Source organism: Cupressus sempervirens, chromosome 3, assembly GCF_028749045.1.
Source record: "Cupressus sempervirens isolate cs-2001-9-10 chromosome 3, ASM2874904v1, whole genome shotgun sequence".
In the NCBI taxonomy this organism is placed as follows: Eukaryota; Viridiplantae; Streptophyta; class Pinopsida; order Cupressales; family Cupressaceae; genus Cupressus; species Cupressus sempervirens.
In genome coordinates, this window is record NC_143120.1 from 236,239,948 (window position 1) to 236,521,429 (window position 281,482).

General features: G+C 37.4%; 1 protein-coding gene across 3 annotated transcripts; it reads left to right on the forward strand.

Annotated features, from left to right (window-relative positions):
- The first annotated feature begins 2,343 nt into the window (after positions 1-2,343).
- Positions 2,344-230,764, forward strand: LOC149565731 (uncharacterized). Of its 3 annotated transcripts, none has more exons than XM_089819227.1 (11): positions 2,344-2,529; positions 42,129-42,400; positions 79,444-79,515; positions 93,242-93,313; positions 93,533-93,652; positions 100,940-101,016; positions 101,262-101,331; positions 129,396-129,473; positions 129,936-130,088; positions 170,769-170,877; positions 230,613-230,764. In XM_089819227.1, exons 1-11 carry the CDS (start codon positions 2,478-2,480, stop codon positions 230,693-230,695), a joined length of 1,158 nt encoding a protein of 385 aa, XP_089675353.1. In that variant the 5' UTR covers positions 2,344-2,477; the 3' UTR covers positions 230,696-230,764. The 3 variants fall into 3 exon arrangements, with proteins under 3 accessions (XP_089675353.1, XP_089675352.1, XP_089675354.1); XM_089819226.1 differs by having other exon boundaries at positions 2,346-2,529; positions 93,242-93,319; XM_089819228.1 differs by lacking the exon at positions 2,344-2,529 and adding an exon at positions 2,744-2,822 and having other exon boundaries at positions 93,242-93,319.
- Positions 230,765-281,482: the final 50,718 nt, after the last annotated feature.

Below are 281,482 nucleotides of genomic sequence, written 5' to 3' on the forward strand. Positions count from 1 at the left end.
ATTCACCTAATTGTTTCTTTTGATTAATATTTGATTGTTAATTTGATGGTAATTGGTGGCTTTACACATTTTATTTTTCAAATTATAGGTAGTTTTTTGTTCAAGTGACGACAAGTTATGTACTTAAGGAGAAATAACGATGCATTTTGGGTCCAATGATGGGATAAGGTCTTGTCAAAGTATTCAGGGTGGTAGCATATATGCAAGCAACACAGGTCTCAGTAGTGCAAGTTGCAATGAGGTGACAACTTGTCAAGATGTCTTGGGTTGATGTATGGCCATCTCACAATGTTTAGATTATACAACGTATTTAGATTATACAAATATTTTACAAATCACTTCTGCTTTGTTTTGGAAGCATCCAAGTTACTTATTTGTACTGAGTGGCCTACTTAAACTTTGAGTGAGGATTGTTAGTAGATTTGACAAGGCTATTTATCCCACTAATAAAAGACCTAATATTTGATTTAATTTCTATATTAAATGCATAATTTATCCTATTATTCTAATTTTAAAACCTACTATATTATGATATTTGTTTAGTCGATAGGCTATTTGTGGCTTCCTGGAATAGTTGTCAGTATTACCATTCTTTTTTTTTCTTTTATGACAATAGAAAATAGAAACTTACTTTATCTTTTTCTAAAAATAATATTTTGAATCTTTCTTTAAGTATAATATTAATTTTAATAAGTTTTGATTTTAATGAATTTGTGGAAGATTTTTTAAATATATAAAAATCCTTTAAATAAAAATGGTTTCAAACTAAAGAAAATCTTGCTATCATTTGTGTTTAATATGAGTCCCAATTCTCAAAAATTAGTATCGACATAATATGGATTGAATTACAATCGATTCAAGAATCAGTTAGTTCTAAAAAAAATTAATAAATTTTCTTTTGGAAGTATTGGGTTTGTTGAATATGGACACCAATTGAGAAACAATGAAATTGATTTTGTTCAAAATTGATTTAAGTTAGTCACAGATAGTTGACTGTCATTTATGACTTGATTTAGAAATAATGATATTAGGTTTTGGTGAATTTTTTTAATATCATTCCTTTCAACCTGTTATTAACTTTGTATATAGACTGATTTGGGCAATGACATCCAATTTAAATATGCTTATACATGATTGATTTGGATAAAATGTTTTTAGTCACAATATAAGTATGAAGGGGAACTGATAGTGACTTAGAAAGTAATAAATGCGTATGATTTGAAGATGTAGCATTGAACATTTTACTAATATGTGTTTATTTTAATGACTTTTCTTTCATGTCTTTTTATATAAGTTATCAAATTTTGGTTTTAAAGAGTTATGATAGTTTTTTCGTTTGAAAAAATATATGTAAATTTTTTACATAAGTGTCTTTTTACACTAATTATGTCTTGATTGCATTTGTAAATTTGATTAATTTAATTTATATATTATATATTGTTGATTAATTTCTTTTTTATTGTATATAATGTGAATGAGATTTGAAGTCTCTTGTAAATTTTCTAACTTACATCTAGAATAAGATCCAATTTTTTTTTGGAAGGAAACTTTTGATTATGAAATAAATTTGTTGATTTATGTTTTACTTTTTTTTGTCAAAATTAATTTTAGGACAAAATTGAAGGTTTTCTAAAATAATGTATTAAATAGATTTCTTGATCTTTTGATAGACACTATCAAAAGTGAGTTTAACATCTGCATAGTTTTATCAAATTTTGCAAGTTATTCTTTATTGAATTCCCAAAGAAATCTATGGAACACAAATTTTTTAATGTACCTTCATTTTATAAAGACAAATAGGTTACATTCATCTTGATTTATTTACTTTATGTTGTATGTACAAACAAGTGCCACATAGTGACTTAGTACTTGCCTTTAGTTTTTATATAAATCTAATTTAAATTTAATTAATTTTATTATAACATATAAAATATTTTAATTAATAAAAATGTTATATAATTATTATTTTTATAATGATATTAATTTAAATTTAAATTTTATTTATAAATATAATTACTGATATATATTAATTCTTACTGATAAAGAAAAAAATTTAATCACTAGTTAAAGCATAAAATTGAAAAAGTATCACCTTTTTCTTTATTCTTCCGAACCAATTTTACTACATTAATTTGAAATTTCATTTTATTTTATTATAGAATTTTTATTCTTACTTCATTTTATTTTATTATAGAATTTTTATTCTTGTGTAATTTTTTTTTGAAGTTCAAACTGACATATTTTATCTAATAATAGAATGGAAGTAAAATATGTGAAGTCACTCCATCGGCATAAGTACAAAACACGCAGTTGCTAATTATTTTGATTTTCCTATTCCCTATTTACATTTTAAAACCGATGGATATAAAACGTAATGATGCGATTGCAAATGCAAAAAGGTCGTCTTATCTTCTGCAAGTTTGAATATATACTGAGCACGGGACTCGGTAGGAAACTGAGTTTTCTAATTGTTTGAAATGAGGCTAGGCGCGGTAGGAAAGCGAGTGGGTGGTCTTCACTTTCCTTCGAGTAAGCAAAATGCAACTGTTGTTGTCGTTCTTTAAAGAATTGGTTTAGTGCTGTTTTATTTTCCTGTTTCATTTCTCACTCCATTCGATTCTGTCTACTCTGTGGGAATCAATCTGTATAGGAATGCCATTACTTTAGCTCGGTTTCCAAACAATAAATTTATCATGGGAGTAGATGAAATGAGGTCAAAGTTTTTGGTTTCAGTGCAAGTGTCTGTGAATGATTCAAGTGGGAATATCTAATGCGAGGCTTAGAGGAATGAATCATCCCAGCCATTGCCCTTCGTTCAAACGGTAAAATGTGAGCAGTTTTTATTGATTAGAGTTTTGTTTGCAGCCTATCGAATTGAAATCCTTGTCAAATCAGTTTCATTGCTTGATCAAAAAATCAACGTTGCATTGTCGACTGCTTAACATTAGATGACATTGCAAAGCTTCTAGGCTGTGTGACGTGCTTGACGAAGCTGGACATTACGTGGAGAATACGTCTTTCTTTAACTCTTTAAGCTTCCTATATGGTGTAAAGTTTAAACCAAGAAACTCAACATTGCCATTTGTTGCAATATTAGATTGTTTCTAATATTGAAAGAGCTTTCTTTCCTAAACTATTTTTTCTTTTCCTGTAGCTTTCCTACAGCTGTTTCCTAAACTATTCTTTCCTAAACTATTTTTTTGGTACTCCCCCTAAAGTTCAGGCTTAGAGGAAAAATACATCGAGTCTTCATGAAAAACTACATCTAGTGTAATAAACATTCGTTGAGTTGGAGGATGATAGCATCGGTACCCCTTTTGATAAGCAGCATATCCTAGAAAGACACATCGCAGTGTTCAAGGAGATAACTTGTTGCGCTGATGCTTATGGAAGTGTACGAAAGCTACACAACCAAAGACGTGACGAGGTAAATTTGGGACAGCAGGAGCAACAACTGCCTCAGCGAGAGCCTGAGATGGTGTCTGGAAATCGATAGTGTTGGAGGATACCCGGTTGATAAAATATGCTGCAGAGGTAAGTGCTTTGCCCCAATAGGATAATGGCATATGGGCTTCTATCAGAGAAGCACGAACAACCTCCAACAAGTGATGATTTTTCCTCTCAGCTACCCCATTCTGCTGAGGTGTATTGGAACAAGTAATTTGATGAATAGTTTCGTGTGCTTCCAGATACTGCTGAAGTTCAAAACTCAAATATTCGCCTCCATTGTCACTACGAAGAACTTGAACTTGTGCATTCTACTGAGTACGAATCATGTTATAAATTTTTTGAAATAACAAGTTCACATCACTTTTAGACTTCATTAAGCATACCCAAGTCATCCTAGTACAATCATCAATAAAAGTAACAATGTGATCCACCCAAGGTAGTGACTTTGGATGGACCCCAAACATCATAATGTATGATCATAAATGGAACTAGACTTTTATTCAAAGTTAATGGAAAAGAAGCACGATGTCTTTTTGCAAGTTCACAAACTTCACACCGGAAGCTAGAAACATCAAATTTTGCAAATAAACTAGGAAATAATTTCTTCAGATAACCGAAGGAAGCATGTCCCAGACGTCGATGCCATAACTAGACTGCAGATTTCTGCTTGTCCCCCTTAGAGCCATCCATCGCTAGAGCTTGACGTAGCTTGTCTGAACTCTTTGACTCCAGGTCCAAGTAATACAACTTCCCTCGCCTAACACCACGACCAATCGTTTACCTCGTTTGGATGTCCTTAAACACACATAAATTAGGCCAAAAAATTACAACACAAAGTAAAGTAGTGGTGATTTGGGAAACTGACAACAAATTGTAATCCAAAGATGGAACCACTAAAATAGAATCTAGATTCAACGTATCAGTGAGAGGTAAGGATCCTTCTCCAATAATTGGGGTCGGAGAGCCATTGGCAGTGGAAAGAAATTTTTTTGAGGACGGTTTAAGGGATGAGACCTGTCTAGAATCAAACATCATATGATCCGTAGCACCGGAATCAATTATCCATGCACTATTAGAAACAAGTGTAGACATATTTAAAGACTTACCACCATTACCTGCCATTGTTGCTAATGCCGAGATCTGTCCAGCAACAGTTTGATTGCAATGGGTGCATTTGTAGGTGGATTTTTCAGCACCATTAGTGATCCTTGCCTTGAACAACAAACCTTGGGATTGAATAATAATGGGAGCAGATTTGCTCTCAAAAACTTTCGAATCACTTTTAGACTAAAGACCATTTTCTTTTAGGAAGATTGATTTTATATTACTAGATCAAGAATTACTGGAAACATGGAGCAAGGAACTTTGGCATACTCTACATCTATAAATACACTACAAATTTATTGTTTTTTGTCGGATTTTGAACACTTAGTTGTTTAAATCATCTTTGCATTCATTAATCTGTATGAATATCCATTTCTTCGATGAACTTTATTTCGTATTTTGTTAGTAATAAAAAGGTCAAGTGACTTATAAGGCATACAAGTGCTTCTGAGCGATGTTATTATCACATTAAAAATAATGTGAGCATCTTAGCCTAAGGAATTTAACCCTAAAGCCTTTTCTTGATTGGCAAAGCTTGTCGCATGCCATGCCGTATGATTTCTTCTTGAGAAAATTAAGCTTATCACATGCCATATCATTAGGTTGTCCATTAGACAGTGGAAATCAAACATTCTAGAACTTGCCAGATACAAGTCAAACTAGAAAGTTTACTAAATTCTTGTGCGATGCATGCTTCTTGTAACATATGATGTCTCTCCTCTTGTGAGGTGTAAATTGCAGTCCTTAATCTGTGTGGTTCCTAGAAGATGACAGGAATTGGCTTTTTCAAAATCTGGATTTGAAATTTTTTGCGTTTATTTCAAAATTGGCAAAATGGAATTAGCATATCAGACTTCCAATTTTGCCTCAAAATCAGGTTTTCCAACTTCCTACTAGCAAGTAGGAATTGAAAATCAAAACCTGATTATGTTTTTTAAAGAGTGTAAAAACAATAGATTGGACTACTTTTTGAAATTTGCCTTCAACCTCAAGCTTATGCATAAAAATGTGTCTTCACATGCATCTTTCGAGTGAAACAAACGATTCAAGTAGAATCCCAAAAATCGGATGAAGATTTGCAAAACCTTGATTTGGCTAAACCAAGGTTTGTAGAAATCCTAGTTTTTTAAATTCCACGAACCAAATGGACCATCCATTTGGTTCCTGGAAGATGACAGGACTTGTCTTTTTCAAAATCTGGATTTGAAATTTTTTGTGTTTGTTTCAAAATTGGCAAAATGGAATTAGCATACCAGACTTCCAATTTTGCCTCAAAACCAGGTTTTCCAACTTCCTACTAGCAAGTAGGAATTGAAAATCAAAACCTGGTTATGTTTTTTAAGGAGTGTAAAAATAATAGATTGGACTACTTTTTGAAATTTGCCTTCAACTCCAAGCTTACACATAAAAATCTGTCTTCACATGCATCTTCCAAGTGAAACAAATGGTTCAAGTAAAATCTCGAAAATCGGAATGAAGATATGCAACACCTTGATTTGGCTAAACCAAGGTTTGTAGAAATCCCAATTTTTTAAATTCCATGAACAACACTCGACAGAAACACCACTAGGTAGACCTTATTAGCAAATCCACGTTTGCTGATCAACTCTTGAATAATTGACCGAGTACTTTGAAATTGAAGGCACGAGTGGTGTACTAAGTCTAATCCTTTTATTTGTGGAGTGCAAGTCACACTCTCATCGGATTGATATATTTTGCCAAATTTAACCCCTCCATATTGGTTCTTTTGTAAATATAGACACTTCAGTTCTATTGTCAGGATCAATGCAATTGACAATGTAGCGACATACTTTTTTCAGTTTCTTTTGGATAAGTTTCTTCCCAAAAACTTGTTTTCTTTATTTGAATCCAGTGAGTCTCTTTCTTATAAATGACTTTGCTTTGGAAGCTTATATAGTTGAACACATAGAGCCAAACACTATTTTGAAATGTGATATGGTGCTATTGCTAAGATTTCTTCCATGAAACAAACCTTGAATATTCCATGGAAGTATAGCAGAAATAGCATGAGAAGCTCTTCTTTTCTTTTGTCATGCCTCACCTAGGGTTAATATGAATCACAGCAATAAGAAGCCAATCTATAGGATTTAAGTGCAAATAATAATGGCTGGTCACTAAATAGCTGTCGGCCAACTCGCTCTTGTATTATGAAATATACAATGAAACAAAAAATAAGCAATATGCTAGCCGATCTCATTATTATTTCCAAGGATATGCCAATCACAAATATGAAGGGGGGTAGAAGGAAGATGGGATAGGCTGTGATTACAGAAGACTAGGAGGCCTTGGTATTTTTAAAGAAGCAATTTCATTAAGCAGTGATTCAATTACTATGAACAGCAGCAATAATTAGTATAAAGGCAAATACTTCAATCTTGTTTTAAAAAGCAACCAATACAATTAATATACATTGGCGATTATGATTTTCAAAAGCACTTGATAAATAAACAATGGCAGCGATTGAAGTATCATTAAGAGATGCAATGAAATGAATAAACAAGGCAGAGATTTAAGTGTCACTAAGAGGTGTGATTAAGTGAATAGACATTGGCAGTGAGTGGTTTTGAAGGAGTCTTATAAAGAGTTCGGTTCTGAAGGGGCATGATCATTTCTTTAAGGGCAGCAATTTTCCAAGGGTTCTGTCTCTTTATAGAGATATTAAGATATAAAATGTGGAATAACTTGATGGAGGGAGGCATGAAGAAAAAATCAACTCAATCAGCAATTGGTGCTCATAAAGAGCAGACCAGTTCATAATATATCAACAATCAAGCACATTGATCGACCAGATCAGAAATTTCTATTTGTTGTGGGCAATAGGATTCTTGTTCAATTGTGGTATGCATGAGATATATGCTTAGTGTATGCATAATGAAGATATTTTCTAACCCGCAAATTCTTACGTGTTTGATATAGTTAATTAGGTGAAATGCTAATCAATATATGTTCTTAATTTATTTATTATTCTCCCAAGGAAACAATCATATGTGGGTGAGGGAGGAGATGCATTTGAGAATTGATGTAGGTCATCATCCCGAGTTGGGTGGAATTTTTTTAGTTGGACGTTCCTGCCACTTGTGAGGTCTAGGGGTTTAGTTTGGTCGGGTACTCTACGATGTTGGGGCTTAGTTGTGGGTGGCCTTGGGCACTCTTTATGTTATCCTCCCCAATCCCTATGATGGTTGGACGTGGGAAGCAAAATAAACAATCATTTAAGAAATGGAAGGAAATTTGTAGGGAGAGGTGGTAGATATAGGTTCCCTCGAATTAAATAGCTCACCCCAAGGGATGGAATCATTACAAGATGTTCCTGCCACTTGCGAGCCAAGGGGTGAGTTGTCTTTGTCAAGTGTTGCACACTCTCGGGCTTAATTGGAATGAACAATCTTTCTCTATGACTCCGGTTTCATTAAATAAAGTAGTCCACTACAAGGGATGGAATCATCACGGTCTGTTCTTTCTGCTTGTGGGCCTAGGGGCAAGTTGTCTCGGTCAGGGCATATTTGGGCACCCTTTGTAGATTTTCTGTCCAAACTGTAAATATGGTTAATGGAACCATGGATGGCTATTGGATGATTTTCTAAATAAATTCAGATGATTATTGTGATGTATTTGCTTATAATTGTTGATTGGATCCCTAACCCTAAATAGAAATAATCAATCTTATTCATTATATTTCATATGTTGTCTAACATTATTGCAAGTGCTAAATCAAAATTAATGTTGGAAAGGAAATTTGTAAATACTAAGTTGTATCTTAAGGAGCTATATTTCTTATTTTTATTTGAATTTGTGATTTTAGGGCAAGATCCAAGATCCTCCCAAAAGGGGACATCACATCTTTTGATTACTTAGGATCCCAAGTTAAGAAAGTTGAAGCATAAAACTCTATATCAGATAGTGGGAACTAACTTACAATGCCAAGTCTATGCTTAGCTGACATATTTGGTGTTTGATTCAAAGTTTTTGAAACTCTTCTTGCTAAGAGCTTCTATGAGAGATTTATGAATTAGTTATTAGCACCACATCTTTTTGTCAAATATCGATGAGTCCTAGTCCATTACTATTCTCAATCATATATGTCTCCAAGAGATGATGAAAAGCATAAAAATGTTTATGAAGGATCTATTGGAATTTGATGGAACTAGTGTGATTGGGAAATTGACAAGATTAATAGTAGATATGGATTACTATAGCCTATGTGCATGTGTAATGCCCTAGTTTTTGGCCCTTAAAATTACAATTCCAACATAATCCATAAAACTTATCTTTCATATCTTTCCATCAAACTAATTTCATTGATGGAGTTCCTTTGTAATATCTCCAAATTGAAGTTTAACATAACTTAACCAATCATAAATTCATCTTGGTAGGAGCTTCGAGAGGGTGCTAGTAAACTTCCTAGACCCACTAGGCTTGAGAGCAGATAACATTTGCATAATTGCAATTTGCCTTTATCCCACAAGCATTAGGAACATCACCTATGACCAGTCCCATCCCTTGGAGTATCCCACAAGTGGTAGGAATGTCTAGCTATGACCAATTCCATCCCTTGGGGTAATCAGTTCATTTCTCAACCTACAAGAGGCAGGAATGTCCAACTAGGACCAATTTCATCCCTTGTGGTGGTGTACTCAGTCCAACTAACCAACAGTACGTCACATTCACATTATGTCAACTTGCCCTTATATCACAAGCAATAGGAATATCCAACTAGAGCAATTCCATTCCTTGGGACAATGAAATCACCTCTCCTTCCACAAGAGGCAGGAATATCCAACTATGACCAACTCCATCCCTTGGGGTGACATGCGTAGTTTGGAACAGCCAGCAAACTGTATCTCCTTATCTTACTTTCTCCAACTCATAGATAAATATGTTAAAACACGTGGTTTTTAATTCATAGGCAAGCAATCAGAGACAATATCCATTGACACTTCATACAATTTTTGAAGTAGTATTCAAATTCTCTATTCTAAGTGAGGTCTGTTCGGTTCGATCTATATCTTCTCTCAATATGGATAATATAGTAATCTTGATCTGATTCCTTGTCTGAGATTTGACTTCATTGACGTCTACTTGCTGCTTATTTTCCATCTATATCTGCTTGGGCTAATCCTCTTATTTTTATTATGTTTCGTCAAATGGAATTCTCAGATTGATCTCTTAGATCTATCTCCATCAAATGAAATTCTTTTGCGTCTATTCATCTTCACAGTCTGCTCTTGATTATATTATTATATTGTTGCTCCTCCTTTTTCAACTTCATCCTTCTCATTTGATTGCAGATATTTAACATGTATTTCTGCTCTAATTCTGTCCTAATTCTGTTCCTGATCTGCTCTTATTCCAATAATTTCCATTCTATTCTCTTTCCCCTTTTTATCTCCAACTTCTCTTTCTTTTTTATCTCATTGTACTTCTTCTTGAGGAGAGGTTATTATTCACAAGAAGTCGACCCTCTTTGCAATTAATAATTTTTATTTTGAAGTCCCAAAGAGGGGTGACCATACAGAGAGAGATGTCTATACCAAGGAAGACCTGCATCATGAGGGAGTCAGTCTTCCATACAAATTCAAAATATAATAAATACTTTTACAATCAGAGCATAATTGGCCTAAAGGAGAAGCATTTCCTCTCCAAGGAGTTGGCCAACAAGATAATAATTTCATTATTACTTAGATAGTAAGTTCAGCCCAAGCACTGGGTTTAGGAGGCTGCAACCCTATTTATTGGTGGGGTTATGTTAGCATGTGGAGAATCATTGTTATCTCTCCTAGGATACTATTTATATTGTATGAGATTTGGGTTTTGTTTGCATCATTGACAACTACTGAATCTCTCATGAAGACAATAATACTTTTCTATAGCTGTCTCCATTGATAATCTATTGAACTTGATTTTCTAATTTAGTTTCATTGAACTTGGCATTCAGAAGCGGCTAAAATATGTCCAAACAATGGAAAGTATCAATAAGGAATTGGTTGCATAGATCAAGAGAGAAAGCCATATGGGATAAATTATCTCTTTTCTATCAGAAGACTATTGCCATCTTTAGGCCAAACACCTTGATTGCTAGAATATAAACAACATCTACAACTATCATAAAAGTAGCTAATGGACAGCTCTATTTATTTGGCATTTTTATTTCATACATAAAATACTCAAATTGCCCTAAATTATATGAGAACTGTTGGATGTTTTCATCATTGATGTCAAAAGGATGTACACACTGAAGTGTTTGACCAGCTTAACCAGCTTAAGGCGCTTGACCAGCTTAACCAGATTAAGGTACTTGACCAGTTTAAGGTGCTTGACCAACTTAACTGGCTTAAGGTGCTCGACCAATTAAGGTGCTTAAGATGCTTGACCAGTTTGTCCAATATCTGCTGTTTCAGTGAGATTGCTGTCTTCTTTTGAGTTCAATATGTGCAAAGTGTTGTGTTTACAACTGGATAAACTTACATATGCTTTGTAATGTCTGTTCTGTATTAAGGGATCCACGTAAAAGTAAACGTTATCAGTTTGGGATGCCTTGATAGGAGGAATGTGAGCAAGATAATGAGTGGAACTTTTTGGCAGACTTTGACATGTTTTTAGCATTTATTCTCTAATGCTCCTCTCTAAGATACATTGAACGTGTAATGTCCCCTTCTCTGCGCTAGGCCTTATGACGCCTTGTTGGTCTTTCTCTCCGACCGTATAGGCTAACAGCATTTACTTTGAGGATGCCAGCCAGTCACTGGATTCTATTTGGTTTCATTGGGGAGATTATTTAATTGGGAACTTCCTATAGTAAGTCACTTTATTTTATGAAGTTGATTTCTAAAGTTACTTTATGACTTAAAGTCACTTTATGACAAAAGTAACTTAAGTGACTAAAAGACGAAATTGACTTTTATCCCACATTGCCCAGCTGTTTGTATTTCTCCTCACATCGAGGTTATAAAGGCAAGGAGCTAAATTTGGGGTTCACACCATGAAATATAATAGTGTTCTAAACAAAATATCAAGGTTGCTTAAATGTGACTGATTGTGTAACATCCACTTTTTCCGAGTCTTAATTAACAACTAACATATTCAAAGAAATTCAGTTATTACTTCATTTCATAGGGAAAACCGTTAAATTAGTTTCGTTCATATGAATTCTTAACTAAGAATTTAAAACACCATAAATGAATTTACTATGGAAAATAAAAACCACATACCATGGAATTCGAGACGGAAATCAATCTAGGGATGCTTTTGCAACCAACCAGGTTAGTCCACAGATACCACTATATCAAAATCAAATGATGATTAACATTAAATACCACTATATTGATTAGGGCATCCCATACCACTGTATCAATTAGGGCATCGATTACCATTGGATCATTTAGGGCTTCAGATACCACTGTATCATTTAGGGCTTCAAATACCACTTTATTATTCCTTTCCTTCCAATTTGCTTAACTATGGCAATAACATAAAATTAGAAAATATGCTCATAATCAATATTCTTATAAATGAAAGACCGAAATTACAATTTATCAAATAAATCCATCTCTCGCAAATATTTCACATTTAGTTAGAAGATCAACCGATCTAACTGATTGCCAATTATATTGACGATAAGAGTTGCTTTCATTTAAAGAAATAATTGTAACAATGATACACTCAATTAATCTTACCTTCTACTTGAACATACATCATAAAAGTAAAAATCCCTGTTTTCGACAAATATTTGAATGCATAATTTATCTTTATCTGGTGCATGTCCGACATTTTGTGGAGAGGGGAACATTGTCAGGGGCTTAACCACCCAACCTCGGACCATTTATCCCAACACAATCTCTAATGAGAAAGACCCTCCCTACCCAGAATTAGACATGAAACACCTTGTCATCCACTAAGCATTCTGGTATCTAATCACACCACTCGACTTGACAACAGGAGAAATACAATAAGCACGATCATGCATGAGCTATTAAATGATTCCTTTTAAAAATGATAAACATTTTTGTGTCACATTTGATTCTATTTCATGTTATTGCAGATTTCTTTCTCTCACCTCTTCACCCTTTTCCTTGGCTATACAACCGGGTGAATCCCAGGTGTTCGGAATTTTCAGAGCAACCGACTTATTGATTTCATGAAGATTATGTACTTCCAGCATTTCTCAATCTGTGATTTGAGAGTTTATATTCTTAAAGATTGTTGTTTTACCGTACTGGGTAAAGAAATCAACACACAAACAATAGATATGAATAGTAGAGCTTCTTATTATTATTCACATATGCCAAAACAGTACATTATGCTCTGATGATATCTGATGATTCGATGCTTTACAATGACCCAAGAGGGTGTATAAATACTTTCCGAAGAACCTTCTCGAAGGAGTCCGTCGAACAGATACATGTCGCTACATAACAAGAACCTTTCTGAAGGGACCTGTCAGCTACATAACAAGAACCTTCCCAAAGGGACCCGTCAGCTGATACACAATTTCTATCGACGACATCAATCCCCCCCAAAAAGAAAAGTCGTCTCCTGATGACTACAGAACAAAACTCAAAACAACTAACTACAACAAGATAGATCTGCCACATCACTTTCACATTCATTCTGTGCTTGCACCAAACTGGTCTCCAACCCACATTGCATTTATAGCCACAATATTGTCTCCTTAGTCAAGCTGACCTTGATAGCCACCTGTCCCGCTTTCTCTGCTTCCAACTCTGGGTCCACTAAGCCAAGTGTCGCTGCACTGCCTTCAACTAGATGATCAACTCCTCCCAAGCTCTACATGCATCCACCAAGACAGTTTCACGTCCAACACCTACTCCAAGTGCCTCTAGTGCACAGACACTCCATGCCTTCAGCAGCTCCAAGACTCATCAACGGGTCAGACTTCCCATGACTGATAACCGCAACGACTGGGGGTCTAGGGGGCAATGCCCCCAACTGGGTCGAGGGGCAGCGCTCCATGTCACGATACAGGGCAGGGTTGAGGGGCAGCGCCCCTCGCCACCAAGACCAAATCAACATTTTGAAACCCACACAAAATTGCATGGAACACACTATTTTTGTGATTTCTTCTGATGCCACACTCTTTCTGGCAACTGCTGATTCTTCCTCTACCTTGTGGCATCATTCGTTACTCATTCTGAGCATTCCTGATTTGTCGACGTTTTTTTTTTTTTAAAGAAAACCCCTGTCACCCTTGTTATGTTACAACCTTAACCTTGTATGCCAATTCCTTATGCAATAACTTGTAATGTCATTCAAAATCTGAATGCCATATCTTGTAGAAGTCGTATGCCTAGACCCCAAATTTTGGAAGGCCCTTCCTCACGCCAAGCCCTGAGAATATTAAAATAGAACTATAATCTTTCAATTTCGTACGCCAAGTCTTTCAATCTTCAAAAATCTGTACACATCCCCTTCTACAAAATCCGTACACAACTGGAAGCTTTAAATTTGCAAATTCATATTGAAGCACATAGGAAACTTATCCATTGAAATCCGTACTGTAGCAATATCCTTCCTCATCCTCAACTCTGTGGAAATCCGTACTATGACTACATGAAAGAAGCCATACTCTGCTTGCTAAAACTCATGTACGTTGCCTTTACTTCCAACTTCCTCCAAATTCTGTACGTCGTACGGCCAAAATCCATACAATACCAGTGGCTTTCCTCAAAAATCCGTACAACACATGTAGAAATCCGTACTAATCAAAACCCCCCAGAAAATCCGTGCGGTCACTATGCTAAAAAAATCCGTACGGTGGATGGTTAAAATAGCTAAAAATCCTTACATTCATGTGTGAAGGAAACTGTACAGTTTTATGCCAATTCCAGACAATATAAAATTACGCACAGACAATAGATATGAATAGCAGAGCTTCTTATTATTATTCGCATATGCCAAAACAATACATTATGCTCTGATGATATCTGATGATTCCATGCTTTACAATGACCCAAGAGGGTGTATAAATACTTTCCGAAGAACCTTTTCGAAGGAGTCCGTCGGCCAGATACATGTCGCTACATAACAAAAACCTTTCCGAAGGGACCCGTCGACTACATAACAAGAACCTTCCCGAAGGGACCCGTCAGCTGATACACAATTTCTACCGACGACAATTGTAGAATTTATTGTTTAATTTTAATATTCATTGGCATAATGATTTATGGATCCATACTATGGTTACTTGGCTATCACTTGCCATGAACAAAGCTAAAATAAAAGAAGTTCAATCTGTAAAATCAAACAATATATCAAACAAGATATCATCATGATAAATGTTGAAACTTGTTGCTATGAAATTTGATGTTATTGTACCTTTAATACAAGGAAATCAAATTGGAAATATTGTTTTCGGGTGTTCCACATAACCTGGACAAATTGATGATATTGTCTTGCTAAACCCTCAGCTACTTCGCCACACCTTACTTGTAAAGATCAAGTCATAGCTCCTACAAAAATAACACTCACGATTCTTGGCAGAATGTCTGAATGGGCATGAAATCGTGGGAAGGATTATTGCCATGGTATAGACTAGTAACAACATGGATTTCGGCTCTTCTTCAAATTGATTACTAGGCGTAATCACAGTGTGCATATGAAACCATCAACTCCAACAAAGACAATATACAACCAACTTGTAACAAGAAAGACGCTGCTAAAAATTGTAGAGATTTTGAATGAAGTTTGTAGAGATTCGACTGGTGAATGAAATCGGAAACTATGAGCAAAAGAAAGATGAAATTAATGGAGGAGTAAGAATTGATAAAGGAAGCCGATCTTGAGAAAGGTAGTCGGGTGCTTGGAAAAAGATATTTGCCTCTCACCCACGACTTCTATTAAAAAGAAAGAAAACGTGGCTCCTTGGCTTCTGTAACTTAAGAATATTTTGTCCATTTAAAATGCCAAGTGTTTAATCGGTTTCAAATAAGGAAAAAGGAAAGAATAAAGGTTGGAAGAAAATTTGAAGGTTTAAAATCGAAATTATTATTCTTTATATTTATCTATGTACACAAATTCATTTGTGAGGTGGTATCATTATAAAGAAGATAATATTATGGTGTCACTTTATATTTATCTCTATGTGTATGTACATAGGTATAAATTAAAATAATATTGAGAAAGATCAATCAAACCTTTAAAGTACGTATTATATTTTAATTAATTTATTTTATGTTTTAAATTGTTTATTTAATAGCTCATGTGGTTCCATCAATTGTATCTTGATGTTCAAGTCGCTAGGTCCTCAACCCATTTGCCCAGTGATGGTGATGCTCCTGTGCCCAATTCTTTTTTGATAATGCTTCCACCCTTCGACATGCTTCTTACAAGAAAATTCTCCGTAGTTAAATCGTATTACTATAACAAGTTATTTAATCATAAATAATCATAACGGCTAACTGCCTATTCAATTCCATGAATACGTGATAAATAATCAACTAGCATGTTATCTTCACATGAAATTATAACGACTAACCATCTTACCATTTCGCAGGATTATAACAAATTTAATTGTCAATTGACTTCATGTGAACCACAATGGCTATATTTTAAATTAGTTCAAAGATTGGGATGTAACAGGTTGTTCTTAAGGACGAAACCCCTTAAAAGAAAGTGTGAGGAGTTGGATGTAGCCCCCAACTGCTCCTTGGAGAATTATTTCTGAAAGAACATAGTGTGGAAAGACATTGCTCGTATTGGGTCTGCAATAGGAGAACTGTAGCTAAAATGGGTATGGGCCTAGTGAAGTTTGATAATACTAGTAGAAGTCCGTTGAATACAGTAGTGCAAATTGTAGCATTTGGAGGTAGTGGTATTGGGATTCCTACTCTTCACCGCAGAATTGATGAGAAGACAGGAGTCGTTAATAACACAGGGAGGAACTTGTATATGATTCCACGAGTTGTAAAGGAAGTTGTGGGTGGTGGCAACAGTGATATTAGAGAATTCAACGTTAGAACCAGATGTAGAGATTGTGTAGGGAACTGAACACACCAGGTCGTAATTAGCTGGGCTGGATAGATAGCAGGTGCCGAATGGTATTGGGGGAATGTATGACAGCAAACGTGGATGTTAGAAGCCCATATGACCACGACTGCAGATGTACTCTCACAACATAGTAAGGGGTTGCTGGAAATACCCGAGGGAATTGTCACAAAGGCCTTCACGGGACGTGGAGTACACCAAACCCAGTCACGCAAACTACTCATTCCTCCCATCACGAAAATTGCCAGGTTCTCTATGTATTGTATGTTGGTATTATGTGAACATATGTGGGTTTAGTTCATGCATTTGACTCTATTTTGGTATAGAAATGAAATGTATTGCACTTACTCATAATTTATAACAGTGGTATATGCATTCTGCCATAATGTGAGAGTAGATTGTCGGATTATAAGCACATTGTCATTTCTATAAATATTACTTTGAATTATGGACTAGTCTGTGTTCCCTCTTGAGATGGATTCTTACAATGGTATTAGAGCCACAAAACCTGTTGACTTGTGGGTAAGTTATTAAGTTGCAAGCTAGTTCAAATAGGAAAAATGTCAGATAGGCATGAAGAGGAAACCTTATAAATTTAGCCACATCCGACTTGAATAAGAAGGATCTTCAAATTAGATTGACATTGAGGACAATTATTCAGTTGATGAGGAGCTAACTTTTGCAACAAGTATCTAGGTTGAACAGGGTGAACAGGTACATATCATTCAAATGACACATGAAGGGAATGAACAGGAATGGGAAGTGAGGGAAACCTTTCGGGCTATTAGAGATGGACAGAACAATATCGCTACTGCACTTTAGCAACTTATAGGTGCTATGTAGCAACTAGCGCCGACTCACAGGAGAGCACCGAGTCATCATAGTGGAGGTGGTAGTGTGGCAGGATCACCCCAAGCTGCTAGGGCCCCTACACAAAATAGTGACAGGCCATTGATGCCTGTTTTTAATGCCAAGGAAGAGGTAGCACAACCCGCAGCACTAGGTTTACTTTCGGATAATGTTATGGCTATGTAGGATGAATGGGATCTGTTCCTTGATCAGATTAAACATAATCTAACTTTTGTTCAATACATGAATTAGAAAAGGGAGATAGAGAGACCACAACAGGAGAAGAGGCCTAGGGCACAGAATAGGGACTTGAAGCACGCCATGAACAATTTATCTCTCCCCATTTTTGATGGCACCAGTTTGAATCTAAGGTCAAAAAATGAAGGTGAATATACCTCTGAATATTTTAAAGATTTTTACACCTCTGTTGGTATTAAGAGGGAGTATACTATACCTTATAATCCTCAACAGAATGGGGTAGCAAAAATAAAAAATAGAACAATTGAAGAAGTAGCAAAAACCATGCATCATGATCAAAATTTACACTTCTCATTATGGGCGGTGGCTACCAATACTGCTGTATATATTAAAAAACAGATGTCCTCACTCTATCCTTGAAAATATAACTCTTGAAGAAGTCTTTACAGGAATCAAACCTGTCTTAAGTCCTCTCAGAATATTTGGTTTCCTTGTTTACATTCACATACCTAAAGAAAAGAGAACCAAGTTAGAACCAACCGGGAAGAAAGGGATATTTGTTGGGTATAGTGTGAGAACTACAAAGGGTATAGAGTCTATGTACCTGGGTAGAGATCAATTGAAATCAGCAGAGATGTCAAATTTGAAGAAAACACTCCTTTCAAACTATCAACAAGTACAAAAGATGAGCCCATCACAGACTTAGATGAAAATCTACAGACTAAAAATCAGAGGGATAACATAACAGAGGAGAATGTATGATTACAAGATACAGAAAATAGAGATGTCTTTAATATTAAGAAAAGGCCTTTATGGGCAAGGTAAATGATTGAAGAAATGATGTTGAGCTAGATGAAATTTTCAGGGAGAGTAAGAAAACCAAAAATAAATCTTGTTATACTGCACTAGTGGTTGAGCTTACTAAATCTGAAAATCATCTGTCAAAGAAGTCCTAACTTGTCAAGCTTGAAAAGATGCCATGGTCGAAGAATATCAATCCATATTACAAAATGATGTTTGGGATATTGTACCCAGGGCTAAAGACAAATCAATTGTTTCATCCAAGTGGTTATATAAAATCAAATATGCTTTAGATGGCAGTATTGAAAAACATAAAGCAAGATTTGTTGCTCGAGGTTGTTCTCAAAAGGCAGGGATTGATTATGTGGAAACTTTTGCTGCAGTTGCTTGATACGCTTTTGTAAGAACAATTATAACAATTGCAACATCCAAAGGATGGAAGATACATCAAATGGATGTCAAAACTGCATTTTTTAAATGGTGTCATTAATGAAGAAGTATATATCGAACAACTTGAAGGTTTTGTTATAATAGATAAGAATCTATATGTATGTAAACTAAAGAAAGCTCTTTATGGCCTCAAACAAGCACCATGAGCTTGGTATGAAAGGATAGATAGGTACCTCTCCAAGATAGGATACTCCAAATAATGAAGCTGATCTTAACATATATTTCATAATATCTAATGGTAATATGTTAATACTTGTTTTATTTGTTGATGATCTTTTAATAATAGGTGAAGATCACTTAATTGAAAAATGAAAACAAGATCTTATAGCTAAATTTCAAATGAAGGATCTAGGTCTACTACACTATGTAATGTTCCCCTTATAAAATAAATTATTAATCAAACTATTGTTAATGGGCCGATTGATTTAATATATCTCGGACCCATTTTTATTTTTGTTTTTGTAGTTTGTGTCGTTGTCGGCTATCTTTGTACACCCTTAGAAAGTTTTCTCCAATGGGTATTTAAGCGCGACTTGTAGGTAGTCTTTAGATATGCAATTTAGATTATTTCTTTGTATTGCAAATTCCTATTGGGAGTCTCTGTTGTTTGCTATTTTGGAAGTGGAAGATCTTCCCTGCTTGGCTATTTTTGGTTTCAGTGGAATTCAACCCTCACCCTATTCCGTCGCTTGTAATACTTCGCTCAGATTTGGCAAATTTGAGCATCATCTTTCGACATATATTAATTGAAGGATTATTCATATTCAAGTTTTCTATTATTGTGTTTGGATCTATTTATGTGGGAACAAGATTGCGTTCATCGTGTGGCACAGATACTTAACCATGTGGCTTCCAAACATTTTCGTACGGCTTCCTCATTGCCTGTATGGTCTTCATTCTTACCATCTACCCACACCATCGTACATCCCCTCCCATCCTTCATCTATCCGTTGTACGGCTTACTGTATGACCATCTTGGCTCTCACCTCATACACCAACCCTCCATCACCACCATACACCATCATAGACCACTGTATGACCCTCTTTAAGCCACCGTATGACCCTCCTTATTCACACTGTAGGGCCTCCCAACAGACATCGTATGGCCTCCAAATTGTTGCCATCGTACCTTCACACCCCACTGTCATAACCTCACCGTACGACATCCCTCATCCTGCCATTGTACGACCTTCACTCTGTATTGTACGAACCCCATTTAGGAACACATAGACTGTCATTAGTACCAAACAATTTGCTTATCGTGTATTGCTAGCATAGAACATTACAGTGGTATTAGAACTTCGATCTTGCCAGCCTGTGGACAGTGAATGAGAGTTTATAACCGGAAGAGAAAAAGAACACATTCCATTGATAGAATGGCTGCCGAACTGGAACCCACAATTGCCAAACTCGTGGCACTACTAAGGGAGCTTGCGAGGAATCAAACACAGATCAATGATACTGAATGACTCATGGAAGAAACTCTCAAGAAGTTGGTAGACAATAAAATATCTGGTGAACAAAATGGTCACAACGCAGACTCGGTATCCAGTAAAGCAAACCCTCATCCAACACGATGCCATCTTTTCCTCCACAGACGGAGGTACCACATGGAGGGAAACAACCGACCTTTGAAGAAATGTAAGAACAATTGAGGGAAGATTGGAAGAATGTGAATTTGGAGGGAGATATATCCTACAAAGACTATGCAGATCTGAGAATGAGATACTCGGGAGGCCAAAATAGAGGATATTTTAATGATGATCTTAGGAGGAAGTTGAATAAAGTAAATTTGTCTCCATTTGACAGATCTAGATCCATGTTTGTGCAAGCGTGGGTAATGAAGGCCAATACTTACTTCCAGCTGAATCCTATGCCAGAAGAAGCAACTAAATTCACAGCCTTACACTTGGAGGGAGTTGCGCATGAATGGTGGCATCACGACCCCATCACACTGGGGCATGTTCAAGTAAATACCTATGCAGAATTCACCGAGAGATTAATAGATCGATTTGATGGTAAATATCCAGAACTCAATTTCAAAGATTTGGCACAACTGAGGAAAATTGGATTGGTTGACCAGTACATTGTGGAATTTTAGAAACTCTCTATCTTGGTCACGAACATTTCTGAAAGAAGACAGATAGTGCTCTTCATGGACAGACTGACAGAACCACTGAAAGGTTGGGTAAAGGGGTTCAATCCTGCCACCTTGTCAGAGGCCATTAAGAAGGCACGAAGTATGGCTACATCATCGGCATCATCCTCGTGAAGTTACTCACATTCCAAACCGTCAGTGTTTCCAAGGGACAAAGATAATAAACCTCCGCCCAAGAAGTCATTGTTGGACAAAGCCACCAGACAGGAGCTTTGAAGGAAGAAACTATGTTTCAACTGCAAGGGACCTTGGGAGCCTGGCTACAGATGCCTCAGAAAAGAAAAGATCCATTACATTGAGGTCGTGTTTGATGATGAGGATGAATAGGAAGAAATACCCTCCGAAGACAACCAACATCACGACGACACCAACTAGGTTAGTTTGAATCGTACGGAAATAATTGCAGTATTGGTATGGCACGGATGAACTATCGCCCTGGTCAATAGCCCGAGGTGCAAGGTTTTTCGTGTGCGGGGAACCTTCAAGGACAAAGGGTTATGGTAATGCTCAATAGCAGAGCCACTCTAAACTTCATAAACTCTTCTCTGGTGAAACGAAGAGGTCTACCTATGGAGACGCACGCAGGATTTTAGGTCAAGGTTGCCGGAGGGATTCTTTTGCCTTGCACACACCTTCTTCCTCAACTAAGTATCACAATGGTAAATCACACGGTGATCGAGGATTTCTTTATAGTGGACCTTGATGACATGGAGGTTATTTTGGGCATACAGTGGATGGAGACACTTGATGAATACACTTAGAGCTTCAAAGGGATGGATTTCACTTTTGTTGTCGATGGAAAGAAGGTTGTTTTCCGCAGAATGTCAAATGAAGGTTTGAAGGAAGTTTCTGTGCATCAAATGGAGACAATTTTTTGGCGTAATGACATTGCTTGGGCTACACATTGTTTTGTCTCGGCAAAACCTATAAAGGGCAACAGATACCTCCCCAGGATGATGATCTCTAGAATATTTTGAGTAAACATGATAAAGCTTTTTGAGACATTCCTCCTAGCATACCACCTCATCGAGGCTTTGAACATACTATCAAATTGGAAGCAGAAGCCAAGTTGGTCATAACCACACTGTACCGCCATCCCAAGAAATTCAAAGATGAGATCGAAAAATGATTTAGGAACTGCTAGAGAAAGGATGGATCTATCCTTGTTCTAGCCCTTTCGTGTCATTAGTGGTTTTGGTCAAAAAGGAGGACAGGACAATGCGCATGTGTGTAGACTATTGTGCGTTGAACAAAAAACAATAAATAATAGATATCCCATTCCAAGGATAGATGAGTTGTTGGATGAATTGCATGGTGCAGTCTACTTTTCAAAAATAGATCTCCGTTTCGGATACCATTAGATCTGCATTAGGGAGTAAGACGGGGAAAAAATGGCCTTTCGTTGTCACTATGGGCATTATGAGTTCCTGGTCATGCCGTTCAGATTAACAAATGCACCTACTACATTCCAATCATGCATGAATCACATCTTCAACAAACAATTGTGTAAGTACTTATTGGTATTTTTTGATGATCTTATTTATAGCAGAACATGGGAGGAGCACCTGAAGCATCTAGATGAAGTCCTAAAGATCATGAAGGAGCAGTCTTTGTTCACCAAGAAATCTAAGTGTGAATTCGTTATGACAGAAATATTGTACCTGGGGCATGTTGTCAGTAAATATGGAGTTCAAGTTCATCGGGAGAAGATTTAGGCTATCCTTGATTGGCCTCCCCTAAAATCACTGACGGATTTGCGAGGGTTCGTTAAAGGGCTCTCTCAGCTCAGCACCCCTTTAACGAATCTAACAAGGAAGGGGTCTTTCCGGTGGAATGAAAAGACACAACTCACTTTCGATAAACTGAAAGAGGCAATGAGCACTTGTCTCGCACTTGCACTACTTGATTTTACAAGACCATTCATTTTGGAGTGCGATGCATCTAGAGAAGGCATTGGCGTGGTACTTATGCAAGATAGACACCCCATAGCTTATGAGAGTAGGAAGCTTATGCAAATAGAACACTTATATTCCATCTACGACAAAGAGATGTTGGCCATCGTACATGCATTAAGTAAGTCTCGACAATATCTGGTGGTGCCAATTTTGTCGTTTGTACGGATCACAATAGTTTGAGATATTTTCTGAAGCAAATATTTGAACAAGAGGCAACAAAAATTTATAAGCAAGGTTTAGGCTTTTGATTTTGACATTGAATATGTGAAAGGAAAGAACAATGTGGTTCCAGATGCTTTGTCCAAGAAACCCGCCATCTGCTCACTAAACTAGATTTTCACTAACTGGAAGGCACATTTGTTGGTAGAATATTCCAAAAACACATTTGCTTGTGAGCTAATGGATGGCAACACCCAGGATGATCGGTACAAAGTGGTGGATGACATCATTTACTATAAGAGTAAGATATTTTTAGTGCCAGAATCCAAATTGAAACAGAAAATTTTGAAGGAGGTACATGACTCACTCTTGGTAGGACACCTGGGCTTCCTTAAAACTTATAGAAGTTTCAGGGAGAGGTTTTCATGGAAAGGACTTAAAGGAAATGTATGGCAGTATGTAAGAGAGTGTGCAGTCTGCCAATAGAACAAATCCGAACATACTCTACCTGTTGGGTTATTGCAACCTCTGTCAATTTTAGAACATAAGTGGGAAAGTATCTCGATGGATTTCATAACTAGACTTCCCAAGGTGAACGGAAAAGATTGTATCTTTGTGGTGGTTGACAGATTGACAAAGTACACACGTTTCTTTGTCATCTCCTCAGATTTTCAGGCTGCACAAGTATCTATTCTTTAGAGAAGTCTTTCGTCTGCACAAGTTATCTCGAAACATTGTCAGTGATTGGGATAGGCGATTCATCAGTATTTTTTGGACAGAATTGTTTTAGTTGGCAGGGACAAAATTGGCACCAAGTACTAGTTACCACCCTTAGACAGACAAACAAACGAGGATTGTGAACAAGTGGCTCGAAGGTTACCTTCAGAATTACGTTTCAGCACAACAATGGGCGTGGGTCAAATGGATACACTTAGGGGAATATTGTTACAATACCATGTACCACATGTCCATCGAAATAGCATCATTTAAAGCTCTATACGGGTACAAACCCCTTTCCTTCATTGACACTGTTCTAGGTGACAGTTGCGCACCGAGGGCGAGGGACTGGCTTCAGGAGGGACAGGACATCCTCAGATGCTTGAAGGAAAATTTACAACGGGCACGAAATCAACAAAAGATGTATGTCGATAGATGCAGAATGGAGAGAAGTTTCGAAGTAGGAGTCTTGGTTTATCTCCGGTTCTAGCCCCATTGATAATCCTCATAAAATAAAAGGGAAAAGAAAAATTGAAGCCACGATTTTATGGCCCTTATTGTGTAGTTTGTCGCATTGGTGAATTTGCCTACGAGCTGGAACTTCTGGAGGGGAGCCGTATCCATAAGGTCTTTCATGTTTCATGCCTAAAGAAGGTCGTAGGGCAAAACGTCACAGTAGCCACAGACCTTCCACCGCTCAATGAAGAAGGAAAGCTCATTCTAGAACCAACCGAGATCATCAAAGTGTATGAGAAGACTTTGCAAAGCCGCACGGTGAAGGAATATTTGGTGCATTGGAAACACTTGCTGTTGGTTGACGCAACTTGGGAGGGCAAGCACATTCTGCAACACTTGACATTGCATTTGCTTGAAGACAAGCAAAATTTGGGAGGGGAGGATTGTAATGTTCATGTTATAAAATAAATCATTAATCAAACTATTTTAATGGGCTGATTGATTTAATATATCTCAGACCCATTTTTGTTTTTGTTTCCGTAGTTTGTGTTGCCGTTGACCATCTTTGTACACCCCTGAAAAGTTTTCCCTAATGGGTATTTAAGCAATGCTTGTAGATGGTCTTTAGATTGCAATTTGGATTATTTCTTTGCATTACGAATTCCTGTTGGGATTCTCTGTTGTTCGCCATTTCGGAAGTGGAAGATCTTCCCTACTTAGCTATTTTCGATTTCGGTGGGATTCAACCCTCACTCTATTCTGTCACCTGTAATACTTAGCTCAGATTTGGCAAATCAGAGCATCATCTTTCGGCTTATATTAATTGAAGGATTATTCATATTCAAGTTTTCTGTTATTGTGTCTGGATCTATTTATGTAGGAACAAGATTGCATTCACCGTGTGGCGTAGATACTTAACCATGTGGCTTGTAGACATTTTCATATGGCTTCCTCATTGCCCGTACGGCCTTCATTCTTACCATCTACCCACACCACCGTACTTCTCCCATCCTTCATCTATCCACCGTATGACTTACCGTACAACCATCTTGGCGTTCACCTCATAACCAACCCTTCATCACCATCGTACGCCATCATAGACCACCATATGACCCTCTTTAAGCCACCGTACGACCCTCCCTATTCACACCATAGGGCCTCCCCACAGACATCGTACAACCTCCAAATTGTTGCCACTGTACCTTCACACCCCACTGTCATAACCTCACCGTATGACATCCCTCATCTTGCCATTGTATGGCCTTTACTCCATACCGTACAAACCCCATTCAGGAACACATAGACTACCATTAATACCAAACAATTTACTCATCGTGTATTGCTAGCACAGAACATTACACACTATTTTTTGGGTCTACAAGTATGTTAAAAGAAAGATTATATTTTTCTAAACCAAGGGAAGTACACCCTTGACATCTTGGCTAGATTTGGAATGATGCACAACAAACCTCTAGCAAGTCTAGTGGAAACAAATCTACACAAGCTAAAAGAAGAAGCTATAAATTTAGAATCCATTGATCCCACTCTCTACAGACAGATCATTGGATCACTCATCTATCTAGTTAATACTAGACTTGATATCTGCTATGCCACCAATGTTTTAAGTCATTTCATGTGTGAACCAAAGAAGATTCATTTGATGGTTGTTAAACATATCTTGAGATATCTACGTGGCACTATTGGTCTTGGTTTGAAGTACAAAAAAATGTTGAGATCAAACTTGAGGGTTATACTGATTCTTATTGGGCTAGTTGCTCTGTAAACCACAAGAGTACTACAGGATGTTGCTTCAGTCTTGGCTCAGCGATGATATCATGGTTTAGTAGGAAACAACCTACAATTGCCTTGAGTTCCACTGAAGTTGAATATATGGCAGCCTCCATGGGAGTCTGTGAAGCAGTATGGCTGAGAAAGCTATTATTTGGACTCTTTGGAAAGCAACTAGATCCCAAAGTGATTCATTGTGATAACCAGAGCTGCATCAGACTTTTTGCTAATCCTGTTTTCCACAATCGCTCAAAGCACATCGAGACTCCATACCATTATATTAGAGACATGGTTGACAAATTTTTTATCAAGCTGATTTATATCAGCACTAATGAGCAAAATGTTGACATTTTTAGCAAGCCTCTTGCAAGGTTGAAAATAGAGTACTTCAAAGGTAAATTTGGTATGACAAATGTGTAAATTGTAAATACTTTTGTAATCTACTATATTCATGAATAATTGAAAATTAGATTATTTTCGAACTTGTGTTATGAAAGGTGATGATCTTTCATATGTGTGAGGTCAATATTGTAGGGTGACGACCTTATCAATAGTTGATCTATCAACTAACACCAAAATGTACTGGAGCAAAGTGTTATCATTGTTCTTTGGGCCAGATTTTGTCGGACACTCTAATAACCATCATGGTTCTTCAGGCCAGATTTTGCTAGATACCATAACTTGATTGACCACATTTAAGTGGTGTTTAATTTTGTATTATTTCTTCTTCAATTTCCCTCCTTTCTAAAGAGGGAGTTTTGAGAATGTTAGCTTCATGGAAATTGAAGCAAATATTATACATGGAATTTTATATGTTTGATGATAAATCTATATATTAAAATCTAACGATACATATATATATATATATATATATATATATATATATATATATATATATATATATATATATGTATGTATGTATACACAGACACACACACACACAGACACACACACACACACACACACACACACACACACACATCTTTATAATATTGTTATATTCTAAAGTTACCAATTAAGCTATATTCTTATCACTAATGCCGATCATTAGTATCAGGCATTGTATGATTGCCAAAGATATTAGTAAGTATTGGTGTTACTTAAAATAACTCACTGATCTACTCCCACCCCTTTTTAAATTTTCACTTAAAACCCAACAGTTGGCGCACCAATAATTCTTTTAAATTAATTGTTCACTTGGCCCCATCCATGATAACTTGACCCTTCACTTAAGTGATTTTGAAAATAAAATAAAATCATCTTATAACCTAATAATATAAGCTCAGACTATTAATATTTATTTATCCAAACAAATATTAATATCTCTCTTATCGCATCTATTTTGCACATCGTCTGAACTGTAAACTGACATGAGGATTTCACATATGACCAACCCTTATTTCTAAAAATAGCAAGGGTCCATCTTGGTCACCTATTGTCTTACTATAAATAGTAAGTTCTGCATGTGAGGTCTAGAAGACATCAAACAAACACCAATCCTGCATAGCTCTGACCACTAAAGAAGAAGCTCCCCTCAGATGACCCTCTACCCAACCTCATCAGCCTACAAGGGTCTATTATACGCCAATCTACTTAATTGACATAATGTCAACTAGAATGGGACATCACACATATACAAATTATTATTATTAGTACAAGATATAAACGAACTTAGAAACAAAACTGTGGATTGTTCAGAATCTAGTTAGCCTCCTCCAATAAACGATCTATACAAAGTAGTGATGAGCAAAGATACACGTTTTTTGGACCGATGAGAAAGTATACTGTAACAGTGTACGTGTTTTGATTGCATGCATCTCAAGATCAACATTTTTGAAGAGGAGTATTAGAGAAGTAAATAGAAGATGTTGCATTATTGATCGAACATGAAGAGAGTGTGAATTGTGAAGTTGTGCAGAACTGCGAACTGATAGCTATGAGTCGCCTGCACATTCTCTAATAAAAAAGAGGTGGATCTATGTTAGTGTGAAGCTCATTCATGACTGAAGAGGTGATGTTTTGAAGCAACTGCCATTTATCTTTGAGAGCTGCGTTTGAAAGACTAAGTGTGAAGCCAGTTCATGCTCAAGACATTAGTGCAGGGTGCTTCCTGTTGACAATACTCTGTAGGCTTCATAAACAATTTATTATGATTTAATCTATCAAGTTACTGAAACATAGATATGCAGAGCTGCTTGTAAGTTTTAAGTATTCTGTAGTCTAAATGTATGTTGTGTGTCTTGCCAATTTATGGCATTGACATGATCTTGAATTGGTTGTGATATTTGGCTTCAAATCTGATTATCATGGTTGAACTCTTTTAGGAGGTTGTGGCCTCAAGAGGTTCAAGTGTGACCTGTAGTTGCTTGTGAAGGTTGGAGCCTTATGTTGTATTGAGTTGAAGCCCATTTTTACGGAGGATTAGTGTACCGTGGTTTTTACCCAAAAGGGTTCCTAGGAGATAATTTTTGGTGTTCGTGTTTGTAATGTCCCCATTTTAGCAGTTGACCAAGTGTGTGTGCGTTAGCCTTGTTCTACATGGTCTCGAGGGCTAACGAAGGGTTTAATGGGATCCTGGAGTGTTTTGGCCTAGTCATTTCTAGTTTGGGCCAAAACGAAGTTGATTTACTTAGTTTCAGGCATACTTACTATTTTTAGTAAGTCGGTAGGACACAGTGTAGGTCAATTTTGGTGATTGGATTTGATACTCCTCGGTGAGAGCTTTCCAATGAGCTATCACTCGCATTATTCGGAGTCCGATTGCTAATACATTTTAATGCCTAGAGTTTTATTAAAGTAACGTCCAATTTAATTGTAAAATATTAAAGTGCTACTTTAATATTTATTTTATGGGGATGTGTACCCAAGGGAGACATAAGGGGTATTTTAATATATGTTTTATATATTACACATCTTTTATCGCACATTGCCCATATGAGTTGAGCGGACCCTTGGAAATAGAATAAAAGGAAGCATTTGTGGCTTCATTAGACAGGTTGAATATGAGAAGAAATTGGTGTGTGAGTTGCAGCTCCGTTCTTGGCATTTGAGGATGTTTATTGTCTCTTGTAACATTCTAGACGTCATTCCCTTGGGGTTTGGCCTTTGGAATTCTTTGTTATCGGCTTCATTATCAGGCAGTTTAGTTGCATTTCCAGCTACAGGCAGATTTGTTTTGCTCATATCTTCTTCACTACTTGTCCGACGCTTATGCCGCTTTGAGGGAATGATATTACGAAGGTAGTGGACTGATTGAAGGACAGTACTGTAGCAGCACTGTTCATGCGGCACTATTCACACAACACTATTCACGCGGCGCTATTCACGGGACACTATTCACACGGCACTATTCACACGGCACTGTAGCAACAAGTTTGAAAGCATGGGCTGGAGTATTATGTCAATAATGCTGAAGAAATTAGTGAGTTGATAAATCTGCCATGTATTTGGTTTTATGAATTCTGAAAATAACATTTTATTGGCAGTAGTTCATTTCCACTTTGCATATTATTGTAGTTTCTTTCTTGTTTATGTTGTATGATACCAATTCCATGCACAAAACACAACAAACAAATAAACGTTTGATTTCCGGAGTTATAAGGGGTTTAAAACATTAAACGGAGAAATAAGAGGTTGAATGCAAATTGTTTGACATAATTCCTTTCAGCAATTTGGTTTAGTTTTTTGGGACATTCAGGGGTGCCCATTACAGTGGTATCAAAGCTATAAGTCCTGCCATCCTGTGGAGGTCTTATAGGCCATACTAGTTCACCCCCTCCCCCCCTCAGTATACTTGTGCTCTTCAAGAACCTTACTCAGATTGCCCAAAAGTTTCCTAATTTGGGTTTTGATGTTGCTTTAAAGTGTGTATTGTTGGACTAGTATCTTAATCTTAAGCCTCCAACAAGGTTAGTATCACAAAATAAATAAACATGAAATCCAATAATCTACATATAGAATTACAACTTTCAAGATATGCAATAGATGCTTTTGAAGTTCTTTCAAACCATTCATCACCATCATGGAGCACTTGTGGGAGATCATATTAGGTGCCTTTGAGCCTACCCAACAAGTTCAGGGGTTCGAAAGTACAACTGCCATATTGCTTCTTGCTTATCTATTTAAAGTTTAGGTGGGTGGAGTCACATCTGTCATTTGTCCGTTTACTTAACATAGACGGATCTTTAACTTCCTTGCATGTACCATATCTCTCGACCACATTAAAATGACAGGTTGTTTGAGGTTCTTGAGACATTACATCATCCTATATTTTATACACAGATTAAAATTATGTAATATCAACAGTTTATTATATTCTTTAATATTGATTTACCAAGACAATAGCCTAAAAAGGGGGCTGACCCTTATAGATTGATAGCCATAGCATGCCAAGGAAACAAAAACACAAAAAAGTGTGCAATAATTTACAAAAGAAGGCCACTAATGACACACAATTAGCAAAAATCTTTAGTAGAAATACAACTTGGAGTACACAAGGTAAGGAGAGGCCAAGTACAACGAAGACCTAAAGGGTCCAATTAACTATTTGCAATGCAAGTGCCAAGCGAGAGGCAATTGTCAGCACACTGCAAGCCACTAGCAAGGTGGGTCCCACTCCAAAATCCTTTAATAAAGACAATGCTGACTTAGGTCTTTTTGTGAATAGCAACAACACCTTGGCTGTTGATCTAAACACTGACCTTAAGGGTGTTCCACTATAGATGTGCGTACACTGCATACCTTTGGTATTTAGAGCCGTACCCGTGTGGAAAAGACTACAAAATTATGCCGCCAAGGTCAGTGAGGAGATCTAATGCATGCTTGAGGTAGGGGTCATATTTAAGGTTTAGACAAGTGAATGAGTCTTCCCTATTGGAATATTGTTAGAGGAGGCAAACCAGATCAAAATCTGTGTCGATTTTTGATTCCTGAACGTCGTCACTATAAAGGATCCCTTCCCTTTCCCGTTCACACATATAATATTGGAAGAGGTTGTCGGGCATGAAATGTATTCATTCATGGATGGTTTCTTTGATTATAACTAGATATCAATTGGAGATGAAGACAAGTTAAAAACCACTTTCATGGTAGAAGATAGAGTCTACACATATAACCGTATGCCCTTCGGATTATGCAACACACCAACAACCTTCTAGAGAATAATTCTCCATATTTTTGATAAACTGTCCGTGGGGAACTTTTGAGTGTTTCTAAATGATTGGTTTATTTTCAGTAGGCAAGACACACACTTGGCGGCACTAGGAGAGTGTACAAAAAGGTGCTGACGAGTCGGATTAGCACTTAACCAAAAGAAGTGCAAATTCATGGTTCCTCAAGGAAAACTTTTGGGGCACATTGTCTATGAGACAGGATTAAAACCAATCAAAACAAGGTATGTGCGATAGTTGAGATGGAGGCACCGAGTGATGTTTGCAGAGTTAAATCCTTCCTAGGGCCTATCAACTATTACAGATGATTCATAAAGAATATCGCCCAAGTTTTTTCCCCCTTGATAGGATGACAAGAAAAGGTGAACCCTATGTTTGGGGTACGAAGTAGAGTCTTCTTTTGGGGAATTGAAGACTAGATTGCTAGGAGCACCAATCTTGGCATACCCAAGTGGCGTAAGGAATTTCACATGCCGGTGGATGCGCCCAATTTCGCAATTGGTAGAACTCTTGCACAAACGAATGATCACAACTGCGATCATCTTATCTACTTTTCCACCAAACTATTGTTTAGGGCGAAGAAGAACTACAACATGATGAAGCAGGAAGCTCTAGTAATGGTATATGTAGTGCAAAATTTTAGACACTATTTGTTGGCGATGTCGTTCATGTTATACGTGGACCACCAAGCATTTATGTACCTGGTGAATAAACCTATCATACAAGAGAGGGTGAGCAAATGGTTGCCACTACTCTAGGAGTTCACTTTCACCATTGTTGTGAGGCTAGGGAATAGGCATGTCATTGCAGACCAACTTTCTTAGATTAAGACGGGAGAGCCACCAGAAGGAATTAATGGTGACCCCTAATGCACATCTATTTCTTATTGCCTTCCTTCTGGAATGGTATAAAAGTATTGGTGAATATCTATCAAGTTCACAGTTTCTGAGGGAGATGCCACTAGGGGAGCTTCTTGTATAAAATGGGCCTAGACCAACTGTTTCGAAGATGTGTGATGGAGGAGAAAGTGCACAATGTCTTATAGGAAGCCCATGAAGGTTTGACATAGGGACATATGAGACTAGATATGACAACGCAAAAAGTTCTCCTAGCAGGACTAGTGGCCTAAGCTGTACAATGATGCCAAGGAGTGGGTGGTCAATTGTGACACTTGCTGACGAGCAAGCGAACCGTTGAAATGAGATTTTATGCTGCTTAACCCCTCATAATCCTAGGAATTGTTTGAACAATGGGGCCTAGATTTTGTGGGATCATTGAAGATGAGCAAGGCTAGCAGGTGTCTATATGTGGTGGTAGTAACAGAGTACCTGACCAAGTGGGTAGAAGTACAGTCATTGCTGGACAACTTGGCAATAAGTACAATACAATTTATTTATGAACAGATCATCACCGATTATGGCATCCCTATCCAATTGACTAGTAACAACGGAGGTCATTTTGTCAATTATGTAATCTGATTGCTCACAATTGAATTTAAAATCTTCCATTCCTTGTCGAGTTCGTACTACCCACAAGCTAATGGTCAGGTAGAGGCAACAAATAAGATCTTGGTATTAGTGATATACAAGTCGAGTGGGGTAGAGCAAACCGACTAGGAAGAAAGTTGCCATCAACATTATGCGCTTACTACACAACATACAAAATGACAACGAGACATATGCCATTTCAATTGATGTTTAGATAGGAAGCGGTAGTATTGACAAAACTTATGGTTTCGAGCCTCTAGATAGCTATTGCGAATAGACTTGGCGATATGGAAAGCCTTTGGGAGAGATTATATAAGTTGAACAAGTTAGATGAACGAAGACTAATGGCGTAATGGGAAACAAAGGACACACAACTTTGCCATAAAGCATGGCATGATAAACATTTGAAGCAAACAAGATTTCAACCTGGACAGTTAGTGCTCAAGTACAATGGACACAATGAGATTAAACTTGACAAGTTCAAAGTAAAATGGTTAGGACCATACAAGGTATGTGAAGCTGGTGATAATGGAGCGATTAAGTTATACACTCACAATGGATGCGAAATGCCAGACCCCATCAAGAAATTGAAAATTTATCATGAGAGGCCAAAAGGTCTGAGGAGAAACACTTCTTGTGGAAATGATTTAGACTTGGACTTAAATTAAAAAAATAAAAAATTGAGAAAAACAAAAATAATAATAAGAATAACAACGTATGGTGCCTTTATGAAGGAGTCCCTATGGTTGCCAAAAAATGGGAAGCCATACAAGAGAATAGAGCGACCATATGTAAAGACCACCTAGGCAAAACAAAGACGGTAATAATCAAGTCAAAATATATCCAAGAAAAGGGCCAATATTATATCGTACAGTCTTCAAGTATTATATCGTACAATCTCCAAGAGCTGAATAAAGCATACAATACAAACATCTTGGAGGGCAACTGAAAGGCATTGTATGATCAAGAGTGAAGGGGAGGAAGGGAAGATATAGTTACAAAATTCCACAGGGTTGAAAGATGGAGGCAGCAATATCACATGCGAACTTTACTATACGAAATAAGAGTGAAAGTTGAATGCAAGGACATTGCAAACACCATATGGTAACTCCTAGGTAGAGACATCACGTGTGGAAGGCTCTTGTCGTATGGTGAATCAACATCATACACACCTTGAAGAGAGACTAGCATTTGAAGGTAGAACCATCATGGGCATCTGTGAAAGAAGCCTAACAGGTCGTACATTCATACATGAGGGGCAAGACAATCAAAGAAAAAACACAACTTGTCCATGAAAATAATGAGGCATTTTAAATGAAGGATGATAACTACGACATGAAGGCAAGAAAGCCATAAGAGTATCTACGACAAGTAAAATTGAGGTTTCAAGAACTCCATTCATAAGGAAACAAAGTTACAAGTGTACGGTGATAGGGAATAAATTTGTGAACCCATTCACGCAATTAGGGGAGGTCACACAACAATTACAAAGGATGCCACTGACTAACATTGTATGCCAAGAGCGATATAGGAGTAGCTGAAGATTGGAAGCCACAACCGTCCAGCAAAAGGAAAGGTTTAACAATTGCACGCCTAGCTGAGAATCGGAAACCATACGTCACCAAGCCCGAATGGTTTTCAGCCATACCTCAATGAAGAAAAGGCCAAAGCCCTAATGGTTTTTCTTGCACAAAAGACAAACAAGAAGCAATTATGTAGTCTGCTGGAAAAAGAAGTTGGGCAGATGATTCAAGTAGCAACAGTATGAATTGGAGTAAGAATGCACAACATCTACCCTCAGTAGTTAGAATTACAGGACGAACAAACACAAACTAGAAGAAAATAAAGACGAAAATACAAGGGCAACTTTTGACATTTGCAAATTCTATGAAAGATTATGTAACGACTCAAAAAGTAACTTTGAAGGCCTTAACAGACCAAATTGCCAGAAATGGTGGCATGAGAGTGCCAAGACTGTGGACAACAAAGTTAAGAAAGGCAATATGAGGCGAGCACAGGTGCAATAGGTTATCTAGATGCAAATATTATGTATTAAGGATTTAAAAGGTCCTCTGAGAGGAATGGTTGAGACATTTGACTATTTTTCGAAGAGATGCATTATCTACTACATGAACCATCCCATAGAGATTTCTTTCACCGTGATAGAATTTAGAAGGGTGTTTGGATTACTTGATAAAGGGGCACAAAATCGGCTTGAAGGCATAGGGAATAACTCTAGAGTTGAAATATTTCTACATTAGGTTGATTAGTAGAGATGACCTCACCAACATAGAGGAGTCACTCAAAAAGTCTTCGCAAAATAAGGGAAGAAAAAATTCATTTATCAGGGAAGGTCATTGGAGATGTTCAATGGATGTTAAGAACTGGCTGACAGGTTCCAGTTGTGCCTTTGATATTTCTTTCCCACAAGTCTCCTTGATGAATAATTTATTTAGCAGTAGAGTATATAATTGGGCCACATTGTTATCAAAATGTATGTATAAGTTCATGACTTCGTAACATAAGACTTTTTATATGCCGCACTATGCGATCAGGCTACTCTTGGACGCTATGGTTAGATAGATCTTGTGCGATGTTCTGTTGAAGGAGATCAGAGTGGGACCATTAGCACCTAACGAGTCCCACATTATGAGATGGCAGTAATTAGATATGCTTGGTAGACAGAAGGTAGTGGCAGGCTAAGTCACAAGGTTCGAGTTCAAGTTCAAGGTTGACAACTATGAAGTTCGGAAAAAGTTCGAAAAGGCAAAAGAATTGAAAAAAATTCAACAATAAATTCACCTTATATAATTTTCAAAAAAATATAAATATATAACCCTAATTCCTAACAATGTGAGTGTTTAACTTTGTAGAGACGATTACAGACTCTGATATTTTTTTTTACTTTTCTTTGCTAATAAAAATAAAAGAATAATAATATTTTTATCTAATCTCTACTAATAAAATAAAATTGTGAATATTACGAAATAAAAATAATAAAAAAGTATTGTAATAATAAATAAATAAATTATTATAAGTAAACATACAAAATTTTAACATCTTATTAATAATAAATAAGTAAATATAGATAAACTATATGCAAAATATATATGTTTTAGTACATTAATACATACAGATACAAATATTTTATTGGCAATATAGAAATAATAAACATTATATTTATTATTATAATCTTTTCAATGGGTATTTATTATCATAATCAATATAATATTAAAACATAATAATAAAAATAACAATGATTATAATCTTATTAGACCTTCCAACCTCAATAAATAATACAAATGTTACTTAAGCGAGATCGTTGGGCGCAAATGGAGCAGACAAGGAGTAAAGAAAACACAAATAGAAATGTAGACGAACAACAGGAGGTTGGAGTAGACAAATGCCATCAGGCACGACCCTCCAATAGCATCGCAATATTCAACAATGCCGTAATATTCAGACAATCATTTTTGCCTTAATTGAGTTTCATATACGTAGGTGAAGGGCATTGTTTTAGAAGCTTTTATTTGACCAGAAACCCTAAAACAACTTCATACAAATTTAATGATGAATTTAAACGATTTTCTTTCATTTTTTACAAATTCGCCGAAATTCAAACCTTAAGTCGAAAATTCAGCAAACCTTGTGACTAAAGCAACATGTTATAAATGGGCCAGGCAAGAGATAGATGCACGATTAGATCACATGGATACCAATAGTGGGCTATAGGATACACTTGAGAGCAAGAGTGCCACAGATAACACCTAGGTTGACGAGGAGGAAGAGGTGGAGGTCATGTCCGAGCCTCTGTCATTGTTTGCACACCCTATCTTGTCTTCCAGGACACATTTTGATAAATGTTGCCAGCGTTACCCCCATCAGAGCATTTGGCCAATTGAGGGCACCTATTGTTATGACCCCGTCGATAGTGACGATGACGAGAGCCCTCGTGGTGATACTAGAGACAAAGATTTCAGTAACGGAGGAAGCCCCAGTTGTAGCAATTGACACAGAGAGTACTCCAGTATTTCTTGAGACGCCCTAGGCGGCAACAAATATAGTTTTGGTGGGAGGAGTTACATAGTTGCAACATTCACCATACAAAGATATGATTGAGGAGGTTGAGGTGATGGAGACTCAGGAGATAGAGGATAGCAGGCCACTAGAGCCACATGACTGAATCGAAGTAATTGGGTAGGATGCCATGGTGACAATTGATGCGACACTGTTGGTTGATCCGGTGAATGACAATTCCATGGGTGTGGCTGAGAAGGTCGGCAAGCATTTCACAACACCTAAGTAGGGATGCATTCCACCGGTAATGGGCATGTAAGTGATTATTTGCTGCGGCGTTTTCAGGTTGCACCAGTGACTCAAGGACCTTCTATCTAGTCTTTGATGAGAGAAGACCTCCATCCTGATGAGATGATGTTGGATAGTGCAACATAGGGAAATGTAATGACACCAGAGCTAGAGGGTATAAGAGGTAGAGAGCAGACAACACCTGCAGTGGTAGTTGATGTTGCAAACAAAGGATGTCCTCTAGGAGCGATGGTAGAGGCTAGGGTACAAACGATAGAGGAAGAGCCAACACATGATATGGTCGACGAGGATGTAGACGCATATCTTGTCACTCTTATCGATGTCGTTGATAGAGGTAGGCAGATTGTGTAGAGTGTGTTTACAACACGATGTGAGGAGGAGGCTAGAGTAGTTGCAGAGAGATCTCAGGAGGAGATAGCTACCCAACTATCCACTCAACAGATGACTTGGGCAAAGGAGCGTGCAACAGTCGTGGCGTAGTTAGAGGCAGCCACAAAGGGTAAGAGTATGATGTAGACACAACTGGCAGAGGTTACAAAGGAGAAGTGTGTAATGGAGATACAGTTGGCAGAGGTTACAAAGGTGAAGTGTGTGGTGGAGACACAATTGGCCGAAGCCAAGGAGGCATGCGATAGCAAGGAGGCTGAACTATAAGATGTTGCATTTATGTTAAAGGAGGTAGTCGAGGCAAACTCATTGGCAGAGATATATTTGGACATCTGTAGCTAGCATGTGTACCAACTATGGAATAATTTGAACCCTCCAACATCCAACCAGCTCCAGGGTTGCTCCCTTCTACTTCATCCTAGCTTGTTTTCTTTTATGATATATATTGAGCATTGTCTCCATCTTGTGCTCGTCGTTTGGAGACGACTTTCTTTTTGGGGGGGATGGTGTTGCCGATAATATTTGTAAAGTCTTTCGGCAATAGTTAATAATTGATTATGTGTTAATTAGTGTCCGTTATCGAACGAAGGTAGAATGCTACAGTTGAGTCGCAACCCTTTGGATACTATATGTACATTCTCCTAAACTGAGAGTAGAGATGACTAGAACTCTTGAGAGCATTGTCATATAATGTACTTGAATAAATATTAATGAAATGAGCAGCTTGGTTTCCTAAGACATTGTGTTTTCTTATTTCTGTGTTATGCTTCACTACTTTCATAGTATGCGCTAAACCCATTTACCCGTGATGGTAAACAGTCAACACTTGTACACCTCTAGAGTTCTCCTTTGGTGGAGTATTTATGACCAACGTTTAAGATGTTTTTGGTATGCAGCTTGAATTAAATATTTGTTCTGTGAATCCTAGCTGGAGTTGTATTTCGCCATTTTGGAAGTAAAAGATCTTCCCTATTTTGCTAGTGTAGTTTTGGTGGGACTTAGACCACACCCTATTCTACTTGGTGTATTCCTTGGCTTCGAATCTAGGAAATCGAAAGCATCCTCATTTGTTTGAATCAAAGTATTACTCGTGGCATCATTAATATTTGGCATTCATCTCTCTATTCTACGCAATATTGTTGTAGTCCCATCATCATTAATTACATTAGTATTTGTCTCTCTATAACCTTGCGACATCATTTTGAAGATTACGTACGTAACAAGAGGTATCAAAATGTACAAGGTTGCTATTTGTACTACCACAAGCCTAAGGGAGAAACACGACACAACCCCAATTACCGTTCGTCCACACATCAATTCTCCCTACTAGTCCGGAAGCAAAACCACCATATGGGTAGGTGTGCATGAAGCAATGTATGGTTGTGCAAACAGTTGTCTTAAGAAGTAAAGGACTTCCCACGACAGTGATAACAAAACACTCCGTCATCCCAATACTGTACAACCCACCCAACGACTCACTGTGCAGTCAGATTACAGTCCACCGTATGGTCAATCCTGCAATCACACTGTATGGTCATCCGACCTGCAGGACACTGCACGGACAGTAGTCAATGCACCATACGACCAGCGTTCTAGACACCGCATGACCAATCACACAGTGTGGTTTTGGAGGTAAGTTGGTCCCAATACTTTGTTGCATTCACATTCTGAGAATACATTGCAGAGATGGATCATTACACTGACAAATAGATTCTTTCTTGAATATCACTACCTTGTGGTACTACGGATGAGGCATTCTTGTTTGTTTTCTTAATAGCTGCCACAGAGGAAGAAAATGTAGGTATCTGCAGGAAAAAAAAGTGAGAAGAATTGGCAAAAAGAAATTCATAGGACATAAGCTACAATTTTCCAATCAAATGCTCTGATAAGTTACTGCAATGTTTCAGATGCCCATCACTACCCCTCCTGAAAATCGTCTTTCCAACCAGTGGTCACTTCTCTTTTTGTATGGTTGCATGTGACTTGGGTCCTCGGATGTCCAGGCGTACAAACCTATGGTAGTGAAAGATAAGATTATAGAATATGCTAAGGGCAAGCAGAAGACACAGTGAACCAATACAATTTCAAATGTTGAAAACAGATCTATGAGTAAGCTACTTCTTCCATTTAACTGAGGGATAACTCTTTACTAGTGAAATATAAGATTATAGAATATGCAATGGAGAACCAAAAGATACATTGAAAACTGCACATTCAATGCATCAAATATGTTGAGCAATAATGTGCTAGTTTTATTCAATGTCAAAATAAATAATTTACAAAGGATGTTGTAGATGTCAAGTTCGAGACTCAGAATTTCTGTTACTACAAAGGTTTGAACACATCAAATTGGTTTGCCTAGACTGTTCTTTGTTATCTGATCTTTATTATGAAAAGTCAACTGACTATATGTGTAAGATGTTACAAACCAGTTGTGCAATAGTTCATATCTTATATCCAATGTTACTTAACCTTCCGATTATTGATGGATGGATTACTGATGATTGACTTTCCAGTTCCACAGTTTGTAGATGAAATGTTTCTCAAATACCACGTTTGCAAGGTTGTTGGCTGTGTGGATGACAGCTAGGTGGCATTTTGAGGTCTACAAGAGCACACATCACCATGAGATCAGAGATGCACAAATATTAGCACGCTAGCACAAAGTTTCCGGAGGCTTGGAAATCGTGCTCTAATCAGCATGGCACCAACTAGAGCAAAATAATATTCATAATTAACCACTTCAAATGGACCACTGCCTTAAATAGAAATCAAAGCTAAGAATAAAGAACATCATAATCCCAGTTCCATGCCTTATTTCACACAGAAGAAGTTAACCACAAGCATAGATGACACAAAGCACCTCCTCAATCCCATGATTATTCAGAATTGATTATATACCATCCAAACAAATCAAATGAAGCTCTTAATGAGTTAATCTGCAATTTTGATCCTCAGTTTCTACAAAAGAATAAATGTTTGCGCTATGTTGACTACCTATATTGGCAATAGTGCTTTCATTACTCTCAGTGGCACATCTCACATTCTAAGATTAGCATACAATTAGAATCAAATGAAAAGGACAATAACTGACGACGTTGTTAAAAAACAGTAAAGTAAGTCTAGGGGAAATCCTTTGGTTTGCTGCAAGCATTGCTTCTTAGCTGAGTTCCTTTGTAATCTACTCTTTTGAACTAATAACATGAAATTGCAAGACCAATAAGATGAGGACAATAGCTGAATTTGAAAATAGCAGGTTAGGATTTTTGCTGACCGATGAACTGTGCGAAGATTAAACCGAAACACACACACACACACACACCCTCCCCCCACTCAGATGCTTCCCAAGCTTTCTTGCCCTACACTACAATTTTCTACCAATCATCTACCATTAGAAGACTCAATAACTGTTTCAGGCTGAGGATTGCCTTTCAAGATTCCTCACTACCAGAAACCATAACTGTAGCAGATATTAACTGCTGACTCCAAGTGACGAAGCCACGTGTGCCTTTAATTCTTAAATTTATAAATTGGAGACATCATCTTACAAGTTATTCTTCCCGGAGTTCCACTTCCATGGATATGCACAACAAAAATTTCCAAAGCTGTGTATAATCAACAATGTTCATTCTATATATGCAAAACTGATACAAGAAAGTGGTTTGTGTGAGGGTGTCATTGTACACATGCAAGAGGTTCATGGTATCAGGGACGTGGCAGGATCTCATTCCTCATCTCCTCATGTCATCGTCTTTTTTGAACATGAACGGGGCTTGTGGTGTGTAGTTGCTTATTGAGGAGGCATGATTCTTTTGTATTCGTAAGGAGAGACTTAAGGTTGGGATTGGCTTTGATCAAATCAAATCATGGAACAGAGTAATTGAACCATTAAGCATTGAACATTAGCTCTAGCTTTACTTAGGGTGTTCTGAAGCACTAAGTAAAGACATTGCGAGGTCTTGGTAATGGGAGATGCCTGTGGAGGCCTAGAAGCTTCCATTTCAAATGTTTGTTATTGCCAAATTTTGGTAATTATGGTTTGCCTTAGAGCATGCAAATTGTGCTCACTTATGGAGATATCACGGAAGGTTTGATACATGATCCTTGCTTGTGACATGCTTCACATGAGTGATGGAGGAAATGGCCATTATTCTTTCTAACTATAGTTAGGTTTTGAGTAGGGATACATCTCAATAATAAACAAAATTATCTCGGCCTTGTATGATATCTGTGGGTCACTACATGATCCCATAAGGCCCTCCTCCACACCTAACTGAGCTATATTTCTTTGCCTCTTGTGAATGCAACATTATAGCCACTTCAGCACAAATTTTGGTTTCTTATTAGTTAAATCTTTTTTGTTTACAGATATTGCTCTGTCCAGAAACCATATCCAATGCTCTTTTATTCAAGCTCTTATCAGAGAATTGTAACTTGAGATAGGCTTTTTGTGTTTTAACTTCTCATAACATTTGTTTATGATTTCTTTGCCACTTCCATTGTTCCATATTAGCTAATTCATCATACTGAAAATTACTGTGATTTAATTTTATAAGCACAAGTGCCATCTTTGCTCTAGATTCTTAAACATTTTTCTATTCTCCGTGTATTATTTTGAATTTGTTAGCTCACATTTGAATTTTTTGTAACTCAGGAATGGAAGGAAACATTATTTCAGAATTGCACTGCGTACATTTAAGGAACTCGACAGTATTGTCACCTTCTTATAGTGCAAAGGAAGTCATACATTTCAAGTCTCAATTATCAACAACACATAGGCAGCATCACTTGACAATTTTCTTTACTGAAACTCATTTACGTCCAGTTCAGTCAAGACATTCCCAGAGCTTCCAGTTTCACAATATAAGATCACATCAGGGTACCGAACCCAATGTGATTTTAAAGTCTGTTTCAAGGACTGCTGAGGTATAATCTAAGCATTTTAAAAATAAACCATAAAGAGATATTGCTAACAGAGATTATGAGATGGGCATCATAATGTTGTGGTGACTCTTTTTTGGGAAAGATGATAAATGCTTTTGTGCAGGGATGTCTCTTTTAGTTTGTCATGTCCTGTTATATTATCGTTCTATCTCTGTTGGGATTTGTTATCTAAGTTATTCTTACACTATCTAAGTGATTCTTGAGGTCTTTCATGCAATTGTTTTTGCTGAATCCAAAGTGTTGCAAGGACTTAATCCATTTGTTGGAATAAAATAGTAACATGATAATATTTGTTTTATACTCATCTGCATTAAAATCAAAATTATTCATCATTGTTTTCTTAAAAACCATACTTTTGTCCAGTAGACAGGTTTAATTTTGACCCTTTCTTTGTTAAGTAGATCTCATGTTTTCTATTGACAAAAAGCATAGTTGAATTTTATATATAATCAGACTAAATGTATCCCATACAATAGCTGTTTTTAAGCAATCCTCCACTCATGTTCTCCACTATTTACCATGACAAACTTTTCAACATGCAAAGCTTTTCTTTTTACAATATAGTTGAGTTTTTTTTTGTCTTCCCATAAAATATCTGTTTTTGTAGAATCCTCCACTCATGGTCTCCACGATTGACTATGATGAGCTTTTTAACGTTTGAGGTTTTTCTTTTAACAATTTAGTAAATTTTGTCTTTTGTCTTCTCAATTGGATTAAAAAAAAGTAAAATATCTATTAAAATGCATTTAAAGTGATTTGGAAAATAAAAATATTCTTGATTTATGATTAAGGATGCAAAGTCTCACAATTTGCTTTTTACAATAGGACAACGAGGTGGATGAATATGTCACAAAGTGAAACTGTTAAGGTTCTCTTGATGTTAGCCTGATCATCGTGATGATGTGCTCAAGTCCAAAGCCTATTAACTTCATAGAGCTGAAATTGTATTTGCTAGACAATCAAGTGTAATTATATCAATAGAAATATTGATATCATGCGAGTAAATACATTATGATAGTGATAGGTTATTTTGAGCTGATGACTAGGTAGAATTTAGTTGGTATATCCAATCTCAGCATCACTTTGTCAATGCAAGCAGAAAAATATAATACTTCCAAAACATTTCTGTCCAAATATTAACAGATTAAAAACAAAGATCTAATGGCAGATATTGGCATCAGACTGAATTTTAATGGTAAATAATTGAAACAGCAATGGTGGTTGTTACTCTCATTTTGACATCACAAATTCTAATCTTTATGGTGTTGGAATCCGAATACATTGTTATGTTTTGAGTCTTATTATTATTTCAGGTTTGATAGAAATGTTTTTAGTCACATCAAGTGTCAAGTTGTTTGTTGAGTTGAAGACATTTATTGGCCCTTGTTGTTGCAAGGAGTTAGCACGGTCTGTTTCTCTGTGCAGTTTGACCCTGTCAATCCAAAACAATAAAATATCAAGACCTGTTCAAGATGGAAGAAAATCGTGCATGAATAATGGTGACTTCATTAAGCACAATGTGGCAAAATAACACCTTTCTAATTTGGAAATTTCATTTTCTTCAAATTTTTATCATGCAGTTTACAAAACAATTAAAATGCAAGTCTTTGGATGGCTGGCAAAACAGATTAATGGGTGCTTTCTGGGATTATTATACATGATGAAGTCAATTTCCACCTGAAATTATGCTTCTGGTCACGTGTTAGAAAATTTTTAATTTCTTGCAATTGGTTGACTGGAGCCATTGTTAGAGCAAAGTAGAAGTGCAAGAGTTTCGCGGCCATATTTTAGAAATTGAAGCTTTAAAAGGTTATATAACTCTTAAAATCTTCAAAATACATCATATTGGAACTTTATTGTGATCCTTAAAACCTTAAAACGCTTGGCATACATTCTCAAAGCGAAGGGAGAAACTATTTATGTTGTGCATGAGAGTTTAAGTGACATTTTAAAACTTTTGTTAGGTCTTGTTTGTTGTCCTGCATTTTGTCACCACAAAATGTTGGTAATAGCATGAAACTTTTTCAAGCTAGTTTCGCATTTCTCTAAGCTTAAACTTGATATTCAATTGTTTAATGTTGATCGATCAATCAATTTCAACTCGTATATCAAATTGTTTTACTTAAGGCTTTCGTCAAGTCTTTTTTGTTTTGCTTTATGTCGAGCCTTTGCTTGATTTTTGAGGCCTTCATTGTCCTTTTCTTTGCTTTTAAGTTTGTGTTTGTTGGTTTTTAGTCCTTTGGTTTTGCTCATGTCATGCTTTTCGTTTTTCGTTTAGATTTGGTCTAACCTAGAGGTCAATCGGAGTTGTAAGTCAAGAGTTATGCCCATTGTAGTGCTTCAAAAGTGGACCTTTGGGTGCAACAGCCCAAATTAAAATATATGATGTTATATTTTCAATTTGACTTTCACTTTTTGATAAATATAACTTATATTCATTTTTTGTTATGTTTTTAAGTGACTTTAACTTTAAATTTTTAATTTAAAGTGACTGTAGTGCACTTTATGTTATAATTTTAAGTTGAGTTACTTTTTAATTTTTCACTTAAAGTAATTATATAACTATATAGTTTTAGTTTAATTTTTGGTTTTAAAAATCAAATGTTAATTTAAATGTTACTTTTAAATGATGTTTATATGTTATATTTCAAAATATGATAAATAAATATTGTTTATGACCCATTTTGTAACATTTTTATAATATTAATGAACTAAATGACTTAAAGTCTTCATAAGTGGACATTTTATATGCAATAACATGTAAAATCCATCAAAAGTGGACATTTTACATGTCACTGCATATAAAGTTTACTTTGGTGGACCTTTTTGATGTCATTACATCAAAAGTCTATCATAAGTGGACCTTTTTGATGCTATTGTATCAAAAGTGAAGTTTTCATGCTTAGACATCTAAAATGTGAGTTGCATTTTAAAACATGCTTCCTCCCCCAGAAGGTCTATTTTTGCCCACGAGCATATTTTAAAACATGTAAGAGCACCCAAAAAGTGCAATTTTGAAGAGATGCACATTTTAAAATATGTAAGTGACCCAAAAAGGTTTGATTTTGATCAAAAGACATGTTTTAATATATGCCATGACATCCAAAAAGTCCGTTTTTGAAGAACATGTTTTTGCCCTTCAAGAACCCGATTTTGATCATAACTTGAGTTTTTCTCAATTAATTTGCATGGGATTTCTTCTATTGGAGGCATTTTTGGTTGACAATGATTTCTCTTACTTTTACAATGGATTTATTAAGCTCAAAAATGTTTTTCAAAGCTTCATGATAGGGTACATTTTTGGAGAAATCAGCAAATAAATCCATTTTTAATGCATGTTTTAGCTCCCAAGCAAATCGATTTGGTAGATTTTGGAGGTTGCATTGCATTGTGGTTCATTTTTTGGTGTTTAATGATCAAAACATTTTGATCTTGCATCATGGAGAAAAACGTTTTTACCAAAAACGTCCCACAAGCATGAGCATCCAAAAACGTTGGATCATGGAGCACGAATAGGGCATGTTTTGGAATTATTTAACAAGAATTCCTTGTTTGCTGCCTTCTCCCATTCAAATTGGTTAGGTTGGAAAAAAGTCTAAGTGTTTTTGAAGAATTTTTCAAACATTGGAGGATCTTTTGCCTTCATTTTTGGCTCATGTAAGTGGACTCTTTCTTTTTTGCTTTAAATTTATGCTTATCTTGCTAATTTTATGCATGTAATTACTTGATGGTTGCCACTTGTTAAAATCTTTATCATGAAAAGTGCATTTTTCCTTTAAAAATGAAGTTTTTGTTCATTTTCATGTTTTTGGTTCTTTCCCAAGTCCCAATTTCAAATTTGAGTGTTGAAGTGCATTGCATCTTGGTATGTCTAAGTCACTTTCCAAAGGTACATTGTTTCTTTTGTGTTTTATTTTTTGTGCTTGCTTGCCGGTTTTCTCCACTTGGAGAAATTGCAAGTTCTTTCCCAAGAACTTGTTTTTGCTTCATTACATACAAAAGCATCATCACTTTCCACATTCCGTTTCCCTGTCACAACACTTCACATTCCATCCGACAAATGTGATTACATGTTTTTCATTTCATTCACCATCCACACTTGCATGTAATCCCATTTTCTACTTCCATTTTAACCAAGCTCACTTTCCGTATCCACTCGCACGACATGATTACACAAAAAGTCTTAAGTGTAATTACATCAAAAGGTCCGATTTTGATTAAAAGTCACTTTTTGAAGAGTCAAAAAAGATGTCATTTTCATCTTCCATGTACTTTGACTTTCCCTTTTCACTAAAAGTGATTATAAAACTCATTATCTCACCTCCATGTTCCATTTCCATTCCTCCATACGCATTTGCGCCTCCATGAGAAAATACATGTTTCCGCAACTTTTTGTCCTTTCCATCTCATCCTTCATTCGCACTTACATGTGAAGTGCATCCTCCACCCGCATTCACATCTCATGTCACCTTCCATCTCCCGTTACATGTATTCATTTTTTATGTAATAATGTTTTGAAAATACTAAGTCACTTTTGAAATCAACAATTTTTATTTGCATACATTCCCATGCGTTCCACCTTCACACATTCTCATTTCATTCCTTTTTCCATATTCTCATGTTCATATCATTTCATTCCGCATTCCATTCATTTCATTTTGCACTCCACTACATCTGCATATGTTTTCTCTTTAAAATCACTTTGTCAGATTTGCAAAGTCTCCAATCCATTTTCGAATCTTCATTGTTGATCCAGAGTCAACTTGTATGGAGATTTCTTCTGATGATGTATTTGTGTTTTGGGGATTTTGTGTTGCAGTGCAAGCACAAGACATGTCCTTGCCATCAAAATCCAAAGGCAAAATGAAATATCATTATGATAAAGAATTGACTCATGTAGCTCCTTGATCAATCATATCTATTCTGGATAATGTGATGGACACAAAGATCGCTCATGTGGATGTGGCTGATTTTTTACAAAGAGTTGAAGCCCCAGCTAGTCATGAAAATGAAGCTTATTAAGAGGAGCAGTATTCACCTGGTGTCCACATTTCCCATGACGGCTATAGAACCTGATTTCATTCTCAGATGTGCATGACGATTTACTCCCAAGACGAAGACTATCAAAGATGTTGATGGCAAGGTTATCGTTAGTCTTGATCCTGAGGTCATTGACTAAATTTTCCAGATTCCACATAAAGCAGAATGTGCTAATTTGACCAAAGAATCATGATTGGCATGTTGGAATGGCAAAAGGGTAATTATCAAAATTATGTCAACCTTTACTGGTTTGACAAGAAGAGAAGCAACTTCTCCAGATGACCAAAGACCATTCATTGGTTTAACTTCAAACAAGAATATAAGGATCTCATCATCCTTCTCAATAGGATTTGTGGCCTTAAAGATTTTACTGATTTTGAGCCATGGATGTATAAGTTCATGCTTCAAATTATGGAGAATAAAGAACATGTCTTTTGAGAACTCATCAGTACTACACTTTGCCAATAGATATGCACTGTGGGAATTAATGCCCTTGTATATGAATCCTTATCTTGTTTACGCTGCTATTGCCATGGGATCTTTCTCTGATCTTTCTACGAAGGGAGATCGTCTTCAGGTTCCTATTTGGGATTACTATGAACAAATCACTTTGGCAAATAGTAAATTCCATTATAGAAGAGTCCAAGATGTCTTCTTTGGGCATTTCCGATGCTTGTTCAATAAGCATTTATCTGTCAAAAGAGTATCTGATATAGCATGGGAGAAGGTTAACTAATATGGCTGTATTTTTATTCAATTTCCCACTTTTACATACTTGAGAGTTGGATATTTCAAAGGTGAGCCGTATACCTTACCTAGGTATGCTATAGATCGAATCATCTTGATGGAGCTAGCTAGACAACTCATGGACGTGCAGAGTGATCAACATGCTTTGCATAGGCTTGGTTTTGACATTACGTTAGCTAAGCCTTTTGGTATTTGCAATTATTCGATCATTTCAGTTCCTAAAGAAAAGAACATGGACACAGATTTACAATTGATCACCTTGAAGAAGTTCAAAGCCAGATTTGATTTTGACTACTGAGAGATGAACTCTCAAATGAAAAGAGCCTACACTCATGTTCATCGCATCAAAGACATCTGGATAGATATGAGGACAAAACTTGACATCATGAAGATGGACTACTGTAGATTAACCTTGCAGCAGATAATTGATCTTAACATGTTGGAAATCCCTTAAGAAGTGTCCTTTTCCTATCCAATGACAACAAAAGAAAATTACATCTATCATGGATAGATTTCAATCCATCTTAGTAAACATCAATAAATGGTTGAAAAGTAAAGGCCTTAAAAGAGTAAATCCTAAGATGGGCTTGGATTGTGGAAGTTTTGGTCCTCTTGGCAGGAAGTCACAATTGGAAATCATAGGAAAAGATGGTGCCACATCTTTTGATGCTAAAGGTTCCTTCAAATTCAAATTGAAGGGCGGAAAAGGAGCTAATTCATCTCAAGTTCCTAAACCAATTCAAGAATCAGTGGAAGAATCAGAGGAGGAATTGGAAACAGAATCTAATAAAAGAGATTCAGATGAAGAGGGGGAAATCATAATCATATCTCCTCCAAAGTCCGCACAAGCCTGTACATCTTCTATACATAAAGAGCCTTTTTTGCATGAGGTTGATGATGATGTGGATTCATTCTCCATTGTTTTCAGTCCTTCCATTCCATTTTCGAAGGTTAATACCATGACTCTTCCTATTTCCTCTGCTGCTCCTCGCATCTGTACACATGAACAGTATGATCATTTAGAAAATGTGTTTGAAGATTTTCCAACTCTTACTAGTGGTCAAGTTTCCCAACTTGATAGATCTTCTACAGGATTTGTTCTTTTTATGGTGGAGTCTTCTCAACATGTTCCTATGCCTTCAACTGTACAAACTGAATCCTGCTCTATTACAATGGTTTCCACTGTACCTGCTTCTACGGATGAAAATTTCAGCCTACTTGCATGGTTGAGCAAAATAACAACAAAGAGGAGGAAAGTGGTTGTTCTTGCAGACAATCTTCTTGTTAAGAAGACCAAATCCAAATTTTTGAAACACAAGATTGTTTCCAAAATTTTGGTTGATTCTGATAAAACCAAATTTGTTGAGGTTGCTGAGCCCCTAGTGGATAATTCTGTTGGGGAACTTACTCATTCTAATTACAACTTTACAAAAGTTGAAATTGGAAAGCAATCACGTTTGAGTTGGTTGCAAGATGCTCAAAATGCATTGGTTAATGTATCAGAGAGCAATCATGAGCTATGGGACAAGAAAAATCAATTGAAACAAGAGGTCTCTCGTTTAAACGAAGTCATTTAGAAATTTTTTTCTCAAAGTGTTGTCATTATGTCTCAAACATCTAAAGAGAGAAAGTTGGTTGAAGCCGCCAAGTCTTGGATACAGACAATCATTTCTGAAGGAGTTCGAGCCATCACAGAGACATTTGTAGTTCTTAGGCGTGTCAAAGAGATGAATGAAATGGAGCAAAACTTAATCTCTTCTTTAACTCAAGAAGCGGATAATTTGAAGGAAATCCTCGATGATTGGGATGAAATAATAAAATTCTGTCTAGATGCTTCGTCTCATGTGACATTCTTCCGTCATGAGAAATGTTCTTCAGATTTCAAGGACTCATTGGTTACAAGGAGGAAACATTGAGGAAGTTGATCACAAAGTTGCAAGTGGCCTTTGGAGATTGTCAAACATTTGAAACAAGTGTTACTTGTGATTTGGAATACATGGGTTGCCATGTTACTGATGAATTTGGTAATCTTATTGCAATAGAGAGTGTAAATTTAGAATATACAATCAGGATCAATGCTGATGTAGATTTTGAATATTTTTGTTTGCACAAGATGAACAAGTTTGTCTTGTATAAATCTTTGACAAAACACTTGCTAACTACTATAGCAAAATTCCAAAGTTGTGCAATCAGCATATGAAAATGTAGTGAGAGTAGAAGTCATATCGAAGACTATGGAAATTGTTGATCTTCCCATAGTGCAAGACATCATTGTCAAATTCAAGGCACTAAAAAAAAATCTCTAAGAATGTTGTTTTTGTTTTTATTTCATGTTAGTACTTGTAAAAGATGCATTACATGTAATACTAGTTACATGTATGTAATAGGATGTAATGTGAGTTGCATGTAACCCTTTTTTTTTCTATAATTTCACTAGGTCAAAGTTGGTTGAGTTGCTCCCACTTTCTCCTCCACCTTTTTCTCAACTCTTGTGCTGATATAAAGGAGTGCCCTCTCATTGTAAAATCATCATTATCTTTATGCAAGAGAGCTCTGGAGAAATTGTGCCAGCAAAACTTTATTTGTACAAGCACTATTTTTGAGAGAAAGTGAATACACAGGAGCATTTGAGACTTAACTTTGAATAAGTAAGATTGTTATTTGTTTGAGTTGTAAGCTTTGTCTATAATTCATCCAAATTATCTTTGATTCATATGATTTTGTGTTATTGGTAATTGTATCTCGTGAATTGAATAAAAAAGAGTTAAGAAAGAATTGGAGCTAGAGCTTTAACCAAGAGCAATTATGGGAATATATAGCTAGAAGCTTTGTCTATAGTTTATGTTTTTTTCTTAATTCACAAAATAGTTAAGTTACTTTACTTTTAGAAGTCTTTGTGCCCTAATTGTAAAGCTTTTACATATAAAAGTACGATCGGGCTTAGAGCCAAACCGGTATATTTTTAGCTAGCCCTTGAGTTAGTGAAAGTTTATTGGTATCACTGTTTCCAACTCTTGATAGAAGTGTAGTTAGAGATACACCCTACCCATTACTCGCTTGTAATGGCTCTCCTCAAATCTGCTCAAAAATGTTGATGAAAGCTCAAGGAATTTCATCAAACAATTCACATGCAAGGGACGTATGACTGATATAGTATTTCAGCTGGCTTTAAATGACTCTTTTTTCAATTTGCATCAATGAGAATCTTGTGCTAGAAGACTCCAAATGGACTTACACAATGGCCTAACATGAGCGTGCTACTAATTTTGACAATATTCAGTGCATATATATGATCTAAGCATGAGAAATGAACACCTACAGCCAACTGGGATTTTTACAAACAGTTGGTATGCAAACTAACTAGCTGATAAATAATGATATTGAATTACATGTGTGCTATCAACATTGCACAATTCTGTATCTGAGATACAACTACTATGTACCTCAATCGACTCCTCATCTAAAGAAATGGAAGCCCTCACAATATCAATATCCCACGTCTTAGCTTCCACCTCAAAGGATAGATCTTGTAAACACTGATCTTGGGACCCGTCCAAAACCTCCTCGGAGTCATCAACTGATACCTGGCAAGGGATATCGTACCTAGTGTAACTCATATCATCATCGAATGTATCATCATATGCGTCCATACTAACTGCATCCACATCTCCTAATAAAGCGTCAACTGTTGACAACTGATACTACACACATGACTCAACGTCAAGTTGTGAATCAATAATATTAGAGCATGAATCCACATCTATTGACTCCGCTGTATCATACAAATCACCATCATCACAACCGGGTGACTCCATACATGCATTGGTCCCACCTGAGGAAGCAGTTGCCTCCTGTACTAGAGTAACACTATGATAACTCACATACAAATCTCCAATTATAATCCCCTCGAGACAACCAGAAGTGTCAGTAGTAACAACTACATCAACTATCTTTGCACTAGCTGCAACAACTCTGGGAGCCTCAACCTATTGAAGCTCAATGCTGCTATCCACCAAGGGTACTGATACATCTACTGATCTTAGTGAAATGAGTCCATCATCAACACTACGGATGGGGCTAGTAGGTGTTGTACTAAATATATGTGCATCAGCATCATGGACACCTGTCAGGGAAAACTCAAGCTTCCTTCCCTGCAACCTCGATGTCAACCTTCTAAAGGCAGAAACCATATACCTTACTGCCCTCTCAATTGTCGCAGAATCTGACAAGCTTTTCACCAACCTCTGTTGATGAAGCTTCAGTTTCTCCAAACTCTCCTGCAAGGCATTCAATTTTACGCTAACTTCCTCATTACTCCACTGACTTCTAGAAATGCTAGTCCTATGCCTATCCGTAGCTGGAGAAAATAAAGTGCTGGTCACTCTAGAAATCAGATCTAAAAATCTTCAAAGTCAGGACCAAACAAAACAAAATCTGAGCCCAATTCTTGCAGGCTGGTAGGAAACCACTCTGATACCATTGTAAAAACCCTCAACAGGCTATATCCTTAACAAACATCAATTTTCTTTTGCTAATCAACAATTTGATATTTTGTCAAACATTTGGCAGAAAAATGTTTCACTCAATAAATAATTCTTTAAACTCACAGCAAGCTACTCACAATTTTAATTGATTAAGTCTTTATCAATTTGGACAATTGAACACCACTAAACAATTCAGAAGTAATTATATAATTGATGGCAATGCTACTAATATCCAATTAAAAAAATTCAAATTCTGACATGTAATGCCATTGTTTCTTGTTGCCATGATTTAAAACTTTTCGTCTCAGTTCCAACTAGCTATGATACTAAGGTGACCAACCAACAACACTAACAAAAATAGCAACCTTAACCTATTTAGATGAATAATAATAATGATTTTCCCGTCTTGCAAAAACAACCGAAGAAGTGTCAGAATCAAAATCTGACAACACTAAAGTGATCCTGATGATGAAAGACGATGAATGAACTTGACGAGTGGCTTACTATAAATAGATGCTCTTTCCAAGATTCTTGGAGCTCAAACCGGAAGCTCGAAACAAAAACTGAGAGTATCCTCCAACTCCACTACCTCAACTGAGCTCATCAAAACCAATAGATTGACTTACTATAAATAGTAAATCCCTCAAACAGAGCCAAAACACACCATCGGCTGCTAGAAAGCCTATAACCACACAACTAAGACCCTGAAATCCTACTGTTAGCTCACGAGGATCGCAATGGTGAACTGACTTAACCAACTGCAGGAACCTGCTAAGAATGGGGACATTACAATGACATAGTGTTCATAACCATAAGATTATCTAAAGAGTGGTCTTCAAAGGAAAAGGCTTAAAATCATTTTTAACATTTCCATTTGTTTTGGAAACTAGCTTCGGGGGCTGAAGAAGGTTTCAAAGTTGCTTCTTTCCACCAATAGCAATGGTATAAAATGAGTAGTTAATGTGAGCTTTGAAACAATGTGAATGCATCCACTAAAGACGTTATAGGAGAGATTCTCCATTGATCATGCGATCTCATGAAATTCCATGCATTTGTCGAAAAGACATCAGAAACATTCAAGCAAATGCAATAGGCAAATGTAAAACTGGATTTTGTAGTCATCACTAGCATGGGAGCCTCATGACAATGCATAAGCACAAAGCGTGTGAGGTTGTTTGGCAAAATGCCTTAAAGTATGTAATGACCCTCCTCAAATCTGCTCTCAAAAATGCTGATGAAAGCTCAAGGAATTTCATCAAACAATTCACATGCAAGGGACGTATGATTGATATAGTATTTCAGCTGGCTTTAAATGACTTTTTTTTCAATTTGCATCAATGAGAATCTTGTGCTACAAGATTCCAAATGGACTACACAATGACCTAACGTGAGTGTGCTACTAATTTTGACAATATTTAGTGCATATATATAATCTAAGCATGAGAAATGAACACCTACAACCAACTGGCATTTTTACAAACAGTTGGTATGCAAACTAACGAGCTGATAAATAATGATATTGAATTGCTTAAATGACACCAGCAACTATTAGCTTCTTAATTTGCAATGAAATTTCTAATACAATGCTCATGAAATATGGCCAAGACTTTTGGCATTTACATGGATTACAAAATGACAATGCTGGTATAATGCACACTTACAGCTGAAACTTATAACACCTAAGAAAGCAATACTAATAAAGGAACCTGGTTGTAGATGGCTGTAATAATTTTTCTTCAATGCTGCCCCTTCTGCTTTGCTTTTCCGATTTGCTTTTTCGAACTGCTTTTTCGGATCTGCTTTTTGAACTGCTTTACAGACTGCTTTTTTTGCCTGCTTTTTCGGTTCTGCTTTTTCAGACTGCTTTTTCGGACTACTACCATGTTGAATCTTAAGACCATATCTTTCAATGGCGTCAAGATTTCCAGCTTGAAGGGATTTTGTCCTTCAAACTATTGAGACATAATCTCCAGAAAATTTCCCAATTTCTTTTGATATTTCCAAGTATACTCAAAAGAAGCTCTTCCATTTCTTTTATAGTGTTCTCACAAGGGCTCCATCCTTCGTTTTCTCAATGTGGGATAAAACATAACTCCCTTTATGTAACTTATGTCTCCAATGTGTTATAAAATAAAGGGGACTTTTAATTTAAATATTTCCCACAAACTATAGTCTATGCATTAATAAAGTTAAATATTTAAATTTAACTTTATAGAATAGCTTTATCAATGCATAACAAATCTTATCAGTGATAAACAAGTCTTCTTGTCGATTTTAAACAATTTTCCATCGACATACCGTTGCAACTGGATGTCCGCCCATGTCCAAGATGACTTACTATAAATAGTAAATATGCCCAAAGTTGCCTCAAAACCCCTCAGAAAGACCTACAACTGAAACTATCTAGGCCAAATGGCCTTTAAGTCCCTTTAATGTCCTGGTTAGCCTACGGGACCGTGGGGAAATAGGCTAACGACAACATCATGCTATGAATGCTAAAAAGGGGACATTACAAAGTAATTTGGTTTTGTGAAATACAATGATTGTTGGGTTGCACATAATAGATTTGTTTAAAAGGGATTTAGATTTTTTTGTGTCTTGTCAAGCCAAGTAAGTGCTTTTCTGGGACTATGAGGATGTTGTCAACACTTCTACATTGACATAGATGGGTTTAAACAACAAAAACAGTCATGGTAATTGCTGCTACAAATATTAGTCAAGATCTTGACCCCGCCCTTATGGGTTTCTTTGATTCTTCAATTTTGTCCAACTTCATTGATTATAAATCTTGTCAAGCTACTTTGGCATCCATTATCCCAATCAAAAGAAAGCCGGTTTTGTCTAGTTTTTTTTATAAATATTTGATGATTTCTTCATCATTAGTTGGGAATACAACTTCAAAGGCATCAAGTTTCTGATGATAGAAAATTTAACAACTCTAACTCTTTTTGCATCATTTAGAATGGTGTCTATGGTTGCAATGTAATAGCTAAATCCTCAGCACCATGGCTTAAAAGAAAACAACATAGTCCTTCAAAAACTCGGTGCTAGGAAACTGAAATGAGTCAAGTGGTAGGCATCTTAACAATCAGAAGAATAATGATAACCTTTGAAAATTTGGAAATTCTAGAATGCAGTTAAACTACCTTTGATAAGGGTTTTCCTTCATTGAAATCATTATTAGGGGTTGGTCATGCACTTCTCTTTTACATTCCAAAAGCAGTTAGGATTCTTGGGTAGTGAAATGTCCCCATTTTAGTGCTCTCTTACATTGCAGATTAAAGTGATTAAAGTTGAGGATATTAGATAATGAAATAAATTAGCTTTCAAAGCTATGAAGTTTATTTAAATTATAAAGTGATTCTATGTTGTGTGTCAAAAAAGCTCTCAGAAATACTATAAAAGGATGTTTAGAGAGCTTATTTCGTATTATGTATATTATTTGTTTTCTCTCTAATCAAACCCTTGTAATTCTGTGAGATCAAACTTTTGGTTCATCTCAGCCTTTTGGAGGATGAAAATCCTCTTGGAGAAGATCAGTTTTGGTGGTGAATAATTCCTCCTTAGCTGGTTACAAGAGAGATCCACTGAGGTTTCTTGCTTGGATTCAACAAATTAAAGTCATTTACTTTGTAGCCTTTTGCAATGACATTTTTTAAAAGATTGCAAGGAGATTAAATGCTATGAATGAATAGAGTCAGAAAGTATGGCAATGGATTCATGAATGCTGGGTGACATCCTTCATTCTTGAAGCTTGGGTTTCACTTATCAATGTGAGGTAGACTTTCATATTGGGACTTAAGGTTTTTCCTATAGTGCATGTGTTGGTGTGTGGCTCTTTTTGGGACATCATTGCATAATAAACTTGGTTGATCAATGTCTTTGCTGTAGGATACGGCAATAACAGTTTGGAAGGTATCATAGTAAGGCATTTTGAGATATTTTGTCTTGTTTTCCCAAAGCTCTTGGTTATAGCATGCACTTTGAAATACTGGGCATGTAAAAGAGACCGGTGTCGATGGCTTAAAGGTCACTCCAAATGGGATGTGAGGTTGCTAGTAATCATTGTTGATCACAAGGAAGGGAATATGAACATCCATTGCACATTAAATGCATTTTAATGTTTGCTGGGCTGATTGGAGGCAAGATAATTGGTGGGTAGGCTGTGTGGTTGGTGAGGATTAGCATCTTCCTTTGGTGCAGTTTTTGCACTTCACTTACGGTTCATTCACTTGCAGCGTAGTTTCTACTGTTGTCTATCAGGTCAGAGTTTGTAAAGTTTATATCTTGGAAATTTTGTAACAGATTTCTTCTTCCAATTGCTTATGTATTCTCAGTCAAACATGGGGATGCGTTGCCCCGCCAAAACCGGGCCGCACCGGAGATAGGGGGACTCCACTTCGGAGTGTTGGGCAGCGCCACTCTAAGCGCCACCTTCGCTGGAGACGGTGAGACATCCCTGCATCCCTTGTGGGTGCGGGGGGATGCTTGGATGTCTCCCATGACAAATGCATGGGGCAAATTAAAAAAATATAAAATATGTATTATTTTAATATTTTTTGTTCCTATATTTGTTATAATGGGATGTGGGCTCCATTCCTTCCTCCTCCTTTGATCAAAAACCTTCTATTCTTCATTTTGTTCCACATTTGCATTTCTCATTGCCTATAACAGCAAGAAGAAGAGTGAAGAGCTGACATAAGGATTTATGCAACAGTCAAGAAAGTTTTTGCAAGTGAAAAATGAGAGTGTAGGAGCAAAAGAAGAGGAGGGGAAGGTTTAGCATCTTGTTGAAGGAGTTTTTCAAGCAAAAGTAAGGTTTTTAGACTTATTTTTTTGATTTTTAAATGCATGTTTATAAATTATTATTCAATGTTTTTAGTTTTAAATGTGTTTTGTTTCATTTTGTTATCATTCATTCATTGAATCATTTATAAATAATAGATTAAGATTCTTGATGTTCCATATTAGTGTCTTATAGATTTTTGTTAGTTTCAAATTTTAGAAAGTTTAAAGTAGGGCATAGGTTGAAAGTTTGTTTATTAAATGTTTTTTCTTTTCATTTTGTGAAACATAGTGTCAAAATGAGTTCCCACATGGATTCTCATAGTGACGATGAGATGAAAATTCATTTGGATAGTGGCAGTGAATCAGAATAGGAACCTGAGCATGAGGTTGACCATGATGATGACACCGTTGAGAGGGCTGAGCATGAGAGTGACATTGGGGCTGGGCCAAATCAGCAAGGGACCCAAACTAGTTCAACTTCCAGGTAGTGCATCTCAACTACTTGGTAATTAATCTATTGATTGCCCCTCCCCATGTTTGGCACAGTGGGCTAGGGGTAAGTTTGATCCAATATCTTCTCTAAAACAATTTGCCACTAGAATAACAAGCTGATCAGCATTAGGTGGTACAAGAAAGTGGAGATGCAATCTTTGTGTTGATGAATGGTATGGTAGCTTCACTAGAGGGAATGTACACCTTCTCTTTTGGATGGGTAAAGGTGTTGGACCATGTAAGTTTTTGAGTGAACCCAAAAACATGCACTTGGGAATTGAATTCAGCAAGCTTTGGGGAGTTCCAGAGGACTTGGGCATTCCAGTGCGTACTACCTTGGCTGGTAGGCAACAGATTCAGACTATACAATAGGTGCATGAGCAACAAATATAGGGGCAGCAACATAGACACATGTCTTCTTTTTAGACCACAGTATAGAGCTTTAGATACTACGTTGCTAGGGGTGGCCTCCACACCTTCTTCTACTTATAGCTCTATGGGTGTAGTAATAGCCTAGTCGAGCAAGGGGAAACGCAGGGCACAGTCTAGTGACAACAACCACATAGTAGATTTGTTTGCAGCCTAGATGAGAGAGAAGTTAGATGCATGCATTGGGAGATGCTATTTACCAATGGCATTCCACTTCATATTGCTCGGTCTCCTTATTTTAAGGAGGCATTTCAGAAAGTAGCGAAGGTGGGGTTACCATCATATGTGCCACTAGGTGAGCACAAATTGAGGACTAAAATCTTGGATGATGAGTATTCCAAGATTAGTGAGGCCATGGAGAGCATGAGGACTATTTGGGAGGATTCAAGGTGCAACATTATCATGGATTGGTGGATGGACCTTAGACACCATCCATTCATCAATGTCATAGTCACATGTATAGAGGGCCCATACTTTCGTAGGCGGTTGATTGTTCAAGGCATCAAAAGGATGCTGCTTTTCAGTTTCAGAATCTTCGGGAAGCCATTGAGGAGATTGGGCCACAAAATGTGGTCCAAGTAGTGATAGATGCAGCTCATGTGTGTAGAGCTGTAGGGAGGCTTGTTGAGGTCACATATAAGCATATTTGGTAGACTCCTTGTTGTGTGCAATCTATGAACAATGCTCTAAAGGACATGGGAGTGGTGAGTTATGCTAGAGATGTGCAAATGTATATTTGCAACCACCACATCTCACATGCACTATTTAGGAGCTTCGCCAAGAAGAAGTTCCCAAAGTTAGTTGAGACACAGTATGCATCCTATTTCATTCTCTTGGAGAGAATGCTTGAGTTGTAGGAGCCACTGCAACTAATGGTTATGATGAATAAATGGAATAGGTGGGATAGTTCCAGGTTAGAGTAGGGGATGAGGGTGAAGGAAATAGTTAAGAATGATGTATTTTGGAGCGAGGCAAAATACATTGTCTCTATCATCAAGCCAATCTTTGAGATGATTAGGTATGAAGATGTGGATGCGCCTACACTTGGAGAGGTGTACAAGTGCATTGATTCTATGCTTGGGAAGATGAGGGTAGTTGTGCGGGAGGACTACACATTAGGCTTCTACAATGATCACATTTGGCCTATTATTCATTGTAGATGGGACAAACCTTAACACACCCTTACACATGGATGTATATACATTGAATCCGAAGTGGTACATGAGTAGGCTTGGTAGAGTTGCACCACTTCACGATGATGAGGTGATTTATATTATAATTTATTAAATAACACTACTCATTTTAATCATCTTTATATCTTAGACTCTTATCATTTTATAAATCATTTACATTACTAGCATCTTGATTCTTCTATTTGCTAATAATTTCTACTTTTTAATTTTTTCAGGTGAAGGAAGGGTTCTTCAAGTGCGTAGATAGGATGTATGACCCTGAGACAACAGCTAAGGTTCGCACCGAGTGGACCAAATTTGCTACTCTTAGGGGTTACACTCAAGTGGCAAAGGTGGATAACAAGACTATGTCACAAGAGGATCCCATTTTGTGGTGGTAAGCTCATGGACCCAAATCTACAACCACTACACTAGTTATTTGTTTTCTGTCCCAGGTACTTAGTTCCTCATCTTGAACCTATGTAAGTTTTCACTTCTCAAGTTTTCAATGATCATTGTTCAACTTCTAATTCCCAAGTCTCACATTGGCCAATTGTTTTTCATCTTACGTTTGTAGTTCCTCAACTTTTGAGAGGAATTGGTCTACACATAGCTTCATCCACTCTCTTAAGAAGAATGGACTTACCTCTTAGAAAGTAGGGAAGCTAGTAGCTGTACACAATGTGTTGCATATCAATGACCGCAAGACACGTGTGTACAAGGAGAGCCCAACATCACGATGGGATGTAGAGCCTGAGGAGCCATCACAGATTGATGAGGAGGATGCTTTAGATCCAGCCACAGGGCTAGTTGGTGTTCACTTTTCGGCTCTTGATCTTGGAGACATTGATAGTTCCAGTAGCGATGAGTCTTACCTTCCAGGGGATCATCATTGATCATTCATTTGGCATTTTGATTTGGACTCTTGGAGACTTATAGTTTTTGTTTGCATTATATACTTTACTAATTATTTTGATATCATGATTCATGACACTTGATACTTATTGTAATCATCTTTATAATGTCACGACTCATATGATCATTGATTACCTAGTAGATACTCATACTATTGATCTGGTATATTTTATAAATTTAAAATTATGTAATTTGACACTCTTTCATTTGCTGATGTTCAATGTTCATTGTTTGATCATGAATCATGATGTTCTAGTTCAAAAATTCAATGCAATGTTCAATGTTTAAGTTTTTTTACATCTTTACATCTTATATTGTAGTACATCTTTTCATAATTAGCATTTCAAGTACTATATATATAGTATATACACCCCTACTCCCCTTGCCACCCCCCCTTCCCCCACCACTGTTCCCCCAACGTCGCCAAATCAAAGCCCTTCTGCTCCCCCATCTCGGAAACTTGTCCCGTCATCATGACACCCCTGTCCCGGAGGGCGGTGTAACTATGTGTATTCTGTATTATTGCAATTGCTTTTGTACTGAGAATATAGTATTTTCTATAGGTCACCATCGAACATTGTCAATTATTTCTTATGCAAATGTCAAATTTGTTGTTTAAAACAATAGTAGCTAGGAGATGCCTCACCAACTTCCTCGTACATTTCCAGTATTGGAGACTCCATCAGCAACATCTTTTGGACACATCTCCGGCACCAGAGACTCCATTAATGACCTCTTTGTTTATAGATGTCCCTTATGATGACTGCATAGTCTCCTACAAAAAAACAAAAGAAGCTACCATTTCCCATGTCTTTCACGAAACTCAGTGTTGGTTAACAGTTTGTTCTTCTTCTTTCTCCAAACGAGATCTTTTGGTCTTTTGCCTAGTGGGTGAAAAATACCTTGATTACTAACAGATGAGAAGCTTTATACTTTTTATAGTTCCATTTGAATTGTAAAGTACAACTCCCTTATAGTGAATGATATGCAATGAATATGCTTATGTTTCCTATCTAACAGGGGTATAATCTTAACATGAGAGCAAGAGAGGTGATAACCGAGTCTTTTATGTCTTCCATATTGATAAAAGACTCAGACAAAAATGGGTCTGCAATTGAATTTCATCCACCCACAACCATGAATGGGCTGAACCTTAACTTCCTAATTTAACATGCAACTAGTATGCTTCTATATGCACATGACTCATTTAACATGATTGATTAAATCCTAGACATGCAACCGAATGATGAAAGAAAGCCAATTGAATTGCAGTAACACTCAAATTACTAATAACTTCGGATTGAAAGAAAGATTGAACTCTGTTTCGAATTCAAACCCATTCCACAATTGACATTCATCCATCACATGTAAAACTAAAAAGTTACTACTTGAACAACAAACTTTGGTACAACTCTTGAGACTCACTTAGTTGTCTCAATAATAAGGGGAGAATTCACACCGAAATTTGCTAATCCTTCTATTAGATTTCAAAATAGTACTTATAAGTCCTTTAACTTCTGACTGTTACAAAATCACATTTCTTGGATAAAAAGAATAAAAGGGGGACGAAGAAGAGGCATTTGTCAATTTTGGTAGAACAATGATTATGAAAGATTAGGAAGTAGGAACGTTAATATTTCCTCCGCTGGCATTTTGGGTGTTTTCTTAGTTTGATTGATGGGCTTCTATGACGACGTGTTTCATATGTGTGAAGTGATTGAAGTCGTAAGCAAAACACGTCGTCAGGATAGGATAATACGTAATGCTAACCATTGCGACGTGGCAGTATCATGGGCTCCCATAGCGTCTCATGAGTTCTTTTCCCAAACTTCTCCTGAAATTAATATGAAACGTTGATCTTAAATGAGATCAATGGATCCCAATGTGTTTGTTGACCATGCACGCAAAGTTTGCTGTCGAGGTATCTTGGAAAGAGTATTTTGACCCTTCTAGTTACTTTATCGTGGATGATCAAAACGCTCCTACTTGTGGGGGTGAAGGGGCTTTGCTACTTTTCTGAATAGTTTAGAAGCTTGAACTAGGAAAGCCTAAGATCTCAATGAGAAGTGGCTTGACTAAAATTCCAAACTAGACTTGGGCAATTTTGGACTCGGATAAAACATGATACTATGTGCAAAATAAGGAGGGACCAAATGGGGGCAACAACTTGCTCTGACTAGGGACTTAGGCATGCAAGTGTGTAAGCAATGGACCTAGAGATCTCTAGTATCAAAAAATAGGAAATCGATAGGACACATCAAGAACATGACAAACAAAACAAAAAAGACTAGCGACACAACAAAGCAACAGAAAGGAAAAACACAAAAGCAACTAACCACTAGCTATAAGGAAAGGGTTGCTTGCTTCTTTAGATTTGATAGAACTTCAGGTTTTGGCAATGGCTAGTGCTGAATCTACTGGGCAGTAGAGTCAATAATTTGAGTGTAGGGAGTTGCAGTGGAGTGGGTGGTGGGGAAGTAGGGCAACAAACAAAACTCGAGACTAATCAACAAGAACAGAGCTAAACTACGCAGGACAAAATTTCTAAAGCAAGGACATATTTATAGATATACACAAACACATGAAAAGTCCCACCATAAGAACCAGAAACCGTAATTACTCACACGAAACCATCCACTAGTTGAGAGAAGTAGGAGTCTTTTCAAAATAATAGACTGTGCCTCAATGGAATAGCCCCAAACCAATGCTCTCTAACGACTTCATTAATTTTGTAGATTATATTGGTAGCATGCAGGAATTGCCTGAATAACCGTTTATGCCCAAAAAGCCATTCTTCATCATAAACCTTTGTATCTCCCAGCTCTTTCTATGGTATTCTCCTAATAAGTCCCTACTCTAAATTGAAAAAATTATGGATAGGAACTTCTTCAAGAGAAATGGCACGATTCTTACTGCCGCTGCTAGCAAAACTTTCACTCTTCACATGGACTTTAACTTCATGAATTTGAGGAAAGAAAGACATTTCCTCTATCATAGGATCAAATCTTGGGTAGATATCTGCCTCATTTCTATGAGGAATCAAACTATCATCAAATGTCCTATGCATTCCGTCTTTTCTTTCCGCCAATGTATGATAACATTTTTCAGCATCATTCTCACAATTTAAACCAGCAAAATTACACACAGAGGAATGGGAATAAGGTTCATCCATCAACATCTCTTCTTCAACTTGGTTTAGATTAATACTTGAACCATCCTGAGAGAAGTTCTCTGTTTTGAGAGATGATACGAATCCAGAAATGATCTCTTCTTCTTAACAAAGGAGAGTGTTATTCATTATTGGCACCGAGTTATCCATAGGCTGAAAGTTAACTTCAGGATTTCTTTCTTCAACCAGAATTTCATCATGAGAAAGAACCTTGCCAATGTGTAATTTTACCTTGTCTTCACCATCAACTTCATTTTTCAATTGGCAAGATTCTTCTACAGACCGATTACAGATTTCTAAACACGAAGAATCATCTTCAGCTATCTTTTCAATAGAGATCAAAGCTTCAACTTCTGATTGCACATCATTCTTAAAGTTTTCACCAACAGAATACTCCAAAGCAAGATGGTTATCATTATAATTAAACTTGGGACTTTATATCAGAAGAAAATAAAGATTCAGACAAACCTTTGTCATTTATTAAAGACCAATGAAAGACCACAAAGATGGTCTAAGGGATTGCTAGAGCAGAACAAGAGAAGTCAACCAACAACGGGAACACTAGATAGTACCTTGGGAAAAGTAGAAGAAAACAAAAGCAAGAGAAGGGAGCAACAACCATCAATAAGCTAGGCATACCCTACATTGGAGAAGAAACCCAAAACCATAGGATATTGATGAGGAAGAGAGAAAGAGCTGCTGGAAGTGGACAGCTTATGTTGCATGTAACTCCTTCAAGGTCTCACTGACTTGATGTGTAAGGTCTGAGATTGAATCTGTAAGGTGTGGTCCTAAAGCCTTGTGGTCTTTTGAAGATTAAGGGGTAGGCAACGTTGATCAGTGTACTTGAAGAAGTATGAGAGAGACCAATACCCTCTGAATAGATAATAGAAACTCCTTCTAACCTCATAATAAATGGGGCAACAAAAAATAGTAGATCTCCATCTTAGCCTCTCCCATGTCACAAATTGTCAGATTCTGTCTTCTCTATCAATTTGATGATCCATTTGAATTCAAAGCTAATGAGAGCCGACTTTAAAAGAGCCTAAGGAGATGCAAAGCATGTGTGTCAAATGTTGAGAGAGGTCTCGACACACAATAACCCCATCTTGTATTATTATTATTAAACTGCTTTGCATAAAAGAACATCATCAACTGTAGCTCCCCTTGAGGTTTGACCTAAGTCGTACAGATATATCGCCTGTAGATGTCCATCCTGATGTACCCATTCAACTTATGATAGGAAGGGAGGAGATGAGTAGGGCTATCTAAGGAGTACTAGAAAGGAGGAAGGCGATCCATCTTGATCCCCAGAGACCTTAGCAAAGTAGACACCTGGCCATACCAACATTGGGCTCAACCAATGGAGTCGGTACCCACAATCGCCTTTGAGGAGTGATAGGCATAGTAAGAATATGTGTACTACCCCTTAGTTGAATTGGTGAAGCACTGAAGATGATGGAGGAATAGAACCATGTCAAAGATGGCCTTGAGTTGGAGAGGATGCACCCCAAAGTCGGTCAAATTGATACAATGAGTAGTAGATTGGTGACATCTAATGACATGCTTGAGAAGAAGGGTAATCCAAATGTGAAGGCCCCTAGATCATGGAACTATAAAGCAGGATTAGTTTGACCAAGGTGTCCAAAAGAGCCAACTTGGACGTGGTATTCTAAAAGTGATATTCGAAGTGTTGTCTCTCAAGCAGAGAAAGGGACTCATACCCCTTGCTAATGCGGGGTTGTATGGTAGGTCTCATCTTGAAACAGGGACCAAAAAACTTGATTCCTAAATATGTGTAAGAAGAAGACATCTCAACTTATGCTTCCTATGAAAAGAAGTGGAGGTGAGAGGTCTTCAAGCCATTGAAGACCAATACTTGGGTCTTGCCTAGGTTAATCACCACCTGGCTTGAGTTGCAGAAACAAGCCAAATCATCCAGTAGTCGCTGAATACCCTACAAAGAGGAGGGTAAGAGAACTACTTCGCCCACAAAGAGCAAAATGGAGATCAAGGTTTAATGTGAGAAACAATCATCATCCTGGAGTAAGTGCTCTTGGAGGAATGCCTCCATCTCGTTAATGTATATGCCAAATAAGTTATCGAGAGGGGCCAACCTTGCCTTACCTCGATAACGCTCTATATGGGGGTTTGAATAGCTCCGCAGAGTCTTGGATCTGCCCACCACGCTTTTATACAACCTCCAAATGGTAGTCAAAAGAATCTTAGAAATCCCTATGTCTCTATGTCTCTGAAAAAGAGCCACCCAAGGAACAAAATTAATGCTTTGTGAAAGTCCATGAAGCAACAATAAACCTACGCAGAGCTATGCCGAGCCTCCTCAATGGTAGCTCGTAGAGTCGAAGTGTGGTCCATAGTCTAAAAGTTGGCCTGAAAACTAGCCTACCCTCTCACCCTAAAATGATGTTGATAAAGCTCCTTGGAAAGAATGGTGTGCAACACTATAGCATATAGCTTGGAGAATGTATGCCTGACCATAATGGTCTTGTAGTTGTTGGGATTTGAAGTTGACTTGACCTTGTGAATTGGGTGAATAATATGCCACGACCAAGAAGGGGGGAAATCAGTAAACAACACCATGTTAAAGAGCACTGTGAAGAAGGGGCCCAAAACCATAATGCTAAGATTGACGAGTTCCACCTAGAATGCTTCCTAATCCACAACCCTGTTATTGCTCATGGATTTGACAACCTTATTGATGATGAAGAAGGTGACAAGATGGCCATGCAATAGGGAAATGAGGATGGGGAGTTGGCTAGGAATTTTTAAAGGGTGGACATGTGCAAGACCGAAGAGATGGTGTAATGTTCCCCATCTTTTAGACCCTCAATGGAGTTCTTAGCTTTTCATTCTCCAAAGCCTAAGTGGAGAAATAAGGAGAAATAAATTAAATTAAAGTCAATAAATAAATAAATCTAAAGGTGATTTTATATTCAATAGATTTAATTTTATAGAAGCACCACTAATTATTGTATTGGAAAGGGGGGAGCTTCTAGAGAGTGCATTTTCTACAAGCACAACTAATTATTGTATTGGAATCGGGGAAGCTTCTAGAGGGTGCAATTAAATAATATTTTATTTCCTTCTAGAAGGGTGAAGGAAAAGAATAAATAAAGGTGAGAGCTTCATTGTTAGGCATCTGATTATTGTCAATTGCATTTGATATAAACTTGGGAGAAGAAACTGAGGGTTTCTGATTTCAGTTAGCCATTGGAGAGCATCAATTCTTTAGTGTTGCAACCATTTGAGGTGGTGAAATATCTACTGAATTTGGCGTTCAAGAGACCTTCATTCTGGAATTCTATTTGTGCTTAAATTGGAGAATACATTTATTGCTGACTGCTACAGTGTTGTGAACAGTGACGTGAATAGTGACGTGAACAGTGCCGCGCTACAGTACTTGGCTTGATTATGATTGCAATTTCATCTCCATTCTTGGGCAGCACTATTGTCAAGTTCCTCTAGCAACTATTAGTAGTTAACATTATAATCTTAGGAATATAATTTTGCTGTTGTAAGTGATAACTCAGAATTAGATTTGGCATTTCTGTAGTCATTATTGTGAGCCTATTTGTCTTGGCAAATTCATAGCAACATTGTACATGGGAATGAATTCAATAAAGGAGATATATGTTGCATACCACTTGTTTGACGAAATGTCCATCTAATAGCATATATGATCAGTATAATAGTTGTATGCCAATTGTTTGTCAAAATGTTAGTTGGTTGTAGGTATGCATTCCATATCTAGTTTCCATGTATATGCATTGGGAATACCAAAAGGAACTACACTTGCATATTAGTTCATTTTAAGAGGTATTGTAATATCATTTGCAAACATTCTAAATTTCTTAGCATCATTCAAACTATATCAAACAATCTAAAACACAAAAATATCATAAAAGAGAAAGGCAGCATACAAGTGTGTGACAATATTCCTTGAGCTAAAATCAGTTAGTTTGGACAAGGGATATTACAGATGGGATCCAACTTGGGGTTAGAGGGTGACGGGGAAAAGGGTGCGCCAAAAAGACTCAGGGGATTGCAAAAGTGAGGTGCAAAGGGATATACATTGCATTGTGATGAACAACTACATTTAATGGTAGAGAAAGTAGCGGTAGGAGAGTTTTTACTAGGTGAATGTGGGGGTATGGATGGAAGAGGCATAAAGAAATGAACTGTGGAATGACTTACAATCCTCTTCATACTACTGGTTTTTAGGGAAGGCACTCTTACGTTTGGGATTGTTTGAAAATGAGGATGACCGATGAGGGATGTAGAGGGGGGAAAATTCCCAGAGTGCGACAAAAAGGCAATCAACCATGGTAGAGGCACACCCAGTGGAAGAAGGGATCGAGGGGAGGAGTCATTTGAGGTAGAGGGTGAAGAGGTCCTTCTCATCATCTTCAAAGGAAATGGAAGTGCAAGTGGGAGACAATGCTCGAAAGTAGGAGCGAGATGGGGAGGTGTGTGGGAGGGGGTAGGGGAGACCCTGAGGGTAACACTAAGGAGGGCATGGTCAACCAAGGGGAGTTTGGAGATGGTGAAGTGGCTTATGGAAGGAATGAGAGTGGCATAAGAAAGTGAATAGTCCACAACGCTTACACCCCACAAGGAATCCAACAAGTGAACAATTCGGACCTAGGAAAACAAAAGAGACCATTAAGAATTGCTAAGTTTGACGACTCCCACAATTAGAACAAATGACAACTGTATCTCGTGAAGGGTCCCTTGCTGTTCGTTGAAGAAGGACGACGAATCAGACTCATTGGTACGAAACGAATCTATCACTTGGTCATTGTAATGTCCCTTTCTCGAATAGGATTTAATAATAAATAAATAATTAGGTAATATAATCTATCCAATAGATAATAGCAAAGAAGATTTTAATAAATAAATAATAATATTAAATAAAAAGATAATTAAATGAATAATATAATGTAACAATATAATTATAATATATTTAAATCTATTGATAATATGAAGATGAAATAAAATAAGTTAATTATCAATAATTATTAATAATTAATACTAATAAAATTAAATAAATATAAAAAAATAAAAATAAAAATAAAATAATAAAATAAAAATAAAACATAATTAAACTTAATTAAATGAAGGGTCAAGAGGCATGAAAGGAAAAGTTGTGAGTCCTTTGAAAATGACATATAAAAAGGGAGAAGAGAACTTCATTTGGAGCGGGGAGAAAAAGGAAGAAAAAGGAGTATAAGAATTAATAAAGAATATTAAATCTGAAAGGTTGTGACCCTTCCAAAGTGAAATTGTGAAACAATAATGAAGTTTGGTGACTCTTTAGAGCAATAGTAATTGTAAAAAGATTGTGACCATTGCAAAGGGCACATATGCTAAAGAGGTGTAACTCTTCTCCACCTTGGAAGATATAAAGGAAGAATGTTTCATTTGTGAGATATGGAGGGGAGAGAAATTTGGGGAATAATATATTACTCTCAAAGGCCATAAGGAAAAGTGGTGAGTCAATTCTAATGAAAGGTGGTGACGTTTCCAATAAAGAAGATTTCATTCTAAGACAAAAAGGAACAACAATAAAAGATTATTAATCAAATTTTGAGAGCAAAGCAAAAGTAAATAGTAATCTTGAAAGGGGATATTATAGTAGTATCAAAGCATGATCCCGCCATCCTGAAGGGTAAAAGATAATCAGTGAATCATCAAATAAGAAAGTATTTAATGGAATATTCATCATTCAATTTCAAGAGAAGTGATAATATTATCATTCAATATTAGACAACAAAACAACATGAAGGTTTGACAAGTCTCCATTTCTGAAAAAGACACACATATCGTTGCAATGATATCTATTAAGAGAAATGCTAGAGAATGAAATAGAAGGAATGATGTAATATAAATAAATAATGATAATTATGGAGCAACATCTTGAACTAAAAGTCAAAAAAGTTAGTGTCGATATTTATGATGTCTCAAGAAGGATTAGTATGATTTCCATTTGAGCAAAGAACAGCATTAAGGATTTTTTATAGTTTGCAAAAGATGCCTTTTTTATCAAGGCAGCGGTAGCAATTAAAGAATACATGTTTGTCAGGATCAAGTGGAAATTAAAAGGAAAAGAGGTTGTGTTACATAAAGAAATATTTCTTCAATACACCAACAAATGTTAAGAAAGGTATATGCAAATTTCTATAAAGGAATCATGAGGAGTTCTATAGCATATTGGAATAGATTATTATCAAATTTCTGAAAGAAAGAATATGCCAATTTGAGGAAGTGAAGCAATGAAAAAAAATGACATATAAGATAGAATTATGAAACCATTGAGACACAGTAAAGAGACTTATGAAGTGAATTACAAAGTGTATTTGAGAAAGGTCCTTAGAAAGTTTTATAGGAAGATTTAATGAAGAACTAATGAGTGTCGAAGATTGAAGTAAACAAGAGCTATACATGAAATCATTTGAGGATGTTAGTGAACAGAATGTCCTTTTTACCAATTATCAGATTTAGTCTATGCCCAACTTTATAACAGGAACAATGACCATTCACAACAGTTGAGAAAGTGTCATTTTATCTACCCTTCTCTCTGAATTTTCCTAAGGTACAGCTCCCTTGTCAATTTTACAATAAATTCAATATTATTTTTACACTTTTTCCTGAAAGTGCCTAAGGATCTCTCAATTGCTCTTGGGCAATGTGGTAAGAAACAACACAAACCTTCAAAATAAATGATTGAATATAAACTTAAAATACATATGAAATCCACTTCAAAGAATGAATCTTCATCACAAAATGCGACATGAATCAAGAACTAAACTAATTGAACTTACAAGAAGAGAATAGTGATCAAAATTTTCGAATTGCTAAACCACATTCACAAAGTAATGATAATCCGACTCTTTGAACACCAAGTTTCAAAGTGTAAACTTGAAATTCTTTATATATGTATATAACACTTACATGCACAAAGTCTTGGAAAGCAAAAACATCCATATACTATCTCAGATCACTGTTTTTCTTTTTAAAATTATCAAAGTCTATAACATCTACTATTATTTATCTCTTTGCTACTTCCTATTACTTGCTTCCAAAAAAGAATAGTCAAATGCCCCAACATTTATAGTTTTTCAAACTTGAAAGAGCCTCCATGAAAACCCAGCTCTTTTGGTTACAAGGAGTAACCATTATAAAATGAAAGAGTAGTTAAACAAAAAAAGGCGCTGAAAGGTAAACAGTTCAGTTTCCAGCATCTTCGTCGGTTTTGTCTTCCTCTCCTACAGTTTGGCGCACGAGCTTCCAACTCCGAAACGTGGCCATGAATTCTTGCGTCGCATGCGAATGGGGATTCTTCAAGCTCATTAATCAGGCTTTGCACGCATCTTTTTGCCACCTGTACTCTTTCATTTTGAGGCTTTGACATGGCATCAGGTTTTTGTTCAGGCGCAGCATGGACTCAATACTTGCTAATGCGGAGAAATCCTCAGCCTTAGCCAGCTCACTATCTCTGATTTGTTCAACTGCTTCCTTGAAGCTCTTTGTTAACACATCAGCATCCATATTCCCTTCGTCGAACTGCAAGACACCTGTTGGATTCACAATTTTCATATCTTTTATGAGCTCTTCATGCATCTCTGTGATCCGGTTTTCAATGCCTTGTAGTTCTTTGATTGTTTCTCTATAGATAGCCTCTTTCCAGTGCATATTGTTCTTCAGGACAAATAGCATGCACGGGTCTACATTCTTCATAGGATTTTTGTTCAGGAATTTGGGAACTCCAAAATGTTCTACTTCTGTTATTTGGAAAACCATTGCTTGGCAGCGCGCTAGCTCTGTCTCCCATCCTGGGACCAAGGTTTGAATTTCACCTAGCAGCGTTTCACCCTCTGTGTAGACACTAGTAAATTCAGAGATAAATTTATTGCCTTCTTTAATTATACTATTTACCCAGCTTCCCATGGCGTTAGTTAGCAACTTGCCTTTCTGCACTTGCCTCATTAACTGTTGACTCTCAGCCGAATTGGGATCAAACGGCTGTGAAACCTGTACGACTGGCGAAGCTCCAAGATTGATCAGAGAGTCGATGTACGCAGCCATGGTTGTTATCATCCCCTTCAATTCTTTCTTTTCCTTACTATCCTTTTCTGACTGCGTGAGCATGTGATCAGCAAAAAACTTAAAGAAATTGTTACCAGTACTCTTGTTGATAGTACCCAATTCAATCGAAGTGACCTTGAATCCTTCCTCCTCAACATCTCCAGATTCTTTCTTTTGCTTATAGGTGGCCACTTCCGCAATGATTTTCCCTGTCGCTGGATCCTTGGTCAGATAAGCATCTGTCTTTGTTTTCTTTTCCTTCGAGCCTCTGACTGCATATCTTGTGACTATATCCTTCATCGCCGTAGACACCGGTTGGAGACTCCTTTTCTTACTGATTGAACTTGACAGCCATGAAGGAATGGTAGGACTCACAGGCATCATTTGAGCGTCTCTGATCGGAGTCAGAAACTTAGGTTGGTCTGTCCTAGGAGCTTCAATAACCTGAACATCGCCATCTCCTCCGTCAGAGAAAAGCAGCCCATCACCCGAATCTTGCCCTTGGGATGCCATCTCTTGCTTCTGGGCTTTGAGTCGCTTCAAGGCTTCTGACTTGGATTGGGACCTTGTCTTAAGAGCCGTAGTTTGTAATCGGGGAGGAGACTTTTCCTTTGCATCCGGAATAGATGTGTTACCTGCAATAGGAGAAAATGAAATGTCAGAAAGAAGTGGTTCAAGGGAAGAAGTCACCTTAGCAGGAGGTTCATTGACGATTCTTCGGGCCCTTTTCTGTAACCAATCATCCGTGTAGGTAAGTATGAACCTAGCCCTTCGATTAATGTCATCTTCTTCATTCTTGTGCCAATCAACTGTTAAGGACTTTGTTTCATTTGGTTCTTTCCAACCAGGTTCAACCATGTCTGAACCATCATCATCTACTCCTATATTGAATTTCAATTTGAAAGAATTAATCTGTTGCAAGGTCAGCCTTGAATGATCCCTTTTTAGAACTTCTTCCTCATTCTTGCAATCTCTCCAAAGATCTTCTAAATGTGGTGTGGCTGGAGGATGAACTTCAAGGCCAAGAACTTGGGCTGCATACCCCTTACTGTCGAAATTTCTCATGCTATGATAGAAACCTAGGTTGAACCCGAGTAGATTGCTTCCAATGATGGAAGCGTTATCCATACTATTGCAAACGAATGAACCCAATTTGACAGAGAAGGCCATTTCCCAATTCTCCTGTGGTAGGTTATCTTTGATAACAGAAAAGAGCTGCCTGCATAACTCAGCTAACACAAAGCAATCTAGGGCATACCGGGGTAACTTCACAAGTTCATCATCGAATCCACCGATCCTCAAATACATGAACCTGGGGAATTGGATAAAGAAGCTCCCATATTGTTGAACCAACCTCTGCGCCTTAGGAGAGAGCCTCAAAATCTGTGCCGTTTTCAAAGATACCTGGAAGATACCAGAAGATACCTAGAAGTTGGGACAACTGACATTGTGGCCACTTACCTTCCAATTACTGACGGCAAACCAACATGGCATCAAATCTCTCAGCGTCCTGATGGCGCAACCAGTAACTATTGGAACACAGCCATTCCTACTCGATTTTGTCGTCATCCTGCTGAAGGGGAGAGGATATGATGCCATTCGAGGCCGTAGATGCTTGTACAAGTAAAGGTTAAGTATGACTGGAAGAAGAATACACTATCACTGGAAAGCAAAGGGCAAGAATTCATTATTGATTTAAACACAAATGGTGGGCGAGGAAGCTCTGTCGTCTGATTCCGAAGAAGAGGATGAAGGAAAGCAGTGAATGGAACTAGATCCGGAAGGAGTCCTATGGTTGGAAGGTGGATTGACGGACGATGATTTGGATTCGCGGAACGGATTATTTCACGGGCAGATGGAGGATTATGAGCTATTCCAGAGCTGTAACATACTAATGATAGAGGAAGGGCAAAGCGGAGACGAATTTCCAAAAGAGTTCAGGGAAATAAAAGAAAGGGGCACACTGTTGGATGAAACACCTGCACATGTATTTGGTGGGGGGAAGCCGATAAGATACGATGAAGCCACAATACAAACCATGACTTTGGGAGATGAGGCTGAACCAAAAAACATACTGGTGGGGGATAATTGGAATCCAGTACTAAAAGCAATGGCATTCAAAATATTCATGGAATAAAAAGATGTATTTGCCTGGACATATAAGGATTTGAAAGGAGTTCCACCGGAGTTGTGTGTTCACCGCATCTCGCTGGTTGTATGTGCATTGCCTGTACGGAAGCTACCTTACAAGATGAATAAAAATTACGCGGCACGGGTTACAAAAGAAATTAACTAAATGCTGGAGGCCGGTATTATCTTTAAGATCCAAACAAGTGAATGGGTGTCACCCATAGTCATATCCTTGGAAAAAGATACCACCCAAATTAGGATATGTGTCGACTTTAGATGTCTCAATGCAGTAATGATCAAGGACCCCTTCCCGATACCATTCACAGACAACATATTGGAATAGGTAGTTGGACATGAGATTTATTCATTTATGGACGGGTTCTCAGGATATAATCAAATTTGCATAGCAGAAGAGGACAAACTGAAAACGACATTTGTGGTAGAAGACGGGGTGTATGCATACAACAGAATGCCATTTGGCTTGTGCAATGCGCCGACTACGTTCCAAAGAATCATACTGCACATTCGACAAAATGTCTATCAGAAATTTCAGAGCATTCCTGGATGGCTAGTCCGTATTTAGCACCGAAGACAAACATCTGGTGGCGTTGGGCGAATGCATGGAAAGGTGTCGAAGGGCGCAACTAGCCTTAAATCCAAAGAAATGCTGATTCATGGTTCCAAAGGGAAGATTTCTAGGACATATAGTTTGTAAGGAGGGACTGAAGGACTGAAAACAGATCCAAACAAACAGTGATCATGGAAATGCAGCCATCTACAAATGTAACGGAGGTAAAGTCATTCTTGGGACACATAGGATATTACAGAAGATTTATCAAAAAATTTGCCAAAGTATCATATCCATTTGACAAATTGACATGCAAAGGGGAACCGTTCAAATGGGACAAGGAATAGGATGAGTCATTTGAAGGGTTGAAGGTATGATTGGCCATAGCACCTATGTTGGCGTATCTAGATTGGAACAAGGAATTTCATGTTCACGTCGATGCATCCAATTATGCAATAGGAGCAACTTTGGTGCAGAAAGACAACCATGGGTTGTATCACTTGATATATTTTGCCAGCCAACTACTGCCAAAAGCAGAACAAAACTATAGTACAACAGAATGGGAAGCCTTAGGAATGGTTTATGCAGTGCAAAAGTTTTGACATTACTTGCTGGCGACATAGTTTGTGTTTTATGTAGACCATTAGGCTCTGTTGTACTTGGTGAATAAACCTGTCATCCAAGGAAGAATCAGTCAATGGCTACTTTTGTTGTAGGAATTCACCTTCAAGATCATTGTACGGCCCGGGAAGCATCATGTCAACTTAGACCATCTGTCACGAATTAAAACAGGTGAACCGACGGATAGAGTGAATGATGATTTTCCTAATGCATAGTTATTTCAAATTGCAGTACTGCCAAAACGGTACATGAATGTTGGGGAGTACCTTTCCACGGGACAACCACCGAAGGATATGCCACAAAATGAAACGCAGAAATTAATAATGAGCCGTACATTTCAATTGATTAATGGATTACTTAACAAAATGGGGCCTGATCACATCTTGCGACGGTGTGTGTTAGAGGGAAAATGCCGAGGGTGTTGAGGAAAGCACATGAGGGTCCAGTAGGAGGACATATGGGACTTGATACCATAGCGCAGAAAATATTGTTGGTAGGACTGTGGTGGCCAACACTGTACAATGACGCACACGAATGGATTGTCGGGTGTGACACTTGCCAAAGGTCTGGAAATCCGTTAAAGAGAGACTTTATGCCGTTGAACCCTTCACATGCGCAAGAATTATTCGAATGATGGGGATTGGATTTCGTGGGACCCTTGAGAGTAAGCCGAAGGCACCGATGCTGATATATAGTTGTAGCTACGAAATACTTAACGAAGTGGGTGGAAGCACAAGCTCTACCGGATAACTCAGTAGTTAGTACAACAAAATTTATATATGAGCAAAAAATCACTCGGTATGGGATTCCACTTCAGATAACGAGTGATTGTAGAGGGCATTTTGTCAATCATGTCATTAAACTGTTAATGACGGAATTCAAGATATATCATTCTCTATCAAGCTCGTACTACCCATGGGCAAACGGACAGGTTGAGGCTATGAACAAGATCCTGGTAGCAATCATCTACAAGTCATGTGTAGTCGAACGTGAAGACTGGGAGGAAAAATTGCCCTATGCCCTCTGGGCATACCGCACGACATACAAGGTGACAACAGGGCACACATTGTTTCAATTGATGTTTGGACAGGAGGCGGTGGTACCAGCAAAATTTATGATATCAAGTTTGAAGATCGCATTGGAGAATAAGCTAGGCGACATGGAAAGCCTGAGGGAAAGGTTGCATAATCTGAACAAATTCGAGAAGAAGCGACTATTGGCACAATGGGCCATGGAGGTAACGCAGAATAGGCGCAAAGCGTGGCATGATAAACACCTGAAACTAAACAGGTTTCAACTGAGAAAGCTAGTGTTGAAGTATGATGAAAAAAACGAAATCAAATCGAGCAAGTTTAAGGTGAAATGGGTCGGGCCATACCAGATCCATGAAGTAGGTGATAACGGAGCAATAAAGTTATGGACACTGAACGGACAGGAAATTCCAGAAACAGTGAATGGTTCCAAGTTGAAAATATATCATGCGCGACCTGTTCCCTCGTCAGCGAATATAGAGGAGTCAACTGCAAGGTTAGCCTCAGAGAGGGTCGCCTAGGAATTTGAGAGGACAACCCTATTAGACAGACAGAGTCAGCTACAGAAGTTGGCAATGGAAAAGGAACAAGTGGCAGTAGGAAAGGCAAAAGAGTTGGAAGAAATTGCAGAGATGATGTAGTCAACTTTAGAGCTCCAAATGGAGGTAGAAGCAGAATTGGAGGTTGGAAAGAGCAAGTCTAAAAGCTGCGGGCAGAGCTGAACGAGTTGAGGATGTGAATGGCCACTACGCCAGGGACGCATCCCTCTGTTTAGTATTTATGTATTGATGTACTTTGGTTATTTTGAGTTTTGTTGTATTGTCGTCCAGAGACGATTGTTCTTTTTGAGGGAGATGATGTTGTCGGTAAAATTGTAAACAGCCGACGGGCCCCTTCGGGAAGGTTCTTGTTATGTAGTCGATAGGCCCTTCGGGAAGGTTATTGTTATGTAACCGATAGACCCCTTCAGGAAGGTTCTTCAGGAAGTATATGTACACCATCCGAGATAATTGTAATCATCATCGAAAGCATATGTAATCTCTTGGGTGTATATGCAAATAAGAAAAGGAGTATTGCTGTTTTTGTCTATTGTTTGTATGCATTAATCTATTTACCCCATACGGTAAACATTTCTTATTGGCCGTACGATCGAGAGAGGGCAATTGATGGTTGTACGGACGGTAAGATGAGTCATATGGTGGAGAATTTCGAAGGGGTACAAACCAGGAGGCCATATAGAGATTGCTAGATGTCGTACGACAGTTAAGATGATCATACAGAGGTGAGGGAGAGAAATGTGTACGGTGTGAGCCTGATATAGCCGTACGGTAGGCCGTACATAGGCTGGTGGAGGATAGGAAGAATGTACGGAGGTGTGGTTTGAGGGTGAAGGATGTACGGCCACAAAAGATGCAATTACAGAGAAGGACAAGAGTGATACAGATGGACATTTGAACCCTACTATGAGAATGTTCACAAACACAGATTTATATAGAATCCTAATACCAAATAATGATGACTTGAATATAGATAATTCCTTCAAGAAATATAAATGCCGAAAGATGGTGCTCTGATTGGCCAGATCCGAGTGAAGTGCTACAGGCGACGGATTAGGGTGAGGGCTGAATCCCATCAAAACTGGAAGAGTCAAATAGGGAAGATCTTTCACTTTCGAAATGACGAACAATGGGGAATCCCAACTAGAATTCGTAGTACAAAGAAATAATCCCAATTGCATACCTAAAGACTACCAACAAGCCGTGCTTAAATATCCGTCGAGAAACTTTTTGAGAGTGTACAAAGATTGCCGACAGCGACACAAACTATAGAAACAAAATAAAAATGGGTCCGAGATATATTAAATCAATCGGCCCATTAACAAGGTTTAATTAAATACATTTATTTTATAATGGGGAGATTACATTGTCACATCGAAACTCTACTCTAATACAAGAAGTGACAACTCAAATTAACGTTAATAGTTGAAGTTTTGGCAATAGGTATCACCCCCAATCATATTGCTACAGCAGTGAGCACAAATGCTTCCTTATAGAGATGATTGCAGCCTCAAATTAACCCTCCAGCAGTATGACAAATATCTCCAACAATCTTCAGCTTCAGCAATATAAAACCCTTCTCTTGAATGCTAATTTCATATCATATGCATTCCAAATTGACATACAACAACATTAATTTGGTGAGTAAACAGAACCAGAATTTAGACACAATTCACTCTATGTTGCAACAACTCAAAGTGTAAACGATATGGAGGAATCATTCCTCTCCCAACTTGCAATGCTGAAACACTCAAAACTTTCACCAAATTCATAAAACCAAAATAACAGGGGATGAACAAGTCCAAGCTAGAGGCTTGCTTTTATATTAATTAAAGCCAAAATCTTCTTCAACACAACAACAATCAATAGCTTCTTCCATACATTTTTCAATTAAATGCAAACTTTGCTTTTGGTTGTGAATTTTTCATTTGTAATAATATAAAATGATAATAATTTACTTCAAAACTTTAATTAATTCCTTGGCATAGGCTTCCATGAATTGATTAAATAATTGGCCTCTTCCAATGATGAGTCAACCCTCAACTTAAGTAAGATTATAAAGTTTAATTATAACTTTATTATAAGCCATTTTAGCGATTTAATAATAATTTGGCCTCTAAAATAATAACTCCCAAAATAATTATCCTTTAAATATGCCATTCTAAATAGGAATCACACCTATTATCTGTCCATGTGACCAAATGCACTTTCCTGAAATAGAAAGGTTCCCTCTCAACCATCACCACACTTGCCTTAAATAGTAGGTTCATGAAACTAAGCCCAAACGAAGTCCAATCTGAGCCAAACGAAGACCAAATCGGAACATAGTGAACTGTGAAGAAGACAAGACCATCTCATAACCAATTCTCTGCCTCAGAAGACCCTTTGTTCACAATAATTAGCCTATGAGGATCACAATGATTGGCTAATCCCTCAAACTCTGATGCTAGCAAAAATGGGGACATTATAGAGACGTACTATATTTTTGCATTAGAAGTCTTCATGAAATTGATTAAAGGAGGTTTTATATACAATCATGCTTTATTTATTGTATAAAAGCACTTTCTCTCTTTAAATAGTTTTTAACTTTTTTCCAATAAGATAAGGTAATTTGATTAATGTCCACATCAGTTTTGGCCTAGTTAGATTTTGTCATACTTTCTTATTATGCTTGTTAAATTATGCAGATGGTTGCCTCGTTATTCAGGAGCATGTAGTTTCTTCTTAATGCATGTATTTTAAATTGCTAAATTGGATCTGTTCCTTTACCATGCAGGTATCTGTACTAAGCATCTCAGCTAATGAAGTTGTGGAGGAGGCCTGTGTCCGCCATAAAGCTGCTCCCATGGTGTTGTTTCTACCTAAGTGCAATATAAATACCTGATTAATTTGTGTTTCTAACTGACTCTCGAATTCTAAATAAGTCCACAATGCATTTCTGTCATGAGTTTTTAACAAAATGGCTGAGCATGTATACATAGCTGATTAGCGAGAATTTTTGCAATTGATTGTTTATTTTTTCAGGTTACTGGTTTCCTTCAATGTAGTCTTAAAATGTAGTCAAACTCATAGAGACCAAATTATTTTTGAATTCTTTGGAATTATTCCTGCTGGCTCTTAGGTTTCTAATTTCCTATTACGCAGTCTTGAAATGTAATCTTAATATAATGGATCAAATTATGTAAATTTTTTTTTTGATAGTATAGTATAGACCTCATTATGATTAAAACTATGAGTTCCTACAGGTAACGTGTTACATTAATGAAAAAGATAGAACACAACTATGAATTACCAATGATATACAAAGTTACAAACAGTATAGACATTATGTGGTAAAAAGGTAAGTGTTTTGGGATTGAGAGGGTTAGTTTATGGCTTCAAAGGAATGAAATAATTAATGCAGCTAACCAGATTTAATGTTGGATTGGTATTTGGGCATCAAAATGTTATTTCTTGTTTTCAACCTGCCCTTATGGTTTGGGGCAGCAGATTATTTAAAGTGATGGCCATTATGTTGGAGTGCATGGTATTGAACAGATAATGTTAATATCAATTCTCTTAAGTTTGCTCCTATGGAACCACCAATTTGTGACTATGGAGAGCAATTTTCTAAGGAGTTGACTATATGACATCTCAATGTTTGGTTGATAGGAGGATTTAAGGATATTAATTGTGTGATTGTCAACAATGCAATGTTGTAAGCAAATGGGATTTTTTAGGCTCTTGGAATCACAATAAAGTAAACCAAACATTTTTTCTTTTTATGAGTTGGCTTTGTTGAGAAGCACTATTCGGGGAGGTAGGAATGTCCCCATTGTCACAAGTACGTTTTCTATGAGTGTTAGCTTAGTTTTGGGGTTGATATGTAGGGAAATGAGATCCTAGCCTAGGAACATAGACTTTGCAAAATATATTGATATTAAGAATGAATGAATTAATTCATCCATTGTTGCAATGAAATTATCCAAATGGCATCGATTGTAATAAACAGACAATTGAATTAATGGAAAATACATCATAAATGGTAATGAATTAAATATTTTCCAATCAAATTTGCATTTGCCCCAGTAAATTATTTTTTACTAAAATTTAAATTGGCAAGTTTGTGATAATTCTCTAGGTTTTGGGGCAATTATTATTTAAAATTTTACAATTAATTATAAGTGATTGTTTTCCTTGTAGTATAAGGAACTCATTTCCCAAAGTGATGAGGTGGTGTTGTCTAGAATGGGATGTCTTCTCATTGGTCCATGTGCCATTCATCCTTATCATGTTATGGATTTGAATTTTCTCATTGGTGGATGAAGGTAGTTCATTTCATTGGTCCACAAGGTGGTGCTTAATGGTAATTGGGTGTGCAATTAATGCTTGTAGTAGGTGGTTATGAAACCTTAAATAGGGACGATGTGGATTAATCTTGGCCTTTGATTTCAAACAATCTTTTTCTTTCGTTGTATTTGAGCTCCCTATACAAGGACTGCTCCTCTCATTGTAAAGAGGGAGTTTTTGGGGATTGTTGCTATTGAACTGCCAATTTTGCTCTACTTTTCATTGTTGTGCCTTGCATGGTGAATTCTTGTGATCAAGTTGGTATGATTACATGGTGATCCATATTTACTCACTCAGTTTAGTATTTCATTTCATGTTGTTTAAAAGTAGTTTAGTGGAATGGAAGTAGTTTGATAGTCACTTGTATGACTCAACAAATCCGGGGCCACTAGCCTCTTGCTGATGGTAGGAGTGCCTTGTGTGGTAAGCCGATCTTTGAATGCACTTAATTCAATTGTTATCCAATCTTTAGTTTAAATCCATTGATGGGTTTGAAGAGGGTATATATTGATTTGAAAACCATTTAAGAATATCCTTAGTAGCTTGCACTAGGTTGGTAGAGTTGTTGACAAGATTACATATAGTAGAGTCCAAGTTCATCCATGATTCCTTGAATTCATAGTAGAAGTAGAAATAGAGGTTAAAGAAGTTGGAGTTGAAGTGGAAAAGTTGAACTATATTTTCATTGCACATTGTAGAATCAAATCTTTAGAAGTGCAAGAGTTGATATCCATTGAATGAATATCGTAAGCCCCTTTGTGATAACAAACATACCACACCATAAAACTGAGTGAGGTCCACGATTAAGAGGGAATCTTGAAGTTATTTCATGATATTACTTTGGAAGTTTAGCATGAGAGTGACCTTATATAAAGAGGATTAAATGTTTGTTGTTTCATCTTGAAACAATGAGTATTCATTTCTGCATGTTGTAGTGGAACAAAACTCACATAAATAGAAATTGATGCTAGGTGGGATGAATAGAATTTAATTCTTGGAACATCTTAGAAAATCAGAGTGTCATTGGTGTGCATACCCTCTATCGTCAGGTCATGAGAAATTGGTGCTAGAGGGAGTGTCTAGACAAATTTTATTTGTAGAGATGTCTACAAGAATGTTCTTTTAAGCTGTATTTGAGATACAAAATCTCTTCAAAAGTAAAAAGTCCAAAGAAAAAAGTGAAAATATTGAAAGATAAAAAAATAAAAGAAGAAAAGTCTTTCAAATGGATAGGCAGGTGGATGTTCTTCCTATTTGGTTTGATTTGAACAAGAGGTTACATTGATGTGATTTGACTCAACTTGCAACACCATGGCAATGTATGATACTTGACACTACTACACATGAGGAGACACATTTTTTGGTTTTCCTTTTGAGGGTGGACTTCACATTATGAGGAATAAATTTTTTTTTTCACAAGTATATGAGCCTATGGTACTTGTCAATTTAGAAGTAGAGTTTCTTGAGTTTAAAGAAGATATCAATAGGAAACTAAGGATTGGATATGGAGGAAACACTTGGTGTACTGTACATCACCTCTCACATTCAAAATTTACTTGTCCATCTTGTCAAGACACCATTCACTTGGTCAAGTTTTAAGTGGGTTGGTATGAAGAAATATCTCTGTGGGGTTGCAAGTATTCATTCCAGCTCCTATGTTGAATGTTTAAGGAAGGTGGCAGTTATCACTCAAGTTGGGAACCAAAATATGAATAAAAAAATCACTTACATCAAGCAAGCATTGTTGGGTATAATGACAATGATAATCAAGAAGAAAAGCTCTCACGCACCACTTCGCTAGAAGGGGTGGACAAGAAAATTTAGTGATAGATTTTATTCATGGAAGGGGAGTCATAGAAGACAACGACCAACATCTTGAAGAACTAGAAGGTGATCATCACAATTTTGAGAAGGTGATCCTTGAACTTTCCCACTTGCTACAAGGACGAACTATAGTTAGAAGATGTAAGGACAATATATGCTACTGAAGGTTCTATAGTCAGAGACAGAAAATTATCTAAGTGTTAGACAATTTTACAGACAGCATAGAGATTGTTCTTTGGTTTAGTAGAAGTTACAGATATATTTGGCATGTGCAAAGTTAAGGGAAGGTATATCACAGTGTCATTATGATGCACCTAAGTTCGCAAGTTCGCACGGTTAGAGTTATAGGCTAAACACTAGTAAAAGAATAGTATGCACAACAAAACAGAGTACAACAAGAAAAGAGGTATAATGTGTTAAGGAATTATTTTGGTCACGAAATAATTACTTATGTTTGTAGGGACGACATCCTAGATGTTTACCCTAAGTCAGTATAACGTGTGTTTGCATTAAGCCAACTCTACAAGATTTTTGTTAAAAGAAATAGTATAAGTAAAGAGTTACTTTATGCAAAGTAGAGAGTGTGTGCCATATGTGATTGATCTGAATATGCAAAATTTATGATATATATGCAAACTATCTTTATGACATGCAAAGTTATCTGAGAGATTCGTGATGCCAATTCTAATGTCAGATCAGACTATGCGAAGTACGTTAGTCAGTGAGTAAGAGGTTTTTGTATCTATCTCTTTTGTATAAAGGCAATATATTGTATAATTGCATGTTAGGGCAGTCTGCTCTTCTTGCATACAATTGTGATGATACTGCCAACTCCTAATAGGGTTGAGGGTTTTAATAGGGCCTAGTTCTCTAACAAGACCCGATACACTATATGTAGTTCACATACTCCTAACATGGTCAATATCCTTAATAGGATTCTTTTGTTTAGTACATCATTTTGTTGGTCCATCCCCATCAGGGTTTTCCCTTGGCTAGGGTTTCCCTAGTTAACAAATAATGGTGTTACGAGTTCTCCTTGTGTATGGTTTTATTTACTATTCTTCATTATTGGTTTACTTTCACATGCAAGTTACAAAATAACTAATAATATCCAGTTGTAGGAAAAAGTTTGTAGAATACTGATTCACCCCCCCTCTCAGTATTATATATCTCTAACAATTGGTATCAGAGCTTAGTTAGCAGAAGAGGCTTAACAGCTTGAGTAAGATCCCTATGGATATGGAATAGTTAAAAAGAATTCTTGAAGAAGCTCTTGAGAAAATTGATCTTCTTATAGAAGAAAGAGAATCTGAAAGATAAGTATGAAGATGCAAAAGATTACATTGGTAAACTAAAAGATAAGATTCATTACCTTAAATATAAAAAGGAATCAAATGAGCTGACTAATGACAGTGATGAAGTAGGAACCCTTAAAAACGAAAATGAGATCTTGACACATGAGTTGAAAATTGTTGAATCTTAAGAAGGATGATATTAAGATTGAACCAGATTTGAAATCTGAGAATCCAGACCTAAGATCCTGACTCAAGTAACATCTAAATTAGATTCTATTAAAATAGAGCAAGCATAATTAGAAAAGTACAATACTATTGTGAAAGGAGAATTGACACAAGCAAAACACGAGTTAGAGAAGCTTTATTCTAGTAGTGAAAGATCCTCTTATGGTAAGATAGGTCTTGGATATTTTATTGGAGAGAAATTAACCAAGAAATCTGAGGTTAGGAAAGAACCAGATCCAGTGGTTGAAAACCCTAAGCCTAAAGAAATTGATCAAAATAAGATTGAACCAAGCATATGTACAAAAGTATCTAAAAAAGTTGAACAAGTTAATCTTTCTAAGAAATGTGACGAACCTAAGAAATCAAAGCAAGTTGAATCACCTAAGGAGACTAGACATGAATTCAAAGGTAGATGCTTTATATGCAATGATGTTGGTCACATGAAAAGAGATTGCACAGGTAAATCTTTTAAACCTATCCCTAATTTTTATTGTTATAATTGTCATGGTTATCAACATAAAGCAGTAGATTGTAAGAAACCTAAGTTTGATAATAGTAGAATGTTTAGGAATACTGACCCTATGGGTAATGAAAGAGGAAGATCACAAAGCAATGATGGAGAAAAACCTAATGGAGGAAGGAACCAGATTGTATGTTACAAATGTAACAACCTTGGACATATTGCAAGAAATTCCAGAGCCCCAGATAATCAGAACAAAACCAATCAAAGGAGGAATTCACCTATATGTCAGTTATGCAATACTTTAGACACAACGAGATTTTGCAGAATGGACAAAAGAAATTTCAACATGAATCCTAACTACAGAAGGAACAACAACAAAAATGATAGAAGAAATGGCAATAATAGCACTAACAGTCAAAAGGAAGCACTCAGAGAGCATGTTGAGGAATTTAAGGAAATATTTGTGAAAGCAAATGATCCAGAAAGTTCATCTTAAGTTTTGGAAGAACAATTCTTCGATGCACCTAAAGGAAGAATGAAATCAACTATAGTTTTTAATTTGACCCATTTAAATTAACCACCTATTATCGAAATAGAGAATCATAAAGTTGGAACAAAGGTTAGAAGTCGAGTTGAGAGTTGTGAAGTTGATAGGAAATAGAAAAGGTACTAAGAAAGCTTGGGTTAAGAGCACAAGTCATTTCGTGATCAAATAAATGAGAACGAAGTCGAACAAGTTGGCTGGTTAACAGAGTAGCAATTTGATGAATTTTGGTAGATTTGCAATTATTGTGAAGTTTGATTTGGAATATTTAAAGGATAGAATCAGTATTTTGAGATTCATTCAATTGTGCAAAGTGTTAAGGAGCATTTCAGAGTGAATTGACAGCAAGTAATGGCGAATTCAAAGCGTTTAGGTTGTGAAGTTGAAAGTGCCCTAGTTCTACGAAATTCAGGTATTTTTTGAAGTTTCCGAAGTATTTGAATCAACTAAAATGAGGAATCCTACCATTTGTGATGTAAGTGAAAGGCCGAGATATGTATTCAAGAAGCATCTGTTCGTTTCTCAAGTGGATGATCCCTTAGGAGCATTTTCACAAGTTCCAGAAAATGTTCTTCATGTAGAGGACATCAGGTTGTATATCCATTATAAATTTGAGAGCATTGGTGACAATGATATACATAAGGACCTTGACCTAGAGTGCCAGGGTGACTTATCGTTAAAACAATAGTTCATGCATTTAAAAGAACTGAATATCGTGAATGACATGTTCTTTTCAGAATTCAACAACCATGTATGGAGCAAAATTATTCCGAGTTGCTATAACGTCCCTAGTCGCTATAATGTCCCCATTTTTTTAGTAGCATCAGAGTTTTAGAGATTAGCTTATTATTGTGATCCTCGTAGGCTAATTATTGTGGGTAGAGGGCCTTTTGAAGCAGTGGCTTGGCTTGGGAGGGTCTCATCTTCTCCACAATTCAATGAGCTTCAGTTTCGTTTTCGTTTGGCTTAATGTGGACATTATTTTCTCTACTTACTTTTTTTAGTAAGTGTTGAATCATCAATATGGACCTCTGCTATTTTTAGAAATGAGGTATGGTTGTATGTGGCTTGGTCATGTCAGCCCCTAGTTTAGACAACGTGCGAAGATGACGAGTAATAATGGAGATATTAATATTTATTTGGCCAAAATAAATATTAACTTTTGAGCTTATATTATTAAGTTATAATATAATTAATTATATTATAACTTAAGTCGCTTAAATTTGTTTTTAAAAAGTGGAACTATATCTTTAATCCCACATTGGGGAGAAAAGTGAGTGAGTTCCCAGAAGGAAAGAATAAAAGTGCATGTTAGGTTCTTTTCTTATTGTCTGATTATTGTCATTTACATTTGACGAGTTGTGTGGAGCCCAAGGTTTCAACATTTGCCATTAGAGAATGGAGTTCTTTTGTGTGCATCCATTTGAGTTGGTGAAATACCTAGTGAATTTGGTATGGGAAGGACATCACACAAGTGTTCTATTTGAGCATATTGGTAAAAGATCCTTCAAGGGGCTACAGTTGTTGGAGAAGACAAATCAGTCTTTTCATTGTGTCAAATTTGTGGCTTAGGGCCAGATTCGTGGAGTAAGATTGAAGGAATAATTTGGATATTGTTACAGTAACTTCCAACAGTATCGTTGCTGTAGTAACATCGCTACAATAACGCTGCTACAATATTGCCACTACAGTAATGCTGCTATAGTGTCGCTAATGCTACAAGAACTCGCTTCTATACAAATCAAGATTTCCTTAAGCAATTTTTCCAAGTTCCTATCTATTTCATTTGTATTGCGTGAAGGATAGATTTGAATATTCTAGGGCATGTGTAAGAATTTAGAAATCATTTGTAATCTGATTTATATCAAAATTTTACATTAGAATCTGTTGTCCTTATCTCTTATTGATGTAGATGCATTTATAGTTAATGCTCTATGTTTCAAAAAAAATACAAAAAACATTCGTTCTTGGTTGTTTGGAGTTTTGCAAGCGTATCAATTAAAGTTTGGCATTTATATATATCCTTGTGTGCAAAGTGTTTGACAAAATTCTCAGGTTAGCAATAGAAAAATTAAAATCAAAATTGCAAGGGATATTACATTGGTATTAGAGCTCACTTGCAAGGTGTTTGACGAGTTATAACCGGTTGGGATTGTTACAGTGGTATCAAAGCTTGCTTGCAAAGTGTTTGACAAAATGTCAAATGACTAGATTACTAAAGAATTTGGTATTTGTTGAAGTTATGACCGGTTGGGGTTATTACAGTGGTCTTAGAGCAATTTCCTACCATCTTGTGGGATGGTAAAGTAATTTTTATTATTAGATTTGCTGTTACATGTGGAGTGAGCAACACTCTAGCAATTCCTAGCAATGGACAAATATATGGGGACGCGCAATTCTAGAAGTCGATGGAGTAATGATGAAGTTAGTACAAAAATGAATGCTTTGCAGGAAAGTATGGAGAAACTTAAGCTTTATGAACAAAGGTTGGCAAAGAGCTTTTCGGATCCATAGACAGTTGAGAGGGCAATGATGTATATGGTTTTTGCCTTTAGAAGGCTGAGATCGAGGTTGTAGGGAAGGAAGCTTGAGTTTTCCTCAACATGCATCCATGATGCAGATGTACCTGTATTCAGTATAACACCAGCTAGTCCTATCCACAATGTTGATGATGGACTTATTTCACAGGGACATGTGGATGTGTTATTGAGCTTGGTGGATATCACCATTGAGCTTCAACAGGTCAAGGCTGCCAGAGTAGTTGTTACGATTAGTTCAAAAGTAGTTGATGATGTAGTTGTCACTAATTGTCCAGACTCTCTTGAGGAGGTAGTTGTTATTGGAGACTTATATGTCACCTATCGTAGAGTTGCTCTAGTGCAGGAGGTAGTTGATTCCTCAAGTGGGACTAAGGCATATATAGAGTCACCTAGCTGTGATGGTGATATGGGTGTTTTAGTGAAGTCAGTGGATGTGGGTTTATGCTCTAGTATTATTGATTCGCAACTTGGTGTTGAGTCATGTGTGCAGAGTCAAGAGTCCGTAGATGAGGCTTTGTCAGGAGATGTTGATGTAGATATTATGGACACATGTGATGATCCACTTAATGATGCTATGAGATGTACTGGGTATGACACCCCTTGTTAGATATTAGGTGATGACTTCAAGGAGGTTTGGATGGGTCCTAGGATCGATGCTTACAAGATCTTACTATTAAGGTGAAAGTTGAGACATATGAGGAGATTGATATGGCAAGGGCTTCCATTTCTTCGGATGAGTTAGTTGAGGTACATGGTAGTTGTATGTCAGATGCAGAATTATGCGAGGAAGATAACACACGTATGAGTGATCTTGTGGTGGAGAGTTCTTACCAAGTTTCCTATCTCAGTGCAATTAGTGAGACAAAGAGCTTGCATAGGAGTCAGGGATTACAGAGGCATCAGCTAAAGGTGAGTGATAGTGACATTTCTTCAACTCTTGAGCATTATGATGCTATCTGTCAAATGCTAGCTACATCTAGTTGAGGTGCTCCTATGTTTGATGAGCATGGTGATAGTACACTTTCTCTATCAGAGGTTAATGCACTTCGAGAGGCTGTCAGGATCTTAAAGTATAGTTACTCTCAGTTAGTGGCTGACAGGGATTACCTTCTAAAGTGGGGTAGCACTATTATGAGATGTTGTTAGGCAAAGAGGAGATAGTTGAGCTCACTCGGGAGCTTGAGGTGACTATGGACTCTCTTCAGTATACTCAGTTGGCTCTTTAGGAGTCATAATCACAATTAGACGAGGTTACCATGGAGTTAGAGTGGGTACATTTGACACCAGCCCCAGACCTTGTTCAGTTACATATTGTGGTTGGTGGTGAGTTTGCTTCCATGGTTGGCGATGAGGGACTTGATGATGTAGCAAACACATCTATCCAAGATATGGTTGTAGTAGGTATTGATGAGGTAAGGGTATCACTGGACTTGAGCTCTCATGTTGATTTGCTTCCTTTTGCTTAAAGCAAATCTATTTCTTCATGTCATACGACTGATGGCATGGGACAAATGACAATGCCACATTTTCAGAGAGATCAGTTGTGGGTCACAGGCGAGCAGGTTGTTGTTTCCATATATAATTTCTATTGCATAGAGTCCTTCATGGAGTACCTATTGGAGAGTTCAGATGTGCAGGAGGATTCATATAGAGTGTTTGAGGGCAATCTCATACAATGCTCTCATGATATTTAGATGTTGATAAGAAAGATTGTAGAGACTTTGTGTACTATGCTTCCCCACAGGAATTTCGTGGTTTGATTTGTTGAGAGGATTGACTAGGATTCTGTATGACCAGTGGTTCGAAGTCAGAGATTGGAATCGTCTCTTGATTCCTAGTTTGATACTAATGAGCCCTGGACAACAATTAGGAGTTTTTATTGACGTTGCACTGTGAGGAGTGCTCATCACTTTTCTTTTGACCCACAAGTAGAGGATTTGGTTTCATGTCAGTGTGGGTTGGCTCCAGTTTCATACCATACATTATGGGATGGGTTAGCACTGTCTTTTGTAGATGAGATTGACTGTTGTGAGTTAGACCCCTTGCAGTAGCTACTCACCTATAGTTGTTAGCATCTCCACAATGCAGTTGGGTGTGAGTGTTAGTTTGATGGGGACTCAGGTGTAGACAAAGTTGGTATTTCAGTTGGGTTGAGTTTTGACGAGTTGTTGCCTTCATTAGTGGCTACGATCAGTTTTCAAATGATTCTGATAATGATGCTTTTTATTTGGGTGTTGGTGCTTCAGAAATTGCTTCACAAGCATCTCTTTCTGCCCCGAGGCCTAGGATGCCCACTTCAGCTTTAAGTATTTTACAAAAATGGTTAGAAATATATACATACAAAAGCCATTTAAATACAAAAACAACTATTTTAAAGCTCAAATCGACTCCTTGAAAGTTCAAATACAATACCAAAATTACAAACACCTACCTGTATTTGGAGCATGAAAACTCTGTAAAAAGATGCAAATCGTGACTAAAAAGTATCTGCAAAAGGGTGTTCAAAAGGAAAATGATGCAACTGGTAGGCATTTGATCACAATAAGAGTATGAGATTTGTTATTAAACACAAAATTCGGCATTTAAGGAGTTGTAGACCGAGAGTTCACTGAACTTGATGCTCATACAAACATCCTATCTCTAAATTTGGTGGCTGGAAGTTAGAAACTTTGAATGATTATTTCAAATTATTGGGACTTTTAATTGTCTTTAGACTTTTCATTACATGAAAAGTAAAGTGCAATGATATTAGAAATGCTTGACAACTTGGAGTATTCATAGGATTAGTATCACTTATCATATTACATATCAAATGATATGTAATTGATTTTTCAAAGATATTAAAAGTATCCACCTCGATATATACATGTTAGCAGTTTTGATATACCTTACACTTTTAAATGCATATAATATATGATATAAAATCTAATGATATGAATAAGGTACGACTTAAAGGTAAGTTAGAAATTGTAATAAGATATTACCAATATGATATTAAAGACAAATAAAAGGAAATAAAATAAAACAAGAATTAAAAATAAAAAATAAACATTTGAGATGACCCTTACTATAAAGGCCACTAAAAACCCCAATACTAAACTATGGCAATTCGTCAAATACTTGGCATGCAACTGTTAGTTGGGTAAAGATGTGATGTCTCAAACAATTCACCAAATAAGATAGATATAACAAATGCAATAAATAACAGTAGCACCAACAATATTCAGAAGAAATCTTATTGTAATTTGCATTCAAGGACTGATCTATTACAAGCTCCAATGGTAATAGCAAATTCTTACAATATTTGTAACAATTCAATTGAAGGTAAATGAATCTGAGCATATACAGTTCTGTACTTAGTTTTTAAACAATGAAAGCAACATTAAGAACCTAGAATTGCTGCCTCTATTGGTTGTCATATGCATGAATTACCAAGACTGCACCTTTCCATGCTTGACTGCAAACCCTGCCGATGGGATTGACTGAACGATGACCGATTGAAACTCAGGTCTGTTCTTAGCCTGCCCTTCACAACCTCTGAAAATGCTGATGCCACTGAAGTAATTAAAAACTGCCATACGGGCCTGTGCAAGGATGCTCCAATTATTATCACAATTGCTGCCTGGAAATGACGAAACTGGCCTGGACTGAGTCACCACAACCCTGCGCTGAAGATGATCGAAATTTGGTCCTTAGTTCTGTTCTAGACCTGCCTGCCCATACTACCGTACTAGTATGGTTTTGTGCGATTTTTTTATTATAATTTCCAGCTTGCAAAAACGGTGACTATTTTGGTAGGAGCTGAATCGCCTGGGTTCAAGGATGGTAATGCATTAAATATCATGAAGTTTAGAGCGGATAAAAGGGACTAATATCCAAGAAGTGCTTCCCAGTTTTTCCTTTGAATTCTTCAGTTCTGCATCATCTTTGTGTAGCTGAAAATTTATCTCTTGCAAATCCTTCAATGAAGAATGATACAAGTATCCCACCACAGGACTCCAAGAAGTTGTCACCCTACAAACAATCTGAATATGCAAATAAGCCCAACATAAAATGGCTGAAGACCACCTCCAATGTGCAGCCCTTCGGAAGATATCTCACTTCCTCAGTTATGCAGATGCAAGGGAGTTTTCGTTCCCAAAGACCTAATGGAAATTTGCAGACCAGAGACTACAATTGCTCCAATATGAATAGAAGTTAAATCCACAAAATCGCTTGTCCAAATGGGTGCCTCCCGCCCTCTATTTATTCACCTTTTTAAGAAGGCACTAGGAGCTTCTAGAAACGTCTTTTATAAAATCTTATTATAATGCACTTTATTATTAAATAACTTTATAAAATTAAATAAATAACTTTATAAAATTAAAAGTGCAATCTCAATTCAACTTTAGAACATGTAGGCCCCACTTACTGGATGTAGGCTGAATTATAACTCTCTGAGAGCAATATGCAATCATTTGGCAATAGGATGACTCTCTCTCCAAAATCATTTGCCTACGAGAGTCAATGATAGGCAAATCTACTGTAGGAGTCATGTCACTAGAAAGGGGACATGACAACATTAAATGCTCAAACTGTTTAGATCAACAAATAAATTTATTTATTTACAAAAAAGAAACTTAAGAGTTAAAAAACCATAAATAATTTAATTGAAATTATGATTGAATTTTTGTAGAGTTGTAAATATTGTTAAAAGAAAATTTACAGAAACATCAGGGAGCTCCTTTGTTATTTTGAAAAGAGCTTCCATTTATACGCCTCAGTTTTGTATTTTAATTTAAAATTCTAACAAAATCCTAAGGATATGGCAAGTTTTCGTGTGTTTGCATTGTGTGCTGAAACTCAAGAGAATAATTTTTGAATATTGTTAAAAGCTCTAAATCATCTCCATGGTCTAGTATTCTAAGGCTTTAGGTTAGGTTCCTATTATAAGGAACCTTCCCCTTCCAATTTGAAGAAAGGTTTCATCTTACAGACAATTCCGTGTTGCATTGTTGCAAAAGCAGAAAACAGAATGCTAATAATGTGAATAATTGTCAAGTTTGAATACCTATATGTGAGTTGCTTACTGTTGATTGTGGGTCTCTGGTTTGGTTGTTTGTATATGGTTTCCATTCCCTGTACTATACTCTTGATTTCACGATAATGTTCTGGACTTGTTTGTTTCCACATTCCTTCATTTGGACTAAATCTAATAGGTTGTGTGTCTTCAATTTTACCTAGAGTTCAAGTCTCAATAACTTTTGGAAGGATCTTGTTCCTAAAATTTCTGGAATATCTAACTATATCCTTTTATGGCTCACTGTTATAACTCATGCGGTTTTATTTATTTAATTGCACACTTTGCTAAACAGGCTGCAGCCGCATTAGGTCGTGCTCTAATTGGAACACTCTTATTTGGAGCTTTAAAGGATGATGCTGAAACTGTACAAGTATTTATAATCCCATCCTTTGTCTCTCAACATTGTTGCCTTTCATGTAAAATATTTTTCCCTCTGTTGATGTTTCACAGGAGATGCTTGGCTGTTAAAAGTATTTGACAAGTTACTGTCTCTAACATGAATAAACAGCAGTTGCATGTGCACCATGCTGACAATAAATCCTTTTTTTCTATAAAACCATGACTAGTTTTCTTTGATGCTTAGGTGCAATTTGTTGGGGATGGACCTTTGGGCCAGATTACTGCAGTTGCTTCTGGTGGAGGCCTGGTAAAAGGATTTGTGGGCAACCCAATATGTGACCTTCCCATCTCAGCAAGTCAGATGGTAAAATGTATCCTTTTCTCTTTTCCTCAATTACCCAATATGTGACCTTCCGGTCTCAGCAAGTCAGATGGTAAAATGTATCCTTTTCTCTTTTCCTCAATTATACTCTGCCTAGTTACTAGAAGGAGATCTTTTTGTACCAAGGAAATAGTTAGTCTCTTTCCTTTCTCTCTTCTTTGATTCTTCACAGTGAACTGTAAAGGACACACTCTATTATCTGAGTTTGCAGCATCTTGGAAAGTGTGATTGTGCATTTTGTATGTGGAGGAAGTCTTTATTACTTTAACAAATAACATTGTCCAATGGATAGCTTTCTTCCACCCATTAGCAACTTCATTTGTATACAGTGCTACTCTCTCTGTCAAAGTAAGTACTCCAATGGTATAGTACCTCGGAGATAGGGCATATATGCAGGGAGGTACAATGGCATGGTCGTCTTTCCCAACCACAATAAATGATTGTTTCCATCTTATTGCATAAAGTTTCACATTCTATGGGGTCATTTCGATGTGTTTGTATTACAATTTTCACCTTCTCTACCATTGTGTCCATTCGATCATAGACATACCCTAAACAAGGTGATTTTGTATCAGTAAATTGGAATATAGTCATGGCAGGCTCAGTGAAGTCACCAAATGTCATCCAAGACCAATCTCTTGATCTATTGGGCCCTCTTTGAATGTGAAGCCTTCCACACATCCCATTAGTTGGAAATGACAATTTGCCTCAATACTGTTCGCCCTTGAGAAGTTGTCTCATGACTAGTATGAGATGCAAATTGGGTCTTAGCCATAGTTACAAGACTCAGACTTGTCTCAGACTTGGCACACTGGTTCCAGGCTCAAACTCAGACTCAGCAAATCAGAAAACCCAAGAAGTTCAATGATTTTGAGGATTTAAAGTGTTTTTCATGCATCATTTAGAATTTTAGTCTATTAACATCAAATACACAATAATTGAGAAATAGAGTCTACATTGCACACATTCACATGTTTACATAGATCACATATGTATAAATGTGAATTTCTGACGGCAATAAGCTAAACCAGATAATGCATTAGAATTATAAATAGTGTCACTGTAAAATGTTTACAATATTCATGGACTATGAAATCTATGGAATCAAAAGTGCAAAACACGTATCAAAATAAAAGCTAGAGCCTAGAAGACTAAGGCTCATAGTGGCCTATGTCTTCGTAGGAGTATGCCTAAGATAGGTCATGGAAGATTGTTTCTACCAACTTGCACAAACAATCAGCATTCAAAATATGAGAGCCAATCGATTTGCTAATCTATTTGCCAAAACCCGAATTCTTCTTAAGCTTAGGCATGTGCATGAGACGAAGAGAGATTTTCCTTCGATATCCTAATGTAAGTAGGGTTAATATTTTTGTTTTGAGTTGTCCTTGGAAAGCTTTCTCCTTTTTTACATTTTGTTTAATGAAATTTCATGTATCGCAATTAAATTCATATAGCATTCATATTTTCATTTTGTTCTTCCTGATGAATTTTGATGGCCAGTAGAAACTAGAAAGTGTGTTCTATTCCTTTAGGAAGGACATTAGCTGCTCTTTTAGACACAGTATATGGACGGAATATTTATAATTTATTGCTAGTGTGATGGCTGTCCAGTATCTGTTGCAAATTATTTCAATATTAAAATACTCCTTAGTGGATTGAAACTATAGATGCATTATCTATGGCTGAAACATTTTTGCAAGTTCTTAAATGAAGCACTGTGATTTCATTGAAGGCAAGAGATAATTGCCTGCTATTGCTAATCGCAAACACTAATTGCAAACAAAATTCCATTTAATTTTCTCACTCTGTTGAACTTTTCTAAGGTGGACAGTCAAGTATTACTGAAAACTGTAATGGGATGAACATGCTCCTTAACAGTAACCGTGTTTGCCATGCAACATTAATGTTATCAAGAATCATTTTGGAATTGATATTCTCAATGCTGATGTAATATACACAGCTTTATACGTATGAAGTGTTAATTGGCATTAAAACAAGGACATTTTTAAAATGTAAAAGTACTTATCTCAGGCAAAGGTAAAGAATTGCTAACTTTATAGGTATGAAGTGTTGGGCTGGCATTTGGTATAGCTTTGATACCATGTAAGAATTTGCCTAAGGCAATAATTCAACACCAAGATCAAGAGGCTCAATAGATAGCACAAGAGAGACTAATGATGATCAAATGAGAATCTCAATAATGATCAAAATGATAATGGATATCAGATAATTGGATATGAGATGTATACACACTAGAAGTGCCTGTATATAAAGGCAACTAGAATGACTAGGAGTCAGCAAAGAGATAAGCATCACAACTAAGCGCATGTCCACCAAGAGTGGATTATCCTCCATTGAGAACAGGAGTTTGTGCAATGATGAGAGAATAAGTTTACATAGGTGCATCTCATAAAGAGATATTGTAGACACCATGTGCTCAAATAAGTTGCTAACTCCTGTGTTGTCAACAAGACAACTCATATGAATATTCTTAAGTAAAGTGTAATATTGATTAATTATTTACACTAACAAAAACAAAGACATTTATAAAATGTAAAAGTACTTATTGCAGGCAATGGGAAAAAATTGCTATCAGGCTATCAACTTCTGTATGTAAACATGAGCAGTAGGAATCAGAGATTTTAATGTCAAAATATGGCCTCAATTTTAATTACGTAGCCCATCAACTAATAACTAGTTAAGATTTTTTAATTCAATGCATTTTAGGTCTTAGACAAGAGGTAGAAATCCAACAATGTGAGTCAAATTAATTACATAAAGTTGTTTTTGACATTTTATCCTACCAACTGCCGTAGAGTTCAGCCAACAAGACCAACAAGACTTGCAGAATCCAGAGAGTCCTTGGATTCAGCGAATCTCAGCAGGACTTTGCTGCACTCGATCGAGTCCTTGTCCAAAGCTCGAAAAACTCTAGGGCCCGGACTTGGCTTGGGACTCACAGAGTCCTATCCTGACTCATAGAGTCTTGAAGGACTAGTCTTAGCAACCTATGTTAATAACAGTAGGACAATAAATATTAAGCAAATTTATATGCAATTTGATAATTGAACACGATATAAAATTTGTTAGAATTAAACTAATTAATTAAATTTAGCATTATAAATGTGAATATCAATTGTGACATTTGATGGTTCATCACAAACATTTGGATCTCCTCTCCCTCCTAGTATATTTCTTTCACCAAACCTATTTGAGTGCGAATTTGTTGCATCACCAAGTTGAGGGAGTTTATAGTGCACGGTGTCCAAAAACTATGGTCATATCATCCCTTAATTTAAGCACTTGGACCCTGACAAATGTTTGCATTGTTTGCAGCCTCAATGAGAATTCTGGAAATGAACCGTGCGTCTTTCACTTCCCCTTCATAATGAATTACACTCAAAAACATTGCCCCTTTGCAGGATACTGCAATAACATTAATCAAAGGATGGTTTCTAGTATCTTGGCATCCATAAAAACCAATAGAAACATATGAAGTTTTCTAAGAATCTCAAATTGGTTGAAAAGATTTTCTATAGAAATCCTCTCTTTTTGAGTGTTACACACCATTTCAGACTCAAGACTTGTGTAACCAGCTGGTATATTATTGATGGCGACAACCATCTCCGTCCAATATGGTGATCTCACCAAGTTTAAAGGAAGACCATTGGTATAGAGGCAACATCTAGTTGCTTGATCAACAAGCTCTATTGCCTCCATTTTAAATGTCATGTCCAATGGACCTCTTTTGCGGGCTGTAGTTTCTACTTCTTCCGCTTCCACTTCTGGTATAGGGAAAAATGGTTCTTTGAAGGATGCAACTGGTTTAGTGGGTACTAATATTTCTTTCTTTCTAGATGAACCAACATAACTAGCTTATTCTGATCTTTTAAGCAATCTTTCAGTCTCTTCTTTTTCTTTTATAAATCACTATTTGTGCAAGAGTCATCCCCTTCTTATCTTTGCATTTGTACATTCCCATTGCTTTATCAAAAGGACCCATAAAGTGAAGTTAACTCAAGAATTCAAGCTATTAAATGAATTACTATCACAATAATTACATTAAAATAAAGAGCTAAAGTTGTGTTTTATATCTAAAAAACATTGGAATTTTTTTTGAAAATTTCTTCCCAAACTCGAGAAAATTCACCAAAATCTCAAAACAAATCATCAAAAGACTCAAGAATAGGGTCAAATGCTTACTTAGCTGCTTAGAAATCCTTTGTGGAAGCTATCTAGCACCCCATGAACGATCCTCTTCAAAAACACTCACCTGATCTTTAAAATGCCAAAATGGAGACCAAATGAAATGAGAGCAACCTTAGGAATGATCCTATATGAAAATAATCACGTGCCCTTCAAAATAGCAATATGGAAACCAAATGAGAAGAGAGAAAAATAACAAACAAATGAGATGTAAAATTAATGAATGGTCTTTGTTAGGGTCGTTTTAGGGTTTAGGGGTAAGAAAAGAACAAAAAGGATTTCAAGCACATGCTTTAAGTGAAAACAAACTCACTTTAGAAAGTTTTTTCTATTTTCACTGTGCATGTGAGTGCCTCCAAATATTGTTTTACCTCAAGCATTCTGTCATCAAACAGTTTGCCCATTGCAACACAAAGATCCCAAACCAAGCATGAATAATTGTATCTACTAAAGTCTCCATGTTGCATAATGATCACGTACACACACTTGAATGTAGGCGAAAAATGTAAATATCTATCAAGCTTTTGTTGGGCCACTCTAATGTAAACATGGTCATGCCCACAACCATTAGGATCCCATCGAGATGCCTTGATGATCAAATCCACAACCTTCATACCATCATGCTCATAAATTTCTTTAGGGATCTCATAGCTCGAGTACAACATGCAATTTCCATGAGGATGGCCCCACATGAAGAGTTGGCAATCATTATGCCTTGTGCCCAGCCAAAGGGTAAACTCCATATTCAACCAACTGTGAAGATTGCTCCTCCAAAAAATCCTTGATCAATTTTGCGTCACAAGGAAGCAAAACAACTATCGATAGAGCTTGCTTATTCGTAGGGTCAGTAAAACCCATATCAGATTAATTGTCGGGTGTTGGTTCAATGATATTTGTGGAAGTGTCTTCCTCTAGAATCTTTTCCTTCATCTTGGATTCGAGTACCAAATAGATTTATTATTTGAGGTAAATGATGTTGCCAACAACCTTGTATCTATCATCTTCTATTGGACCATCCAACAGTTGGCATGCAAAAGTAGTTTTGGAGTATTCGACCAATAGATGTGCCTTTGAATTGGCAGAAAGCTGAGATAGATACCATATGGCATCGTTGGATGCCATAGTGCGATCCAAGTCCAAATTCTTGATTCTCCCAATAGGCTGGCAAAATCACCAACTCTAATACCATTGTAATGCTCCAAAGATGATCTCGGCCCGAGGACAATCTTTGTTTGAAGGCAATCTCGGCTTGAAGACAACCTCAGCCAGAGGCTATCTCAGTCTGAAGGGGAAGGCTATCTTGGTTGGAAGGCAACCTCAAATGGAAGGGAATCTTTGTTTTTTAGGCAATCTTGGTCGAAGGGTATCTTGGTCCGAAGGCGAAGGCTATCTCAGTTCGAAGGAAACCTCAATCCCAAGGGGATCTTTGTCCAAAGGCAATCTTGACCGAAGGGTATCTTAGTTCAAAGGCGATTTGGAAATGATCATAGGTGTAGGTCCAAAAAAAAAAGATTGAGATGCCCAAAACAAATGCGCACTAGTAATTGGATGCCCAATATATAGAAGATATTCACCAACAGAGTTATTCACCAAGGAAAAGGAATGCATGCAAACTGTCACCAAACATGGAATTTATATTAGCAAATAGAAATGGCACTTTAGATGTGCCAAGTTTGAAGCTAAGTAATACAAAGAATTGGTATAGGGTGAGGATTGAATCCCTTTGAAAATGTAAAAGCCAATTAGGGATGATCTTCATCTTCCGAAATGGCAAATAATACTGAATTCCAATAGGAATTTGCAGTCCAATAAAATAATCCAAAATCTCATACTAACAACTTGCTACATGCTACAAATAAATACCCCTTAAAAGAAAACTTCCGAGGGTTTACAAAAGAATGCCAACATAACAAACACCTACAGATGGTTAATAGAAATTGGGCCTCTTTATAATAAATAAGCCCTTGTGATATTATTTAATTTTGAGCACCATTTAATAAATTAACCTAATTAAAATATTTTATTAAAGATTGGGAACATATACATATATGTATGTATGTATAATTGCAAACTTCTTTAAAACTACTGTCATATTTGGAGTGAATATTACTGTTTCAAAGAATATCCCTAAAGGTGACATGACATGCAACTCTACTATATTTTGCATATCATAAATTGTTAAATCAACTTTCAATAAAAAAAAATTATGAACTATGTGTCTATATTGCTTTTAAAGTAATGAAAATCTCCTCTAATGACTCAGAAAATTGTGTTATATTTACTATATGTTTTTTACAGATGCCATATCCAGACTCAGGTTTTTCTTTAAATGGTTGTATCTGTATTTTTACTCATATCCATATGCATGCGAATTTGTTCAGAAAATGAAAAATATGCCATCTTTTCAAATTTCTGATTGTCAATAATTTTTTATAACAATTTATGTTGGACTGTGATAAATTTTCCTATTGTGTATAATCTCTTATCTACAAGAGACTATTTAGGACAAAATTTATAATAGAAGGAAATGGTTCATCTTCAAATTTGAAAGTACTATTTTGAACATTATTGAGTCAAACAACCTAGGTATTAGCTATTTTATGCAACTAGTTTACAGCTTTACTCGTATCAATTTTTCTCCAAACTAAACAATATTATTGAACTATGACTCTTATGATTGATTACTTATTGAGAAATATAACTAGGGTAACTAAATTTATAATTTTATTCAACCTTTTATGTGATTCATATGTAGGGGAAATGTTCACTTGGGTGGATGTTTTAATTTCTACACTTTTGTGTAGGATAGGTTATCACTTATAGATTTATATTTCCATGCTTCCACTGATATATAAATTGAAATGCATATGAGAAGGAAGCATGATTAGTAGAAGAGTATAGTTATTAGAAGTTGATTTGTCCCAAATAAAAATTGTTGCTAGCACATCCTATATGCTGCTAGGATTATTAATTGTGAGTTCCTTGGTTTACTTCAGTTTTATGATGATTATGAATTAAACAATCTAAATTGGATATTATTCTTTGGCATGGAAATGACAGGTTAACGTTGGAGAAGCTGTTGGATCTGGTTTGATGAGTGTTGTGTGCAATCATTCGAAATGGCCACAACCATACACGTAGGGAAAGCTCTTTTATACAAGCAATGTGCAAATAATGCTAGCTAATATTATCTTTGTGTTCTTTCAAATATTTTTTATGATAATGTTGGAAATGCCAATATATCCTAAAGTTTTTAGAAATTTTGAATTGGATAAACTGGGTGAATACTGGATTGTACCAGCTTGCATTACAAGTGATATGTTAAAGTCTCCTCAAGTCTATTAATGTGTACTAACAAATATTGTGATGCTGTATACTTTAGAGGATCTGTTCCAATATATTCTGGAGAGATTGCAGAAGACTTTGCGCATTATCTTGCTGAAAGTGAACAGGTTTAAGTTTATAACTTTTAGCAAATTTGCAGTCATTGATAATATTATAATAGAAAGCATTTTAACTGCAAGGCATTGTCACTTTGCTCTGCCATAGTTGTATTGTTCAAAAGTCTGCCACTAGTTGTGGGGTTTTGGTCCTTTCTAGACCATTTATATCGAATATTATATATATGTCCTCTAGGAATCACTTCATTGAGTTTTAAATTTTGATTTAAATGAATTAGTCGACATGGCTGCTTTCATTGATTATTAATTTATTTTCATTTTGTTGGACACTTTTTCTAATGACCATATTAAAAATGGCAATTTGTTTGATTTAAATGAATTAGTCAACATGGCTGCTTTCATTGATTATTAATTTATTTTCATTTTGTTGGACACTTTTTCTAATGACCACATTAAAAATGGCAATTTGTGAGGAATTTTTTGAGCAATTTCAATTCATAAAGATGATACTAAATTAGAGATTTGACTGGAAGAGGATCCCTGGGAAAAAGTTGGCTCCCTTTGATTCATATCCAACTTTGTTATAGTAATGTCTAATTCATAAAAATGGATATTCAATTAGTTATGCAAATGTCAAGTGTTTTACTTGTTGTAATGCACCTATATGAAACATTTAAAATTTATTCCTTAAAATCTTTACAAACTCCTTTCATATATATTTCTCTATATTTTAAATGACATTCCTCCTAATACTTATATAGATTATTTCCCATCAGTCATGACTCTTCGTAATTTAATCATTTATATTGATTATTAATTAATTTCATTAATATATATATTTATTAATAAAAATTAATATTATGTTATATAAATTTATATAAGTATATTATTGGTATTACATCCTTATTTATTACTAATTAATATTAAACTTATTAGATTATTTATCATCTCAATACTATATTATTATTTATGCTTTTATATTTATTAAATTAAATTATATTTGTTATTTATAATGAACATATACAATTTATGTATAATTACTTACTTCAATAACTTAGTATGTAATAATTATTATTATATATAATCTTTTATATATTTATTGAAATAATTATTATAAGTATTTTATTGAATTTATTTTTTGACCTATATTGTCATAATTGGGATCATGACAAGTCTGCCCCTCTAGAGTTTTCTTGTCCTAATATGATGCTAATTTATTCATAGCTCAAATTCATTGGCTTCCTTGCATACGCATAAAACACTTGCAAAAGTATACATGTTAGTATATGATGGTCTTATGCAAGAATATATGAATGAAGACACAAAGTAGCCACATTAATGCATAAAGACACAATGTAAACACGAAGTAGACACACAAATGCATGAAGACACAAGGAAGACACAAAGCAAACACATTGATGCATGAAGACACGAAGCATACACGATGTATACACATATTGAAAACATCATCCTATAATCTAATAAGATGGTACTAAAAAAAATGATTTATCATTGTGCTTGTGGCCAAAATGCTATACCAAAGGAATACAAGTTAGTATATATAAGTATACTATCAAAAGAAACTAATAGTTTTAATTGGAAAAAATAGGGTTAGGATAAAATACTTATATTCTTCCTTATGATAGAAATAATCATTTCACCATTTATTCATCCATTACTTCTATTTATTTCTTATGAGTTCAACCTACAATGTCCCTACTTATAAGGTCCAATAATATTGTCATGTTTTCTTTCCAAAGAGTCAATTTAGAAGATTATCATCTCATTACTTAATCAAGAGAAATCTTGATATTTATATACGCATTTATATCCTATCTACTTCATTGTATGTATAGGCTAGGTCACCCGGGGATCGGACAAGGAGACCACATTAAAGCCTCGACAAGGCCTTGGTCCTTCCTTAAGGTCTCTCATTCTTTCAATGGGTGCTTTCCATCCCTCACCATGCCTAGGCACTATACCATACTACAGTCCTCGAACATTGTGGTGGGGTTCCATAGCTCAATAAACCTAAGCTTAAGAGTAGGTACATACCCCTCTTGTCTTAGGACTCAGCCCTACCCTCTTATCCACCTAGTCCTTACTGATTAACATAATTTTGTGATTATTTTAGAATCATCACCTCTTAATTCATTAATTACTTATTTCCTTTTAATTTATTTTTTCAAAGGGAAGAAAATATTCATTATCATTATTTTGGCATTCCTTATTAACTATATTCCATTATCATTATCATTGTAATAACCACCCTTTTTTTGTTTTTTGAGGAAACTTGCAGACTACTAAGTAATTATCAATTAGAGTCCTATTTTCAACATGGCATTTTGACAAACACTTAGCAAACATACAACAATAATTATGCAAAGTTTATAACCTCCTTATTTGTTGATAAAATATGGATTTTGCAATAGAAATGTTTACATACAATTGCCTTATAGGCTGCAGCAAATATTCAGACTGGTATTTAACAATCACAATGCCCAAAAATGAACCGTATGATGGAAGGAACTTGGGAGTAGATGCCGTAGTGATCAATTGATGAAATGGCAGCCCCCCCCCCCAAAAAATATTTTTTATCAGCTAGGTGGACAAGAAACTCAATGCAACACTGTTTGCATACTATAGCAGCACTATTTATGACACTGTAGCAAAAACACTATTCATGCACACTGTAGCAAAAACACTATTCATGCACACTGTAGCAAAATCACTATTCACGTGTACTATAGCAAAATCACTATTTACGGGCACTATAGCAAAATCACTATTAATGTGCACTGTAGCAAAATCACTATTCAAGGGCACTGTAGCAAAATCACTAATCACATACACTATAGCAAAATCACTATTCATGGGCACTGTAGCAAAACATGATAAATCCCACTGTGTTTTCTGAATGAAAACACTTGGTAATCCTCCTGACTATGTCTTTCAACAGCGAAGAGAATGCTAGCAAAGAGAGATTTTGTCCTCCAAGCTCAACAATTAGATTTCTTAGAAATCTGATAGCATAATAGTAATATCATCCAAGCATATCCCAACTCATTCCATCCAAGAGAATATAAAGTCCTCCAAGAAGTAGACTTCATTTGCATAAGCAATGTGGGATAAATGAAAAACACCTTTTTAAAAAAACTTCATAATAAAGTGACTTAATTAATAAGTCTTTTATTTAATTGTCACTTTATAATAAAGTAAATTAACTTCGGCATTCAAATCATGTAAGAGTTGAACTTAGAATACCATGTATGATAGCTCGTCAAAAAGAGCTCAACCAAATCCACCAAGCCGAACATTGCAAATTTGCATATCACTTGACTCCCACTAACTTACTAAAATAGTAACTCCTAAAAATACTACCAAATGAGCTCCCTAATCACTTCATTAGCCTACGAAAGCTCCTATCATAGCCTAATCTATTGACCCTGATGGTCATATTAAGTAGGGGACATTACAGTCTATCCCCCTTGAAATTGCTTGTCTTCAAGCAATCTCAGTTCTTGATGCTGCAATGCTTGCTCCTTTTCCGAAGTAGCATCCTCCTCTAGCATGTTTCTCCACTTAACCAAGTATTCCTTAACTACCCTGTTCCTAAGACTCCTCTCTGGTATCCAGAGTAGCTTCAAGGACCAACACAAGCTTACCCTCCTCATCCAACGATGGCAAATCTGCAGAAGGCACAATTCGTTGACCAATGGCTTTCTTAAGTCTTGACACATGAAACAAATTATGTACTCGACTGCCCTCTGGAAGCTCAATCTCATAGGCAACCCTACCCATTTTACGAATCATTGTGTAGGGTCCATAAAACTTAGGCTTAAGCTTCTCGGCTCTGCTCTCTTGAGCGATGACTATTTATATGGTTGTAGCCTCAAGTAAACCATATCCCCTACCTCAAAACTGTGTTGTACCCTGTGCTGATCAGGATACAACTTCTGTTGATTCTGAACTTGTTGTATGTACTCCTTGAGCACTTTCAGGATATCTTGACTATTCTACAATAGGTTTTTCGCTTTGGGTACTTTTCTATCCCTCAGAACTAAATCGATGAAGCTAGGTGCTTCATAACCATACAATGCCATGAAAGGAGTCATCTTGATGGACATATGATAAGTGGTATTATAACAGTACTCTCCCATATGTAGCCATATGACCCAAGCTCTATGTTGTGCACTCACATAGTTTCTCAAATATCCCTCCACCCATTTATTCACAATCTTTATTTGCCCATCTGTTTGTGGATGGTAACTAATGCTGGGTGTAAGATCTGTACCACACAACCTAAACAATTCCTGCCAAAAAACACTTATAAATTTACTATCTCAGTCACTGACTAGAATCTAGGTAGCCCATGTAACCTGAATATCTCTCTGAAGAAAAAGATCTGCCACCTATGCTGCTGTGTAAGTGGATGGAATAGCAAAGAAGTGAGCGAATTTTGTCAAGCGGTCTACCACCACATAGATCCAATCTCTCCGTTGCACTTGTGGTAACCCAATGATGAAATCCATCAAAATACTTTCCCATTTCCTCTCAAGAATGGGCAAAGGCTGAAGTAATCCTGCGGGAGAAGTGTGCTCTCCCTTATTCTGCTAACACTCCACGCACTCTCACATATCTCTACACTTCATCCTTGAGTTCTCTCCAAGTGAATCTCTCACGGATCTACCTATAAGTTTTGAAGACCCCAGGATGTCCAATTGTAGGCGCATTATGAAATGCCCCCAAGATCCCCTCTCTAAACTGTGACGTAGGAATCAAATAAATCCTATTGTGAAATTTGATTAACCCATCCAACACCACATACCTGTCATCCTAAAGGGTGCCCACAACTATCCTAGAAGCCCAATTATCTCCTACATACTCCGTTGAAATACGATCTCTCCAATCTCTTGAAATTTCTGCTAGAGCACATATGTGAGGTCTTCGAGATAAAGCGTTAGCCACTACATTTTTCTTACCTTTGACAAACTCTATGTCAAAGTCATAGGCTTGCAATTTGGTAACCCATTTTTGTTGTCGGTCATTAAGATGATGTTGGCCCATGACATATTTAACACTATTGTGATTAGTCTTGATCATAAAATGCCTATTTACCAAATAAGATTGAAATTTGGCCAACACATGCACTGTGGCCAACATTTCCCTATCATAAATAGAATAGCTTCTCTCAACTCCTTGGAGCTTCCTACTCTTGAATGCAATGGGGTGTTTCTCTTGCATCAATACTGCCCCTATCCCATCTCCTGAAGCATCACACTGAAGCTCAAATGGTTTCATAAAATCCGGTAGAACTAGAACTGGACAAGATGACATTACCTGTTTGAAGTGGTCAAAACATCTCTATGCTGCCTCTGTCCATGTGAAGGCTCCTTTCTTGGTGAGATTTGTCAAAGGTGCGACAATCTGTGAGAATCCTCTAACAAACCTCCTGTAAAAACCACATAAACCAAAGTACCCCTTAATCTATGTGAGGTTTGTAGGAGCAGACCAATCTACAACAGCTATAATCTTTTTAGGATCAACCCGAACACCATCTGCATTAATGATATGCCCAAGGTAAAGGAGCTCGGTCATGCCAAACTCCATTTTGATTCCATGGCATACAATGACTCTCTATCCAAATTAGATAACACCTCCTCCAGATGTTGCAACTACTCTTCCCAGGTCTTACTGAAGACCAAGATGTTGTAAAGAAAGATCAAGACGAATCTCCTCAACTACCCCCTAAACACCTAGTTCATACAACTCTAAAATGTAGCGGGTGCATTAGTTAGCCCAAATGGCATAACCATAAACTCGAAGTGGCTATAGTGACATCAGAATGTTGTCTTATCAATGTCCTCTACTCTCGTCCTAATCTGGTGGTATCTAGATCGTAAACTGATTTTGGTGAAGAAGTGTGCACTATGTAGCTCATCAATCAACTCATCAATCCTAGGAATGGGATACGTGTTCTTCATTGTTTTCTTATTTAGTGACCTATAATCAATGCACATGCGCATCTTCTGATCCTTCTTCTTTACTAGAACTATTGCTGAAGCAAAAGGGCTTTAGCAATAGTTCTAATCTCCTCTCTGAAATCATTAACCAACACAATTAACCTCTGAAATTCACTGATATACGTCTCAATTGATCCCCATTGCTTGAGCTGTGCCAACTTTTTAAACCGTAACTCGAGATCTTTTGTATCAAATCTCTCTATAAGTCTCTCAGTGAACTCCTTGTAAGATGTGATCTAACTATGCCCCAAGGTTACCATACCATGATGCCACCACTCATGCGCTGGACCATCCAAATGAATAGCCACGTATTTGATAGCCTCCTCTTCAGGCATAGGATTCAGCTGGAAGTATGTATCTACTTTTTGCACCCAAGCTCGTGCAGTCATCTTCCCTAAAGCATCATAATAAGGTAAAGAAATTTTTTCAACTTTCTTTCTAAGCTCAAAGTTTTGATTTCTCCCTCCTGCTCTAGGCATGTGTCTCATCCTCAAGTCCATATAATCTCAGAGGGAAATATCTACCTAAAACTCCGGTCCACTAGCCTCCCAGTCCCTCCTGAACTGACCCTGTAACTCAGTAATTTGTGGTTTGTTTACTGGTTGAACCAGATCTTTGGGTGGGAAGGTGGGTAGAAGAGGTCTCGAGCTCACTGTCTGTGTTGGGCATGCAACATGTCTAAAGTTATCAGCCTTATTCCCAATGTTTCCATGTCCGTTATTATTACCATTAATGTTATTCTTAGGACCATTGTTCTTGCCTCGACCTCCACTATTATCATTGCCCCCATTTCCATTGTTTGCATCACCTGGATTAATATTGACGCCCATCTGTCTAGTCATAAGCTGCAACATCGTATCTATTCAGCCTATTCTGCTCCTGTTGCATATGTTGCCCCTCTACCCAGTAACCATCTAAACATTACCTCGTCCTGATCTGGATTGACATTCCTGCCTCCACCTAGTCCTATATTCTTGTCATCTCGATCACCCATACTGCATTCTTGTTCAAAGAATATCTCTTTTGTGTCTGTATGACTGGATTCTATGTCCACCTGCACAGATCAACTAGAGTGCTCGCTCTGTGAGTCCAAATCTTTGTTGCCTTGCTCTGGTATGGCAGAAGTTAATGGCCTTTGTCGCATGCTCAAACATACATTCTTAACCTTTGTTATTTCTGCCTTTAGTATTTTGACATTTCGTCAAAATCTTTTCCCTCTATTCGGCTGTTCCAAATTCCCTGTAAGGCCTCCACGGGATGGCAAGACTTAAAGACTCTGATACCACTATAATAACCATCCTTTTTTTGTTTTTTGAGGAAACTTGCAGACTACTAAATATTATCAATTAGAGTGTTATTTTCAACATGGCATATTGACAAACACTTAGCAAACATAAAACAATAAATATGCAAAGTCTAGAACCTCCTTATTTGCTGATAAAATATGGATTTTGCAATAGAAATGTTTACATACAATTGCCTTATAGGCGGCAGCAAATATTCAGATTGGTATTTAACAATTACAATGTGGAAAAATGAATAGTATGATGGAAGGAACCTAGGAGTAGATGTCGTAGTGATCTGTTGATGAAATGGCAGCCCCCTCCCCAAACTTTTATCAGCTAGAGTGTACAAGAAACTCAATGCAACACTGTTTGCGTACTGTAGTAGCACTATTCACGACACTGTAGCAAAAACACTATTCGCGTGCACAGTAGCAAAATCACTATTCACGTGCACTGGTAGCAAAATCACTATTCACGCGCACTGTAGCAAAATCACTATTCATGCGCATTGTAGCAAAATCACTATTCACATGCACTGTAGCAAAACACTATAAATCCCACTGTGTTTCCGAAATGAAAAGACCCAATAATCCTCTTGACTATGTCTTTCAACAGTAAAGAGAATGCTAGCAAAAAGGGATTTCATCCTCCAAGCTCAACAATTAGATTTCCCAGAAACCCAATAGCATAATAGTAATATCATCCAAGCATAGCCCAACTCATCCAGCCAAGAGAATATAAAGTTCTCCAAGAAGTCAACTTCATTTGCATAAGCAATGTGGGATGAATGAGAAACACCTTTTTAAAACAACTTTATAATAAAGTGACTTAATTAATAAGTTTTTTATTTAATTATCACTTTATAATAAAATAAATTAACTTTGGCATTAAAATCATGTAAGAGTCGAACTCAGAATATCATGTATGATAGCTCATCGAAAAGAGCTCAACCAAATCCACCAAGCCGAACGCTACAAATTTTAATATCACTTGACTTCCACTGACTTACTAAAAATAGTAACTCCTAAAAATACTGCCAAATGAGCTCCCTAATCACTTCATTAGCCTACAAAAGCTCTTGTCATAGGCTAATCTATTGACCCTGATGGTCACATTAAGTAGGGGACATTACAATCATAATATTAAAAGCAACATTTATAATAATGTATACCTACCTTCTTACTTATCACCAGTAGCGGTGATGTGGGGCCGTGCAGATCGAATCCTCCTCTTTATTTGTATCCCTTCCAACATGGATACTCACTTTTAATGAAATATTTTTTAATGTTTTCTTTTTCATTTCACTGTTCTCCATGTTTGTATTTGGTTAAGTGGTTTCAAATAGCTCCTATGCACACTTCTTTAATGTTATCTTACGCCCTTCACATTGCTTGTTTATCCTTTCGCTCTTGATTTTCTTCTATATCCCATGGTGCTTGTATTTTAGTGCACATTTTTTCGTTCTTTCCAAACTGTTCATCGCCTTGTAATATCCCAACTATTAGGGTTAGTTTGGGGCAAGTAATGCCTACAAAATAATGGTTAGAATCACAATAATAAAAAACTAACTATATTATTCTACACTCTAATTTAACCACAATCTTAAGTATGTCTCCAAGTCGGGCTTCCTAGCTCATAGCTACCTCACTATCTTCCTGGGAGTGCACCCCTTAAGATTCTTCTTGGACATGCATCCTCTATCTAAGGCTACTCACATATGCATATGTGGACAACATCAAAATATTTTGGCACATTGATTATTGACCAAAGCGGACAATGGAGATCTTAATATCTCCATGCTCCATGCTTCAATATCGCTTCTCAGCCATGGCAGACAATGGAGATCTTAATATCTCATGTGTCATGTGCTCCATGCTTCGAGTCTCATTAATCTCTATGGTGTCAATCCAATAGACTGATACAATATTATCGATTCCTCATCCAGCCATTCATACAGGGTTACTCATCTCTTGCATTGGCACAATAGCCATATATATGAGGATCTCACTTCCTGCACTAGCACTATATGAGATTCCATCTTAGTCATTCATATAGATACAATGAAAGTTTTAATCAATTTTATTAGACACATGAAATATTATATTAGTACCTTGCAATATACCTACTCATTCTTATATTTATTTTCAAACAAATATCTTACCACATAAAATTTCTTTGAATTAAAATAATTCTTCAATTTTCATAATATGAAAAGTTAACAATTTTTTGGGTAAATTTCGATATATATGAATGTTTGTATACAACTAATTTATAACTTTATACATAGTAAGAAGAAAACATCAAACAACTTTTTTTAACAAATAAATATGGTTTTTAAATAAATAGAGCATATTTAATTTTGAAATACTTACCTCCCTTGGTAGTGGCTCCTACAATTTCGGGCGTTACTTGGAAAATGTGCAATACTCGGTTCTATTTTTAATGTCCACGGTCTCTCCCATATTTTTCATGGAAAATATTTAATTTTCCTTTTTCATTTGATAAGACATGTATCCACGTCTTCTTAAATCCTTCGTTGCTTGCTATTACCACTTGTAAAGGTAAAGAAAATATATTTTATTTGTTTTGTAATTCCCTCTTGATTCTCAATCTTTCTACAATGTCATGTCCTCTTAAACTATTTCAATGGTGGCAATATGAAGCTCCTTCTACCTTGTTAATATTAATCGGTTTGGCCTTTCACTATGTTAGGTTATGAAATTCATAAATTGATTCTATTGTTTCATATGCGATATGTTTGCAATATCCTATTACTTCTCCATGTAGACTGTACCTACAAATTCGTTGGCCGTTGCGCGCAATGGGAGTTTACTATTATATGTGAGGAGTAAGTTTATTAAGATTTTTTTATTTCATTTCCTTTCTCCTTATCGCTCCCGTCAAATTTCCAATCTATAATATTCTCATCTTTCTTAAATCACTTATCTTGGTTCTTTGCTATCAATTATAGTTGGTGACTATTATTTGAACATAGCCTCATGATATTTAAATAGTTGACTTTGCAAGCTCAACACTTTATTCCTTGAATCACCTATTGTTCTGATTCAACAAGGACTGCATATACTATATGTATCGTAATGATCCCCTGGTACGCTTCATCTCCAACATTATAGATTCTTTGTTATTCGATTACCCTATGAGTTCTTGTCTTAGTTCATTCCTTTTTGTCTCATCAATGATACAGGACACTAATTTTGTGATAGCCATCTGTAAGATCACAATTCTATAAGGAGAACCATTGCCTTGTATAATATGATGTTGCAATTGTATAAAAAACTCATTGGACATTCAAATATGTGTTGAAATAGCTAACATGCGCTAAAGAGGTGATAATATTTAATTAGAACCAGATTTTTCATTTGGGCTAATATTTAATCCAATTAAGATTGTATTCATCTATTGGAATAATAAATTCATCATAATATTCCATCAGGTTGGCAGGAACATGCTCTGATACCACTGTAATGTTCCTATGTGAAACATTTAAAATTTATTCCTTAAAATCTTTACAAACTCCTTTCATATATATTTCTCTATATTTTAAATGACATTCCTCCTAATACTTATATAGATTATTTCCCATCAGTCATGACTCTTCGTGATTCAATCATTTATATTGATTATCAATTAATTTTGTTAATATATATATATATATAAATTTATATAAGTATATTATTGGTATTATATCCTTATTTATTACTATTTAATATTAAGCTTATTAGATTATTTATCATCTCAATATTATATTAGTATTTATTCTTCTATATATATTAAATTAAATTATATTTATTATTTATGATGAACATATACAATTTATATATAATTACTTAAATAAATTAATATGTAATAATAATAATTATATATAATCTTTTATATATTTATTAAAATAATTATTATAAGTATTTTATTGAATTTATTTTTTAACCTATATTGTCATAATTGGGGGACATGACACTTATGCACATATATTCATATCGTTTCGCAGCAGCACAACTTGGCAATGAGAATGTAAAATTGTCTATGAAAACATGTATGAGAGAACCAACCTATGCTACCAGATCATGACTCTTCGTAATTCAATCATTTATATTGATTATCAATTAATTTCATGTTTTTTAAAATCGGTGAACGGCCAAAGCCTTGATAGTATTTATTAATAAAACTGATAATTTACAATAGAGTATCTCCATTCAAACAGGCACTGGTAGGAAATAACGGAGAAGAAAACCTCCAGTCTAGCCCGGAACCAACGTCCTTTATTATTACATAATAAAACGGGCATACCCTAGTTAAATTAACTCATAAGTTATTATTACAAAAAAAAGATTACAATACAAATTAATACAACAGTCAACAATTCTTAAATGCAGCTGAGACCAATTGTGGTTGGACCATTCCAGCCATTGCATTTTACATCCTTCCGTTAGTGAGCAGCATGCTCAACCCTGCCTTATTGACTTAACCATCAGAATTGTTAGTGATATAACTGCATAATCTTTTTAAATATAATGGATGCCTTAGAGAAAATCATTATTCGTTTCTTTTAATTTATTTGTACTATCTCCTACAATACTTAAAATAAGGCATACATCAAAATAATTCTTATTATTCCTTAATTAAGAAAATCCTTAAATTATTAGAATAATTAATATTAGATGCCTTTCTAACAGTACCTTTGACACTGTATTTGAAATAATAAGCCTCAACTCTTTTTTGCTGTGTTAAATTATAAAAATCAGTATGCTCATTAAATTCCTAGAGTATTCTAATGCCATAACTACATCTACGTTTTCTTTACAGATTCCAATGAATTAGTCTCAAACAACCAACACCTTAACTAGTCTTACATAATGAACATCAAAACTTAAATATTGTTAACTGAAGATTTCTGCTAAATCAATCAGCACCTCTGGACTTATCACCTCAAACCCGATTAATAGTCTCAAACATTTGACAATTAAGCTACCAAGGACTCTGAATCTTAATCCATAGTACCCAACCAAGAGGGGTTTTGAAAACAGGGTACCTCTCTTGATTCTAATGTTACCTTAAAGATATTAATTTTAATGTTAAATTTAAGCAGCTAATCATCAGAAGCTTTACTGCTCACTCTAAATTTTCAGACTAATTCTCAATAATTATAATGCTACATTACTTGAATAGCTGAATGTAAATCTAAATAAGCAAATCACAAAAACGAGAATCCCTTCCATAGTAGATAAGATAAGATAAGATAATGATATTAATGTCCAACAAAAGATCAAAAAGAGGTCTATGGGACTGAAAGATTACAACAAAGCAGGGCTGAAACCAGCAGGAGCACACAAAGGTGTCCGAAGAAAAGCAACAACAACAAACAAATACCAGCAATAGAAAGCACTAGGAGTCTTTCTTGGGTGAGAAGAAATCAGTCATAGAATGATACACTTGTCGATGCGTAGAGGTACTACACTGTCTCCGACCTGTCCCAGAAGAGTGTCGTTGGTGCCTATAAGCAGAACGGGATCTGACGCATCTAGAAAGATCACTAGGCCGAATAGAGCTAGAGGGCCTTTTCACACCACGCAAAGGTGTAAAAAAGGCAGTAATGAGCTAAGTAGATGAGTGCCGGTGTGGAAGCAGAGTCTGAATCATGTTATCCCAGAGCATAGTGGCCTCACGCAGATATAGTGCAAGGCATCTCTGATCATAATAGCTGAAGAAATCATAGAGATAGAAGCACTCTCTGAACAAACAAAAGAACCTCCCTTTGATCTCATAATAAATAGGGCATCGAAAAAGAAAGTGAGCCTCATCCTCCACCTCCCCTAAAGAACAGAACAAACAAGTCCGCTCCTCCCTGTCAATATGATGATCCAACTGAGCCCAAAGACGGTGGGAACCAACTCTGAAAGAACCTAAAGAGATCCGCAGGGCATGAGACCAACGCCATGAAAGATAGCTAGGTCGGGCAATAATCCCATCTAAGATCTCCAAAAAGTGTCGCATAAAACGACATCCGTGGGCGTAATCCACCAGGAGGGTTAACCCAGGTAGCAGTAATGTAACATCTATAAATATCAAGACGAACATGCTCATTCAACTCCTGCCGAGAAGGGAGAAGATGAGCAGGGGCATCTAAAGAAAACTGAAAAGGGAGGAGACGATCAATATCAATCCCAATCGAACGTAGCAAAGAAGAGACTTGTGCATACCAACACCGTGCATGAGCACCAGACTCAGCAGCCGCCATGGAAACCGAAGAGCAATAAGCTAAATAGGAGTAACGATCACGGTCTCCAACCATATCAGCAAGCCCACGAAGGCAATGAAGAAACCAAACTAAGTCAAAAATCGCTGCAAGTCTGAAAGGATGAGCCCCGAACTCAGCAAGAATGATACCATGAGGAGTAGATCTATGACATCTGATAATGCGCCGCAAGAACAAAGTTTGGACCCGCTCAATCGAGGCCCAATCAGAGCTAAGGAGAGAAGGACCCCAAACCACAGAACCATAAAGAACAGTCGGTCGAACAAGAGACTCTAGGAGAGATAGCTTAGACGAGGTATCCTGAAAATGATGTCTGAAGCATTGTTTCTCAAGCAAAGCAAGAGAACCCATGCCCTTATTCACTCTGGGCTGAATAGCAGGTCTCATGCTAAAACGCGGTCTGGAAAACATAACACCTAGATACAAATAGGATGAAGTAATCTCAATCTCTTGGGCCCGAAATGTGAAGTGAAGATGAGAGGTCTTTAAACAATTAAAGACCATGATCCGAGTCTTACCCAAGTTAACCACCAGCTATCTCTGATCACAAAATAAAGCCAATCTATCAAGAAGTCTCTGTAACCTGTCAGGAGAGGAAGCAAGGAGAACAATATCATCCGCAAAGAGAAGGATCGAGATTAGAGCCTGATGAAGATAACAACCTTCACCCGAGAGCGAAGACTCCAAGAGGAAGTCCTGTAGCTCATCAATATATAACCCAAATAAAGTAGGAGAGAGAGGACAACCCTGCTTAACCCCAATAGTACAATGGATCGGATTTGAGAAGCCAATAGGAGTCCGAAATCTGCCGACCACAGTCTCATATAATCTCATAATAGCAATACGTATCATCTCGGAAATACCGATCTCCCTAAGTCTCTCAAACAGAGCCACCCTAGGAACATAATCAAAAGCTTTGCGAAAATCAACAAAGCAACAGTGTACCTTTTTCGATCTGTGTTTGGCCTCCTCAATAATAGTCCGTAGCGTGAAGATGTGGTCCATAGTCTGATAATCCGTCTGAAAGCCCGCCTGTCCTCTAGCCCTACAACCAATCCTGTTAAGCTCCGCTGATAGCATAGTATTAAGAGCAGTAGCATATAGTTTGGCAAAAGTGTGCCCAATCATGATGGTTTTGTAGTTCCCCGGATCAGAGACAGGCCCGGTCTTGTGAATGGGATGAATCAAGTGCCTAGACCAGGAAGCCGGAAACCCAGTGTGAATCACTCTATTAAAAAGAATAGAGAGATAGGGACCCAGAACTGAGGCACCGAACTTGAAAAGCTCAGCTTGAAAACCTTCCTCATCAGTAGCTCTACTACATTTAATGGATCTGATAGCCTCATAAACGTGGGAAGGGGTGAAAAGGCGAACGAAAGGAGGCGAGGGGGGGTGAATGGAAAGCTGCCCAGGAATATCATAAAGAGCCATGGTATGCAACGCAAGGGAGTGAAAGTCAAGGGTGGAAGGCGGAGGGGGATGACGGGGGAAAAGAGTACGCCAAAAGAACTGGGGATTGCTAACCAGTGTGGAACGAAGTGACTTACACTTTGAGGCAGTGAAGTTACGCTTCTTACTCAGAAGCAAGTAGAGATAAGACGAGCGAATACAGGCCAAGTCAGTGGAGTGAGCCTCAAAAGCAGAGCGCATAGCACGATGAAAGGATTTGCATTCTGAATCAAACCACTGGTTCATGGGGCAAGTATTACGACGCTTGCTGCGGAGGAGCAAGGGAGGGTGGTGAGGGATGGAAAGGGTGGCAGACTTAAGAATAGCCGATGCACGTAAGTCAAACATGGGGGTGGCCTCGAACGAGTCAGAGAACCTCGAAGGGCTGAGGAGTTTGGAAAGATGAGCGGAGAAGAGCTCACAGTCACCATCAATGAAATGGAAGCGAATGGGCAAGTGAGCGGTAATAGAAGAATGATGAGGTGACATGAGTGAGGGCGCAGAAAAAGGAGAGAGGCTACAATGAATGCTGAGGAGAGAGTGATCTGCAAGAGGAAGGCGCAAGATGGTGAAACTGCGAAAACACGGGATGAAGGAGGGATAGGAAAGAACATAATCCACGACACTAGCACCACCACCATGAGGCCAACAAGTGAAGATCTCAGAACCAGGGAAGCAAGAGAGGGCATTCAGGATCACCAAACCCGAAGACTCACAAAACCGCAACAAATGTCTACCATACATGGATAACGGCCCAAGAGCATCCTCAGAAAGTCTATGAAGCCCTAGAGAAGTAGGATCAGTCTCGGTGGAGCACAAGGGGTCAGAGTGACGATCGTAAAGTGGAGTCTGTAGTGCTTTGGTTCTCGCATTGAAATCCCCAAGAATAATAATGTCCCCTAAAGCAGTAAACTGAGAGATAGTCTCGCAAAGATCAATAAAAGGATCACCGTCATCGGTACCATGAATAGCATAGTGAGATACAGCCGGTGGAAAGTAGCAAGCAGCCAAGTAGATATCCCTCTAATGATAACACTTACGATCAATATGGACCCACATAAATCTGGCAAACAAATCTGAGTGTACGATAGAAGTGCTACTGAAAATATCATCCTTAATCAAATAGGCCACACCCCCTGAACCCCGCATACCACCCGAAACGCGAACCTCCTCCCTAAAAACATATTTTTCTTATATACTGTATTTATATTAAGTACAGAACCCTACCATAATGCACTAACATGTATACAATTGAGGGCATTTAAACTACCCATAACTTGATTCTAAACCATTATTGACCTATTTACATTTAACTGCAAACCAAAACCCTAATATATACAGAAATTAATCTAGATATGAACAAAATGGGCCTTTTACCCAGATTCGCAATGCATGAAGGGGACAATGCTACATGACCCAACCGTCTAACTTGAGCAAACCAAAATACCTAAAACAACAGCTCCTTGATACACCTCATTTCTTCCAATACACCATAATTACTTCCACAACATCATTTGGATTTTCTGCCTGAAAGTTTGGAGGAAATTCAAAAGAGAACCTTTCTCTGTTGGTCTTCTCTATATTAGGAGTACAGAAATCCAACCTATCTAGATTGCCAAATTCCACTCCTGGATGGATGTAAGCCTTAAAAAGGCTAAGATAGTTGTTGAGTCATCCCTAATCAACATTCATCGTGATCTTTCTCCAACCAAGGAGGAAATGGAAACATGCTTCCATCTTGGGCCAGGCCATATTGAAAGCAACCCTATCCCTTATTACTAGGGTTGGTCTTCTAGGAATATTGGCCATTGCAAGACTCCCCGGAGGATGGTCCATATACATCTTCGGAAGGGGAACTCTCAAATCTTCATCTAGACTAAAGATAGCTTCTATTATACCTTGGCACCAAGTGGAGTCAAAACTATTTAGACAAAGTCTTACCATAGTCCATTTGTTGATCCTGGCATAGGCCATGCAACTGATGAAAGTTCCTATAATATTACTGTTCATCCTCCAGGTGTACTCATACTTGAAAACTCCTTCACCGATAGCTCTAACCACAATGCGGGTCATCCCGTCCACCGCCCCGAGGATTCGGTTCCATATTTCAAGTTTGATATTGCCTCGAAAGGCCATGGTGCGGGCCTCGGTGGTATGGGACACGCGGATATTCAAGTCCATCTTTGCAAAATGCCTAACCTAATGACAGATACCAGGTACTATGATAAAATTCAATTAATTTCATTAATATATATATATAAATTAATTAATAAAAATTAAATATTATGTTATATAAATTTATATAATTATATTATCGGTATTATATCCTTATTTATTACCATTTAATATTAAACTTATTAGATTATTTATCATCTCAATATTATATTAGTATTTATTCTTCTATATATATTAAATTAAATCATATTTATTATTTATAATGAACATATACAATTTATATATAATTACTTCAATAAATTAGTATGTAATAATAATTATTATATATAATCTTTTATATATTTATTAAAATAATTATTATAAGTATTTTATTGAATTTATTTTTCAACCTCTATTGTCATAATTTGAGGACATGACACTTATGCACATTTGTTCATATGGTTTCGCAGCAGCACAACTTGGCAGTGAGAATGGAAAATTGTCTATGAAAACATGCATGAGAGAACCAACCTATGCTACCAGATTTGTTTTTGGTAGCTCTAACGTGTGGCCCCATCTAGCGAAAAGTCTAGGCCAGATTCAATTCTTAAAAAAAATAGTTGTAGGGATGCAAATTCGAGCCAAAGTCTGTCAGACGGACCCAACATGAATTTTGCAGAATTTGTGGCATCTTTGCAAATCTGCAACAATACCTAGGCCATCTTTGGCTAGAATATGGCTTATTATGTCTTTTTAAAGATTTTTGTCCATTTTAGTCAATTCGATTCTCCAACCCTAATATAGGCCACTAAAAAGGCCAAAAAGGTCAAACATATGTTCTCTGTGCATTAAAAGCTTCTTGCCCCCATTGCTAAACTTTCTTTTTTGGTTGCTATTGCATGAGTGTTTAAAGATGATTGTTGAATGCAGTGTTATGGGACTCGCCGAGTCATGCCAGGACTCTGTGAGTCCGAGGCAGAGTCCATGTTTCTGAGGCAATCTGCCTCTGGACTCGGACTCGGCCGAGTCCTGGCAGAGTCCACGTGGACTCGCTGAGTCCAGAGCCCAGGACTCTGGATTTTTTTTTTTTTATAATTTTTTAAAAACAATTTAAATTTTAAATTTTTTTTTTTTTTAAAAGATAGAGATTTCCAGAAGATGTTTTCTACAATGTATATGAATTCTGAAAATGATGTGGCATGTCAAGAATCTGTTAAGGATTGAATCTTAAATCTTAAATCTTCAACTTTATATTATGTTATTCAATTTTCTCCTTCAAAAGGTCGTTATTATACTTGTATGATTTTCCGAGTCCTTGCCGAGTCCTGGCTGAGTCTGGTCGCCGAGTCCGAGTCCGAGTCGGATTTTGACTTTCCAAGTCAGAGGCGAGTCCGAGTCCCGTAACACTGGTTGAATGCTCTAAGTTTGTTTGTGAGCTATGCTAACATGGTTGCAAGTGTGGAAAACTCCTCAATGAAATTGATAAGATCTCAACAAAAGAGGTAGGTTTTTGTTTACTTAATTTGTTTTTAAATTTTTCATTGCATATTTTTACAAAATGAAAGAAACTCTTTGGTTTTATTTTAGTTTTTCATTTTAATTTGTGGCTTTGTATGTTGTTTATAGAATCGTAGAATGACAAGTGTTTCTAGCACTAGAAACTCCTAGTTGCAAACAAATCCGGGCTCTCCATTGTGGAAATATGTGTAAATGGTTCAACAAATGCCAGGTAGAAGAGGTTTTGTTTGGATTTGTAGCCAATTGCAAAGAGGAATATTTTTTATTTTATTGTAGAGTGAAAGCACATTTGTGCTTTATCCCTTAGAAAGGCATCAAGGTTTGTCCAGGCAAACCAAGAGTGGAAGGTCAACCCTCACCTAAAACCCTTGTAAATTGTGGTGGTACTAAAATATATTGGAAAGAAAAAAAATAAACAAATGAAGCAGCTAGAAATGCAATCGCTCATCCTTTGCAAAGGTCTAGATGTAGAAAAGCATCAAAGGCCTTATTGATGTGAGTTTTATTCCACTACAAAATGCAAAATCAAATGCTCAATGTTTCAAGATGAGGCACCTAACATTTAATCCTCTCTTGATATAAGGTCATCTCTCATTCTAAGCTTGCAAAGTAAGATCATGAAATGACTTCAAGGGTCCTTCTTAATCATGGACTTCACTTAGTTTTATGATGTGATATGTTAGTTATCACAAAGGGACTACGCTATTCATTCAATGGATATGAACTCTTGCACCTTTAAAGATTTGGCTCTACAATGTATAATGAAAATATAGTTCAATTTTTCTACTTCAACCCCAACTTAAATTTCTAACCTCTATTTATACTTCTACTTCTATTATGAATGCAAGGAATCATGGAAGAACTTGGACTCTACTAGATGGAGCTTAATCATTGACTTGACTCACCTAGTGCAAGTTTCTAAGGAGCACTCGAATGGTTTTCAAATTAATACCTCCTCTCCAATCCCACCAAATGGGTGTAAACTAAAGATTCAGCATCAATTGAAGTTAAGCATGAATATTCATCGACTTACCAAGCAAGGCACTCTTACAATCTGTAAGAAGCTAGTGGCTTGGATTAGTTTGAGACATATAAGTGAACATCCACAACTACTTCCATTCAACTAAACTACTTCTAAACAACATGAAATGAAATTCTAAGATAAGTGAGGAAATATAGATCACCATGTGATAATACAAAATTGATCACAACAATTCACCATGCAAGACAACAATGAAAAGTAGAGCAAATTTGTCATTATAATAAAGATAATTCTCTGACAAGTCCCTCTTTACAAATGAGAGGAGTCATCCTTATATAGAGAGCTCAAATACAACAAATGGCCAAGAATGATTTGAAATAAAGGGAAAAGATTAATTTACATAAGCTCTATTTAAGGTTTCATAACCACCTGCTACAAGCTTCAGATGCTCACCCAATTACAATTTAGGGCCACCTTGTGGGCCAATGAAAAAATTACATTGCAATCTTGGACCAATGAGAAAATTCAAATCCATCACAACTTGATAAGGATGAATAGCCTATGGACTAATGAGAAGATAGCCCATTGTAGACAATGCCACCTCATCCTTTGGGAAATGTGTTCCTTATCTTGCAAGGCAAACAACCACTTGTAACTAATTATAAAATTTTAAATAATAATTGCAATAGGACTTGTAAAATCATCACAAACTTTCCTTTTCAATTTTCAGTAAAAAAAAATTAACGGGGTAATGCAATTTTGATTGAAAAAAATTTAATATTTAACATTTACGTTTTATTTTCCATTAATTAAATTTTCCATTTATTAAAATCAATGTCATTTGGATAATTTCAATGCAATAATGGATTAATCAATTAATTCATTTTTTAAATCAATCCATACTTTGAAAAATTGAGGTCAATTTAAATCACAGCTAAATTTAAAGCCCATTTTTATTTTTTTTAATTCTAATTTTCATCAATTTCTATCTCCCCATTTTAATTTTTTTTTACATTTTTAATATTTAATTTTAATGTACAAAATGTGTCTTACCTGAATTCGGAATTAATTTATTTATAAACATTTAATACAAGGCATTTTAATCCCCCATGCTCATACATTGTGTTTCTAAGGTTGTTTTGCCTCGAACTTTGGGGCCAATACCATTTAGAAAAAGGTCACGGGAATTTGCAAGTAACTTCTAGCCTCAACTTCCATTTCAAGGTTCAAAGATCATTGTCCTAATATCAGGTTGCAATTCCAAGGCTTGAGGCTACACACTTGCTTTGGGATGAGACACAAAATTAGAGGCAAGGAAAAAGGCTTGGCTCTAAGATGAGACCCTTAGTTGGTCGACTAGTTGGTTCTCCATTTTTCCCAGTAAATCCTCGAGTTGTTGGTCATAGACCCTCACTGTCATGTTTCCTTTGCTTCATGTTATAGATCTCTATGACGATCTTGTTATCATCAAGAAGCAGTTTAAAATCTTCCTAAAATACTCTCTTTAAGTCATCCAATGAGGCCACTTTGGTTTTGTCAACTTCTGAAAACCAATCAATTTCCACCCCACAAAGTGTTTTTAGTAATTGTACTACCCGCTTATGATCGGTATGTCCATTAGCAGACCAACTCATTTCACATATTCTGAAATATTGTACAAGATCCTCTGATCCATTTCCTGTAAACTTTGACAACTTTTGATTTATAGACATTATAGAGCAACTTTGCATATTTCTTTCTGTACCACATTGAGTACTAGGTACATATGGAATAACTCCCAAGTCTATTGCACTTGACCCAAACAAATTATTTTGACTCTGATTCCCCTGTGTCCTCTTGAAACCTTCAACTATGGTCGCGTCCTCCTTCTTCTCCATGTTCCACCCTATGTGTTCTTCTAGCCTTTGAACCCCTTGAATCCCTTTGGTATAGGATTTCTAATTCTACCCCTCAACTGTGTCTACCTATTTGTAGTGTAAGGGTCAAGTGTGTCAACCAGTGTCAAGTATCTTCAATTAATTCAACACTCTCGGCAACTATGACATCGTCATTCACTTCTACCCTTCAATAACCTCTTCGACACAAACACCCCCTTCAACACTTTTGTTCACTTTTGTGATTCCTTACTTCCCCATCTAGTAACACTTCAACGATTCTTTGTAATCGTCATCTCTAGTCTGCTTGTTCCTCTGACTTCAATGCTTTTTGTATGACCTCGTATTCAGCTTCTTGACCCTTTGGATATGATTTTTATCCTTGTTCAAGGTGAGTAACATCAATCATCCCTTTCAAAGGGATTGAGGATGTGTTGTCGTTTGTGGCTCTCATCAAGCTCCTCTTATCTTTAGGTATTCTCCATATTCTGCTATAAGATCTCTTCATGTTTTCCCTATTGTCTTCTTCTGGCAAGTTATAAAGGCCAATGAAGTGTTGTGCCAATAGCTTTCGCAAGTGGTATTTTAAATTGTTCATCGTTGGACTTACACTGAGTGAATTCCATACTGCTCTCTCAGGAACTTCTCATTCTGCCTTCCTCTAGACGTAATTTCCAATGCATGCTTGTAATATGTTTGTGCAATTTACCATCAATGCTCGTTCCCCTTTGTTAATTTCTTCTTCAAGTTCTTCTTGGTGAGTGTTACCGATGCTCCCTTCCCTCACTCATTAGCCCATTATATTTTTCTCCACATAGGACACCCTACTATCAATCCCCAATTCACCTAGGCAATGACAATGTTATAGGTGCTTTGTTTGCTCACTGGTTGACCCATTATATTTTTTTCGCTATAAGACACCCTACTATTAATCCTAGGTTCTCCCAAGCAACAATGCCAAATGTTTGCCCCATAGGGTGTATGTTTAAACAAAATACAATGCATGTAAAATACACCAGTACGCATGTACAATGTATTTGAGAGAATTTTGGAGTGTTTATTCATTGCTTCTAGAATCATTACAATAGCTTACAAACAATATTATTACCACAAGTAATACTGGATCACATCACCTGAAGGTAAGTACAATACTATGTTACCCTAGGTTTTCAGGTCAAGGGTACAGCAGGATAGGGAAACGGGTTCCTAGGACAAATCTTTTTCCTGGAGCAGGGGATGACAGTGGGAACAGCTGTATAAAAAAAGGGAAAATTCCAAAAATATAGAAAAATATTAAATATTCATACATAAACATGAATAAAGAATGCTTATATTAATTATAGAACCTTAACATATAATGTTTTTGTAAAATGATTTAACTTTAGAGTTCACATGAGAGTAGAAATCAAACAAATTATCAAATCTGAAACATTAATTTCATGGAACAGCCAAGGGAAAGGTTTTGGGAAGTTTCCAAGTTTCTAGGAAGTCTTGAAAACAGGGATAGGTCAAATGTTGTCGGAAATGCGTCCCCGGGTAACACAAGTACAATATATAGATAGAGAGGTATCGGCTCCCAATTGTTGGCTAACTACTGACCCCTTGACACAAACTGTCAATATAAGACTAACAAATGGTTATTTTTCTCTTGTGGACGTTGATTGCTCTATGGCTAGAATGTAATGTTCCAGCCTCCGCAACAATACCAAATAATCTTTCTTGTGTTTTTGTATGGGCCGTACGGTGAGATGGAATAGTGTGCAGATGCCAATCGAGGCCGTACGGTGGCAAGACAGGGTGTGATACCCGTATGTTACAATGAGAGGAGCAGACCATACGGAATAAAGATCTAAAGGCAGGAGCAGACACAAGGAGCAGGAATTGTCCGTATGGAAGAAGAGACAGTCGTACGGTGACAAGATGAAACCCGTACGATGAAGTAGTACCACTAAAAAAGTCCGTACGGTGTGTGCGCTAAGCAGGGGTAGTTCGTACGGGAGGTTAAGTGTAGCCGGAAAGCAATATGGTGGCATAATGAAGTTGTACGGTTTGTGGGAAGGCACAGTTTAGCCGTACGGTGAAGGCAACTTGCCGTACCAAGCCAATTCCAGGCCGTACGGATGGTGAGATAGAATAACTGAGTTTGTGCGGATAGTGTGATTTGCAGATGGAAAGTCGTACACCATAAACATCAGCTAATATTATTTAATTAATTGCAAACAATAAAGTAAACACCAAAACCATGCCTGTACCAATTTGGATGAACATTCGCAAATTGATAAGTAATTGCAAATAATGAGAGCACTCCAATTGTCGGATACAAACCAATTGAACACCGACGAAATAGGGTGAGTGTTGAATCCCACCGAAACTGTGCAAGCCAAATAGAGAAGGTCTTTCCCTTCCGAAATGGTGAACAATGCCAAACAACAGGAATCCGCAGTAGAGAGAGATATAATCCTAAAGCTTACCTACAGACTACTATGAGCCATGCTTAAATACCTATCGAGAAAAGCTTTTCGAGGGTGTACAAAGTTAGCTGACAGCGACACAAACTACGAAAACAAAATAAAATGGTTCCGAGATAAAATAAATCAACTGGCCCGTTACACGGATTAATTAAATACATTTATTTTATAACGGGTACATTACAGTCTTCCCGTCCCAAAATTTGCTTGTCCTCCAGCAAATGCAAACCCGGTTCTAAACCTTCCATAATCAACTCCTTCAACTCCGAGTCAAGTACTAAGTAGATCTTCCCATCAAAGTAAATGATGTCATCAATAACTTTGTATCTTTCATTGCGTACGCAACCATCCATCAACTCACATGCAGAAGTGTTCTTGGAATACTCGGCCAATAGATGGGCCTGCCAATTATCCATGAAATGCGGAGAGGTGTTGACTATCTGGTTTTTTCTTCCAGCGTCTGGAGCCAAATCTTGTTTAAAAATTGCCTCCATCTTCTTGATGGTGACTTCCCTCGATCCTTTATTTGGCATTCCTCTTAGCAACACCTTCTTGCCATCCGTCTCAAATGAAAAGTCCATCCTTTTGAAACTTTGAGTGTACTGGTCAAGAGTTTCCAACCACTGGATGTCCAAAATGATGTCAGTATCAACCAAATCGATGACAAAGAAATCATCTGCGAGGGTATAGTTTCCCATGGAAATCTGTAGCCGTGGGATCACATGAGTGCAAGGTAAGAAGGTTCCTTCTACAACCTTAACCTCAAGTCCTCCATGTTCACCTGCACGCAGGCCTTTACTAGTGACCAATGATGAATTGATGAAATTGAGTGTGGCACCACTATCAATCATAATTGGGACTCGTTTTCCGTAAAGTGTGCTGCGAACTTTGAAGATACCACCTCCAGTTGGCGTAGTGAGGGTAGCAATGGAACCCCCTTTTTGTATCAGGGCATTTATTCTCTCCTGTTGGGTAATCTCTTCGTCAATTGCTGCAAGTGTTTGTTCTTCATCGTCATCAGGCATCACCTCAATGTAGTGAATCTTTCCCTTCTCGAGGCAGCGATGACCAACACCCCATGGTTCTTTGCATGTGAAACAGAGCTTTTTCCTCTTGAGCTCTTGCCGAGAATCTTCATCAGGCTGAGGTTTTTTCTGAATTGGCTCCTTGTCTTTGTCTTCTTGTGGGGATGGTGTTGATGTAACTACTTGAGTTTTGGAGGAAGATGCGGCCATGTCGCGTACCTTCTTAATAGCTTTGTTGAGTGTACACAGGTTGAACCCTTTGATCCAACCTCTCGGAGGCTCCCTCAACCTATCCATGAATAACACAATCCGACGTCTTTTAGAGATGTCTGTAACTAATACTGACAGCCTTTGGAACTCCGTGACGTAGCTGTCTACCGTGCCTGTTTGCTTTAGTTGAGCTAGATCTTTGAAGTTTAGCTCGGGATCCTTCCCATCGAAATGATCAATGAGTCTCTTAGTGAACTCGATGTAAGAGGTCACTTGGTTGTGTCCGAGAGTGACTAGTCCATGATGCCCACCACTCGTGTGCCACTCCTTCCAAATGAAGTGCTGGGAAATCGATTGCTTCCTCTTCGGGCATTGGATTGAGTTGGAAATAGGTATCTGCCTTTGGGACCCACGATTGTGCAGTAATGACTCCAGATCCATCAAACGGCAATAAGTTTACCTTTTCGATCTTTCTCCTGAGATTATCATTAAAATAACCGCGATTTCCTCTGCGAGAATATCTCATTCTTAGATCAACATAGTATTTGTAAGATATATCACCTTCCATATTTGCATTCCGCCAATCTTCTCGAAATTTTTCTTGCATTTCCTCAAAAGTGGGCTCTCTTCCATTGTGTGGTGCCTCTGTCTTTGGAAAGAAGATGGGTATTGAGGGTCGAGAGCGAGAAGGTTGAAAGTTTGTCCTTCCCAAAATAGAATTGTCACTATGCCCATTTTGTTATCCTATTGACTTTCCCTCGACCAATTTTTGTAGAGTTTCCTGCATAAGCCTTTGGGTTTCGTTGATTTGCCTTTGATTTCTATTCAGCTCTCTTAAAAGTTCCATGAATTCTATTGTAGGATCCTAATGATCTGTCATTATATCAATAGGGTTATTTTGTATTCTCCTCTGAGTATAAACTTGCATTCACTTCCACAGGCAGGCAAGATCAAAGGCTCTGATACCACTGTAATGTTTCGGCCTTCACAACAATACCAAATAATATTTCTTGCATTTCTGTATGGGCCATACAGTGAGATGGAATAGTGTGCAGATGCCAATCGAAGTTGTAAGGTGGCAAGACAGGGGGTGATACTCGTACGTTACAATGAGAGGAGCAGACGGTATAGAATAAAGGTCGTACAGCAAGAGCAGACACAAGGAGCAGGAACTGTCTGTACGGAAGAAGAGACAGCCGTATGGTGACAAGATGAAACTCGTATGGTGAAGTGGTACTATTGAAAAAGTCCGTACGGTGTGTGTGCTAAGCAGGGGTAGTCCGTACGGGAGGTTAAGTGTAGCCGGAAAGCAATATGGTGGCACAATGAAGCTGTACGGTTTGTGGGAAGGCACATTATAGCCATACGGTGAAGGCAACTTGCCATACCAAGCCAAATCTAGGCTGTACAAATGGTGAGATACAATAACTGAGTTTGTGCGGATAGTGTGATTTGCAGATGGAAAGCCGTAAACCATAAACATCAACTGATATTATTTAATTAATTGCAAACAATAAAGTAAACACCAAACCATGCCCATACCAATTTGGATGAACATTCGCAGATTGATAAGTAATTGCAAATAATGAGAGCACTCCAATTGTCCGATACAGACCAGTTGAACAGTGACAAAATAGGGTGAGGGTTGAATCCCACCGAAACCGTGCAAGTCAAATAGGGAAGGTCTTTCACTTCCGAAATGGCAAACAATGCCGAACTCCAACAAGAATCCGCAGTACAGAGAGATATAATCCAAAAGCATACCTATAGACTACTACGAGCCGTGCTTAAATACCCATCGGGAAAAGCTTTCCAAGGGTGTACAAAGTTAGCCGATGGCAACACAAACTACAAAAACAAAATAAAATGGGTCCGAGATAAAATAAATCAATCAGCCCATTACACAGATTAATTAAATACATTTATTTTATGACGGGGACATTACACAAAATGCACCTGCAATGGACACATTGGATAATTGAAAACATGAACTCTTGCTTTGTAAGGACTAAAATCTTGCAAGGTAAAGTGATAATGTCCAACTATAGAAGAATTCGACAATGTTGAGTCTTCTGTAGAATGGCTTCTGCACTTGACTGCGTATTCCTTACAGTCCTTTTTCTTAGGTTTTTTAAGCCAATGTATAAAAACATCATAAAAAGTTACAATAACTTAGGAGTAATCAGAACCTGGCAGGTTCAATATCTGATCTGAATAAGATTGTTGATTTTTCCAGGTAATTTGATATGGGTTCTATGACACCCAAAAAATCAGAGAATAGTTATGATGCAGTCCTGATCTGGCAGGAAATAAAAATAACAGCATTTTCTCCATTTTTATGAATTTTCAGTGCTTTTAATTTCCTCAATTTTCCTCACTTAAGTTCTGATTATTTATCTTTTGGTTTTGCTGAGACAATCCTGAGAAAGGTATTTACTACTATGCTTGTACCTACGTAATTTCAAAGCCTGTACTATTTTATTCTCTTCAGTCAGTAGCTTTTTCCAATCAGCAATCTCGAAATCTGAGTTTTCTTCATCCTCCCTCTACTGCATGCCCTGATACGAATATAGGTCTGCCACTATGGGAAAATCTTTTTCTAGCTTCAGGCAACTCTATTGCAAATACATTACTTTACTGATCCATGTTTAAATTGCACTATTTTACATTACTTTCCAAATCATTGCTTACTATTTCAGTATGTATACTTGTATCTTGTGTGGAAGTTGGTTATTCTCCACAGCTTACTTTATGACAACTTAAATGACATTTTTTCTGCAGAAGTGTCAACATGTAGAATGCGGTTTGTTTAGCTTTTGTAACTTTTTGCGTGACTTTGTTAAATAACTTTACAGATGAAGACAGCAATTGGGATTGGGGTAATTTTTAATAAAAATGCCAGTGTGAAATCTGCTCATGGATTTTTGGTTCAGGTAAGCGTCTTGAGAAACTATATGCAATTCATAATGCAGGTAATATTAATAGCTTATTTCTTCTCTTCTTGAATTAAAGAAATATATGGGTGTTCATCACTATATCGGTGGTTTGTTGCATTCTTGAAATGTTTGGGCATAAATGATAAATAGATTTGATTGATAATATTAATCTGATTTGCATTGCTCCTTTAGGTGTGCTAAACAACTTTCTTTCATACATTTGAGTGCTCAACCATTATCTCGGTATTCATAGTTTCTCAGTGATCTTCATTTTGTTCTTCTAACACATGTACATTATATGTAGAAATAAGTGGTTCTTTCATTTATTTATTTTTATCTTCTTGTTCTCTTACCATTTCCTACATATTGAATAAGTTTCTATTCAGTTGTGATTTCTCTTTGTTTATGCTTCTGTGAACCCAAATTTTGCACATTATATTCTCCTTAGATATCTTGCAGGTCCTACCATTTTGCACAGAGGAAACAATAGCGAAATTGGAGGAGAACATTCGACAAATGCCTTCTCTGTCAGACACTACAGCAGATAGGAGTGCTTACAATATCGCAGAGGATATTCTCATGGGCATTGGCATTGGTGACACATATAACTTGGTAAGAACAATGTGCTATTGGTTGTTTCTATAAATATCTCAGCTCTTCATTTTTTATCGTCCAAGCTACATTAATGTATATATTTTAAATTAATAAACCACTATTTTTTGACATTGAACATATGTTTCACCTTCAACGGTTAGGAGATTCAGTAATATGAGAATTGTGAGAGAAATATTTTGTTAATTGAAATCAGATCAAACTGCTTAAGATGTTTGTGCAATTAGGGAGTCAGAATGAAAGAGTGGATATCAATTAGGTACATTGATTTTAAGGACATTAATATTTGTATACTTTTTGGTGTTTAGAAGATCTAATGTAGCTAATTGTCAATGGTAATTATACAAAGATTTATTAATGACATTGATGATCGTTCAATGAACAAGAACATGAATATGTTATGTCACATTTGGGATCATGACTGGAAGTCTTCAAAATTCTATTACATAATTCTCAACTGAACAACGCTGCCTCAAATGTTTCAATTGCCTGAAATACACCTTGTGAGCTCTTCTATAAAATCTTTCTATTAGTTTTTGAGTGAATTCAGCATTTGTTACAATATGATTAACCCTTGTGTTATCAATGTCATCAATTGTGAGCCAAGCCGTACAAATGTAAAATGGAAAACTTGATAGCTTCATCTTCTGTCATAAACCTAAGTGAAAAGTATCTATCTAAATTTTAAATTCATTTCCACGCAGTAGTATTTCCACAACCATCAAATGTGGTAAGTGTCAATTTTTTCTTGCCACGTGTTGAAGAACTCTATTAAATTATTGCATAGTTTGTCTCCTATCACTCCTTGATCCATTTCTTGATTTATGGTTATTATAATATTCAAATTGAATCTCCCTTCTGGCATCTGAATCATTTGTGGATTGCAGATATGGAGTAGTATGTTGTCATTGATATTTGCTATGTGGTGATGTGTGAGATCATTGCAAATATGGAGCAGAGTGCTTTCACTGATGTCAACTAATGATATGGGAAATAGTTGTAGTTGTATGACAGTGGGTTATCATTGATATCCACCTATGTTTGTATGCTTGAATATTTGTTAGAGTCCTAATCTGAGATGTGTTGCCAATATAAGCATTCAACAGTATTAGTGGGCATGGATTAGCATAAATATAAACCTGAGAGCATTAACTAACAGATTACAGATATAAGAAATATGAAAAAATTACTGGCTTTTTATAACCTCATAAACTTCTTACACAATCGCAATGATAGTTTCCTTCCATCGTGGATACAAATAGACCTGATGGTTGGTTAAGTCCACCAACTATCTCTAACTGACACCATTTGAAAGTAACTAGTAATAATTCTATCCCTTAACTTACAAAGTATTGTTATGGCATAAAATTCACCTATATCATCCTGCTTCCTGAAAAAATTGTCATCTTCCAAACGACCAACAAAAAATGAAATCAACTATACTACTAGGACAAGTGACAACACGTCCCTGGAGTCGCAGAGGTAGTTACACGTGAAGACTATTGCTAAAGGAGCCCCAAATCTTTCTCTACAATCATCTATTTCTCCCTTGCTGCTTTCAGAAACCTCTGGGCATCCATGAGGTCCTTCTCTACTGTAGCTAACTTCTGCTCCTCTACTCTTGTAGTCCTCTTTCTACTCAACTCAACATCAAGTTCCTGTACTCTCTTTTGCAATTTCGCCTTCTGCCTTGTAGACCTGCCATATCACCCTCTGTAGTTGGAGGAATGTCTCTCTAAAAGTTTGCTTCCTCTGGGTGAGGATGTCCTTCATGTCATCTACATCCAACCACTATATGTGGGATGCCCCAAATCTGCTCGTTGTCCTTCAGTTCTATGATGTGCTTCCTAAATTCTGCTTAGCAACCCTCCATCGTGAATCTCAGTAATGCCAAAGGTGCTAGGGTCAGGGATCCTATGTCGAACTCTTTGGATCGTTCTACCATTATTCATGTAGCCGAAGTCATTGTCTTAATTTGTCTTATTCTTCTTCTGTATCCATCCCTACTTCTTGTGCACCTGTTGGGACTAAAGTAGGCATAGGTAGTGTTACTGTCATGGTAACTATGGTGGATGGAGTGGCTATGGAACTGTGGCATGTTTCTCATGGTGGTGTGATCAAGAGTCTAACTCGCTATACTGACTCAACCGTGTTTGAAGTAGCTATTTGGATTCTGTGAGCCCCTTGCTTAGTCAACCTGAGATCCACTACCTTTGCCTATGGTATTTGTTCTGGTGTGAGTTAGTGCACCACTGCTGACAACTGGAATTTTGTAAATTCTATCTACTTCGCCTCCTAATCTAGAAAGGGTGGCAATTTTTTTGCACTACCAACTGTAATCCCAACTTTACCATCAACTGCCATCTTCTACTACCAAGTACCACAGTTCCAATTGCCATAGCACTGTAGATTCCAATGCCACTACAACTTCATTGCCAACTCTACTTCCAACTCCATTGTCGCTTCTACTGCCAACTCCATTGCTAACATTATGTTGTGCTGCCTCTATCTGTGTATCAAGTTCTCTCTATACAATCTGTGTCTGGCAACTCATTACCTTCTAGCACCTATATTGCATTTTTCTGGTATCAACACTGGTAGTGGTTCATGTTGTACAAGGAAAAGCTTGATCTGCTTTGATGTTTCCCCCATCGCCTCTTGTATGTCCACCTCCTGTCTAGTATGACAAGGTGTTATCTTGAATTCCTCCCCATCCTTTGAACCCAAAGATGTATCTTGTCCAACTATCTCTTGCTTCTTCGAGTTGTCATCTTCATCACCCCATTCTTTGTGTTGGCTGTAATTTCTTATCTGACTTTTTTCCGCGAGGGCTCAAAGCATACTGCTGAAAATGTATCTAAGTGCAACCAATAGTTCACAGTTGGCTTGTCCAGTTCGACTCAATTGGCAAAAATAAAAGGGACCTAGTGCTCAGGTGCCACATGTGTGTGAAGTGCCTCCTGAAATAACACAATAACATAATGGGGCATAGAAAATGGTTTATGTTTGAGTTGCAAGAACTTCTTAATCCTGTATGATAAGAGTTCTCCCCAGTTGTATACGTTACCATTATTCAAGCCATTCATCTATTGCAACATCCATATGGCAATGTGTGATGTTCTACTCCCTCCAGTGAGTTTGCTTTTCAAAAAATCCATTATACATCTCCATTCTGCAAGGCTAGGAAAGCTTTCTTGAAACCCTCGTTATTGTTACTCCATATGCTATCCCATTTTTTTTGTGTTAGGTCTTGTGCATATGACTCCCAAAAATTGTTTCTTGTCCCCTAGAGACATTTTAGAAGAAGGTTTAGTAACTTTGATTACGAGGTCTCCTTTATATGACACCCCAAATATGCTACTAAATTCTTTTGCAAAATAAGATACTAGGACAGTCTGATGAAGATACTTGACTATGGACTTGTGTATGTTTTTATCATAACCTTGAACCATGGTATGCAATACTGGTTCAAACTCATTTAAATAAAAAATAGGCATGAAAATAATCTTGTCCACCTTAGCCCAGTGTAACGAAGTCTTCAATGGATGATTCTTGTATGTGCCTATTTTGCGTATGGTTGTAAAGCCCTCCTTGTTCGTACGTCATACGACAAGCCTTTGGTTATTGCACGACTATGCCTTTCATTAACTTCCTTGTTGTTCCTCGTACGACTGACCATACAATGGAATCGTGTTGTATGTCTTACCACTATGGCCTCGCCGTCCTACAAATATGCCCTTCGTATACAATCTTATCCTTTGGTGATTATGATAGTAATTTGGCATAGTCTCAACTTATTGTGGCTCTAAGGTTTTAATGCGCACTTTTGTTTTAATTTGGAAGGCCAAGGGTTCTAATTTTTTAATTTCCCTCTTTTTTTCAATTTTGTCTTATTTTTCTTTCCCTTGTAATACCACCTAATATAAGTCTTTTAATTATAACTTTATCCCTCCTTAGTTTTGCCTCCTTTTATCATTTCATTGCCATCTTCCCAGCATTAATAATATTTTTTTAATTTTGTTCATAATTTTTTTTAGGGTTGTTGTACCTTTTACTTTCCTTCGCTTTTGCAATCCTTGGTGTTCCTGTTTGGCCCTTGCAACATTTCCTTTGAATATATTCAAATACATTTTCTTAATTTTTTTCCACTAGTCTTCTCATTCTAAGCTTATTTGTAGGTTCCTCTTCATCTTTCTTCCACCTCCTTTTCACTTGTTTTTCTTCATGGCATTGAACCTTTACTTCTAACACATATTGCTACATGCAGGTGCCTGGAGGTTTCTTATGACACGCATTAGGTTGAAGATTTTGTCAACAAGGGGTGCAGGTTCCACTCCTTTAAAGCTTTTGTCCACGTATCGTCCTCCATACTTTTGGTACCACACTGCCTCTTCCCCATTGACTATGGGGGCCCTTCTGGATTTGGGATTACTCACTGTTCTAACATTTGGCTTGGTTTCACACGATGCCTTTTGCCCCTCCTTAGTACACTTCTCAACCAATTGATCTACACAGCCATCTCCCTCCGAGATAAATAGGTCATCTATTTTAACTATAATCTTCAAGCAGGGTCCCAAGGTGGCACTGTGCTCCTTCAAGTCAGTCTCTTCTTTCTTCTATGTTGTCATCCGGAACATCTCCTTTGACTTCTTGTTCCCTCTTTTGTTGTTCCTGTTACCAGATTTTCACGCAAATGTTTCAATTTAGTTGGATCTTTGTGTTGTTAAACTAAGGTACCTTTGTTTGCCTTTATTATTTATATTCGGAAATAATCTGCAAATTCCTTTCATTATGCATCTAATGGAAAACCAATTCTTTTTTTTAATTAAACATAAAAAGATATTCATATCTGTTTGTACAATTGATAGGAAACAAAGTAATTTTCTGATTGTAAATGTGTGTCTGTGACAATCATCATGCAATATGTGCAGAGAGATGAGAAAAGATTCATTGTTGTGTGCTGAAACTAACAAATAGAAATTCATGAGCATGGAAACAAGTGTATAATATGTATTCCCGGTTTTCAAAAGTATTAGAAAAGATGGGGAACTTCAAGTGAAAAGCAGGCAGCTCTCTCAGAAAGGAGACAACCACATTATTTCAGCAATTGAAGAAAACCACGGAAAATCACAATGCAAGAAACAGAGTACGCTACAGCATAAATTTTGAAGACAAATCAGCGACAACAACTAGTCTGTCAGGTAACTCAAAAGTTCTCAAATAAATGTGCAAAAAAGCATAGTTCAATTCATGACAGTAGCAGGTATATTATTTCATGTTCCACCAAGCCATACTCTGAGGTGTTATAGAACAGATTTGATACCCACAAAGAATACAATATTGACAAAATGAAGATTTTTAGTTTTGTGGATATGAAAAAGAAAATACAGAGCATGCAGTACAGGAAAAGAAAGCTTGTAGCCAGAGGAAGTAGAGAAAGTCATAATTTTCATGTTAGCAGTTATGGTGGAAATGGAATAAGACAAATAATGTTACCAAACCCTTCCTCATTCATGCATTTCAAAGCCTCATGCTGAAAATGACAAATTCTTCAGATATAACAAACAGAGATGCGCAAGACAAAGAATGCAAGATCTCCTTGTATCCACAGTTGCCAGAGACCAAGGCTGAATACAACCTATATACATTCACAAGTTTCAAGACCTTGTTCCAGTTCTGAAGAGACTTGCAGAGGTAAGGAAGAACTTAAATAAAATGGAGGAGTCACAACAGGGTGTTCATCATAGAATAATAAAGTTATCCAAGAGGACATACTTGCAGACAAGTGTCAAACCTAGTTGTATATTCTTAGTTTAGCATCTGAGCAAAATAATGTATCTAATGTACAGAGATAGCTGCAGGTTTAAACCCAAAAACCTACAAGAAATATATTACCATGCGTGAACACAATACACCTAAGGAAAGATAACAGGTTTTGAACCCAAAACCCACAAATCTGTAGCTGAAATCTGGAAACAACTTTGACAGAGATGGCAGCCCAAAGCAAGAGACAAAATAGAATTCAAAAGTTAGAGAGAGCACAAAGGGGTTACAGCGAGCTCAAACCCTCAATTGGATGGTGACATTACAACTTTTTAACCGTAAAGTCTTTTTAGTAAAGGCCACAGATAAAGAATTATTCCTTGCAAAATTCCAGTCACAGAGGAAGGAAAGAATAGGATAACTAGAAAAACAAAGCAACATCATAAGAAAATTAGCCACATGATGTTTTTATGACACCAGTTTGTTATCAAACAGAGAGGTGTAGAACGACCATGACCATACGTCCTTGTTTTTTTCCCAAATCTGTAACAAAAATCTGCAAAAGAAATGATTAAGAAGATGGAGGCGTTTTGTTCATTATATGAGGAATTTAAAGCATACAAAACAACTCATCATGAAAGCCACAGGTTGCATTATACACAAAGCACAGAGAATAACCAACGCAACCTGCAGTTTACAACAGAAAATCAAAAGAAATCTTTACAAAACTGGATATAGAAATATACTAGAGGATTCAAACCAGGAAAACGAAGCATGGATTTAAAACCACAGAAAATTTAAGAAACTATCAAAAGTCACAGTTGCGGCTATTCTAATTTTTTCAAAAGATATATTCTGCAAAATCAAGCTATACAAAGGAAACTGCTAAAGGAAGCAAGGAATGGTGGCTGAGGAACTCAAGCTCCAAAAGAATAGATGGTACCTATAGAAACCCTCAGCATTATGAAGAACTGGAGTACAAATCAGAATTCTATGGAATGGCATCAAAATCAATAGAGTATGGTAAGAAGCCATGTATTGCAACTCAAATTCCTGAAAACCTTCTTGAAATATGTATGGAAGAAAGCCTTTTAAAAGCTTATCACAGCTCGCAGGTTGAGGGAGAAACATTACCAACAAAATGGCAAAAGAAGGAAGAGAGATCTGCAAATAACCCTCAGTGAGAAAGGAAAGAGCATCAAAAAGCAGAGAACCTCCATCATGGTGGCTATAGAATGAAGGAAACTTCTTTCTTTTCTTTTAGAGCTTTCTAGACACCATAGAGTGCTGAAAGTCGAGGCATTTTTGCTTTAAGTTTTCCCTAAAACATTTTTGCCGACAAATAGAAAGGTTTTGGGCTTTTTTCAACTAAGTAATCTGAACTGGTTTCTTAGCCTTATTTGTAATAAGTAAGTTATTTTATATTACTTGGTTGAGTTTTTATTATTATTTTTATGATTTGCATGGAATAAGTGTAACTAGCAGTAGTTAATTGGTTGTCTGTATAGCAATATGCTAAAATTTAAATGCAACAATAAGTGAGCTTAGAAATCAAAAGGAATAGTTCAACTAGGAGAAGTTGTGGTGACTTGGAGTTTTAAATGAGAGATGTGGCGGTTTTCAATGCCAAGTGGAGGAATTTGGAGCAAAGAGGAATTCTCGCTTTTATGAGGATTGTAAAGGAGCAGTGGTGGCATTCCATTATTGCCATGTTTCTTGGAGTTTGTTTTGGACTATGAGACGTTTTAGTGAATGTTTGAGTGATTATAGGGAACTCTCAGAGTTACTTTTGAGTTGTCATCATAGTACCTTTATGAGAAAAGAGTTCTCTGATCATGGGAGACCTTTTGAGAGTGATTAGAGTCTTTTTTGCAGGAGATTTATTTCTATCTGACTCCAGTTTTCAGAGGGACAGAAAGAGGATATGCTCTTCCTTTTTGGTACATTATGGGGAATATTCATTTAGTTTTGGAGCCTATGCATTGTGACTTATTGTCCTCTGCACTGTATATTCTCGGGCTATTTTATAATTCAGATTGGCATGTTATTTCTGTGCCTTTGAGAGCATAATACAATAGGTTTTGGATCTATCTTGGAGTCTTATTTGTATGCAGATTTGTGATTGATGTTAACTTTTTAGTTTTTATTTCATTTCTGAAACCTAAAAAAATTATACCTCATTCTGCATCTTTAAGAACTGTTATGTACTATTCATAGGTCATAGGTTGTATAAATTATTTGAAAATATTAACTGTGATTAAGTTCCTCCGATATTTTCCTTTAAGATTTTCTTATGAAATACTTATATGCATAGTATATTCCATCAAGATTGCATCTGTGTTAGATTGTTGTAGGTGTTTGTATCATGCTTTAGAGGAAATACCAGATTCCATTAGTTAAATTGCTGCATCACCTTTATTTATTCATGCAATTTTCCTTTTTCAAGAGACTTCTTTGCCCTTTTCCAATCAAGTTTACAAGTTTTCATTAGATTAGGTGAAGTATCATATAGGAGCCAAGCTAGAATCTAGAGGTCCAACCATTTACGTAGTTCACCCACGAACTCATGGTTGTTCCCATGTTATCCTAAAGCATTGAGTTATCAGGAGCTTAGTATTGAGTGCAGTTTTAGGAGTTAACAGTTCCTCAACTTCCACGTCGATGTCATAGGCAATGAATCCTTCTCTTCTTCCTTCATATGGTCCTCACCTTCTCCAATATCTATTTATTATTATCCATAGGGCTAGGGGGCTGAAAAATGCATTCCTCAGGTGTTTTGTGTATCCTCGGTAGTGATATCTATTCTACAAGCTTCCCAGCTAGCCTTTCCTCAAGAGTCATAAGATTAACCCAATCTAAGTCCTGTTTATATGGTTTGTTAGTTTTTAAAAGATAATCTACGATCTATTTTTCTCAATCGATAGTCTAGTCACCCTTATTTGTAGATTGATTTCTACAATATGTACCTTCCTCTCCTTATATGGTTTCAATTTGGATAAGTTTGCTAGTTCATTTATAGGCTTGTCCTCTAGCGTTGCAAGTTTAACAACCCTATTATTCCCTACTTCTCTCACTTTATATGGCCCAAGCTGACGAACTTTAAATTTACCAAGATTAATTTGTTACAATTGTTATACCTGAGAACTAATTGGCTTGGTTAGAAATTCATTTGTTGGAGATGTTTATTGTGCCAATACTTCTTTCTTTGTTGAGCTACACCGATCACCTAGGATGTTGTCATCCGCCTCAAATACAACTTCATTAGGTTGAATATTAATTCCTTGAGACTTTCGGTATCTCCCCATCAGCTTTGCACTGCCACTCTTAGGCTTGGCACCATGTACTCTATAGGTGACCATCTCTTGGTTGTACATTAACTTACGTTTCCTTGTATGTAATCCAATGTGCCTAAAGCATAGCTAGAAGCCTTTCTTCCCAATCTCCCTCTTCCAATCTACATGTCTTTTATAGTACTGAGACCAACACTTTGTTGGTGGATTTTGCTTGTCCATTTTCTTGAGGTTAGTGTGAACTCAACAAATTATGGACTACTCATAAATCAACTTTCATGTTCTTTATTTTTGAGCTCACAACTCGAAGGGAAATGACACGAATTTAGAAATCCCGCAAATCCACCAGACAGGCCCCCAATTTGAGTTTCAAGCAAAACATCACGGAGGACACTTTGGGCGTTCTCTTCCCACTAATTAGACACAAAGTCAAAATCATAGATCCCACATAGCGAGGGGATGCTGGATTACGACGCATAACTAATTTCAAGGTTGGGAAGAAAAATAAAGGTCATATGTGGTAACATAGGGCCTTGTTGAGAAATAAATGATTGAATCAGAGAAATAATAAAGGAGCACAACTAGAAATAAGGTCTCACGTTGATTTTGATGAAATTGAACTAACTCAAGACTTATACTTGAATTTAGGTGCTCATTACGTGTCACATGAAGTCTTATTATGCATGTTAAAATGGAAACTCAATAAGGTAGGCACTAAATGATCATGAAATTATACACTCCTATAAGGTGCTTACAATTTATAGTGCTACAATTACATTAACTGGACGCAAACATGGTATAGAATCTAACATCAAGAATATAAAGAGATTAATATAAAAGTGCAAAGAAATATGTACAAAACACAATTTTGGAGAACAAGGAAGAAAGACAAGATTCCCAAAGGACTTGAGTTAACCACAAGAAAGTGACGGGCAAGTTTCCTAGAGAAGTTGGATTGGACACAAGTCAACAATGGCAGGTTTAATGTGGAGAAAAATTAAATCAAGTGAGATCAGCTAATCTGAATAGCTCATCTTGATTCAATGTGGATAGAAATCAAGTCAAGTGAATTTAACTTGAAGATCAAGTGAACTCGACTAATTTAAAGAGCTCATTATTGCTAAATCTGGATAACTAAATACAAACAATTACTTCAATAATTTTAATGTAATAAAATGCACTATAATATTTTTTTTGTTTGTGGATAGTATTATAGTGAACATTCAAAGTGAAATTGGATTAAGGATCCAGCAATAGTAGATTGCATGGCAGAAAAATTAAAAAATACACTTGATTTTGTATACTAGAGTTTAAGAATATAAGAATCTTGGGAGCTCTGTATTTATCATCATAGATGATATGATAAAATACACAAAAGAAAATATATGAACCATGTTTTGTGGATATATTCTCTCAATAATGCCATGGTCTTGTGCAAAGGATTTGCACAACTAACCTGTAAAACAAAATGCCTCCAAACAAATTTGAATTGTTGAACTCTTTAAACTTCTCTTTAATTTTATTTTTTTAGAAATGTTGGAGATTGTAACTGTGATAGAGATCTTTATCTCTGGGTATTAATAACATTATGGTCACCCTCATCTAAAGAGGACATTTATGGTAATAATTGTAATATAAGTATAAAAGATGTGTCATTTGACATGCATTGAGGCATAGAATACAAAGAGTTGTGTACTTGAAAATGAAGTCATATTTTTGAGAAATTCAAGAGGCCTTTGGTTGGAATGTGAAGAATGTTTACCGTACTGGTAAAGAAATCAACGCATACAGACAATGGAATATAATAGCAGAATAATATTCGAATATGCCAGAGCATACATTAGGCTTCATAATATTCGCAATAGTAGATGATTATGCTTTACAATGATCCCAGACGGGATATAAATACTACCGCCGAACCTTCCCGAAGGAGTTCGTCGGCCACAACATTACATCCGCTACAAACTATTTACCCGTCGGCTACAAAATACAAAACACCGACGACAGTCAATCCGTCGGCTACAGAAACACCGCCGGAACCATCCAGTCGGTTGACACCATTCCCCCCCAAAAAAAAAGTCGTCTCCTGACGACTAACAAAATATCTGAGACGAATTAACAAACAAAATACATTAACGAACTAACTGCAACAAGAAAAATCTGCTTCTACCACATCACTTTTACATTCATCCCGTTGCATTTGTAGTCTTTGCTAACACAATGCTGTCTCCTCAAGCTGACCTTGATAGCCACTCGTGCTGCTTTCTCTATCCAACTCCTCGGTACCCCGAGCCAAGTGTTGCTGCACTGCCTCCAACTGGATGATCAGCTCCTCCCGAGCTCTCTACGCATCCACCAAGACAGCCTCACAACCAACACCTACTCCTAGTGCCTCTGGTACATAGAAAGTCCATGCCTGCAGCAACTTCAACTCTTCTCAACTGGTCAGACTCCCACGACTGATATCCGCAACGACTAGGGGTCCAGGGGGCAACACCCCCGGCGGGGTCGAGGGGCAGCGCCCCTGCTGGGTTCTGGGGCAGCGCCCCGGGTGCGCTCCCTGTCGTAGTACAAGGCGGGGTCGAGGGGCAGCGCCCCTCGCCGCCAAGACCAAATTAGCACTCCGGAACACACTGTTTTTGCCATTTTCTTCCAATTCCAAACTCTTTCTGGTAACTACTCTGCTTCCCCTTCCCTTTGGCATCATCTGTTACTCATTTCAAACAACTTGAATCTGTCGTCATTTTTTTTTTGTGTTTTTTTAAATTTTTTTTTAGAAAACCCCGCACACCCATCTTCTACACAAACTCAAACAATCTCTCTTCGGCAAATGAGAAAAACTCCAATCTTTCGCTGAAACCACTCTGGCAATGAGAAGCTAAACAGTTCTTCCGGCAATAAAAACAAACAGATAGATCACGCTGCGGAAGACCTCCCGTGGGACAGTCCGCAGACATCTGCCGCAGGACAGTCCACGGACAGCTACTCGTGGGACATGTCTGCGGGAGCCACCCACGGAACAGTCCGTGGACTTCTGTCACGGGACAGTCCGCGGGGACTACCCATGGGACATGTCCGCAGGAGCCACCCACGGAACAGTCTGCGGGCCTCTACCACAACATTACATCCGCTACAAACTATTTACCCGTCAGGTACAAAATACAAAACACCGATGACAGTCAATCCGTCGGCTACAGAAACACCGCCGGAATCATCCAGTCGGCTGACAAAGAGTCTCTCTTGTGTTTTATATATATTGCTTCAAGTCAAAGACATTGTCTACTTGAATTTTACTATCAATAAAAGTGATCTTTGTTGTGTGGCTGGGATTTTCCCTTCATTTTGGAAGGGTTTTCGCAAGGTAATTCGTGGTCTTTATTGTATCCGTCTTGGCTTTGCCTTATTTTTGTTTATCTTAATTTCTACACAAATATTTACCATAGTATCAAAGCCAAGTTAGATAACATCAAATAAGGAGAGCTGGTGTGATTTTATTTTATATATTTTTTGTCAATTTTCACCCTTTGGTCTTTGGATGCATATACTATGGTGGCCCTAGAAGATGATGTAACATCTACTTTTTATCGAGTGTTAACTAACAACATATCCAAGAATTATAGATATCCCTTCATTTTCATAGGAAGACAGTTATGTCAGTCATGTGAATGAGATTTATGGTTAAAATCAATTAGACAAAATTTAATAACTAAGAATTGAAATCACCATCAATGAATTTACTATGGAAATTAAAATCTACATACCATGAAATTCGAGATCGAAAACAATCTAGGGATGCTTCTGCAACCACCCAGGTTAGTTTACAAATACCACTATAACATTATCAAATGACAACTCCCATCCAATACCACTATATCAAAATCGAATGACGATTACCATTAAATACCACTATATCAATTAGGCCATCACATACCATTGTATCAATTAGGGCATCGATTTACACTAGATCATTTAGGGCATCGGATACCACTGTATCACTTAGGGCTTTAGATACCACTGTATCATTTAGGGCATCAATTACCACTAGATCATTTAGGGCTTCAGATACCACTGTATCATTTAGGGCTTCAGATACCACTCTATCAATTAGGGCTTTAGATACCACTGTATCATTCCTTTCCTTCTAATTTGCTAAACTATGGCATTAACATAAGATTAGAAGATATGCTCATAATCATTATTCTTATATATGAAAAACTAAAACAACAATCCTATAGATATATTCCATATTCAGTTAGAAGATCAACCAATCTAACTGGTTGCCAATTATGTTGACGTTAAAATTGCTTTCATTTAAAGAAATAATTGTAACAATGATACAACTCAATTAATCTTACCTTCTACTTGAACATACATCATAAAAGTTAAAATACCTGTTTAAGACAAACATTTGAATACATAGCTTATGTTTGTCTATTGTACGTCTGACAACTTGGGGAGAGGTGAAACATTGTCAGGGGCTTAACCACCCAACGTTGGACCTCAACTTATCCCCACACAACCTCTAACAAGAAAGGCCCTCCCTATTCAGAATAGACATGGAACACCTTGTCATCTACTGAGCATCCTGGTATCTAATCACACCACTCGACTTGACAATGTGATCATGCATGAGCTATTAAGTAAGATTTATTTATTTTGTTTTTATTGTATTAATTTTGATTTTCCTCTCTAATCCTTGCAGGATTTCATCTCACCTCTTCATCTTTTTCGTGGCTTAACAGCCGGTGAGTCCTAGGTGTTCAGAATTTTAGAGCATCTGACTCTTATTGATTCATGAATATTGCAATCTTCCAGCATTTCACAAACTTCTTTTAAAAAAAGAGACTTGCATAAATATTTATGAGCCGACTTTAAAATTTATTGGCAATTGGTTTATGAATCCATGCTATAACACATCAATATGCTTATTGCTAAGCAACTCTCTAAAGTTAAAAGTGATGGTAAATTATAGCTATAGCTATGGATATTGCTTGTAACACAAATTTTAAGGAAATAACATGAACTGAAATGACTTTTCACATGACCTGATATAGTTTGGGTTTGTCCTGATGTATTTGCAAAAACAACTTGGTAACCGACTCTCCTTCAGTTGCTAAGAATGTATCCAAAGAATGCTGAGATACTCAGTCTTCTATTATGATCAATTCACACACAGCAAGGTTCTAAGGCACTGCTTGTGAATAGAAACTACATATTGAAATAACAGTGAACTCTCCTTAAGAATGGAAATACTGGTTGAAAAATTAATGAATTCGGCTCTTGAAATAACTGAAAACCGAGTGTATGAAGGGTGGAGAGGAGACTGGAACATAGCAGAAGGTAGTTGGGTGTATGGAAGGCGGAGAGAAGACTGGATAATAGCAAAAGGTATTCGGGTGTATGAAAGGCGGAGAGAAGACTAGAACGTAGCAGAAGGTAGTCGGGTGTATGAATTATATCATGCCCGACTCCTCTCATGGCTTCCATTTTAAAGAACAAGCCATGACTTCTTGGCTTCCGTAACATAAAAGATTATTTGTCATGTAAATATATTAATGAGGTGCCATTTCATTTTTATATCTATATGTACGTATATACATATATTTTATAATATGTTGAAAGATTGTTTAAAATCCTTTGAGGTACGTATTATATTTTAATTAAATTATTTTAATTACATTATTTTGTGTTTTAAATTATTTATTTAATAGTTCATGTGGTTTCATCGATTGTATCTTGATGTCCAAGTCACTAGGTCCTCAACCCATTTGCCCAGTGATGGTGATGCTCCTGTGCCTAATTCTTTTTTGACAATGTTTCCACTCCTTCGATGTGCTTTCTACAAGGAAATTCTCCGTAGTTAAATCATAACAAGTTATTTAATCATAACGGCTAACCGCCTATTCAATTCCATGAATTCATGATAAATAATTATAACGACTAACCATCTTACCATTTTGTAGGATTATAAAAAATTTATCTGTCAACTGACTTCATGTGAACCACAATGGCTATATTTTAAATTAGGTCAAAAATTGGGATGTAACAGATGAAACGACTCATCTCTATTTTCATTCATGAACCTTTTTCCCTTGACAAATCTGGATTTTGTTTTACCAAACCTTGAACTTTCTTGTGGAGGTGAGTTCGTATGTGATGAGTCACAAGAATTATGTTTTGCATTTATATTCGATATATTTGAAGTTGTTTATGGGTTAATTTATTATTTTAAAGTATTGGTCACTAAAGTCACTGAAATTGATCCTCAATGTTTTCTGGCTTTTGAATCATGTTAGATTTAGTATGCGAGTATTTTACCCTTCAATGCATGCTCTTCTCAAGAAGAAAATGAAGAAGAGCATACAGTGCTAGCGTTAATGAGATTTTTTGTCTAGCTTTGTGGTTTTTTGTTTCTGCTTCTTGGTGGCATCATTTCATGCCATCGTTGCCCTGGTTCTTATAATTCTTGTTCTCCTTTTTGGTATTGCATTCATTCTTTGTTTATGCTCGTGATGTCACAGAGCGGGTGACTAATGAAATATTCTCCAATTCATGATAATGTCACTGCACATTCTAGAGATTTTATTATTCTTGATCTTGCACCGTTCTAGGTATTTAGTGTTATCAGATACCTTTTGAAGGCATCGTTCCATTCTTTATGTTTGCTGTTTGATTTTTTCTTGACTTCTCTTCTTTAAAGTTTGTCATCGGTTATGATTATGAAGACATTATTTTTACCTATTTTCACTGCTAATTGGATTCATTAGCTCTCGCCGAACTCCTCTCATATGTTTATAGTGTCATCTTATATGCTTTCAGCCTTCTCTTCATTATTGATCGTATTTGTTAATTACCTTAGCTTGTATTGTATGTTGTGAAATTTTTTGTATCCCATTCCTCAAAAAGTTTGTAGAGGATTGAAGCCTTTGTCTTTCTATGAAATATTCATCCCTAGTTTTCTATAGTGATAGAGTTTTTTTTTTACAGCAAAAGATCGAATGCAAATTTTTCATCCTTGTAAAATTATGTCTGTCATCAATTATTCATAAGTGCTTTGTTCAGTTGTCATCATCTCTTCTTTCTTCTTTGTCGGGCATATTCTCTCTATTCTCTTGGTAACCGCAAGGAATATTTGGCTTTCACGGATGCTTCTTTTTTGATTCGTTTTATGCAAGTTAAAATGTTGAGAGTTGTATATTTTGCCAATCCATTTGCAATATTTCTAATGCAAAAGAAGAAAAGAATCTTAGTAGAAATCAACAAGTCTTCTCGAAATATGCTTCTAGAGTCGGGTTCTTGTGAGAAAATTATTGTCGAATATACCATAATCCCAAGCCTTCCAATCGACTTGGCATGTCTTTATTTATCCCTGGAGAGCTACATTCTATTTGTAGCATCTCTTCAATCTACGCCACAAATGGGGGAAACTTCAGGAATTCCTATGCCTATTTAGAGACGACCAGTCTCTAATACCAGGCAAAAAAATTGATCCCCAAACAGGTGCCTGGAGGCTCATTCCTCCCATGCCATGTCATCCTTACAGGTATGGACTCATAAATTTCATATTTGTGGCAGTAGGTAGTTACTGGTATATTATTGGTTGTTCCCTCTTTGATGCCTAAAGTGTTCCCATGGATTAGTCAATAGCATCATAGGCAGTGTACTGCTATGGCCTAGTGTGCTGCCACTAGGAGCGGCGGTCTAGCATGATAAATGCTAAGGGCAATTTTTCTTGTGGGATTTATAACAAGAACATAATTCTTGTGGCCGATAAATGGTCCCGTAATGCTTAGTTTGGTGTTGGGGGAAGCAAGATTTCATCAACAGAAAGGTATTATATTGAGGAGATACCTAGTGCTCGATCAAGTTGTGTAGATTTTGTTATGGATGATGATTTGGCATCATCTCTGCAATCATCATCTCTTTGTTGAATCTACAAGGAGATAATTAATGAGAAAGAGATAAGTATTCAATGACTCAATAAATAGAAATAGTATTTTTTCTTTTAGCATTGATTTCTATATAACACCTTGATTTTAATAATCTCTCTTGATTGCAAAATGCAACAAGAATCAATAAGATGAGGATGTTGCTTACTAAATTGAATTAATGATACATATTTGCATATGAGATTCAAAGGGAGCTTGCACTTGTAAAGTTTCTGCTAAATCCTTATCTCTTAATCAGACTTTTAATCCAGTCTTATATGTTGAGAATGATCTTCTAAGTAGTATGAATATTGATGAAATTAATGCTTATTATAATGCAGATACAATATTGAATATTTATCCTTTTATTGTGATAGAGAATCTCAGATATAAACTGTAGGATATAAAATGCTTATAAGAGCAGACTGTTGTAACTGTGTGTCCTATAATCTATATTTACAACCTACTTATATATCCTTTTTAAAGGGTATGTCCCTCATCAAGGGACATAACCCTTCCTAACTTGGCATCTATAGGAGAGATATATATCATTAAACGCCAACATTAGAGATACATTACTATTAAGAGGAAGTACCGTCTGTACTGTCAGACCTGTAGGTTTATCTTGGTTAATATTCTTAATACTCCCTCTTAACCTAATAATCCTACAAAGATATTATATCTAGCAACACCAATACAGATGAATAAGCAAGAATTAATACTCTATATCTGTCTATCTCTTCTTAGTATGTGGTATCATAGAACACATGATACAAAGTCATATTACTAAACCTATGATATGATAAATCATTGCCACTAGTGATATTATACAGGATAAATCTGAAGAGTAATCTCTTCATTTATCCAAGTTATGATTTCATAGAAAATGGTATTTCCATATCACAACATGATCCTGAGTTTTAAGATCTACCAGAATACAGGATAAATCTGAAGAATACTATGATTCTTCCTTTATCCAATTTGTGACCCATGAACATAGCAATGTCAACATCACAATATGATCTTGAACTCATCTAGATCTTACAGTAGAACTCTATTGTTTAGCACATTGTTTAAGAGATCGTCACCTCTTAAAATAATGAATACAAATGGTGGAGCCCATAACAATCAATAGCCTAACAAAATAAAATTATTTTATTAATAGTCAAGAGAGTGCAAATGGATTACAACTCAACCATACCAAGTCTCCTCCTAGAGTGTTCTATCTTCACTCTAGATAGAGGTTTGGTGAGTATGTCTGTTGTCTGATTTGTAGTGCAAATGTATTCCAATTTTACAGAATTCCTATCTAACATATCTCTTACATAATGGTAAGAAATTTCAATATGCTTGGACCTGTCATGGAAAACTGGATTCACTGAGAGCTTGATGGAACTCTGATTATCACAGTGAATAATCGTAGGATTCATAGCTTGCCCAAATAATCCCACAAGTAACTTCCTCAGCCATACTGCTTCTTAGGAGGCCATCGCTGCTGCAATGTATTCGGCTTTTGTACAACTCTGTACTATTGAAGACTGCTTTCTACATATTCAAGATATCATTGCTGATCCCAAACTGAAACAACATCCTGAAGTACTTTTCCTATCTTTAACACTTCCGCCCCAATCTAAATCAGTGAATCCATGTAAGTCTAAAGCAATTTTCTCATATTTAAGTTTGAGATTAAGAGTGCCTTGTAAGTATCTCATAATGTGTTTAACTGCGACTAGGTGAATCTCCTTCTGTTCACACATAAACTAACTTAAGGCATTAACTGCATAGCAAATATTTGGTCTTGTATTTACTAAGTACATAAGAGACCCAATCATATGTCTGTAAAGAGTAGAATCTATGGATGGTGATTCTACAGCTACTTTACTAAGTTTATGTAGATTAGTCTCCATTGGAGAAGACATAGGTTCGCAGTTCCACATCCCAAATTTCTTTAAAATATCTGATGTATACTTCCCTTGATTTAGTATGATACTGTCAAAATTCTGCCGTACTTCCAGTCCTAGGAAGTAATGGAGTCCCAAATCTTTCATCTCAAATTCTCTAATTAGATCTTTCTTGCACTAATCTATGAGATGATCATCACCTGTTATTAGTAGATCATCAACATACAATATCAGAATTACCATATCATCTTTATCTCTTTTATAATATAAATTTGGATCAGCTTCATTCTTGGAGAATCCTAAGCTAGTGAGATACTTATCAACTCTTTCATACTAGCCCTAGGAGCCTGTTTAAGCGCATAGAGAGGTTTCTTGAGCCTGCAAACAAAAGAGTTAGGATCATGAGTTTCAAATCCTTCAGGTTGCTCCAGATATACTTCTTTTGAAATCTTTCCATTTAGGATTGTTGTTTTTGTAATGGTCCCTAGTACGGAAGGGTGAAAAATGACTGTGTGGCACAATGGAGATATCCGTATGGTGGAGTGGAGAGGGGCAAGTACGAATTATCACACCCAGGGAGTGCGTACGTTGCTAAACAGTGTACAGAAAAGGGTCATACAGTATTTCTAGGAGGGTCGTACAGTGAGATTAGGGAGGCCGTATAGTGAGAGCAAGAAATGTCCGTACAGGTGACAATGTATGGGGGGTGTGTGCACAGGAGCTATCTGTATGGATGAATGAGCAATCCGTACGGTGAAGGAGGGTTGGCCAAGCCATACGGTGGCTCTAGAAAGCCCATACGATGTTAGAGCAGACTATACGGTGGATGATGGGAGTTGTATGGTGAATGAAAATGTCCGTACGGTGATGTGCAAGGTATATGAAATGAAGGATCGTTGTTAACCACAAATACAGAACTCACAATTGTTACACGCAGGGGTACAAACAACATTTCTACTCACAAAGTGTTATTGTTCTTGAAGCATGGAGAGTTGAACAATACAAACCAACTTGATACCACTTGAAAATGCAGAATGTAATATACACAAATTGTAGACATAGAGCCAAAAGATTCACCAACGGGTACTGATATTTCCATATGCAATTAAGTCTTCAATTTGCCAGATACAGACCGAGTTGAACACTGACGGAATAAGGTGAGGGTTGAATCCCACCGAAACCGCACAAGCCAAATAGGGAAGATCTTTCACTTCCAAAATGGCGAACAATCCCGAACTCCAACAAGAATCCACAGTACAGAGATATAATCCCAAAACATACCTAAGACTTCCTACAAGTCGTGCTTAAATACCCTTCGGGAAACCATTCCGAGGGTGTACAAAGATAGCCGACGGCAACACAAACTTCGATCACAAAAACAAAAATAGGACCGAGATAAATTAAATCAATCGGCTTGTTACAAAGTTTAATTAAATACACTTATTTTATGACACGGACATTACAGTCGTCTCGTCCCAAAATTTGCTTGTCCTCGAGCAAATGCAATGCAAGGTGCTGGAGGCTGTGCTCGCTTTCCCACGTTGCGTCATCCAATGACAGGTTTCGCCAGCGTACCAAGTATTCCTTCACAGTGCGGTTCTGTAGAGTCTTTTCACGTACTTCGATCTCAGCAGGTTCCAGAATGAGTTTTCCTTCTTCGTTGAGTGGCGGAAGGTTAGTAGCAACTGTGACGTTTTTCTCTATGGCTTTTTTTAGACAAGAAACATGGAAGACATTATGAATGCAGCTTCCCTCCGGAAGTTCCAGTTCATACAGTACCTCACCATTGCGATGGACTACGCGATAGGGACCATAAAATCATGGCTTCAATTTCTCCTTCCCTGTCCCCTTTAATGAAGACTGTCAGTATGGCTGGAGTCGAAGATAGACCAGATCACCTATTTCAAAACTCCTCTCTATCTGGCGTCTGTTGGCTTACATCTTCTGTTGATTTTGTGCCTGCTGTAGGTTTCCTTTCAAACTTCTTAGTATGTCTTGCCCCTCCTGAAGTTGGTCCCTCGCCCTTGGAGTGCGACTGTCACCTAGGACTGTGTCAATGAAGGAGAGGGGTTCATACCCATACAAAGCCTTGAATGGCGCCATCCTGATAGACATGTGATACATGGTATTGTAGCAATATTCCCCCAGATGGATCCATTTTACCCACGCTCGTTGTTGTGCCGAGACATAGTTCTGAAGGTAGCCTTCGAGCCATTTGTTCACAATCTCAATTTGATCGTCCGTTTGTGGGTGGTAACTCGTGTTTGGTGATAATTCTATCCCTGTCCTCTGAAACAATTCTATCCAGAAGATACTGACGAATTGTCCATCCCGATCACTGATAATGTTTTGGGGCAACCCATGTAGGCGGAAGACTTCTCTAAAAAACAAATCGGCAACTTGAGCAGCCTGAAGGTCCGAGGGGATGGCGAAGAAATGTGCATACTTTGTCAACCTATCAATCACCACGAAGATGTAGTCCTTTCCATTCACCTTGGGAAGGCCTGTTATGAAGTCCATTGATATACTTTTCCACTTATGTTCGAGAATTGGCAAAGGTTGTAGTAGCCCGAAGGGTAGAGTGTGTTCGGACTTGTTCTATTGGCAGACCGTACATTCTTTTACATGCCGCAACACGTCCCCTTTTAGTCCCTTCCATGAAAACCTCTCTCGAAGACTTCTGTAAGTTTTAACGAAACCGGGGTGTCCAGCCAGAGGTGAGTCATGTACTTCCTTCAAGATCTTCTGCTTCAGTTTGGATTCTGGCACCATGTATATCCGGTCTTTATAAAAGATGACATCATTCACCGCTCTGTACCGATCATCATGGGTGTGGCCATCCATTATTTCATAGGCAAATGTATTCTTGGAATATTCCATTAATAGTTGTGCCTTCCAATCAGTTGAAATCTAGTCTAGTGAGCAGATGGTGGGTTTTTTGGACAAGGCATCTACAACAACATTGTTCTTCCCTTTTACATATTCAATGTTGAAATCAAAAGACTAAACTTTGCTTACCCATTTTTGTTGTCGTTTGTTCAAGTTCCGCTGCTCTAGGAAATATCTCAAATTGTTGTGATCCGTACAGACAACAAACTTGGCACCTACTAGAATACTGTCGAAACTTGGTTAGTGCATATACGATGGCCAACATTTCTTTGTCGTAGATGGAATACAAGCGTTTTGTTGGTTTAAGCTTCCTGCTCTCATAAACGATGGGGTGTCTATCCTGCATCAAAACCGCTCCAACACCTTCCCTGGATGCGTCGCACTCCAAAATGAACAGTCAGGTGAAATCAAGCAGTGCAAGTATGGGACAAGTGCTCATGGCCCTTTTCAACTTATCAAACATGAGTTGTGCCTCTTCGTTCCACTAGAATGACCCCTTCTTTGTCAGATCCATTAAAGGTGCGCTAAGCTGAGAGAATCCTTTAACAAACTTTCTGTAGTAATTGCACAGTCCAAAGAATCCTCGCAAGTCCACGAGTGATTTTGGGGGAGGCCAGTCAAGGATAGCCTGAGTCTTTTCCTGATGCACTTGAACCCCGTATTTACTGACATGCCCCAAGTACAATATCTCTGTCATACCAAACTCACATTTGGACTGCTTGGCGAACAAGGATTCTTCCTCCATGATACTTAGAACTTCATTCAGATGCTTCAGATGCTCCTCCCATGTCCTACTATAAATAAGATCATCAAAGAATACCAATAGATAGTTACGCAATTGTTTGTTGAAGATGTGGTTCATGCATGATTGAAATGTAATAGGTGCATTGGTCAATCCAAATGGCATGACCAGGAACTCCTAATGTCCGTAGTGGCAGCGGAAAGCTATTTTCTCCACATCTCTCATTCGGATCTAATGGTATCCAGAACGGAGATCTATTTTTGAAAAATAGACCGCTCCATGCAGTTCATCCAGCAGCTCATCTATCCTTGGAATTGGATACCTATTCTTTATTGTTTTCTTGTTCAACACGCGGTAGTCCACAGACATGCGCATCGTCCCATCCTTCTTTTTGACTAACACTACAGATGATGCGAATGGGCTAGAACTGGAACGAATCCATCCTTTCTCTAGCAATTCCTCAATCATCTTTTCGATCTTATCTTTGAATTTCTTGGGGTGGCAGTACGGTGTGGTTATGACCAACTTTGCCTCTGATTCCAACTCGACAGTGTGTTCAAACCCTCAGTGCGGTGGTATGCTAGGAGGAATATCCATGAAAACCTTTTCATGTCTACTTAAAATATCTTGGAGCTCATCATCCTATGGAGGTGTTCTTTGCCCTTTTATAGGTTTTGCCGAGATGAAACAATGTGCAGCCCACACAACGTCGTCGTGCCAAAAGATTGCCTCCATTTGATGCGCAGAAACTTCCTTCTGACCTTCATCCACCATTCCTCAGAGGACGAGCTTCTTTTCGTCAACCACAAAAGTGAAGTCCATTCGTCCATTCGTTTGAAACTCTGGGTGTATTCATCAAGGGTCTACATCCACTGTATGCCAAGAATAACATCCATGTCTACCAGGTCCACTATGAAGAAGTCCTCAGTTACCTTGTGATTCGCCATTTTGATGCTCAATCGAGGAACAAGGTGCGTGCAAGGCAGGAAAGTCCCTCCGACTACCTTGACCTGAAAACTTGAGTATGCCTCCTTAGGGAGACTTCTTTGTCTTACCAAGGATGAGTTGATGAAATTCAGAGTAGCGCCGCTATCCAATATCGCTGTAACCCTTTGTCCTTGAAGGGTACCCTGTACACGAAAAACTGTGCACCTCGGGCTGCCAGCCAATGCAATGGCTCCTCCACGCTATACCAGAGTGTCAATTCTCTCTGTATGGTTCAAACTGATGTTGGTGTCATGGTAGGGTTGGTTATCTTCGGCTGACATTTCTTCCTGTTCGTGTTTGTCTTCATCATTGGATACGACCTCAATGTAGTGGATCTTCCCTTTCCCGAGGCATCGGTGGCCAAGCTCCCAATGTCCCTTGCAATTGAAACACAATTTCTTCCTTCAGAGTTCCTGTCGAGTAGCTTCATCCAATGATGGCTTCTTGGGCAGAGGTTGTCCCTCGAAAACGTCAGCAGCTTCGGATGTGAGTAACTTCGGGAGGATGAGGATAATGCCGACGACGATGCCATACTTCGTGCCTTACTAATTGCTTCCGACAGGGTAGACGGGTTGAATCCCTTCGCCAACCTTTCAGCAGTTCTGCCAGCCCGTCCATGAAGAGAATGACTCGCCTTCTTTCGGAAATGTCTATGACCAAAACAAAAAGTTTATGAAACTCCGCAATGAACTGATCTACCGATCCAATTTGCCTCAGTTGCACCAAACCTTTGAAATTGAGCTCAGGATCTTTCCCATCAAATCGTTCTATCAATCTCTCTGTGAATTCCGCATGTCTTTATTTGGTCATGCCCTAATGTCGTGTCATGGTGCCACCATTCGTGCGCAACTCCCTCCAAGTGCAATGCGGCAAATTTGATTGCTTCTTCTTCTGGCGTAGGATTCACCTAGAAGTAGGTATCAACTTTCTCTTGAGATCATCGTTAAAGTATCCTCCTCTGTTTCTGCCTCCCGAATATCTCATTCTCAGATTTGCATAATCTTTGTAGGAAATGTCTTCTTCAAGGTTTGCATTCTTCCAGTCTTCTCTCATCTCTTCGAAAGTTGGTTTTCTCTCTCCGCGATGCGCTTCCGTCCGTGGTGGGAAAGTCGGCATGGAAGGTCGAGAGCATGCTGGATGAGGGTGTGATTTACCCAACACCAAGTCCGCGCCCCAGATATTTTGTTCTCCGCCAACTTCTTGAGAGTTTCTTCCATGAGTCGTTGTGTATCAGTGATCTGTGCCTGATTCTGGGCAAGTTCCCTTAGAAGTGACACAAGTTTGGCACCGATCGGTTCCCGTTCGTCAGCCATTCGCTCAATGAAATGTGTCCTCTTCTGGCTATAAACTCTCATTCACCGTCCACAGGCTAGCAGGATCGAACCACTCTAATACCACTGCAATGTTCCCCAGTACGGAAGGGTGAAAAATGGCTATGTGGCACAATGGAGATATTCGTATGGTGGAGTGGAGAGGGGAAAGTATGGATTATCACACCTAGGAAGTTCGTACATTGCTAAACAGTGTACAGAAAAGGGTCGTACGATATTTCTAGAAGGGTTGTACGGTGAGATTAGGGAGACCGTACAGTGAGAGCAAGAACTATCCGTACGGGTGACAACGTGTTGGGGGGGGGAGAGCTATTCATACGGATGAATGAGCAGTTCGTACGGTGAAGGAGGATTGGCCAAGCCATACAATGGCTCTAGAAAACTCGTACGGTGTTAGTGCAAACCGTATGGAGGATGATGGGAGCTGTATGGTGAATGAAAATGTCCATACGGTGATGTGTAGGGTATATTAAATAAAGGATCGTTGTTAACCACAAATACAGAACTCACAATTGTTACACGCAAGGGTACAAGCAACGTTTCTTCTCACAAAGTATTATTGTTCCTGAAGCGTGGAGAGTTGAACAATACAAACCAACTTGATACCACTTGAAAATGCTTAATGTAATATACACAAATTGCATACGCAAAGCCAAAAGATTCACCAACAGGTATTGATATTTCCACATGCAATTAAGTCTTCAATTTGCCAGATACAGACTGAGTTGAACACCGACGGAATAGGGTGAGGGTTGAATCCCACCGAAACTGCACGAGCCAAATAGGGAAGATCTTTCACTTCCAAAATGGCGAACAATCCCGAACTCCAACAGGAATCCACAGTGCAGAGAAATATAATCCCAAAATATACCTAAGACTTCCTACAAACCATGCTTAAATACCCTTCAGGAAACCATTCCAAGAGTGTACAAAGATAGCCGACGGCGACACAAACTTCGAACACAAATATAAAAATGGGATCGAGATAAATTAAATCAATCGGCTTGTTACAAAGTTTAATTAAATACACTTATTTTATGACGGGGACATTATAGTTTTCACATCTATCTGATGGACCTTCCATCCCTTTGATGTGGCAATTGCTAAGACTGCTCTTACGGAGGTATATCTAGCAACAGGAGCAAAGGTTTCTTCATAATCAATCCCTTCTTTCTGAGAAAATCCTCTGGCTACAAATCTGGCTTTATACTTATGAATACTACCATCAGCAACATGCTCTATTTTGAATATCCACTTGGAAGAAACAACAAATTTTCCTTTAGGTCTTGGAAAAGTTTCCCAAACATCATTTTTCATGATAGATTAGTCTTCTTCTGTCATAGCTTCTTTCCAAGCTGTATGTTTAATAGCATCAGAGGGATTGATTGGCTCTGTTTTGGATAAATTACTTATGTTAGTTGTATCACTAGAGAATCTTTTAGGTCTTTTGCTTTCTCTGATTGTTCCGGAAGGTACAACAAAGTCTTGAGCTGCTTCAACTGTTTTAATGGCCCAAAGTGGTCTTTTCTTTGAATTTTCTTCAAGGTTCATTTTTTGAATTTCATCTTCAATTTCTTCTAAGTTCTCCCTCTGGGACCCATATTCACTATTTCTTTCAGAACTAGATAAAGGAGAAGGTTCATAAGAACTTATGACTCTTTTGAATGCAAGATCTTCTTCAAAGATTACATCTCTGCTAAGTTCAATGGTTTTTTGTCCAGCTATGAAAATCCTATATGCTTTAGAAGTTTCACTATACCCTACAAAAATACCTTTCCTCCTAGAGGGTTCTAACTTGGTTTTTTTTCTTTTGGAACATGGATATATACAGGACATCCAAAAATTCTGAGATGACTTATATTGGGTTTTACTTTAGTAAATACCTCTTCAGGTGTTTTATCTTTAAGATAGGAGTGAGGACTTTTGTTTTGAATATATACAGCAGTACAAGAGGCTTCTGCCCAAAGATAATATTCTAGGTTTTGGTCAAAAATCATAGCCCTAGCAACTTCTGTAATTGTCTTATTCTTTCTTTCTGCTACCCCATTTTGCTCTGGATTATAAGGAATAGTGTACTCCCTCTTAATCCCCGATTCTTTACAAAATCTTTTAAACAAGTTTGAGGTATATTCTCCTCAGTTATCAGTTCTAAGGGCTTTAATTTTATGTCCTGAAAATTTTTCAATTAATGCTTTGAGTTCTTTAAATATTTGTAGGATTTCTTCTAATTCCTTGCATTTGAAAAAGTAAATCCATGTTTTCCTAGAGAAGTCATCTATGAACAAGATATAATAACAGAATCCTCCAAGAGAAGGAATAGACATAGGTCCACATAAATTTGAATGAATTAATTCTAGTACATTATTTGTTTTCCTAGTACTATCATGAAAGGGATTTCTGGTGCTTTTACCCAAAACACACCCTTTGGAAATACTAGGGTGGTCTTTATTTAATTTGGGTAATCTAGTAACCATGTTTTCCATAGTTGATAAAGTTTTAAAATTTAGATGCCCTAATCTTTTGTACCATATTTCATTTGAATCTTGAGCTTTGTGGACTAGGGCTTGAATGGATCGACTAGATTTTGTATTCAATTCATACAAATATCCCTTTCTTTGACCAATTAACTTTGCTTTCTTGATGGAAGTGTTCTTAGCCCAAGTTAATACTTTTCCATCCATGAATGCAACATTGTGTCCACCATCTTCAAGTGCTGTAATTGAGATTAAGTTTCTTTTAATCCCTAGTACATAGAGTACACCTTTAAGAAGAAAAGTATTTCCTAATTTTAGTTTCAAAGTACAATTCCCAATTCCTTCAATGGAGTGTGCTGAGTTATCACCAATGGTAACTTTACCGTTAACCTTCTCTGATAAAGAATCTAGAGTTTCTTTTTGTCTCGTTATATGTCTAGAAGATCCAATATCAACTACCCATGCTTTATTTGAAAATTCATTTGATAGAGAGGAATACAAAACACGGTTCTCAGGATCATAAGTATCTTCTTCTCTAATGACATTTGTACAATTTGCTTGTTGTTTGGAATTTTCAAAACAATTAGATCTATAGTGTCCAAATTTTTTACATTTGAAACACTTTATTTTAGATAGATCTATCTTGGGCTTTCCATTCCTTTGATTTTCCTTTTTCTTCTTGAAATGATTCTTCTTTCCTTTATAGGAGTTTGTATTAAGAACATGAAGTTCTTCATCTTCTACTTTTGGTTTCCCTCCTTTCTTTAGTTTTTTGGATTCCTCTTGAAGACAATCATTCTTGAGTCTGTTAAAGTCCAAGAGCTAATCTCTGGCACTTATTCCTTGTGTGAATGTCTCCCATGAATCTGGTAATCCATCTATAGCCATAAGTGTTAATTATGTGTCACTAATGATGGTTTCTATGCTTGATAGTTCATCTCTAATGCCGACAACTCTTAAGAAGTAAGAACTTATTGATTCTCCTTTCTTATCTGAATGTGATTTAGTTGCCTTTTTAGTGCAAGAACCCTGGTTGCATTATTTACTTCATAGGCATTTCGTAATGCATTCATCATATCAAAGGCAGTTTGATGTTTTGTAAGCATAGGTACAATATCATTTTTAACTCCATCCAAGATGATTTGAATAGTTTTTCCATTTCCTCTGCTCCAAATAGACTTGTGAGGTTCAACGGGGGGTTGTTTGGATGGTTCATCAATGAATTGTTTTACATTGTTCTCTTCAAGAATCATCATTATTCTGAACTTCTAGGCTTCAAAGTGCTCTTTCCCATGAAACTTGTCCTTAGGTTTGATTGTGTAAGCCATGGAAGATAGAAGATTGTTGCTTGATGTGGAGAAAGCTTGATTACTGAAATTTAGCAGAGCCTAAGTTCGATTACCAAGCTCTAATACCATGTAAAGTTTCTGCTAAATCCTTATCTCTTAATCAGACTTTTAATCCAGTCTTATATGCTGAGAATGATCTTCTAAGTAGTATGAATATTGATAAAATTAATGCTTATTATAATGCAGATACAATATTGAATATTTAACCTTTTATTGTAATAGAGAATCTCAGATATAAATTGCAGGATATAAAATGCTTATAGGAGCAGACTGCTGTAACTGTGTGTCCTATAATCTACATTTATAACCTACTTTTATATCCTTTTTAAAGGGTATGTCCCTCAAGGGACATAACCCTTCCTAACTTGGCACCTATAGGAGAGATATATATCATTAAATGCCAACATTAGAGATAAATTACTATTAAGAGGAAGTACGGTCTGTACTGTCAGACTTGTAGGTTTATCTTGGTTAATATTCTTAACAGCACTTCAAAGGAAGATGTTCAACTACAGATGGAGTTTTTAAATCCTTTGCAAACTAATTAGAATCTACCATCTTATTGTGGTGATTAAAGTTGTTTGTGTTGAGAGGGAGTGTTTATGGAATCCTAGTTAATCTTATATAATATTTTGGTGTTGTAGAATTTGACTCTTGTTGGAAAAAAGTTTCAGTTGTGATTTTTTTTCTTGTTAGATTTTGAGACTCTAGCTGGAAAAGAGTTTCCAGTGTGATTTTATGAGTTATTATTCTTGTGAAATGAATAATAAGTTGTAAGGACACCCTGATAACTCTTTCATTTATGAGAGATTCATAGAGAACATCATGCAGAGAGAGTCTATGATGTCATCACGTTGAGAGATTTCATGATGGGAGTTGGAAGTCATGTTGAGAGAGCCCATGACTGTATCGCGTTGAGAGAGTCTATGATAAAAGGTTATTTGTAAACCTTACTAACTTGTCATGTTGAGACATCCCATGACAGCATCATGTTGAGTGAGTTCATGATGAAAGGTAATTTTGATTTTTGTAGGTTTGTCGTCTTGAGAGACTCCATGACAGCATCACGTTGAGTGTGTTCGTGATGAAAGGTGATTGTGATTTTTGCAGGTTTGTCATGTTAATAGATTTCATGATAGTATGATGTTGAGTGAGTCTATGATGAAAGTTGAATGCGATTTTTGCAGATTTTTCATGTTGACTAATTCCATCATTATTAGTTATGGATAAATATTTCATTAGGTTGAGTGATTCCACGATTATGAGTTATTGTTATAGGTCTATCATGTTGAGGGATTCCATGATTATTAACAATGAATATATTGATAAGTAGGAGATAATTTCCACAACTAGTCAAATTGTGATATGAATATCAGAATTTAACTGTGTGATTTTGAGTCAAACTTGATGACCCATATTTCATGAGTAGTGATTCAACATGAATCCATCTCTCACGAGAATAAATGGAACACTTAGCACTCATTGGATCTAGGTGATGCTCACAGGGGTGAACCATCAGAACTTCCCGGGAGGTCACCCATCCCAGTACTACTCCAGCCTGAGCACGCTTAACTACGGAGTTTCCTCCATAGTTAAACCCAAAGCTTGCAACGACCCATGTGATCAATTATATGCATTTAATGAAAATGTACCTCCATACATTAATCTGGATAGTTATGATCCTGTCAAAAATAAAGCTACACTTGATGCACTCCGCACATGGATGGATAATGCCATCTATGCAGCAAACATGACACCTGACCAAGCAATTCGAAAAGGATTGAATGCCCTCACAGACATTACAAGAAGCGCTTGGGATAGTCTGCCCACAGACTACAAAGATGATTTGATTCAAGTCGGTGTCACGACAGTCAGCAGTGCACTCTACAGAATGTTTGTCGGTCAGCATGACAACGAGCAACGTGCAGCTTTGAAAAAGTTCACAGAAAATAGAATTTGTGATATGAGAAAATTAGATAAATACTGTAGCGACCAGTATACTAACTTCTACAGATCAGGCCAGACAAATAACAACGTCTGGATGTATAATACTTTCTTGAATGGTTTTCCTTTACAACTGCAGTCCTATTATAGGGAGGAAATCCTTTATAGTATTATGAACACACCTGATATGTCCATAAATGATGTCACCTTTCCACAGTTGTGTCAGTTCATCAAAGAGATCAATAGCGACTTATGCAGTGAGAAGCAAAACAGGAAAAAGAAAAAAGAAGTTTTGCCATACCTCAAAGTAGGTCTTTGCCACTGTCAATCCACCTCATATGGATGTGACAAGCATCAAAAGAAGCATAAGCCTTACAAATCCTATAAGTCTCATAAGGCTTATGAGGGATCTTTTCCTAAAAATAAGCAAAGAAAGAAACGCAAAGTGTTTCTGAGAAGAAAGGAAAAGGTAAGGAAAAAGAATTTCAAACCTGTTTGTTATATTTGCAAAAGAGATCATTATGCAAATAAATGTCCTGATCGAGAAAAGAAAGGCAAGCGCGTTCACGCTCTTCAATCTATAAATATGTATAATGAACCAGTCACCATAATTTCTGATGCATCTGATTCAGATGACTTGTGTATAGAAGATTGTTCTTCAGATAGTGATAGTGAGATAATGCAAGTTATGCATTTACGGATATCTGAGCAAGAACATACCCCTGATGAAGAATCTGAGAAATTCTTCTATCCAAGTGAAGATGACCAATCCGAAGTCTCCTTTTATTGTAATATGTATCATCGTGCTGATAGACTTCCAGATCGTCATCGTTCTCTAAGCCAAACCAATCCAAATTGGTTAAAACTTGCTCCTCAGCAAGAGCTTGATAGAATTCAAGCACGAAGCAATCAACTGCTCAAAAGAAAGGAAAACTTTCTAACACCATATCAGTTTGAGCAAGTGAAGAAAGAGTTAGCATCTTTGGAAGAGCAAAGAAATAAAATCCTCCTTCAAGAGCAAGAAGCAGTCTTGCCATTATATGATGAAGATGCTCCAAGTACTACTTCCAGATTTCATGGTTATACCCATAACCCACAAGCTCAACAAGCCTTTACTAAGGCTTCAAGGAAAGAATGGCTTTCTCAGCGCCTCGCCTTCTTATACCAGGCAAAAGCTGATATTTTTCGAGAAATCAATCAAGTTCAGAATGAGTTGAAGGAATATGAAAGTAGCTCAAGCTCTCTTAGTGCCTTTGATAAGGTACTTCTAGAATCTGAACAAGTCCAAGAACCTTCATCGACGCAAGCAATGGAAGCAACTGAAGAATATGCAGAACAAGATGTTTCTTATCTGCATTCAACAGATGAACCAAAACAAGCTTTTGGTTATCAAAAAGGTATGAGCAATCCCTGTCCAGCTTTTCTGCTTACAGTCAAATTATCGGTATTAAAAGCATACCAGTTATGTGCCTTGCTAGACTCTGGTGCAGATGGCAATCTTGCCAGAAAAGAAGCATTTCCTTTTGATTGTTGGATTCCTACTACTACCAGTATCCATTCTGTCACTCATTCCAACAACCCTATTAGATTTCAGGCACATGTTCCAATCCAATTTGCATCTCAAACATGTATTGTTACTTTTTTGCAATTTCCAGTGGAACAATATGACTGTATTATAGGTAGCCAAACCTTACAGCAATGGTCACCCTACACTGTTGGTCATCAGGGTACCTTTATTGACTTCCAGTTTGGCCGTGTCTCTCAAATTAATGAATTTCGCACTTATTCTCCTAAGTTGTCATTTCCACAACTTCCTAAACCGATTCCGCCTCAGTCGCGTGTCTGGTTAGCCACGCAGTCTCTTTCTGCCCGGGGGGAATTAGCCAACATCCAAGCAGATTTCACCGCTACTGTGTTAACCAAGGACTTGACAAAATACAAGCGCAACATGATCTGCAAATTACCTCTGAAGATGGATGAGAATCATCACCCTATGGTCCCCAAAAGTAAAGCCAATTACTTCATCCTTTCTCCAGAAGAACAAGCCCTCTATGAAAAGGATATAGCTGAACTTTTGGAAAAGAACATCATTCGACCAAGTCATAGCCCTTTCTCTTGCCATGTTATGTATGTCCCTAAGCAAGATGAGAATGGCAATATCATAGCAGAAAAAAGGTTAGTGGTCAATTACAAACTACTCAATGTTTGTTTAGAAAATAACCAACATCCTCTGCCCAGCAAAGATTACATCTGGCAAAGAATACAAGGACGTAATATTTTCAATAAGTTTGATCTTACAAAAGGCTTTTGGCAAATCTTGCTTCAAGAGGAAGACAAATATAAAACAGCCTTTTCAGTACCACAAGGCCTCTATGAATGGAATGTGATGCCATTCGGTGTTAAAATAGCTCCATCAATATTTCAGAGCCATATGGATCGCATCTTTGCTCCACATTCTAAATTCATTCAGCCTTACATAGATGACATACTTATCTTTAGCCAAGACTACAATAGTCACATGAGTCATCTCAAGCAGTTTCTAAATATCTGCCAAAGTCATGGATTGTGTCTTAATCCTACAAAGCTCCAATGGTGCACTGAAAGCTTAATCTTCATCGGCACAAGAATTGAACCTAATGGACGTCTGTATCCTCAGACTCGCCTACTTTCTGCCATTAATAAGGTAGAAGTAAAAGATAAGAAATCTCTTCAGCGCTTTCTTGGAATGGTAAACTACATTGCAGGATACTATCAAAAGATAGCCGAAGCACGAAAGGAATTGAACAAGCTTCTCCGCAAAAATACACCACCATGGACTACAAAGCATGATCAGATTATCCAGCAGATCAAGGACCAATGCCAACAGCTCCCGCCATTGAAGATCCCTGGATCTGGTAAAAAGATAGTTCAAACCGATGCCAGCAATGAAGCATGGGGTGCTGTGCTCCTTGAAGAAGTTGAACACGATGGTAAGATCAGAGAAGAAGTTGTAAGGTATGAATCCGGTTCCTTTAAGGGTTCTGAATTAAACTATCACAGCACACATAAAGAGTTACTTGCAGTTATTAATGCTTTCGCAAAGTTTCAACTCTTTATCGGTGATAAGCCTTTCCTTTTAAGAAGTGATTTACGACATCTTGCAAGCTTCTTTAAAAAGGAATCCAAACATAAAGTCGCTCGAGGTCGCCTGTTACGATGGGCTCAGTTTCTTGATACCTTCGAGTTTGAAACCGAGTATGTAGAAGGTATAAAAAATGTCCTTGCAGACTTTCTCAGCAGAGAAGGTTATCATGTGAATGCCTTAACAGAAGATCAGGAGTATAACGAGTATATCCGTCCCAGAGCAAATCCCATTGCTCAAACACTTCCTGATATTGTAACAAATTTGTATAATAGTGTGTATTTTCATCCTGACATGGTTGATCAACAGGTTTATCAGGATCAGATTAGAATGAGTATCGAAGAAGAACGAGGACGCATCATGGAAGATCACAGAGACCAGTCTCTTGTTCACTTGCAACAACCTGATCAGTTTATTCCTGTACAGTTTGTACCACCTGCTCCTCCAGCACCTGAACCTGCACAAAGACAACAAGATCAATGCCATGTTCGCATGATCATGGAACGAAGAACAACCTATCCAATGGTTTGCAACACTCCCTAGATTGCAGATACACAGTTGCTCACGAAGCAAATTTATGATGAGTTTCGTCAACATCATTTTGCAGCTAATCGTCAGCTCCTCACAGACTCTTTGATAGCTAACTATCCATGCCGCGAAGCTGACCCAGAAATTTCTGCTGCAATAGGACCAATCCCGACTTATGCATCATCCTATGAATGGCCAATTGAATTCCTGAGTAACACTCACATCCCTAACCAACATCATTGCCAATATCATTACCTATCTAGGCTTGATGACTTTTTCCTTGGCCTATATCCGCATGCACACTCACAGTTCCCATTAACCATTAATTATGGTTACTTGTTCCATCTGCAGTTTCTTGCCAGAACTCCAACGCCAATCTCCAATGGTATATTTGCCTCTTATGGTCCTTCTCCTGTTCAAGAAGATACCATTGAATTACGAACATTATCTTTCTTTGCTACTCAGAGAAAACCTCTATGGATGTTTACACAGTTTGAAACAGTTCCAGAAAACCGCACACCTGACGTGTCTACACCAACCGCCTTCATGCGAGTCACTCGTCACATATTCTAGAAAGAAGATTCTCTAGAAGATCGTCTTGAACAACTGGAAGCCTCCAATAAACCTATGAGTGAAGATGATGAAGATTACATGAACTGGGATACTAGTTCTCCACATAGTCATGGGACATAAACTCATCAAGTGGGCTTGTCACTTGATGCAGGCATCTCAACCTGTGTTAGTAACACTAAGACATGGACGTCAGCCATGGTAAAACTGACATCAGCCGAGTTAACCTTCTCGTTCAAAAAGATGCTTGTGTAATAAAGTTTGTCGGTGTTGTCCTGTTCACCTCCTTTTGTGAGTGGAGGTCCTGTAGCTAGATGCCTTCTGTCGAAAAGCACTTTATACGTGTCCGCCTCGTATGGTCGGATTCCAAAACATTGTTAAATGAAGATCATATCTTCCATCTATATAAGGAAGTGTATTCTTCATTGTTAGGCAGAAGAGGTTTAGGAAGTCTTAGAGAGTCCTCAGTTTAACAGAAGCTATCTGCTTCATAAGTTCAGTCGATAGAAAAGTCTTGTAGAAGTCCAGTCTCTAGTTTGTAAATCTCATATCCTCATATTCTGATATAGAGAGTATGCTCTTTTCTCATCTTGAGAAAATCAGAAATCAGACTATCAGCGCGTGATGTATATGTGAATTGTAATTTCCGCTGCAATATATGCTATCAATATATAATCCAAAGTTTCACATTCACAGCTGTCCCAAAATTGGTATCAGAGCCTAGTTCTTTCTCATTATATATGCTATTTGATTCTGCAATTGTCAATAGTGTCTCTCGTGTTTCTGTTTGGTTTTCACGTGAAGTAAGTCCTCGTTGTTGAAGCCGTGTGAAGGCGTGTTAGAGGCAGGGAAGGTAGCGCACTTCAAACCAACATACAGAAAAGAGATCGAGATGGCCGATCCTCGAGATCAACAATCTGCAAACCAAACATCAGAACTAGTAAGTTTGAGCTCTGTCTTTGTAATGTCCCCTCTTTAGTTCGACATGGCATTGATCATGGATTTGCCTATTCCAGACTCTCGTAGGCAAATGGTGTGGAAAGAGAGTCAATTCTGCGGATCAGATAGTCATATCTTGCTCTTGAAGAAGTGTTAAGAGGTTATATTTTATCATTATGTGATATTGGGGCCCACATGTTATAATTTTAATTTGAGTTGCACTTTTTATTTTATAAAATTACTTTATTATAAAAAAGTGCATTATAATGAGAAATTATAAAGGATGTTTCTAGAAGTTCTAGCAACTTCTTAGAAACGTGAATAAATAGAGGGCTGGGCCTCTCATTTGGAGATGCTTGGATTGGAGAACTCTTCTACTTCTTCATTGTGAAGACATTTGTGGACTTTGGATCTGCAAATTATTCGATCTTTGGGAACGAATCACTCCCTTGGATTGGCGACTTTGAGGGTGTGAAATATCACCTGAATTGTTGCATAATTGGAGTTGGTATTCAGCCATCTCATTGGAGCTTATTGAGAATTCGTTGTTAGGGTTTGTTTTTGGTTGGAATAAGGATTTCAGATTTGCCCTATTATTGGAGAAGCATTTGACAAGAGTTTGAAGACAGAATAAGTGCATTTTCAGAATTGGCAAAGCAGGGTTCGGAACCACATAATTGCTCATATCTCCTCAACCCCTTGGAGTTATTTTTTATGGTTTTACAGGGTTACTACCTAACCCTAGGCGCCCATTTTCCTTGCATTTGGGGGTCCCAAAACCCTAATATTATTTTATTTCAGCAGCCGTACAGGTACGGTCTGGTACGGCCCTGCTAGTTTGGGCAGCAGCAGCAAATTAAGGACAGTTTGGGGGTGCGGTTGGAGGTCTTCATCAACGATCTGCAGCAAAACGTGGTGTTCTTCCATAGTTCTTCAAACCAGGTTCTTGCATTCTGAAATATATGTCAATTTTTGGGTAAATTTGTTGTCATACAGTCATTGTAATAATCAGTCCAGAATTGGTAATAAAATAATTTCAGAATTTATTGCATTGTAATTGAAATATAGTTCAATGGCTTTATATATATTGTAATTCTGTGATTATATTCTGAGAGTATCAAATCTGAAATTACCATATTCTGAATATTGTTACTGTTACACGCCAAGTGTTTGACAAAATTCCTAAGTTCAGTTTGAGGGTTTCTGTGGCCTTTATAGTGAGGGTCATTACAGTCTTTGATTCCATTCAAGATATTAATGTGGAAGAAGATATTGCACAGTCTGAATCATACTCTATGCCTACTGATAGATTCAAATTGCCTGTTAAGAAATGGAATGAGATTTACAGTGACTTAGGATTGTTAGCCTATAAGTCTAAAACCATTTGCAAATTAATAGAATTACAAGTAGTTGTCAAAAATGATCAACCTCATAGTTTTATCAATCTCTTGTCAAGTAAAGATATCCAGAACTTAGTGAAACAAGCCAAAACAAAAAATGGTTATAAATACTTGCATATAGGAAGCATAGTGGCTGGAATAGAACTCTTGTATCGTAAAGGAATTCCTGCAACTGTCATGATGACGTTGTTGGATGCAAGACATAATAGATACAGTGATATGCTTATGGGTGGAATCTCTGCACCCATGGCCGCAGGAGCCACAGCCTTCAATGTCATCCCGAACTTTGCTGTCAGCCTATTGGATGATCATCTAGATAAGGTTATGATGTTCCAATTCGGAACGCAGTATTTGAACATGAAGAAAGGGTCAAGAACACATGCCCTTTGGTTCACTTTATATGGCCACTTGTTTAACACTACAGTCCCTGTTGTTAAGGATCCAAGAGTTGATAAATCCCAGAATAGGTATTCTCTGCTTTGGCAAACAGATGCTAAAGGTGCGCAGATCACTGCACCTCGCATGCTACAACTAACTGATATACAAGTACCCAGAGAATGGATCATAGATATGAAGGCATTACGCCAATTGGAAGGTCCAAGTAACATGACCACCATTGCTAATGTACAGGAAGATTACCATCAAGCTAGGATATCGTTTGCCTCTTCGCAAACCTCATCCTCTGCTTCCACTCCTGCACATCAATCCTTGACTAGGAGTCAGTCCTCACTTAGTTCATCTTCTGTACCACCAATGAGTAGACAACCTTCAATGCCTCCATTAAGAACACCTCCAACGGTGCCTGTCCATAACACAGTTCCTCCGCATTCACCAACCTCTGTTTCGAATCCCCTTGCTGCTCCCTGTGAACATCCACAGTTCATGGAGTTAGATAATGGTGAAATGCAGTGTACAAATTGTTCATTCATTAGACTTAGATTTGTTCGAATGTATTTATCTAGTCAGCAAACTTCCTTTGACCAAGCCCGACTGCAATTGCCTGAAGTCCCTACTTTCCATGACTTCATCCTCCAATCTGCTGATGACAAATACAGTATTCCATGCTGGCCGCAACATGTCATAGCCTTTGGACAACTAGATGTCCCGACTCAGATCAAAATGCTTAATTATGTGAATCTATGTATTCAAAAGGCCTTGCTTGTACAACAGAACCAAATGCAAAAGCTTGTTCAAATGGAACTCGCTGCTCAGCAAGCCCATGCCAGTAATAATGCCAATTTCCATACTGTTATTGCCTCCTTGCACTCCCTTGAGTCTCGCCTCTCTCAGCAGTTTGCAACCCAAATGCAGTTCGATATCAATAGTCTCCGCTCTAATTATCAGAGTTTCCGCACCTCTAGCGAAGCGTGGTGGACCGATAGTATAAATCAATTGTCCTCTCTATCTGCAACCTCACATCAACTTTCAAGCTCAGTGCAGACCCTGACCACCACAACACAGACTATTGCCAAAAAAGTGTCAACCATAGAACAGACCACAACTCAGGTTTGCTCACAGCAACTAGCCGATGCACAAGGCATCCATCAAACCTTGCAGTCTGTTAAAGATGTTGTTTCTGATAAACTAAGCACTTTACCACAGCCAACCCCTGCTAAACCTCCAAGTAACTTTCCAAGCTCGCAGGCTGATCATCAACGTCTCCGTTCCTTGCACACTGGTAAAGCCTTAGTTGTACATGTACCCAATCCAAAACCACATGAGTTTGATCCAAAAACTGGTACATGGAAACAAGTGAATATGGTGTCACAGGACCCATATGATCAATTATATGCATTTAATGAAAATGTACCTCCATACATTAATCTGGATAGTTATGTGCCTTATGAACCATTCATTAGAAAGCCCCTTAAGCTCATCAATTGATAAGTAGGAGATAATTTCCACAGCTAGTCAAATTGTGATATGAATATTAGGATTTAATTGTGTGATTTTGAGTCAAACTCGATGACCCATATTTCATGAGTAGTGATTCAACATGAATCCATCTCTCACGAGAATAAATGGAACACTTAGCACTCATTGGATCTAGGTGATGCTCAATGAATCCTGATATTCATATCACAATTTGACTAGCTGTGGAAATTATCTCCTACTTATCAATTGATGAGCTTAAGGGGCTTTCTAATGAATGGTACATAAGGCACAACACTTGGTGAAGGTTTTGCAAATGGGGTTACAAGCTTTGGGTTTAACTATGGAGGAAACTCCGTAGTTAAGCGCGCTCAGGCTGGAGTAGTACTGGGATGGGTGACCTCTCGGGAAGTCTCGGTGCTTCACCCCTGTGAGCATCACCTAGATCCAATGAGTGCTAAGTGTTCCATTTATTCTCGTGAGAGATGGATTCATGTTGAATCACTACTCATGAAATATGGGTCATCGAGTTTGACTCAAAATCACACAGTTAAATCCTGATATTCATAGCACAATTTGACTAGCTGTGGAAATTATCTCCCACTTATCAATTAATGAGCTTAAGGGGCTTTCTAATGAATGGTTCATAAGGCACAACACTTGGTGAAGGTTTTGCAAATGGGGTTGCAAGCTTTGGGTTTAACTATGGAGGAAACTCCGTAGTTAAGCGCGCTCAGGCTGGAGTAGTACTGGGATGGGTGACCTCCCGGAAAGTCCCGGTGTTTCACCCCTGTGAGCATCACCTAGATCCAATGAGTGCTAAGTGTTCCATTTATTCTCGTGAGAGATGGATTCATGTTGAATCACTACCCATGAAATATGGGTCATCGAGTTTGACTCAAAATCACACAGTTAAATCCTGATATTCATATCACAATGAATATATTGTTCTCTTAGTGTCATGTTGAGAGCCATGACAACATCATGTTGAGAGAATGTGTGATGAAAGCTGGTTGTGTTTCTTGCAAGGTTTTCATGTTGATTGATTTGATGAATTTAATAGGATCTATGTGATTAGATTTTATCATTGATATTTTGGTTGCAGCCTTGTGTGACTGTTCAGCTAAAGACTCTCTCTTGCTAAAAGGGAGTGTTGGAGATTGTAGTTGCGATAGAGATCTTTATCTTCGAGTGTTAATATTGTTATGGTCACCTTCAACTAAAGAGGACATTTATGGTAATAATTGTAATATTAAGTATAAAAGACATGTCATATCACATGCATTGAGGCATGGAAGTTCAAAGAGTTGTGTACTTGAAAATGAAGATTCATATTTTGGGGAAATTTAAGAGACCTTCAGTTGTAATGTGAAGAGTCTCTGTTGTGTTATATATTGCTTTAAGCGAAAGACATTGTACACTTGAATTTTATTATCAATAAAAGTGATCTTATTGGGTGGCTGGGTTTTTCCTTCATTTTGGAAGGGTAATTCCTGGTGCTTTATAGTTGTTTATCTTGATTTTTGTGCAAATATTTAACAAGAAAATCTGTATTTTCAGCAATAAATTTCTTTTTCTTTAGATACAAGTAGAAATTAAAATATAGTTGAAACAAAACTATTGTATTAACTTTCTCTTATCACATTTTTCAGGGCACTCCTAAATATGGACCTTGTGATTTAAAAGATTTAAAACTACGCATGCTTCGTGCAGTGGCTTCTCTTGGTTCTGAAGACATAAGAAGTCTTCTACAAGAACAAGGTATTGTCTCTAAATTCTTTTGCAAGAGTTCATATTATGGAAATGTCTTTCATAACCATCCTTCGTAAAATCTTGCCTTTCATGCTCTCTTTTGTGGCTATTTTAAGTGAAGATGAACACTCCAAATTCATTTGGGATGAAATTGGACAATGTAATGTTGGTAATGCCAGACTAAAAGATGGTGTAGCATTACAGAAAATATAAAAGAATTTGTGAAAGAATTATCCTAGAAGCTTTGAATGAGGATTTGATTATGCTTTATGAGTCAACTTTAGTTTTCTAAAGTTTCAAACTTGTGAGAATAAGTCACTCTGGTCAGTATCAAGTTCCTATGGGATGTGATCTCAAATGAAAAAGCAACTCTCTCCAAAATAAATGGGGGCAGTCGTCTGATATGATGACTTTACTAGTGTTATCAGTTGCATTAGTCAATTGATGTTGATTCAAGTATTTTCTTCCGAAATTTGTAGTACAAGTACTCCAAAAAGTAGATTACACAAGGATGTGTTTTCTTCTGTTGAAGTGAAATAACACAGAAATTCCTTTGGTTTTAAAGCATTTCAACGTTCAAGGTTTCATTGACCTCAATTAAATTTGGAATCCTTTCCAATAGAAGAACTATTATACACCACTATCAACAGCTCTGAGCTATTTTTATAGAGGCAAAACAATTAAATACATGACTCTAGTACATATGCAATCTAGTCTTGACACCTCTCACATTTATCTTTTTAAGCCTAAATCATCTAAGACAATAGGAAGAAGCAATTCAAAATAGCACTTCTAGCCTCCTAGTCTTTTTATCCATTTGTGGAGAGTTAATTATCTTAATAATAATCATATTTTACCATTGTGAATGTCCAAATCCGTCAGTAAGAATAGTGCATAAATATTTTTATTAATAAAGTATTGTAAAGTATCAAGTGGTGTTGAGCACCAAAAGTTTAAACATTGCCGATGTATTAAGTAATAGCTATCTGTACAGACCTATAATTCAATATTGTAGGACTGTTCTTCCTATGTTATAGCTGACTATTGATAAGAGTAAGTCTATAAAAAGTTAGTGCAGACAAGCTTAACATTTAACAAGGAATCCTTTTCTTAAAATGTCTCTGTAAAGAAATAATAGAATTCAATTTTACCATATAACTTTGTTAGCTGGAGGTTAGACTAGGTTTAACATCTATCCATGCATTATATTTCATAGGAAATATTTTCATTTAGTGGGTGCAACATAACCAGAATGAAAAATCAAAAGGTACTATACTCCCATATCTACCAGTTGGAAAGAAAATAATGCTAATACTAGAAAAATGATCAGCTATGTGGAATCAATTGTTGAAAGATTGCTCATCGATTTCCAGTCTAGATTAAAACTTTAGTTGTTTTAGTAAAATATTACGGAACCTTCCTAGGTGCTGAATCTCTGTGAGTACCTCCATGTAGGTGGCAACAATCTTTTACCAAGACCATCACAATAGAACTCTTGACATGGTAAAACATTCACGTGAAGGTACAGTAGTTTCTCATATAATTTTATGCTGAAAAATAGACTTTAGGATCAGTGGAGGTATTGGAACTGCCAATCTTGGGTATATCTGCACTTCAATATCTCAAGCAATAGCTAGTCAATACCCCTTCTGGGCTTTTGATTTCATTCACTCAAACTCCCCATTATGGTGTTGCTATAGAAGTCATGATTGAACAATGCCCTAAAGGTCCATGATCTGGTGACTGAATCAATGGCGGTATAAGAGCAGACATACAGTCAAGCAAATAAATCATTAATTGATTGGTCATCCATTTGTTGACCTGATGTCAATTATGCTTGTCCCATTAAAGTATAACTTTACAGCAATGTGCCTTTTCAATTCTTCTATAAACCTTGCAGTTATTCATGATTCCTAACTATATAGTAAATGGATAATTAAGAAATACCAATCAATAGTAATTAAAGATCAACAAATCCTTTGCATAGAAAATATTTAGAATAATATTATACCATTAGTATTTAACTTATAAGGGTCATTTAAGTCAGCTAATGTACCTAGTCAGATAGTTTAGTATGTTTCTATTTTAGTTCTCAGTTAACGATTGCTTTCTTACGAAACATCGCCTTTGTATTTTCTTATAAGGTGGTCTCCTATGTAATTATTCATTCAATCAATCAATTATCATTCATGGTATCAACACTAACTAATTATTTTGACAAATTTTCTTTAAAAAAATTGTGGGTATCTACCTGGAATTCTTTCCTAGAAATGTTTTATTTGCTTTTTCATTAAAAAATGTGATATTAATTTATGTTGCAAATAACAGAAGTTTTTTTAATTCTTAATCAACAACCTTGACCAAGAGCTTTTGCATCTTAGTTCTTCTTGTGCTCTTTTTAACCGTGTGAAGTCTAGGTTTTTACCGCATGAAAGACTTCTACTACAAAGAAATCAAGGGCTTCTTCAGAGATTGGCATTGAGTTTGTTGATTGACGAGTTTCTATATGTGATGGATCTGCTTTTTTCGCACAAGAAGATGTTCTTTTGTGTGAAGACCTTTTGGACAGGTTTTTGCTTTTACAATGATCTTGCAGTATGTTTCTCTGTATGATGGCTCAGTGTTGGCATTGAGTTTGTTGATTGACGATTTTCTATATGTGATGGATCTGCTTTTTTTGCACAAGAAGATGTTCTTTTGTGTGAAGACCTTTTGGACGGGTTTTTGCTTTTACAATGATCTTGCAGTATGTTTCTCTGTATGATGGCTCAGTGTTTTGCACGATTTTCTAAAAAACATGGAATTACTGAAGGTTCTTCAACCATGTGAAGTCTGTTGTTTTTTTACTTTGCACATTTATTTGGCAAACAAATGTGGGACTTTTCTATTTAACACGTGATATGTTTCTTGTTTCACCACATTATGAAGGGCATTGACCATAGTGCAAGGATTTCTACATTTTTAGTGTTTTGCACTTCTTTTTTGAAAAAACTGTGGGTATTTAGTATTCTGGTGTTTTTTGGTTTTGTATTTTACAAAAGTAATGGATGGAGGTTTTGCTAATTTATTTCCCACAAAAAAATCATAAATAGAGAGTTTTTTTTTTTCATTTCAAGAGGGAGTTTTAAAATTTATTTTTCCAAAAAATTATCAGACTTTCTGTTACATTTTTTGGTTTTGCTTGATTTTTTCCACAAAAATTACAATATTTTATAAAAGGTTCTTTGCCCTTTGTGTTCCATTAAAATCAAAGTTTTCTCTGTCATAGGATTGCTGGTCTTTTTTGTCATTTTTTTTAAATAATGGATTTTTTCTGTTTTTCCCCTCAAAATGAAGAGTTTTGACAATATTTTACAAAATTGCTTAATGTTTTGATGATTGTTTATTTTAAATCATACTTTCTGGAAGAGGGTTTTGGATTGTCAGGTTTCAGTGGCGAATCTTATTCCTACAAATCTACTGGAGTTTACTGATGTTCGTGGGTCTTACTGCTTATGACGATTTTTGCAAAATCATTGTTTTCCAAAGTCACGATTTTTTTTTTGAAGCTGATCTTAATGTATCTCGATAAAGGGAGGGATAGCTTTGTTACTTGACATCATGTCCGAAGGTTTTATTCACTCTATAGTTACTGTTAGAGGATGGGGTGATGCAGAGATCGAGGTTAAACTCAACATAAAGGATGCAAATAGATCCCACATAGCAATCCTCTGACCAATCTGATGCTTCACACCCAGACCCACACATACTATGACTTAAAACAATAACATATTTCTGCCTACTGCCTGCCAAAACAGTGACAGGAAACTGCACAGAAATAGTAGTTTTCAGATATCTAACATATGATCAAAATGTATGCTACAAGTACTAGAATGAATCAACATTAACCAAGGAATTGATAACCCATCCGCTTGATGAAAATCTTTGTTAAGGAATGAGAATCAAAGATAGAGTAAATATATGCTTTAATTTACTTGTTCAATAGATAGGATAAGATGATCCTTGTAGACTCAGACTTGACTTTATTCTTATATTAATCTTTGTTACTGACTAACAGATACAAATCAGAATACAAATGGTTATCTTCAGATATGCCAGTCAAACTGTACAATATTGAATTGCCAAACGCTGATGTAATACAAAGCTGGAGATTGTTTATTGCAGATACTAAGTATGTTGTATATTGATATGTTCTCTGCAATATGTTTATTGAGTTTATACTACATAGAAAGTCATGCCCACATAGGGGCATGACTATTCGATAACATAATCACATTGTTTTAATGTAGTAGCCGGTATTATTAATGGCTCTGATGGAATAGAGCCCGATGGGTCATATATCAACCATAGCGATATTCATACATTATGTGCATTATACACTATGCAGATGATTGTAAATCATTTGCTCAGTCTGATATATAATAAACAGTATGCACGCACAACTATATATATATATATGTATGTATGTATGTATGTATGTATGTATGTATGTATGTATGTATGTAAATGTGTTCATTTCAACCATATATGTGTGTACATGCTTATTATTATCTATATCAGTTTGATTTACAATATGTTTTCAATCCGAACGAAGCTATATTCTTAACACTCCCTCTTAGTGAGGGAGGATTGGAAACATCACAATTTTCTCATCGCGGTACTATTCTCAAAGATTAGATCATATCCTAGAAGGATATGGGTTATCTGATCTCCGACACACTCCACGACAGCATTTTAATGTAGTCTACCAGATAGCACTTAATCAAAATGTCATGATCTCCATCATGACAAGTATTACCACTATATGATACTTTAGTTATCATGACATCAAGCACTTTGGGACAACAATTTAATGAAGTCGATCAATATAAATCAAAACAACAATATCAGCATCATGATTTTCGGCACATCTCAAGACAACAATTTAATGTAGTCAATCATGATATGTGTTTTATCATAATTACCAGTACATTCTAGAATAACAAATTAATGAAGTCTATGATAACAAGTCAATCTAATGTTAAGGCTGTCACCTTACAATAGAGACCTTACATCCAATTCAATAAAAGATTGTCACCTTTCATAAAATAATACATGTGCACTATAGCAACTCTTAAAAAACTACAAATATATATATTAAGAAAACTAAGACTTAATCTCAGGATTTACATTTACATCTTTGTCATACCAAGTTTACCTTTGAAATATTCGAATTTTAATTTTGCAAAAGGTTTGGTAAATATGTTGGCAGTTTGCTCTTTAGTGTTGATATATACCAACTTGATAACATTTTTGTCCACCATATCTCTGACGTAGTGATAGGGAATCTCTATATGCATGGACCTGTTATGAAAGACTAGATTCACAGATAGTTTAATGTAACTTCGATTATCACAATGTATAACTATGGGATCTAGGGGCTTTCCTAATAGTCCAACCAATAACTTCCGTAACCACACTACTTCTCGAGCTCCCATAGATGCTACAATGTATTATGCTTCAGTAGAACTCTAACTATAGATTGTTTCCTGCTAAACCAAGATACCATAGCAGACCCAAGACTAAAACATCTTGTAGTGCTTTTTGATTAATAGAATTGTCAGCCCATCAGAATTTGAATAACCTTGAAGTTGTAGCTCAACATGATCATATTTTACACGAAGTCCAATAGTGCCTAGTAAATATCTCAAAATGTGTTTGGCTTTCCATGAGATGGATCTTCTTGGGTTCACACATAAATTGACTTAATGCATTTGTAGCATAACAAATATCAAGGTGGGTATTCACCAAGTACATAGAAATCCAATTATCTATTTGTACTAAGTAGGATTTGTGCCTTTGGATTTAGATGCTTCACTTTTGAGTTTATGAAGATTTGTCTCCATAGGTGTGGACAATAGTTTATAATTCATCATGTCAAATTTGTTTAATATGTCAGTAGTATACTTGCCTTCATTCAAGAAGGTATAGTATTCTTTCTACCATACTTCTAATCCCAAAAAATAGTGTAATAGACCTAAATCTTTCATTTCAAATTCAAATGTAAGATTGTTTACACTTACCAATAAGGTGATCTTCCCCTGTTATTAGGAGATCATCAACATAGAGAACAAGTATTAGCATATAACCCTTTAATTCTTTGAAGTATATATTAGGATCAGCTTCATTTCTTGAGTACCCCAATTTGATAAGGTAACTGTCTATTCTCTCATACCATGCCTTGGGAGCTTGTTTAAGACCATAAAGAGCTTTCTTTGGTTTACATACATGAGTATTCCTATCATGGATAACAAATCCTCCTGGTTGTTACTTCTTCATCAATGACACCATTTAGGAATGTTGTCTTTACATCCATTTGATGTATCTTCCGTCGGCCACATGACAAGTACCGAAGGGCCCATCGGCTACATAAAAAGAACCTTCCCAAAGGGACCTGTCGACTGATACACCAATTTACCGACAACATCATCCCCCCCAAAAAGAAAAGTCGTCTTCGGATGACCATACAACAAAACTCAAAATAACAAATAACCCAAGGATATCAATACGTAAATACTAAACAGTAGGATGGGTCCCTGGCGTAGTGGTCCGCGCTCTCAACTCATTCAGCTCCGCCTGCAGCTTGTAGACTTGTTCTTTCCGAACCTTCAACTCAGCCTTCACTTCCATCTGAAGCTCCAGAGCTGACTACATCATCTCTCCAACTTCTCCCAGCTCTTTCTCCTTAGTTGCCGCCTGCTCCCTCTCTATTGCCAACTGCTCCTTCTTTGCTACCAACTGACTCTGTCTGACTAACAGGGCTTCCCTCTCGGATTCCCAGGCTGCCCTCTCTGAAGCTAACCTGGTAGCTGACTCCTCCTGAGCTCTCTCAGCTGCTACCTGATCCGCCTGACTCCTCCGAAGAGTGTAGTACGCCTCTCTGTGTAACTTCACTATCTCATGAATTAGAACCTCCACGCAGCTCTCCATACCAAAATCTGCCGTGGTGGCCCAATCTTGACACATCTCATCAGTCTCCACATCCAGCCATCCTCGCTCCTCAAAACAGACCGTGAAGGTAACTGGGCAACCCAATCACATAAATGGGATAACTCCCTCTAGCTCCTTCACGATTGAGTCCAATGCCTAAGTCTCCGTCAAATCCAACACCTGGCGAGCCCAAGATGCTAGAGCTGCAAAATCAGCCAAAAATGCCTCTCATTCCTGTCTCCTGCGCTAGTGGGTGTTCCTACTGCACACCCATAGCCGTCTCCATAGTGTCCGCCATACGCTCAATGGTACTGTGTGACGGTCCAATGCCCTGAATTGGCTCTGCTACCTGCACCTGCTGAGTGTCTACCTCCAGCATATCATCTCCCGTAGGAGTTTGGACATAGGCCATCCAGGGAGGCGAAGTATGATGGAACCATGTACTCAAAAAAGTATTCATCCTCCGAGCTCTACTCTCCCTATCTCGCTCCGGTGATGCTAAAAGTGAGGCATCCATCATAACCACTGCATCAGACCCTACGACATCCAAGTGCACACCAAGCATACTCTGACTCTCTGCTATCTCCTGTACGGGAAGGTCGGGTACCTCCATGGTAGTCTCCTCTCCACCTTCCGGTAGGCTCTCTACTATAGGTGCCTCAACTGCTGCTGCTGGCTGTGCTTCGGCAACTCCTCCTGCTAGCTGTGCTTTGACAACTCCTGCTACAGGAAGTGCATCGACAGGAGCTAGCATACACTCTTAGCTGATGGGTATTGCCACTTGTGCAAACCCAACTCCTGGTCGAACTAGAGTGGGCCTCACCCCATGCTGCCATGGGGCTGCTACTGTAACTACCTGTTGGGGTGCTGCAATCATCACTATCGGCTGCTGTCTGTCCAAACCCTAGTATGTGAGCCATGTGCAGACCCACTGGGACCAAATAGGGAGTGGCGAATAGTGTAGTGCAGGGAAATAGTAGGGGGTGGCTGTGACAATCTGAACCTCCTCGTCATCTTCTTCCCCTTCTTCATCCCCCACACTGTTCTCCTCAAAAGATGTTTCCTATTGCTTGTTGTCCGTATCACCTCCTGTATCCATCTGGGGTCTTTTTTGTCCTGTAGGACCTTTCTGCACAATGGCTGAGTCTAAGTGTCTCCACTGCATGATAGGGGTTCTCTGGGAGCTAATGGCCCAGGTTTTGCCTCCAACGCATCCTCTGGAATCATCTGTGTTGTAGCATCGAGGAACAGTCCTATGGCATAATGTGGCATATAAAATGTCTTATGCTAGAGGGTCATAAATTCGTGCATACGTTCGGCCAGCACAAATGCCCAATCATACACTTTCCCGTTCATTATACCATTCATCAAAGATACCTGCAGAAAGGAGATATCGGATGCCCTAGATGATCTCCTAAGCCTGCTCTTGCCTAAGTTCATTAGGCATTGCCAAGGTCCCTCCCGGATGTCTATTTTCTGCAAACCCCTTCCCTTTGATGTCTCAGCCAATGCTTCCTACTCCGCTTCAATCATGTCTTCGCATACCAATCTAACCAAAAACAGTTTTACCTCTTTAGAAATTTTCTTAGGCTAAACCTTCATGCCCTACAGCCCTGGTATGCCGAACACTCGTGTGAAGTCTGCTACCTTGAATGAAATGACCACGTCTCTGTCCAAGTACTGAAATGTGCTCTTCCGAGAGCCCCTGCCATAAGTCTCGATCATGGCGTGCAGGAAACCCTCGTAATCCCGAATGCAAAAAATGGGCATCCGAATCGCCCATTCCACCTACGCCCTTCTAATGCTGGCTTTTACTGCATGATTGTCAGGAGTTTCTTGCCACCACTTTCTACAATCTATTCCACTCAACCCTTCAAATGCTATAGTCTATGGTGTGATCTTAGTAGTTGCAGGTGCTTGAGCTTTTCATTTTTGCTTGTTGCTGCCCTCACTCTAGTTACCTGTAGTCACCATTATCTTACCCTCCTCAACTATAGATTGTTCCAATTGTTTTTTCCATTTTCTCTTGCCTGCAGACTCCATTATTCTTAGGTCAGTTATTCAGTTATTTCCCTGTAGATAGCAATTTGCTTCCTTCCTAGAAGCGTATGGATCCATATGGCTCCTCCTCTAAAGGTATAGAAAGTGCTATCACCTAGAGTGGTACGAATAGCACCATACTTGGTAGATGGCTTACAAAACCGAGTGCAATTAATCCGCTGAAATCTTCTTAGCATGCATCAATGTTCATTTGGAAAAGAACAAGGCCCAGTACGGATAGTATGAGGTTGTGGGAAACAACCTTCGATTATATGCAGAATCCATAGAGCATCATCCAGCAATTATACTGTCCAATTTCGTACAGTGGTGCTCTCCTGAAATTTTTGTACGCTAGCAACTAAAGCTTACCTAAATTTGCCTACAAAATCCGTACAACACCAATAATCAAACTTAAACTTCCAATAGCATACGGAATCTATATGGCTCTAATCAATAGACTAAACCTCCAAAGTAGTACGGCAACAAATCAAAATCCGTACAGTAGCAATATGCAGTAATCCTTCATAATACGTACGTTGTCAAACATATAATTAAAACCTCACAATCCGTACGCCAAGCTGTTGTGAAGGAAATCCGTATGACAAGTTTAATCCTGTAAGTTTGTACGGTGATCAACAGGTGATTCAATCTCTAATCTCAAAGTCCGTATGGCATCCAACAGGAAGTTTCGCCTTCAAAAATCCATATGGTGCAAGGAAGAAAAATTAAAAGTGCCTGCGAGACTTCCCTACGGTGCATACTAGGTGCATCATAGTCACTGTACAGTGTCTAACCACAAAATTTAATCCTTTAAAAATCTGTATGGACCTTTGCAATCAAAAAGTTCTTCAATCTTTGAAGTCCGTTCCTTAGAACCATACAAAATCCGCATTGCAATTTTTATTCATGAAATCTGTTAAACTCAAGATTTGTACAGTGGAAACAACAATAGCCTCCAAAATCCATACCCAAATCTGTATGCCAAAACATGCAAAATCCATACACCAGAATGGGGAATCCGTACGCCAAGTTGGAATTTAATCTACCTCTCCAAAATCCAAACGGTGTAATCTTCCAAATCAGTACAGTAGCAACAATTAAAACTTCATTGCAAGGCCACCGTACGGTGCCCTTCAGAGTACCTTAAGGTGTCGTACGATGACTTTCGAGACACGACAAGTTACTATACGGACACTTTTTCCACACAATTAAAACTTCATTGCAAGGCCACCGTACGGTGCCCTTCAGAGTACCTTAAGTTGTCGTACGATGGCTTTTAGGACACGACAAGTTACTATACAAACACTTTTTCCACTTTTTTTTTTTTTTTGAAATTTTTAAATACAACAAACTCAATTTTCCCTCCAAACTTCACCATCCTGCGACGACGAGGGAGTCATTCAAAGCTCATTATGTGATAATGAGGGGTTCTTCCTGGCATGGTACATCTTTAGCTTCGACCCATTCACTACCTGAGGCACTTCTTGTCCATCCAAGGTCCACAATTTTATTGCTCCATTGTTACCTACCTTTTGGGTCTGGTATGGCCCGACCCATCTGACTTTGAATTTGCTTGGTTTGATTTCGTTTCTTTCTTCATACTTCAACACCCACTGACCTGATTGGAATCGTTCAACTTCAAGTATTTATCATGCCATGCCTTGCGCCTGTTCTGCGTTACCTCTGCGGCCCACTGTGCCTATAATCTCTTCTCCTCGAGCTTGTTCAGATTATGCAGTCTCTCCCTCAAGCTTGCTATGTCGCCTAACTTATTTTCCAAAGCGATCTGCAGGCTTGGTATCATGAACTCAGCCGATACCACTACCTCCTATTTGAACATCAACTGAAATGGTGTGTGCCCTGTTGTCACCTTGTACGCCGTGCGGTATGCCCAAAAGGCAAAGGGTAATTTTTCCTCCCAATCTTCACCTTCAACCGCGCAAGATTTGTAGATAATTGATACTAGGATTTTGTTTGTAGCCTCGGCCTGTCCGTTTGCTCTCGAGTAGTACGGGCTCGATAATGAGTGGTAAATCTTAAATTCAGTGGTGAGCAGTCGAATAACATGGTTAACGAAATGTCCACCCCTATCACTTGTTAACTGCAATGGAATTCCATACTTGGTAATGATCTGCCCATAAATAAATCTTCTTGTGCTGACGGCTAAGTTATCTGGTAGTGCGCGTGCCTCTACCCATTTGGTCAAGTACTCCATTGCGACAACAATGTATCCGCACCTTCTAGTCTTGCTCACCTTCAGAGGTTCGATGAAATCCAATCCCCATCGTTCGAAGAGTTCCTGTGCTTGAGAGGGTTTCAGCGGCATGAAGTCTCTCTTCAGCGACTTCTCGGCCCGTTGGCAAGTGTCACACCCGACAACCCATTCCCACGCATTGTTGTACATTATCGACCACCACAATCCTGCCAGTAATATTTTCTATGCTGTTGTATCAGGTCCCATGTGTCCTGCTAGACCCTCATGTGCTTCCTTTAACATGTATTTCTTCCTCTAACACACACCTTCGGAGGATGTGATTAGGCCCCATCTTGTATAGTAATCTGTTGATCAATTGGAAGGTACGGCTCCTAATTATTAATTTGCGCCTTTCATTTGGTGTCATCTCACTTGGGAATTGACCTGTCGAGAGGTATTCTCCAATGCTTGTGTACCATTGTTGCAGTACTACAATCTGAAACAACTATGCATCAAGAAAATCATTGTTCACTCCGTTTGCGGGTTCCCCTATTTTGATTCTCAACAGATGGTCTGTGCTGACATGTTTCTTCCCAAGCCATACAATTATTTTAAAGGTGAATGCCTGCAACAGAAGCAACCACCTGCTGATTCTGCCTTGAATGACAGGTTTATTGATCATATATAGCAGAGCCTGATGGTCAACATAGAACATGAATGGCGTCGCCAACAAGTAGTGACAGAACTTCTGCACGGCATAGACCATTCCCAATGCTTCACGTTCTGTTGTACTATAGTTTTGCTTAGCTTTTGATAACAGTCGATTGGCAAAGTATATTGGGTGATCCAACCTGTGGCTACCTGTCTCTACCAAGGTTGCTCTAATCGCATAGTCCGATGCGTCGACATGAACATGGAACTCCTTGTTCCAATCCAAGTATGCCAAGATAGGTGTCGTAGCCAGTCGTACCTTGAGCCCTTCAAATGCCTCATCCTATTCTTTCGCCCATCTGAACAACTCTCCTTTGCATGTTAACCTATCCAGCAGGTATGATACCTTGGCAAAAATTTTGATGAACCTTCTGTAGTAACCTATGTGTCCTAGGAAAGATTTTACCTCTATTACATTGGTGGATGGCTGCATTTCCAATATGACTCTGACCTTGTCTGAATCTGTCTTCAAGCCCTTTTTACAGACCATATGCTCGAGCAGTCTTCCCTGTAGAACCATGAATTTGCATTTCTTTGGATTCAAGGCTAGTCGCACCTGTCGACATCTCTCCATACATTCACCCAACGCTGCTAGATGTTTGTCCTCGGCGTTGAATACTGACCAATCATCTAGGAATGCCTTAAAGTTTCTGATGGATATTTTGTCAAAGATGTGTAGTATGATTCGCTGAAATGTAGCAGGTGCATTACACAAGCCGAATGGCATCCGGTTATATGTGTACACCCCATCTTCTATGACAAATGTAGTCTTCAATTTGTCCTCTGCTATTGAAATCTGATTGTATCCGGAGAACCCGTCCATAAAGGAATAAATTTCATGTCCTATGACCTCTTCCAATATACTGTCTGTAAATGGAATCAGGAAGGGATCCTTGATTGTGATTGCATTAAGGCATCTAAAGTCAATGCATATCCGGATCTGGGTGGTGTCCTTCAATGAGATTACTATGGGGGACACCCATTCACTTGTCTGCACCTTGAAAATAATATCGGCTTCTAGTATTCAATTGATCTCTTCTGTAACCCGTGCCGCGTAGTTCTTGTTCATCCTATAGGGTCGCTTCCGTACGGGAACTGCACCTTCGACCAACAGGATGCGATGTCTTTCAGATCTTTGTATGTCCACGCGAATACGTCTTTGTATTCCAAAAATATCTTGAATGCCACTGCTTTGAGTACTAGATCCCAGTTATCTCCCACCAGTATGTTCTTTAGTTCTGCTTCATCCCCCAAATTCATTGTTTGCAATGTGGCTTCGTTGTATTTGATGGGCTCCCCTTCAATGAATGCATGGGCGGGTGTTTCATCGAGCAGTGCATCCCCCTCTTTTACTTCCGTGAATTCTCTTGGAAATCCATCATCGTTGTGTCCTTTCTCTATCGTCAGTACGTTGCAGCTCTGAAATAGTTCATAGTCCTCCATCTGCCAGTGGTAGAGACTGTTCACTGAATCCAAATCGTCGTCTCCTTCCAACTGCAAGACTCCCTCCTTATCTAATTCCATACACTGCCTTCCTTCATCCTCTTCTTCTTCGGAATCTGATGACAGAGCTTCTTCCGCGACCATCTAGGTGTGTAAATCAATGATGTATTTCCGCCCTTTGCTTTCGAGTGATAAAGTGTTTTTCTTCTTGTCGTGTTTAACTTTGGTTTGAATGAACCACCCCCGGCCTATAATGGCATCGTATCCTTCCCTCTTCAGCGGGATCACAACGAAGTCAAGCAGGAATGGCTGTGTTCCAATAGTTACTAGTTGTGCTGTCAAGACTCCCAATGGTTTGATTCCGTGTTGGTCGACTGTTAACAACTGGAATATAGGTGGCCACAATGTCCGCTGTCCCAACCTCTTCCAAGTATCCTTTGGTAACACATTGATACCGGACCCTCCGTCCACAATCGTGTCTGTCAAAATAGTCCCGAGAATACCCATTTTGACAACTGTCGGATGCTGGCTAGATGAGAGGGCTAGCAGCATCAGATCTTCTGTACTTGTGCCACCTTCTTTCTCCCTTCCTTGTTCTGGTGGTAACTTAGCAATTGGAGCAATGTTCATGAGTGTTATACGAAGTTGAGGCATAGTGAGCAACAGATCATTTATTTTCACGGATACCTCAATTTGTAATATTTGTCATACAATGTTTTGTTCTGCGCAGTTTTGTACGGAGGTACCAGTAGTGTCCTTCAGGTGTGCTTTCTCTGCCTACGTTGCTTTCTGGATCTTTGCCTGCGCTTTCTCCAATCACTTCTTTTCTTCTGCCAGGTCGAGGTACATTTTTGCTTACTTCTGTGTGATGGCCAAAACCTCATCTTCGTCTGTCCCGATGGTGATCAAATTTACTCCTGACTTTGAGCACTTGGCATCTTCAAGATTGTCGGGTCTGCACCATTTGTATAATAATTTTGTTGTGTTCTCCGTTGTACAGTCTCGGGCAAAGCGGCCCCACAAATTACATGCTCGGCATTGAACTATGGGTCGGTCGTTTGCATCATATTGAATTCGACTCCTACTGCCATTATTATTGTTGCCATTGTTGTTGTTTTGTCCTCGCTGATTATTTCTGTACCCACCCAACGTAGCACCCTCCGTACTAGTATTCCTACTCCCTCCTAACGCAGAAGCCTCCTGTGTGAGGAGCACTTGCTAAGGTCCTCTTGTTTTCAAATTAAAAGGGCATTCCTTTATGGAATGTCCCATGATCTGGCAAATCTGGCAAAATTGGTCCTTTGGACAGGATCCCTTCATATGGCCTTCTTTCTTACACTTAGTGCACCATAGCTCGTTTCCCTTGGTCTCTTTCTGCATGTTTTTGAATTCTTTCATCATCGGAATCATATCCTTTTGGAGGGCACGGACCTTCTTGCTCCCCATTTCATCATCGCTACTCTCCTCTTCTGAACATGTGTCGTCATCTGAATCAAATGAGCTACTTTTCTTCTTCTTTTTCGTCTTCTGCTCACTTTCCAGGTTCATTGCTCGATTGTACGCTTCAGTGTATGACTATGGCGGCACAATATTCATCTTCTTCCCCAACTTTGGGTGTAGGCCTTCAATGAACCATCTTTATTTGCAGTCTGTCAGCCGACTTATTTTCCATTTTATTTATCAAATCTTTTAATTTCCTGGCGTAGACTCGGACTGTTTCATTTTTCCCTTATTTTGTATTATATATCTCCGCTACAATTTTGTTGTCGTCGCGCAACAGTTGAAATTCAGCAGTAAACTCCTTAAGTTTGTCCCAAGTGGTTAATTTCTGGGGATCTGTGTCAGCAAACCAATCAATTGCGACACCCTGTAGGTTTGCCAGAAACTGTTGGACCCATTCGTTTGTATCTGTTATGTCGTTCGCCCTCCAAATTGTTTCACATGTTTTACAATGTCGGATCAAATCGGCTGCTCCATCACCGTCGAATTTTGGCAACTTTTCTTTTGGTCCTTATATTACTATTCGAAGTTGAGGGGTTTGTTGTGTACTTGCGTTGTTTTGGACTCCCGCGCTATTTTGCACTCCCGCGTTGTTCTATACACTCGCGCTGTTTTGCACACCCGTGTTGATCTACACACTTGCGCTGCTGTTTCCGACAGTCGTGGTATTCGGTGAAGAAGGGTTTTCGTAAATCGAAGCTGTCCGTTCCAGAAGTGTATCTCGGATGAAGAGTTCACTCCACACTCGTACTCCCTCGGCACTTCGAGCCATACGAGTCAATCCTCTTTCGTCTAGATTCTCTTCCCTTGGCATATGCAGGTTCAGAAACTCCTCCCTTGCTTCTTCCACCAATTCCACCCACTATCGAGTCTCCTCCAACAATTCTACAATGCTACAGTGTCCGTCGAGAATTTGCTAAAACCTCCGTCTACGTTCGGCCTGTTGTGCCAAAATTAAATTTTCCTGCGCGGTGCATATTTCATCATTTTCCTTCAGCATATTCTTATTCTTTTTCAGTTGATTCGGCATTTAGTCTTCATCCATCCGCCTTTGTACCAGGTCCATCGGGAAACAACGCCAAATGTTTACCGTACTGGGGTAAAAAAATTAATGCACACAGACAATAGATAATAACAACACAACTCGTTTTATTTGCATATGCCAAAGACATTACATTATGCTTCTGATGATCATTTACAATAACCCAAGAAGGTGTATAAATACTTTCCGAAGAACCTTCCCGAAGGGGTCCGTCGGCCACATGACAATTACCGAAGGGCCCGTCGGCTACATAAAAAGAACCTTCTCGAAGGGACCCGTCAACTGATACACCAATTTACCGACGACATACATTCTTAGAACTAGTTCATGTTATTGTACTTTTGTTATTACTTATTGAAAAATCATCAAAAATATAAAACAATGAAACCCTTTTGCAACTTTTGTCTAGCTCGGCAAGAAAATTTTAATAAACAAGGAAAACAAATTTAAAAATATAAAATTACAGCAGATCAGCGGAAGAAATCCATCAAGGATCTTCTAGTGGTATCAAAGCTTACATCTTGCTAGCCTGTAGGGTTTGTGAGAAATTGTCACAACAGATTTCAGCAAAAGTCTTCATAATTCATTTCAGCATCTGGGTACTGGCTAAAAAGTTTTGATAATTCATTTCAGCATCTGGGTACTGGCTAAAAAGTTTTGATAATTTATTTTGGCATCTGGGTACTGGCTAAAAAGTTTTGATAATTTATTTTGGCATCTGGGTATTGGATAAAAAGTTTTGATAATTCATTTTGACATCTAGGTACTGGATCAAAAGTTTTCATAATTCATATTAGCATCTAGCTAGTCACTAGTTGGTGGATTGAATACAAATCTATGCATCTAATAGCTGAGATACACGAATTTTATACATGCAGGAGAGCTCAACTTGAGCAAGGGTTTGGAATAGACCAGGATCTTACCATGGTTAGAAATAAAAATGGGTGCTCTAAGATTTCATCTTCGCTAACAAGCACAAGTAAGATGCCTCTTGCTAAGACATTCAATGTTGCAGTTATGAGTAGCTACCATCAATATTTTTCTCTTCCTAAGGAGATACGCAACCTACTTTCCTTTACAAAATTTATGGGTGTACTTGAAGCAGATGATAACTGGGTATCTACAAGCTCCTTTTAGTAGCAAAAGGAGAAAGAAATATGAAATGATAATAAAGAAGCCATTGGCCACAAATTGGAAGAGATTACAATCAGGGGACAAACCATTAGAGATGTTGGAAATGTGACACCAAGGTGTGAGGCCTATTCTGAAATTTGCAACAGCAGTTCAAATCACGAGGTAATATTTATTTCAAATGGAGGTAATGATGTTGATGATGGTATTCAACTTAAGAATGGGATGACAAGTTTAGTATGCAGGCAGTCTAATTTTGAATCTCATAGAAGCCAAGTTGAAGACTTCTTTGAGCCACTTCTATCTAAGCATGTGAAAAATCAAGATGTGGTGTTGTTTGATGATTGGAATGGAAGCATGGAGAAGGCTCCCACAACTCTGATTTGGGGCAGTGATAGCTTACACCCTTCTTGTAATATGGTAACTCTTTCACTTGGGAATAGTCCTAAAGGCCCCTATGCAAGTGGTGGCCATGAGGCTTTCTATGATAATACACTTAAAGGGGTAAAAAATATAACTAGAACACATCATAATATTCTGAAGTTCATAACAGCAGTGACACAATTTCGTTACCTCAAGATGTGGCATCCTTTGGTCAAGAAGAGAACAATGATTTGTATTCTATATTTGAGGGTACACTTGGTGCAAGCATGGGACATGATGATGGGAATGGTACAAGTCATCATAAGCCTGATTTTGTGTACTTTGGGGTAGATGATATAAAACATTGCCAAAGATTGAATAAATATTGGTTAGATAGAGCTATTCAAGCAAAGATACTTGCTGCCCAAGCAAGACATCGTCTCCAAAGAGTCAAAGAATGCCATAATCAGATAGATGATGCAAGGAAACAAAGGGAATCATCCATTAGATCTTCATTTCTTCCAATGGAACCAACATTGATTTGGATGGAACAAGTAATACAGAGGGTCAGGATTATTTTGGTGAGTTTGCACAAGAGAGTAATCTGGACATAGGTATTTCAGAGGCATTGGGTGATGAGACTTCATGTCATGATGAGTTTGATTTCTTAGACCATACCCTAGAAATTAGAGTAGTGTTTACTCATAGTGACATTGAATCCCAAGATCGTGATTTGGTTGTATGTGCAGACACATGGGGAGCTAATGAGAGTGAGCATAGTGTGATGACAGCAGTTTCATCATTGACAGAGGAGGTGGTCTCAGAGGTACAAAGTTGCAGTACTATAAATGAGGATACATGCATTAGTGAATGCATACCGGATACTCCTTACAGCGATGTACATGACTCCGACACAATATTCTACCATAGTGCAGATTCAAAGGTAGTACACATGCCTGAGAACTATCATTTTCAGACTCCTTATCGCTTGATTAGACAACTTAGGGTTGATGATAGGAGGGTAGACATAGTGGTTGAGCACTTTGATGTCACTCGACAAATATCATCTACACTCAGTTGGAGTGCTCTTATGACTAATGAGCAGGATAGTGGACGATTTTCCATGGTAGATTTCCATGCTCTTCATAAGGCTATGGGGATATTGGAGCAGGACTTATACTATCTGTGTTGTGATAGTGTGCTCCCATCTTCAGAGGATAGAGTTATTGACTGTAGGCACTTGACTCAGCAATTTGGGAGGATTGGTTGGTGGGACCAAAAAATGATCCAATAGTATGTCAAGCAAATTCCGACATGGGCTATCACATCTTTATTACAGAGACTTCATCCAGGATAATGTTTACAGGATAATGTGGGTATTAGCAGACATGATGCTTTGGACGATTATTACTTTCATGGTGGTATCACAGTGGTTGCGAAGAGATATGGCATGATAGAGGTTTCCAGTTATCCCTATTTATACCTGATGGATGGATGCTAATTCAGATGGTGTTGGAATCCGGGTGTTGTTTTGTTTGACGCCTTGTCTCACAGGGATTCCAGTATGTTACCACCTTGGTTGTGGGAACACTCTCATCTAATGCGGGATCTTGGCATTATCCTATGCAGTGCATTTGATTGGGTGATCCTTGATGTGCTGCTTCATTTCTCACACCTAGGAGTGTATATCAGAGTGGTGCAACAGGAGTTTGTTCATTGCTTGTGGACAAGCAATCTCCAGGAAGGGAGTATTGTCATGTCCCCTTTCTAGAGTGGACATCAGAGACGATAGAGTTGGCCTATCATTAGAGTCTCGTAGGCTGGCAGTGATGTTTAGGGACTCAGTCAAGGTACACAGTGTTCAGATTTGGAGTTTCATACAGTAGGAGAGCAATTGAGAGTAGTTCCTTAATTGTAGGAGGAGTTTCCTACATTTTAGGAGGTGGAGATGGGTTACATTCTTGAGTCTCTACGAGATCATTCTATGGTTTCAGTTTCGGGAGATTTGGAGACATTACTATTTTTTAGGAGTATCTCTATTTTTGAGAGATGAGACTAATAGTTATTTCATATTATCCGGCATCAGTCACATGATGTGACGAGATCAGTTTCACCTTGTAGAGGTGTTTTGGCTATCAATTCGCTATTTGGGAAATACTTTAATATATTTAAATATTTTCCTAAGTTAGCATTTTAATAATTTAAATAAGGCTAACTTATAGCCATTTTGGAGTAATAAGGGGTTTTTTGGCCTCATCTGGGTGAATATCTTGAACTTTTTAAAATATTTCTCTTTTGACTCAGAGCATTTCGGTGAACAGATTTCTTTCTATTGGGAAAAAGGTCATTTTCTAGATACTTGACCACTTTAAAAATGAGAAATATATTATTTTATAACCCAATGCCACATGGGGACACTTTTAGGGTTCGAGCTAAGTTTGGTGGGTCATAAGGAGGTAAAGACAAAGTTCGAAGACATTATTGATATATTACATCTTGGATTTGTGTTTTGGGCTCTGATTGAGCTTTCAACATTTGGAACACCAAACCCACTTGCTTTGCCTGAGTGGGACGTAACCCCCAAAACAGTGATCTGGATTCTTGCAGTCAGAAGTATCTTGGAGATTGTGCATTGTTTCTTCTGGGGAATGCAGTATTGAGTTAGAGTTTTAGCTGGGGTTTGGGTATTTTACCCACATGTGGACACTTTGCAACTGTACAGCTGCGCCTGGCAGCCATCTACTTTTTCACATACAACATTTGAGAGCTGGATTCTAGCGCAACTTCCTTCTGGGCGTATATTTCACCTTCATGCCTTCAAGTTGGCTTTATTCTTGGTTGTAATCATTTGGATATTATTGTAAATCTTCATCTGGTTACATATTAGGCGCATATAAAAAAAATCTGTTTGAAGCGACTTTACTTTAAATGTATTTGGAATACATTCTCAGAACTAGTTCATGTTATTGTACTTGTTAGCCGACTGGATTGTCCTCGATGTTTCTGTAGCCAACGGAGTGATTGTCATCAGTGTTTCTGTAGCCGACGGGGTGATTGTCGTCAGTGTTTTTGTATTTTGTAGCCGACAAGTAAATAGTTTGTAGCGGACATAATGTTTGTGGCCAACGGACTCCTCCGGGAAGGTTCGACGGATAGTATTTATATCCCGTCTGGGATCATTGTATCTCATCTTCTATCATTCATCTTATGAAGCATAATGTAATGTTCTGGCATATGTGAATAATCTAAGGAGTTCTGCTATTCGTGTTCATTATCTATGTGCATTACTTAATTAAGCTATGCGGTAAACATTTGGAGCCGTTGCCCTATGAACCTGGAAGGTGGGAGGAATGAAGATTAATGCCAAATCAGCTTAACAAGGATCGAAATAAGGCTAAGGAAAAAGATGGAATCCGTACTGCGCAAGAGAATTTAATTCTGGCACAGCAAGCTGAACGCCGACAGAGATTTCAGAAGATTGTCGACAGAAACCGGAGCACGGAAAGATTGTTGGAGGAAACTCGATAGCGGGTGAAATTGGTGGAAGAAGCACGAGAGGAGTTCTTGAATTTGTGTTTGCCAAGGGAAGAGAATCCAGATGGAAGAGCATCGACTCGCACGGCTCGGAGTGCCGACGGAGCAAGAGCGTGGAGTGAACTCTTTGTCCGAGATATACTTCTGCAAGGGACAACTTCAGAACACCCTTCTTCACCAAGATTCGCAGCTGTTGAGTCTAACGGTGTGGGAGAACAGTCCGCCGGTTTGGGAGACCAGTCTGTCGGTGTGGGAGTGCAGACCGCTGGTGTAGGAGTGAAGAGCGCCAGTGTTGCAGGACCAAGCAACACCTGTTTACAAAAATCAATTGTGATGGCGGGATCAAAAGTAAAACTGCCGAAGTTCAATGGCGATGGTACGGCTGATCCCATTCGACACTGCAAAACATGTGAAACGATCTGGAGGGCAAATGGGATAACTGACAAAGATGACTGGATGAGACAATTTTTGGCCACCCTACGGGGAGTAGCAATTGACTGGTTCACAAGTACAGATCCGCAGAAACTGGACAGTTGGAATAACATTAAAAAGGAGTTTCTGGTTGAATTTCAACGGTTGAAATTGTAGCAGAGATCTTTAATACCAAACAAGGAAAGAATGAAAATTGTCTGCGTTTACGCCAGGAAATTAAAAGACTTGATAAACAAAATGGAAAGTAAGCCAGTGGATGGACTTTAGAAAAGGTGGTTCGTGGAAGGTCTACGCCCAAACTTGCGGAAGAAAATGAAAATTGTGCCACCGTCGTCATACACGGAAGCCAATAACAGAGCATTAAATCTCGAAAGTTAGCACAAGACAAAAAAGAAGAAGACTAGTTTGTTTGATTCTGATGACAACAAGCCTTCTGGTGAAGATAGCAGCGACGATGAAGGCAGTAGCAAGAAGGTCTGCGCCCTACAGAAGGACATGATCCGCATGATGAAGGAGTTTAAAAACATGCAGAAGGAGCCAAAAAGCAATGCGTTGTGGTGCACGGAGTGCAAGACTGACGGTCATACTAAAGGATCCTGTCCAAAGAATCAATTCTGCAACATTTGTCAAATCATGGGACATTCGACAAAGGAGTGTCCCTTTAACATGAAGACAAGAGGATCTCCGCAGGTGCTTCTTATGCAGGAGGCTTCCCTGTCGGGTAGTAACGGGAACACCAATAGTGCAGGTGCCACATCCGGTTTATACAGGAATAATAGACGTGGACAGAACAACAACAACAATAACAATGCAAACAATAACAATAACAATACGAGCAGAAGCCGAATCCAGTATGATATAAATGGATGGTCGATTGTTCAATGCCGTGCATGTAACTTGTGGGGGCATTTTGTGCAGGAGTGTCCAACAGGGAATACACCTCAACTATTGTGCCGATGGTGCAGACCCGGTGATCACGACGACTCCAAGTGTCCAAAATCCAGAGTGAACCTGATCACTGTCAGGACGGATGAGGAAGAAGTTTTGGCAATTACGCGGAAACAAGCAAAAGAATGCCCAGACCCCGCCAAAGAAAAGAGGAAATTTGCAGAAGCACGGGCGGAGGTTGTAAAAGTATCCCAAGCAGCAACACTTCAGGACACCATTGGCACTTCAGCGAGGAATTCCGTGGAACAAAACATAGTACGGCAAATTTTGCAGACGGAGGTACCAGTAAAGATAAATGATTTGCTTCTCACCATGCCTCAACTCCAATCTGCTCTCTCAAATATTAAGCCAATTCCCAAGTCACCGGGAGATCCAAGTTGAGGGAAGGAAAAGTAGATTGTTGTAGGTGGAGAAGATCAGCTGTTGCTGGCGCTGACATCCGGACAGCACCCTGCAGTCGTCGAGATGGGGATCCTCGGACATGTTCTCATGGACACAATAGTTGATGGAGGATCCGGCGTAAATGTATTGCCGGAAGAAACCTGGAGGAAGCTTGGACAGTTGACATTGTGGCTTCCGAGATTTTAGCTGCTGACAGCCGATCAACATGGCATTAAACCGCTGGGTATTCTCGTGGCACAGCCAGTAACAATTGGCACTCAGTCGTTCCTGTTGGATTTCGTGGTGATTCCATTGAGAAAAGGATACGACGCCATCCTGGGCCGTGGGTGGCTTATCGAAGCGAGAGCTCGACACGACTGGAAGAATAACACTTTATCACTGGAAAGTAAAGGCTGCCGATTTGTCATTGATCTGCATACCCAAATGGTATGGGAAGAGGTCCTATCATCAGATTCTGAGGAAGAGGAGGATGAAGGAAGACAACGGATGGAACCGGATCAGGAGGGAGTCCTGTGATTGGACGAGGCATCAACGGATGATGACTTGGATTCGGTCAACGGTCTTTACCATTGGCAAATGGAGGGCTATGAATTATTTCATAGCTGCAATATTCTGTCGATTGAGGAAGGTCCAAGAGAAAACGAATATCCAAAGGAGTTTACTGAAGTAAAGGAGGGGGGAGGCACCATTGGATGTTACACCCGCCCATGCATTCAATGAAGGGGAGACAATCAAGTATAATGAAGCTACGCTACAAACAATGAATTTGGGGGATGAAGCAGAGCCGAAGAACATACTAGTCGGAGATAACTGGGATCCAGTACTCAAAATTGCGGCATTCAAGATATTTTTGGAATACAAGGATGTGTTGGCATGGACATACAAGGACCTCAAGGGAGTACCGCTGGAATTATGTGTGCACCGCATCCTACTGATGGAAGGAGCTGTACCTATATGGAAACGACCCTACAGGATGAACAAGAACTATGCAGCACGGGTTACGGAGGAAATCGACCAAATGTTAGAAGCTAGCATTATATTCAAGGTGCAGACCAACGAATGGGTGTCGCTGATAGTCATCTCCCTAAAGGAGGATACTACTTAGATCCGCATGTGCGTCGATTTCAAATGCCTAAATGCAATCACCATCAAGGATCCCTTGTCGATTCCATTCATAGACAGCATTTTGGAGGTCGCCGGACATGAAATTTACTCTTTTATGGATAGGTTCTCCGGATACAATCAGATCTCTATAGCGGAGGAGGAAAAATTGAAGACAACCTTTGTCGTCGAAGATGGAGTTTATGCGTACAACTGGATGCCATTCGGGTTATGTAACACGCCGGCCACCTTCCAACGGATTATATTGCATATCTTCGACAAGATGTCCATGGGAAACTTCAAAGCATTCCTCGACGATTGGTTAGTATTTAGCACGAAGGACAAACACCTGGCAGCACTTGGTGAATGCATGGAGAGATGTCACAGGGCGCGATTGGCGTTAAATCCCAAGAAGTCCAGATTCATGGTTCTGCACGGAAGACTACTCGGACATATTGTCTGTAAGGAAGGATTGAAGATTGACCCCGACAAAGTGAGTCATTCTCGAAATGTAGCCATCTACTAATGTGACGGAGGTAAAGTCTTTTCTCGGCCATATAAGTTATTACAAGAGATTTATTAAAAAATTCGCCAAGGTGTCCTAACTGCTAGACAGATTAACTTGCAAGGAAGAATCATTTAGATGGGACAAAGAGCAGGACGAGGCATTTGAAGGGCTGAAAGTATGATTGGCTACAGCACTCATCTTGGCGTATCTGGACTGGAATAAAGAGTTTCATGTTCATGTGGATGCCTCCAACTATGCGATTGGAGCGACCATCGCACAAACAGGTAACCACAAACTGGATCACCCGATATACTTTACCAGCCGGTTGTTATCAAAGGCCGAGCAAAACTACAGCACGACTGAAAGAGAAGCATTGGGAATGGTCTATGCTGTGCAAAAATTCCGTCATTATTTGCTCGCTACGACGTTTGTGTTCTATGTTGATCACCAGGCCTTGTTGTACATGATTAGTAAACTTGTCATCCAAGGAGGGATTAGCAGATGGCTACTCCTGTTGCAGAAGTTTACTTTCAAGATCATTGTCCGGCCAGGGAAGAAACATGTTAGCGTGGACCACTTGTTGCAGATCAAAACAAGGGAACCAATGGAGCGTGTGAATGACGACTTTCCTGACGCGTAGCTGTTTCAGATTGGGGTACTGCCAGAATGGTATAGGAGTATTGGCAAGTACTTGTCAATAGGATAGTTTTCCACTGGAATGCCACCAAGTGAAAGGCGCAAGTTGATAATCAGGAGCCGTACCTTTCAATTGATCAACAGATTATTGTATAAAATGGGGCCGGATCATATTCTTCAGTGGTGTGTGTTAGAAGAAGAGGTACCGCAGGTGTTAAAAGAAGCACATGAGGGTCTCGCGGGAGGACACATGGGACCCGACACCACTGTGCAGAAGATATTGCTCGTAGGTCTCTAGTGGCCGACGATGTACAATGACGCGGGGGAATGGGTCGTCGGATGTGACACTTGCCAACGCCCGGGGAAGCCACTGAAGTGAGACTTCATGCCACTTAACCCCTCCCATGCGCAGGAACTTTTTGAGCAATGGGGATTAGATTTCATTGGACCCCTGCAGGTGAGCAAGACTCAACAGTGCCGATACATCATTGTTGCAATAGAGTACCTGACCAAGTGGACGGAGGCACGGGCATTACTAGATAACTCGATCGTCAGCACCGCGAAGTTTATTTATGAACAAATCATTACCAGGTATGGAATTCCATTGCAATTAACAAGTGATAGGGGAGGACATTTTGTTAATCATGTCATCCAACTGCTCACCACCTAGTTCAAGATTTATCATTCACTGTCGAGTCTGTACTATCCAAGAGCAAACGGACAGCAAACGGACAGGCCGAGGCTACCAATAAAATCCTAGTATCAATCATCTACAAATGCTATGCGGTTGAAGGTGCTGATTGGGAGGAAAATTTACCCACCGCCTTGTGGGCTTACCGCACGGCGTACAGGTGATGACAGGGCACACACCATTCCAGTTAATGTTTGGACAGGAAGCGGTAGTACTAGCGGAATTCATGGTTTCGAGCCTGCACATAGCACTGGAAAACAAGCTGGATGACGTGGAAAGCCTACGGGAGCGGCTAAATAATTTGAATATGCTGGAAGAGAAGTGATTGCTGGCACAGTGGGCGACAGAAGTAACACAGAACAGATGAAAGGTCTGGCATGATAAGCATCTGAAACGTAGCAGATTCCAGCCGGGACAGTTAGTATTGAAATACGACGGTCACAATGAGATAAAACTAGGAAAGTTCAAGGTGCGATGGGTCGGACCATACCAGATCCGAAAAGTTGGCAACAATGGAGCAATCAAACTATCGACTTTGGACGGATAGGAGATGCCTCAGGTGGTTAATGGATCCAAATTGAAAATATACCGCGCTAGAAAAGTGTTGTCGTCGCCCAATGCTCACATGAGTCCTCCGTCATCATCAACCGACCGCGATGCGTCGACGCCTAATTGAGGTGCCTCTGTATATTTGAAGGAAAAAAAAAAAAAAGAGCCCGCGGGAGGTGCTCCGCGAGCACTTGTCCGCGGGGGTGCTCCGCAGACATCTGTTCGCGGGCACATAACTGCGGAAGGTTGTCCGCGGCAGCGTGCCGTTCGGCTCCCTTACTCACACTGAGAATGTGATAAATACAGTAGGGTTCGCAGAAGCAACCCACGAGGTTGTAAAACAATAAAATCAAACGTTTTCTTAGCGATCGCAAATCTTTCGCAAGACCTTGGCTCCGGTTCGTGATCTAAGGTGCGGAGTTCGACTACAACAGCAGGAGTTGAGAAAGTTCTTGTCTGGAAGATCGTCTGGGAGGTAGCAGGGTCAATTCCCGGGTCGATAACCTTTGTGTTCCTGGGCGAGGGCGCTTCTTTCGAGCTTCTGAGACATTTTTCGCCAGATTGTGAAGACCCAACTCTTGCATTCGCTTCTTGTTCTCCTCAATGCGCAACACCTTCTTCAAAGAGGCGGCATTTCAGAGTCAAGCACTGCAGAGAGATCCTCATCAATGTTGAGTCCCAACTTCAGCATTCTGTGGATTCTGGAAGCAAACGTATTGGGATCGTCAAGACTGAATCCAGAAGTCAACAAAGCAGTTTCATAGATGAGCAGCACCAGATCCTTCACAAACTTGTCATTTTTATCTGTCAATGTGCACATTCCTCACTTGCTCATAATCTCTGTCACAGTTGCCATCGTTATTTTTTTCTTTTTCCCGAGCATTATTGGAGCGAATGAAGTATATATGCGGAGTTGTTCTGCGAATGAGGACAGCCGACATTGATGGACTTTTTCGTTTTTAATATTTTCAGAAGTGCAATTTTCTTAGGCAACTCTCCTTTCAACGGACAAATTTTTTAAAGAGGATAGTGTGAATGGAGAATGTCTGGAGGCCTCTCTGTTGTTCTTATGGAGGGTGCAAAAGCATAATCGACAATCTCGAGTTGTATCACTGGAGTTTGATCAAAATGGAAATTTGAATCACATTGTTGAAGGAAGCAAAGGGGAAACTAAATACGTGTAAGTAGCAGGAGCTTAGGGTTTTGTGAGGAGTGGGAAAAATTGCAGGAGCTAAGATTCCTTCCGCGGGAAGGGTGTGCCCGGTATATTCTTTTGCCAATTCCGCAGGGTGGAAGTTATTCTTGTAACAGACGGAGGAACCTTCTATATGGGAAATAAGCGGTTATTGCATGGAATCGGCAAGCAAACGGAAGCAATGGAGGACTTAGCTAGCGGCAAATATGGAAAAGAATTCAAGGGTTTTGGCATTGGGGATTCGGGTTGCAGGCCCCTTGGGTTCCAGTAGCAAGATGCAAAAGGTTAGGGAGGAACTCACTTATCTCACTGTCCAGTTCGAGGGTCTTAATGGCAACGAATGCCGAAGATGGTGGCAGGAGACCCCAGAGGTAGACCAGGTTAAGCAAATTCTAATACGGGCACAGGTACATTGGGCCATCCAGCTTCCTATCTTCTCCATCCAGTTGTTCGAATCGGTTTTACACACCATGATAAAGACATATAGTCGGCAAAGCAGGACAAGTACATTCATGTACAAAAAGCATCAGATGACAGTGTCTTTTAAACCTAGGGATTTCACTAGGGTTTTCGGCATCCTTGGCTCTGATGGTAAGAAAGTGGAGATCAAGAACCACAAACTCTCACGGGAACGGAAGGAGCATTGGATAGATCTAGTATGTCGGGATCTTACACCTGTGGAGAGAGACGTAGCGGTTCAGGGATCAAAGTGCAGAGGGCTTCGTAGGGACTTTATTTGGGAGGGTCACTGGAGGTGCATTATGGACGTCGTTAAGAGCAAATTGACAGGTGCCACTCGGGCTTCAGATATAGCGTTGCCGTAAGTGGTATTCATGAATGGCATCATGCAAGGTATGGTATATGATTGGGCCTCAATCCTTGCCGACAAGATGGAGGAATTCATGACGCTTCAGCACCAAACTTTTTTTATGCCGCACCATGCCATTGGGCTGTTCCTGGAGGCAGCAGCTAGTCAGATACCACTGGATGATTTTGAGGCTCCTCCGAGGGGCAAGTTGGTAGACAGGGAGCCTCCCATATTCTATTGGCGCCATTTGGATACAAGTGGAACAAGAGCGAACCAGAAGAGAGTACTCCGAGGACTGGACACTTTCGGAGATACAGATAGCGGATGGGAGGACACTTCAGAGAATGACGGGGCTGAGTCCGTGGAAGAGGAGGAGAGCACTTCGGCAGAAGTTGGCGGTGAGGCAGCGGGTAGTGGGTCCACATTCTTTACCCCTCCTCAGCTGTCAACTTCGGCGCACTTGACTACCTGCATGACAGTCATTCCCCCGTTTGGCTAGTGCCATGCCCCGGTCGTGATGACCCCTCCGACGGTGGCAGAGGTTGTCCCACGGGCAGTGACGGAGATGGTCCCACAGACAGCAACAGAAATTCTCCCACAAATGGTGACAAATGTTGTCCCGCAGACAATCATCGATATATTGCCAATGGCTGTGGCGGAGGTGATTCCAGTTGTACCAGCGGAGCAAGTTTCACAAGCAGATGTCGTTACAGTCGTAGTCTCACAGACAGCACAGTTGCCAGCGCTAGAGCCTAAGCGTCAGGTTCGTTTGGATGTGATTGATTGCGATGTAGTTGTAACTGTTTCGTCATCCTTATTGGCAGAGGCCGAGCCAGTCGAGTGAGCACAGCTAGTACAGCAGGAGGAAAGCATGGAATCCGCACAGTCAGAGCGACCAGAGGTGATGGATAGAGCTAGTGTGTTTTTGAGGCAGCAATTCCGACTCACTCCTGCCAAGCAGGGTCCCTTCATTCAATCTCCCAGGCATTCAGGAGCATCACCTGCAGTACCAAAGCCTCAACCTCAGGAGGAGGGAATGCCATATGCCGTCGTTACGCCAACAACAGAAGAGGCAGCACTGGATGTGGGCATGGCTCCTGCTAATGAGAAGGAGAATAGTGATGCGGAATGGTCATTGGAGGACTTCGCCAAGGAGGATTATGGGTTGGATGAGGACAGGTGCAGGGACTACCTCAGGACTATGAAGTCTATGTTGAAGAAGGAACACGATGTGGCAATTCAAGCTCTGACTCAGCGAAGGGAGTGGCATTTGATCCGAGCGTATATTCGTGGGGTTTGTCCTCAACGATTTCAAACTTGTTTTGTGGATAGAGGTTGGCCGGCGATTGAGACGCCTGAGATGTTGGCAGATTGGGCTACTGAGCTGGAGTTGGGACCCAGTGACACTCCACTCATAAAGTTGGCACATGAGATTGTAGGATTGTACAAGGAGGTTTATTATGCTCGTAGGCGCACAGAGGCCGACAAGACAGCGGATAGGGTTGCAGCCGAGAGATCCTTGGCAACTGAGAGAGAGGCTAGAGAGAAGTTAGCCACCGACTTGGCCAACCAATAGGCACCATGGGCAGCGGAGCGGGCAGCACTATTGAGGGATATGGCAGCAGTTGTGCAAGGTAAGGACACAGCTATTCGAGATGCCGAAGCAACTGTACGGTATAAAGATGCCGCTAAGCACGAGTTGCAGTTGGCCAAGAAGCAAGCTATGGATGCGACACTTCTCCTAAAGGAGGCCGTAGAGGTTAATTCACAGATTCAGATAGATCTGCGCATTAGGACAGAGCAAGTGTATGAGTTGCGTCGCCAGCAGCACTCTTCTGGGACACCTCCTCCTTCTCTCTAGTATTTCTTTTGTTGTTTGTAAGTTGTCTCCTAATTTTGTTAGTCGTCAGGAGACGACTATTCTTTTTGGAGGGGATGGTGTCAGCCGATTGGATTGCCGTTGGTGTTTTTGTAGCCAACAGAGTGATTATCGTCGGTGTTTTTGTATTTTATAGCCGACGGGTAAATAGTTTGTAGCGGACATAATGTTTGTGGCCGACGGACTCCTTCGGGAAGGTCCGGCGGATAGTATTTATATCCTGTCTGGGATCATTGTATCTCATCTTCTATCATTCATCTTATGAAGCATAATGTAATGTTTTGGCATATGCGAATAATCGAAGGAGTTCTGCTGTTCGTGTTCATTATCAGTGTGCATTACTTAATTAACCTATGTAACTTTTGTCTAGCTCTGCAAAAAAAATTTAATAAACAGGGAAAACAAATTTTAAAATATAAAATTATAGGAGATCAGCGGAAGAGATCCATCAAGGATCTTTTATAGGACTTTCATCTAACTCTGGGATGAGATCATCGTTTGCTTCTATATTTTAAAATTTTTTCTTGCAACATCTCTATTGATTTTAATTGTCCTTGACTCTGGTATGTATACTCTGTAAGCTTTGGAAGATTGACTATAGCCAACAAATATCATACATTACTGTTATGTTTAAGCCATCTCAAACTGGAAAGATAGATGATTTTTTATTAAGTCTTTTATTAGATATAAAATATTATTTTAACATATTGAAACCTTCTGTTTCAAATTTCGTACCACGAAGAACAAACTGGAAATCCAACTCATGGGTAGAAAATGCATTTCCAGCCATATTTTGGGAGGCACTAGCTAATGTACACAAAGACATGCAGAAGGAAATGAATCATTATAATTATATTTCAAACCTCCTTGAGCCATGAAATAAATGAAAAATGAAAACTATCAATGAAAACTATGTCAAAGGTTGCAGACATCAGAAAATCTTCAACCCTGGGTATAAAAAGCCTAGGCTCCATCATATTAAAAAATTGCTCCAGCGTGCATCTACCCCATAACCCAGCATAGATTTAGCAATCTGAAATTTCAATACCTCATTTATGATTAAATAGCCCTGTTGGAATACAAATGGTGAAGAGAACTTACAGGAAATCCTTAAATCAAGCTTTAATCATTTGTAGATCAACAAATTAGTTGGGAAAAAGTAACAAGCTTGATTCACTGATCCGAAGATCTACAAATTAGTTGGAAAAAAATCCAAAATTGAAACAAGCTTGATTCACTGATCTTTAGATCAAAAAATTAGTTGGAAAAAACCAAAATTAGAACAAGGTTGTGACAAACAATAGAATAAATAATACCGAGCTCTTTAATTGATTTAGCGTTATGAGAGCCAATCACTGCCAAATTTTTGGGGCAATTTTCAGAGTTCAAAGAGGGGTTTTGTAATTTACAGCAGTGGCGAAATATGGGGTCAAATATTATGTCAGGTTGGATGTAAACAGTGAAGAAAAAAGCTATTTCCCAAATACAAAAACTATTCAATTTTGGAGCTAAATGTGATGCATAACAGAAACAAAACTCTCAGCCATAATTTGTCTATGCCAAAATTTTTTTATCTTTATTGCATTGAAGCCAAGAATACAAGAAAAATTATTCATTTGCAATATTGAATGATGAAGAATGTGGAGAGGTCTAGAATGTTAGAGAGTAGTCTTGTAATTTTTGTTCCTTCTTAGAAGATTATAGAAACTAATAATTTTATGAATGTTCTAGAATGTTTTCTGCTTTAAATAAAAAAGTTTTATGTTTTCTGTAGCATGGACGTTTAGGGTTTAGGCAAAGCCATGACAGCTATACACAAGGTGTTTTCAGGAAGGATTTTCAGCAGGTGAAGGAGGACCATTTCAAAAACATCAAGGTTTCTCTTATACAACTCAGCGGCCCTTTTCTGGGCAAAACATAGAGTCTTTTGAATGATGGCGTGGAGGCAGGGAGATGAGGCAAGGGTTTCAACCTACGAAGATGGGTGTTGCTCAAAATGGGGATGAGAGGGTCAGAAATCAGCTGCAAAGGCCCCACCCAACACAAAGGTTCAGTTCAACAAACCTAGGGGGAAGAGTGGACTTCAGCACAATAGCCCAAAAGTTTTGGAGACCAAAGGTGGTGAAGACATAGAAAGCGAACACTATAGTAGATCATGTGGAGGTGAGATGCATGGTAAACAACTTGAAAGTCGAGATCCAATCATGCAAGAATCAGTTTTTTAAAAAGTAATGTTTTTTTCTCAAATGTGGGGGATAATGGCCAACTATTAGGAAGGTCATAGAGTAGTGTGATAGGCAATGGGGTTGAGTGAAAGATTATAAAACTTTAGAAAATGGCTTTTGCATGATCACTGTGGATAATGCTCATGACAGAGACTGGAATATGGATAGTGGTCCATATTTCTTGGAAGGGAAAGGTTTTTATATGAAACCTTGGGAGAAAATATTTGATCGTACAAAGGAAGCCATTCAAACTTTCCTTATATGGATAGGTTTGAGAAATCTCCCTCAAGAATATTGGACTGAGGAATGTTATCAGTTGATAGGGAACAAGTTAGGAACCTTTGTGAAGGCCATTGAGATGGTGGATAAAGTCTCCTTTCATATGTTTCCTCGTCTGTGTATCATCTGGAATGCATGGCATCCTTTACCAAAAATTGTCAGCCGACTGGATGGTTCCGGCGGTGTTTCTGTAGCCAACGGATTGACTGTTGTCAGTGTTTGTATTTTGTAGCCGACGGGTAAATAGTTTGTAGCGGATGTAATGTTGTGGCCGACGGACTCCTTCGGGAAGGTTTGGTGGTAGTATTTATATCCCGTCTGGGATCATTGTAAATCATCATCTACTATTACGGATATTATGAAGCATAATGTATGTTCTGGCATATGCGAATATAATTCTGCTATTCTGTTCCATTGTCTGTACGCGTTGATTTCTTTACTAGTACGGTAAACATTTGGCGCCGTTGCCTTATGAATCTGGAAGGTGGGAGGAATGAAGATTAATGCCAAATCAGCTTAACAAGGATCGGAATAAGGTCAAGGGAAAAGGTGGAACCCGTACTGTGCAAGAGAATTTAATTCTTGCACAGCAAGCCGAACGCCAACGTAGATTTCAGAAAATTGCCGACGGAAACCGGAGTGCCGAAGAATTGTTGGAGACTCGGCAGCAAGTGGAATTGGTGGAAGAAGCACGGGAGTTCTTGAATTTGTGTTCGCCGAGAAAAGAAAATTCAAACGGAAGAGCATCAACTCGCAGTGCCGAGGGAGCACGAGCATGGAGTGACCTCTTCAACCAGGATAGACTTCCGCGGGAAACAACTTCAGAAGATCCTTCCTCTTCACCAAGGTTCGCAGCTGTCGACACCTCCGGTGTGGGAGGAGTTAAGACTGCCAGTGTGGGAGTACAAACCATCGGTGTGGGAGTGCAGACCTCCGGTGTTGGAGTAAACAGCGCAGGACCCAATAACGCCTCTCTACTAACTTCAGTTGTGATGGCGGGACCCAAAAAAAAGCTACCGAAGTTTGAGGGCGATGGTACAGCCGACCCCATCCGACATTGTAAGACATGTGAGACGATCTGGCGGGCAAATGGAATCACAAATGCCAACGAATGGGTCAGGCAATTTCCGGCAACCCTACGAGGTGTGGCGATTGATTGGTTTTTGGATACGGATCCACAAAAGCTAAATACCTAGGATAACATTAAAAAGGAGTTCCTGGCGGAATTTAAACTCTTGCGGGATGATAATGAAATCGTAGCAGAGATTTTCAATACCAAATAGGGGAAGCACGAAACTATCCGCGTCTACGCTAGGAGATTAAAGGACTTAATAAACAAAATGGAAAGCAAGCCGGCAGACGGATTGCAGAAAAGATGGTTCGTGGACGGCCTACACTTGAAATTGCAGAGGAAAATGAAAATTGTGCCACCGTCGTCATATGTGGATGCGTATAACAGAGCACTAGACCTTGAAAGTGAGCAGAAGACAAAGAAGAAGAAAACTAGCTCCTCTGATTTTGATGACAACGAGCCTGCCGGAGATGATAGTAACGACGACGAAGGCAGCAACAAGAAGGTTCGTGCCCTACAGAAGGATATGGTTCGCATGATGGAGTTCAAAAACATGCAGAAGGAACCAAAAGGCAGTGAACTGTGGTGCACGGAGTGTAAGACCAACGGTCATACTAAAGAATCGTGTCCAAAGAACCAATTTTGTGACATTTGTCAAATCATAGGCCATTCGACAAAAGTGTGCCCCTTTAACATGAAGACAAGAGGATCTCCACAAGTGCTTCTCACACAGGAGGCTTCCCCGTCGGGTAGTAGCGGAAACACGAATACCGCCGGTGCTACATCCGGAGGATACAAGAATAATCGGCGTGGACAGAACAATAACAATACTAATACGAGCAGAAGCCAGATCCAGTATGATGCAAACGGACGGCCGATTATTCAGTGCCGCGCATGTAACTTGTGGAGGCATTTTGCGCGGGAGTGTCCAACAGCGAATACACCTCAACTATTGCGCTGATGGTGCAGACCCGGCGATCACGACGACTCAAAGTGTCCAAAATCCGGTGTGAACTTGATCACTGTTGGGGCGGATGAGGAAGAAGTTCTGGCAATTACGCGGCAACAAGCAAAAGAATACCCGGACCCCGCCGAAGAAAAGAGGAAATTTGCAGAAGCACGGGCAGAGGTTGGAAAAGTATCCCAAGCAGCAACACCTCCAGACACCGCCGGCACTTCAGCGAGGAATTCCGCAGAACAAAACATAGTACGGCAAATTTTGCAAACAGAGGTGCGAGTAAAGGTAAATGATTTGCTTCTCACCATGCCTCAACTTCAATCTGCTCTTTCAAATATTGTAGGAGAATCAAGTCAAGGGAAGGAAAAGGAAATTGCTATAGGAGGAGATCAAATGTTGCTGGCGCTAACATCTGGACGGCACCCCGCAGTCGTCGAGATGGGGATCCTTGGACATGTTCTCACAAACACAATAGTTGACGGAAGGTCCGGCGTAAATGTATTGCCAGAAGAAACCTGGAGGAAACTTGGACAGCCGACATTGTGGCCTCCGAGATTTCAGCTGTTGACCGCCGATCAACATGGCATTAAACCACTGGGTATTCTCATGGCACAGTCGGTAACCATTGGCACTCAGTCATTCCTGATGGATTTTGTGGTGATTCCATTGAAGAGGAAAGGCTATGATGCTATTCTGGGCCGCGGGTGGCTTATCAAAGCAAGAGCTCGACACGATTGGAAGAACACCTTATCACTGGAAAGTAAAGGCCGCCGATTCGTCATTGATCTGCATACCCAAATGGTAGGGGAAGAGGCCCTGTCATCAGATTCTAAGGGAGAGGAGGATGAAGGCAAACAACGGATGGAACCGAATCAGGAGGGCGTCCTCCGATTGGACGGGGGAACAACGGATGACAACTTGGATTTCATCAACGGTCTCTACCACTGGCAAATGGAGGACTATGAATTATTTCACAGCTGCAATGTTCTGTCGATTGATAATGAATATTCGAAGGAGTTTAGTGAAGTAAAGGAGGGGGAGGCACAGTTGGATGTTACACCCGCCCATGCATTCAGTGAAGGGGAGACAATCAAGTATAATGAAGCTACGTTGCAAACGATGAATTTGGGGGACGAGGCAGAGCCGAAGAACATATTGGTCGGAGATAATTGGGATCCAGTACTCAAGGCCGCGGCATTTAAAATATTTCTGGAGTACAAGGATGTGTTTGCATGGACATACAAGGACCTCAAGGGAGTACCGCCGGAATTGTGTGTGCACTGCATCCCGCTGGTGGAGGGAGCTATACCTATACGAAAGCGACCCTACAGGATGAACAAGAACTATGCGGCACGGGTTACGAAGGAAATCAATCGGATGCTAGAAGTTGGCATTATCTTCAAGGTGCAAACCAGCGAATGGGTGTCGCCAATAGTCATTTCATTGAAGAAGGATACTACTCAGATACGGATATGCGTCGATTTTAGATGCCTGAATGCAGTGATGATCAAGGATCCTTTTCCGATTCCATTCACAGACAGTATTCTGGAGGAGGTCGCGGGACATGAAATTTACTCCTTTATGGACGGGTTCTCCGGATACAATCAGATTTCTATAGCGAAGGAGGATAAGTTGAAGACAACGTTTGTCGTCGAAGATGGGGTCTACGAGTACAACCGGATGCCATTTGGGTTGTGTAACGCGCCGGCCACATTCCAGCGGATTATACTGCATATCTTCGACAAGATGTCCGTGGGAAACTTCAAAGCACTTGGTGATCTTGGATGATTGGTCAATATTTAGCACGGAGGACGGACACCTGGCAGCACTTGGTGAATGCAAGGAGAGATGTCGTAGAGCCCAACTAGCGTTGAATCTCATGAAGTGCAGATTCATGGTTCCGCACGGAAGACTGCTCGAACATATTGTCTGTAAGGAAGGATTAAAGACGGATCCCGACAAGGTGAGAGTCATTCTTGAAATGCAACCATCTACTAATGTGACGGAGGTAAAATCTTTTCTCGGGCATATAGGTTATTACACGAGATTTATTAAAAATTTTGCCAAGGTGTCCCAACCATTAGATAAGTTAACCTGCAAGGAAGAATCATTTAAATGGGATAAAGGGCAGGACGAGGCATTTCAAGGGCTAAAGGTACGACTGGCTACGGCACCCATCCTGGCATATCCGGATTGGAATAAAGAGTTTCATGTTCATGTGGATGCCTCCAACTATGCGATCGGTGTGACCCTGGCACAGACTGGTAATCACGGACTGGATCACCCAATATACTTTGCCAGCCGGTTGTTTTCAAAGGCCGAGCAAAACTACAGCACGACTGAAAGAGAAGCATTGGGAATGGTCTATACTGTGCAAAAATTCCGCCATTATTTGCTTGCTACACCGTTTGTGTTCTATGTTGATCACCAGGCCCTGTTGTACATGATTAATAAACCTATCATCCAAGGGAGGATCAGTAGATGGCTACTCCTGCTGTAGGAATTCACTTTCAAAATCATTGTCCGGCCAAGAAAGAAACATGTCAGTGTTGACCACCTGTCACGGATCAAAACAGGGGAACCAGCAGAGGGTGTGAATGACAGCTTCCCTGACGCGCAACTATTTCAGATTGGGGTACTGTCGAAATGGTACAGGAGTATTGGCAAGTACTTGTCAACTGGACAGTTTCCCACAGGGATGTCACCAAATGATAGGCGCAAGTTGATAATCAGGAGTTGTACGTTTCGATTGATCAATGGATTGCTTTACAAAATGGGGCCGGATCATATTCTTTGGCGGTGTGTGCTGGAAGAGGAAATACTGCAGGTGTTAAAAGAAGCACATGAGGGTCCCGCGAGAGGACACATGGGGCCCGACACAACTGCAAGGAAGATATTGCTCGCAGGTCTCTGGTGGCCAATGGTGTACAATGACGCGCGGGAATGGGTCGTCCGATGTGACACTTGCCAACGGGCCAGGAAGCCGCTGAAGAGAGATTTCATGCCACTTCACCTCTCACATGTGCAGGAACTTTTTGAGAGATGGGGATTAGATTTCATTGGACCACTGAGGGTGAGCAAGACTCGACGGTGCCGGTACATCATTATTGCAACGAAGTACCTGACCAAGTGGGTGGAGGCACGTGCATTACTAGATAACTCAGCCGTCAGCACTGCGAAATTTATTTATGAACAAATCATTACCAAGTATGGAATCCTGTTACAATTAACAAGTGATAGGGGAGGTCATTTTGTTAATCATGTTATTCGACTGCTCACCACTCAGTTTAAGATTTATCATTCGCTGTTGATTCCGTACTATCCAAGAGCAAACAGACAGGCGGAGGCCACCAATAAAATCCTAGTATCCATCATCTACAAATCCTGTGCGGTTGAAGGTGCTGATTGGGAGGAAAACTTACCCGCTGCCCTGTGCGCTTACCGCACGGCATACAAGGTGACGACAAGGCACACACCATTCCAGTTAATGTTTGGACAGGAAGCAGTAGTCCCAACGGAATTCATGATCCCAAGTCTCCAAATAGCGTTGGAAAACAAGTTGGATGACGATGGAAGCTTACAAGAGCGGTTAAGCAATCTAAATAAGCTGGAGGAGAAGCGATTGCTGGCGCAGTGGGCGACGGAAGTGGCACAAAACAAACGCAAGGTTTGGCATGATAAGCATCTAAAACATAGCAGATTCCAGCCGAGACAATTAGTATTGAAGTATGATGGCCGCAATGAAATCAAGCCGAGAAAATTCAAGGTGCAGTGGGTTGGACCATACCAGATCCGGGAGGTTGGCGAGAATGGAGCAATCAAACTGGCGACCTTAGACGAACAGGAGATGGCTCAAGCGGTTAACGGATCCAAACTAAAAATATACCGCGCAAGAAGGATGTCGTTGTCGCCTAGTGCTCACATGAATCCTTCATCGTCGTCATTAAAGGACTGTGACGTGGCGACGCCAACTGGAGGTACCTCTGTTATTTAATTTCTTTTTTAAAAAAAATAAAAAATAAAAAAATTTGAAAAAAAATTTAAATTTAAATTTAAAAAAATAAAAAATAATAATAATAATAAAAAAAAGGCCGGGGAAGGCTTTTCCCCGCGGGGTCTTATTCTCCCGTGGAGTCTTCCCTTGCCGTGGAACTGTTCACGGTTCTTCTTGTCTTTCCGCAGATTGCTTTTCCCCGCGGGTCTTATTCTCCCGCAGAGTCTTCCCTTCCCCAAGAACTATCCCTCCTATCTTCTGCGGAGCCTTTCCAATTCTCGGCGGGCGCTTAACTTCTCGCAGGGTCTTCCCTTTCTGCGGATCTTCTTTTCTTCTCCAGGCTTTATTTTCCGCGGTGTTTTGGATTAAAAAACCTGCGCGGCTTGCGAACTTATTACTCCGCGAGCAGTGAACTTCCGCAATATTACCATTTCTTCTGCGCCTATTCACACCCCTCCACATTTTGCATTTGCTACGGGCTTAACAAAATGAATTCGGGTAGCAAAAGGCTAGACATGAGAGTCGGCTAAGAACGACAGTGGCAAGTCAGATGTGACTGAAACTTAAATATGTGTCCCTGCGGATGTATTGTTAACCACGCGATCCATGGTCTCGAATGGGAGGAAGGTCAATAAATGGTGCAGGTCTGGGCGCAGCCTTATTAAAACAAATTTCCAATGCTCGGCATTAAAGGGGATGGGTTTGGAGGAGACATTCTTCTAACCTTTCCACTGGCAGTTTTTCCTTTCTGCGGTTGTTCCCGAATAAAATCAGAGTGGTTAAGATTTCTTCCGCCCTTTGATTTCCCACAGGAAAAGTGTTGGCTTATTCTTTTCTCTCTCCCACGGGGTGAGACCTTCTGTAACGGATAGAGGAAACTTCCATAAGGACAAAGAAGCCGTTCTTGCATGGAATCAGCTGGCAAACGAAAGCAGTGGAAGAATCTATTGGCGGCAAATATGGAAAAGAATGCAAGGGTTTTGGCATCAGGGATCCAAGTTGCAGGGCCCTTGGGGTCCAATAGCAAGAAACAGAAGGTCAGGGAGGAACTCACTTATCTCATCGTTCAGTTCGAGGGCCTTAATGGCAGCGAATGCCGAAGGTGGTGGCAGGAGACCCTAGACGCAGACCAGATTAAGCAAATTTTGATACGAGCATAGGTGCATTGGGCCATCCAAATTCCAATCTTCTCCATTCAGTTATTCGACTCAGTTTTGCGCACTATGATCAAGACATATAGCCAACACAGCAGAACAAGTACATTTACGTACAAAAAGCATCAGATGACAGTTTCCTTTAAACCAAGGGATTTCACTAGAGTTTTTGGCATCCTTGGTCCCGGTGGTAAGAAGGTAGAAATTAAGAACCGCAAGCTCTCTCAGGAAAGGAACATTTGATACGGCCAGTGGGCCGCGACCTTTCACTCGAGGAGATGGATTCAGTGGTGGCTAAGGGGTCGCAATGCAGAGGGCTCCGCAGATATTTCATTCGAGAAGGTCACTGGCGGTGCATCATGGACGTCATCAAGAGCAGGTTGACAGGTGCCACTCGAGCTTCAGATATAGCATTGCCGCAAATTGTATTCATGAATGGTATCATGCAAGGTACGGTGTACGATTGGGCTTCGGTCCTCGCCGACAGGATGGAGGAATTCATGACACTTCAGCATCACACATTCTTTATGCCATATCATGTGATTGGCTTGTTCTTGGAGGCAGCGGTTAATCAGATACCCATGGATGATTTTGAAGCGCCACCTCAAGGGAAGTTGGCAGAAGGAGAACCTCCGATATTTTATTGGAGGCATCTAGACACAGGCGGAACAGTCGCGGGACAAAAAAAAGTGTTTTTGGATTTGCAAGCGGCACACAAGGACACTAACAATGGACGGGAGGAAACTTCGAAAAGCAACGGAGCGGGGTATGAAGAGGATACTACTTCAGCAAAGATTGGCAGCGAAGATAGTCAGCCCACATTTTTTACCTCTCCTCAGCTGTCTACTTCAGCGCACTTGACTACCTCTACGGTAGTCATTCCGTCGTTTGGCCAGAACCATGCTCCTCTCATCATGACTCCACCAGCAGCGACAGATGTCCCACGGGCACTGACAGAGATGGTCCCACAAACGACAGAAGTTCTACCACAGACGCTGACAGATGTTGTCCTGCAGATCAATATAGAGCCGATGGCTATAGTAGAGGTGATTCCAGTTGTACTAGCAGATGTCACCGTCGCAATCTCACAGAGAGCATAGTTGCCACCGCTGGAACCTGAGCCGCAGGTTCGGTTGGATGTCATTGATTGTGATGTAGTTGTCACAGTTTCGTCATCTTTTTTAGCAAAGGCCGAGTCAGCCCACCCAGTACCAGAGGAGATCATGGAGCTCGCGCAGTCAAACCAACCGGAGGTGATGGATAGAGCTAGTGTATTTCTGAGGCAGCAATTCCGACTCACTCCTACCAAGCGGGGTCCGTCCATTCAGTCTCCTAGGTGTTCAGGAACATCACCAGCAGTACCAGAGCCTCAGCTTCAAGAGGAGGGAATGCCACATGCCGTGGTTGCGCCAATAGCAGAGGAGGCTGCACCGGATGTGGGCATGGCTCCTGCTGATGAGGAGGAGAACAGTGATGCGGAATGGTCATTGGAAGACTTCGCCAAGGAGGATTACGGGTCAGATGAGGACAAGTGCCGAGATTACCTCAGGACGATGAAGTTTGCGTTGAAGAAGGGACACGATGTGGCTATTCAGGCCCTAACTCGGCGGAGGGAGTGGCATTTGATCAGAGCATATATCCGTGGGATCTGTCCTCGACGATTTCAAACTTGTTTTGTAGACAGGGGTTGGCCGGCGGTGGAGACAGCTAAGATGTTGGCAGATTGGGCTACTGAGCCAAAGTTGGGACCCAGTGACCCCCCTATGATGAAGCTGGCACATGAGATTGTGGGATTGTACAAGGATGTTTACTATGGTCGTCGGCGTGCAGAGGTGGACAGGGTTGCAGCAGAGAGATCATTGGCAGCTGAGAGTGAGGCTAGACAGAAGCTAGCCGCCAACTTGGCCGACTAGCAGGCAGCATGGGCCGCAGAGCGGGCAGTACTATTGGCAGATATGGCAGCAGCGGTGCAGGAGAGGGATGTGGCTAGGCAAGGAACAGAGGCGGCGGTCCGAGATAAAGATGCAGCTGAGCACGAGATGTAGTTAGCTAGGAGGCAGGCTATGGATGCGGCGCTTCTTCTAAAGGAGGCCGTCGAGGTTAATTCTCAGATTCAGACAGATCTTCGCATCAGGACAGAGCAGGTGTATGAGTTACGTCGCCAGCAGCACACTTCTGGGACGCCCCCTTCTCTCTAGTATTTTTTCTGTTGTCTATAAGTTGTCTCCTAATTTTGTTAGTCGTCAGGAGACGACTTTTTTTTTTGGGGGGGGGGGATGGTGTCAGCCGATTGGATGGTTCCGACGATGTTTCTGTAGCTGACGAATTGACTGTCATCGGTGTTTTGTATTTTGTAGCCGACGGGTAAATAGTTTGTAGCAGATGTAATGTTGTGGCCGACGAACTCCTTCAAGAAAGTCCGGCGGTAGTATTTATATCCCGTTTGGGATCATTGTAAATCATCATCTACTATTACGGATATTATGAAGCATAATGTATGTTCTGGCATATGCGAATATAATTCTGCTATTCTGTTCCATTGTCTGTATGCGTTGATTTCTTTACCAATACGGTAAACAAAAATGGTGGAGCTACACTCATTAGAAGGGGTGTGTAGGTAAGCTCTATCCATAAAAGAGGAACTCTGGGTGTGCGTGGGTTGCTTGAGTGAGGACCACAAATCAGAGGGTTGTGATCTTAGGGGAAAACAAGAGGAGTTGGAAGAAGATAAGCTTCTCAATCGAGCTATGGCTATTTCTGAATCCCTATCTCTCCAAGAGGAAGTTGTTTGTCAAGAAGAATTAGCAAGGGAGACAGCTTGGGAACATGAAACTATATTCAACGGTAAGGAAAACCTTTCAAGGGAGGTTTGGAATTTGGGGCGGGATGATGGTGGAATGGATAGGCTAAGGGATTCAAGTTGGATGTTAGCATCAAGTGGAGATAAAGAGAATGTGGCTGGGGAAAGCTTTAGCGTGCAAGGAAACAGCTGATTTGAGATGGACAGCATATTAGATGATGGAGTAAGGAAAGATAATTTGGATGGTATGAAGGTAGGTAAGGGCCAAAATCATTTAGGTGATAGTTATATGGGGAATAGTTTGGCCACCCCGCTTAAAGATAATGATCAAGAAGAAGCACAAAGCAAGGAGGCTAGGCTTTTAGGTGGAATAGAGAAGCCAGAAAACAATTTTTTGTTATGTTTGGAAGATTTAGATGTTGAGAACCTAATGTAAGGGAGCATTGATCAAGGCAAGGAGGAGGCTCATATAAAAGACATTGAAATCTCACCAATAACAAATTTGAAAGGCTCTTTCAACTTGGAAGGGGTTTCTAGTGAAGAGACCAAAGATACTGATTTTGTAGGGGATGAGGAGGACCAAGAGGATGATTTTTGGGCCTCTTAGAGATTGTGGTGCTAACTGAGAAGAGAACTTTATCCCAAACTGAAGGAAACAATCCTAAGTTGTCGATTTGGGTTCGGGGATGGACTCAAGTTTGGGGTTTGGGCACAAAAAACAATTCCCCATTTGGATTTGTGGGTTGGTTCGTGAGTGTGTGTGTATATATATATATGAAAAAAAAGAGAAACATGCATAGTTGTAAAACTAACTTACGAAGTCATTTCACAGTATGAATATGTCAATGTTACTTGATCATTGATCAATGCCAAATGTCAAAGAAAAACATAAAATACTCGCTCATTAATCAATGTTAATATTGTAAAGAAAATCATACATTGAAAATATTTTTAAAATGATATTTTAATGTACTTTGAAGCACTTTTATGGCCCATAGTTCCAATCAAGGACCCTGCCCCAACCCAGATGCGGACCCAAGTACGAATCTGAACCCAGACAAATCCGGATCCAAACCCGAGCTCCAGAGTCCGAACACAGTAACTAAGAAACAATCGAAAGAAAGAGGCTGGGGAAAAACAAAGAGGCCAAAACAATCAGTGCTTTGATCCAGATTGTTAGGAGTGCTAAAGGGATAAGTAAACTGAAATCAAGAACAAGGAATGCCTTTCCTCGAAGGAGATGAAGCTCCTATTGTGGAATGTTAGGGGCTGCAATGCCCTCGACAAGATTTTCTTGATCAGGTGGGGTCTTGATCAAGTAAGGTTAGATGTTCTTCTTTTATAGGAAACCAATATTAAAAAGGAGGATATTGATGTTATGAATAGGCATTTAAGTAGATGGAAATGTGTATGGTAGGGGGCTTTGGAGACTTTCGAAGGTTTAGGGGTAATGTGGAAGGATGAGTCACCTTCGGTGGTGGTGATGTAGTAGGCACAAGATTGGCAATGGCTTAAGGTGAGCTCTAACCAATTAGGAACAAAGGTCAATGTTATAAATGTGTATGGACCTACTCAAGGTAAGGAAAAATAGGTTGCTTTGGTAGTCACTGTCTGGGGTGTTAGAGGCCTTGTCTAAGGATATGGTTGTGTTGAGGGGAGATTTTAATGCAATACTTGATCCTGCAGAGAAAAGGGGTGGAAGGGGTTAGAGATCAACCAGTCAAGGTGATTTCACAAACTTTGTGGTAGGGAACAAATTGTTTGAGATCCCTTTCAAGAGAGGGAAATTTACTTGGACAAATCCACAAAGTCCTTCGTTGTTTGAACCTCATAAGAAAGTCCTCAATAGAGGGGAAAGCATCGGGTGCAAGAGAAGTAAGCTCTGCCTCAATCTAAAGTGCTCTGAACTCGTTGATCGTGCCAAACAAGTCTTTAAAATTATCTCACATTTCTTGAGGAGTGGAACACTCTTCAAGATGAAACTGTAAGCTGTGTGAAACACTCAAAGAAATCAGACCCATGGCTTCATCCATCTTATTCCTATGCTTCAAAGTCTGGCATTAACTTTGAAAAATTGGTTGCACTGTATCTAGACAAGACGACAAACCCTTTGAACGGAGAAGCTGCTGCATATGGGATTTCCATGTATGATAGTTGTGTGGGATTAGAAGTACTAAACAAGAAGAGGTCTCAGCCATTGTTTTAGAAGGGGTTTTTGAAATTTTCTAATATGTTGATAAAATAACAGAAAGTAATATAGAAACACCCCCCACAATGCAAATAACCGAACCCCAGCTTTATAGGAGGAAAGCGTAAATGAGAAAAGAGAAAACTTCAGATATGAATCACAAATACCTGGTGCAAAATACTAGTGAAATGGCAAAAAATCTAGAAAATGCTTGAGAAGAGCTTTCCGGCGCTTTTTTTGGATCAAAAAACAGAGCTATAAGGAAGAAGTTATGCCCCTTGAAAGATAGAAGTCATCAACGGACTTCAAGTGCCAAAACAAGTACCAAATTGGAAATAAATCCCAAAACTATACAATCCATTGTCTCTGTCTCGGAACTAGCTTTCTGGTGCTTCTTTCGGATTGAAAAAATACCTATATGCTCAAGATATTGCAAAAACACAACAGGGCCCCTAGAAATGCCTTAAAAGAGATATATTTTTTATAATAAAAAACACGCCACATGAGGAGCGGCGGCCGAGTGGAGAAAGGCAACAAAGCCACTGGAGGCAATCGCAGTGGCGGCGAAAGCAGTGGCCCGGGAAAACACAGTTGCTTGTATCTTTGTGCGGCGGCCGAAAACAGTGTCGCAGCCGAAAAAGGGAACTGCCAAGAGCCAGAGTTTGCAATGGTGCCAGAAGGTTGTCGTGTCGGCTATAAAAGACTTTTGGTGATCGGAAAAACAGCAGCGTTACTGGAAAACGACATTGCATCCAGTTTGTGATTTTTAAAGTTCTTTTTCAAAAAATCGCCTCAAGATGCATGCGGGATGTCGTACGGCCCTTCTAGGCAAAAAAATTTGCCTCGCAGATCAACATTGTCCAAAATCGACAAACTTTATATGAAAATAGGGGTTTTGACGCCTTATGAATCCAACCGTGAGGTCTGTTAGGCCTCAAAGTACTCTGAAAATTAGAGACCCCATTTTTTTGACAAAAAATACTCGAAAAACTCTAGATCTATTCTCTCAAACCATCATTTTCCTTTTTCTACAAATGCCGAACAAGCTACATTAGATCTGGCTCTAATACCATGAAGGATTTGAGCAATGCAAATCCACAAAGCCCAAAGAATACTTGCATGTAAAAACCTATCACATAGAAGAAAAAGACAAGAGGAGGCAAGGGTTTTGCTCTAAAATATATGCAAATTGTATTCACATAAACAAAAAAGATGCAAGATAATTACAAACGATCTATCCTTATAGAAGGAGTTCGAAACCCGAAAAGGGTAACCTAAAAGGTAAATGCTATTTAAGAATTACTAATTAATTATTAAATGAGAATGCAAAAAGTGCATAAAAGGAAATCTTAAGAAGGGAAGAAAGCAAATTTAATAAATTAAATTAAATTAACGCTTTACTCTAACATTTTGTTGGCAGGAGATTGGGCAAGTGGAAATTGGATGGTGGAAGCTGAAATCCTCCCTCTCCATGAATCTGACCATTTCCCAATAGGACTTTCAGTGCAAGAGGATTGCTCTTTAGACAGATGCCCCTTTAAGTTTGGAGCATTGTGGCTTGAGCTGATAGTTTTGAAGAATTAGTTGAGCAATGGTGGTCTGCTGCCCCAATCTATGAAGGGAATAAAGCCTTTATTTTCTTTAAGAAATTACAATTCTTAAAAGAAAAGTTGCAAGTGTGGAATAGAAAAACCTTTCAGAATATTTTCAAAAGAAAGATAGAGTTGGAAGAGTCTCTAAAGGAGCTCAATGAAAAGTTTATGAGGCATGGGATGCGAGAGGATGATTTTGTTGAGGAAAAAACTCTGAGTAAAGAATATGATGAGGTGCTGGCAAGAGGAGATATTTTGGCGATAGAAATCTAGGGAAATTTGGCTTAATGAGGGTGACAAAAATACAAAATTCTTTCACAACTCAGTAAAGATGAGGCGAGCCCATAATAAGATCTTTTTGATTGAAAACATAGAGGGTGAATTACTTAAAGAAGGAACAGAGATTAATGTAGAAGTGGTATCTTCTTTTAAAAGGAAAGCAGCAAAGGAGCAAGGAGAGATGATGGCCATAGAAGGAGTGTTCTCTTGCATCCAAAAAAGATCTTTGGTGAACATAATAAGCTGTTGAATGCTAAGGTCTCTATGGAGGAGGTCCAAAGAGCCCTATGAGGTCTAGGTAAAACAAAGCTCCTGGCTTTGATGGGTTCTCTATCCGATTTTTCAGAACATTTGTGGATTTCTTTGCTACTAATCTATGGAATGTGGTGGAAGAATCAAGGCGGGGAGGGTTTGTGCTTAAAGATCTGAATAACACTTCAATAGCTCTCTAGTGCCCATGAAGGATGAGATTAAGAATTTTGAGGACTTTAGGCCAATTGCTTTATGCAATACTTTATACAAGATCATTGAAAAAGTAATTGCTAATAGATTGAAAAAAGGTTTTGAATGAGGTGATCTCTACTGAATAGAGTGGTTTCTCTCCAAGACACTCTATATATGAGGGGGTGATTATAGCACATGAAATGATTCATTCCATTCGAGTGAAGCTGGCAAAAATGATGGTGAATTTAGATATCAAAAGGGCTTATGATGAGGTGTATAGGGGTTTTCTTTTGAAGGTGCTAGAGAAGTTTGGGTTTGATCTAAGATGGGTAAATTGAGTGGAAAGTTGTATCTCGACTCTATGTTTTTTTCATTTTTGTCAATGGCAGCCTCCAAGGTTTCTTTGAGACTGAAAAAGGCATAAGGCATGGGGATCCTCTTCCCCCTTTCCATTTCATCATTTTGGCAGAAGTGCTAGGTAGATTGATCTGTAAAAGAAGAGATTGGCTTTGGAAGGGTGTAAAGGCAGCTAAAGGGGTGGATGTTGTTTCTCACCTCGAGTTTGTTGATGACACTTTCTTAACAGGTGAAGCTTTGGAGAGGAAGGCTTCGGTGATGAACAAACTCTTGATTTTTATGGCAAAGCTTCAGGGCAGAAAATTAATTGGCACAAATCTAAAGTTTTCTTTTTTAATACCCCTCTATGTAAACAAAGAGAATTTAGTAGGATCCTGAATATAAGAAATGGTGCTCTGCCAAGCAAATATTTAGGGATCCCTTTGTTTCAAGGCAAAAACAAGGCTGACCTTTCGAAAGTTCTGGTGGAGAAATGTTTGAAAAGGATGGAGGGTTGGAAAGGACAATGGTTGACTTCAGCAAGCCGCATTTTAATGCTCAAATCTGTTGTATCTGTTGTTCCCATTTTCTTAATGATTTGCTTAAATATCCCAAAAGAAGTGATAAAAATGGAGTAAAAAATGAGGAAATTGTTTTGGAATGGTGCAAGCCCCAAGGGAGGGAGATAAACTTCCTTTGCTTGGATGGGATAAAATTTGTAAGCCAAAAAAGTATGGTGGTGTAGACTTGCAAGATTGGAGTTTGATGGACATTGCACTAGGAGCTAAACTGGTCTAGCATTTATATATAAGTCCAGAAGCAATTACAGGTTAAAAGTTTCAAGTCTAAATATTTAGACTCCAATTTGTTAAGGATATAGCTTCATTTGGATTGAAGTATTCTTATATTTAATATGGATTTAATATATTGTTGAATGTATATATATGTTTGTGATAATACAAATATATATACATACATATATATAAATTTGTATATTTTCTTATATATACAAAAAGGAATATAAGGTATTGGCAGATTAGTCTTAATTGGCTATTACTATTCAATGAGCCTAATACTCTAAGGAGAGTCACGACCTTGAAAGGCTGTGACTCCCCGTGGCATTTGGCACCGGGAAAGTCACAACCTTTCATGATTGTGACCCTTGGATGTCATACTTATTAAGACCGATGGCTGTTGCATTAAGACAATCAATAACCAAGGCATTGAGTTAATAGAACAGTCATCACAATTCATAATTAATATATTCAGAGAAATCAACCAATTCAGAATTACACATTCAAAGAGTTTGACAAGTATCAAAAGCATATTTCAATAGTCAGTATTTAGGTCTGATCAAATACAAGTTAGATTATTCTTTAGAAAAGATCTTTATTTAACATGGTATCAGAGCTTAACTAGAGAAAAGTCATAAAGCAGATTCGTTCCTCTCCTTATAGAAGTCAAACTCAACCTCAATTAAAATGGTGAACGGAATCAAAGCAAAAGACAGATTGGAAGGGTCTGCAAACAACTCCTTATGGAAAATTCAAATTATAGCCTTACTTGAACAACTCAAACTAGATTCTTTCATAGAGAAAGATATTAAGATGCCTGAAGAAGAATCAGAAAAAACAACTTGGAAAAGATGTAATAGTAAAGCTAAGAAGATTATAATTGATGTTGTAAGGGATCACATACTTCCCTCCATAGCAAGATTCAAAACAGCCTATGAAGTATTTAAAACTATAAAAGATATATTTGAAATAAACAATGCAAGCAGAATACTGATATTAAAACATCAACTCCTGAATATAAAAATGAACAAAGGAGAGTCAATGACAAGTTACTTCTTAAGAACCTCTGAGATAAGAGACCAACTTGCCACCATTGGAAACAATGCAGATGACGAGGAACTTACACTAATTGCTCTAAGAGGCTTACCTATATCATGGGAACCCTTCATTCAATGTATAAGTCATCCCTCACTTCCAAAATTTGATCAACACAAGAATGAGTGCATTCAAGAGGAATCTACACAAATCAAGGGGAGATTCAAGCTCTACACACCAACAACAAAGGGAAGAAGAGGAAGTTCAAACCAAAGAGAGGAAATAATTCTCAATATTACAAAGAAAAGAATCTATCCAAAGTTCAATGCTGTCAATGTGATAAATTTGGTCACATCCGAAAATTTTGTCCTAAAAGGAAGAAAATTCAAGCAACCATATATGAATCTCATGAAGTGGAAAATCCTCTATATTATTTAGCTTTGTCAAGTGAATTAAATACAAGTAATAATACTTGATAATAGATAGTGCAGCTTCAAGACATATAATTGGATTCAGAAATCAATTTGAAATATTCAAAGAGTATTGCACAAAAGAAGTCACAAATGGAGATAATTCTACATATCTAGTAAAAGGAATTGGGACCTGCTCCTTACAAATAAAAACAAAAGAAACTCCTCAACTAAAAGATGTGCTATTTGTACTAGGGATAAAAAGAAACCTAATTTCCATTTCAAGCCTAGACGACCAAGGATACCTCGTCACCTTCAATGAGGATGAAGTGTTACTATGGACTAAAAACTCCAACATGAAGAACGCCATTAGTATAGGATCAAGAGATGGAAGCTTGTACAAATTAAATATTAAAGAAAAACAACAAGCACTAAATCATGAAGTCCATAATTCAAATGAACTTTGGCATAGAAGATTATGACACCTTTGCTTTAGTGCTCTTCCTATCATAGGGAAAATCACTACAAGCATACCTAATCTCAAATCTGATCACATTAGTATTTGTAAAGGGTGTGCCCTAGGAAAAAATAAGAAAGGATGCTTTCCTTTAAGTACCAAAAGTCAAAAATTATACTAGAACTTGTCCACACTGATTTGCGTGGACCCATGTCAACACCTTCACTAGAAGGGTTGTTGTACTATGTAACATTCATTGATGATTACTCAGGAAAACTTGGATATACTTTCTAAAACTTAAAGAATCTAATGAAGTTTTACAAAAATTCAAAGAATTTAAAGCACTAGTGGAAAATCACACTGGAATGAAAATAAAAACATTAAGATCAAATAATGGAGGTGAATACACATCTGATATCTTCAAAGAATTATGTATTTTTGTTGGGATTAATAGGGAGACTACAATACCTTATAATCCTCAACAAAATGGGGTTCCAGAAAGAAAAAATAGAACTATTATAGAAGTGGCAAAAGCCATGATTCATGATCAAAATCTCCCTATGTCTTTTTGGGCCGAAGCTGCAAGTACAACAGTATACATTCAAAATAGAAGCCCACATGTAGCATTAGAAAATATAACTCCCATAGAAGCCTTCACAGGGAACAAACAAGATCTTAGTCATCTAAGAATTTTCGGTTGTCCAGTCTACATTCACATTCCCAAAGAGAAATGGTCTAAATTATAACCTTCTGGAAAGAAAAGCATATTCATTGGCTATAGTGAAACAACTAAGGGATACAGAGTATATGTTCCAGGACAAAAGTCTGTTGAAATCAGTAGGGATGTTAAGTTTCACGAAGATATCACTTTCAAAACATCTTTAAACAAGGAAGACAAGGAAGTTGAGAATCAGAGGGAGTTCATCATAGAAGATTATTATAATATTGAGAATCAGAGGGAGAACACTATAGAAGATAATTCAATTGGAAATCTAAGGGAGAGCCTTTCCAAAGACAGAGACACACCTGCATCTAATGCTGAGAATGATGAAGTTTTAAATCTCAAGAAAAGACCACTATGGGCAAGGAAAATGATTGAAGAGAAGAATGTGGAACCAGATGAGGTTTGTAGAGAAAATAAGAAAACAAGAAATCAAAAATGACATGTTGCTTTATTCATAGAACTCACAAAAACAGAACCAACTAATGTAGAGGAGGCCTTAAATTGTCAAGCATGGAAAGACGCAATGGTAGAGGAATATCAATCCATTCTAAAAAATGATGTCTAGGATATTGTTCCTAGACCTAAAGATAAATTAGTTGTATCATCAAAATGGTTATTTAAAATCAAGTATGCCTCTAATAGAAGCATTGAAAAATGCAAAGCCAGATTTGTTGCAAGGGGTTTTTCTCAAATGGTCGGAATTGATTATGAAGATACTTTCTCTCCAGTTGCACTTTATACTTCAATAAGAATGATAGTTGCCATTGCTGCATCCAGAGGATGGAAAATAATTCAAATGGATGTAAAGAAAGCATTCTTGAATGTCGTCATTGAAGAGGAAGTATATATGGAACAACCAAAAGGATTCACTACACATGATCAGAAGCTATACGTATGTAAACTAAAGAAAGCACTCTATGGGTTGAAACAAGCTCCCAGGGCTTGGTATGAGAGAATAGACAACTTTCTTCTCAAATTAGAATACTCCAAGAATGAAGCTGATCCAAATATATACTTCAAAATATCTAATAATGACATGTTGATAACAGGTGCAGATCATCTTATAGCCAAATGTAAACAGGATCTCAGAGCTGAATTTGACATGAAGGATCTAGGCCTTCTACATTACTTTTTGGGTCTAAAAGTACGACGGAAGGGAATTTACATCTTCCTAAATCAAGAAAAGTACACTACAAATATATTGACCAGATTTGGGATGATGGATTGTAGGCCACTATTTACTCCAACGGAAACTAGTCTTCATAAACTTAAGCAACAGACTCAGAATTAGTAGATCCTACTCATTGTCAACAAATTGTTGGATCCCTTATGTACTTAGTAAACACTTGATCAAATATCTGCTATGCTACAAATGTATTAAGTCACTTCATGTGTGAGCCTAAGAAGATCCATCTAATGCCTGCCAAACATATTTTAAGATATTTAAGAGGAACTATTGGACTTGGATTGAAGTATGATAATACTGAGCTACAACTTCAAGGTTATTTTGATTCTAACTGGGCAAGTTGTACTATTGACTGTAAGAGTACAACAAGGTGTTGTTTTAGTCTTGGATCAGCTATGATATCTTGGTTCAGTAGAAAACAGTCAACAGTTGCTCAGAGCTCTACGGAAGCAGAATATATGACAGCTTCTATGGGAGCACGTGAAGCAATATGGCTAAGGAAACTTTTATACATAATATTTGAAAGAACACTAGAATCCACCATAATTCACAGTGACAATCAAGGTTGTATTAAACTTTTAGTTAATCCATTTTTTTATAATAGGTCTAAACATATAGAGATTCCTTACCACTGTATAAGAGATATGGTAGACAGAAATGTTATCAAACTGAAGTACATTAGCACTAAAGAACAAAATGCATACATCTTCACCAAACCTCTAGCAAGGTTGAAACTTGAATACTTTAGGAACAAACTTGGTATAACCAAACTGTAATTCAATATTATGTAATGTTATTGAATATTTAATAAAATCAATATTGCAAAGAGGTTTTTCAAGATGAGGATTTGAAAAGATATCTTTGTGCCAAATGGGGGGTGAAGGTGAGAGATTAATTTGATGGAAACTTAAGTACCTTTAGGGAAGGATGGAGAGTGGAGGGATTATTTGATCGGCAACAAACCTCATTAAGGAATTTATTTTCTAGTAGGGAGGTGTGCTTAATAGATTCTGAGGACAAAGTGAGTTGGTGTGCCTCCTCCTTAGGTGAATATTGTGTGAAGTTGGGATATGATTTACTCTCTCAGGGTAGGCTGGAAGCCTTTGAAGCTGGAGAGTTGTGTTGGCATAAATACTGCCTCCCGAAGGTTGGAACCTTTTCTTGGCTAGCTGTGCAAGGAAGGATCCTTACGGGTGAAAGAAGGAAAAGGATTGGATTTCAAGGCCCAACAAAATGTGTTGTGTAATAGGGTTGAAGAGTTGGTTGATCATTTGTTACTAAATTGTGAGGTGGCGACTTCATGTTGGCAAATGGTGGAGGGGAAGCTGGGATGGTTGGGCCCTTGGATGACAACTCTACACAGTTTTTTTCTAAGTTAGTCATAGATTAAGCAGGGAGCAATGTTGTCTAGTGTGTGCTAGGTAAGTCCTACTGTGATTTGGGAAATTTGGAAGGAAAGGAATCGACACATTTTTCAAGACAAGGTTGAACCAATTAAGAGATTGATGTGGAGAATTGATCAATCCATAGAGGAGGTAATGAGTGCAGCTGCTTTTAGACATGACTCAAGGAAAGTAGTTTTTTCTAAAGAGGATGGAGTTATTCAACAACAATGCTGGGGATAAAAATAAGAACTTTGGGGTGCAAGAAACAAGATAAAGTGGATGCAAATTCTAAATGTTTAGTTAAATGGTGTGTCCCAAACGATGGCTAGGTCAAGGCAAATTTTGATGGAGCTGCAAAGGGTAATCCAAGCCCTTTTGGAGCTGGGTTTATTGTGAGAGACCAATTAGGAGAGACTATAACCTATGGGGGGATGAGATTAATTGAAAGAACAAATAATTGTGTTGAGATGAAAGTAGCTTTACCGGCAGTGAAATGTGCGAAGGAATTAGGGGTGCAACGAATTCATCTAGAAGGAGATTCTTTAGTAGTAATAGAAGCCATTTGATCAAACGGAATTAAGGCAAGGCATTTGGAGAACTATGTCAGAGGTATTAAAAAGGAGCTGGAAAGTTTGACTGGTTTTAGAGTTAGTCATATTTATAAGGAGGGAAATGGGGAAGCAGATGCTCTGTCTAAATGGGTCATTAATTTTCATGAGGTAGGCAAGAGTCATTTTGAATTTTGTAGCCATTGGAATGAATGTTTTTAAAACTAAAATTTGAAGTTGCCATAAATGGTATTTCTTAAATTGGAAGAGGGAAAGTTTGATCTTTAATTAAGGGTGGGGCCACCCATAACGTCTCATGATAGAGAATGGTGACATAGACAATCTTAGTAAGGACAGAGGAGATCTATTGAATGAGATTACCCTTGTTTTGACGACGCTTGAAGTGTGTAAGCATGACAGTGACAAGTAAGGGACGTCAAGTAGTAATTAAGCAAGGCTTTTATATGCACAAGACCAGAAGTGGTTTGGCACTGGGAAAAGTGGTGAAAGGTGGTTAAGTAAGGCTTTTATATGAAAAGACTCGCAAGCAACAAAAAGCCCTTCTTGGTCCTTTTACGGAGAAATGTCTGAAGTTGCTCCTACTTTGCCCAACGCCGAGGGTGATCAATGTTGTCCAGTGAACATTGGATCATTTTTTTTAGGAGGCAAAGCACCATTGGAAGGTGTAAGTAGATGTAGAGGCAATGGTGATGGCTTGGGGGTTGGAATTGAACGAGGACACACTATTGGTTCAGTGGGTAGTGGAGGCTTTACTCCCCACAAACCTGATCATTGGGATTGATTCAATCCTGGAGTGGGCTTTCCCAGGCTATGGCTTCAATTATAGCCAATGTTTTTCAAATGAGGAAGAAGGGAATGAGGTGGAATGGTTTTCCTTCCTATGGTGGCCTAAATGAGTAAACCAAAGGGCCCACAAGGAGGAAATTGTTGAAGCCTGACAGCAATTAAAGGAGGAAATTCAGTGTTTCCAAGCAGAAAATGGTTCTCGGGGGATAGGGTTTCTGCTAGCTCTCCCAAGAAGACGATGGTCAACAACCCCATGACGAAGGAGGCTAGTAGTGCGGATGATTTTCCCACAGATTTGAATTATTGTAGGAAGGTTTTTTGGTGTGTGAATGGGTTTGTGTGTAGCAGTCATGAAATGTAGTTAAAGAAATTTTGATAAATCTTTTTTGATGAATGTCGAAGCAACTATGGTGTTAGGGTGGTGGAAGTTGTTTTGAAGAAAATACATTTGTAATTGTGGTTGTGCAAGCAGTGAAGAAATGCAGGGGTAGAGAAGGCTTGTGAAGTGAGGAGACCTGTGTAATTATTTCAAATGGCTGGACATTAACAGTAGTAATAGCAGAAGGAAGTTAGTGCCCATTTTGAATGCAGCCTGTTGGAATGGAGGGGAAATAGTGGATGCATAGCAGCTCGAAGATAAAGGATTATTAGCTGAAGGATGCAAACAGGTCGAATGGGTGGTTTGTTGAAGTTTTTTCCAGGTGGTTGGTTTAGATAGCCGGTTTATAGTAATCTGATTTTGGGACCCTGGTTTTGTAATGATTATTTTGCGAGGGTCTGGATAGTTGTTTTACGCATTATGTTAAAATGGCCATATCTGTTATATTGCTATGTAATGTAAATTTCCAAATATTAATAAATTAATTTCTTATTACCGACAAAAAAAATCCAGTAAAATGTATAAAGCTTCCAAAATTCAAACCCTGCCGTTGCACAAAACAACCAATCAATTTGAAAATAATTTTTTTTTGAATTATAAAAAATACAATATATAGTAAAACTTTATGGCTGCAAAAAGTACTCGAATAATAAACTGTTGTGATTGGACAAATAAATTGAAAAGTTGCATTTCATTAAATGCTATAGTATCCTGCCTATGACCCTACGACAGGAACTAATAATATTTCCACTCGGAACAGCAATAGTCTACCTATCTATCTAATCTTCCTAATTTAAATAACATTTATAATTACTTTATATATGTATGAACTTTTTGATTAAATTCTCGACCAGTTGCATCTCTTTGGCAGCTTCTCTCACTGGAAATCAGAGCATAGTTTCAAAGAATGGTACCTTCTAAAACTGTTACCTTTAAATGCTATTAGTGTTACCATTGCAGCTCATTGAATGCAAGTGCTAATACATGTAAAATGAATTGGTATATATATAGATAGATGGATGGATAGATAGATAATCACACTATAGATTATATAAGAATTATTATGCTAATATAAAATATAATATGCAGCTTCTTGGTATCAATTCTTAGATGTCTGTAGCACTGATGAATGACTTATTTTCTTTTATCATCTTTTCTGAAAATTTGATCTAATACCCCAAATGTATTAACACCCTCTCTCATTTTCATATTCAATGCATTTGAGAGGATCAATTCGCTCTCCTATTAAACAACTCACAAGATTGAAGAATGGTGTTCTTTGAAAGCAAAGAGACGTGTCTCTAAGAAGATCACACTTATTTAATATCCATTGCTTTTAACTTAACAACAACCAGCTAGTCATTGTTGTCATCTAACTTATGCTTGTTCTACCTCAATTATAATTGTTGACTTCTATCTCTGTCTGATAACTGCAGACGATGTTCTGATTCGATGACTTGATCTTCCATTCTTTGATGCATGCGAAATTGCACTTGTAAGGAATGTGAAATCACACCATTTGTAGAGTATTCTCTTCTATAAAACACATTCAGTATGTTCATTTGTTTGCCATCTTAATGTTTATTAACTTACTAATCATGTTGTAGGCAAGAGCCTACAACACAAGGGTAAATTGTGAGCCTCTTATCGAAGAGGTCTTGGGTTTGAATCTACTTGCGTTTAATAAATAATAATAATAATTAATCACAACATAACAATTAATCTTGGCTTCGGCCTCTTACCGATCTAAAAAAAACATATTAATCATGTTGTGATATCAGGATTTAGCAGTGTGGTTTTTGAGTCAAATTCATTAACTCATGTTTCATGAGTAATAGTTCACATGATTTTAATGTGACTTAAGACGTTTTATACATTATGAATTTGTAGTACTTAATAAGTTTGATGAAATTGTTGGTTTATATAATCATTGTTTTGAATTATGATTGAAGTCAACCACATAATGACTATTAACTTTTCATGTCACTATTTTTCATCTCTTCCTTTTTCGAAGTTCACTTTTACACAGACTGCTACCATTTTTTTAAGGTTAGTTGGTATGCCTTAATTCATATCATTTCATAATCAAATTATACACGAATTATAGTTTATATTGTTGTGTTTAAGTTAGTGCCATTAACATTTTGCCTTTAATCTTGATCTTTTCACTTGCCACCACCTTCATCATACTCTTGGTTTGGATATTTACTGATGTGTCTAAACTCAATTCTTCTTTTATATTTGAATTGTTTATACAAATATGTGTGCAAAATTGGAATGATGTGAAAAGGATTGGGACATTTCAAATAGGGATTCAAAATGAAGATATGACAAGGATGAAAAAATAGGAGTCGGTGTTAAAATCATTAAAAACATATCAATTGATGAACAATACTTGCTGAAGGTTTTGTAAGTGGGGTTACAAACAGAGTGAGTTTAATCATGTAGGAAACTCTGGTTAGGAGCACTCAAGATAGAGTAGTACTAGGATGGGTGACCTCCCTGATTCAGTACTTCACCTCTATGAGCATCAATTAGATGCAATGAGTGCTAAGTGTTCCATTCATTCTCATGAAAGATGGGTTCATGTGAACCACTATTCATAAACGTGGGTCAATGAGTTTGACTCAAAAAAGCTACACGGTTGAATCCTGATAACAATACCACAATTTGACTTGCTGTGAACAATATCTCCTACTTATAAAAGTGATAGATTCTCTAGGTTCTTCTCTGTTACTCCAATTTCTTAGTGTGTGGTGGATTGAGGTCCTATTTGTCCCTCCCACGTTGCAGCCTCCCAGTCTGTGGTTGTTGCCTTTGTTGTGGTTATGCTTTTCTTTTGTCACCGTTTGGTGTTCTTGGTGGACACTGCCCACTTTCATGTATTTTTTGAGTCTTCTTGACCCATTTGTGATCACTAGCTAAACATTAATAAATTCATCTATATTTAATTTATCTTAAATTTCATTAACTCTGTTTGGATGCTCCTTTAGTTCACCTATGTTCATTTCAAACAATCACATCTCAGATCGACAAGGGAACCTATTTGGACTATAATTGGTTCGGACTGGACTCACATCTGGACGGTCATCAGGTTTTATACCTAACATAGGTTTGAGCAATGCATCAAAAGGTACCCAACCTCTTTGTTCAGTGATCAAATCAATTAAGAAAGTCGCCAAAAGCTTTCTTTATGGTTATGAAGTCTCAATCTAGATATAAGTCGGAATGGTGAATTCTCCAAGTGCTAGGTTTGATGCCTACCACTGCCTGTATCAAACATGGAAAAGTCTTTTATCTCATTGAGATTAAATACGTTATCTGCTTCAACTATAATTTGCAAGCTTAGCTCAAGGCATGATACTAGATTTAAAAACCATCCAGTCATGTTGCTCTCCCAGAGAAGTTAAGAAATTCACCAACACTCAAGAGAATGAGAATGCCGTGAAGCCAAACAAGAGACATATTTTGAATTTGTTGTTTATCGGCAATGAATAAAGTTGGGATGCTTGCCCGGTATCATAAACATTGCTTGACCATTTAGGATAGAGACTACAGGTTTGCAGCTTAAAATTTTACATTACATCAGTTCTTGTTTCGAAGGACACTAATGAGCGTTATAATGATGAAAAGAATCATAAGGAGATGACAAGTATGCTGGCAACTGTTTCAAGGGAGATATATTGTGATGATGTATTGGCATCAACTAACGGTGCTTTTCAGAATGCAATTGATAATGATATCTAGATTGTACGATTTTCTGGGGATAAGATATTTTCTGTGTGATAATTAAGCTAGAAGGTTATGATGTATGAATATGAGGACTTTTTTGAGGTTATAATGTATGTAACATGAGGATTTAAATGACAACAGGGTTGAGCTAGTAAATAAATTGGAAATAATTGGGTAAGGATTTCAAATGCAGCTACAATCTTTTCATAACTCACGTGATTTTAATTTAATGATTAATTCACAGAGGCGAGACTGATTTGAATGTTATGTATGTTGATAGAGTTTGGTGATTTAGTTATTATGATTTATGGTTATTTTAAATCTGGATTTTAAGTTGTAATTTAGACTGATTTGAATGTTATGTATGTTGATAGAGTTTGGTGATTTAGTTATTATGATTTATGGTTATTTTAAATCTGGATTTTAAGTTGTAATTTATTAGTGATATTTTGAGGGATAAAAAGTGATGAGAAATAATTTTTATTAAAATTAGTTTTTTTTGTAGATATGTGGAGAGTTAGAAATATTAAAAGGGTATTATAATCTCAAGTATGAAAATACTTTTGGTCTTTGTTTTTTTTATTGGTTCTTTGTGAGTCATTCAACTTTATCAGCTGCGGTCTAATTTTATTATTATTATTTAAGATAAGTAGATATATGAATATATTAAAAAAATTGAGAGGATAAGAATATAAATTATAATTTATTTCAAATACTTTAAAATGAGAAATGGGGTTTCAATTCTTCCGTTAGATGGTAAGTTGAAAAGAGAAAAAAATATAACAATACAAAAGCAAAAAAAGATCTTATGGAAGAGTAAAGAGAAATAGCACATAAAGAATGATGATTATTTAAACTAGCTGATCTCACTATTTTTCCTTTTATTTCAGGGCATATAGAAGTTCGGTGCAAATTTTGCGCTGAAGTTTTGCGTTTTAATGAGGATGATGTTAAAGATATAATTGGAATGTAAATGGTAAAATGGTCATATAAATATTTTGTTCAATATAAATAATTTTTAATTTAGAAGATTATTTGTACATTGTTCAGTTTTTCAAAATTAATTGCTATTTTGAAGTTTAAATCTTATTTATAACATGTGACAGTAAAAATTCATTAAAATAATCACTAATAGTTTTATATATATGTAATAGTTATTTTTATTAGTTAAAACAAATGTATTTAGTATGTATTTAGTATTTAAACTTAAGTTTCATAAATTTAAAAATAAGACAAAAAAAATCAATAATTTATATTCAAATGTAATTTGTATAAACTTAATTTTACTTTTAATTTAACTTCATAATCTTTATAATTTACATATTTGTCAATAGATAAGTTAATTATTAATAGGTTTTATAACTTAGTTTATTGGTTAAGTGGTGGCGTTGTTGTGCTCATCAAGATTTTAATCTTTGTTGCTCTATTATGATCATGAATTTGTGTTTATGGTAATTTAATGTGTTAGCGGGTTTGAGCCTTGGTTTAGTTAAATGAGGATGAAGGACCCTCATTTGTGGTCTTGTCAATTCATAGCTTTAAGTCAAAAGTGTTTCATGTGGACCTGTAGGGCACGTTGTCTTAGTATCACTGGGCATGTTAAAACGTTTCACAAATACGTCTAAAAAAAGTTAAAATTGTTATTATTAATACTATTTTGATAAGTAGATAGCTAGAGAGAGCTAGCTCCCTTTGTATTAACTATTAAAAAGATGCATGCATCATATTTGTGTGTAAAATTTAAGCTATTGGTAAACACCCTACTTTGATCTAGACCATAATAATCAAAATAGATATTATTCAACAAATAGAAAAAAAATCCATGCAAAAAAAGGCAAGGTTTCACCAACCAAACACTACTTGTGGACTAAGCAATACATTACCAATTATAAACATTGTATTTCTATGCTTCCTAGGTCAGACCATAGTAATGATTCCCACTTTTTGGCCAACTTTGATAGTGAAATGGATATTTTTTTAAACAAATTCCATTTTCAAATACATATTACTAAAAAATCGTAAAGAATTTGAAGGTGGTGTAAACTAGTGATTTTTATAATTTTCTTTCTAGTTTCTAACAATTTTTTTCAATTTTTTTTTTTTAAATTTATTTGAAATCCATTTTTCCATCTCCTTTGAGAAGTGGTTTATATGAAAATCGACATTTTCAAAGAGTTGTGAGTCGTTTGATCAAGATTTTTTTTTTGAAAAAAGATAATGACAAAATTATTTCAAGGATAGAATAGTAATATAAATATCTAGCAATTTTAGTTGGTTTCATTCAATTTCTTTAAAAAATATAGATTTTATTTAGTGGCAAAGTGACACTAATGATAATTTAGACATAGCTTGTTTATTATCAATATAACTTGATTTGTATTTATCAAAATCAAAATTTTCTTGATTTTATAAAAAGGTAACACACATGCCTTTGATGGACATATTTTTGAAAAAAAATATTTTCTCATTATCTATTTTTCCCGAAGCTTCAAATTGAGATTTGTGAAATGGCCAAACAACCTATATTTAATAAAACTAAAAATAAAACATCATGATAAATGCGATATATACTAAAAATATAATCATTGGAAAGTTTATTCAAAGTACAACAATTTTCTATATTTAGTTTCAGAATATGGACCTATTTAAGCCCTCAAAAGGGTAAATTTTCATAGAAATTTTAGTTTGTTTGTAAAAATTTCAATTTTTTGACCTTCAAATGAAGAGGGCTTCATTCAAAACCCCCTAAGGGTTTATTTGGGTGGCTCCTTGGCCCACTTTTTGGCCACCTATTGGTCTCAAGGGGTTCGAATGAAGCCTCCTGGCCCACTTTCTATTCGCCTATTGGCCTTGGGGACTTCACTTGAAGCCCCTTGTGGCAATTGTCACAAGGGGCTTTAAACGAAGCCCCTATGCGCCATGAATTCGAACAAAGCCTTAGGGGGGCTTCATTCAAAGCCCCTAGAAGACAATTGTCTCACTTTTCATCTAATTTCTTCATGATGAAAAATGGCAACAACTATTATGGCCTTACCCTCCTTTGCAATGTATATTAACAATAAAAAAACATTGACGTTAAAACATCTAATTCAAAAAGAACAAGAGAGAACCAATCCACCAGATGCTATGCAAATCTTACACACTTCCTATCTCGAGCCTTGGGCACTCATGCAAATTAAAAACCCTTGCACTACAAGAACCTTCAAGAGAAAGATTGCCCATAACATTGAATTTACTTGCATCTGTTGCACAAGCAATGACTAGATGATTGCCTCAACAACCTTTGTTGGCTTTTGCTTTAGCAATTTCCTCAACATCTTGATCATTAAAAGCATGCCAATCTTCCTTGTATTTGGGTAGTGAGGGGAAGTTTGTATCTTTCATATCTAAGTCCTCCCCATTTAGAACCCATAAAGTCACTCGACCTATAGTCCTTGAACCACTCCACAAAAGGTGGAGAGTGAGCTTTTATTGTCATTCACCAAACTATGAGATGCTTATCAATGGTCTCTAATTGACTCACTACTGAGTCCAACTACATGTGATAGTGAAGAGAACTTCCTAGTTTTTCGTTTAGAACTCTTTTTGGTGCACAAATAGTATTGTTGTGTTATGGGTACCATATTGTAGGCATGCACATTATTAAGAACTGTGTCAATCTCTCCTAAATACTTGTGCTTGAACAATCCCTTATAGAGGTTCTTGGCTTTGCTCTTTAGAATGCCCTTGGTAAGTGCCAAAGTCAATAACATGGTGTTCTCATATTAGGTTGATGCAACACGCATGGTAGGTCCATAGACACTCTTGGCCAAGAACTTCCTTCATAACATACATAATGAGGGGATGTCTAATTGAAAACATTCTCAAGAGGCATGTGTTTGTCACCTCTTCTAGAATTGCCACCATATTTCTCATGAATTTCAGGCAAATTAGAGTGTTCATGGATTTTGGGTTTTATTCTCTCCAGAAACTAACAAATGTGACTCATCACAAGGGGGCCTAGATGCTTAAAAATAGTGCTCCACATTTGTATTAAGAACCCAAATCATGCCACACATGCCCATGAATAATGCTCTAATGTACTCTACAAATGTAAATGTGTATCAATTAGTCTACACTAGGTGTGATTGCTACCCCAAGCATACCTCGGAGACACTCAAAGGTGTCTTTAGCTAATGATTTAGTGAATATATCTATTATTTGTTCTATTGTACTCACATACTCCAATCTTATTTCCTTCTCAGTGACCTTCCCTCTCAGAAAATGGAACTTAATTGCAATTTACTTAGTCTTAGAATGTAAAAATAGATCCTTAGAAATATTAATTGTACTTGTATTATCATGATGCATAATAGTAAGTTCAAAGAAAGTAATACTAATATTCTTCAGTATTTGTTTCATCCACATTATCTAATAACAATTGTTTGTTGTTGCTACATAATTTTCTTCTGTTGTAAACTAAGCAATACAATCTTACTTCTTGCTTAACCAAGATATTAACCTTCCACCAAGGAAAAATGCTCCACCACTTGTGTTATTTTTGTCATCTAGATTACCTACCCAATCAGCATCGGTATATGCATATAATGTGAAATCATTAGATCTTTCATACCATAAGCCAAATTTCAATGTTCCCTTCAAATATCTAAAACTCCATTTTACTTCTGCAAAGTGTGTCTCCTTATGATCTACTTGAGACCTTGTTAAGGTTCCAACTGCATTAGCAATATCTAGTCTTGTATGAATTAAATATTGTAAGCCAGCAATCATTGATATTTACCATGTTTGCGTAGCATTGGATGAATCATATTTGTTAGACAATTTACATCTTGTAACAAAAGGTGTTCCAACTAGTTTACAATTTTTCATGTCAAATCTTACCAATAATTCTTTAAGATAGTCTAAGATATGAAAATGTCATCTTTAGTTTGTGTTATTTGCAATCCTAGAGAATATTTCATCTCACAAATCATGGGGATCTCAAAATCATCTTTCATCTCATTGTAAAACTTATTACTTGCCTCATCATTTCCATGAAAAGTGATTATGTCCCCAAATATTTTAATAATCAGTAAACATACAAATTAGTTCTCAAATATATATTGTTATTTGCATTACCTTTCATAAATAGCAAACCAACAAGTGTTACCCAATCTTGCATTCCAAGCCCTAGGTGCTTGCTTTAATCTATATGATGCCTCTTATTGATGTGAATCCATCAAGTTGCTAAATGTACACTTCTTCCTCAAGTTCGTCTTTTAAGAAAGCTAACTTAGCATTCATTTGATACACTATGAAATTTTTGTTATATGCATAAGCGAAAAATATTCTTACAACCTCTAATCTTTCTATGGGAGCAAAGGTTTCTTCAAAATCGACACCTTCCTATTGTCAATAGGCTTTACATACCAATCTTGCTTTGTTCTTACAAATTCACCTTGCTCACATTTTGTTCTCGAAGACCCATTTTGTATTTATAACATCCTTATCTTTAGGTCTACGAACTAATTCCCATGTGTTATTCTTTTCATTTTTCTCAAGTTTTGCTTTCATAGAATTTACCCAAAATTCATCTTTACATGCTTCAACAGTACTCTTAGGTTCAATCTATAAAGTCAAACATTTGATCTCTTACCTTTTTTCTTGTTGTTACTCCTCAAATTGCATCACTAATGATCTAATCATTAGGATGGTGTCTTGCAACATACTTAGGTGTTCTCTTCTCTAGGTTCTTTGATATGTTCCTAAATTCCATCATCAATTTCAAAGAATAATTTTTTTTTGTATTATGATTTTGTACTAGTATTTGACTTATACTGGCATGATTTGGATCATGATCATAATCATATTTGAATGGTCTTTTTTTTACCTAAAAAATTTCACGAATTCTGACATTTGCATTCTCAATATTCTTCTTTAGTCTTAAATTATAACATCTATAAGCCTTACTTTTAGTTGAATATCCAAGGAATATGATTTCATCACTTTTAGGATCAAATTTTCCTATTTTATCTTCTCTTTCAATATAACATTTTCTCTAAACAAATCTAAAATATTTAACAATAAGTGTATGACTAAACCATAGTTCATAAGGTGTTTTACAATTTCTTGCTCGATTTGAACTTTGTTCATGGTGTATAGTACAATATTAATCGTGCTTCTCTATAATGTACATGTGATATCTTACCTTCAAGTAACATCACTCTAGCTACTTCACTTATTATTCTATTTCTTCTCTCTATTATACCATTATGTTATGGTGTCTTAGGTGTTGAAACTTGCTTGAAATTCCATTTTCCTCACAAAATGTGTTGAACTGGCTAGAAGTAGACTCTTTACCTCTATTAGATCTCAAACACTACCCTAACTATGAACACAAATGACACCAAGATTTAATGTGGAAGCTCAATTTGGGAAAAACCACCTTGCAACTAGTCACAATAATTTTCACTCTTCTGAAGTGAGCCCAATTAGGAGCCAACCCTGTTAAGGGTTATAAAACATACTATTAAGTATAACCCTGTTAAAGGATTTACATCACCCTATTAGGAGTGGCCTGGTTAGAGGTCTTTAAACATTTCAATCTTCAAATGTCATCTTGTTAGAAGATTTACAAAATGATTGTTAAGTCAACTCTGTTAAGAGATTTGTTTACTGCTACAATGGTTAGAAAGCAACATCAATTTGACCTAATTTATGAATCAACTTTCCTTGCAGATCCATAACTTTGTTCTGGCTTCACCTCTAGATCCTTCCTGATCAGATGTTCTTTGTAGTTTATCTTCCACACTTTCCTGTTCTACCTTTTTCCTTCGCTCGCATACTCATCTTTTTCATATTCCACTTCTTACATATGTCTTGACAAATTTACCTTATGTATTATAAGCTAGGAAAAAGTCAATTTGAATACCCTTCTAAAACATCAACTAACATCCAAATAGTCAGCCTCAATTAATAAAATATTTGACAATTACTTTTTGTTGTTACTTGATCAACACTAGGAATGAACACTCAGTTGACATTATGACTTCTTCATTGCCTAACCACTCACTCAATACTGCAAGTAGGAATCCATTCATTAAACAATTGCTTGGTTAATACTGGAAAGTCTTCATTACCCAACTGCTCAGTCAATACTGAGATATACAAGGTTAATATTGCAAACTCTGTATTGCTCGGTTAATACTAACATTAGTATAAGCATCAATGACAATATACAACTGAAGAATTGTTTCCAACAAACTCCCTCTTTGGCATTGATGACAACACAACATGTCAACATAAGTTGATAAAAGTATGAGCAATTAGATAATATCCTTAGTTTCATTTTGATTCTCATCCATACTTAGCGCCCTCTGAGATTATACTTGGATTTGTCTTTGTTGCTTTCTTGACACTGCTCTTCTTTCATTTTCTCCCTCTTAGATGTGCATTCCTTCATTTGAATATTAAGACTCTCCCTTTTTCTCATTCATACTCAATTTTTTTAAAATCTTCCATGTTGACACTAAAATCTCCCTCTTTGATATCAATTGCCAAAGGATGTAAGCTTTGAACTTATAATGTACGCTCTGCATTTCACACCTAAAGTGTGACACTCTGCATCAACTTGATTGATCTTCAATGGATCTTGGTTGATGCCACACTATCTTTTTCTTTAGTGAGCATCGAATAGGGGAATAACTCCTAGTTTACCTCTTAGATACATAAATGCATCTTAGATAAGGTTTTAGTAAATATATTTGGTATCTGCTCCCTGGTATTCACATATTCCAATCTAACCTTTTTATCTTGAACCAATTTCGTTAGGAAATGATATTTGATTGCAATGTGTTTTTTCTTTGACTGCATCATTGGATTTTTGGATATATTGATTGCACTTGTGTTATCACAATAGATAACCACTAGTTCCTTGATTTCTTCTTTCATTCCTAACATCAATTGCTTGATCCACATTATGTTAAAACAATTAATTGTTGTAGCAACATACTCTGCTTCTATTGTGAACTGAGAAATACAATTATGCTTCTTGCTTGTCCAAGACACTAGCCTCTTTCCAAGAAAGAATGCTACTCCACTAGTACTTTTTCTATCAGTAATGCTTCCTACCCAATCTACATCAATAAAGGCTCTTAACTCAAGGTTTCCTCCTTTCTTGTACCATAACCCATATTCTTCAGTTGCTTTTATATATCTCAAAATTCTTTTGATTACCATAGTGTTATTTTCTTTAGGATTAACAGAAAATCTTGCAACTATGCCAACTGCCAATGCAATTTCATGTCTAGTGAGAACCACATACTGAAGTTTCTCAATTGTTGATCTATAAGTAGTCTAGTTTACCTCCTTTGAATCATCATTCTTTGATATTTATGTCCAATAGACATAGGTATTCCAACTGATTTGGAATCTTCCATTCCAAATACTTTCAATGTTTCCCTAATGTATTTTGATTGAGTGATGAATATCCCATTCTTCATCTGATGAACTTGTAGACCCACAAAAAAATTAATTTCTCTAAACATACACATTTCAAATTCTTTCCTCATTTCTTCAGCAAATGACTTGCACAAAATCTCATGTCCTCCAAATATGATATCATCTACAAATATTTTTGCAAGCAATATCTTGTCATGTGGTCCTTACTTGATATACAAATTGCTATTATCATTTGTCTTCTCAAAACCAATTTTTACCAAATATCCATGTAGTCTTTCATATCATGCTCTAGGAGCTTATTTTAATCCATAAAGGCTTTATGATGTTTACATACCATATTTCTTTGGCATGGATCAATGAAACCTTCAAGTTGTTTAATGTAGACTTCTTATATTAAAACACCATTCAAGAAAGTTGATTTGACATCTATCTGATATACTTTGAATCATTTTTGTCTTGCATAAACTAGAAGTATTCTGACTCCTTCAAGTCTTGCAACATGGCCAAATGTTTCTTTGTAATCAATACCTTCTTCTTGAGCATAACCTTTGCATACAAGTCTTGCCTCGTTTCTTGACACTTCTCCTTTCTCATTCAACTTATTTTTGAATATCCATTTTGTAACAATCACATTTTTATCCTTGGGTCTAGGAATAAGAGACTAGGTTTTGCTCTTTTTTATTTGTTGAATCTTTTCATTCCTTTTTTCTATCCAACTTTTATTTTCTAAAGCATATTTTACTTATCTAGGCTCAAATTCACTAAGTAAATATGTACCTTTTAATTTGTTCCTTGTCAATATGTCTTTTGTCTCTCCTCTAATTATTTGATCAGGTGTATGATGCCTTCTCACAAATTTTTCAAGCCTTGGATCTTTTTTACTTGATTTTGAACTTGGTTCACTTGGTTCTTCACTCTTGGGCTCCTCTAGTTGATCTGGTTGTAACTCGTGTTGCACTACCTAAGGTTGCAACTCGGGTTGAATTATCTATGACTCGAGTGCCTTTTGTTTGTGACTCAAGTTGGACTGCCAATAAATTGCTAGGTGCACTTAGTTGTTGATTAGCTTCAACCTTCTGAGATAAACTTTCAGGTTCCTCTTCATAATAGGCAAACTTTTTGTAATCTTCAAGCTATTTGTTGCTCTATTCTTCACTTCTTTCTACAAACTCATCAATTTTCACATGGGCACTTTCTATGACTTTGTGCGTAGTAAGATTTAGACATTTGTATGCCTTGCTTTTATTGGAGTACCCTAAGAATATTCCTTCATCACTTTTTACATCAAGCTTTTTCTTTCCTTACATCTTTCAAGATATAACATTTGCTTCCAAATAGATAACAAACATCAGGCTTATACCTGTTAAAGTTGTAGCTTCAGTCGAATAAATTTGATCTGAGATACATTGTTGATATTGGTAAAACATCATTTTCTAATTATTATTGGTAATAATAATTGTTGGTCATTTTTGCCCCCATTCAGCCCATCATTGATAACCGATTTGAGAGATCTTCAGTGGGTTGGATTCTTTGATGTGGGTTAACATGCTTTTTGGTCGAGTTAACATCTCGTGTTAACACAATTTCTTCAGAAGTTGAGTTGGCTCGGCTTCTTCATGTGCCAAGCTAGTTCATCTTGTTCATGTGCCGAGTTGGCTCATTTTTTCTTCATGTGTCAAGTTGCAGGTGGAGTCTAGCTGTAGAGAGCATAAATAAATAAATATCAGAATTAAATCTGACATTTTCTATCGAGATTAACATTTCGCGTTAACCATTTTAGTCATTTCAAAGAGTGACTTTTCTACTCTTTTCAAAATCATGAAATCGCTACTATCTCTTCAATTGAACATTCAAGAAATATGTCAACCTACTATTGCATGCCATGTGGTGGATCCTTCTTATGTTGGGTTGCTTTTCATCGAACAATGGTCGTATTTTCGCATTGTTACCCTTTGCTCTTGCAAAGATATGATGGCTATTAGATCTTGGGGCTTCTTTGGATATTTATGAGCGCATGTTAGTCGTCTGTGTGGTTAGGTAAAGATCTTGATCTATGGTTGTGTGTTATTCATCGGTTGGGGATATTTTTTTATAGCATCTGAACCGTTCATTCCAAAATGAAGATCTACATCAATGATTCACACCTTTTCTAGAAAAATCAGATTTATTCCACATAGGTCGATTCTGTAATTTTTATGACGAGTTAACTTGCATGTTATCCCATCCCACGTTTTTTTATATAGCGGTGTGAATTTATTTGTTGTGTCCATGTCACGTTACAAGGATTGTTTCTCCAATGCAAACCAACATTTTGGGCCTTGTTCCACGGTGTTAATGCATTCCCATATCTCTTTAATGATTGCAATCATCAAATCTCATGGGATTTGATTTCTTATAACTAGGTGCATTTGTTTTGGCTTGCCTGTCACTTCATTACAGCAGGTTGATTTCAAGATTAGATTTAATTTTGATATTTATCTATTTCTGCTCTCTACAGCTAGACTCCACCTTGGTTGGGGTTTAAACTTCAAGTTAGATTCGTTATGCCTAAACACTTTTAAAAGGCAATTGTAAATACTTTTTCTGGGTCTTCTCATTTCTTCTTTTTTTTGTGATGTTTACTTGCAATAACCTTGTGCTCTATCACTGTATTCCTTGCCTTCCATTAATGAAATAGTTTTCCTTCCTTACCTCCTCTTTCCATTTGTCAAGCGTGCATGTATCTTGCCTTTTGGTGGGTGTTTCTTTCTAGTTTTTAAGGTTTGTATGTTGTGTCCAAACTGTTGATGGTTGTTGTATATGTGAAGATGTCTTTCCTTTTAGCACTTCAACCGGTTCCAAACCTACATGTGGATTCTTGGAGATAGAATAGAGTTGAGACTAGTGTTAACTAGACTTTTCATTGATGTGTTGTGCATACATGGACCGAGTCATAACCACCATTCTATCTCAGTGTATCACCCCCCTTCCCTTTCTGTATTTAATTTTAGTTTCCTTCTCCTTTTTCCTCTCAAGTGGTAGTGTAGGTGCATCTTGATAGTAAGGAAACTGGCCTTCTCCAGAGATTTGACCTCAGAGTGCAAGTCCCACACTTAGATATTATTTCCATGTTACATGAGGTTGCTTGAGGGTCATACCTCGGGCAAGGGTGCAGACTTTTGTGACAACAGTTTTTGGGATGCTTGGTGGGACATAGATTTTAGCCTCATAAGTTTGTTGGTTAGCCAGTTGCAATCTTATTCGCTAAGAATTTGGGTGTTATTCTTAGTGCCATCAGCCTTTGGAGGCATTTATCTAACACCATGGTGACTCTAGTGCAAATCTACTGGTTTCAAGATGAAATAGTGCTGGTATGTAAAGATCATTCTTGATCTTTTGGTGATTTTCAAATTTTTCTATGAAATTGGAGTTTTTATGAAACTCTAGCTATGGACCCATTTCATGGAAATAGCTACTATCGCACCCGCCCCCCCCCACCCATATCATGACAATACTATTCCTCAGCCCTCGTATTGCCATTTTCAATCTCAGCCCTCGAGCTATTTATAGTCCTACTCAAAATTATCACCCTTCTCCTACCCCTACTCCATTAGTCCCAACATCCCCATTTAAAGAGCTTAAAGATATGTTGTTGGAATCCCAAAGGATGATGGATGCATGGAACAAGAAAGTGGATGAAAGCCATGAGCAAGTGTTGGACCTTGATAGTTGGCTTGATGAGATTGCAAGACGACAGGAGGAGAAGGCATATCAGGCCTATCTCCAACAACAAGAAGAAGAGAGGGAGAGACAGAGACACTTTGAGGAGAGACTTGCTATGTAAGTTGTTGCAGTAGGAGAGGAAGAAATGAGGCTCTAGCCAGCTCATTTTCAGACCAAGGAAGCAAAGGCAGTCCCTTCTCCAAGATATATCATCCCAAGCTTTAAGAAGCCCCTTCTATTAGAAAAGCCTACTGTTGTAACCCCTCCACTTCCTGTGCAAGAAAATTGGTTGGGTCATGAGCCTTCCACACTTGTCACCATTTCACTCTTTGAGGGTGGATCGATTGTATGGAATCCTGATGGCCCAAATAAGGAGTTTTGGTAGAGTGAAACAAAACCCACAAAGATACCATTGGAGGAGTTAAAACCTATTGAGGATGACAAAGAGGTAGTTGTTGAGAAGAAGGAAGACGATCCAGTCCTCTTATTTAATGAGCTTCCCTCTTTTGTTGAGGAAGAAGAAGAAAAAAAGGTTGTTCCTTCTTTTGAGGAACAAGTCATGGCTTTTGAGCCTTTAGAAGACAATGAGGATCTGCTACAAGTTGAGCAAGAAGAGAACCATTTGTTGCAGCAGATAGTCCTCTATGATGTGGAGGATGGAAAAGAGAGCCTCAAGGATAGCTCTATCCTTGAGAAGGAACATGTTGATATGCATGAGGTTGTCCCTCAACCTATGCATAGTATTGCAGCAAAGCAAGAGGATTCTGATGAGGAGACTTTTTGGGATGAGCTAGAGATGTTTTGTTCATCCTTGGACATGAAACAATCTACCCCTTCATCAGATGATCATGAGTTGCACAAGCAGCAAGTGGAGACTCATACAATACCAATAGATCCCAAGGAAAGTGTTCATGAGCAGCATGAACAAGAGGTGGAATTTTTTTCTTCACAAGAAGAGGAGGAGCCACTTCCAAACCAGCAAGATACTAAGGTTGATTGCTTAGGCCCAATGCCATCAAGAGGATGCTCCATCAGGCATCTAGCTCTACAACAAATCAACAAGTTGTCTCCAGTCATGCTTACTCTTGAGCATGAGGAGGAAGATCATGAAAAGGAGCAAGTATGTTTTGCTCAACAAAGTAATGCCTTAGTGCCGGAAGATTTCATTGTTTTTAGCATTGGGAAGAAAGTGTTGCATGGAGCAATATGTTTGTCATGTTTGTTGGTCTTTTCAGCTGCCCATATGCATGGAAGAAAAAATAAGCTTGTGAGGAAGGGCAGCTATTTCAACAAGCCAGTCAATGGCTGTCTAATTTTTTGCATTGTGAATACTTGTACATAGTAGAGTAGGAGTTTTTTTTGCTTTCTAAGAAGTGCATGAGCACATTTTCTCCTTTTTCTAGAGTTGTTATGAGCTTCCTGGAGCTCCCTAGAGTTTTTTTTTTGGTTGGTTGCAAAATTTTGTGAAGTTGTAGGTGGGATAATAAGTCATTTCTTGCTAGTAACTCTATGCACAATGGATTGCTTAAGGCCATTGGTTTATGCTTAGCAAGCAAGCATCCCATCTGAGTCGCCAAGAATGTTGACCATTTTTTCCCCCATTTAGCCCATATTGATAATCGATCTGAGAGATCTTTAATGGGCTAGATTCTTTGATGTGGATTAACATGATTTTTGGTCGGGTTAACATCTCGTGTTAACGCAATTTCTTCATAAGTTGAGCTGGCTTTGTTTCTTCATGTGCCAAGCTAGTTCAGCTTGTTCATGTGCCAAGTTGGCTCATTTTTCCTTCATGTGTCGACTTGTGAGTTAACACATGTTTTTTGTCATGGTTAACATTTCACCTTAACCATTTTCATCATTTTGAAGAGTGACTTTTCTACTCTTTCCAAAATCGCAAAATCGTTGTTGTCACTTCAACTCAACATTCAAGAAATGTGTCCACATACTTTTGCATGCCACATGGTGGATCCTTCTTATGTTGGGTTTCTTTTAATCAAATGGTGGTTGTATTTTCGCATTGTTGCCCTTTGCTCTTGTAAAAATACGATGGTTGTTAGATCTTGGGGCTTCTTTGGATATTTATGAGTGTATCTCAGCCGTCTGTGTGGTTAGGTAAAGATCTTGATCTATGGTTGTGTTTTATTCGTCAATTGAAGATTTTTTTGTAGCATCTGAACCGTTCATTCCAAAATGAAGATCTACATCAATGGTTCACACATTTTATGGGAAAATTAGATTTATTCCATGCGGGTCAATTCTATAATTTTTGCGACAGGTTAACTTGCATCTTATCCCATCCTGGATTTTTTTTATAGCGGTGCGAATTTATTTGTTGTGTCCATGACATGTTACAAGGATTGTTTCTCCAATGCAAACCAATATTTTGGGCCTTGTTCCATGGTGTTAATGCATTCCCATACCTTGTTAATGATTGTAATGATCAAATCTCATGGGATTTGATTTCTTATAGTTGAGTGCATTTTTTTTGGCTTGCCTGTTACTTCATTACAGCAGGTTGATTTCAAGATTAGATTTAATTCTGATATTTATTTAATTTTGCTCTCTCCAGCTAGACTCCACCTTGGGTTGGGGTTTGAACTTCAAGTTAGATTCAAGTTATGCCTAAACTCTTTTAAAAGGCAATTGTAAATACTTTTTTTGGGTCTTCTTGGCTCTTCTTTGTTCTGTTATGTTTACTTGCAATAGCTTTGTGCTCTACAACTGTGTTCCTTGCCTTCCATTAATGAAATAGTTTTCCTTCCTTACCTCTTCTTGCCATTTGTCAAATGTGCATGTATCTTGCTTTTTGGTGGGTGTTTCTTTCTAGTTTTCAAGGTTTGTATGTTGTGTCCAAACTGTTGATGGTTGTTGTGTATGTGAAGATGTCTTTCCTTTTAGCACTTCAACCAGTTCCAAACCTGCATGTGGATTCTTGGAGATAGAATAGAATCAAGACTAGTGTATTCTGGACTTTTCATTGATGTGTTGTGCATACATGGATAGAGTCGTAACCACCATTCTATCTCAGTGCATCACCCCCTTTCCCTTTTTGTATTTAATTTCAATTTCCTTCTCCCTTTTCCTCTCGAGTGGTAGCGTAGGTGCATCCTGATAGGAAGAAAATTGGCCTTCTCTAGAGATTCGACCTCAGAGCACAAGTCCCACACTTGGAGGTCGTTTCCATGTTACACAAGGTCGCTTGAGGGTCATACCTCGAGCAAGGGTGCAGACATTTGTGACAACAATAATCATTATACATATACATATATTAATCAAATGATAATTAAACCTTGGAGACATGTCTCTTCCTCCTCTCATATTTATATGAGATCCACAGCTACATTTGGAACATATCAATCACAATGAGCATAGTATTACATTTGCGGAAAAGATCCATGTTACTAAACATGGTATTAGAGCTAAGATACAAATGTGAGAGAGAATTGAAATGATATGAAGAAAAAATCATAGAAAGGAGGAATCAAATTATACATAGTTGGCATCGAACATTCTATAATATATTAGAAAGAGGGAAATATATAGATTGTCTTGGATCTGTCTGAGTATACATAGCATGAGGGAGAAAACACAAGAGAAGAAATTGAATGTTGCATTCAAGAGCCAACATCTAAATCATTACAACCACCAAAGACACAAGCTGACTAAACCAACATATTCAACCAAAAGAGGGCTCACAGTAATCTACAAACACAAATCATCATAAGTTGTAATGCGTCAAATAGAGAAGGGTCTTCGACATCTAGTATCAACTAGAGATTATAAATCTCCACCCTCGATGTATACCTTGTAGTTCGGAAGAATTCAAGGAGTAAAGACATCGAATAAATATAATGAGAAAGGAACACCGAACACATAGAGAAGAAACAAATGGGGTATTATAGTTCAACTACATTTCCAAGAATATTTCAGATTGTAAATGTAGAGTTATAAAATAATTGCCATTTTATTCATTTGTACACTGCACTTTGGGGAATATCTTGAATTAAAAGCTCAGGAAAATAATTTTACCTTTCATACAATTGATGAAATATACAACAACAAAAATAGGAGAATTGAGAGAATAGAAATATCCTAGTACCATTTGTCAAGAAATAGAGAAGAAACTCCCTATAACTAATAGAAAATTACATTATAGTGTTTGACGGAATGGTGCAATATCTTGAAGATATGTTCATCAAATCAAATGTTTGTGTGTGTATTAGATAGAAGGAATCACTGAGGTGAACATATCAGACTCTTAGATACATAATTTCCATTGGTGACGAAGTGCTAATACTGTTATTATCAATCCTCAAATCACCATATGACAACTAAAAACTTCATTTGGGGGCAATAAGAATAATAATATTTAAAATAATATAAAAGTTCAATCTACACTTATAATCTATGTTGAAGATGACAATCTATATTCTAGGGATTTTCATAGATGTTGCCTAATAGTATTCTATTTAATATTATGATATGCAATTTGATCAATATCAGATGCTTGAATTCCCTATCCACTCTCATCCCTCTGAACCCCAAACATGAATAGCTTTCAAGGAGAGACAAGGAATAAAAGAATAATGGAGCATCAGTAAAAGTAAATAGCGATGGATTATTTTGATGGAATATTCTACGGATCGATGGGAAATCAGCAATAAGTGTAAAAGAAAGGGAAATAATAATGATTCAATCCTTTATTATATCTAAGTTGTGCTTATATTCTAAGCGATGAAATGCATAACATTTAAGGAAGATATAAGAAGCACAAGAAGTATTTAAATAATAAGGAATGATTGAACTCTTATGACATGTCAATTGGCAATATATAAGCCAAGCTTCGTCATTAGATATCATCACACCTAGATGTGCAAAAAAGAAGTAAATAAAATAATTAATGCATAGGCAAATGGTAAGGAGTAATTGAATAAATGAAAGATTTTTAATGACGTCCACAAGGCCATAAGCCTAAGGGACCTATTGTCTTGCATTTTGTCACCACAAAATGTAGGTAATAGTACGAAACTTTTTCAAGCTTAGTTTCACATTTATCTGAGTTTAGTTCATTATTTAATTGGTTAGTATTGATCAACCAATCCATACTAATTGATTTAATGAATCCTTTTACTGAAGGCTTTCGTCAAGTCTTTTATGTTTTCCTTTCTATCGAGTCTTTGCTTGATTTTTGAAGCCTTCATCATCTGTCCTTTGCTTTTGAGTTTGCATTTGTTTGTTTTTAGTCCTTTAGTTTTTCTCATGTCGTGTCTTTTATTTTTCCCTTTGATTCGATCTAACCTAAAGGTCAATTGAAGTTGTCAATCAAGAGTTATGCTTATTTTAGTGCCTTGAAAGTGGACATTTTAGGTGCAATAGTATGAATTAAAAATATGATGTTATATTTTCAATTTGACATTCACTTTTGTTATGTTCTTAAGTTACTTTTACTTTAAATTTATAACTTAAAGTGACTATAGTGCACTTTATGTTATAATTTTAAGTTGAGTTACTTTTAAATTTTCACTTAAAGTAACTTTATAACTATATAGTTTCACTTTAATTTTTATTTTAAAAATTAAGTGTTTATTTAAATATTACTTTAAAATGATGTTTATGTATTATATTTCATAATATGATAAATAAATATTGTTTATGACCCATTTTGTAACATTTTTATAATTTAAGTTATCCAAGTTGTCTTTGATTCATGTTATCTTGTGTTATTGGTAATTGTATCTCATAAATTGAATAGAAAAGAGTTAAGAAGCAATTGAAACCAGAGCTTTGACCAACAGCAATTGTGAAAGTGTATAGCTAGAAGCTTTGCCTATAGCTTATATTTTCTTCTTAATTCGCAAAATAGCTAAGTATTCTTGCTTTTAGGATTCTTTGTGCTCTAATTGTAAAGTTTTTCTATGTAGAAGTACGATCGAACTTAGAGCCAAACTGGTGCATTTTCAGCTAGCCTTTGAGTTAGTGAAGGTTTATCGATTTCATTGTTTTCAACTATTGATAGAAGTGTAGTTAGAGATTCACCCTACCCATTACTCGCTCCATGAGTAAGTGGATTCTTTCTTGAAAGTTAAGAAGAAAGGATATTGGTAACACCCATTTTATAAAATCTCTTGACTTCTTGCTTACCTTGAGTTGATTCAAGGAATGGTGAGAAGGGCGAGCCTTCCCTTTAAGGTAGGAGAGACTTTGTTTCACACGTTGTGATTGGTCATCCCATTTTATGTTGGATTTTTACTCAAAACTGTCGGTTGCAAAATATCCACCCAACAAGACCCACAAAAACTCCTAGTCAGTCTGATGCAATTTCTCTAGCCTATCTCTTTTGTTGTGAATTTGCATAAGTAAAATGGCCCCCTTGAGGAGTCTTGGTCCTTCGAAAAGGTTTTTTCCTCCCACTCTTCCTTAAGGACCTTCCATCTACCATTTTCACATCTCAAATAGTGGGAGCCAAATCTCAATTGAGCAATTCGGATTTGTGTATTTCCTTTGATCTTGAATCCTAAATATTCTTTGTCATTATGTTTGCATGTGGGATTAAATTCCTTGATATAATAGGCTCTTTTCTACCTAACTGATTGGCCCATATGACAAATCTGATTTTTCCTATCACCCATTTTTTATTTTAGAATTGTTTCCCGAGCACTCTTGGTAGTCAATGTTCCACTTGTTGAACCATTTATCATTTTGTTTCTTCCATGTTTTCTTCTGACAAGCCAGTTCTTTGTCAACCACCCTACTAGTCCAGCATTGTGCATCCATTTTACTCACCTTTCTAGATAGCTCAACAATCTAACAATTGCTGAGGCCTCTATCAGGAACATGCCCACCTCTTCTAAACTAATCTCATATGGAACTATGGATTTGATTTTGAGATTAGTTGTGATGAAGTGCTTCTAAATTCTTTCAATTTTTCGTCATTTATGGTTTGATATGCTACTCCCCCATAACTCACTATCGTATAAAATAACTAGTATCACCAATAACCTAAAGAGGGTTTTCTTAGTCTTCTAATCCCATAACTCTATTGTCCTGCCCCTGTTTTGAAGAATATAAGAAGCCTTCAATCCTCCCTATATCCTTTTTTATTTGCATATTTCCCAATTGAGTCGATAATGGAAATCTATCCCTAGATACTTGTATTCTTCTACAATTTGTAGTGCTTTGTCATTAAATATGAAAGTGCATTATTGTTTTCTCTTCCTCAAAGAAAGACCATGACCTCGGTCTTAGAAGTATCGACCTCCATCCCTACTTTTGTGCAAAAGATTTCTAAGTTCTTCAAATGTTCCTTCAGCCCCTATGTTGTTTTAGCAATGAGAATGAGGTCATTAGCATACAAAAGAAATTTGATCACATATTTAGCTAGGTCCATGCCCTCTCCATTGGCTTTGTTTAGTCATTCCTCTAACTTGTCAATATAGAGGCCAAACAAGGTAGGAGATAACGGGCACCCTTGTTTGACCCCTATGTCACTACCAAAACATTCTGACATGCCCACTTTGGTTCTAATTTTTGCTTTAACATGTTCATAAAGTTTATAAACAGCAGCTCGATACTTTGTTGGGACCTCCAATTCTTCCATCCTATTCCATAATTGATCCCTAGGGACGGTGTCGAAATCTTTCTTAAAGTCAACAAAGCAGCAAAAAGCCTCTTCCCCCCTGTTTATCCCACACTTTTTCGATGAGGAACCTTAGGGTAATGCAGTGATCAATGGTGGAATGTTTTGGTATGAAACCTACTTGTCCCATAGCTCTTTTCCCTTCTTTTTTTGCCCATCCGTTGATTTTCTGCTCTACCGTACTCTTGTAGAGTTTTCTTAATAGGGAGTTCGCCATGATGGTGTGGTAGTTGGAAGGGTTGCTGACATCCTGCTGTTATGGAAAGGAATGACTACACTAGTGGTCCATTCTGTGGGAAAGTAGCCTTGTGTGACCATATTAAAAATGTTCCTAATGTGTGGAGTCAACAAATTTGTCCCCCACTTAAAAATTTTAGCCTGCAACCTCTCAATATCCTGAGCTTTTCCACTTGCTAATCTCCTTATCCCTAGAATAATGTCTTCATCATAAAATAGTTCATCTAAAGTGTTGGTTGTGGGGAGTGAAGCTTCATCCTTCGATCTCTCATAAAGAGACTTTGCATACTCTAACAATTGAGAATCCATAATTTTATCTTCAACCTTATTCCTAGCTTTGTAACTTCCTCCAATAGGATTGTGCTTTCCTAACATGATTAGCTTGTTCCTCTTATTAATCACATATTCTACTTTTTTGGATTTGATTAGTTGTTTGTATTCTCTTATGATTGTTTTCTTTTCCTTTCTCCCTTTGAATTTTCTTTTTGTGGCCTTGCATTCTTTGCCATACCATGGGTTAGCTGAAAATTTGTTTGAGATGCTCTTCTTTGTCTTTGTTCTCTTACAACCCTTTAGTGCTTCCTAAATTAAAAGGATTAGTGAGCTACTATTGATATGAATTTTCTTATCGTTGTTTTTCTTGGTATTTGCAATTTCATGATGCATTTGGATCTGTTGTTCAAGAGCGGTGCAAAATATCTTTTTATTTTCATTGTTTATAAGAATCTTGCCCTCTTTATGTCCTTTTGTGCTTTCATCTAGGACCTAATCACTTTTCAATCTTTTGACCTTCATATTGTATTTAATACAAAGAGGCATATGGTTTGAATTTAGCTCTATAGGACATTGTTTAATTATGAAATCAACTACTTTGGTGATGATTGATTGCGAACATATCATATAGTCTACCACACTTTGTCTGTTATACGTTTTACAAGTAAATTTGTTTGATTTAGGTCACATCTTCATACCATTACACACAACTAATCCGTGGAGGCTGCATAGCTCTAAGAGTTTAGCCCCAAAGTGAGACACACCACCTTTTTCATCATGAGAAGTTTGTTTGCTGATATTCACATCATCTTCGTTTAGCCACAAGGGATTACTATCCTCTATTAGATTGTTGCCTAGCTGAATAGCTTGGTTACTCGTTGTCCTAGCATTAAAATCTCCTAGAAGGATTGTGTTACCAGTTTGATTAAAGGAAAGCATGTCCTTCTTTAGAGTTGCAAATGGATCTTTGTTGTCTAGATGTGGTGTGAATTAGCACGCTACTAGCCATGTGATCTCCTCATCATCCTCAATCTTCAGCCATATTTATTGTTTATTTGGGTCCTCTTTCTCCAATTTTATGTTTTTGTTCCACGTATCTTTTATCAAGATAGTAATCCCTCCATGACCTTTACCTGTCTTTGTTTCTTCATTCCACATGGAGACTTTATTATACCCTTCGAAATCTAGAATCCTACACCCCTCATGTTTGTGTGTTTCTATGAGACAAATCTTGCCCCTTGGCTATGGGCCCCAACCCCTGTCCTCTTCTCCATGGATATCCTCTGCAATTCCAACTCACCATGCTTAGATATTCTCATGGTGCCCAAAGTTCTTATTTCTAATTCATTGATTTGTCAACAAATTGTGCTTTACTATTTTTCATCCAAGCCCATTTGTTGGCAACCCTTGCTGATTTTACTTTCTTCTACTCCTTCTTCCTTTCCTCTTGTTGGTTAATGGTTAAATCCTCATCTAGGTATATTTGGGTGTCTTTGAGTACCCCCCTATTCTTCAAGATTGCACTCTTATCTTCTATGTTGCTGAAAGTAACTCTCACATGTCTATTTTTCCCCATTCCCATACTTCTCCCAATTCTATTTGCTTGCCATATTTTACCTATCCATTGTAGTTTGTCCCTAAGGAAGTCATGTGTCAAAATCTTTGTTTTGTCACATTCCCCATGGTCTTTGAAGCCTTTGATAATGATGTTTACAACTTTTTTCTTGTATTTCCTTCTCCTCTCTGATTTGTCTCCTGACTTATTTTTGAATGACGTCCTTTTGTTCCATGGATGGTTCATTGACCACTTGTGCCCATAATTTGGCTTCTTTTATTTTCTCTTTTAGTTTATTTTCTCTTAGCACCATGCTTGCTAATGTTGCTTGAACTTCCTCCATTTTTGTTGTGGTCTCTAATTTAGTTATTTTTTCCAAGTTATTTTCTATTGTCACTTTTCCTTCGTTCAAAGCCTATTTGATAGTGATTATTTCTTGTTGCCCTCTCTTAATGTTGTCTTATAGATTTAACACCTATTTTTTTCTCTTTCAAGTTCCTATTTGGTTATTGTGACCTCTTACAACCTTTCTCTATCCTATTGTCCTTTCTCCTCCAAGTCATCTACCCTTCTTTTCATGACCACAAGGTCATTCACATACATTTTCGAAGACCAAAGCAAACAAGAGGAGGAGGGGCTATAAGGTTCTTGTAGAAAGCCCCCCTTGCAAGTTCCTTTGTCTACCCCATCTTTTATCATAGGTATCCTAGTCATAGTTTCCTTTTGTACTAGATAAACATCATTTGCTTGCTCCTTTGTATCGGTTACTAAGAGGTTTTTAGCTGTCCTTGGTAAAATCATGATAAGTTTCCTCTTCTATAGTTGTCTTTTCTTCTTTTGAATTTGTCTCCATTTAAGTATCTCTAGGTATTACTTTTCATTGACGAAAATGAATTTATTGTTCACCTCGTGATGCTCTTCTTGCTACATTTCTGGTGAGATGTATTGACGATATGTGATAGCCCTTGGTTGTGATCACATTTGAGGACTGTAGAGTGATCATTGAGCCATCTTGAGATTGTTCAAACAATGGTTTAGGTTCCCATACTGTTGCCTATCATGATCCTGAATTTTTGGTGTAGGGCTTCCTATTCTTAGTCTCACTAGATTCTGCATTGTGAACTCGTGTGTAGAATCTTCATGTGTTTGTGTTCACTATGTGTTTAGTTGGGGTTCTTGTTTTTTTGTGAGTGAAAAGGTGAATGCAACTATTTTGGCTCTAAATCGTTCATAAACAAGTATAGTAGAGCAAAAAATGGAGAACAAAGGAGAGTTTACAGAATCCAACCTAGAAATCTTGATGTTGATAAAGTAATCGTGACCCCAACCTGTCTTCTTTCCTGTGCTTAGTCTCTACATGGTCCCAGTCTATTTATCGTTGCAAATCCTATTATTGCACTTGACCTGCTAAATCCATCGTTGTTTGCAAAAAAAAAACTATCATTGTTATTGTCGATGCCCTTGTCATTGAAAAACAAGAAACCCATTGTTATCCATGTTGTTCAGCTCTGGATCGCCACTCATCTCCTCATCTCCTCATTATTACTGTTGCTGCCCTTGTCAAATCTCCACATCAGTGAGCAGAAATGACTAGATAGCTTTGATATTTTTTAATGGCTCGCTAGCTTCTCACATCGACCTACAGATATAACATACTACGTGGAAGATATCAAAGGGAGATAAGACAATAATTATGACATACGTGCATTGAATAGAAGGCAATTGATTATATAAATAATGATAAAAGGTATTTGTTAATACCACCTCATCAGCACCTATTTGCATGGAAATATAATGTCATGAAATATGTGGCAAATAAGAACTGCCCAAAAGGGAAGATGAAGAAAAAGGGAAAAATGATCATAAGATCCTTCATACCACTATGAGGGGTGATATCAAAATGCATGCATATTCAAACATGAAATAATTAATAAAAGAAAATGAGTAATACTTGGTTGACTTGATTCACTATTGCATCAATGGCATAGACACTTGTCAAGTGCCACGTAGGATGGGCATGGGAAGGAAATACAACTAAGTGGATATATGGATCAAGTATTTGATCATTGAAGTATCTTGTTCAAATTGAAGGATGAGACAATTGGAATACACATTGATTAATATTAAATTGTCATGAGTTTACAAACACAAGTAGCTACAAATATAATGTGAAGATATTATAACAAGGTGATAAGAATAAGGGGTATAAAACTCTACTTTTGTAATGGAGGTGAGAAAGCGCATGAATCATTCAAGAACATTTAAGGACTAAAATGACATTTCATGATCAATTAATCATCATACTTAACTACTAGTGCCAACTCTTCTACTAGCTTCTTTAAATTGACTTCATATTTTTTATTGTATTCCAATGTGTAACTAAGGGCTTGCTGCTTAGTATCCTTTGGTGAATTAGAAAATACCAATTCATGTTCTAGATTCTCCCTTTGCATATCCTATTGACTAGAATAACACAAAAGGTTTGAAATAAGATACATACACCAAATTATTTAACTTGGGGTTAAAACCAAAATTTACTAGTATCAAACTATCTTCTCCTTATGGGCTTAAATAGTAACTAAAAACTCCATAAAATGGAATAAGTGAAAATTTTACATTGTGGAGGGAATAATAATTGATGTTTCATTCCTATTGGTTGACAAATGCTTATATGAAGACGTTTTCTGATTTGTTATATATGGATCCTCATTGGAGCAACTTGTATCAAAGATGCTAATGTACAAATAAGTATTTGCAATTTTTGAGTATCACATTAATCTATTCACTGCATTCTCTTTCATTTTTACATGCATCATAAAGAGTTATTTGCCTTGATCTTTTCCTTTATGTTTGAGGATGTTCTTACAAGAAAATAAAGGTGATACATTACACATCCTACCAGATATTGTGCAAACTCAACCTAATGATAGTAGCTCCAAAGACCCTAATGATCAAGATGGATAAAATAAGGCTCTGGAAGAAAACATCTTTAATGATTTAGATCATGAGATTCTTCTACATAAAGAGAGAGTATGACACTTCTTCAAAGGCAATACAGGAGCTTAGAAGATTGATACTCAAAGGGAGTCTAGAAATACATGTGTGTGACTACATGATTTTGATGGGCCTACTCTTGAGTGCATCATGAGGAAGTATTTACTTATCACTAGAAAATCAAAAGATTGATATTAGATTTAGAGTGAGTTCGACAAGCATCCTTGGGTGAAGAGAGCTTCTGAGAAAGTAACTACAGGACCTGACTTCCCAAGATCATTGTTCAAAGGGAGAAATTTTGAGATGCAATCCTTTGTGTATGATATCTTCTCTATGAGGAGAAGTTCTAAGTAAAATTATTTGTAATGTTCTCTCCTTTATGAGAAAGAAGTATGAGGGGAAACCCCTTTGTTCCACCCTCTAGTAGCAGCTATAGTGGGTCCACCCTCTGACTTGGTTCATGGTGGATATCATGTGAGTTACTACATGATGTTGTTATTATGTCATGAAAGGTGATGATCTTTCATTGATGTATATATTTAGAGGGGAGCTATTAAAAGGTGGCTATCTTATCAATAGTTGGACCTATTATCATAATAGACTGCATTAAGTTGTTGTTCCGGAGTGTCAGAAGTTATGATAGCCAAAAAAATGTAACTATTATAAGGTGGCAGTCTTATCAATAGTTGACCTATCTCCTAACACCAAAATGTGTTGGAGCAAGTGTTATCTTGGTTCTTCAAGTCAGATTTTGCCAAACACCTTGATAACCAACTTATCATGGTTCTTTGGGCTGAATTTTGTCAGACACCATGATAATTAACTCATCATGGTTCTTTGGGTTGGATTTTTTTAGATACCATGAAAATCAATTTGTAATGGTTCTTTGGGCCAAATCTTGTTGGACATCATAACTTAAATCTATAATAAACCACACTTAAGGTGGTATTAAAATCTTATATTATAATTGCTGAAATTTTCTCCTTACTAAAGAGGGAATATTAAGAAATTTAGCCTCATAGTGATTTGAAGCTAAATTTCTCAACAATACCCATACCATAATTCATAAGGTGTTTTGTTTGTACCTTTCTTCAATTGAACTTGGTTTAGTGCATGAACTATTGTATTGATTGTTTCTCTCCAGCGTTTTGGTGCAACATTCTTCTCTATCAATGGTATCCTTGCACATTCCATGATGGGTCTGTTTCTTCTTTCTACTATTCCATTTTGCTTTGGAGTTCTAGGTGTTGATACTTGTCTTTTGATTCCTCTTTCATTGCAAAACTCATTGAATTAATTTGAGATGAATTCTCCTCCTCTATCTGATCTTAGGCATTTCATATCTTTTCCCATTTCTTTCTCAACTCTAGCCAAATGCCATTTGAACTTTTGAAAAGCATTAAACTTTTCTATCTCCACAGTAGCTTTCCACACCTATTGGCCCACAAAGATCTGTGTGAACTAGTTCCAAAATTTTGTCAGAATTGTAGGACTTACTCTTAAAACTTCTTTTACTCATTTTACCAAATTGACATTGCTTACACATGCCCATCTCAGGTTTCTTCAAAAAAGGTAGGCATGATACTCTATTATTCTTGCTTATGGTGATTAGGTTATCAAAGTTAACACGACACATTCTTTTGTGTCATAGCCAACTTTCTTCAATTTGAGCTAACAAACAAGAACTTTCATTGAGATTTAGGTAAAACAAATTTTCTTTTGTCTAATTGCTAGTTCAAACTAGTTTTCCTTTTCCATCCAATAGTTTTGCTTTTTCATTCACGAATTCCATCAATAATCCTATATTGTTCAATTGTGCTATATTGAGTAGATTATGTCTTAATCCTTCAACCAAATAGGCATTCTCACATTTGATTCTATCAAGTAATGCTATGATTCCTTTTCCCTTTAAATAACATGGTTCATTGTTTCTAAATCTAACACTTTACCATCATAGTGTTCCAAATGTTCAAATTTAGTTTTATCACCATTCATGATGAGAACAACCACTATCTATGATCCATGTATCATTTTTGTGAACATGAGAGATAAGTGTCGTCTTTTCATTTTCCTCATCATCATATTCATCTTGAACAACAATATAAACTACTTCATCTTCATCATTATCACTGTCAAAATCTTTTGTAATGTACCATGATTTCTTACTTTTGCATTTGTAGTCCTTGTAGCTTTTGAAGTGTTTCTTTCCTTTGAACTTGTTGAACATTTTCTCATCTTTGTCTTCCTTGTTTGGATACCTTGCAACAACGTGGCCAACTTCTCCATATGAGAAACAAATCAATGGAATTTGAGCTCTAAATTTTCCTTTTCCTTTTGCTACTTTTTTGGCTAAAAGAGCTTCAATGACTTCAGGATGTTCATCTGAATCTTCTTCTTCTTCTTTGTCAACTTGTTTGTCTTTTGAGTTTCTTCCTTTTCTACCAAGGGTTAGTTTTTCTTTGAATGCAGATACAAGATTGTTAGAAGAAGAAGCATAGTTATCACATTTACCCAACTCAAAAGCAGTCAATCTTCCCACAAGAGTATCTAAGGTTAAATCATGTGTTGGATTACATCTCATCTCTTGAATGGATGAAACTCTAATTGCATAAATAGGAAGCAGAGGTCTTAGTAGCTTGTTGATTATTGTTTCATCATTAGTTTTACCTCATGCAACTCTGATTGCACTTACACTTTCTTTGACCCTTTCATTATGTTTGGTGATGTTCCCACCTTCTTTCATTTTCAATCAATCAAATTAACCTCTTAAACTTTCTACTTTGGCTTTTTACACTTTTTTATCACCTCCAAAGACTTTCTTGAGCTTCTCTCACATGGCAAATGCAATAGGACAATCTTTGACTTCATCAAATTCAGAATAGTTTAAAGAGGATGCAATATTAATCACCATAATATTGTGATCCTTTGCTTCTTTTATCTGCTCCACAGTCATAGGTTGGGTGGTGGAACATTTTTTTTTTCCAAGTAGAACACACCAACATTATTGATGCTTGATATATGTAACTTCATCAATTCTTGTCATGCTGAAAAGTTTTCTCTATTAAGCTTAGGGATCTCCCTTCTGTAAGACATTCTGGTCTTTAGCTTAGCTCCTTAAAACCTTTTTCCTACAAGCACCGACTACTCTGATACCAATTGTAGGGAATGTAAGAGAGTAGTTGAGAGGAGAGGGGTGAATCAGTTACCACAAAAATAAATCCTTGTCCCTGAAAGTCAATAAAAACTTCCACTGATCATGCAATATTGAATAACTTGGTTAACACTACAATATTACTAATTCTTGGTTAACAAAGAAATCTTAAGATTTATTAATCTATTTTATTCTTTAGTAACTTAGTTGTAGAAATATAAAATATAAGCAAATAATATGAACACATATGACACCAAGATTTAATGTGAAAACCCAATTTGGGAAAAACCACGTTGCAACTAGTCACAATAGTTTTCACTCTTTTAAAGTGAGCCCTGTCAGGAGCCAACCTTGTTAAAGATTACAAACATATTATTAAGTATGACCCTGTTAAAGGATTTAGAACACCTTGTTAGGAGTGGTTTGGTTAGAGGTCTTTAAACACTTCAATCTTGAAATGTCACCTTGTTAGAGGATTTACAAAATGATTGTCACGTCAACTATGTTGAGATATTTCTTTATTGCTACAATGGTTAGAAAGCAACATCAATTTGACCTGATTTATGAAGCAACTTTCTTTGCAGATTCATATGTCTATTCTAGCTTCACCTCTGGATCCTTCTTGCTAAGATGTTCTTTGCAATTTATCTTCCACAATTTCTTGCTATGCCTTTTGCCTTCGCTCACATATTCATCTTTTTCATATTCCACTTCTTACGTTTGTCCTCACAACTTGACCTTACTTATATATCATAAGCTAGGAAAAGTCATCTTGAATACCCTTCTAGAACATCAACTAACATCCAAATAATTGGCATCAATTAATAAAATATTTGACAATTATATTCTCTTGTCGCTTAGTCAACACTAGGACTGAACACTCGATTGACATTGTGACTTCTTCAATGCCCAACCACTCGATCAATGCTACATGCCTTTGATGTTTGACCACTCGGTCAATATTGCAAGCAAGAATCCATTCATTAACCAATTGCTCGGTTAATACTAGAAAGTCTTCATTACCCAACTGCTCAGTCAATACTAAGATATAAAAAGTTAATACTACAAACTCTATATTGCTCGATTAATACTGACATTGGTGTAAACATCAATTCAATATACAATTGAAGAATTATTTCCAACAGGGTGAAGCACATTAAATATGTGTCTTGCATTCTCTTCTGTGTGCTTTATTTATTTTTGATATTGGTTATATTTGCATGTAATTTTTGTTAATGTCTCTTTAATCCTAATACTATTTTTTCTTTCTTTGTATATTCATCACCTTCATAAAACTTTTGTAATTTAATAACATGTGCAAGATCAATTCCTTTTACTTGAATAAATTCTAACTCTAATAATGGCACTAATTAGTGCCTCCCTTGGAATCACGTTACACTAGGAAATCTATATTTCATCATATGTACTAAAAGATAATTCACTCTTTATTTCAACTTATATGTTTATCTTTGTAATCAACCAAAGGTCAATTCCTATGCAGATCAAGTGTATTTACATCTTATCCTTTTGACTATCATAGTTATCATCAATCAACTTAGGACTCTTCTTTCTATAAGCTACAGATCTCCTCAAGTTTCTTAGCTTCCTTCCCAAAGAGGACCTGATACTTTAATACCAATTATTGAGAAGTAAATTCCAACAATTAAAATAATAATGCACTACAATAAGAAACCATACATCATAACATAATGATTTTTTGACTAGGGAAACACTTGATCTGAGGGAAAGCCCTAGTGATGATGGCACCCACAAGATAGTGTACTTATATTTAAGTTCCTCATTAGAGGATGTAACCCTGTTAGGAGATAATTGCAATTCTTTTAGTACAATTGTCCATGTTAGAGGATATATCCATGTTAGGAGACCTTGAACCCTTGTTATAAGCTTCTAAGTCTCTTAAAGGTTGATAGAGAAACAAATAGACCCAGTACCTAAATGCTTCAATAAGAGTGCAGAGAAAATCTTTAGGATAACATATCCAAATCAGTGAATTGATTGGTCTACAAATTACTTTCCAAAATAGTTCCTTTGAAGATTGCTACAACAAACCAACTTAATCATTGCTCTACTATGATCATCTAGCATGAAAGCTTGCATCCAGTTACCACATTCATTACATACATGATGATATCCAGTGAAGGAAAACATGTTTTCGTTATACCCTTACAAATAATTAATTATGTCAACTTGTTAAGGCTTCCCCACTATACAAATAATTACATGGGCTCGTGCTAAGGAATACACACCTTCATAAGCATCATAGTATTACAAAAATTGCATTTTAAAACAATAAAATAAAGTCTTCCTAAATATTGTCGACTACTAGTAAATACACCATATGCTACACAATATTGACCTTTCCAGAATAATACAAATATCTTGCTATTACAAACATAGATACACAAGAAAGTTTTCTACCATAATCCAAGCTCAATGATGTTAATTCCACCTCACCAATAAGATACAACAAATATACAACCAGTTTTCTTTGTCATCAATTCCATGTATACTAGTCTCCTACCAGCCTTTACCAAGCATATTGTAACTCATCTAGAACTAAACATAAGATCTAGCGAACGTAGACCTTATGTCTATACTCATCCTTCTACACAAATCTAATCTTGCATAGATAAACCTATCACGTGCCAACAATCTTCCTATGATATACAAAATCTTTGTTTGTCATGATCACATAAGCATATATTGTCACTAATGATAGAACTAGTTGTCAATACAACATGTAAACAATACATCCAAGTGTCAACCAAACCTTTGCTTCTAACAATAAATTCCTTGTGAAAGGATGTGACCCTATTAGGAATCAAACACAATTCTTGTAGTACAATAGTCCCTGTTATAGGACAAATCCTTGTTAGGAGACTTGAACCCTTATTAGAAGGTTCTAAGCCTATTAAAGGATGATATGAATAAGTGCACCCATTGTCTAAAAACTTCAAAAAATGTGAAGGACAATACTTTCCAAATAACATATCCAATAAATATGAACTAATTGATCTACAACTTACTTGTCAAAATAATTTCTTTAAAGTTCACTTAACCAACCAATATCATCTCTTGTAATCTAGCATAAAGGCTTGCATCATATGTATCCAGCTATATTACATTGTGCATACTTTCCAAACCAAGAAAAATAGCTTTCCTCTACACACTTGACAAAAAAACATTAGGTTGACCTATTAGAGCTTCCTCAATGTACAATTAATTACGTAGGACCATGAAAAGGCATGCATGACTTTATAAGCATCATTACAATAATTACATTAAGTTTCCCACATGTTACAATGCAAATATTAAATTTTCAATGATAAATCATATGCTTGCTCAACACAGTCGGCTACAAATAAAATATACCACATGTTACACACTAGTCACCTTTCTAGAATAATCTAAAGGCTTCTCACTTATGAGCATATACACATGAACAAGTCTTTCACCACCTTTCATGCTCGCGAGAGTTTGTTCACCAAAAGATATAGCCAAAATATTTTCAACTAGCTCTATCATCATTTTTTGTATACTAGTTGTCACCAAACAACTTGTAACTTAACCAAATCATCACATAAAGTATAGCAAACATAAATATGACATCTATGCTTATTATACTATGCACATGTATGTTTGCATGTCTAATTCTATCAACCATTGTCCCTACTTATTTAATAATAAACTATAACATAAAAATTTAATTATGTCATGAGCATAAGAACATTTGTTGTCATCAATGAAAAACTTTCCATCAATACAACATCTTTGCAACTAACCCAAGTGCCAACAAAGGGCTTAATTACTAATAATATCTGCCTTTGTCATTGATGGCAATATATGGTAAAAACCAATCAATCCCAAAGTAAACAACAAAATATAATTTTTCAAAATATCTTAAATATATACAATCTTCAAGAAAAACTTCCCATGCATATACCTTTCCTGATTATCTCGGATACTTCCCTGCATATACATTTTCTAATGAAATGTTTTTCACTACTCTTCTCCCCCTTTGACATCAATGTAAAAGGTTTCAATATATCAAATATTAATATTTTCATTGATCTTTCTCCCCTCTTGAAGTGCTTCTCCCTCTTTGATGATGATCTTCATTAAAATACATGGCTTGGATTGAGCTAGTCGACAACTAAAAATGTCAAGTGCCAAAAACATTGTAATGCCAAAAATCATTAATAAGAGCTCTATGATTATCTTTGCACCATGTGACTACTCCCCCTAAGGAGAAGTACCAAGTATCATGTCCAAATAAATAAGTATGCTCTAAATACACTAGACTGGTGAAAATCTACATCAATTACTCTTTAGAAGGTGGGGCCTTTACCTCAAGCATATCTCTAAGGTAGTCAAAAATGTCTTTAGCCAAAATTTTAATGAATATATATGTTACATGGTGTTTTGTGCTCACATATTCCAATTTTATTTCCTTCGCAATGACTTTCACTTGCAAAAATGATACTTAATAGCAACATGTTTAATCTATGAATGTAAAATTAGATTCTTAGACATGCTAATCATATGCATATCATTTAAATGCATGATGATAGGTTTAGAGAATGTTATACCAGTATATTTACCATCTATTTTATCCACAATAACTAACTACAATTAATTTTTGTTGTTACATATTTTGCTTCAGTTGTAGATTGTGTTATGCAATCTTTTTTCTTTCTCGGCCATGAAACTAATCTTCCTTCAAGGAAAAATGCTCCTTTATTATTACTTTTCATTTCATCAGCAATTCATGCCCAATCAACACCAGTATAGACATACAATGTGAAGTCGTTTGATCTATCATACCATGAATCAAATTCTAAAGTTCCCTTCAAATATTCTTTTTACTGATGCTAGATGTGATTCCTTAGGATTTGTTGACACGTTGCCACAATATTGTTAAAGTAATAAGGTATTTTTTATCTATTAAATCATTTTGATTTTATTATTAAGTCACTTATTATCTCTAATTTACTTAAGCTAAAATTTAGGCATATAATAATTAATTCTATTATTAATTATTATAATGTAACTTAGGTTAGTTACCTTTTAGGGTTTTGATCTCCTTTTATAAGGGTGGATCTCTTTTTGTAATTCATTCATTCACATTGCATGCACTTTTTGCTTTAAAAGTGTTGACATCACCAAAGTATAGACATAGGAAAGTATGCTTGCATTTAGAGAGCGTGACATCATCCACCTTTGGGCTAGATTTGATGGCCTTCAAACCGTCATCTATTTGAGTTTTCTTGTCATAAAAATGATGGTATTTTGGTCATATCTTCGTCATACAAAGGTGTTTTGGATAAATCCTATATCATCATAAAGCTCTTTCCAAGCCTGTCCTAATGGTTCAAGTTATTTGGGTTTTTTATTCTTTTTATGCTATAGGAGCATCCTAGGTGTAAGAGCAATCTTGCATCACCCAAAAATATTTCCTTTTTGTTTCTTGAATAAGGGTTGTATAAATGTAGAGTTGTTGTGTCTAGAGGCTTGCTATTTTGTAAGTCAGTCATACAAGCTCAGAATGTCTCAATTTCATGGGTGGATATCCATCTTGGATATATCAGCATACCAGTTGAGACTTAGTGCCATATCATGAGTATTCATGGATTTATTATGGATTTTTGGTGTGCTATTTTTGTATAAAAACTTTAGGCTCACCTTTGGAGGCCTAAACGTGCCTAGATGAGGCCTGAAAACTTTACGGATGGGTGCTTGCACATGTTTGAGCTTATAGATCACGAGCTGAGAATTCCAAAGTGGTTATAATAGCTAATCGGAGCAACGGTTTGAAAGTTATGGCCTTCTAAAGTTGGGCCAACCAAAAATTTCAAAATAAATGTCAAATATGTATTTAGCCAATTCTATATGTATTGTTAGGGTATGTCGGCCCTCGGTATTAAGTTTGAGTATCTAGAATCTTCTCAGGCAACATAAAATTGTCTATTTAAGAAATGCCCATACATTAACTAGGATAGCTATGGGTAATAGTTCACAACTTTGTCTTGCAGATTATTGTAATAAAGGCACCCGTGTGGTTTAGCATATTGTAATCCTAAATTATGTAATTCCACATTTTCGATGATAATAAGCCCATATTTTGCTCTCGCAAAAAGCTATTATTTCTTTGTTTCTATTATGTTTTTATGGTATTAAGAAAAGCACCCTTAATTAGGTGGTAATGTTAAAATTTCAATTTTTGTTATGTTTTTATGGTAATGTTAGAATTGATGACTGGAGCTTTCAAGAATGGAGTTTTCAGCTTTTGTCTTTATCATGCCATTTAGTTATCTCGAACAGAAGCCACCAATTCTTCTTAGGCCTACAAGTAGAGGCTTACATCAAAATGTTATGACATCAAAGGTTGGACCCAATTCTACATCAAAGATAGGTCAAGATCATGCGAAGATAGCAGTTTTAGGATAATACTTGAAACCACTGAAATAATTGGCTAATAATTATAATGTTCGCTTCGCATCAACAAAATATTAGAGCCCTCCAGAGACAGATGCAAACACACCTAGTTCCCAAGATCAAACACAAGGTCAACCTATCATTTGAATTACTGACACTAACATCCCCCCTCAATTCTAACCAAGGAGAATAGAAGTTAATGAAAGGAGGAAAGAGGAAAAACCCAGTGGGAATAAAATCCCCCTCAATATCTACAAAACGAATCATTTGTGACAAAAAAAATTACAAGCATCTGTCAAATCATAGCCATCAAAGTGTTAAATGAAGAATTTCCTCTAAAACCAAGATGAAGATCAAGATCAATCTACATGAGTGACCCCAACAACACTACTCGAACAATGAACAAATGGAAAACAAAGGCAAAAAATTTGTTAATCAAATCAAAGATACAACATGCAATAATATGCCTAGCTCCCTCAAACAAATAATAGATGGCAAATAGACGCAAAACATCTACCATTCAAGGATGCAACTGGCACATGAGTCTATATGAGTGACCCTAATGACACTACTCAATCATGCATGAATAAATTGTTGATTGAAAATATAGGTTTCAATCGTCTATATAAATCTGATCAACTATGGAACCAAGAAAGCATTCGCACCAAGAGACATAACAGGGCCACAATAAAAACAATATGACTAAAGAGGAAATGAAAATGAGGCCCATGCAGTAAGAGCATGGCCTTGGCTAGTCTATGATGAAGAAGACTCAAGGGTTGAAATTTTATGTTGCATCATAGCCTTTTCCAAGGCCTCTAATCTCATCCAACATCTATTGATTGCATATCCCTCCTTACTCCAGAAACTACAAGGCTCATCCAATGTCTTCTTTGTCTTGGACTACCAATTAGATTTGAAATTCCTCTTCTTACCTGTATGCACAACAAGAGCATGAGCTTTGGAACTTTTCAAAGTACCCATCTTTATGAGCTTATCATGCTCATGTACCAAGGACTTGATGAAAGCATCAAAAGTGGGCATCTTCCAACTTGTTCCTATCGTAAGCCTAATGATGTGAAAAGCAAAGACAAACACAACATACTATGGACCCAATTTTGACAAAAAAGAAAGAATTAATTTGCTTTCTTATGTGATTTTTTTGATTCTACATGCTTTGAGCTGAAGTAATAAATCCTTGAACTTTGTGAAGAAGTCTTGAATATTCTCAAAATTACTTGGATCTAATGGGTTGGGCTCATTTTCAAGGATGTGACCCGCATCTCATCTTGCTTCCCAAAAAAGACCCTCCAATGTACTCCAAACTTAGTTTGGAGTTGTGCATGCTTCAACATGAAACAAAAATTCTAGAGAGATGGATAAGCATAGCAGACCAAAGGCTTCATCCATGTGGTTGAAGTATTTAGACTTTTGAACTGTGGAAGTGGATTCAACCTTTATCTCCATAACTATTCAATACAAGCCTTTACTTCTAAGTTGAAGTTGATTGTTGGGCTTCCATTCAAAATAGTTGTATGGAGCAAGAAACCCAATGGCTGAAAATTCCATGTCCAACCAATTTGATCTTGAACATCTGCAAAAAAAAATGCTCACTTTCCTACCAAAAAAGTTTTAATACCAAGTAAAATCTTCTACAGTTGTAAGTTGTAGAATTTTCTATAGTTGTAAGTTGTACAACAAATAGATCTAGCTAAGAAAGAAGCACAATTCACATAGATCAAGAAAAACAAAATTACAAACTAGAGAAAACAAAGAATTTCATAAACTCCTCACATTCCATAAAAATTGTTTGAATTACAATAAAAATTAAGCATGCTTTTGTACAAATTAAACTATCTTAAATAAACCATAAGATGTATGCATAATAATCAATGATGAAATCTTCATTGAAATCACTGTCAATTCTCTCACTTTATTGAAGGGTTTTCATAAAATACAAATCAAACATGAGGTCAACTTATCGTTAGAATTATTCTCCAGCTAAGGGTTTTAGAGCCCTCAAGAGACATATGCAAGCATTGGAAGAACAAATGTGTAGAGGAATAAATCTTGTCATAAGAGATGAAAGCAAGGATGAAGGTGAAGAAGAAGAAAATGTTGAAGTAGAGATGGTTTTAAACCCAAAAGAAGAAAGACAATTCAAGGCCATCTCCAAGATTGGAAAAACACCTAATTTTGAGGTTCCCACATTTTTGGGAAATCTTAACCCAGAGAAGTTGATTGAATGGATCAATGAATTGGAGGAATGCTTTTGAGTATGAAGATATTGAGGATCTTGATAGGGTCAAGTTTGCAAAGCCAAAACTAAAGGGGCATGTGAACATTTAGTGGCAAGAAATTTAGTTAGAGTGAAATAGGAGAGGAAAGGACAAAATCACCAGATGGGATCGAATGATAGCTCAATTTAACTAACAATTCATTCTCATGGATTATCAGCTTGATCTACTAAAGAAAATGCACGGGTTGAAGCAAGTGAGAAGATCTATTTAAGAGTATACTGAGGAGTTCTACCAAGTTCTCATAAGAATCGTTCATGCAGAGCCTGATAAGGAGAAAGTAACCTATTATTTGTTGTGGTTTCACAACGCACACCCCATTGGGGACCTCCTAGTAAATTTTTGTATCCCAGACCCCTAGTTTGGGGCCTAGGTCATTTTGGAACACTTCAAGAGTCTGGGTCAAGCCTCAATCTCTGACTGGGGAAATTCAGATTGTTAGAACTAGAGAGGAAAATTGGATATTTCAAGTGTTTTAGTGCAAAGATGCGCACTAGCACACTTGTACACCCCATGAGGGTGTGCAAGTGCACTTAGTGCACAAGTGTGCACTCATCTCCCTCTGGAAATATGCACATGCGCACTTGTGCATATGTGCACCTCTAAAGGGTGCACACCCAAGGGTCAGGGTCTATATAAACCTTGCAACCCCTTCCTCCACTCCATTCTTCTCTGCAATCTCCCTCCAACTGCACCTCTACACCTTTTCATCCTTCCACACCTACAATGAAACACAACACAAGGTCAACTCAAACAACAAAGGTGCGCACAAGCATATCTACTCAAGGTGTGCATGCATGCACCTTTGATCACCTAAAAAGAAAAGACCTAATAAAACCTAAGATTAAGAAAGCACTAGAAGGTGCACACATGTGCACCTTCTACCTAACCATATTAATCAAAATTAAACCTAAGGAAAGGTGCACACATGCACACCTTTCTCATGCTTTGTTAAACACTTAAGGCTGTGCAGATTCACACTCCATCAAAGTGTGTATGTGTGCACCCCTTGTGCACTTAAAAGCATAAGGAGCAGTTAATTCCTTCCTTGCACTGCCATAATGCATGTGCACAGTTGCAAACATGCGTATGTGTGCACCTCACTTAGGTGTCCAAGTGCACAACTACCCCTAAATGGTCAATGAGAGACCATTTAGCACAACTAGTGCACTTGTAAGGGTGCACTTGGTGCACTTTTCTGCATATTAGGGCTTGTGGGGGGAATTTACTGTTTCTGACTATTTTGGATAAATTTTGGCTAGGTTTTTTATTAGTTAGGGTTTGTTTTAGCTTTTTAGTCTAATGTCTCCTCTCTTGTGCAGATAAAATAACATCATCATCATCTTCAATGGAAAAAAATATTACTCAGACAGTTGTCTTCAAGTACCAAGGTGCACCGAGAAAATCCTACTTTCAGGATGGAAATGCCAAAATCAGAGACATTGAGCTTGGACATATTGATTGGAATGCATTCCTCACTATTTGCAACAAACTAAAAAAACAATCTGCAATGGTATCAACTATGATTAGATTAGAGCTTGTCAATGCAACATTACATCCTACTTTTGTACAATCTTCAAAATTCATCATGGCTCTCGCAGATAACTATGTGACAAAAGAAAAGGTCATCAAGAGTGTTATAGGGAAATAGTTCTAAACCTCTGACCTCAAAATATTGAGAAGGTGTTTCACCTTCCCAGGGCTAATCAATACTTACAAGTATCTTATGAAGGAGCAGAAAGATGGTAATAGGAAAACGAGAAGGAAGCCTGAGAGATAATTCAATCATTTTTTTATTGATAGGACACCAATAGGTTGTAGAGTCGAAAAGATAAACATGACACGAGGACACATGAAGGATGACATGGGATATGCCATTGTGTTTTTTAGCAGGATTATGAGACTACTAACAATGGGACACCTACAAACTTGGATGGTCCACTTCATAGAGACCATCATGATGACCATGATACCAATTAATCAGGCTAAAATTCTGAGTGATAACCTAGACAAATAGTTGGTAGCTATCAAGGCTAACCCCAAATTCTATATGACATCATTTTTGGTGTACTTATTGGTGGCCCAAACAATAGACTACCCAGGACTTTACAAGAAGGGAAGCATGCAAGATGCTAATGTCTGGCCCTATGTGGTATACCCTTAGCTAGTCAAGAAGAAACTCTTAGAGCAGAGAATCGAGTATAAGGTAGTGAATGACAACTTTATATTTGCAATCATCTAATTCATAAAGGGGGATTATGCTAAAAGGATGTCAATAGAGGCAGTAGCCAGGATTACAGAGATCGGTACCTACTACATCCAATTTAAAACATTCACCTACTTAAGGATAGTCGGTACCTTGGAAAATCCCAAGAAGCTCCTAAGATATCCATCAAATAGGCTTATTTTGTTGGAAATTGCCAAGCAACTCATATCTGCATATGACAAAGTGAGGAAACAACACAAAAAGACATGGATGTTGCCAATCACCATTGGTTCTTTCGAGGTCAAACAGAAGCAAGACATCATGACCTTCAATTCATAATGAGATTGGTGTCCCTTACAAGAATACAACTCCCCTCACCCATACTTTGATAATATATGGATGGTCCAACATCTGGTGGGGAAGTAGTTCATACATGAAGATGCATTGGAGAACCACTGGATGAATGCAACTGACGACTATGATATCCAAATAAGGGATTATTGTAGGATGACACTATATCTAGTAGAAAAATTAATCAAAGTCAAAATCCTGCTAAAGGTTGTTGAGAAAGATTTGAAGGATCCAGTCTATGATATCTAGATAAGGGTTTATTGTAGGATGACTCTCTATCTAGCAGAAAAAGTACTCAAGGTCAAAATCCTACTAAAGGCTATTGGGAAAGATATGGAGGATGTCCTAGATCGATTGTACAATAAGGACAAAATCTACGACATGTTGACCATCAATGGGGAGATTGGAAGGGACAAGAACACAAACATCAATAATAGAGCTCGCCACATGATCTAACCGACAAAGGAATGGATCAAGAAACCTTTCAAACTTGATCCAATTCCTCAGGTTATTCCTCTTCAAGCCACAACATGACCTATGAAGGGTAAAGCTACAAAAGTTATAGTACCAACTTTCTCAGCTCAATCAGTAGTGAGGCTAGAAATGGTTCATCAACAGGAATGAGAAGTTGAGTACTTTGAAGTTGATAGAGGAGTGAAAAGGAAGAGAGTTCCAGTGAATGCAAAGAAGAAAATGACTCAGGTTCAAGTGCCTCAATAATAATAGGTAAATCCTGAACAAGTAGAGTCTCGAGCCGACCCAACACCTCAAGTTTAAGAAACTAAGCAAGTGCCTCCACAAGAACATGAAGAAGAAGAGGAAGAACAGAGGGTGTCACTAGCAAGTACAAAGGAAGAAGCCTCCCCCTTAGCTCCTAAGAAGGTTGGGATTGAGCCCACTATGGTGGGGACATGAAGGAGAAGATTGAAGAAGAAAAACACTCCACTCCCATAGGTGCCTGAGATAATCCATGAAGCTAATGTAGAAGAAGAAGAAGAAGGGGAGGATATCAATATGTTCCCTTGAGTTAAAGGACTCATGTTGTTAGGGCCACAGAAGAAGAGAGGAATATAAGTTCAACTGTCACACCACCTTCCACTCTAAAAGAACCTATTTAGGTCTCTACATCAAAGGATGAACAACAACAATGGATTGATGACGTGGAAGGTCAAGAAACATATATCTTCAACCTCTCTAATTTTGACTTCATGCTGGTGGGCACCAAGATGGTGGGTGAAAAGATATGGGATACTCCCATGAATCAATCCCTAGGTGAGGACTAGAATTAATTACTGCCTCTTCCTCAAGGACCCCTGGGCCTACCACTCCCACTAGTTCAGGATTTGTCATTTCTAGACAAAGGCTTAGCAATGCCATTTCCTCCTATTACAGAATCAAAAGAACAAGTAGTGGAGGATTCTAATGAAGGATTCTAGTGTAGATCGAGTCAAGTTGGTTACCAAAGGAACTCAGTGCTAACCAAGTAGTTTAGTTTTAGTGTTAGTCAAGTGACATCATAACACTTTTCTCAAATAAGTAACTATTACAAGCCAACGTAGTGGGTGTTAATTGTTTGTTTGAAAGGGTATTCAAGCAAACCTGACATTGGGTTTCACATATATGAAAGGTCAAGTTGTGGATATGGAAGAAGAATAAAGGTATAAGATGTGAATTAAGAAGGATATTTGATTAAAGGCAATACATCCAAGGAGTTGCAAAGAATATTTTGATCAAGAAGGATCTAGAGGATAAACCAAAATAGTAATCTAAATCTGCAAATTAGTTTCTTCATCAATCAGGTCAATCATTATTACTCTCTAACAACTGTAGCAGTAAAGAAATGTCTTAACAGAGTTGACTTAACAATCATGTTGTAAATCTTCTAACAAGGTGGCATTTCTAGATTGAAGTGTCTTAAAGACCTTTAGCAAAGCCACTCCTAACTAGGTGATTCAATTTCTTTAATAGGGTCACACTTAACCGTGTGTTTTGTAACCTTTAACAGGGTTGGCTCCTAATAGGGCTCACTTTGGAAGAGTGAAAAGTTGTAACTAGTTGCATTGGTGGTTTTCCCAAATTAGGTTTCCATGTTAAATCTTGGTGTCTCATGTGTTCATGTTATTTTCTTATTATTTTATGTTTCTACAACTAAGTTACTAAAGGTCAATACACATTACTATTTCAAGATTTCTTTGCTAATTGAGTTACAATATATATCTAGTTCTAACCAAGCAGTGTAAGATCTTGGCTGAGTAAGAAGTTTGTAAAGACATTTAAGGGACTTGCAATTATTTTTGTGGTAACTAATTCACTCCTCCCCTCTTATTTACTTCTCTTGTATTTCCAACAATTGGTATAAGAGTTGTTGGTGCTTGCAGGAAAGGTTTCAAAGACCTAAGCTAAAGATCAAGATGTCTTACAAAAGAGAGATCCCCAAGCTTAGTAGAGATAACTTTGCAACATGGTAGGAACTCATGAAGCTACATCTAGGAACCACTGGAGGTACAGGTCTGCACTTCTTAGAGAATCAATATGTGGCACCTCCAAAGTCTTTAACTGTGGATCAGATGGTGGACTTGAGAAATCACAACACAATGATGATTGATATTGCTTCTGCTCTCAATTATTATAAATTTGATGAAGTCAAAGATTTCCCTACTACCTTTGACATGTGGGAAAAACTAGTAAAACATATATGGAGGAGATGAAAATGTGAAAAGAGCCAGCGAAGAGAGTCTAAAAGGCTAGTTTGATCAGATGAAGATGAAAGAACATGAAAACATTGCTAAATACATTGAAATAATCAAAGTAAGTGTGAGTGCAATCAGAGTTGCAGGAGGAAAAATAGATGATACAACAATAGTTAGAAAGGTACTAAGAACTCTTCTTCCTTCTTATGCAATTAGAGTTTAATCTATTCAAGAGATGAAATGTGATCCCACAAATGATATAACTTTGGATGCACTAGTGGGAAGATTAATAGCTTTTGAGTTGGATAACTTTGATAACTATCTTCCTCGCTCTCACAACATAGAATCAACATTCAAATCCAAAATAACTCATGGAAGAAAGGGACAAAACTCAAAAGGCAAACATATTGATAGTGAAGAAGATGAAGATTCAGATGATGACCTTGAAGCTATTGAAGCCCTACTTGTAAGAAGGTTACCAAAAGGCAAAGGTAAAATACCTTTGATTTGCTTCTCTTTTGAAGAAGTTGGTCACATTGCTACAAGGTGTCCAAATAAGGAAAACAAAGATGATAGAAAAGTCAACAAGTTCAAAGGCAATAAAGACCTCAAGAGCTACAAAGACTACAAAGACAAAGGTAAGAAATCTTGTTATATTGCTAAAGATTCTGATAGTGATAATGAAGATGAAATGGTATACATTGCTATTAAAGATGAATCAAACGATGATGATAACGAAAAGATGGCACTTATCTCTCATGTTAGCAAGAATGACACATGGATAATAAATAGTGGGTGTTCTCATCACATTACTGGTGATAAAACTAAGTTTAAACACTTGGAACATTATGATGGTGAAAGTGTTAGATTTGGAAACAATGAACCATGATATATGAAAGGAAAAGGATGCATTGCAGTAACTGATGGGCTCAAATGTGACAATGCTTATTGGGTTGAAGGACTATGACATAATCTTCTAAGTGTGGCAAAAGTGAACAACATTGGATACAAGGTAGAATTCATGAATGGAAAAGCTAAGTTGTTGAATGGTAAAGGAAATCTAGTTGGCACTGGCAACCAGACTAAATTAATTTATTCTATTTAGATCTTATTGAAAGTTCATGTTTTCTGGCACAAGTAGAGGAAAGTTGGCTGACATAAAAGAATTTGTCATTTAAACTTTGACAATCTAGTTACCATAAGTAAGAACAAAAGAGTAAGAGGTATTCCAACTCGAAAGAAACTTGAAATGGCCATATGCAAACAATGCGAGATTGGAAAAATGGGCAAAAATAATTCAAAAGTAAGAATTGCAATACAAAAGAAGTCTTGTCACTAGTTCAATAGACCTTTGTGGACCAATAGGTATAGAAAGCTACATTGGTCACAAATTTTTCATTTTTTGTTGATGATTATTCTAGGATGATGAAAGTGTTGTACTTAACAGATAAATCTAAAGCTTTTTAAAAGTTCAAATGGTATTTAGCTAGAGTTGAAAAGGAAATGGGAAAGAATCTAAAATGCCTAAGATCAAACGAAGGAGGTGAATTCAATGAATTCTACAATGAAAGAGGAATGAAAAGACATGTAACTGCACCTAGTACACCTCAATTGAATGACATAGTAGAAAGAAGAAATAGGTTCATCATGGATTCTAAAAGAACACTAATGATAAAGAAAAATGTTGCAACCAAATACCAGAAAGAAGAAATTAGCACAATAGTTCATACCCTAAATCAAGTTCAACTAAAGAAAGGTACAAATCAGACACCTTATGAATTATGGTATGGTTATAAACCTAATGTCTATTATTTCAAAGTATTTGGAAGCAAATGTTATATCTTGAAAGAGGCAAGAAAAGGAAAGTTTGATGCAAAAAGTGATGAAGGCATATTTCTAAGCTATTCCAGCAAGAGAAAAACATATAAATGTTTGATTCTTGCTACTTACAAGGTTATAGAAAGTGTACATGTGAAATTGATGAGTTTGTAGAAAATAGTGAAGAACAAAGCAACAAAGAACTTGAAGACTACATAAACTTTATTTACTATGAGCTTGAAAATCTACCGAAGGTTCAAGCAAATGTGATTGGGCAACAACAGATAGCACCACCCCAACAATCAAGACAACCCAAGTCACATAAGACTATAGTGCAACCCAAGTTGTAGCTAGTGCAACTCGAGCATTAGTTCAAGTGACCCGAGTCTTAGGCAGAGAGAACTGAGTCTCAAACAGTGGGAGCAGAGTAGAGTTCAAAAATTCACAGAACCTTTGAGTGTGGTAAACCAAGTGAAACAAGTCCAAAATATAGAAGAAAGGAACCTATACTCTCCAAAATAGTTAGAAGGTATCATCCACCAGATAAAATAATTGGAGATTGGTCAAGAGGCATATTGAATACTTTTAGAATGGATGATTCCAAAGTAGTTAGAACACCTATGTCTACTGGACACAAACTATCCAAGAATGATGATTCAAAGGAGGCAAATCAGACTACCTATAGATCCATGATTGGTAAACTTTAGTATGTGGCTCACACAAGGCTTGATATTACATTAGCAGTTGGTATAGTTGTAAGATTTTCTGCAAATCCTAGAGAAAATCATATAATGGCAATCAAAAGAATAATGAGATATCTAAAATACACTCAAGACTATGGTTTATGGTACAAGAAAGGAAGAAACTTTGAGTTGGAATCCTTTACTAATGTTGATTGGGCTGGAAGCATTGATGAGAGGAAAAGCATAAGTGGAGGAGCATTCTTTCTTGGAAAGAGGTTAGTATCATGGACAAGAAAAAAGAAGAATTGTATTTCTTAGTCTACAACAGAGGAAAAATATGTTGTTGCAACAATTACTTGTTCCAACATAATCCAGTTCAAGAAATTGTTGTTAGGAATGAAGGAAGAAATCAAGGACCCAATGGTTATCTATTGTGATAACAGAAGTGCAGTTAATATATCCAAGAATCCAATGATGCGCACTAAGACAAAACACATTGCAATCAAGTATCAATTTTGTAGAGAGTTAGTTCAAGATGAAGAGGTCAGATTATAATATGGACACGTTGCTAACATATTCACCAAGCCATTACCTAAGGATGCATTTTTGTATCTTAGAGGTAAGTTAGAGGTCATTCCCCTATCTAATGCTCACTAGAGTATAGATTAGTGATGCATCGACTAATCTATATTGAAGATCTATCTAGTTGATGCAAGAATTTTAGAGCACATTGCATATGAATCACTACATCAGGTACATTGAAAATTAATTGTATAAAGTCTTTGGCATTTGATGTCAAAGAGGGAGAGATTGAAACATGTCATGTTCATATCAAAAGAATTGAGGGAGAGATTGATTGAGGTCATGAATCAAGAACAAGAGAGAGAATTTGATCAGATAGAGTTTGAAGATAAGATGTCAGAGGAAGAATCTCAGAGGGAGTTCTCATGGATGAAGAATAAAAAACAAACTAAGGATATTTGCTCCAAAGCTTTCTTTGCATAATGACATGTTGTGTTGCCATCAATGCCAAAGAGGGAGATTGTTGAAAAAAATTATTTGATTGTATATTGTCATTGATGTTACACAAATGTCACACTCTAACTAAGCACAACTAGTAGTAACCGAGCTTAGTTGGCACTGAAGAAGACTCCACTATCAACCGAGCAAAATTAAGAAGGAACCAAGTTTAGAGAACCAGTGTAAACTGAGTTAGGTTGGTCAATGAAGGATTCCAGTGTATACTGAGTCAGGTCAGTTACCAAAGGAGCTCAGTGTTAACCAAATAATTCAGTTTTAGTGTCAACCAAGTGACATCATAACACTTTTGTCAAATAAGTAATTACTGCAAGTTGACCTAGTGGATGTTAATTGTTTGGTTGAAAGGGTACTCAAGCCGACTTGACATTGGGTTTCATATATATGAAAGATCAAGTTGTGAATTAAATTATGGAAGAAGAAGAAAGGTATAAGATGCAAATTAATAATGATATCTTATTAAAAGCAGAACATCCAAGGAGTTGCAAAGAATATTCTAATCAAGGAGAATCCAAAGTATAAACTAGAATAGTGATTTGAATTTGCAAATTAGTTGCTTCATTAATCAAGTCAATCATTGTTACTCTCTAACAATTGTAGCAGTGAAGACATCTCTAAACAGAGTTGACTTAACAATCATTTTGTAAATCCTCTAACAAGGTGAATTTCTAGATTGAAGTGTCTTGAAGACCTCTAACAAGGGCACTCCTAATAGGGTGATTCAAATTCTTTAATAGGGTCACAATTAACCGTGTGTTTTGTAACCTTTAACAGGGTTGGCTCCTAACAAGGCTCACTTCAAAAGAGTGAAAAGTTGTAACTAGTTGCATTGATAGTTTTTCCAAATTGGGTTTTCATGTTAAATCTTGGTGTCTCATGTGTTCATGTTATATGCTTATTGCTTTATGTTTCTGCAACTAAGTTACTAAAGGTTAATAAACATTAATATCTCAAGATTTCTTTGCTAACTGAGTTAAAGTATATATCTAGTTCTAACCAAGCTATGCAAGGAGTTCTAACTGAGCAGTGCAAGGTCTTGGCTTAGTAAGAAGTTTGTAAAGACATTTATGGGACTTGGAATTATTTTTGTGGTAATTGATTCACCCCTCCCCTCTCAATTACTCCTCTTAGAATTGAATGGCACTTTATAATGGGCATGTTGCAAGCCTTTGTGTTTCCTCCATTAATCTATAAATGGATTGACATTTTACTTAAAGATTCCTCTAAAGTTATAGATGTAAATGGTGAACTCACTCAAAGATTTATAAGATAGGGATGCCCAATTGCTTCCTCTTTGTTTGTCATTTATGTTGATGAATTATTCTATATTCTCAAATCTTCTTAGTTAGGCCCCCTATTAAAGGTATCACCCTGCCTAATAAAGAGACTCTTATTAATGTTGAGTTTGTTGATAATATTGCCTTGTTCATTCTCTTGGATGAAGAAAATTTTGATAATATGTTTCATAAGGTGCAATTATTTTGTCTGGTATCTAGGGCCAAAGTAGCTCCCCATAAATCATCCATTATTGGGTGGTCCTGAATCCCCCTAGATTGGATTGTGAGTAAAGAATGTCAGTGGTTGAGACATAGTGATATCGTTAGATATCTAGGAATCCCATTATCTATTGATCCATCCCTCAAGGATATGTGGATATGGCTCTTTTCTAAAATTGAAAAGAAATCTTTGAAGTGGCAAACCCACCTCCTCTCTTTGGCAGGTAGAATACAGGTGGTTCAAAAAGCTTGATTTTCTCATCACATATATTGATAAGTAGGAGATAATTTCCACAACAAGTCAAATTGTGATATTGATATCAGGATTTAACTATGTGATTTTGAGTCAAACTCATTGACCCATGTTTCATGAGCAGTGATTCCACATGAATCCATCTCTCATGAAAATAAATGGAACACTTAACACTCATTGGATCTAGGTGATACTCACAGGGGTGAAGCACCAAGACTTCCCGAGAGGTCACTTGTCCTAGTACTACTCCAACCTAAGCATGCTTAACTATGGAGTTTCCTCCATGGTTAAACCCAAAGCTTGTGACCCCATTTGCAAAACCTTCACCAAGTGTTGTGCCTTATGAACCATTCGTTAGAAAGCCCCTTAAGCTCATCAATTGATAAGTTGGAGATAATTTCCACAGCAAGTCACATTGTGATATTGATATCAAGATTTAACTGTGTGATTTTGAGTCAAACTCATTGACCCATGTTTCATGAGCAATGATTCAACATGAATCCATCTCTCATGAGAATAAATGGAACACTTAGTATTCATTGGATCAAGGTGATGCTCACGGGGTGAAGCATCGGGACTTACCAAGAGGTCATTCGCCACAGTACTACTCCAGCCTGAGCGTGCTTAACTACAAAGTTTCCTCCATGGTTAAAACCAAAGCTTGTGTAAAATGGGAACAATATGGCTATTTTCTAATTATCAAAACAATAGTCTAGAAAGGATTATGAGGGACTTTATGTGGTCTAATGGGATGGGGAATAAGAAAAGACATTGTAAAATGGGAATGGTGTTGTTTACCGAAAGAGAAGGGTGGACTGGGGATTAAAGACTTAAAAGCTCAAGGTATGGCATTGGCATCTAAATGGATCATTCAAGCTCTTTTAGGGAGGAACCATGGAAAGTCTTAGTAAAAAATAACATCTCTAGATCATAAATTAAAAAAGGTAAAAACTAGATCAACGTGCCACTTTGTGATAAAGTTTTTGGGAATTTTGAGTTAGTAGTCTTTGGCTCCAAAAAAATTCAGTCCATTTGGCAGGCTTGGTCCTAGGTTAGAAGTCTTATCCCACCTAGGGGTGCCAGTGGTGGTCCTACTTATTCCATTTTGGACATATCTATTTGGTGGGGAGTTGAAGCTAATGGTAAACCTCTTGCATTAACCCAAAGTTGCTCTACAGAAAATTGGAATAAATATGGCATCTCCCTTGTTAAAGACATTTTGGTTGACAATAGGTTGCGGCTGTGGAATGAAATCTCTAGCAAATTCCACATTCTAAATTCTTAAAAGAAAACTTACTCTATCATTACTAAAGCTATAGGCAATTTCTTCACTGGGCACATGATGGACATTAATCAGTTTCTTCAGTGGACTAAATGGAAGGATGATAATCAATTTAGGAGTGTATCTACTAAACAAATTTATAGCATGCTTAAGGATAACCACTCTATTTCTTGACAAGATGAACCATGGCTGGGGTTGAGGTATTTAGGTGATAAATGACATTTTATTTTAACATTTTTTGACATTATCCTTGTGAACCAAATAAATCTTGCTTTAGATGGTTACTGCTTTTAATAAAACTTGTTGTTGGTAATACTTTGCCTCATGGTCTTGGTAATCTTATTATATGTGATGTTTGTTCTATTATTGAGTCTTATGAACATCATTTTTTTAATTGTAATTTTGCCCATGGTGTTTGGTCCATTTTTTTGGGTCTCCTATAGTTCAGAACATTAGACTTGGTCTCTCATGGAGTGAATTTTTAGCCGACTTTGCTGAGTCTTTTGATCTTACAACTAATACCTTCTGGTCTAGTCTAATCTATAAAATGTAATGACTTCTTTAGAATGAGAGAATTGGAGAGATTCTTTAGAAGAGAAGGAGCATCTTGCTGAGTTTGAATGTAAACTCATACATTTTCAAATCATGTCACAGGTTGTTGTTGCTTTAGAAATCTCCAGGGATAGGTTCATGGTGCTGACGTGGGAGGGACAAATCCTGATTCACAAGGAAGATATAGTCTCGTCTCAGTATTTTGCTATGCACAAGGATATGCTTAATCATAGAGAAATGGTTAATCTTAACCAATTCATAAAAGGCCTCAATATTGAAGATAGATCTATTGTTGTTATACATGATCCTCATGTTTATACAACACCAAGGTGTATGGATTAGGAAGCATTGCAAGATGTTATCTATTATGTGGAATGACGCTTTTAAGTTGGTTTATCTTTTTGTATTAACAATTTTGAATATAGTTTACTTCAAATGTAATTCTATGTGCTCATTTGACAGCTACTCTTACTTGTTAAAAGATTCTACTCTCTTAGGCAACTGCTTGGGTAATACTTTGTTAGTATCTGAGTTTATTTTGAAGATGTAATGTGTAAGAAAACTTAGATGACATATATGCCAGATTTCATGTATGCCTCAGTGATATTACCCATATGCTTTTACTATGTTAATACAAAAAAAACTATTTCTATATATAATATTTATATAATACAATAAATATTTATATTATTATATTTTTAAATAAATATGTTATTATAATATATTTTAATTTGATTTAGCAAATAATTGTACTCTATATTATATTCCTTGATATTTAAATAAGAAACAAACATGCACACATATGTAAAAAATATTATTGTTAAGGCTAAATGATCTAGTCTAGAAAGTACAATAAATATTAAATAAATTTAGCCTAATTAAATACTTATTAGGTTTATATTATTTTTAAAATTAGATTTAGACTTAGAATTCAATAAGATTAGTATTAGGATTTCATTTAAAACAAGGTTTAAACAAAGATAAGAAATATGTCTACAATTCAATAAGAAAAATGGTTTCAGTAAAGTTATACAATATAAATATTTAAAATAGAATTAAATTATTAGAACTTGAAATTAAATAAAAATTATACAAGAAATATTTGAACACAATATGATTGTACAAATAAATATATATTACAACATATTATAAACTAGTGTAGATATCTTAAATAAACCTATCTAGAGAATGTTGATAGACATCAATTTTCAAATATTTAAAATTTAATTTACTACACCAAAAAAAAATTATATTTCATTGTGTCTATATTTGTTTTTTTGGTAGTGAATTAAGTTTTTTTAATTTTAGTTTCTAAAAAGAGGATTATTTATATCTTCAAAGCTTATAATTTTTACAAATCATATTTTTATTTGTATTCTTTATATGTTATTTATTGAAAAATATTTTGTTTATAAAAATATTGAAAATTTGTTGATTGTCAAATTTAAGCTGAAAAATAATTGTTAACATTAACACTGCCATTATAGAATGTATATTTTACAATGATAACTATTAATCTCCCTTTAATACAAGCATCAAAATAATTTCATATTTAAGCTAAAGAAAATTGATAAGTAGGAGATAATTTCCACAAGAAGTCAAATTATGATATTGCTATCAACATTTAACTATGTAGTTTTTTGAGTCAAACTCATTGACCCATATTTCATTAGTAGTGATTTAACACTAATCCATCTCTCATGATAATAAATAGAACACTTAGCCCTCATTGGATGCACATAGAGGCAAAGCGTCTAAACTTCCTAGGAGGTCACCCATCCTAGTACTACTCCAGCCTGAGCACACTTAACTATACAGTTTTCTCCATGGTTCAACCCACTTTGTTTGCAACCCCATTTGCAAAACCTTCATCAAATGTTGTGCCTTATGAACCATTTATTACAAAGCCCCTTAAGCTCATCAATTGATAAGTAGGAGATAATTTCCACAGTAAGTCAAATTATGATATTACTATCAGGATTTAACTGTGTAGTTTTTGAGTCAAACTCATTGACCCATATTTCATGATTAGTGATTCAACGTGAATCCATATCTCGTGATAATAAATAGAACACTTAGCACTCATTGGATCTAGGTGATGCTCACAGAGGTGAAGCATCGGGACTTCCCGGGAGGTCACCCATCCCAGTACTACTCCAGCTTGAACGCACTTAACTACAAAGTTTCATCCATAGTTAAACCCACTATGCTTGCAACCACATTTGCAAAACCTTCACTAAGTGTTGTGCCTTATGAACCATTTATTACAAATCCCCTTAAACTCATCAATTGATAAGTAGGAGATAATTTCCGTAGAAAGTCAAATTATGATATTGCTATCAGGATTTAACTATGTAGTTTTTTCAGTCAACTCATTGACCAATATTTCATGAGTAGTGATTCAACACGAATCTATCTCTCATGATAATAAATAGAACACTTAGCACTAATTGGATCTAGGTGATGCTCAAAGAGGTGAAACGCCGAGACTTCTAGGGAGGTCACCCATCTGAGTGCTACTCCAGCGTGAGCACACTTAACTACAAAGTTTCCACTATGGTTAAACCCACTGTGCTTGCAACCCCATTTGCAAAACCTTCACCAAGTGTTGTGCCTTATGAATCATTTATTACAAAGCCCCTTAAGCT

Coding starts and splice junctions, on each gene's coding strand:
- LOC149565731 (XM_089819226.1), top strand. CDS start 2,478: ATGAGGCTAGGCGCGGTAGGAAAGCGAGTGGGTGGTCTTCACTTTCCT. Junction 79,516..93,241: donor GCCATAAAGCTGCTCCCATG/GTGTTGTTTCTA, acceptor TTTGCTAAACAG/GCTGCAGCCGCATTAGGTCG. Junction 101,017..101,261: donor AAATGGCCACAACCATACAC/GTAGGGAAAGCT, acceptor TGTATACTTTAG/AGGATCTGTTCCAATATATT.